General features: G+C 40.2%; 1 protein-coding gene and 1 long non-coding RNA gene across 3 annotated transcripts; both read right to left on the minus strand.

The window, feature by feature from the left end:
- Positions 1-3,398: 3,398 nt before the first annotated feature.
- LOC135446694 (uncharacterized) lies at positions 3,399-32,335 on the minus strand. The gene is made up of 3 exons (XR_010439867.1): positions 32,158-32,335; positions 7,618-7,740; positions 3,399-3,737 (listed from the first exon to the last, which is right to left on the minus strand). It is a non-coding gene; the product is annotated as an uncharacterized LOC135446694 (long non-coding RNA).
- A 27,730-nt stretch (positions 32,336-60,065) lies between these two features.
- PPP3CA (protein phosphatase 3 catalytic subunit alpha) lies at positions 60,066-232,197 on the minus strand. Of its 2 annotated transcripts, XM_064710885.1 has the most exons (14): positions 231,542-232,197; positions 161,451-161,651; positions 110,414-110,538; positions 101,964-102,075; positions 100,636-100,781; positions 98,562-98,701; positions 92,118-92,195; positions 90,238-90,332; positions 81,960-82,085; positions 79,266-79,340; positions 71,586-71,670; positions 67,674-67,771; positions 64,966-64,995; positions 60,066-61,803 (listed from the first exon to the last, which is right to left on the minus strand). In XM_064710885.1, exons 1-14 carry the CDS (start codon positions 231,597-231,599, stop codon positions 61,610-61,612), a joined length of 1,563 nt encoding a protein of 520 aa, XP_064566955.1. In that variant the 5' UTR covers positions 231,600-232,197; the 3' UTR covers positions 60,066-61,609. The 2 variants fall into 2 exon arrangements, with proteins under 2 accessions (XP_064566955.1, XP_064566956.1); XM_064710886.1 differs by lacking the exon at positions 64,966-64,995 and having other exon boundaries at positions 231,542-232,195.
- Positions 232,198-288,358: the final 56,161 nt, after the last annotated feature.

The raw sequence follows: 288,358 nt of genomic DNA on the forward strand, positions 1-288,358 counted from the left end.
ACTAACAGGGACTCGAGTGCTTTGAATGTTCACGTTTAACTTTTGGCTGACACCCAAAAATCACAAAGAGTGTTGCCTTTCACAGCACTTGGAGCTCTCTGAAGCTGAGCAATGGTATGAGTATGGCTTTCAGGAGCATCTGCAAATTGCTGTTCTACGACAGACAGTAGAAAATGGGAGCTTAACAACATCCTACCTATTGAACCTTTGGAAAAGAAGTCACCAGTGCCTCGAAGATTGCAGAAACCAGTGTCTAGCAGAGAGAGTGGGTACTGTGCTCAGCCTAAAGCTGCAAAGGGCTGAAGAGAACTTTATTATGATTTTTAACCATCCCCATGAATGACCCTTGGATATGAACTACACTGGGCTGGATAAAGAAATAAGCACTTGGCATAAATGTAAAAGAAGAAGGAAAAGCTCTCTCTTCTCTGTTTTTCCTTTCCTGTTCTGTTAATTTCTTGATGTTGTTACTTTACTGTGTCCTGATAGTCATTTTCCCTGTGCCATGTCCCTATTCTCATATGCAACTTGTTGGCTCTCTTCAGAGCTCCTGATTTTCACAATCTGCCTTCAGATTTTACCCAGCAAATCTCCCTTCCTCACAAAATCTCCTTTGTCATCTTTGCTATCTTTTCTCCATCTCTCCCCATCAAACAGGTTGTTTCCCAAACCTCCCACTCCAGGTTGCCTGGTGTATTGTAAAGGTTCTGTGCTTTGCAGCCTGCCATCCCACTGCAGTCAGCCCCAGCCCAGAGGAGGCATTGCTACCTAGCAGAGAGCAGTCACATTTCAGCTCTGGTGGAGGTTGCCCAAGCTCCCAGTTCTGCTCTGTTTTCCACTCTCTAGCTGTACCTCTGCACATTGCCAAGAGGTGCCTCTTACACTGCACAGGTTTGTGGGGAGAGGATCCACACCCCGCAGAGCTGTAACTTGGGGGAAACCAACAGGACACATCTATAAGAGCAAATCCTTAAGCAACAGAGTCTTGAGAAACAAGTCTCTGCTGAATGCAAGTGTGCTCTGCTTGTGCTTTAAGGGCTTATTGTAACTATTTTTTTTTACTTTGGCTAAATGTGCTTGGTTTGCCATATGTTCAGCAAAGAGCCTTTTCACCTAACGGCTACCACCATGCCAAATCTCAAAGCAAAGAAATTGCAGTGATCTTTTAATATAGAATAAAATATTGCCCCCCGCCCCCTCACTTGGCTTTGATCTGGAAAAAAATTACATCACTTTTTTTTTAAACTTCTATTTCACAGGTGCAGGCCTGCGCCATCCCAGCATGGTCAGTCTCATCCTAAATGGTTAATGCTTGGCTGAAATGTAAGCATCTAAAAACAGGATATTACAGCAGAAAACCGGATAAGTGCAGTAACAGTAGGAGCTGCAAGGCTCTTCCCAGCTGCCCCCTCTCTCCATCAGAACAAATAGAGATAACATCTCAGTGCATTCCTGTCTAGTTAAAACCCTGTGCAAGTGAATTGACAAATTTAATGCACATTTCTGACTTGTGGCAACTTTTGGTTGTGATTACCAGTGCTACAAAAGTTGACACAGACGTTCAGAGCTGTGGTGGAAAGAGTGCTTCTCCAAGGCTTTCTCATCAATACCACAGAAACAGCATTTTCCTCCCTCCTCCCAAAACAGGGAATGGCTGTGATGGTACCAAGTGACTCCAGGCAGGATGTGTCACCTCCTTTCCCACTTGCATTTTTCTGGCCAACTGGTGGGTTCACCTTCATGGTGCCCTGCAAGGCAGAAGGAAAACAGGCATCCCAAGAGGGGACCAGCCAAGGAATGAGATGGTAAGAAGTGACAATTTCTGCCTTCATTCCCTTCCACACCATTCATTTGTGAACAGAGGAGGAGGGGACCACACCTGCCACGGGCCTGTGCAGGTGGCCCTGCCTGTGTGAGCAGATTCACACCCAAGATGAAACCAGCCCAATATTTGCACCCAATAGTGTGGAGTCAGGGACACAGTAGCTTTAACTCAAAAAAGTTTAGATTCTCTGTTCCCTCTGTGCAATGATGCATACAGGAAAATGAAGGGGAATGTGTTTCTCCCTGACTCCTTTCCTACCCTGAAAAAGGCAATTTACTTTTCAGCCTTGGCCTCATCTTTCTAGACAGCAAGTTGTTTACTTGCATGCGTTCAGAGCCAGAGACTCCTGTGGTGGCATAGGAACTGCTGGGATGGCAGTGGATGGGAAAATATAAATGCCACACCAGACCAAAACTTTTTCCCTAGCAAAATTTATATTTTATATGGCTCAGGTCATGTTGGTTTTTGCTGTTCAAATCTATTTGTGTGTTCATTATGTCATCAGAAGAAAGGGAGAAAATTTGTCATTCTCTAGAAATTTAAACTTTCCATGAGAATTCCTGAAGTTCCTCTGTTTATCAGATTTCCATTTAACTTTGTGTTTTGTTTTGTTTTAATGCAGATGTGCCTGGAGCTATAAAGCAAGAGGCTGATCTGCTTTTCCATTGCATTTAGCTGCTTCTTTGCCAAATCTCAACATGTCCCAAGTCATGCACATTTTTCCCCTGCTTTAAACGAAGGAATCCACGTTTCCCAGAAGAGTTATGAAAAGGGGGGAACCAGTCTGTTAAGCCTTTTTTCTTCCTGAAAGGGGGAAGTAGCAGAGAAGGGAAGAAGGAAAATCGCTGGTGTAGGATGCGTTCATCCTATTAGCCTAGAAACAAAACACACTGGAAGGCAGCAGCACTTTCAGCATTAAACACACTCAAAGACTTTATGTCAACAAAACAAAACTGCATTTGTGATGGGGAAATTTCACCTTCACTTGATGTATGCAATTTTGCCAGTGCCACCACTGAGGAAATAAATCCAGCAATATCCATTTTATGTCAGTCTCTACTTACTATAACAAGATAGATTTGTTCTGGAAAATTTCTTGTCAATATCTTTGTTAGGCATTATCTTCATCTCCTAGCAACAGTGTGGGGAAATCCATCAGAGACATGGAATTTGACTGCAAAATAGGATGGCTCAACTGTAGCTTTTATGTTTTTGGAAACCTGCACTGGCATGCAGATACTGTCACGCACTTACACTGTTTATGTCCATTGACAGACTGATAAATCCAACTACAGCATGGAAACTGGGAAAAAAAAGAAAACAAAACAAAACAAAAACCCCATTCTTTCTCTCATTAAAAACAAATTTACAAAGGCACATGAAATACTGAAATAACTGCTCTGCCTCTTGCTCTTGGGAAAATTCTTTCACACCCATACACATTGCCCACACTTTGTGGGACATTGGATACACATACACACACACACTACATTAAAATTCTTGTGATGACACCTAAAAAGTTTAAATGTCATCAAAACAGAGTTTTTCCAGCTTCAGAGATTTGTGGGGCAATTTTCCTAAAGGTACAATGGGAATAATAAACCTCTTGTAAACATCACAGTCACTGAACAAACAGGTGTAGAAGACGGCAGTGCTCCTCAGGTGCCTGTGCATTTCAGGGCATGTACCAAACTCTGCTCTTCTTTTTCTTCCGGAGAAAACCTGTGCTCCATTTAAAGGAAGTTAAGGGTGAGCTAAAATGCTTTAAAAAGTCTCTAAGGGATCTCTTGCAGCTGAGCTCTGCAATACCCCTTTGATCTGCATGTCATCCTGCTGGCTGTTTTTCAAGGTTGGATTTGTCCCTCAGGCTGGTCCCAGGAGGTGGCTCCTTGCCTGCAGTGGAGCTCAGCCTCTGCAAGCACAGAAAAGAAAGGGATGGTACTGCAGCCTTGTGGCTTGTCTGTAGCATAGGAAAATGGGAATTCCCTGTCTGTCCCAGCCTGGCCACATTTGGAGCCTTGCAGCTGACAAAGCTCAGCCATGTCTCAGGACACTCCTTGAGGGTGTGAACATCTTGGCTGCATTGGCTGCTGTGCTTCCAGAAACACACAAGCTGCAAGAGCAGGTCTAGGGCGTGGAAATACTTTGCAGAAGGGACATTGCCAGAGGCTGGGGGGAAATGACTGAGAGGATTTCCTTTGCTCCCCAGTCCCCTGAGCACACTACCACATACAGAAGCCTCCACATAAGTAAGAATGACTCATCCTAGTGATCCCCATATGATAGCAGTCTCTGAACCTGGCTGTCACCTACAACAAGATCTTATGGACACCATTCAAAGCCCAGTAAAGATTCCTAAAGTCTTTGTGGGTTTATACCCATACTCCATGAGACACCTTATTTTATAAGTAAATTACACAGTTTAATCTCCTACACTAGCACAAAGGCAATTTGTTATCTGCCAAACAGATAAGTAGATTATTTCTGTGTCCTTTACCACATCTTCATAAAGGGGAGATTGCCCCTACAGTAGGAGATTGCCTTTGTAAGTGTATAGTGTCCTGCAGATGGGAAATCTTCCAACATACACTGTAGAGGGTTTTTTTAATAAAAGAAGATATGGCCCAGAGGTACAGTCAAGCATTCTGAGGGACTGAAGAAATGTGCTGTTCTCAGAGATGTGTTTTAGTTCAGCTGGGGAGAGAGGAGGCAGCTGAGGGGACACCTCCATGTGACTGAGGCTGTTCCTAGGAGGACATTAACAGATCAAAAGGACTTTATTAACTACACCTTATAGATGTGCAAGGGCTTTAGGGGAGGGTTAATTGGCAACAAGGCAACTAAATAGCTCCAAATACAAAACCAGTTATTCAGATATCTGCTGAACTATGAAAAGGCAGCTGGGGAGACAGGTGGGGGAGGAAAACAGTTTTGGCAAAAGTCTGTGTTTCCAAGGGAAAAATACTGTCCGATGACTGGGTATTGCTGCTGAATGGGGGAAATCTGAGCAGTGACCCAAACCCCCTTCTGCCCATCTTTGGAATGAAAAGACTTTTGCTGCAAGGAAATGCCAAGACCTCTTCACACTGCCTGACCCTCAAACAGTGGCAGAAGATGCAAGAACGATCCCAAGTAAAACTTGTCCTTTAAAAAGACATTTATATTGCTGTTTCTGACTTGGGCATAATGATTTCAGTCAATTTGAATTTTTTTTCCATCTAAGCTGTGTTTGTTCTCAAACTTTTTGCTATTGACTTGCACACATGTTCAGTACACAGAGCAAACACTTTGGTGTGAAACAACATCATACACAATGAGTCATCTGTGCTCTGGTCCACAGCCATCCCACAGAGAGCTGGGGCTGTCAGTAACTCTGTCAATTGCAAACATAGCTACGAACACTCAAAACCAGACAGTTATCTTGTATAACACCTTATGGAGACTCTGTCTAAAGTAAATAGGAGCCATGTTAATGTATTTTTGGAAGAGCTAGAATAGAAAGATAGATTATTTGGTAGGGGAGAAGACAAGTCCTTTTGGACAAGTCCTGTCTACACTGATGCATCTGAGCAAGATGATTTAAAAATAATTATAAATTAACCTTTGACTTACAGAAGAACCTGTCCTGGTTTCTATGGTGATGTGCAGCTATCATCAAGCGTTAGTTTCAAGTGTACAGAAAAAAATACATTTATTCATCCTGGGGAATAGGACTAAATAAATTAACAGTGTTAACTCCAGGTACCCTGATGACATAGGCAGGTGAAAAGGGGAAGAAAGGGGAGAAGAGTGGCACAGGAAGGCAGGGAACAGCAGAGAAGATGGCAGAGAAGAAGGGAAAGGGAGTTGGGGGTATGGCCTGTAGCTATGGTTTTATAACATGTGGGAGAGCAGGCTAGAGGAGGTGAAGAAGGACAGAGAAAGGCAAAAGAGGGATGAGAACAGTGTGTAGAGATGGACAGGCAGTGACCAAGGGGCTGAAAGGTGTGTAAATGGGAGAAAGAAGGGCAATAAAATCAAAGAATGTCAAAAAAGGTCAGAGTGGGGCAGAGCTGGGGTGAGTGCTGCAGAGGAGAGCAGCAAAGAAGGGTGAAAAAAGAAGAGAAGAATGGCAGAAAAGCAGAAAGAGTGGAGATGGGCAGAGGTTAAAGAAGGGCAGAGAAAACAACAGAAGTGAAGAGAGGGTCAGATAAGTTCAAAGAATGTCAGAGAAGGTCAGAGAGAGCTGGGCAGATGGAACAGAACAGCAGAGAAGAGGGGTGGAGATGAAAGAGGAAGAAGGACAAAGGATCAGGAAAAAAGAGAAGGGCAGAGAAGGCTGAAGAAGGGCAGAGACAGGAGGGAGGCAGAGAAAGGAAGGAGAAGAAAAAAAAGGGCAGAGAAGAAGGGCAGAGGAGAATGAAGGCCAAAGAAAATGGGCAGAGATAGATGGGCAGAGTAGGGTGGAATTGGGACTGAGAAAGAGAAGGGCAAAGGAGAAAGGTGAAGAATGACTCAAAGTGAGGAACTCTCAAAGATTGTAAATTCACTATACCAATATTGGCACTAAGGGTGTACCAAGGAAATTCTTCCTGTGATTTATCAGAGGTGCTTAAGGATCCCCGATAAACAGAGTGAACCTCATTTCTCTCAATAATGCACACACACACACACACCCCTATATCAAAATCTACATCTATATGCATTTTTCCCTCTGAATGAGAAATGTGGGAGTTTTGGTCCCCACTTTCCCAACCCCATTCCTTCTGATCTGGGAACAGAGAATTCCAATTATACTCGGCCCTGTCACTGCAAACAATTTCCAAACCATCTGCTATCTAATAAAACAACTCGTCTAGACAAACCCCAAGCCAGGCAACAAATCTGATATTGTACTTGAAGTCATCTAAGTATAAACAACCTGCCATTGCTAGCCTGTCAAACTTCTTCACTGGGAAAAGGACTCACATTTACAATCTCAGGCAGAAGAACTGGAAATGGGAAAGATTTTTTCCATCGTTAGATACAGGAGAGCTGCTTAGAAGATGGGACAGGATCCAGCCAGCCCAGCCTGAGCACTGTTTACAACCACTCAGTCCATACCTGTGAAAGCAGGGAGCAGTGGAGAGGGATGGGTGCTTTTGAAGGGGCCCATCTGCTCACACGGGAACTCCTGAAGCAGGTTTGGTGATAGTTACATAGCTGGGGCCCATCAGTCTTGCCTGCTCCAATAAGATGGAGAGCACAGTGTATTTGGGATTTGTTATGAAACTACTTTTGATTCACTATGTCTGAGACAGTGGAAACAGATCCCAGGTTCACTAAACTCAGACTCGCTTGTGACAATTTAATTAAAAATATTGTCCATCTCCAAGGACACCAAAATCAGGTTTGTGTTGTGTGAGCTGAGAGATTATCTTTCCTGTTCCTCTTGTGTATTTTTTTTCTCTCTGAGTTGATTTAAAAAGAAAGTTCTTGTCTTGATGACAGAGCTCTTAAATACTCAGAAGCACTGACCAAACCTGGCTCCAGTTTCTGAGCATTTCACTGTGCAATTCAGAGCCAAAGTCAGAGGGCAGCAATCTTTCCAGGGTAGGGCCACAGGGGCAAGAGATAAGTTGAGTTCCAGCTGCTTCAGAGAAGAGGTTTTGAAGCTCCTTTTTTCCCTGAAACCAGGGAAATCAAGTTATGGAATCATGCAAGCTGTTAAAATGCTTTGTTGAGTCTTGTTTTATTCTGTTCAGAAAGAGTCAGCCCAGAAATAAAAAAGGCAAGAAATAATAAGCATAGTGCTATAACACTTAGACACTTACTTGTTTGGAAGCTCTTATTCTCTAGTCTTTGTATCAGTTTGGTCCAGTAGAGCTACATCCAGAAAGAAAATACCTCTGGTAGGATTTGACCCAACACCTTCTTTGAGGCTTCCATCACTTGATCTGAGCAGCAAGAGAAATTAAATTAATAGGAGTTAGACATCTATTTTCAGTAGAGCTCTTGCCTAGCCTATAGTGCTGGCCTCCCTCAGGATGCCATCTTTCCTCTGATCAATGGAACGGAGTTTATCTGTCCAAGGTTGTGCTCAATCATGCAAAACCAAAACTCCCTCTCATGTGATGGCTGTGAAGGCAACAAGGGAGGGTTTGTGAGAGGGAGAGAAGATAGTCAAGCCTCTTTTGGGTGCATTTGGGCTGAGCAGTGGCCAAGTCCCACAGTATGCTCAGAAAGTGCCTGGCAGTTTCATTGAGTGACCTATCCCAAAAACGTCCTGGTACCAGGTGGGTGGGTTTTCTTCCCACAAGAGAACAAGGAGGATATACTGAGTAGGGACTGGTGCTCTCTAATATGGGAGCAGCGTGTGCCTGAGGCTGCTTAGGTCCTCTCATGAAACACAGTCAAACAGTGACAAAGAATGGTTATTCAAGGGCAGACCATCAACTCCAGTATTCTGAAAACTCTGAGAAATCTGTGATCTTAATTCTAAGTACTGAGCTGAGTTTGAGCTGCAGCTCTTCCCACTGAAATTGCGCCTGGTTTTGAGAAAAATCATGGTGAACTGGTAGACACAAATTGGGAACTGAGAAGCATATTTGGACAAGTGTAGTGAAGTGAGGAGTTATTACCCCGAGTTATCACTCTAATGGGATGATAAGAGAAAGTTTATGATCCTCAGGGGTTAAAGAGGGAATCAGACAGTTGTACCCACCAGCAGTATCTCCTCTGCAGTAGGCATGGATGTGTTATAATGATGATGGATTGAGTCATTAGACATTTTGAGATTGTCTCATGATATAACATTGCTGCTCATTAAACCAAGCCTAGGTGAAGGAAAGGCACTGGGAAATAGGAAAAAAAAAAAGAGCTAGTAATTAAGTCTTGCTGGGTTTGGTAACTGGAATTGGAATGAAACAATCGACTGCTTGGAAATAGATTCTGCAGCAGCTGGGTGACAAATTGCAGGACATCCGTGTCACCTTTAGCAGCACGGGCAACACTTAAAAACCTATTTAAATTCTAAGAATTATGCCTATATTGATTAGGAATTACAGTCAATTTAGCAGTTTCCTTGTAGTAAAGTGGAAGTAAGCTGTTAATCTAAACTGTGGTAAGTGTTATAAACACATCCAATTTTGATCGAACTGTTACTGATGTAAACATATCATTATAATGAAATTTAAGGAGTAGCAAGAACTGTGATACAAAGTTCTGGCCAGATCTCAGTGATGCCAAGATAATTGATAGAAGAGCAAAAAGTATTGATCTTCCATGACTAATAGGCTGCTTAACACAGGGAGAAGGACTTACACAGCAAAGAACTGAAGATTTAAAAAAAGTTAATAGCAAACCTGAAGTGCTGCCTCAGTGCATGCTTGAAATATCACAAGATGTTGGAAAAACTCATTTACAAATTAATATTCCCTTCATATTTATGAAGTACGAGAATCTAGGGTACTATATCTGGTGTTGGTACATAGAACATTGTAATGATATAAATTAGATGTAACTATACTGTGAGGGTTCAGTTATATTTGAATATAAAGTAAGAAAGCAATTCTGTTTAGGGAGAGCAAAAAATATGTTTTTTCTTTTGTTTTTTACTTAACACCATAAAACATGTGTTTATGTCCTTCTATTTTTCCATTTTTAAGTTGGAGCTAATATTGCCATGACATTTAAAAGGACTGTTCTGAGAAAAGACTCATAAAAATAACAGAGAATTCAGCTATTGGAGTACTGATTACCATCTTAATTATGTATTTTTTCTCATTACATCTTATAGGATGGAAACACTTGCTGTTTATTTTCCATCTGTGAAAGCTATGCCCAGTTCAAATTCAGATTTCTGCCCTGAGGGTAACTCTGGGAGAAATGCTTCCAGCCTCTACATCCAGCAAGTGAGAGGTGAGGGGACCCTTACTCACTTGTAAATACTGATTAATGCTCTCCCAGGTTTCACAGTGCCGGGCATGACCCAGCTGCAAGTCACTCAGCCACAGCAAGACAATAACTGTGCTCAGAGGAAGCCATCAAAGGCTTCCAGAAGAAACCTGCTCTGAGATGAAAGAGAAAATTATTACGGTAATCAGCTCTGCTAAGAGAAAAGGAAAGCTGTTTCTCTTTGGGAAGATTTCCAGTGTTGAAGAAAAGTGGGGGGAGAAGGCGAGAAGGGAAGATGATAAGGTCTCACACGTTTGATTGATTGTTCACTAACAAAAATAGCCCCGGCCTGCTCCCATTGTCCTGCAGCTGCTGGCTTCATCACACTCATTGTGCATTTCCTCATGGCTGAGCAGTGCAGTTGCCCAGTTTCCTCTCCTTCCTTTCCTAACAAGATCTGTGATGAACTGTAGGAAAAGCTAGCAGCCCTTCAAAACAATGCCTTTCAAGTTTCCCTGGGTCCATCCAGAAACACAGGCTGCTGTCTTAGAGCAAAGCAAAGCAATTTCAGACAAGTCCCAGTGCAGGTACCCAGATCCTATCCTGAATCAGATCCTATCACCTGCATATTTTTATTTTTTATTTCTTTCCTGAGGCATATCTGAACTTATGTGGACTTTAAGCTTGCTCCTAAAGTGACAGGAGAAACTTCCTGCACTCAAGGCCAAAACATCTTGAGAAAAGAATGTGCACAAAGAGATGAACATTGTGTTTAAAAGGTCTCTTTTCCCTCTATGTATTTAACAGCCAGTGTTAATTCTCCAAGGAGACATTCCTGTACATGGATATGGGTTTCAGATATAGAGCAAGATGTAAGAGGTGTTCTTTCTCATTCCTTCAGTGGTCTTGGAGCCATTTAAATTGAAACAAATTCATCTGCTATGGCCAGATTGGTCACAAACCTGCTCAGCCCTTGTGGGAATAAGCTACAGAAATCAAATTATCATTCCCAAGAAGGGTATTTTTGCATACAGAAATTAAACCTCAAAGCATCATAACTGAATAATCTAAGATTCAAAGGTTGGAATCATTCCTACAAATATTTTAGAGTCTATTAAACCTGCTTTAGCTGAATTTCTCTCTGCCTTTCATTTTAGTGCCAGAAAATTAAGGAATACTTTTCTATAAATAGTTTAAAGTGACCAATATTTTGCATCTATACCCCCCTTCCAACATGGATACCAAATGAAAGCTCCTTTTCATGCCATGTGATGCTTCTTTTTCTTTAAGAAGTGTTTTCTTCATAGAGGAGCTACACTTCAGCAGAAATAACATCAGATGTTTCAGATGAAACCAGCTGAGAGGAAGACTTCCTCATTCACAGAACTATAGAATGGTTTGGGTTGGAGGAGTTTTTAAAGACCATCCAGTTTCCACCCCGTGCCATGGACAGGGACACCTTCCACTAGAACAGGCTGCTCAAAGCCTCATCCAATCTGGCAGTGAATGCTTCCAGGGATGGGGCACCTGCAACTGCTCTGGGCCACCTGTGCCAGTGCCTTATCCCTCTTGAAGTAAAGAATTTCTTCCTAATGTGTAATCTAAACATACTCTCTCAGTTTGAGTCCATTCCCCCTTGTTCTAACAATAAATGCCCTTGTCAGAAGTCCTCCTCAAGCTTTCCAGTTGGCCCCCCTGAAAGGACACCATAAGGTCACCCCAGACTCTTCTTTTTTTCAGGCTTTCAGTCAGTGCTTTGTTGATATTCTTTACTATTTTTCAGTACCTTAAATGTTCTGGATTAAATCAACATGAACAAAATCCTGTGGGTGAAAAGAATTAACTTCTGGTGAGAAGCACTGGATAAAAGGCCCAGACAGCTACAGACCAATCTCAAGGCTATTGTGGAGCTCCCTGCCCAGATATTTCATCAAGAAATGGCCCTTCAAGTGCAAATTTCTGACACCCAGGTGCAGGTGAGCCTTGCTGAAGGAAATAAGCTATTTGGGAATAATTGTCAAAAGGGAAGAACAGCTGCAAAAGTACTCTCAGTAAAAAAAAAATATTTTTCCATCCCAGCTCCTCCCTTGGGAATCAGTACACTTCCTGGATGAGGGATGTGTTAGCCCTGGAAATCCAGCCAAACAGATAAGCTGCACTTCAGTTCACCTTATTTGCTGCCAGATCTTCAATCTCAAAAACACTCAGAGCTCAACAATTCTTAATCCAAATGTCAGCCTTCTCCTCTTTCCTCTGCTCAAATATTTTGCATAGCTTGGAGCAAGGAAAGCCTTTGTGGGCAATTTCAGAGTTGCTCACAGTCGTTGTTGCAGACATTTCCTGCTCACACTCAACCCTTGAAACATTTATTTGGACTCTTAAACAGGGACTTAATGACACATCAAGCCTTTAAGAAAAACTGAGGGGGTGAATAAATGCTTTTCTGTATTTTAAATTTAAAAAGAAGAAGGGATAATATAATGACCAGTGTGTGAATTATCCATGACAGCAGGCAACACCTCACACAAAGCTCATTCAAGTACCTGAAACCCACAAACTAATCAGGGTCTTAAAAACACTCATAGGCTCTATTCAGAGCCTCTTTTTACTGTAGTTTGACCTAAATTCTCTAATAGTCACCAAAAAAAAATGAAATTTGACTGGAGAGAACATAAAATAAGCTCATTTCAAATGCTGCTACTAATGCTCTGGCATGGATTTTAGCTGCTTTTCTAGTACTTTAGTTCAACATAACAGCAGTAGAATCATTCTATCTCCATTAAGTCTCTTGAATTTGTATTCCAAAGGAAAGAAGAAATTATGGAAAAGAAGAAAAAGCATTAATTAGATAACAACAGGGGGAAAAAAACCCAACAAAGCAGATACTGTATCTACTTCATCAGCTTTATGGTTGTTTCAAACATGCCATACTTCATTAAGTTGAACTAAGACCACTAGAGATCAATTAATATTGATTAAATGTGAGAAAAAAAGAGATACGACATTAAATAAATGTCAGGTTCATTCCTACAGCATAAAAAGGGAACTGTTTAGGCAAGGCATTTTCTTCTGAGTTTGTCTAAGTCTACTTGAAGAAGGAAGCAAATTTGTTCAATAAACAATCCCTACTGATCTTGGGAGATGTAGATATAAGAGCAAGAACAGGTGTGCAAATGGATATGTCTGTGGCTATGTCATGATGTGCACAGAGAAATACCATCCAGAGAAGTAATCCAGTATCATCTCCTCCTAATCACTTCTTTCTTGGATATTTCTTGGACTAAATTACGCATTTGTTGTCCCTAAAACCTCTAAATCCTTACAGATATTTTTCATTACCATGGTAACTGTTTAGAGAGGAGCTGGTGATACAGTCAGAGGCAACAATCACTACACAAACTAAATCAATCATTGTTTCATTAGTTTTATTGGCTCCTTCATACTCACAGAGCTAAAATTGGAAAACAGAGTCTGCTTGCTCCCTGGCCTGAGGAAATTTGCACTTCAAGTTGGATAGGCTGTCTAATGAGAGGAACTGGGCTTCATATTCCCCCAAAGCCAGTCATATCAACTGCCTAAAAATATTGAATCCTCCAACAGAGCAGCACAATTTATTTAGTTTTCCTGCTACATCTTACTCCTCAGGCATGCCAGGGTAAGCCTTCAGAGGGCTGTGCTTGAGATGCCCAGCCAGGAACTGGAAGCAAGCCTTGTGCAAGGAGAGGCTCACATCTGGGCTTGTGCACAGCTGCTGGGTTTCAGCACTTTGTACTTATGCCTCCATTAGGCTTAGGAAACTAAGTAGGGAAGCTCCAGAATGAGTTTTGAGGAAGATATCCCTTTTCATGCTTAGAGCTTTGCAATTACAGAACTCTTTGGAGATCACAAATGCAGCTTTAAAATTTCTTAGGCTTTGAATGACACACTTCTAGTATCTCCAAAATGCCTTCAAGCAAGAGCTACTACAAGCCCCCTTCATATTTTCCAAGACAAGAAAAGCCCTCTCTTCTTTTTCACATACCCAGGGTGGGGGAAAGCTGCATCCTCAGGAGAGGCAGGAGCTGCTGCTGTTCCTCACAGTCCTGAGAAGACACCATAGAAGCAAGAGAGATAATAGATATCGAAAACAAACATTTGTTTTTCCCAAGGACTACTCTGTGCAGTGTTACTGTAATATTTTCAATCAGAACCACGACTTGGGCATGCTAACATCTGATTGTTCACTTCTTACTATAATTTTCCAACTTGTTCCTTTCCTTGCTTGCATATATGAGAGTTTTAAAATAATATTGCAATTTTTAAACAGCATACCTCCCGACATCTTACAGAATACCACCATCCATGGATCAAAGTCTGAGACACACCTTTAGTAGGATTCTCTCCGATATCTCTTTATTCATATCAAGATGAAAAACACACCCTGTCCCAGATATCTAGGAGTCATGCACTGCAGTGCCTGAAGGTATTTAGGCTGGATTTTGCTCTAGTTCTACAACCATCACAGAAGAGTTTTCAGCCCAAAAACCATGCCAGTATGACTCCTGCCACTCCCAGGAACACCAGAACTTTGTCAGGCGTATTTTGGAAGGAATAGGTATGTCTGACTGGATAACAGTTTGATGAGGTTTTGAAATACTATAAATGCATTAGGGAATCTTGCTACCGATACTCTCCTTGCCAGCAGCTACTCATTTTTGCACATCCTATGACAACTCATAAAACACCTGCTCTGCCATTTTGAGAATGAATTGAGAATTTTGGCTAGATACAGGCTGTCTCCCATTATTCTGCAGGCAGCTAAATAAAGCTAAAACATGCATATACATCCTTTTTGAAGATTTCCATGACTGCAGTCATACTTGTGTCAACAAAGAGGTTTTTAGCAGTTTTCTGTTTGGGTCTGCTGCAGATCCCTGCAATTATCAGTGCCACCTCCTGGTGCAGAAACATACTGAGATCCAGCCACTCAGGAATGGTAGGATGAAGAAACACAAAATATCCCAACCCTCTCTTCCTGCTTAATATTTGTTGCTCTCTACAGCCTTTTATAAACAGCTGTATATCCTACAGGAAATCAAAAAGTGAAATACTTTTGTAGCTATATGTATTGAATGAAAGGGCAGGGGAGATGTCAAAGGCAAGAGGTTACCATGGATTTTCCTTTCCAGGATATCCATAACAAAGCTAAAACCAAAAAAGAAATATATATATATATGCTGATCAAACCAGCTGAAGCTGAACAAGAGAAAGCTTGTGAGTTTAAAGTTTTACTCAGAAATGTCTGCATTCATTTCAGGACTGAGGAAATAATTCTTGCAGCATTTATGAACCTTAGATACAAAATCTGAGATTTGACTGAAGATTTGAAACCTGAGGGAGAATCCATGTCCCCACATCTTAGGTATAGAATTTCTACTGATTTATCCAGGCAAACAAAAGTGAGAGAGGCAAGACTACAGGTTAGGACACAGCTGCTGGCAGGAGGCAGCAGAACAGGACTCTAGTCAGGGCTTTGCCAATTTACTTTCTAAAAATGACCAAGATGTGCCTTTTCTTACCACAGCAAGTCAGATATTTTCCTAAGCTCCTCTCTACTTCAGTAACCTAATCCTCAAGCAGAACACCTTCAGCATTATTACTCAGTGCCCCCATGGGATGGGTCACACTTTCACCAGTCTATTTACAAGAAACCAACTCCCAAAAATGCAGGTGAAGGGGAAACATATAGCCAATGAAAGCAAATATTCCCAAAAGCTGAAGCACAGGATCTATGTTTTCAGTGATACTTCCCATCCCTTTCCCATCCGTCTCACTCAGAGCCTCAGAGCAGGGGAAATCACAGGCTCAGGTCTGAAAAAGCCACAGTGCCCTCCCTGTGCCCCCAGTACTAAAATCATTTTTGCTGGTGCTGAGGTACTAAAAAGGCCTGGAAGGCAGCAGAGCAGGCAGCCTCTCACTCCAGGAGAGGGCAGTGAAATACGGTGTAACTTGTCCAGGAAAGGGCAGATGCACCATGAACTACTCAGCAGCGCCTGCCCAGTCAACCCAAACGCTGACCTTGGCAGCACAAACACGGGCAAATTCAACAGTGGGGCTCAAGAGTGAGGTTTCACGTGTCACAAGCTCCCTAAATTCACTTGGGTCACGATTTCCTTGGAAAATAATTATGCAACCACTTGTTCGCTCCCTGTCCAGGGAGAGGAAAAGGTGTCATTAGGAGGCAGTGTTTTCTTGTGCTTAGGTTAATAGGTCTCATTTGTTCTGCCAGTGTGGAGGGAGGCAGAACCAATGGAAGAACTTGTAATTCTCTTTTCTAATTAAGATAATGTGCCACACCAGCCCTCAATCATATTTTTGGGATGCTGCAGTGTCCATGACACATCTCGGAGAGACCGCAGATGTGATTAAACATTTTTGATAACCCATAAATATAACATTAGTTGCCTCAGTTAGATTTCTGATAACATCATTCATTTCAGATCATTCAATTAGTGTAGACAAAAGGGCTCTTTCCAGGAGACATAATGTCATTGTCTCTGGAAAGGAACGTACTTCCCAATCACTGTTTATCACTCTGTAATTACAGTGCTGTAGCAGCCATGCTCTATATTACAAGGAGTCCTTTTTGTGCCCAAGGATCCAACAGTTCTTTGTTTTAATTTATTTTCCTCTTAAATACCTCCTGCTATTTAAGCAATAATTCCCTGTAAATCAATTGTTAGCAGCAGTTAATGACTGGTTGGTTAATTAATAGCTGAAAGCAAATCTGAGGGTGTTTGCCACTCTAACAAACCAGCAGACAGTAACTGTGGGGTTATTGCTTATGCACCCTATAATCAAGGACTTCTCTCAGCCTATGTATAATTTAAAGAAGGGACTGTCTGGGTTGCAATAGGTGGTGGCATTAGGGGTGTCTGTGTTCTGCTGGAGAGCTGCATTAAGATGTTTTTAATCCAACAGTCTGCTCTGCTGCTCTCTCCAAGGGACAGATTCCCAGATAATCTTTTTCACAACATTGTCAATTAATATTTATATAAGCCTGTTTTGTCTCTTATCTTCCACGAAATAAGGTTTGGAGTGATGCTGCCATGGAGAAGGAAGGAGAGTCTAAAGCAGGCAGTAATTGATGTTACAAAAAGGGTATGTGTAATGGACCAGCTGGCTTATTATGAACTAAAATTCTGCAGTATCTTCAATGCAGAGGATGGTAATGGGGAATAAATGTTGACATTTTCATGGTGAGCAATGCAAGACCATCAAATCAAACCATTTCTGGCACATAATGAAAGCAACATTTAAATGGAAACTTGAGATATAAGAACATTTTTTCATATTTTTTCCTGAGTAGAAATGTGCAGCTGTAGGAGAAACTGCATGGCATGAGTTCCCCACACTGACACAAAGCCAGGAGTTCCCAAAAGGGACTGTCTGACTAGTCCTAAGGTAAAGGAAAAAAAACCAGCAGAAAGGAGCATCCTTCCATGACTGCACCAGCCTTCTCACCCTGACATTAACTGGTAAATCTAGACAAAAATCTGTCCGCTCCACGACCAAGGAGAATAATTGCTCTCTGTTTTGCTCACAGCCCCCACCTCTGCACTGGACATCTGCTGCCATGTTACTGTCAGCCTTCCCTTGGCTAAAGTGAACAAACCCAATTCCCTTGGCATCTCTTCACAGTTTGTGCTTTTCCATGCCCTATGTTCTGTCTGATTTATCTGGATTTTTTTGTCCTTCTCTTCACCTGCAGGAAAAGGGAGCACCTGGTTGCAGTACTCCAGTGAAGAGAGGAAAATAAATATTGGTTGTATCTCGAGGATGATGATTCTGAACCATAACCCAGAACATTTAATTCATTATTCCCTTCAATACTCAAATATGCTACTGCCTGGTTGTTTCTCCACCTTTCACCCACCCCTATCTATCTACATCTCTCTTTCCCAACCACAGAACTTTGGATTGTTCCTGAATGAATTTAATTTAAATATTTCGGAGTAGTTTCTCCAAGTTGTGAAGATCATTTCAAATTCAGATCCTGACCTCCAAGGACTTCTATCATCTCCTAGTTTTGACATCGAGAGATTGACTTTGTTTGCTTGTTGTTTAGTTGTCAATAAAAAAAAAAACTATCTAAAAGAACTGAGTATAAGGAAACTGCTGAATGACCTTCTTGAAATATCTTCCCTGAAAGTGATCCAGTGATAGCTATTGCTGAGGAGCTATTTTTCAACAGGCTGTGCACCTACCCCATTGTAATTATATCTATACCATATTCTTTAGTCTGTCATGTATGTCAAAAAGCATTACTAAAAATCAAGCACCAGTGCATTTGCTGCTCCCTCTTTATTCATAGGCATGCTACTGTGACAAAGAAGGAAATTAGATTGGTTTGACATCAAATGTTCTTGACAAGACTATGTTTTCCTGTATCAGCTGGCTACTTCAGATTGATTGCTTAATGATTTGTTCCTGAATCTTTCAAGGACTAAGTTAGATTGACAGGTCTGCAATTCCCTGGGTCCTCCTTTTCCCTCTCTTTAAAATATTATACGCTGTGTTTGCCCTTCTCTTGTCTTCAGGGACCTCCTTTCTCCTCTGTGAGTTCTTAAAGATAATCGCTAATGGCTCAGCAATTGCTTCAGACAGCACCTTTAAGTACTCTGGGGTGAATTTCATCAGGCCCTGCTGACTGGAGTTCATTCATCTTATCCAAATATTCTTTAATCTATTCTCTTCCTCTTCCAGTCTATATTTCTGCCCCCCTTGTAAAAAGTAAGTTTAAACAACAGGCTGTATACCCTGCTGACTGATACACTTCATAATTCAGAGCAATTGAACATTTGTCAGTACATTTTAATTTTTTAATATTTACCAAGCTTTTTATTTCCGTTCTCCACATTACAAATTCTAAAAACCCAAACTCATCAACCCCTATTCACTGGATGCTAAACAGACACCACTCTCAAGGACAGATTCATTGCTGAAGATGGAGCAGAAAGAGAATATGTGACTAAAACGTTGTGTTTTGTCCTGCAGAATTTCAGCATTCACTGACAGACCTTTGCTGATTGCAACAACAGGTTCCCATTTCTGCCCAAGCTGTTCCTAAAATATAACTGGCACTGTCATTCCTGAGAGCACACCCACAGCAGTGTCCATGAGCCAAGCACTGTCCTTTGAATTGGTGAAACTGCTAGGGCTGTTGTCTAGATTTGCTCTAAATTACAAATATTAAGGTCTTGTGTTGTTTGGGTTTTTTTTAATATTAAATATGAAAGTCTGCCAAAAGTCATGGTGAGTTTTCCGTGTAAGTACTACATGGAGATCTACTCCCTGTGCGCTGTCAGACACCTGATGCTACAGTACTCAGTAGGAAAATAATTCAGGTTTCTCCCTGCGATAGCCACACGGAACAATCTTTATTTCAGTCTTTAATAAAATCTTTTGTCCACCTTTCCTCTCAGTAGTTCACTATCATTACAGACCTGAGTGAGTGTTTGCATACCAAGGCTCTCTCTAGAGCAGGGCATTTTACAGTCAACACTCTCAGGTTTGCCTTTACTAGCAGTTCAAGGGCTTTCTGCCAGAATAAAGGATATTTCATAGGAGAAATTAACTTTTGAGAGGTCTGTAGGCTTAAGTTCCATCCCATTCCTTACAAGTCATGATGACTGCAAAAAGTCAGCTTTTAAATGAAAAGCACCGGGCTCAAGTGAGTTTGCTGACAAGCCAGTCATCAGAGGAGGAGGAGAAAACTGGAGAACCACTGAAGGCATTCACTTGACCTCTCCACATGGCTGAGTCTTGCAATGCACATTTTCTATTTGACCCAACAAAGCCTGGATGACCAAACAGCTTTTTTTTTTTTTTCTTTTTTTTGTGTCTTGAAACCCCGACCAAATTCTCATTTGAGAGTTTGCCTGCAGTGACCCTGATCCATGTGACTCCCCTGCACACACCCTCTTTACCTGGTGCTGTGTGTGGAGATTATGTGAGGGTACCAGCCGGGGGAGGGTCTAGGGTTGCTCACTTCTTTGCCTTCTCTGTGTCTAGAGGAACACAAGAGGTTTGTTCTGAAGCACTTCTATTTCCTAGTTTTACCTTAGTGTGGTTCAGACTTTACACTTAGGGTTCAGCTGTGCCAAAGTCTAAATTTTAATGTATCCCTACCAGCAGCTGCTGTGTGTTTCCAAAACAAGGCAGCCATAAAAATCTAGGATAAAGGTTGAGATGGCTCAGAATAAGCATGCTCATTTGAAGGAATCTGTCTCTGGGAATGCATATTTGGAGGAAATAGGTAAAACCAAAACTTAGTCCTGCTTCCACAAAGCTTTTCCTTTACAGAAAGAACAACACTGACATTTGAGATAAGAGCTGGTTTGAGAATTTTCTATCAAAAACTTTCCATAAAAAAAAGTATTACAAGTCAAAACTGACTCTTTCTGCAGTAATATATTGATTTTGATGAAACTCACTGGCAACACTGCTTAAGTCTAGAACAGAAATTATATGACATTCAAGAAGGGGAGAGGCAAACCACAATTGCCAGATGGAAGGGCATTCACCCAAGACACAGGATACTCTCCCATTTGCACTTCCAATTATCCACATCCCATATGAGTACTATCCTGGTGTTCTGTCATCAGGCCTACCTTCTGACAGACAGAAGATTTTACAAACCCCCACAAACAGACCAGGTCACTGCCTCTTAAATAAAAATAGATTTGCAATTCTCATGCCTGGGATATTGTCCTATGGAAAACAACTTTTGAGCCATATTTGAAGGAATTAACTGCCAGACACAACTTTCCCATAGTGCCTCAGACTTCCTTTCTCATTTCCTTTTTGGAAACAGCACTGTTGGGCTCCTCAGCTGGGACAGCTGGCTGGAGTCTGTTCTCTGCTATTTGTGTGGAACCAGCCTCATGTTCATCTCTATTTTCTAAATTTATTTTTTTAAAAAAATCTTATAAAGGGAGCAATTTTCTTCTCATGAATCTTCTATACCTTATCTGACATAAAAAAAAAATGCTGCTTAAATGGTCCTTTTCTTTGAGCTTTACTGCCATCCTCCTTTCTTAAGCCATCCTCATTCTTTCCACTATTTTCCCAGATATTTTATCTTGAAGGACCCTTAGCAGTCTAAAAATGTTCAGGTTTTTTAGATTGAAGAATTTCTCCAACCTACACTCAGGTTACGATCTTGAATTTTGAATTTTTATAATATATTTGCATTTTCATGCCTAATTTTAAACTCCTACTTGTAATTTTGACTTTTGTTATAAAATCTCCTTCATAACTCCTCGAGTGAGACAACAATAAGCAACAGAGCCTCCACTGCCATCTTCCTCAAAGTTCAGTAACTCAGCAGGCCAGATTTAGCAGCCAGCTTTGAGTTCTGAATTTTCCAGTTCTTCAAGCACTGGAGGAGCCAAGATTATAAATCACTTTAAGAATCACTTGATAATGACCTATCAAAGATTGGCAGGTTGTTGGTTGACAGGTTGGCCTTTACCAAATGTTGAGTCAGTTTAGAAGCATTCATGAACTTTTTCCCTTGTCTGGAATGGCACTGAACCTTTGGATCGAGGTTTTCACAGTAAGTATCAGAAACAAAATAAAATAAACCTTATCAGAATGAGGAACTTCTCTCTCTTTACTAATATCTTCAAAGAGAAACATAATTTTTGGGAAATTAGTTGCCCATGGGGCTTTGCTCCCCACTGAAGACTCCCTAGCCAGGCCCCTTATCTTCTCTGCATGAATTTGCTCATCAGCAGGAGAAGGCAAAACTTGACTACACTCATTGTCTTGAGTAAACAGCGCTGCTTTAGTGATTTTTAATGCTGTGCTTCTTGTCCTTAGAAATGGTAAATTTTTCACTAGAATAAATTCCCTAATACTGCATGAAGGATTCAAAACTTCCCACTGAGCAGTTCAATAAAAGATTTTTTAAAAAGGAGGGGATTCATTCTTATCTTTATTGGGAAGAAAAAAATATAGTTCTTGGATCAACCTGCTGTCCATAGCATCCAATTATTTGTTTCAACTGCACAAAAGGAAAGAAAAAAAAAAGGAGAAAAAAACAGTAAAAAGAAAATTAGCTACATTGATTGCTGGCTGGGGTTTCATTTTGGGCTTCCCCTGTGACTGCAGCATCAGCAGGAATGGTTACTTAGTCATGAATGTGCTGCACAGCAAGAAATCAGATTGCTCCACGTGAGAAGCCTGGCTTTTTTTCTGGTCTCTCAGTTGTGTGAGGAGGAAATCCAGCTCCCCTTAATCACAGCCTGCCACCGCAGAGGACACATAACTCACTGCTACAGCCTTTATTATATGGCTCCCCAAAATGAAAAGAGCCTGTAGATCTTGGCTGTGGGGTATTGGAAATTAGTATTATCCAAAATAAAATTCTAGCAGATCAACTTAATACTGCTTTTAAGCTTGTTTTGAAACCAGGACATTTTTAACTGTATCTTGATAAAACTCCACCTCTGTCTATAATGGGTTCCTGATTATTAAACCCTTATTATAATATGATCACATATTTAAGCTGCAATTATGCTTAGCTTCCCCTTGTGCCAGAAGCCCTAAAAGAGAGGGATAGGTCTCTTTCTCAAGTAGTAATTACACAAAAACATACTATATTGTATTTTTTAAATTAAGTCATTGGGAGAAAAAGAACAATTCTGGGTCAAGCCAGAAGAAAAGACCAGAGCAGGTCAGAAAGTCAAAGTTACCTTGTACCCTGGTCCCTGTTTTCAGCTAGAAAATGGCACCAAAAAATCTCTACTCATTTAAAGCTTACCTCCCCAAAGTGAGTTTGCTACAATGTGTAGCAAACATATTTCACTTAGCCACTGATACAGAAAAAGAGTGATTCTCAGAGCCTACTGTCCCAAACTAATCATCAGTGATTACAGTGCACTTGGGCAAAAAAATCTGAAATCAGATTTTGTTTCTATGCCACAAACATGAAATTTCAGTCAGTGAAAAACTTCATTTGCATTTTCCTTTCTACAAAACCAAAACTCCTTCTTTGTAAAATTTGATTGTGGAAGAGCTATATTTCAATGTGAAATTGCTAAAGGACAGTATCTATAAGCGTATGACTGGACTGCAATGAGCCTAACAGGGGCTACTCAGTTATTAAAATATCCAGAAACAGATTAACAATTTTTCATAATCAGAGCAGCAATATCAAGTGCAAGAGGGTTAAATAGATGGAAAACTGCAGAGTGAGGTGGCTCTGGCTCCTAGGCCCCTACACAGCCTCTTCAATAAAGATTATTTTTTTTTTGGCCATTCCCTTGAAATACTCATGCTCCTTAAACCCTCCCTGATAGCCTCAGTGACATCCCACTCCCTGGTTCCTCTTACAAAAGACCTCACAGCCAGCATGCTGAGGCTAAATAACACCATCATCTTTTCCAAGGTAGCCTCTACCCGGCAGCATGAAGCAGTAATTTTCCACTTTACGAGCTGCACACAGTGCATTGCCTACAGCGGCTTGTTTAAGCACCCTGTCCCTGGGAAGAGAGCTGCTCAGAGGGTAACTCCTTGTGCTGCACCACCACTCCCTCCTCCTCCTCCTCCTCACTCGGCTGAGAGGAGCCAAGGCACCCCCAGAGCAGAAGGGGGAGGCTGCAGTACAGGCACAGCACCCCTGTGCCTCAGCACCACATTATCCTCCAAACTGAAAGGAAAATAAACACAAGTAGCACGGCACATCTTAATTTTCACTGCTGGTAAGTGACAGTTTTACTCAATTTTAGTCAGCTATCAAGTAATCAGAATGAATTAAGCAGCAGAAGGAAGGGCTGTGCCAGGATCCAATAAAGCAGTGTGCACTGGAGTGCTTCAGGGAGTCACTGCACATCTTCCTCTTATCATCATCCCCCCAGGTTCCCCATCACTGCCATCAGACAGCATCTCTGAGCAGCTCCAGAACACCAGGAAACCAGCACCTCCTGCCACTCCTATCGCCAGCTTTCAGAGTCAGCTGTCAGTCCAGCTTGTCTCCGTGGGATGGTTCCACACACATGCCTGCCTGTCTTTATCTGCTTTGAAGAGCCTAAGAAGGAGGCTTGAAATTGCCATTGACTCCCAGCAAGCCCCACTCACACCTTTAACTGAGAGCAGTGCTTGCACCTGGTCAGCACTGGTGTTCCCCCAGCTGAGATGGACATGGTGGGTTGAAAGGTTTCATGGGAAAGCCAAAGGCAATTTCTCCTTTAGACCTTCCAAGGAAAGGAGTAGCCTTGGGGACACTTCATTTCATGTTTGCACTTCTCTAAATATTATACCTGCTTTGGTCTCAAAGGTTACCTCAGGTGCAACCTTCCCATTGTAGGGATTGGATATTGTTGGCTGTAGTAAGGAGGGTTTTTTTATTATCTCCCCCTGGTCAGAGATCAACTTTCAATCCCCAGTTCTGTGTTTTGCACACTGTGCAAGACACGAGGGTATTTACAAATGCAAACTTCCAAGGATGTCTTCAGGGCACAAATGAGGAGGACGCTGGTGAAATCTCTGACTCCAGCTGTGTTTTAGTACTGCCATTAAGCTGTCACACAGGGGCTGTAACCTGCAGTGATTCCATATATAACTGCACACACAAGGCTTACGGTTAATGGCTCCCTCCTAAATCCTGACTGTCCAGCAGTAAGGAGGCTGTGGACACAGCCTCTATGAATTTAGTCAAGCACACACCTTCTCTTTACAGCACTAATAAATAACTATTCCCTTTGGGACAGGACTGAAAGCACACAATGGAAAAATGTCCTGGCAGGCTAGAAAAGGACATCTAAAGAAAAGTGAGTTTTGGCTCAAGGTGGTTGTTCCTCACAGCTGTGGTACCCTCCCTGATGCTGGGTGATCCTAGCCCACATTAACTCTGCTTAGAAAATAGATTTTGCCAGAGAGTGGTCAAATTTATACTGAAAGGGATGGAAAACACTTCTGTTGCATGAAGAACATGCAAACAGCCTTTAATTATGGAACATTACAAAACTACACTGATCCAAGACCCTAATTATTTTTTTTCTCCAACAGTTATTTGCCTCCTCCTACATGAAACACCCCCACCTCTCGGCAGCTCCTACTTCAAGCTCTTTGCAACATCTCAAGAAATTCAAATGCCTGCTCTTAGAGGAAAATAGTTTCTAATTAAACATAGAGTGTGGGTGTGAATGAAGCTGGGCCCACTCCTTGCCTCTCTGAAATCAACAGAAAAATGTTTTTCCTTTTTACCATGAGCATCAGCAAAGACAGGGGTGATGGGTCATTGCTCCCAGGCACAGTCTTGAGGAAACACAGGGTCACTGGTACCAACGACTAATGTGGATTTTCTTTAGGTTTGGGGAAAAAGTCTGAAGCTTCCTAAATTTCAGACTTAGGGTGCAGTCTTGGCTGGAAATGTGTACACTAGAGATTGGAGCATGCCCAGTGGGCAACAGCAAGCCAAGAAGGAGTGCTCATGTAAACATTAGCTACTTATAGGTGTGAACATCAGAGATCATCTTACAAACATTCCTCTGCACCACGTCAGAGCACGGTTTTGTGAGTTTTGAACCAAAATTAAGTATTTGAGAAATGTTACTCGTCCTTTTCATGGCAAAATAAGGTACTTTGCAGACTCAAAAATCTACTTACATAATTTTCAAATATACTCTTTCTTATATTCTGTTAATCTGAGGTCTAAATTTAAAAGAAAATATTCTAGCTTATAATTTATCTCTTTCTACTATAATTCATCCACAGAAACACCCAAAGAGTAGAAGAAAGTGTTGGAAGTGCAGACAAACACAAATCTTGTCAGCATCACAACACAATACAGAAAGACAAAGACAGACCATGGTTTCTATTCATCTAGGTGGCAGTCCTATCAGGCTAGAGTAGCTGTAGATGGTGTTCAAGCTCTGGATGATTTGGTCTCCACTTCCTCAGTTCCTCCTTAATCTTCCTCCACACACTCACACAGCTCTCTGCTCCTCGAGCCCCACAACAGCATTTTCACCAGTGTGGTTGTGGTTTCCATTTGGTAGTGACCCCACAGAAAATACCCACTTGGAAAACTGGAGAGGAAAAGATAAGAAGCTGAAAATTTTTCCTGATACCAGTAGGACCTCCGTAGTTTGTCTGAGATAATTTAGTTTACAGCAGCACAATGCGTCCTGGCAGTGTTAGAAGGGAGGTTCTCCCTCTACTCCAGAAAACGCTCCTGCACCGTGTGCAAGAAAAGCTGAGTGTGCTGACGGATTATAGCACCTCATATTCCATTTAAATTCTCAGTTATGAACACTCCAGTTATTTTTGCAACAGTAGCTGGTAAAGTTAGGGCCTGTGTGAAGTAGGAAGAAATGAGAAATTGATTTTATTTCAGTAACACAAAATTACATTTTCCTTGTAGAGCTACTCAGACTCTCAGGAAAAAAAGAAAGAAATCAGTAGCTGATCTCCAGAGGTCCATCCAGCCCTATATGCTCATCAAAGTTCATATTCCTGCAGCTAATGATATATTTTCCTTCAGACCTTAGCTTGTCTGGAGATGGGAAGAAGAGATCTGTTTTTTTCATTTTGATGAGGCTAGCACTTTTCAAAGTTCACCTATGCATAATCTTGGCAGGAAGATGTGCATCTAGCTGATTTAGAAGACACATTTGTGTCAAAATCCATCTCTCCTGATTTTCACTGAAGTGCTTCAATATGCTATGCTGCTTCACAAGATTGAAATAAATGCATTTCATACCTCTCATCTCCCCCAGCTCCCACCTTCCCTATAACTACGTTTCCATTCCTTTTTAGCAGAAATACCTGAGGCTGCTTTTGTTTTTCTTAACACCAGATTCAAACTCAGGGTGATTTGAAGACTTCTCTCTTGGACTTGTTTCCCCACAAGTCATAGCTCATCAGCATGGCAGCATCTCTTCTCCTGCATAAGAGTGGCTCCAGGGCTTTTCAGGTGCTGAGTTTGCCAGCAGAAGAGAGCAGTGCCAACACAATCTTCTCTTGCATTGATTATGCTTCCTCCACCACCGCCCTCCTCCCCACAAAATGTAAACATGTCACAATGCTTGCTCTCATTTAAGGCTCAGATGGGCTTTTTGGGGGAAAAATGTGTTTTCTCTTGTCTGTAGCAGACACCATGGCAAGATTTTTGAATTTGCACAGGATATATTTATACCCTTTAAAAAATCCTGCAAAAGACTAATCACCTTCAGGAATATCCTGAAACTGTGGCTCCAGCTGTTTTAACTTCCTATTCAGCCTCTTGGAGGAGTGATTAAAGCCAAAGTTTGAAAGATTTTGATGCAAGGCTTAAAGGTATTCCCACCCTCAGCTGCATCCCAGCAAGCATTATTTTTCTTGCAGGGAAGGCAGGAGACCAAGCTGTGTGATCACCTTCTAGCCACCCTGATTCACAGTCTTACTGGGATGCAGAGCAGCGATCAGTGGTTTCACACTGTTTTCAGGGCCTGAAACATCAGAACATTTTCTTTCCCCACCCCTGGGAGAGGGGCACAGTAGGGACAGAGAAACAGAAGGTGCTGAAGGGGAATCTGCTATAGGTCTGGTAAAACACTGGGTGGAAAGCACAAGCCCTGAAATGCAGGTTCTTATTCTACTAAACATGGAAACCCTTCTCCTTTCTGACCCCTGTGCAGAACAAGGGGACCTCCAGAAGGACTCAGTGCTGGGGGCAAAGCATCCTCCAACCCCAGGTTCTCAGCAGCCACCCCTGTGGCTGTCAGTGAACTGGGCCCCATTACCTCTGCTCAGGTGGCATTTCACACTGACTGCCCAAACACCACAGGATGTAATGTTAAGGACTTTCATACTTCTTATTAGAATAAGCTGAAGGACACAAGTGGAATACAATAAACGCTTTGACCTGAAGGATTTTTTTTAGTGTGTGTAAGGGTGAGCCTTTACATACAGCACAGAAATGCTATAATGGTATATGGAAAGGGACAAAGATACTGATAGCAAAGGACAAAAATTTTTCTATGTTAACTGAGCAGCATTATTCCTCAGACTTATTTAAAACTGAACCAGTTCCATCTGGCTTTAAGAATCCCCCAATACTATGTTTCTGTATCATGACAGGAAACATTTGCTGTGCCCCTGGGATAGTAACTGGACTCCTACAGATGTCATGCAGGAAAGCAGAATAATGAGTGCAACGGGAAGAGCAAGAGAGAGAAAAAGAACAGAGGATTCTCCAGTCCTTGCTATTTTTTTAAACCTAAATTCAAATTTTACATATGTAAAGGCATGGAACAGATCTTGTTTCACCTTGGATTGCTGTGACCTTGTCACAGCAGAATGCCTGGCTTTGTCTATATGCTGTGTTCCATCAGTAAAGGACATAACGAGTATCAGAAATCCTAGGGGATTGAACTAGAGGGTCTGGAGGTTGAAATATCAGAATAATCTTGCCGGTTCTAGAGTTTCAAATAATGACTAGAGCTGCTGAATTCTTATTCAGCTTGAACTTCAAGGGGATGACTACTGGCTTGCCAGGCTAGCACCAGCCTTGTAGGGTTACAGGCGCACTGCATGGAAACCAGCTCCCCATCCCGGTCCCCATATGTCTGAGCTGCTCCCAACCCAAGATACAATCTGTCATGCTGATCTGAGAGGAGAAATTTGCCCTCTCAAATTTGCACAGAAGATATGACTTTGTCCTTCAGTAGAAGAAAATTCTTTCCTTTCTGAAGACAGTTTCATTTCCTCAAAAAAATGCAGAGATCTGGGATTGAGATGTTTCAGAGCCTGAGTAATACAGATCTCCCATGCAATCCATCCAGGCCCCTTGGGAGGTTTTGAAGAGCACAGGCTTTCTGTCAGTGCTACACCATAAAAAAACTACACAATGCATTTCTGAAGAACATGAGGTTTCTTTGGCCCTGCAGTGAATGTAATGTGGAAGGGCCTAGGGAAAGGAAAAAAATCACTAAATGGGGGAAGCTTGTCAGCTGTGAGAGTTCTACCTGCAGATGCTTGAGTGACCCTCAGATGAGCTGGATTTCCTGAAAGAAAAGAAGGGCATGGAGGCAGAGAGGCTGTAAGGAACCATCAGTGGAACAGGGGCTAGTCTCTGAGTGTGCTCCAGTATCCCAAGAAAACACCAGGACATCTTCACCAGGATGCAGCGCTATATCTCATTATTTCTCATTCCAGCAAAAGTTTTGTCATGTGAGTAAAATGATTGATGGCCTACAGTGCTCAAAATTTTGGTCTGATAAAAGAGCCATAATGATGCAGTGGTGATTTGATGTGAAGTAGCATAAAAGAGAGACAAGCCACACTCATTGTCCTTTACACAAAACTCCTTTTTTCACTGTCCTTATTTTCCCAGAGGATGCAGCACACACGAATGCCTTGTCACACACATATGTCCTTGTCATTATACCCCCCCTGCCAAGGGCCAGCTTTGCAAGACAATTTTCACCCTTCCACATAGCTGTCCAGTGCAAAACTGCTCTATTACATATGGTCCTCCACTTAAGCCTTCTGGGACTAAAGCTATTCATAGGTTTTCCACTGAAATGATGGAGAGGAATGAAATCTAGTTCTGGCATAGGGTCTCTTTTGGCCTTAGTCCCTCCCAGTTGGTAACTTCCTGCTCTTGCTTTTCCCCTCTCTGTGGGGGAAAAATAGCCCAAATAATCTACACAGAAGTTTAGCTGTTGAGTGAAATTTCACAGCTTTTTATGGGTTTCACAGAATGACTCAAAGAGCCTATTAATTTGCTTTTCAGATTTTTTAGGTTTAAAAAAGAAATGTCTAGCAAGTCCTAAAATCCTTCTACAGAGCCCGGCTGGTTATGTTCCTCTTGGAGGCAAGTCTTTTTGTTCCTCTCCTCGGCTAGAAACCCACCACCTCCACCATCTTAATTTAGATTTTACTTCTAACAGAGCAATGTGAGCTGCACTACAGCTTCCTCAAGGGACTGCATGCTGGTCCCCATGAAAAGCAGCCCAGAGTGAAATCTCCAGGACCCAGGGAGAGTGAGGGATGAGCTCTATGCTGCATCGAATGGATATGTGCTCTCTCCCTATCAAAGACCCCTTAGGCCTCTCAATTTCCTTGGTTCAAGCTCAGGACCAGCACAGCTTTATTTAACTTAGACTTCCCTGTCAAAACTAGACCAAGCAAACGCAGAAGGTCCATCCAGTCCTGGAATTAACTTAATTTTACTTCGGAGAGAGAAGGTTGGGGGAAAAAAACCAGTCTGTGACTCTCTGAAAAATGCTGATTAAATACAACTTGGCAACAAACCATTATGGAGCATCTCTTGCCAAACATGATCTGGTACTTGCAACTTCCACTGAATTTCATTCCTATTGTAGCTGAACTTGGGGGAAATGACAGGGGAAGGATATTAATATATTAGGGGTTGAGAGAGAGCTGTTTTTCAAGTGAGACAGGAGCAATGAGTGTTTCGAGCCCCTCATACTTCAGTGAAATCCAATTTTCTGTCACAAATGTTGCATTAAAGAAAGAATGCACTTGGAAGTCAGAACCTGGGATGCTAAGCAGCATCTATAAAATGCCTGGAAGATGAATACTTTCTGTGCCCCTGTTGATTGCAAATGTAGCCTTCAGCCTGCAGCAGGAGCAAACATTAGCCACTGGTGCAAGGCTTTGTACTCAGAGGGCTTTGCAGAGAATCCAAATTGCAGCTTATAGTTCCCTGCAAAGGCTGAAGAAAATGGCTGTGAATTCCCATGCTCAGGAGCAACGTGTGCCTTTAAACATTTCATAAAAGTAGGGATCTCTGCTGAGACAACAGCTCACAAAGGCAGGCTCAGCCTTCAGCTGACATAAGCTCTGGCCAGCAAATTTCTGTGCTTAATCCTTGGAGAGTCCCCTGTGTCATGCCTGCTGGCAAGCTCCAGTTGGCTCTGAGACCCAAAGGGTACATGGAGGGAATCCACGTGATGGGTTACAAGCCTGGATTGTTTGGGATGGGATGGCAATCTGTAATCTTCTGACCAAATTTGTCCTGCCAGAGAACATGACAATAATAACAGCCCTCTTTAAGGATAAAGGCAAATCCCAGCACTGAGATTGGTGGGATCTCTAAGTTCTTTACAGCTTAATCACAGCAAAGCAGTCAACCATGAGGTTAGCTCTAAAGGGGTGTGTGACAAATGTGCTGGCCTTGAAATACAGCAAGCCTACAGCTATTTATTATCTCCTGGCTGTTCTGCAGGAAAGAGACCATGGTGGTAGCAGAAAGATGCTGCTGCCCCTGCTTCTCAAATCCAACACCCTGAAAGCATTAATGGAAAGATTCCCATTGTCACCCCCACTGAGAACTGTTCCTTAAGTCCTCCTTGGACTGAAATATTTCATTAGCTTTGGCTGAATTGCATATAGCTAAGTCCTCAGACTGGGTCCAGAAGTAATATGCCTTTTACCTCCTGCCCAATTCACCACTATAAACAAATCAGAGATACACTTGAAGCATGTCATAAACCATTCCTGGCTTAAATTTATGCAGTCTTAATAGCATTGCATTCAGAATAAACTTCCAAGAGAGATAAACACAGTTAGAAAATAAGGCTTTTGCTCTCCTGGAAACAAAATATATTCTTTTGTCACTACTAAATAATGAGAACATTAGTTCAAAACATCAGGAAACATTTCATACAAGTAGGAGAAGGATTTAGTAAAAAAGAGTATGTAATGGCAACTCTTTTCTATCCAGGGTAAAACCACCTGGGCGAAGCCATGCCACACCAGACACCAGCATGTGGCCCTAGCTGTCACTTCTGCCTTCCCATCCTAGGAATGGGAGCCATGGACAAGCACAAAAGCCTGTTTCTTAAAATAGGGTCGGTGACCTGAATGCAGGAGCTGCTGGAGCTTGAAGCTTTGTTTTATTAATCAGTTTTTATGCATTTACTTGAGGATTAACATAGGCTGCCAGCTTTATCAGCATTAATTTAGAGTACCTTGAGCTATTGAGGACAGAGCTGTCTGCTGCTCACACAGTGTCAGCACACCACCCCTGCTCAAGATTAAGGCACCATTAGGACAAAATGAACACTTCAGACCCACACTGCTTGCTACAGCTCTGCACTGTGGCACACCAGAGGGGAAAGGGAACACGCCAGAGGCAGCACTTGCAGGTTATTTGCAGCCAGAGGGTGCCTGGGGCTGTGAGGCTGAACGAGCAGCAAGCCCTGTGTGCTGCTGTCCCCCCACAGCAAATCTGATGTCTCCACAAGAGAGCACAACTTCCCAACAGCACAGAGGCCCCCAGAGCTCAGTACCTGAAGCATCTCTAAAACACAGCACTAAAAAGAATAGGACATATGTCCTCTAGACTGTGGTACAGAGGCTCAGCAGACATCCTTGCAGCTCATTCCACTGCAGCTCAGCTCCCTCCTGGCTGCCTAAACACCTCTTGCCAGATTCAGTCCAGCAAGCCTGGAGGGGCACTCTCTCCCCTTCCATCCTACCTTTACTTTCAGTGGAGCTTCTGCCATGGCAAAGGTTTCTGAGCTGCAGCAATCCACACAGACACCAGGAACCATCTTGGGGGCGGAACGTTCTGTGGCACAGTTTGTTTACAGCCTCAGCCAGCCAGCTGTAGCTGTAACAGTGCAGCAATTAACACCTCCCTAGCTGAGCATTTAATTGTTCTCTGCTGCAGACGGACACCTGGACAAAGATGTGCTAGAAGAGCTGAACATCTCCAGACATTATCTAAATCCAAGGGCCCTGAATCAAGGGTCACCACCCACACTGGCAAACATCTCCTGACTGAATCCAGTCACCAAGTCAGGTGTTAGTAAAAGGCCTGTAACAAACCTCTGACACTATTCAAGCAGCTCATACACCTGTGGAGTGTAACTACCTAGTCTTAATCTAAAGCACCTGTCTGGCATGGGCCAGAAAAACAGTTTGGGGTCTTGAAGCAGAAGGACTGGGAACTGTGATCAGATGAGAGGGACAGTTTAGACTCTGGGAGTGACTGAGCATCCACAGAGGCCTCTTCTTGGCAGAACATATGGCAGACCTGGAAGAGCAACTGTACTCTTGTGTTTGTCTACAGTACACTTATCATTTCCTCTGGGATGCAATTGTGAGATGAGAACAAACTAAATTCAGAGGTACATACACCAACTCCACAGCAACATTGGCACTCTAGCGTAAAACAAAAGGCACAAAGCTCTAGAAAGTCACTCCAAGAGGATGTAATGAAATAGCAGCTATGGTTTGTCCAAATCAAGTTTCTTTAGACCCAAGTCTTACTTGATCCAAGAGGTTGTTTTGCCAACACTGAAGAAAAGAATGAAGGACTGCCTTGGGTGAGGCACATTTCTTGGCTGAAAACCACAGTCCCAAGACCACCAGAGTTTTACCTCAGGCATGCACATGGTTTGGGACCTCTCCTACAACAGCTCACTGATCTCTGCCAGATGCTGCAGCCCTCCCGGATCAGTAGCCTCTTACCATATCTCAGTTACAATCAACTGCATCTCTTTTCTCGCTTCCTTTGGATGGAAAGAGGTTTGAGAGGACCTACCTGATCCCCCGCAGTCATATTGGAGGGGGCAGTCACAGCATGTGGGGGCCAGCATCTTCAGCCAGAACCACAGCAGCTGGAAAAAAATATGAGATAAAGTTATAAACCAGGAAATATTTTCCCAGGGTGAGATACCTTCTTGGCTGGCCGCACCTAGGGCCAGCATATCTGGGCTGCCTACTTCTTAGGGACTTTGTGTGAGATGGTGTCATGCATTTGTTCCACTTAGATTTTGGCATGTGTCAGTCAGAGAAATTACTTCTGGACTCATGATTCTGCTGCTCATACAGATGAGGGGAAATCTCCTGATGTACTGTTTGGGTCTAAGACAAAAGCTCCCTTGAGAAAACAGCTTGTGACCTATGGAAAGGGTAGGTTATGCAGTCAGTGCTGGCTAGCCTGCTCCCTTGCAGGAGGGGACTGCCACCAAAGGGAATGAACCAGCAGCTACTTACCAGTGCTCTGCACAGGCAGGTGGGACTGCAGACCTCTGCCTTCATCAGTGCCCGAACAACAGAAATGAGGAGTCACACAAAGACACTGAAGTTCTCCAGGAGCAACTGTTATGAAGATGTACAGAGCACTAAGGCACAAACCCTCTGAGCACCACCTAAGGAAGCTGGTGTGGTACTGAAAAACAGCTGGCCAGCAAACCAGGTACTGCATGGGGCTGGGAGCCAAGTTAATGCAGTTTCTGAATTGCAGCTGGCTCCACTTTCACTGGCTCAGGACACAGGCAGTGGCCTGTGTGCCCACCCCCAGCCCCTTCACCATGCCCTGGGACAGTCACCATCAGCTAGAGCAGTGACAGTGGCTGATGCTCAGTGGCAAATAAAGACTTCTCAGGGACAAGCTCCCCACTCATCGTTGCTTTGAATCAATCAATCAATCAATCAATCAATCAATCCCCCCTCCTCTCCAGGAGGGCTGCCAGAGAGTAAGATGATTGCTCTCATGCCACCTTGTGTGACTCACCAGAGAGAAAAGGGCACAGCAGTACAGGGAGGATAATTACTCTTTTTTTGTGAGTTGGCACCTGGTTTCAGTGTATTTAAGTGTTGTTTAAGTGTCTAGTTCTTGGCCGTTGTATTCAATCTTATTTTTATTAGGGTCTTAAAATTTTTACAGCATGGAGAAGTTTGTACCTCAATGGGAGCTTTCAGAATACAGTGAAAAAAAACCCATAAAAGAGAGAAGTACAGGTTGCTCCCTGGCATTTACCTATAGTGCTCTTCTCTTGCCTCATTAACTTTATAAGCATCCAGGTTTTCTAGAAATCATGGTAATTTATACTAAATCAGTAAAGCAAGTGAGCTAAAATGCAAACATGCCAAGGCCACTCTTCCACCATGCATGTTGCTGCAGAGAGAAAACTGGTTGCTTGAGGGAGGGACAGCTGTCAAGGCCACCACAGCTGTGCTATTTCCCTGACAAACATCTCACTGGGCATGTCCCCAGGGAAGCTGTGGGTGGGGATATGAATACAAAACTCCTATGGGCACCTGGAGTCTGGGATGTCTGCAAATCTGTGGATCCAGGTGTGCAATATCCTGTCTTGGGTGCACTTTCTTCTTTCTGTAGTATACCCCCCTCAATTTGTTCAAGTGGTTCAAGTCTAAGGAAGGAAAAAGGCCAGCCTGTTTTGCTTTGTGGGCTATATTTCTATGGGATGCTGCTCCTTAAAGAGCACAGCTGCATTGCTGCCAGGCAAACACGCCCGTCCGCAGGGCTCAAGTTTGTTCTCTATGGGTGGCCAGACCATATTCTCTAAAAAACATCCAAAAAACACCCTAAACTTAAAAAAAAAAATACCAACAGACATGTAAGCACTTCCACATTCCCCCACTTGCTTGTTCTGCATAAACAGCAGAATTTTATTTTTCTTTCTACCACATGCATTTTTACCAGCTGTATATCACTCCTGTTTTAGAAGACATTGCACAGAGAGAAAAAAGGAGGCTGCAAAGAGACTTTGCTTTTTATTGATGGAGAAATACATTATCAGGTGTGGTTCACAGGGCTAGCTAGTCCCTCTAGTCTACCAAGGAGGAGATTTCAAGACTTTGCAGATTTGTTTCCCTATTTCTTTGACCAAGTAGGTCACTAAAATTGAAACATATTGATGAAGTTCATCCAGCCCACTATCCACTCTTCCCTGGGAAGGACAGCAATGAATGCTAGGAAATAAAAAAGAGCATACCTATAAGAAATCCTACCTGTTCAACTTCCTCTTATGTGGGTTGCTGCTCATGTTACTGTTTGCTTCCAATGGGCAGTCATATCAATACCACTTCTAAGCAGGAAAAGTAGATTTCAGAAAGAACACTGTTCAGCATTATCAAACAGACTTCCTCCCCCTCCCCCCTCAACCCTTTTTTACCAAAAAAGAGCTCATCTAGCAGGGACTTTACCTTTCTTAGCTAGAGGACACAGATGGGCTCCTCTGCACCACAGGTCAGGAGTGCTGGGTAGCAGTGAGAGGATCTGCAAAGAACTATCAGGATATCACAAGCCAGTTTTACTGAGTCTCACTCTGCATTACTCTCTGAGAATACATAATTTCTCTATTTTTAAAAGCACGAAGAGACAACAATACCATAATTACCTTGGAAAGGTATCAAAAAGCTTAATGAAGTAATATTTGTAAAGCACTAAATGATCTTTGAATACTGTGAGTGCTTTTGTAGCTTTACTTTGTCTGTGGTGGTTATTCAAAAAAATACTGAAATGAAGGGCAGAATTTGAAAGTGACTATTTCCACAGACATCAGCATCCCCCAAACCTGCTTGTATGAGCATGCTCTGAGGTAGTTAATATTTGCCAGGTGTTGAAATGCTCAGACACATTTCTCCTCAAGGTATTTAGAACTGTGATCTGTGGAGGCAAATGAAAGGGATATACTAGGAAACACATTAGAGTTCTTCCCGTGATCTTGTGATTTCTTTCCCTTAATGCTTTTGCACAGTTTCAAACCAATGATTAACTTTCCACTGGCAAAGTCAGGGCTCTAAATGTCTGGGGGAACTTGCTAGACGTGCTCCTGCACTCGTGTTTGGGCTGAGCTGGCTCACGCGCTGCCCCGGTGCTGACGCGGAGCAGGAGCGCGCAGGCCAGAAGCGTGCTGCTAGTGCAGGTAAAGGCCAGGAGAAACTTCCCCTGCACAGACACTAAACTGGGCCTTTTTACCTCCACACTAACTGATCAAACAGATTAGGCAAGGCTGGAGTCAGCTGCCTGTGCTGCAGGCTGGCTGCCCGCAGGGCACGAGGCTCCCCGAGGCGCAGGATACTCAGGTGACATTCCGCTGGGTCCCCTCAAGACAAGCAAGAACAAGGATCCTCAGGGGGAAGATGAAGGAACTTCTGCAAAACAATATCTCAACACAACCAAGAAAACACCCAATAAAACAACAACAACAAAAAAAAAATCAGCCAGGAATTTAAGAGCTGTCGAGGATCTGGAAATGGTGGTGGCTGTGGCAGATCACCACGGATGGGAGTGGGGGGGAAGCCTGCTGGGGCAGCAGGACATTGAGCCACTGCTCTGTCATGGTGGGTAGGGGCTAACAGAAGCCAGAAGAGCAGAAAGAAACTGCATGGTTTTCACCCTTCATTGATGGTGACTGTTAGCCTTGCAGCCCCCAGGATGCTGGTCATGGAGGGGTGACACACACAGCGTGCCACCAGTGCTCCATGGTTTGCTCACCAGCTGATCTCAGCTCTCAGCAGTTGATAAAATATGGGGAGCAGAGGTGTGTATGGTAAAGCTCAGTGTTTTTCCACTTGTGTTCAGCCATGCTGGAGCTCAGCTTCTGCCTTAGGCTCCTTCATACAATGGGTGGTATGCCAATAAAATTGCTCTCAGGAGAAAATTCTACTGGATGAGGCGAAGAGTGGCAGAATGAGGTTCTTAACAATCTTGATAGAGGCTGTAAGCAGTCTAAAGAGAAGCCTAATTCAGATGCCTCAGTATGCAGCCTTTTTGATTACACCCACAAACCACCCACAACCTCCAAATTGCTATTCTTTAGAAACACCCTGCAGCACTTTCTGGTTTCCAACATACAGCAGTGCTCTGGGCTTAGCTGCTGGATTTGTGCATGCACATGCAAAAATAACTAATGGAGAGCTTGATCAGACAGCAGGATCTTTTCTCAAATGACACATTTTAGTAATAAAGGAAATGTATTCTGTTATCCTGCTAGCATGGAATAATGAAACCATAGCTTTCCCTTCCCAGCTTTTTTCCCTTCCTCTGTCTTGAGTGTTGCAGAGCAGAAATGATCCTTGGCTTGTAGGCTGCAGCAGCCCACAGGAGCTTTAAGAATAGTGTCAGAAACCCACAAAGCCATGCTGTTAATTGGGGACTGGGTCATTGGTGACACTTTGGAGAGCTGTGCTCTCATTCCAAAGCAGCAAGGTTCCCTACAGCTGCCAAAGCCTGACATTTCCATGCAGAGGGAGGAGGGTCCCGTGTTGCTGAGCCTCGTTTGTTTGGCAGCTTTGTCAAGCACACCGTGGCCTGGGAGACCAAACCCTCCTTCCTGCAGGTCCATGCCCATAAGCTCTGCCCCTCCACTCCTCTGGGAGGTGCTGCTGTCACAAGGACCAGTGACCATGATGTTTCCGTGTTTTCTTTGTAAGATGTGTGTGCTGCTACTCAAATCTGTGTCTTCACACTGCTGCCTGTATTGCCCAACTCTGTAACTCTCAAAGCAGAAGGCGAAAGGAAAACAAGATGAGGCTGATATTTAGGCCACCTTGTGAACTTCTGTTTTGTTTCTGGGGCAGCTGGGGTTTCCTTTTAATTGCAATCTCAATTTAAGGCGCAGACAGAGGGAGATCGAAGGGGAAAAAGAAAACCTCAACTAATTTTCTTCCCTTCCTGGCTATTAAGTGTGGTTTAAGAACAAAGTCTTCCCACAGAGCTTCTGTAATCACAAATAAGAGAGACAAGAAAATAAAAGTTTGCTCCTGCTAACACTCCTGGGTTTTAAAAGTTTGAAAAATATTTCAGTGTTCTACTCATGTTTTTATGAATCTCAGACCTCCATATTACCTCTTGTAACCACCATCCACACACAGACCTAATAAGGTGGAAAACTCCAGAATCTACAAGAGCTCCAGAGATATCAGAGGTAGAGAACCATTGCTGGTAGAGAGCTGGCTTCTGCTGTCGTGTCAGAAGTAATTGGGGAGGTATAACTACACATTTATCAGCCTTTTCATCAAAGGAAACTGATAGCATGAAATGCAACTTGTTCTCTGTGATGCAAACTCATCAAAACAAGAGCACAGGAATCTCATCAGCTCAAGCTTACTCTCAAACAAGGCTCCCTCCAAGGCTGCCCCCCAGACTTCTGCCTCCTTGGCTCCCAGCTCTTCAAATGAGCCTCCCCTGCCAGCCCCATGGCAGGAGAAAATCCCATCCTTGCTCTCTCAGAGAGTTTTCCCAGTGCAACTCACGCCTACACATATAGCTCAGTTTCTTGCCTCACTAATGATTCTATAAGCCATCTCAGAGGCCAGCTGCCAGAAGCTGATGTCTCTGCAAAGTGAGAATTGTTTGGAGCATGCAGGAAGGTACTGTGTTCTCCTAGCAACCAAAGTTGTAAAATAATGTAATCATATCCAAGATAATGTGATAAAAGATTATATGATGCTTGTATCAGGTTGTTATGGCAACTGAAATAAGCTTAAATGTGTGTATCCAGCGTTTCAAACAAATAATGTAATTGTCTGCAAAATTACCTTCCTAATTAACCCCATTCAGTTTGCCATCCTCTCCATTCATATAAGCCTACTACAGGGCTGCTGTGAAACCTTATTTTCATAGAATCATAGAATGGTTTGGGTTGACAGGGACCTTAAAGACCATCCAGTTCCAACCCCTTTGCCATGGTCAGTGACACCTTCCACTAGACAAGGTTGCTCAGAGCTCCATCCAGCCTGGCTTGAACAATGCCAGGGATGAGCCATCCACAGCTTCTCTGAGCATTCTGTTCCAGTGCCCCACCACACTCACAGTAAAGAATTTTTATTGTGCCTGATCTAAACCTATCCTTTTCTAGTTAGAATCCATTCACCTTTGTCCTGTCAGCACAGGCTCCTGTAAAAGGCCCTCTCCACCTTTCTTGTGATCTGTGCATCCTCACCCACCAGCACTCCAAGGCCTTCTCAAGGGCTGCTCTTGGTCTGTCCATCCCCAGCCTGTGCTGGTACCAGGGGTTGCTCCGACCCACGTGCAGCATTTCGCACTTGGTCTTGTTAAACCTTATGAGATTTCCATGGGCCCACTTCTCCGGCTTGTCCAGGTCCCTCTTCAGGTGTGTCAGCAGCACCACTCAGCCTGGTGTCATCTGCAGCTGTGCTGAGGGTGCACTCAATCCCCCTGCCTATGCCATTAGTGAAGATGTTTAATAACACTGGTGCCAGTACAGACACCCAACTCTGACATCCACTGACCCCTCAGAGCATTGATCACCACCCTCTGGATCTGCCCATCCAGCCACTTTTGTATCCAACAGTCCACACATCAAATCCCCCTCTCTTCAATTTAGAGAGAAGGAGGTTGTGGGAGACCCTGTCAAAGCTTTACAGAAGTCCAGATAAATGGCATCTGCAACCCTTCCCTTGTCCACTGATGCAGTCCCTCCATCATAGAAGGCCACCGGGCTGGTCAGGCAGACCTTCCCTTGGTGAAGTTGTGCTGGCTGTCCCAAATCACCTCCCTGTTTTCCATGTGATTTAGCACACCTTCTAGAAGAATCTGTTCCATGATCTCTCCAAACACAGAGGTGAGGCAGACAGGCCAGTAGTTCCCAGGCTCCTCTTTTCTACCCTTTTTAAAGATGGGTAAAATGTTTCTCTTTTTCCTTTCACTTGGGACTTCACCTGACTGCCATGACTTGTCAAAAAGCATGGAGATTGGCTTGCCAACTACATCAGCCAATTCCTTAGGACTGCGGGATGCATCTCATTAGATCCCATAGACTTAAGCACACTCAGACTGTCATGAACCAGGTCTTTACTCACCATGGGAGGGCCTTTGCTCCCTGGTTCCCATCCTGCTATCCATCCACTCGAGAGGTGTGGGAAGAGAGGTTGCCGTTGAACACCGAGGCAAAAAGTTCTTGAGTACCTTAGCCTTCTCCTCATCCATTGTTACCATTTTCCCAGCATAGCTTACCTGTGAGGGGAGGAGGGGCATTGCACCTTCTCTGACCACTTTCAAGGCCTTTATCCTGCCTCTGCCCAACCCTGTTTTTATTTTGTTTGAAACCTTCTTTTTTTTGACCCTGCTGATGTAAAATTTGTTATTTCATCCCTGCATGTTTGAGTCAACACCTATTTGCATTTCAGTGCATCATCTAACATGGACTTATTTTTTTTCCTTTTCAAAAAAATGTTGCTGCTTAGGGAAATGTCATAAAGTGGTGAGATTTACTTAACTCCTCCCCTTCCCTGTATCTTGATGAATAACCAAAACAGAACTTCCAGGAAGTGAAAATACTCAGCCAAAGCCCAAGTGAAGATGACCCATCATCTCAGCCATGCTGACAGCAGCCAGTAAAAGAAAGACATCCAAGAGAGGGCACACTGCAGCCTCACACTGTCAGAATCTGGCATCCTCTCCTCAATTTCACTTCCCCCTACCAAAATAAGAACCAATTTCTCAAGAAAAATCAATTGCCTTGCTCCAAAATTTCCAGTTCTTATCACAAGATACACTTTTAAAAAACATTTTCCACATCTTTTGATTCCTTCCCTTTGAGGCTTTATAAAAGTCTAATTTCCATAGAGTGTCGTTCTGAAATCAACCCATCTTCTGTAATAGTCCCAGTGGGCTGATGTGGGGAGATAATTGTTTTCTGGATTGGATCAGAGTTTTAGTCTATGCTTCATTTCTGAGCTGTGATTTTTAAAGTGATTCTAATAGATACAATATCTAAACTGATACCTCTGTCAAAATTTTGTGTTTTCTCTCTTTCCCACTTCCCAATCCTTGCTGCACATGGGGACAGTGGTGGTGGGTGGGGCTGGGTCCTGTGCCCCAGCTGTGGGCAGGAGGGCACAAACCACCCTGCAAATGCCGTGGGGCTGTGCCCTCCACAGGCTGCTCCGGCTGAAGATGCCGAGGCAGCTCAGCTGAGGTGGCTGCACAGGTGAGGCAGGAGCAGCCCATCCCTCCAGGGAAGGTGGTTAATGATCTTTTCCCTCTGTTCTTCCATTACCTGCCTGGTGCTGGCAGCACAAGCTGCACTCCAGGTGCTTCTCCTGCTCTTCCTTCTTTCTGACCTGCTAACCACCCACCCGAAGCAGCACTAATGTACCAGCAAAAGCTTTGCTGCTTTCAACACCTCAAAGGAAAAAAAGTCCCCATAACAACACAAAGCAGCAGTAAAGAAGCTGGAAAGAAGGAAATGGGGTTGATGAATAACCTCAGCTGCCCTGCAGAGTGTACCAGAGGGCACCACCTGCCCTGCTGTGCCTGCCTCCCAGCTGCACACTCAGACATGACCCACTCTCTGTGCCTGCCTTCCTGTCTGCTGGAATATTGGGGAGTTTACCCTGCACTTCTGTGCTGGCTCCAGGCTCTTCCCCATGTGATTGCACTATCAATCAGCCAAAGGCAAAGATAACCGAGCCCAGGAGGCGCTGTGTGGAAACCAGTGCTGGCAATGGGCTAAGCCTGAAAGCATCAGGGCCATTTGCCATGTAGGCCTGACTTGCTGTTTGGTTTTTAGCCCTGCCAGCAGGTTCATTTCTAGGCTACAGAAAATCCCTCAGAGGGCATAAGCAAAAGGAGAGAAACAAACCCTTTGAAAATATAATTTATCTAGGTCTTATTTCTCTTTTGCACAACAACGAAAACAAGACAGGTAATGTCCTTTCTGTAAAGGTACAAGTAGCTCTTTGGATGCACTAAAAATGCTTTTGTGAAATAGAAACATAAGGGCCTTTAAAATAGTATGCTCTGTAACCAAATTACAGTAGCATCATGCATAACATTCCTTACATTTACTGATAACTTCCCAGCTTCCAGTTCTTCTTGGGAACAGGAACAAGATTAATTTAACTTTGGTACTGCACTAAGACCCAGGGAAATGCCTGAGTGACATTGTGTACATCATATGTTTCACACCAACTGCACCATCCTTCTGCACTTGCAAATGCTACCAATTAACCCTGGGCTGCAATACCTTTCCTCCATCTGAGCCTGATCCAAAAAGCCACCCTGGCAGATTCAACAGGAGCAGCCAACACATGACAGGAACTCTGAAAGACATAAAGGATATTGCAAGGCCGGCATTGCACCACACAGGTGCCTGTTTTGAAGCCACAAACCAGGAGCTCTAATTCCCTGAGCACACGCTGAAGGACACCTACAATATGTGCAGCAGGATAACATTTTCTTATTTTATAACTTGTCTAAGTGCCTGCAGACAGGGTTAGGATTCATATTTATTAGGAATTTACCTAAAAGAGGATACCTGGACACGAATTTCATCTTTTCATAGGTCTGTTTTGCAGACAAGAAAATATCAAAAATCAGCCTATAGTTCTGTTTGCTCACATATGAACATCAAAGTGAAAAGAAAGGAAAAATATCTGTAATTTTTGCTTCCTTAGAGCTCACAAACTTCATTTGAAACTCCAACTTGATAACAATCCTACTGGTGATATGTAAAGGGTTGGAGGAGTTTCATACAAAATGATCTAGCTTTTATTTCTGTGAGGCTCTGCATGGCTTCATCAGAATGAGTTACACTGGCTTTATGAGAGGGGATCATTTGTAAAGCTCATATAAATGATATATTCAGAGAGTGTTTTGTGTTCCACTTGATAAGCATTAATTGTATGCAAAATGGCATACAGCAACTGATCACACCTCTTTCTTGCAAGGTAGTTGCGGCCACTCAGGTAGAAGCCCATATTTTTGGATATTTCTAAGCTGGCCTTACAAGCATTTTTAGCTCTTTCTTTAAGAAATGAGCAAGGTAAAATTTGTCCAATTGTTATAAATTAATAAAAGATGCAAATCTAGCCATCTGCATGAAGAAAATGGGAAGGTAGGAGAGGCTGTATCTAATCCAAATCCCCACACTGACTCCCTCTGCAGCAGCAAGGAAATTATTTTCTCTGCTCTGAGCCCCAGTTTTCCCCCTCAAGCGCTAGTGCTAATTATACCTGCCTCACTGAGGTTTTGTAACAAACAGCCTGCGTGTGAAAACTACTTTGATGCAAGCAAGAGCCAAGTTTCAGTAATAAACATATGGTGAATGACATTTTGCCTGGATTTATGCACTAGAAGAGTTTATTTAAATCAGATTTGGAAAGCGATAGCGAGTCAGAGGAACGCTGCACCGTTTCTCAATCAATAAATAAATACTTGCTTGTGGCCTCTGCTCTAAATGCACGGAGGCCTGGCTCTGTGCCAGGCATTAGACAGAGGGTGGGCTTGGAGTCTGTGCCCTTATCTTCATTTATTTGGAGCTGCTCTCTTCCAATGCTTAGTTTGAGGGCAGGGGGGAATGTGGGAGGGTGCTGGGACCATCCAGGGCAGTGTTCCAGCACCAGTGAGCCAGGGCAACACCCTTGCGCAGGGAGCATTTTATAGCCAAAGAGCATGTGGAGAGGAATATGGACTGAATCTAGATCCAGCCATTCCTAAAACTAGGCAGAGATGGAAATATGCTTTTTAAAACCTTTCTCCAATAACCAGGCTACTCTATCCAGAAACACCATAAAATAAAACCTTACCTGGTGTCTGTAATCCTGAACTTCAAACTACTGTACAAATTGCATCAGTGCACTTAAAAACTTTATCTTAAAAGGACAGCCACCGACTTGGGCAATTTACAGACTTCAATTATTTACAATTGCCTCTTTGTCAAAGGAGGAGAAGGAGGAGGAAGGGAGAAGACTGAATCCTGGCAGTGCTGCAGTGACCCTGTGCAAAACCATGGGCACACAAAGGTTTTCAGCAAAGAGCTCAGCCCCAAAATGCTTTGTTTTAACTGCAAGCCTCCTAAGAGGGGGACTGCTTTTCTTTCATTCTGTGCTCTGGAAACTCATTTTTCATTTTCAAATTATTGAAGCCAGGCTGACTTTGTGGCTGCAATCTCAGCCCTTCCATGAGGCTGGGAGTGCCCTGCCCTGGGCTTGCAGCCCCCACAACTGCAACCCCCTGTGAACACTTTCCTGATGGCTTCCCAGGCACACCAGGAATCCTCAGCAGAAACTGCTTTCCTTCTTTTGTTAATATTTATTGCAAAAGTTTCATCTTGAAGGAGAAAGACCTTTTCGTTCAGAGGCAAATCTGAAATGATTTTCATATTAAGGCTCTCAATTACTCCTTCTCAAACAAGTGTTTCCATATGGACAATTGTATGACAAGTGGGATAGAGTGGTTTCTGCTTTCTTCAGCTGCAGTTACTGATAATTTCTGCAGCACAGGATGGATTCCTTCACTTCAGACCCAAATTAACTTTCCAAGATACATGTATCTTCTCCTCCCCTTCCCCCCAATCTTAAATTACCAGTACCACAATCCCACTGGGGAACTGAGAAAATGAGGGTATAAAAATGTTTAATTTTTCTAATAGTTTTAATTACCATGTATTTTTAAAGCCCTGTGATTTCTCACGTCGCTGTGGGATAGCTGTTCTAATTTGAGTGGTGACAATGTACGTGGGTATGGAATTAAATTTAAACCTTCCATGGTTATTAACAGCTATCGTCACCACCCTGCTCAGGATAACCCTGATGCTTTGCTCTGGGCCTCCCTTGCCATGGCCGTTTTCCCATCTCAAGATTTCAAAGGGATCTCAGAGCCTGAACCTCACCAGTTCTTCTAGCCAGGCTCTGGAAGCAGAGTCACTTACATACCACCCTGGGACTTCTTCATCTGGCCATGGGGCTGCTCTCGATGAGAAATGAGACATCAGAGTGCCCGACCGAGCCACACTGTGGGCCTCTTGGACATTTTTCCTCTGGGCCTACTTCTTCAGTCCTCTTATCTGAGGTTTGAGACACACAGACATGAGAGATGGGTTTTCAGAGTTGGTCAGGATGGGCATGTCCTGGAGAACAGGAACCAGACAGAGAAGGGGAAATAATCCACCAGCAGCGTTCATCACAGAGGCCCTTCTCTGGGTTTGTAATCTCACCGAAGGAAGGGGTTTAGGGCAGTTTGTCACTGCCCAGTGTGGCAAAATTTGAAAGCCCCAGTGAGTGCAGAAGGGATCTGAGGGTACCAAGGGTCTGGGTGGTAGAAGCAGAAAGATCTCCCTTAAGAAAGGTCATGCTGGCAAAACAGCCTCACTCCTCACAGCCTGAAAACGCTTGGAACAACAAGACAACCAAGCAGCTTTCCTTCAGTAAAGACAATGATCACACTGCCTTGCCTCCTTTTTTGGTCTAACCTTGACATTTATGAGTGTACCCAAGCCTGCAGAAGCAATGGGGATCATCCCAAAGCACAGACCAGGGAGTCCCACCCACACCGTGCACAAGTGTTCCAGCTTTTGGGCAGGCAGCTGAGTAGCCTGTCTGAGCTAACAGAAGATTAAGATGTCTAGCTTAATGGAAGATTAACATGTAAAAATAAAAGCCAAGTGAAAACAAGAAAAGTGACAAAATAACAGCATAAATTACTGTGTAATATAAACATATTAATAAATTACAGGGATAATGATTTTTAAATTATCACTTCATCACTGATGTATTTCTGCATGAGAGGCAGTATTTCACAATCTATATGAACTGTGCTGCTTTACAGATGTTACCTTTTATAATTCCCATTGAAAAACTGAAATGCTGATCCAGATGACACAGCTGGTTAACATAAGTATTATATTTTCAGATTTCCAAGAAAGCTGTCAGGATGACTTGAAAAAAACAATTGGTTTATTATTTATAAGAAACGCTAGCTTTCCAATGCCAGCTAATTCACTTAAAATGCTGTACCAATGTGCTAGGTTCAGCTGAGCAAGGGATTTCCAGCTTTGCACAATTATGGCTTTGGCAGCTAATACTGCTTGCAGCAGGGTTTTTTCCCTTTGGTTTTTGGCTATTTTTTTTTCTTTTTCCATGCAAGTTAACTGAATCCCTGAATTTCTTCATATGGCCTAGAATATAAATTTGCTGGTTTCAAGACAAATTTGTTTCATTTTAAATCACGTTAATTTTCTTCTGAAGGTAAAGCAATTTAACTGCTTGGAAATTCTCAGATCACACTTCTGGACATGTGTGCAGTGCCTGTCCCACATGTTGAAACCTGTGGGAGCAGAAGATCATCAATAGGAGGATGAGGAAAAGAGGGGAGAGGAGGCTTTGGGGTTTGCAGTGCATGTGACTGCATGGAAACTCTTCAAACCAGGTCCTGTAGTGGCACAGTTGAGGTGAGGGCAACTCCAGTGGGAAAAAAGCAGGGTCTGGAAAGCAAAAAGTGGCATTTTTTTGTGTCAGACACTGCAGAAGGGTGGTGAGCCCTGAGTGCATTTTTAATACCTAATGGAAGACAAGTAATTAGCAACAACATTAATGATCATAAGCATTAGTAGTTCCGGCCATCCAAGATTTTATGATGTGGAAAGAATTACTGTACATGTCAAAATGGGAGGGATTTGGACTCTTTGCTCTTCCATTGAAAAATACAAATACTGACTTCCATTTCTCTCCCTCAACACCTTTGTTCTCTGAAAAGACAAAGGCTGGTGGAGGAGCAACAATCTCATATTTCCCAGTGCTCTGTCTTCTGAAGATGGGAAAAAAGAAATACCTCAATTTTCAATAGCAGGATGAGGAGTTTATTTATCTCTTCATTCATTAGGAGCCATCAGGTCTTAGGGCACATCAGAGGCACTGGGAGCAGTCAGGTACCAGCTCCCAGGCTGTCTCTGGAGCAGGCACAGAGGCAGAAATGGAAATGGGCATCACCAGCACATGTCCAAGGAGAGAGCTTTTGCTCAGCTCCTTGCCAGACAAATGGACTGTTCCTACAGGAACTCCCAGGCATGGGGGAAGGTGTGGAAGAAGCTCCATTAGCCCCAGAACTCTTGGGAGTGCTGTGCTCCCTGCTAGAGGGAAGAGAGCAGATGCTGTCCCACAGAAAGTACATCAGGAATGAGGGTTCTCCCCTCATCCACCAGCCTCTTGTGCCAGTGTGATCCTGTACAAGTCAACCAAAAGCCCCTGAAACCCCCTCAAAACCTGAAACAAAGCAAAAGAACTCCACCCAAGGAGGAAGAACCATGCTGGCAGCTGGCCACTGCACTACTGCTCTGAACCATGCCAAGGTGATGGGCTCAAGGACACAATGCAGAGCCAAATTTGCAAGGCAGAGCACTGACCACAGGAAACACTCATCACCCCCATTTTGAGAACAGCTTGCCTGATTTTTCACTGCCCTGAGGCAGCCTGCTGAGGGACCTGCAGCCAGAAAGAAAAGTGAATAAAAACAGTCACGGATGACTTGCCGCAGGGAGCCCAAACTGACTGAATTGTGGATCTGATAAGGTGCCAGAAAGATTTATTGATTAATTGACTGGCAGTGGGAACCATGCAGGCAGCAGCAGCCCCTACCTGCATCCACTGACAGCTCCCTCTTGCCAGCCCCACCAGCCAAGACACCAGGAGTCTGGGGAGGAAGCAAAAGGAGCATCCCAGGGATGCACGTGCCCTCCACTGCTCCCTCCCTCCCTCCCCATGCTCCTGTTCTCAAGGCTTGAGTCCCTGCCCAGAGGCAGCACAGGTGCCTTCACATTTGTTTTTAATGAAGGATACAACTGTGCAGTCCAACAGCACATGGATGCAAGGACAGCCTGGGACTTTAAACATAAGGCCTTGAGATATGCTTGCCATAAAAGCAAACATCCCTGCCAGCACACACAGTGTGCAGCACATGGTGCTTCCCTGGGCATCCCCCAGCAGCCACCTGTTCCACCCTGCAACCAGCAACAGCCCCAAAACCTGCAGGGCTGGGCAGATGCACCACCCTGGCCATGCAGATGTCCCCAGACAAGACCCTGACACCAACACATTTTATTTTGTCTCAGCAGTGCAAATGATGGAGATCAAATGTTGCCACCAGTCCAAGCCTGAGCCAGCCAGACCCTGACAAACTGCTGCCAGTAACTTGCAATCTCCCTGGAATACAGCTGTGGGCTTTGCAAAGAGTGGCACCTATATTCATGGATTATGGTGATGGGACTTCTCATTTATTTATTTATTTCCCTTTGCCTCTCTCCTCTGTGTCCAAGCAGCCCTGGGCTGTAATTAGCAGCATGCTGCTTTCCCACTGCTTTCCCAAAAGTGCAGAGAAAAATCAGAACGTGGTGGGTAGGGAAACACAAGCAGGATTAAATACCAACATAAATCATTCTGAGGGTGTAGGACCAGGAACAATTTTTTCACATTTCACTCACTATTTAAAAAGTACAACCACCTCCAACCTCCAAAAGACACCTCCTCGCCTCCATTGTGAAATGGAAATGAGGGTGATGTGTGATTTCCATCCTCCAGGCTCCCCCTCTGATTCCCACCAAATTCTTCTCTGCCCCCTTGGATGCCACCAGCCCCAGCTCAGCCCCAGCCCCATGTGCCCCACACTTGGCCAAGTGCCTTGGAGCAGCCTGGAGACCAGACCCAGCACAGAAGCCACGGGTCATGTGCTGGGGCACCTGCTGAGGGTGGATGTCCCCAGTGGCCTTTACAGCATCTCAGTAATTCCTGTTGCTGACCTCTCTGCATGTATACCTGTTTTTCACCGGCAAAACTGGTGTGTCTGGCCCCCCTTTCCTCTCTCTGCTTTTCTTGCAAGAAGCTGTTTATTGCAGGCTGCCTCACAGTCTTCTTCCCTCCCTCTCTGCCTTTGCTTCCAGGTTTGTTATGTATGAGCTGCAATGGCTTCTGGAAGTTTTGCAGCATCATATTTCTCACTCCTTGCCCTTTTTCTCCTAATGCCTCATACCTCAAGAATGAGCTATTTGTCATTTTTCAGGAAATCTGCCTTGCAAAGGTCTTGGCTGCTCCAAGAATCTGGGAAGCTCCAGGAGACAGCTCAAGCAGGAGTTGTAACCTCTGATTCCTTCTCCTCCTTCGCATGCTGCGAGGCACAGGGGGATCCTCGCCTTGCATCACTTCCCTATATCCCTCCAGCTCCATCTCATCCCATGTGCATCTCCCACAGCTTGCAGAGATGACTGTGCGGCTCCTGCTGGGCTGCCTTGCTGGCTCCAAAGCCTGAGCAGAGCTTTTCATCAGTGGGGGCTGGACCCCCATGTCCTGCCCCACACTGCGGGGAGCCTTGCACTGAAATCTGTTGGGAGCGGGGCCCAGAAGCTGCTCAGGCTGTCACAGGGAGCTGGGAGCACTGGGGACTCACGTCCTGCTGCTCCAACAACCCCCAGCTCAGTGTGAGAGCTGTGCAGATGGGCAGAGAGCACAGAAAAGCTCCCACCTCCTGCGAGCAAATGCCACCCCCATGCCTGGGAGGGACGAGCACCATGGGGACTGCCAGCGTGTGAGCCTCCTGCCTCTCCTCAGTGGCACACTGCTGAGCAGAGCTGGATGGACACACACACAGCCAGCCCTCCAGCCTCACACACATTGCTGCATCTCTCCATGCACCACAGCTCTCCATGAAAGTTGCAGGAAAAGGCCTGGCAAACACAGTTCTCCTCAGCCTGTAATACTCCCATGCCTGAGCCTTACTAGATTCGTACAGTAAACCCAAGAGAGTGTCTGGGGCTGCAGCAGGTAATTGAAAGAGTGATAATTGTATCAGGTGTAATCTCACCCTCCCTCCATGCAGCCCTGTGCAGGTAAGCATGGGAATGGCTACATCACTCTGAGCAGGGAACCTTGCCATGTCAAAGAGTGAAAAGGCTGCAAGTCCCCCCTGCACCTGTCAGATAAATCTACTGCAGCTTCTTATCAGCAGCAGTGCAGGGTCCCTGAGCCAGCCTGCCTGATCTGGGGAGCACCAAGGTGCTGTGGAAGATAAAAATCAGCAACCCACAATTAACACCAGCAGCAGCAGAGCCGGGGCTTCCTTCACTCACCAGTGCAAACACCTTCCCCTGGGTGAGCCGCACCAGCAGGTCTCTGCTGTCAGCAGGGACCCTGTGTGCACCTCAGCTGTTACCACCCACAGGATTTTGGGCATCAGAGGCCATATTTAGTAAGCCCCACTGTCACCATGGCAACCAGATTCGCTTAAACGTAGGGATGCAGAGGCCTGGATGCTCCGACCCTGGCAGGGCAGGGCAGGGGGTGCCGTGGATGCTCCAGCCCTGGCAGGGCAGGGGGTGCCATGGATGCTCCAGCCCTGGCAGGGCAGGGGGTGATGGCACCGCCAGCTCCTCACCGGGGCTGTGCTGCTGCCCCCCGAGCAAGGCGGTGCCCATAAAGAGTCTGGCCTCTCTGAGTGTTTTTGCTGCATGTTCAAATGAATTGCCTGTCATGAAAAAAAGAGAAGGGAATTACAGTTATTTTCTTCCCAGGAGGTGCGATTCAGTTCAGAGAAGGATCTCCTTGAAGGATGTACCTTGCAAACCTTTGTTGTTCTGAGCTACACTCTGTGAGACTGCAGCTCCAGGAGAAGGCTGTGGAAGACAACAGGCAGCCACCACCGGAGATGGTGGCAGCTTTTGAGGACAAGGTCCTCACCAAAGGCCTGGAAGTCTGGGTAATCAGCAGGAATTATTAACTTGGAAAAGAGCTCTAAGATCATTGAGTCCAACCACTAATCCTGCACCACTGTGTTCACCCCTATCCACATCCCTAAGTACCACATCCACACAGCTTCTGAACCCCTCCAGGGATGCTGATTTCCAAGGCATTGCATCCCTCAGTTCTCAGCAGCCACTATGGATGTGATCCACTGATGGAGCAGCAGCCTGCCTGTAACCAGGCAAACCCATCCTACAACAGACATCACAAAGATTTTAGTGCCCAAGCCAATCACAAGACTCCAGGGTTTTATTCCTGTGATGAACAAATGCTCACACAAGCATGACTTAATTTAATTTTCAGTGCTCAGCAGAATGCATTTTTTGTTGCATCTTCAGCTGTGTTGCAGAGATAAATGATGCGTTTAGTCTTTTGACAATTTTGCTAAAGCTTCATTCCCAGCTGATCTCTTTCAAATGATGTATATTTCAGGGATTTTTATCCTTAATTAATCTTTGTCATAAAAAGAAAAATAGGAGTTTTGGAAGAAATGCACTTTCTGCTATTAAAATAATATTTTCTCTCATTCCTCTCTTATTTCCTTCCATTCCCTGAGCCTTGGCCTTTCACTGCCCTTGCAAACAGGCAATCCCTGAGACCTCTCCAGTACATTTGATACTGCTGGAGACTGGAAATATTTCAGAGCCAGGAAATAATGACAGTTATTCCATTAGATACAAAGATATTCCTCCACAAGCCTCACTAAAAAAGCATTACACCGTTAATATTATTACCCAAAACTCCCTTCCAGCTCTAAGTAGCCCAGATATCCCTTTGTCCTGCTGCTCTGCACTGTATCCCTCTCTTCTCCTGAGAACACTTTGGCAAAGTTTGCTGAACAGCACAGAATACTTTTGCCATAACACATGTGCTCTCTTTGTCCTGATGTGAATCCCAGGAACTGACCGGGCAGCTCCCACAGGCTCAGGTTTTCTGCAAACACCTGCAGTGTGCTCTGAGCAGGTGAGCCCCTGACCTGGCTGCTGGCTTTGGCTTCCCTGCAGCACATCCTCGCCCTATGGGCTCATCTCTGGCCTCCTGCTTCACCTGAAGGAAGTGCAGCCAAGGGCAGGCAAGGCTGCCGGGCCAGCAACAGCAGGAGAAGCAACAATGATGCTCCCCACACACACACTTCTCAGCTCCAAAGTGCTGTTTACTGGGCTGAGCTCTGATTCCTGAGAAATTCTGCCTCAGTGAGCTGCAGTTACCCCTCCCAGCTCCCTTGGAGCTGGTGCTGTGGGGATGGGCTGCAGGAGCTCTTGGTGCTGCTGCAATTGCCACACAGGCTGAGAGGCTTTAAGCCACCAGTGGGTCATCTCTGTGCTTCAGCTGTCCCAGAGAGGGACGAGAAACTCCCTCAGACTTCCTAGGAGAGAGCAGCCAAGAAACCCAGAGGAAAGGCCAGATTACACATGGGGACACAGCAAGGGGGGGAAGAGGCAGACAGGGCAATATCCCACTTTTACATCTTGTCTCTTGATAACTGTGTGATACTGAGACAACCTAAATGCTGGAAAAAAGATCATATTCTCTCTCCAAAACACCTGTGCTGGCTAACATACATCTATATACATATATATATACACACATACATCTACATATGTAACTTCTTGGAGGCAGAGCCTGTGCTGACGCTACCTTCACACTCCTGATGAAGCTGTGAGGAGCCAGGAGTAATTCTGATGCACTACACACAAAGGTGAACTTGGGTTAACTGTGTTAAAAACAATAATAAAAGCACAGTCCACGGGAAGTGGAGAAAGTAAAGTATTTCTATAGATAGTTTTACTTAAAGCTTCATACTCTCGGACTGGCATGGGAGCAAAGATGCCAAAGAGCAGCCCAGCAAGATATTCCAGGCAGTGCAGAGCAACTGTCCATTCTCTAACTAGTGCATAAATATTTTTATTTTACTGGCTAGCTATACCTTAATAGAATAATCACTATAGATTGTAGAATGTAGAGTGGCCTGGGTTGGAAGAAAACTCAGTAGTTCCAACCTCCCCTGCCGTGGTTGGAATTAGATTCCAGTAGATGTCACAGCACATATTCTCAGTCATTATGGAAGACCACCCCAGAGGTGCTCGTTCACAAGGATGAGTTTCAGACAAGCCACATGGATGGCTCTGGTGGTTTTAACAGAAAACATCATTTAGGAGCTGCCAGCCGAGCCACAGAGGGAACCATGGCTGGGAAGCTGGGTGAATCAGGACCACAAGTCCTGACACATTGCTCCCCCCATTCCCCACTGGGAAGCTGCAGACAACACATCCCCAGGGAGCCTGGGCTGGGGCATGCCTGCTTTTATACCCCTTTGGGTCCCCACAGAAGCAACTTGCTCTGACTTGGTGGGCTGCATGGCATCTCCTGGTGCAGGCTGTGCCAGGAGCTGCTTCCCTGGCAGTGAGCGCTCCCTGAGCCCCTGGCAGCAGCAGTGGGGCTTTCTGGGGACGGGAATCCCTGCACCCCCCAAAGCCTGTGTGAGTCATAGAGCTGTGAGAGATGGAAGGTTATTTCTGGATGTAACTTTCTGGACTCAGGGAAACACTGCGGTGTCAGCACCCAGCTGTGCTTTTAGGAGGTGAGTTGTTTGGCACGTCTTGCAAATCTATTTCCATATGCAGGCACACGCATGAATCACTCCTTACAAGAAAAAGCTGCAGGGGTGAAAGGGCCAAGACAAACTTTGCTGGGAGTGAAGGCAAAACCATTATTTTTTTCTCCACTACAAATAAAATAGCCACACAGAGGCAGGAGAGGCCAGAAGCCCCCTTTCTCCCCTCACCCAGAGCTGATCCTCTGCTTGCTTTCCCCAGCAGCTCCTCAGCAAGGATCAGTACTATCACCTATTGATGCCAATCTACTTCTGCAGCAACGTCAGCACTTTTCACAATGTGTCTATAGCTTATTGCCAATATTATTTCCCCATCTGCTAAGAGAAAAATTATCTTCTTCCCCTGTCCAGTCACTCTTTCCCCACAAATATCAGTGTTTTCCTAACACCACCTATTCCCAAGGAAAAAAAAAAAAACAGGAACAGTTTATAGGAACAAAAAGTTTGAGCCCAGCACGCAGGCAGCATCAGTGACCCAGAGGATCTGGGAAAAGGAACCAGGGGCAAAATGGTGGCTGTGATAAACAAAAGAACAAGGCAGAGAAAAAAAAAAGGGACGAGAGGGGAAGAAAATAAGGAACAGGAAGAGAAACATGTGGAAGAACTTCCTTCCAGCAGCGATCCCTGCTAGGAAATCCTGATGCCCCTCAGTAATCCTAGTCTCCCTAAGAAAGTACAAACCTAGGAAAAGTCTCACCTAGGAAAGTGGACAGAGGCAGATGCAAAAAAGGAAGCATGAAACAACTTACAATGCCACAAGCATTTCTTGCTTGGCTAAATTTCTACTTGCTACATCTGAGGATCGGCATCTCTAACTTCCTCTCCAACATCAATAGTTGTGATCTTCCCTCCATCTGGCTCCTTTCTGCTTCAGCTTTCATGTGTGCGTTCCTCACATTGATCCTTTGGGCCTGTTAGCCCCACAGTACTGCAGCAGACAGCCCCTCACACACATTGTGGTCAGTAGCTCCTTCAAGATTTAAATCCTTGCATATGATTATGCTTAGACCAATCACCCTGTGGTTGCTCCTGATTTATATAAATTTCTGTACTTATATACTCTCCAAGTATATTTTCAAAACATACCACCCATTCAGAGAGCTGTTAAAGAGCACTGCTAATTTGACAAGCAAGCAAATGTGGTATTTTTTATTGTGGCTAGGAAAGAAACTTTTGCAATTTCCTGGAATAAGTGCTGTCAACTCTTAACTTGCTTCTGTCTCGACTCCTGTAGTCCTTGTTTCCATACCCTAAATCTCATTCTTGGCTTTCCTTCCACAGTCCTTTAGCCGATACTTTAGACCTCTCCCTTACCGTCATTGCATCATTTCCCACTTATTTAACCTTGCTTTTTCTATTCAAGTGTCTGGAAAAGTTTTCTGCTGCTTTTCAACCATGATCAACAAAGATAACTCATCTGGACTCCTGCTGGTTTTCACTGTATTCCTAGACTTTACTGGTCATGTCCAAATTACTTGGCTAACAGGACATTTTTCCATTCCTGCTAGCTTTTTATTTTTCTCTGACATGGATAGTTGCAATCCCTACCTTACAAGGCTAATTGAGATTTAAGGTCCTCATAATTCCTGCCCTCTTATCCTGCAGAGAACACAGGCTTTAACCAGTCATCCCAGGACTGCATGGCAACTCCCTTGTACAAGGTCCAAATTCCATAGTAATACCATCCTTGCACTAAGGCTGAACTGATTCAACTCTTCAGCATGTAATAAATTTATCACTCTATTCCACAATCTGTGCTTCCTCCTCTGCCAGGGCTCTGAATCCCAGCTTGTTCCTTATCACAAGTCTGCCCTCCAAAACTTTACTTTCCATGCCATTGCCTGCTTTCCTTTTCTACACGACTGCCTTCAGGTCAGCACCTGAACTCCACTATAAATTTTAAGTGCACATCTAGTCTCAGGTGAATTTTATCAGTCTAGTTTCTGTCATGGCCTAGTCAGAGCCCTGGGAGCTTGGTACAGCTTCCTTACCTCGTCATCTCAGACTCACAGTGCAGCACTGCTACCACCGTCTCTTCTTCTTGCTACCTTGAAAAGAGAATGAAATAAATAACCCAATCTCTCCTCTCAGTTCCACTACTCATTCCTTTCCTTTCTCTGGCACTCTGGTCCATGGCTGCAGGGCCTTCTCAGTCCATCAGCTCTGCAGCTTTATTTAAGCTCAGCCAGAATGTCAGACCCATATTCCCTTCAGAGTGCTCTTGCTCCTCAGAGAAATGCAGTCTGACTACAAAGCTTATTAAATATGTACTGAAAACAATAAACAACCAAGTGACAGATAAACAAATCACCTCCTCCTCAGGCAACCTTGTCAGAAGGTTACTTCTCCCTCCCCAGGGAGGCACAAGATCTCTCATTTATGTGATAATGTGCAGATCTGCACCATGGTAATGACTTTATACACATCACATGCTTCAGGGCTTCAGCCAATTGCTTGCAGAATACAGGAAGGAACTACTTCCCTCTGTAAAAATTTGGTGAGATTTTTTTCATGACTATTTCACCTTCTGAAGGATCAGCAGTAGGTGTGGACAAAGCACAGGAGGGGACAAAGAGTGAAGAAGGTCCTCCCTCTTGCATTTGATACTTACCTGGATAATCTGGCAATCAAATTTATTACCAGACCTGGCAAACAACTACTAATCCAGTCTTTCACTGTTCTCTCAGTCTGGCAAGGCATTCATTTTCTCTTACCTTCTTGGATCTGTACCTTAGTATATCTCAGCTCTGCACTTGCAATGCCCCTCTGCTCCTTCTGCTTTCTGAGGTATGGCTCTCATCTCTTCAACTCACAATGCCAGAAATGTCTTCACTTGTCTTAAGTTACAGGCATATATTGTGGAAATTTAATGTCACACACAGGCAGCCAGGTGGAGTCTTTCCCCCCCTCACTCTCCACTGGTGAGACACACCTGGAGAGCCATACCCAGGTCTGGGCTTTCCAGCACAAGATAGACATGGACTTCATGGAGTAAGTTCAACAAAGAAACACAAAGGTGATTAAGGGACTGGAAGACCTGAAGAAATGGAGAGAGCTGGGACTGCTCAACCTGGAGAAAAGGTGATAAGTACTTGATGGGGGGAGTAAAAGGAAAGAGCCAAGCTGCTCTTGGTGAGGCCTGGCAACAGGACAAAAGCCATTGGACACAAACTGAAATTGGACAAATTTTTAAATGTAAGAAAAAGCCTTCTGTACTCTAAGAGCTCTCAAGCACTGGCACAGCTTGCCCAGAAAGGTTGCAGAGTCTTCATCCTTGCAGATACTCAAGACCTGACTGTACATGGCCCCAGTCAACCTGCTCCAGCTGATCCTGTGCGAGCCCATCTCAGCAGTGCCTGCTGGCCTCAGTGACTCTCAATGCTGTAACACAACAGCAGTTATGACCCATGCCAGTCTCCTCTGGCATAGAACACTGGGAAATTAGCCCAGGTCACAGTGTTCAACTGCTCATTTAAAGCAAAGGAGATTATTAAATAGCCAAATGCTGAGAGCAATGGGCTTGCTCAATCACAGCATGGCCAGCGGCATCAGCTGCCTCAGGAATGCAAAAGCTAAAATATGAAACAACCACCTCTTGCTCAAGTCCTGCTGCTGTAAGAATTGCCTAACTGGGTGTCCAGACCCAAACTTTGAGCAGACAACCATGCCAGGCTTTGCCCAAAAGGGAAGGGGGGCCATGGGGCTCCCAGAGCAACTAGTGATGGCCACAAGTGGGGCTGCACAAGGAGCAGACACTGTCATGTCTGTCACCATGCCTGCAGGCTTCCCACTGGTGGCTAAATCAGTCCTTCAGCACAATCTTTGCCAAGTTACTTTACCTAAAACAAGCTTCTGACAGGGATGATGAGCCAAGGCAGCCCTTGCCTTTGCAATCATTGGCAGAATACTGCCCAGAGCACACAGCTATCTGTCAGCCTGATGAAACCTGGTGTCACATGTCAAACTGAAACTGCTCTTGAGTTATTTAAAAAATATTTTAAAAAATCAGGGCCTCACAAAACTTTTTATTTTATAAAGTTCAGCAGGCCTGATACTGCAACATCAGCTCAGCAAGACACAAAACCCCAAGCCCTATCTCTAGCTCCATCAGCTCATCTTTTTTTACTGCCAGGAAAGTGCCTACAAGCCTGAACATTTACATATAAAAATGTGAATGTAGATATATTTTTTCCAAAATCATTGAAGACCAAGAAGTCTCATCCTTTTGCATGCCCAAAATGGCCACTTTTAAGGGGATTAAACATAATTCCAAAAGCAACTAAGAAAGCAAACTGAAAACTATTTTTCAAATGGTTGTTTTGGTGCTTGTGGTTTTTTAGCATTTGGAATAGCTGATTCTCACATCCTTCTCTTAGTCAAAGAAGTGGGAAGACTCATCAATCTGACTAATCTGAGCAGCAGTATCTTGAAAAAAGAAGGGAAACTGATTTCTAAGGACTAAAATTGTAAACTCAGCTTGCACCCAGAAAATGACCCCAAATTTTCATTATTTTACACTCTGAATGCCACTTCACTAAAAACTTAAGCTAGGGAGGAGAGAGGTCAGGACTCCTCTAGAGGCTTCAGAAGAGGAAAATGCTGGAAGAATTCCTACCTGTGCCAAACAGATGGCAACACTAGCACAAGCTTAAGTAGGGTTAAATCTACTGCAGTTTTGGAGGAAAATCCAGAAAAAAATGGAATGCTGTCTTCTGCAAAAAAGATACACTAAGAGCTAATGCACTTTGTGCTTAATAGCTGTTGAAAAGCAGAATTATGATAGTGCAGAAAATATAAGACACTATATAAAATACTATCTCACACAGCAAGATTCAGGTGGTTAAAAATACAGGAAATCTCTCGAGTGGGCACCAATGATGGTTTTGGCATTAAAGTGGGGTATTCAGTAAGAATAAGGAAGATATCTGTACAGGGAGACAGAGTCCCGTGCATGACATGTCACTGATGAGGCCACAGAATCCAAAACTCAGCCTTCAGTGGCAGCAGGGTTTTCCTTCAAATTCATCCACAGTTTCTCCTGCATTAGGAAAAAAAGAAGGAAAGCTGGAAGAGATTGGATGCCCTGAAACAAGAGAAGCTTTGGAAATGGTTTTTGGTCCTTCCAGGAACATTTGAGTATAGCTTAGACTATCCCTTGGAGCCATGCAGAAACTGCCCCTCAGTAGGATGGCAGGTTTTGCTTCAGGAAGGAGCCTGGCCATCCTACCTGGATGCACAGGACACAGCTCTTTTGCATGCTCTGGACACTTTTCATTCTTCTGAGATGCAAAAAGTTCCAAAACCTCTTTTGTGACCAGATACTTTGTACATTCCCTAGTGGATCACTCATCCTGGGCTGACTTGCTTATCTAACAAATTCTTCAGCAACTACAGCAGACATTTCCAGCCCAAGTGATTGGTAGCATGGACCTTTTGGGTTAAATCTACCAACTGAGAGCCTAAGCAGAGTCACTGCTGAGCAGAACCCCCCCTTCTGTACTGTCAGGCTGGCTGGTGGAACTGCCAGGGCCCAAGTGAAATGCAGGCAGACAGCATTTCAGACTGTGCTGCCCAGCAGCGCTGCCGTGCAGCACGGGGCCTCTCCAGAGCAGGACTTACCTCAGGTAACCTGCAGTGCTCAGGGAGCACACAGGGCTCAGCAGGAGAGCCAAGTGGTCACGCAAAGTGTCACTGTCCCCTTCTGCACACAGCGTGCCCCTGAACCAGAGGGACAAACAGCTCCACCTGGCAGACGAGCACACAGACTCTGTGCATCTGTGCTGCACCTCTACACAATCTGAAATGAAAAGTTACATCTGAAATAGTCCCAGATATTATGAAACCTCTTTATTTTTGCCACCTGTCGTATTTTGTCAAAATTAGCAAGAGCTAAAGTGGGAAAAACATGTAAGAAAGAAGGCACTGAGCCTATATTTAATAATGGTACCTGAAAGGAGGGCTAAGGCAATACCCACATCATTGCACCGTTTGGCATCACCTGTCAGCTCTTCGCAGCATGATGGACTTGGGAAGGATGCTGAGCACAGTTAGGAAGAAAATGAGAAGGCAGAGCTTTGACAGTTCTTCTCTGACTAAAAGAGAGAGCATTTGAAATAAAATTGTAATCATTGTAAATGATACTCGTTGACCTTTTTAAACACTCCGGATAAAGGGAAAACACACAGAGGGCTTTTTTTTTCTTAGGCACTCTACTTGTGGGGTACATCCCACTCATTTTAGTGAAAACCCAACATTCTAACCAGACCTTGGGGGAAGTCTGCAGAACTGAAGAACTGACAGAAGTCAGTAGCTGGGTAACACACGAGTTTATTTCTCGATAAAGAACTGACCTTGAATCTTGAAACAAGTCACTCATCTCTTACACCAGCGCTCCTCTCCTGCCCACAGCAAAAGAGAGCAAGAAGCACACGCGTGTGCCTGCGCGCTTCTGCCACTGAGACGGCAAGAAAGGGCAGGATGCTTAAGTTCATGCACATTTTTATTGAGTAGTAATATAAAATGCTTCTTTCATTGTTACAAGTGCATGCTTTGATTGCCAACATTTCGAAGTCAAATTACAAAGGCAAGGCTGTAGGCTGTAGTGAATTACTTGGGCACTTATACAATTGTTAAAAAATATCAATGGACTGTTTGTTTTGTTGCCTTTTCTTTTTTAGAATGAACCAGTTGAAACCCGTAACTGATATACAAAGGGAAAAAAGTGAAAAAATTACACATTTTGTGGCACATGACAAAACAGAACAAAATGACTAAACCATTATGACATTAACAGTTATCATGCATTTAGAATTTCACATGTAACTACAAACTTATTTAAATTTCACAAGGTTTGCTAAACATGCTACCCATCTATATGTGCACTGACAAGCTTATGTTAAAAACTTTAAGAATACTCTCCCCCCTTAGATTTTTCAAAGCTTTTTTGATTACAAAATTTCAAAGGCATTAAGCATTTTCTTTTTAGAGAATATAAAGTACGCCAGTATACATACATTTCCAGTATAAGTCAGACCACTAAGCGCATTACAGTCCCATACAGGCCTATACAGCCATTTTTTTCTTAAAAAACATGCATAGGCAGATTTTTACAGAATATAGATGCTTTTCACTGCACTTAATATGGTGTCTTGTTCACTATACTTAAAAATGCACCACTCATAAATATTTAAATTTAGCAAGCCACAACCAAGACTTGTTTTACCAAAAAAACCCCAGAAAACCTCCCAAACCAAACCCCCCTAAATATAAACAGCAAAAAAAGATAAATGTTATTATTCCAGTTTTTTTTAACAAAGAAAAAGATAATTGCTGCCAAATTAGTAAGGTAAGTGTTATATTTAAAGAAGGGCATTGAAGCACACTAAAGAAACCTGAGGTAAGCATAATCTGTACAAAATTAAACTGTCGCTCTCGCTCGCTCTCTCACTCTCTCTCTCTCTCTTTTTTTTGGCATTTTAAACAAATTTCCAACTTTTTTTTTTCTTTTTTTCTCTATATTTTTAAAGAGTGCCTAATTTATTTCATAGCCATTGTCTGACAAGAGTAGCAAAACATTATCAATAAATAGTCCTTATTTAGTTTGTACATTTTGTTAAAAATGTTTCAATGTTGTAGATGTTGAGTGCTGCAACTGTAAACGTACAATAGTTAGTAAGAAATTAAACAAAGTTTTCATGTCCAGTAACATAATAAAAGGCCTTTCAGTAACATAGCTAGACGTTCCCAATGCAGTAGGAAAACATGTTCATTCCCCTAACTTTGCAATATATACCAGCATGAGCTTTCATTTTTCTACAAGCATTTAAAGGCATATCCAAAGGAGGTGTGTCTCCCCCACCCGCCCTCCCACCAAATTAAAGTTGACGATCTCTTTGTTGATGATTTTTGTAAACTGAATCCAACACCTGGCCCCCAGAGCAAACAAGCTATTATCAGAGGCAAGAACACCCCAGTGCTGACGTGCAGCAACCCCATCGCGCCCTGCAGCTCACCCCCCTCCCGGACAGTGGTCACTGGATATTGCTGCTATTACTGCCGTTGCTGTCCGTGCCATTAGTCTCTGTGGAGATTGCCTTGTTGATGGAGTTAAGGTTGGCATCGGATGGCACGTCTCTGCGTGGAGGCATTCGCTCATTAATTCGATCTAAGCCTTTGGCCTCTTCGAAGCTAGTGATCTTATGCTGGGGTGAAAATCCTTTGATAGCTAAATAAAGGATTATTGAAAAATAAAATTAGCAAGTTAAAACTCTCAGCAGCTTTATCCCCAGTTTAGCAACAAGTGCAGGAGTCCTTCTTTGGGAAGGCAGCAAAGAGAAGATCTGACACCACCACCAACTCCTTACCACGCTCAGAAAGAGCTGGGTCTCACCACCACCGTCCCTTCCAACACAACTATTGTTTTCAACACGATCGACTCCCAGTATTTTGTTGTCCACTGGGGCTCTGCTTAGAACACCAAGACGCTGACAGGAAACCACGGTTTGCACTTGGAACCATGCTGAGGGCACAGCTGTGAGCTGGTGAGTTGGCATTTGCTGTCACCACTTACAGCCTTATGGACACTGTGCCTTGTCCTAGTGCTCTTCCATCAGGCAAAACTCTCACCTGACTGCCAAAGATCATGCAAAAAGTGCTGGCTACTTCCAGATGGTGATGACATGGTGAGGCCACTTTGTGGGATATACATGAAAGCTAGGGAAGACCTGCAGTGACCCTACAACAAGCTGCCTTCTGTTCTCAACACAGGTGAGCTGCTTGTTGATTGCCTGGGGCAATTATTCTCCCTGATACAACCCTGGACTCATAGAAAGCAGCTTGATTCAAATGGCAGAAGCACTGTGCAACATGGATCAGGGATATTGTCATTTTGGAACAGCTATACAGTTTAGCTCAGGAAATGCACTGACAAAAGACTGAAGTTCCAACTGAGGATTTATGATCTGCCCTTTAGCAGTGACATTGGTGAGGCCATACCAACCTCAGAAGGAAGCCACAGGCCAAGGAATGTAGTCACAGACTGCGAATTTTTATTTTATTCTCTCTCTAATTGAAGTGTTCCAGATCTTTAGATTTAAAGCAAAAGAGAAAAAAAGCACTGGATGCAAACAGCAGGTCACAGCCCCATAGATCAGCCTTCTGTGTCTTTTTTCTCTTATCTGTACCAAATCAGTGCACTGCACTTCCAGAACTGGAATTTCTGCTAGGCCTCTATCATAACATGCCACAGAGCAGAAATGGTGCTTTAGTACCAGGAAACTGCAAACTCCCTGGGGAGAAAATTGTAGGGGAGTTTCAGAGATCCAATTCAGTATTCCTTCTCCCCTTTTCTCTTCTCCTTACCCCCAGATACTCTCCTATGCAGTCCCAGTTCTGGACAAGCTGGTAACTTTGTTAAAAAAAAAAAAAGCCTAACACAGCCAAAACCCCAGAACATCCCTGGTACCAAGCTACCACTCCTTGTATTTAGTGGGGAGCAAGAAAAGGCAATTTTCATGCTGGTCGCACCAACCTTTCCTGTGAAAAATGATAGATCCTGCTTGCCTCAGGATTTAGTTCTTTAGCCAGTTTCACAAATGTTTCATTGGAACTTTGTGAAGTGCATGGTTTTTAACATGTATTATACTTCAACTCAGGAAAACAACAACATAATGGTGACTAGTCAAGTGAGCAGGGACGGAGCAGTGGAAACAGAACAGGTTGTACAGTGAGTTTTCTTAGGGTTTGCCTTTTGGGTTGGCTTTTTTTTTTTATTTACCTTCTACCACAAAATGAAGAAGTCTAACAAGCACCCATGCTAATCCCTTAAAGCAATAGTTTAATGGATGGCTGCATTGAAGCTGAAGCAGTTGCCATGTCCTGGAGCTTGCCAGCAGCACAGCCCAGTTGGTGTCACTGGGCCCTGAAGGAGAACTGGTGAAACTTCTCCTCCATCAGAAGCTTCACCTGTGTGGAGCAGTAGTTGTGACTAGGGTGACAGTGTCTAACTAGCAAGGATGGCAAATCAAGAATGAACTTGAGGGGTGCATGTTGCTGGCATGGGGGCATGTTAAGGGATTGTATTTCCAGTATACACATTATTGTCTGTAACACTAAGGAAGGTGCTCTGCTGTAGTTGCTGGTCAGACAACGAATATTAGCAGGTTACATTGAGAGTCTACTAAAACACAACACATAGTCACAGAAAATCACAGAAAACAGCCAAACTGTCAACAAGAATGCACACTGCAGATTAGAGATTGCTGATAGGAATAGATAATTCCAACATAAATAGCAGCTTACTCACTGCTATTTAGAAAGCAGTTGTATTTTCTCTTACTTGTTTGTTCTGTAATTTTAATCACTGCTTTAAAAAATTCAAAAACAAATTCAACTGGCCAAAAGGGCACATCTTACCAAAGGACAACAATCACCAGACTTTTTTTAAAAATTAGTTAAAAAAAATACCCACAGAAAATTTGAGAGGGGCAAGAACAAAATACAACTGAAGAATTTTGTTTTAAAGGGGAATTCTGAAAATTCTTCTTCCAAAACTTTATAATACTGAACAAATATTGTACATCTACATTGCAATACATGGTTACTTAGATTTTACCTTAAGTGTTCAAAATTGTTAAGGGTTAAATTAGAGGTCTGTCAACAAAACACCAGTTTTCAATACTGAGCATTCAGAAATCTTCTAAGGCAGCCAGTCACTTTATATGCAGCTAAAATGGTGCCTGTGTTAATGGTTGCTCTAACGTAAAAATCCAGGGTGTAAACTGCCACTACCAAAAGAAGCAGACATCTTGCAGACAAATGTCTCGTGTTGTTTTACTTTTAAAGGGAAACAGAAACATGCTGTACTATAACAAAAGACCAATAATTTTTTTTCATTAGTGACCTAAAAGAAAGGAAACAAACTGAAGCATAAATTAAAAAAGCGGAAAAGAAACAACAACAAAAAGAGAGAATATATAAAAAGCTATGTGTTTTCTTTGACCACAAATTGCTGAGGATAGTTTGAGCCAGCCTCTAGCACACAGATTTTGAGCTATGTGTCACAAAGCATTTATGAGTGCTGCCAAGTTATGTCCCGTGAAATCTGAGTTCCCTGATCTCCTCCTGTGGCATTACTCAGTGCTTAATTCAACATAAAGCAATTCCAATGTGTTTGTAACTTACAGAAAGAGAAAAACCTCAATAGCGGCAACAGAAAGAAAAACCAAAAAAACACTTTCCCCTTTAAAGCAATTACATTTTGGTTAATACCGAGCCACAATTGTTAGCCCAACACCCACACAATCTGTACAAGCTACAGCAAAATGAATACACCCAGCAGAGCCCTTATCTGTTGTGGCACCAACAGAAAGGGGACTGGCCAATTTACCTTCATCAGCCTCAATAGCCTCAACAGTAGCTGAAGAGAAGAAAGGGGTAGCAAAACGAATGAGAAAAAATGAGCAGAGGATTTCAACTCTAAGAACAAGTCAGTGAATAGCAAAGGAGCTACAACACTAATGTTACTGTAAGTGCTGGATTTTGGCAAAACAGACACACAGAAAAATGTTTAGACAAAAACAGTAATTTGCAGATTGAATTAAGCTAGAGTTTGTTTTAAAGCAGAAGTTTCACAAACTAAAAGTTTTTAAAGACACATTTAACAAGTTTACTTTTGACTCAAAAGAACTATAAAACGTAAATGTCTTCCATATTGCACATCTGACCTGAAAAGGTCATTATATAATTGTCCCAGCTCTCAGTAAGAGCAGTTTGACTTGCCCTGTCAAAAGAGAACAAAAAATGGCATAAAGCCATCGCACAAAATTCATACAACTTACAACATCAGCCCAAAAAGTACTGATGCAGTACAAGGCAAAGGAATTCCATATACAACTTAACAGAATTATTTTTTTCTCTCTCCTGACTAAAAGAAACATCCCCACAGCATGGGATCCTCAGAAAGCTTTGCCTTTGCTTGCAACCTTGCCCAGTCTGCTCCATCCATAAACTTTATTTTTGTCAACCCAGTCTCTGAAAAAGCACATTTTACTAATATTTTATTTAAATCAATGGATGCAGATGTAAGATTGACTGTTGGACCTCCAAAGTTGCAAAGCCAGGTCAGAGAGAGCAGAGCTTGTAACCGGGAGATTGCTGCAATGTTATGAATACCATGTTACCACTGTTATGAAATCATTAATGGTTCTTCAACATATACTTTCATTTGAGTTTTACCCATCAGCTTTGGTATGCATTTTTTTTTACAGTCAGAGATTTAGAAGCTGATGCAAATCATTAAATGCAATCCAATATAGCAAATATTTTAAAAGAAATTTTGATTTTCAAGAATTTCTGTGGTTTAGAGAATAGTTCAAGAAGTCAAGTTTTTAGGAAGTTGTCTCTTCTTTTTTATCTTGTTTTCCCCTATGTAAAACCCAAACTTTTTTTTTTTAAGTTAGGATATCAAATATGGATTAATATATGTTCTAAAATATCTATACTATTATCTTGCTGCATGAGGAAGTGAGAGGATTTAACCCTCATGCAACAAGGCAAACCTACGCCTCTCAAGCAGCAGAGCAAGAGAGATGGCCAAAAAACAAGGAACAAAACCAACGCAAAGTTGAAAGAAAAGCAAACATGAGAACTAGAATGAAAAATTAAAATGAATAACCAGATCCAAACCAGCACTGACACGTTAGAAAAAATGAGGACTAAAATGTATACTTCCACAACAGAACATACTACTCATATTTTCTGTTAATACATATGGCAATATGTGTGCTTAACAGAAACTATATGAACTTCAGAGTATTTGGTGAATGGGGTATTGTGTGTTAACTAATGCAGAAGCTTGTGTATAGTAATGTTTTACTGAGCCAGAATACTGCAGTATGAGGAGATTTTTCCTTTTAGCCATTGTAGCAAGAACATTTGGCAATTTTCTCAAATTTATTTCTATTCCTAATATTTTGCCAGGGCAACAATAGCAGTTTCCTTGGACCAAATTTTCTGACAAATGTAAAACAACTATGTGGAGAAAAGCCTAGGTGAAGACCAGAAACCCATTAAGAAAGGCCTCCTGTGAAATCATATTGCAGCATTTCCAAAGCAGAACGTTACTATGTCCATCACACACAAGTCATCAACAAGAAACAAGAGAAGGGAAAAAAGTGGAAAAGGAGGTTTACCACCATATACCTGAATCTTCCAGATAAAAGAGACAGTAAAGGGAAAAATACAGAGAAAGAATACTCCAGGAAGGAAAGAGGAAAACAAGAGGCTGAGACTGTGTCAAGGTTATAAAGCATCTCTATTTCTTACATCTACTGCCAGCAGAATCTCTATAAATGAGAAACTTTTATGCGTGCCTGCAATATACTCTACAGTAGTACACACAGGAAAAAAAAGGAGAGCTTCCAGTAATTAAACACTATGCACTCCTTATTCCATAAGGAAACAAAGGCAGTCCTACCATAGACTTACCAATTTCCTGTAACAAGAAGCACTTGGTATAAAACTGACAATCTGTATTGTGTTTGTGTATAAGGCAAACACTGTGTTTGTAAGAGCCTCCCTTCACTTGGGCTTAAATCACAGTGGAATTGTTCTCATGTTGTCGCCTAGAATTTCTAGGAGAGAAAATCTAATTCTAGACCTATTTTCCACTTGTGTCTCTCTATAAGGAAGAACAAATCAGATAAAATAAGTTTAAGTGTCATTAGTTAAGCTGAACCTTCAGTACTCCATGTATCAAAGGCTGCTCTTTAAAAAAAAAACCCAAAAGATGCTCTGAACTGTGGAAAGAGTGCATGTCACATACAATCCTGAGCTACCATTCTGAACTGTTGATTTTCAGGGGCTCCCCCCTCCCTCTTTTTCTCTAAAAGTTGATGGTATGTATTAAGTCTTGAGATTTGGCCTTAGATGAACTGCTCACAAATGCTCCAACACAACAAACTGCCTGGTTTTTTCTGCCCTTTGCTGTTTTTTATTTTTTTTTCTGAGACAGCTGTGGTTACTTTTCTTAGGTTCTGCAGTTGAAAACCAATTGTTTTTGTACACAGGACAAGACACACAGGCCAGCAGGCTTACCGCTTTGCAGTGTTTGTTTTCCTCCAGAGAGCACACCACTGGGCAGCATTCCTGTTGGGGTCAAACCTTTCAGCGTCAGCACACTCTCACTCTCTTCTCTGCAAAGGTTAAAGAAAACAAGAAAAATAAAACCACCAAAAGTAAGTAAATGTCTTTGTTAAAAACACAATATATGTTTAGACATCTTAAGCTATTACGGCATGCCCTGCAATGATTTTGTCATCTCCAATCTCCATGCCAAGATAGACTGAATTTGGTGATGACATCAGCACCAGTGAAATCCCATTCACTTCTGTGTACATTTGTTAAACCTTTGCATCACACCATATGCAGCTCCTACTGCAGTTAACACTATAACCTGTGCCTATGGAACAATACATCTCTCAACTCAAATCTGACAGGAGAAGGACTAGAAATTGCCAACAATGCATCTAGGCATTTTACACTGTGTGGTCCAAAATCAACCTAAACTGTTAGTTTGCTCTTGTCTGAACTAGCAGGCAGGTGCATTATTTATTGATGACCACCAGCCACTCAAGGAAAGGCAGCTAAAAGCTCATTAAAATTAATAAGCACTTCCATCCTTGCTAGTACTGTCCTTAATAATTTTGTATGCTAAAAATAATATGGATTAAACAAAATTATTTTATGAAACTGAAATATGCTTTGCTAGTCTCCAAATACATAGTTTTTAAATATATGGCTAGAGGAATACACCAGCTCTATCCAGAGAAGCCTTTAATAAAGCTTTCTACAAGGACTATGATGCTGCCTGTGATGACATACTTTTTCAGCAGCAAAACTGACCCCAATTCCTTAAGAGAAACCTATTTTGAAGTGCTTTACTTTGAAGTATATAATGACATTAAGCTGGAGGAAGCAAATACAAAGACAGAATTTAGTTCCATATCCACTTGAGGATAATGTGGTTTTGTCTATAAAAACTGTCTCTCAGCAATTCTACTACTTACAATTTCCTTTGGACCTACATGCCCTGAATGACTCACATATATGAAACAACTCTTGTTTACCTACTACATATACTCTTCCAGTTCTATTTTTAGTTTGAAAATAATTCTGCTTGCACTCACTTTTCATTATGTAACAGTCAAAAGCAAATTGTGACCATTTTGTTTGCAAGTTTCCCAAGCAATTAAAACTAATGCAAGAGCAAAATATTTTCAGAATTAACACAGTATTTTTATCATCAACAGTTACACAGCAAAGCTTTTGCTTTCTCTCAATTATTCAGTATATTACATTTTTTTTTTGTTTTAAATTAAACTGCAATGGCACTTTTAGCTTTACCCTCCTGGGTTAAGTTTACTGACTGTATTTTTATTATCTTTAAACTGAATGTGTACAAGAAAGATGTGTGTCACAAATATCATGATGTTTTAGCCTTCAGTGTTCCTTCATTTCTATTTGATGTCATTTATTTCTATTTTAAAAAAAAGGATAATAAACTGATTAAGTATTTTATTTAACTCTCTCCAGTCTAAATATACCAAAAGAAAAGTGAGACTTGAGAAACAAAGCTGGAGAGACTAAATGGCAAGGAATCACGAAGTCTTCCATTTAGCTAAAGCCAATCTTTCTACAATATCTATTTTCATCAAAGCTCATTTATAACATTTGAAACTCAATACAACACTATTTTGATACCTAATTTTTTACACAAAAATGGCTGAAATTATTTCGGCTTTACATTCAAGTTATATCCTTGAGGAAAGGGACCACTCCAGCACAAAGAAGAGATGACTAAATTCTTTGCACATGGTCAGATTAGGTGCTAATGTTTCAGAAAGATTTCAAGAATAAGTGAAATAAACTTCATAAAACACCATGACTTGAACAGGAACTTCAAAGATTTCCAGAGCAGGTTGGTATATAGACAGATGATAGATGGTGGTGCTGCTGATTTCTTCCCAGGGTTACACACAATTACCTGACACTTGTGTCTTATGTGGATTATGCTGACAAGACAGAAAAAATATCCCAGGCTTTTCTACAGGAATAGTATTTGCAAGATTACCTTGTGAAAAAATTTTTACTGCCTAGCAGCCTGCCACCTAGCTGAGGAGAATAAGCCTTTCTCAGAAAAAAAGATAACTGGGATACATTTCCTGAGGTATCCCAGTGATGGCTGGGATGAAATGCCACTCATCCCCCTGGAAGACTTGTCACCAAAACCATGCATTGCAGGTACCCGCTTATTTGCTGACTATACTTTGGATCACAGTGAGGATGCGCTGTATTTGCTGGTTAAAGCTAAGGGAGAACAAATTACTCTTCATCTTCAGTATTTCCTGCAAAGCTTTCAAGGCCATCAATAATCAAGAGCTGTAAAAAGGCTGTGGTGGTTTTGCCTAGGGTAGACTTAAGATTTGAGACTTATGTGTGTCATTGTAGAGAGAGCACATGTAGGAATTATTCTATCCCTCTTCCATCCTTGAAACCATTGAAAAGCTTCTGCCCTACAGATCCCTTTGAAGAAGTCTGACACATGGCTGATGTCAATCATCTGTAAGTTGTACAACTCCAAATACATCAGCTGATCATGCAACTTCAGATTCTTCTGCTTATTAAAGTTCACAACTCTTGTGAACTAATCCTGTATTTTAAAAGGTGGTTCACAACAGAATACAGTAAATCCAGAAGCTGTGGTTCAAGGTTATGGGAGAAAGCCAAGTTTCCCAAACTTTGTTTGCTCAACTATCATTAGAGGAAAATAGTTGTGCTGTTTTATGCAGGTGGTAGCAGCCACCTCCAGGCTCTCTGCCAGACTTGGTACAGAGAAGCAGGTGGAAACATTTGATTGCTCCCCCATCTTGTTTAGGGAAAAGGCATGATGCCAACCTGGTTTTTTATGGGCACCACTTTGAAGTAGCTCATGCATCACCAGTAAGTCAGTTGTAATACTTAGGGATCCCCAGGTACAAAGCCTTCCATCTCAGCTTGCTATTTAAGGCTATGCTGCTGCAATCTGCAAGGTGTGGGTGAGCTGCTGTGCCCATGCAAAGCCCTGCAGAGAACCTGCCCACTGCTGGCATGCTGCATTCAAAGCAAGCAAGTTGGACATTTCCACTGAAATTAAATAGTGGATTCTTCAAGTAACTATTTTATTCATTCTTCTTACATCAATCATGAAATCATAACAGCAAACGTTTTAGAACTCCCATGATTTTTCACTAAGCATAATCCCATCAACTGACTCCTGCAGACCAACACACAGCTTCCTGAGGAAAAAAATGCTCGCTGAAAGGGAGGGAGAACTGTATTTTCTATATTTAGGCTTCAGCACAGTACAGCATGTTTTCTCTTCTGCTCAGAGACATCAAATGGAGAGTGCTAAACATTGGGTAGCAATTAGTTACTCATGTTCATGTGTTTGGGGGAGTGCAGCCCAAAGGAGCAAGTTGCTGTTGCCTGCACAACCATTTCCTGGATTTCTAGGTAAATGACCCTAATGTTTTCATCTTTAGTCATCATTACTCGTGGCTGTAGCAACATCTGCGGGTGACGAAGTGTGACAGCTGACTTCTTTTTTAATGAGAGGGAATGTGTAACATACCCTTTCCCCACATTTAACACTTGCCTCACAGGGGCTAGAAGTTAATTAGTACACCTGGTCAGTAAAAGTTTTTAAAAATGGTAATTGGAATTTTTTTTGCTGATGTCTTTTGTTTGTTTCATATTCAGCAGAAGCCCTGAGGAAGACCATTCAGAGCCAAAATAAATAGCACCACTGTATAAATAAAACAATCTCTGAAAGGCTGCAGTAGAACTCAGTTGAGTGGTATACTAAAATAGCAGATTTGCTGTTTGATTAACTGTTGAGTGCTCCAAGTAACCATTCAAAGATATCATTCAACACTTAAAAAAAAAAACTAACCCAGCATAGAGCCTTACCTTAACACTGAGAAAACTCTAGCCATTTTTCCTATTGCTCGTATCTTGTTCCTTATAACCTCCTTTCGAGCAGCAGCTGTTGCACCTATGGAAAAGATATTAAAAACTCTTATAGGGATTTATAAACAATTTATCACTAAATACTTTCAACACTAAATACAAGAAATGTCATATTAATGCTACAGTTTGCCAAAATAAGCCACATTTGCAATTACAACTGAAAACAATTTTTCTCATTCTTAGTTAAAAATTATTTAAAGATAATAAAACCTAAGAGCAGAGTCCTGGAAAAGAGCATGAAATTATAGGGATTGTGTAGGCTGGCAGAGGCAAAGAGAGTTCTACAGAGCAATTTCCTTCTAATCACTGCTATGGACTGCTCAAAATTACAATTGCTTTGAAATTTGTGAACTCATGCAATACTCTGCCTTTTAAAAAAGCTATAGCGCAACACAGACTACAGTTTGGCTGAGTTTCAGGTGTACTTGTTACTTGGTATCATCAAAATCTGTACATGCAAGAGAGAACCACCTGAATGGAAATAAGCAAATGGGACTTATTACAAAGGATCCTCCACATCCCCAAGAAAATGTTCTGTTATACTCAGAAAGCCAGTTTCATTAATTATCACAATCAGAACCACATACATCATTAAGATTTCTCCTAAAAGTTTCTGAAGGACAGCTAACCTTGACTTGTGTGGATGCTGCCTGACAACTCCTGCCTGTTCAGACACCACTATACATCACTGCAACGCTTCCTTCTCTGTTACTCCAGAATTGAAGGGCAAAAACGAATGTTTTTGAAAAAATGTTTTCAAATCCTAACAAATTGATCCATTTTGTAGAGCCCATCAGGGAAGCTAAATCAGCAGAAAGGAGTAAAAATGAGGAGGACAACATTAGTGAAGAATATGCTTGGATGAAACAAGTGGCGATGGAATCAGAACTGGCTTCAGCGTGCAACAATCCAACACCTCCCAACACCTCACACCAGCTTTCCTGCCCTGAAAAACTGTTATGACAGGAGCTCAAGGTCATGGAATTCATTAACTCAATGGACTTTTTTAGGGATAGCCCATAGACTAAGGGGAATGATATCTCTGTGTTTATCTACCAAAACCAGGAACGGTGATGGTGTACTGGAAAATGTGGGACCTGCCATGATATACCAGGCTACTGTCCTGGTTTTAGGTGGAATAAAGTTAGCTTTCTCCTTAAAAGATACTCAGAGTGATGGCTTTCAAATCTCCCACACATAAAGATAAAAATACAGAGCAAATATTAAAACATATAAAGATAAAAAGAGATATGAACACTTGGGCATAAATGTCTAATTCTAGACAATAAAGAGTGGGAGAAACAGCTATAATTCACCTGTAACTGAATTAATGTAATATACTTTAAACAGCTTAATGAAAAGTTTTAATAAAACAGCACTGATTCAGCTGGCTTCTCCAGGAACAGAAAGTGGTACCTTCCTGCCCCAGTACTATGATCTCACAGAACTCTCAAGACAGACAAGACATGGTTTTCAGCCCTTCCTATTCCAAAAACACTTGAGCATATTTTTCTTCCTTTCTTACCCCTACGCATCCCAATCCCTACTTGCGTATTACAAGTTCACACTGTTCTGGTGTATCTTATAAGGATATTCAAAAAATTGAACAGCAACTAAGACTGTTGGATATTTGAGAACTGAAAACTGGAACTGCAATTTATGACTGAAGTGAAATATAATGTCCTACACTTAAATACAAAATAAGAATTGAAAAAACCCCTTCCTTAATCATAAAACAAAACAGGCTCAAAGGGGGTATTTTGTATCTCACTGATACATATAAAGGTTACTAAAAAAATATACTTAAAGAGTTTGGTCTCCACTGAATTTCCTAATGTGTCACAAATATGTGAAAATGACATATGTTTAGTAAAAATTACGAATAATGTTATTTATCCTCTCTGGCTTTATTAACAAATGCACCTGATATTCACAATGTTTATTGCTCTGTTAGTTTTGACTGAATATCACTAACCTCACAGTATGTGGATTTCTTGACTATTTATACATAAATCTTAGACTCACATTCCAAGTGTGTCTAGTTTAATATTTTGAAATTCACTATTACTGCAAATCCTGATGAATTACTTGAGCTATACCTAAGCACACACCTATGCGAAAGTAAATGGGTCAAAACCTGAGAACTGGCTATAGGTAAAAGGGTTAATTTTAGCCCTTGCAAACATTGCCTGATATCCTCTTAAGATTCTACCTTCTTTTCTTAGAACCATACACTCATTTAAGCTCAAAAATATCTTGAAAAGATATTCCAATATCTAAACAAACCCTTTTTGAATGAAGGAACTTAAAAAAAAAAACTAAGTTGAAGTGCAAAAATTATTTAGGGGGTAATATAAAAGCTTTGAATCTTACTTCAGTGATTTAATAAGTTCCATTGGATTTTAGACTGGTATCAAACCCAGAATCGGCAAGCTGGATATGAAGAATTAATATAAAAGGTAATTCAAATGTTCAGGTTAAGAAGCACAACAACGAAAAAAAAGACTATAAATGCTGACAATACTCTGAGACATAGGATTGAACAGATTTAAAACAGTGCTGAGTAAAAAAGTCAACCCCAAATCTCTCACTGGTATCCTCATATATTTTATGTAGTTAAGCATTAGGAAAATTAATAAAACTTGAGCCTTCCAACTTATTGAATACCTTTCTTCTGTGCATAAATTGGATCTTCTTATGAATTCCAAAGAGGGGAAAAGAAAAAGATCAGTGATGTTTGTAGAGTGAAAATAAAAAATAATACAGAACATTTGACAACATCAATGGAAGTGTAATGTTTAAGTAAAGTCTGAAAAACAGAAAAGAAACAAATTAAGCAGAGAACATCCAAAAGGAAAGAAACAGATTGAAAATGAGAGGAGAAAAAGAAAAAAAAAAAAGAAACCTTTTCAGCTTAAAGCCTTGTTAGTAGGTTTTGCAGGGAATCAACATGCAGGCAGGAGACCAGCAGCAGTGTCACCACCTCTCCAACACTTTCTCTCTCCAAGACTTTCTCCTGCTTTGATAAAGCTAATCACTCCTCAAAACCAGCCCCACCCTGGCCATATGGGCTGTGCCTGTGTGACGATGCCTCTTCTGTTAAAAGGGTCAAAGTGACTGCTCCGGGTCTCTCACAGAGCAGTGTCCTGTCCCAGTCATGTCTGCCTCTCCCAGAGCATCAGTGCCACCCGCTGCTCGCCTGCCCTTGTCCAACTGCTCCAGCAGCTCTCAGGCAGCAAATGCAAATGCCACCACCATGCAAGGCACTGCATTTTAAAATCAGCTCTTTGAGGGCAAGACAAGTGCGGCTCTTGGTGCCCAGGCACAACTGCGCCATGCTCTGGGGACACTGGGCACCTAGTGCAAGCTGCTAGGTTGGTCCAGAGGCAGAGCACACCGATGTGCCATGATGCACCTCACAGGAAAATGCTTTGGGCATGGAAGCAACCACATCTGACCAAATCACAGAGTGAATACTAAATACAAAGATCACATTAAAATGCCACTCTGCCACCAACTCACAGAAATTAAGTATGCACTGCAGCCCAGCCTTACCGGTTTGGAGGAGAACAAATGCAAACCACTGGGAAAACCCCTCAGTTTCTCTCCCAGCTAAAAATCAACTCATTGGCAAGCTAAGACACTCTCATCAGGCAGTACCACGAAGATCTGTATCAAGATATTGGTAAGTAACAGACCTAAAGACAAGACTCTTGCTTTTGCTCTCTCAGTCTCTGTTAGTCGCTGCTGAGCTGGCTCCAGGCAGAGTTTACTGCAGTGAGATGTGGCAAATGTCACACACTACTGTTCACAGCAGAACCAGGTTATGACTGGCAGGAGATCTTTGACTTGGGAATTCTCTTTAGGTTGGAACTACAGCACTGTATTGGGAAGCTGTTTTCCAACAAAGGAATAAATGCAGTAGCTAATGGCTCTGACAGCGGCTTTTCTGTGGGAAGGCTGAGAGCTACATTGTTGAGGGCAATACAAAAAAAAATTGTAGATAATTTAGGAGTGTCTTCACGCCAAATCATGGTAAGGATGCATACAAAGCAAGCAGTGCATTTGTGTCAAATTGTTTATTGCATTATTGTACCCTTTTAATTAGCAGTTTAGTTTATTCAATCAAATGCATGAGGCCAGAGATGTTGCTAATTAAAACAAAACAGAACTCTGACTGTATGCTTGCTAGGTAGAGGTATTTGCAGCTCCTGTTGCTAAGTGATATGTTTGATGCACAAACATACAGCACATGAGCTAACATTTGCCCAAGAGATTTTTTTCTGGATCAGATTATACTGCAACCACCACAGCAAACAGGAAAGAGAAAGTACAGCAAGAGGAAACTATCAGAGATAAGGAAACTTGACCTATCATGTTCTCTCATTTTTAAAGTGAATAAAACCAAAAGGCCAATACAGGCCAGTAGGGACATATGGGATAAAGGGCATTACGATATTTAGGCTTTTTTCACAGTAAGCTTACACAGAAACTGCCTACAACAAATTGATCAGATCACCATTATGTGTTTCCTTAGGGGGGAAAAAAACAGTGAGGAGGCAGGGGAAAAAAAAAAAAAAGGAACACATGCTGTTGAGCATCCTGCTCATGGCTAGATGCAACATACATGACTCAGAACTAAAAATAATAATAAATAAAAAAGGGCTCACAAGAACACCATGCAGTGAAGTCAGGCAATACTGACGGGGCATTGTTTTGAAGGAAGGAATGAGAGGGTAAGACAGAAGGCAAGAAAATGTACAAGAAGGTAACGAATGATCAGTGCAAACCATAGTCATGGACCATTCTCACTACATGTGGGAACCCAGGTCAGGGCATGTTCAAACTGCAAGGAGAGAAAGGAAATCAGCAGCGAGCCCTGAAAACTATTGATGATCTAAAAATAGCAATGGTTTTTAAGAATAATTCCATAAAACAAAATGCATCTGCTGTTGCAGATATCAGGTGTATCAGGTGTTTCCTACTATGGGAAATACTGCTAAAAAAAAAAATCAGCCGTTAAACAGGACTAGTCCTCCAAGGAAGCTGGACAGAAATTACTGAGGAAGAACAGTGGAAATATTGAGCCACTATAAGACTGTCAGCAGACAGTCCTTACAGAAACAGCTTTGATTAAGCTGGTAATCATTCTGGTCTGTTTCACGGAGAACACAAATGAAAGACATCTTGTACTTCTCTTCCCCAAAAGGCAAGGCTTAAAAAAAAAAAATAAACCAAAACAAAAAAAAAAAAAAGAGGGAACTCAACTTGAGAGAAAGAGAATTTTTGTTTGCTGTACAGATAAGAAATCAGAACCCACTAAGAAATCACTGCAGATATCAGCTTCCATTTAAACTTAAATCAACCTCAAATTTACTTCTATGTCAGAATCCTTCAATCTCTTCCATGTGCACGATCCCCATGAGCCTAACATGTCCATTGGGCTGTAGGTAAAAGTGAGAGCCCACAGCAAGCTGCAGCACCAGTGCCACAGAGCTCATTTTACAGCTCCAAGGGGATTGATTACCTGGGAAAGCAGACACAAACATATGCCAGCTCTGGTTTTTAGCTACACATGCTAAAGACAACTACATTTCTAGTATCTTCCTTACCATAATGTTTTACATAGATAAATCATTCGTACGAAAAAACCTGAGAGCAGATTTAGGTAACTGTATTAGTTAGTAGCACAGCAGTACGAATGGTTTAGTTATTCCTCAGCTGGAAGGAAACTTTACTGCTGTTAGATATTGTTACACAGCACACACACATGCGAGCCCAGAGCATTCCAGCCTGTCTCCCTGCTCAGACACCTGCAATGCTGCAAACTCCAGGTGTGGAGCAGTGCCATGGCAAAACTCCCAGAGAGGTGGGATGGGGGTTCACTTGCCTCTCAGAAAAAACACAGTAAATACAGAGACCTCCTTCAGCTGGAGAGGGGTGCTGCTCAAGACCCCCAACACCTCCCTATTTCTGATTCTGCTTTTGAAAACATGCTCCTGTGAACTGTAACTTGGGGATAGGAATGGTGACACTCCCAAGTTTTAGAAAAAGAGCACATAGGCATTGGCCTGTCCATGCCCAATGGAAGCTTACAGTAACTCTTTAAAAGGAAGTATTAAGCCAAGGCTGAATTAATTTAGAAATCTGTCCCATAAAGCCTTTGCTGTGGCATTGCAATCAAAGGGATTTCAGCCTGTGCTTAAGAGCTTTCTTGAGCCAAGGATTTTAAGCACATGGTTTGTTGCTACTGTATTTAACTTGACACAGTTTTTACTCATCGTATGCCTCCACACAATTTCACATACTACTTTAATTACACAGTAGTGACTTATTTAAATTTCATGAGGAAAAAAAATTGAGCACAATATTCAAACAGGTGTTTTCTTCTCTTCACTGATTACCAGTTTCAATAATTCAGTCTTTATCCCAAGTCCTGCAAGATAATTGTTCATGTCCACACTCTGTGGCCGATGCAGAACGGGGAATTCCATCTGGTTTTTCAGAATAAAATCAAAGTACTATCATCTATACCAGTCTTTTCCATCACAAAGGAAACATTTTGCAAAACCTGTGACCTAGCTTCATAGATTAAAAATAAATACTTTGAAAGAGAATCTTAATTATTAATTACAACTTCATTAAACATTTGTCTTACTTGAAAGTTCTCCATTTGCCTAGTTCATTCATTCTGCCTAAAAACATCCTGACAATATTCAGTAGTGTTAGGTTTTTCCAGGTTCTTCTTTTTAAAATTATTTCTTAGTATTTCTGTCCTTTTCATATATTATTTTTGTTAGACAGATTATCTATGATTACTTTTCACAGATTTTTTTAAAACAGTGAGAGCATTCAGAGAAAGAATGTCAGGGTTACATGGGATTTTTTTCAGCTTTTCTCAACTGAGAAGGCACATTTTAGACAGCTGCTATTCTTGCAGAGCCTAACAGAAAATTATGTCTAAGAAAATAAACTGACTTTTAAGAATCTCCAAGTTTTAGGATACAAAATAACACTTACAGTCAAACCAACAGGTAAAGGGCAACTAATCATCATATAAACTTCAACCCAAAGGGTAACAGAAGTGACCATTTCTCTCTTGGCAGAAATGCCAGGTTAAAACATTTTCTATCTGTGTTTACATGCTTATTTTTAATGATTCTATTGCTCTTGAAAGCCTTATAGACACTCAAGTGCATCAAAAGAAGTGACTAAAGAAATCCCTCAAGTAAAAGTCCTCCAAAGTCACACTACCCACATTTTGGGAAGGAGCTCTGCAGGAAGCATATTTCATTGACATAATGAAACTCACTATGAGAATACCTGTGATCTTTTCCATGAAACCATCTGCCTCCTTCATGCCAACATAACCCAGATTTCATGGAGGGAAATGCAAGTTTTTTAACCAGAAGAATGGGATAAAGAAATGGTTTAGGTCAGGGCATGGCCATTGACTCTTTCTGAAGCATAATGGAAGCAAATCCATTGGAGTCCAGCACAACAGTTGCTTTCAGTGGCACAGAACTCAACTGGGACTCAGAAAATTATTTCATGGTTAGTAAATAAACTTTTAAAGCAATTCCAAGGCAAACAATCTCAACCAAGGGTAGAGGCTCTTACCATCAAATCCATCTTCCTCTGTCCCCAGTTCATCATCTGAGCAGATATTCAGCACGTTTACCAGCATCTCTGTCACTAAAATGGAAAACAAGTGCAAAATGTTGATATTAAGCTCCCCTGGTCTGTCAGAGAGCCAACTCCAGCTGAAGTAGTGTGAACAAAAATTCAGCACAATAACAGCACCCACTTTTTAAACAACAGGACCCGTAATATTAGAAGCTGAAAGTGTCCTGTGTAGCCAACAAAAAGCACGAGTTTCCACAAATATTTTTCCAAATACAATGAACACAACAAATAGACTTTAAAATCTGCTAATGATCCCTCTTTTTGCAACTGTCAGTGATGTAGGTAAGATTTGTTTTCTCCCCCTCAACACATTTTTTGCTTTTCACTCAACTTGGATAACAAAATGACCCCTCTCCTGTTGCTCCTAAACTGCAATAGGATTTTATTTCCCTGCCCAGCAAATGGGAACAACATTCCAGTGGAAAAAGGTACAACAAGAGGGATCATAGAGTATTTCTTTATTTATCTGGGTTTTGGACACGACTTCAAGCTCAACAAAACATTAACCTTTGTAAGATGTTCTCAGTGTCCCTTGAATTCAAGGAACAAATACAAATAGACCAGACAGTGTACATTCCTTAGAGGTGGAACTATTCTATATTCAACAGATACATCACTGTTGGAGAACTTGGGTCATATTTAGCTTGTTTACTTTGAAACTTGGGCATAAAAGGGTCAGGCACAGACTGCCCCTACCCTGGTCTCATTTCTTTCCAGAGAGACAACTGTGAGACACTAACCAGAGAGCACACAGACTAAGAACAGTGAAAAAAACAACCCCAGCTAAAACCAAAACCAAAAAAATGCAACTTGGAGAACAAGAAGGCCAAAGTTCTGACATAAAATGTGAAGCAATTAGCAGATTAAGAAAAATGTCACTACAGCTACATGTAGTAAGCAACATTAAAAGTGTTACCAGGCTTGTCTACCCTTGTACTGGCTACACAGGTTGAAACTTTAATTTTTTTAGTCAAGTAGTTATTAAAATCCTCTTCTGTAACTACTATGAAGGCTTGGAAAATTAGAAGGGTGGGAAAAAGCTAGATTTTTTCCTACTTTAGTGAAGGATTTAATATTTTCCTCTGACAGTATTAGTGGAAAGACTTTCCACATTAACAACAACCAGTGAAGCTAACAGCTTCCTACCTTGGTTGGCCTTTGAGAGAAAAAAATCTATATTAAAAAAAAGGAAATAAATAAGTTGTGTGGAACACCCTCTTACATCCTTGAATATTGCTTTGCATAGAAAGGAAAATACTGATTTCACTTCTTTGGGATCTAAAATTTCCAAGAAATTGTTAAGTGTGACCACTGGAAGAAATGAAGGAGGAAAAAGCACCCCCAAGACGTAAGAAGAACAAGGAACACCATAGTGCCAGAACCTCAACAATTCTGGCCATGCATCCTGCAGCCCCACATGAGTAGGCTGCTGATGGGAAGCCTCTGAAAAGTGACTTTACAGAACATCTTACAGGACTAAAATGTGTATGGAGAACATGCCCAACCTAAAAACAGCCTGGCTGAGTTTACAGCCAAAGAGAATGAACACGTTTTATCTGCTTCACAAGAGTCTGCACACGTGTCAGTGAGGATTATGTCATGTCTCCATTAGTGCAAGCAGCTGCCTATTCTTTGGTAATCCCTGTTTCATGGTCTATCTGCTTTGTCCACAGGGACCTCAGGTGTCTCACCAGCAGCTTTCCTCAAACAAAAGAGTAGCTCAAAACAAAGCTGGTCATGACTGCAGGTATGAGACACAGCTGGCTGTATTTCCAGTTGCCTATTAAGAGAGAACTGTTATTCCAAGCAGCTTTTAAGAGTTTATTAGAGTTTTCTGGCAGTAATTGCTGTTGCAGCAATACTCCATTAATGGATGGATCAAAGCAAGCTTCATCTCAAGCACCAAATAAATGACTTGGGGTTTAGGCAGTTTATATTTTGTATTAATTTAATATGCTAGACCAAAGTGTTCTCATGCCTTTTGTGCGCTTGCCATTCACAGCATGAAGCTGCATTTAGGCAATATCAAGAGCATCAGGTTTCAATAAAATATCATTTGTGGTCTTTAGACTCTTCTTGCCAGTGATGAGGCACCACATGTCCTGTGCAGAGAAGGGGCTGAGGAGCAAGTTTTCCTTCCTACTGGCATCCCTCTACTCTCTCCAGGAACAGCTAGTCAGACTGGCTCTTAAATCACCAGCTCTGTGTTTGCTGATGAAAAAGCAACCCACCCATAAAGGTAATGTGAGTAACCCCATGTAGAGAGGTCTGTTGAGATACCCATTCAGCAGTAAGTGATATCCAAGGGGATGTTCAAAAGCTTATAACAGAAAAACAAATCAGAATTTTGTTTAGTGAATGCACCTATGGCCTGCAATCCCATAAAATCTATCTCTGCAGCAGAAAGATAAAGGCATCATCACCTGGAAAAAGTAGAAATTACAAAAAAATATGACAAATGTGATTAACCACTGTTAAGTGCTTGCCCCTCTCAGCCCCATTTCTACAACTTTGTCCTCAAAAGCAAGACACCTGTCTTCAAATCATTCTTGTCCTTTAAAATAAATGACTAAGTGGCTAAGAAACCATTTTGCAGTCTTTATGAACAGAACTGATTTACATACATACCCTTCTCACCAACAAATGGCAGGGACCAGGTAAACACATCCATGAAGTTTGGAAGCCAGTACGGATGAGGGGAGCAGTTGAACTGCCTGATATTCATAACATTGTTCTCATATTTCAATACTGCAGCTGAAGGAAGAAAGAAAAGAAATAGAAGAGACATCAGACATGTGTGCAACTGGCTAACCAGACCGGAAACATGGACAGCATGCACAGCCCACAGAGCTGCTCAGCAGCTTCCACACACTTGATCCAGCGGCACCACCTGAATGCTAGTTATGGTAGGATAAAGCCTCACTGAAGTGGAAAGCTGTTTTCAGTCTGAAAGCAGTGTCAACAGCCTTGTCTGCCACTAAGAAGGGCTGGTAAGTGAATTAATATCTCTGAGCAGTCAAGAACGTGAGCTCTGGGATCTGCCACCAGTGAGGAATGAAGCAGAGTATTCAGAGCCCCTCATTTCACAGAGTTATCTGAGCTCCTCACAACCATGCTTTGGAGATAACAGAATAAAGCATTTATGACTCAGAGTCTGAACACTGCTCTTCTGATGGACATTTTCACCATATTTCATTCACAGTATTGTAACTGAGATGACACTTGCTTCTCACATTATGCAAACTCTAGGCAGGCAAAAATGTGCTCCCTATAATACAAACCAATACTAATACAATTTGTCTTGCACCATTTAACATTCTCATCATTCTTATCAACACACAAACACACAGACTATGTCTGTTCACAGGCAGAAATTTAGATATTTATGCCACACCCACTTTTCAAAGCACTGCACCAAGTTCAGTGTCAACTATTGTTAATGGACTTCAGGCTCATGTCTGAAATGGTAATCCAAAAAGGTAGTTTTGAGATTATCACCAAAGTGACTTAAAGACATGAAATTCTCTAAACAATGCAGTTACAGGAGACTGCATGCAGGATATTTAATCAACACAAGCAACAGAAACAGTCAACATAAGGTGTGTCATTCTATGCTTTCCCCTTTCCTCCAGCCTTCCCACTTCCATCTGCCCACGGAGGAATGTAGTTCCAGGGACTGGTTATCACTTAATCGCCAGCAATAAAGTTCCACAACTGCAATGTGAGACAGCATCATGGGAAATGCAGTGTTGGCTGAAGGGGCTGAACAATTCCTTCTGATTATTTCTCTCTTTTCTGATTATTTCTCTGATTGTGTGTCAATCAGAGAAGAAACCTTTTTTTTTTATGCACTAGGCTGTTGCTTCACAAATATTTAACAGGATGTTAAATGTCTTCCATTTTGTGGTCAACGACAGAGTCCAGAGCGACCTGGGAGTTTCTGGAACATACTCCCTGACAGACACAGAAAACAGCAATAATGTGAACCTTTGCCAGGCAGACACCCTCCACTTAAATAAACCACATTTGACTCTTGCCCATCCCAGTCTGACAACTGGCAGTCAATCTGCTGCTCAGCAGAAGAAAAAAAAGGCTTAATACGAGTAATAGCAAAAATAAGAAAACCAGTGTCAATGCTCTGAATATTTCCAACAGATTTTGGCTGAAATCACATGCAGCAGATTGAAATTCATTCTTTTTCTATTACTGTGACACAATTACATAATAAAAATAAATAGTTAGTGGTTTTACAGAAAAAATGAGTCAAAACCACACAAAAAGGATCACTTAGTGGTTGTAAAGATTCATTTAGAAGGGCTAAAACTTCAAATTCATCATCTAGTGAGCTGAGGTTGTTCCCCTTCCCACTACTTCTTCAATTTATCAATTAAGTCTACTTCTAAATTCTGTGAAATTTGAATAAAGAAATAATTTTTACAGGGAACTTTTAAAACTGGCCTCTGAAAAACCTGAACCCTATGCAAAACAGTTGCAAAACATAAAATTAAATAAAAATGGCTTTAGTTAGGTTGTTTCCTTTGAAAGGAAGATAATTTAAGATTAATGTAACAAAAATATCCTCACAACACCTTGTTAATTTATATACCTGAATAGCTTACAAAATAAAGTTCTGATAATAGTATTTCAAAAAATTCTCCCCTGTAAATGACCTGTTCATCTCCTCAACAAATTACTTCAAAATAACATTACACAATAAAGCAGGCTAATAACAGAGAAGCCTTCTAAAATAATTATTTTCTTAAAAGAATAAAATAAAATAGGGTATCATAAAATCAGTATCACAAATACTTTTTGGCATTTTAAATTAAAAATCTGTAATTTTTTTCAAAAAACAAGCACAATGCACACAAAATATTTTTATTAGGTAAGTAATGAAGGTGATATTTAAAATGCAAATCAGCTTGTTATGAATGTACAGTCCTGATTACTACTTAGTAGACAGAAGAGGAAAACTTTGCCAGGATCAAGTAGAAAATGCTCCTCAGATAACAGCAGGAGTTTCCCTGGGCTTATCTGCCTCTGTGGTTTCTTTTGATAATAGCTTTCTTTTCCCTCTCTGTTGGCTCAGAAAAGATTGGGGGTTTCAACTCTGCTTCATTCCTTAGTCCTTAGTTAACTCAATTCCCAAGAAGCTACAGGAGAAGCAGCAGCCCTGAAAGAGGACACAGCTTTTGAAGGTTACAAGAGTGGAGGTCACACAGTCGCTGATGGAGGAGACAGAAGTGGAATGGGCTCCTTTCGTTATGAAACTTGTAAGAGAGGAAAACCTGACTCTACTCAACATTTGCTTATTATTCCAGGCTGAAACCTCAATACTTTTCTTTCCAAACAAATACTCAGATAGATGATAAAGACCAAGCCAAGATTGTACATTATTATGTATAATCACCAACCAGAGCAAGAATCTTATTTTATTATTCTTAACAGACATGCACATTTTAACCTAATTTTGATACTTGCTGCTGTAAATAAGTTTTAAAAGCTAATGCTTTGTAAAGTGAAGATGTACAGATAGCCAAATGACATTACACTTGTTTCCAATGGGAGTAAACTGAGGTATTGGATGCTGAAATCACATCAAAGTGAAATGAAACACTAATGCAGCAGGCAAAGGGCATTTGTACTGTTTAGCTTGAAGCATTTAACACAGCTACCCTAAGGTTGGGAATATGGGTGTTGAAAACAGTGCAGGTAAGACACCTCCTTCCTTGGCTACAAATGGAGACAGCCCTTCTAACCTTCTCAGGGTTAGACACAGCAGCTAGTGCTGCACCTCCTTGGGCTCCCTCAGTTAAAGATGAGCTGGAACAACTGTGTCACACCTGTCAGATCTGAATGGATGTCTCAGACCCTCTGGCATCTCAAATGGGGTTTTTAAAGATTATATATTTGGAGGTAGGTTAAGGCCTGAAGCCATGTGAACAACATTAAACTGTGTGACAGACAGCTCAGAATTTCTCAAAGACATGACATATCCTGCTTCATGGTCTGACAAATAATTTTTCAGGGTAAAGTAATTAATAACATTTCCATCAGAAAAAAAAAACAATCAGAGGAAAAAATAATGAGCTTGGTAGAAATACTAGCCCAGAATATTTTTAGATGAACAACCTAAATATATTTTCAGCAAACAATTCAACTAATTTTCTTGTAATTTTCTTTCAGAAAACTCATCCCACATTTAGAAAATGAATCAGTGAAAAGTACCTCAAATTCTTCACACCTAAGAAAGAATTTCAATTTCTGATTTAATGCCAAATTAACTTCAGCATTAACTGTGCAACTGGGAACAATGCCTTCTCACGAAGAGTTGCTAAGTAACCACAGCAGTTTCTGCAGAAGTCAGGTCAGGAATAAGGGTTAGTAAAAGGAGTTTAAATATTATGAGAGGACAAAAATTATTCACTATACATGGTAATGGTCTAAATAATCAGTAGAGAAGTCAAGATAACTGTAGGTGGAAATATCTTTCCATATACAATTTTAAAGACTTTTATTTTACATGTCCAACTGCATCTTGCAAAGAAACAGCCAACATTCAAGATTTAATCAACAGACTGCAAAAATCACTTTTGGCAAACTTCTCTGCATCAGCAATGAGATGGCCTAGATACCCTGACGACTATTCTTTAAAAGCTTTTGTTTCCGTGACAAGAACTCATCACAGCAGCAGAGATAAGGCATTAAAGAAAACTGACAGGGCAAACAGAGGTTACATCTCTATTCTCCCTCTCAAAGTGCTAATATTTCTCACAGACCATCCTTGTCTCCCAGGTATACTACTCTGTCTTTTTCTAGGTGAAAATAACTTTCCTGTTAGATCCATCTGGATCAGGCACACTTCTTCATGGTATACTTCATGCTGATACTTTATGCACTTCACTGACATATAACTTATGATACATTAACAGGCATACAGATTTACAGATGGTTTTTCATTTTTCTACTACCCCAAACTCCCCTGCATACTGACTTTCTTTTCCTGCTTTTCCTTTACAAAACAACACACGTGTGTTGCAGCACATTGGAAGAAACTTTATGCTGGGGATTTTTTCAATAACTGTGGATTCTCTGGTGGTTCTCTCTCCACTACAAAACCTAATCTTTTAAAAGTGTTCAAAAGATAATAGTCTGTATTTAAACAGCAAGTTAAAATTGCCCACTCAGCCAAAAAGCACCCACTTACTGAAGTTACAGCCAGACACAAAAATGCCAGTATTACCAGTGTTTTACAAGTAACTTTTCTGCCTCTATAGAACTTCTGTAGAATCTTTCACTTTATTTTTTTGTTAGTTTATTTTTTGGGGGTGTGTGCATAAACAGCATTACAGCAAATCCTAATTAAGGCATTAAGAAATATTGAATGAAGGAATGAAAGTTTAGACACAATACAAGGCCAGATCATATCACAAGGTAATTTTTGGCACCCTCTTATTCAGTTGCTACAGAGAATTTCTCCTAGTTTTAGGCACCCTGGAGCCCAGGGGCAAATCTGTACTTACACGACTTTCTCAAAGTTTCTTGATCAGCACAAATGATCTCTAAGGCCCTGAAGTCACTGGTAACTACCACAATCCAATTAACATTTATCTTCTTGCATAAGCTTTCTCTCCAGAAGCAGTAGTCTTGAAAGAATCACCAATGCACTGGTACTTCTTGTAAGGAGTACTAATAACAATCTTTGAGTATCTTTATGCCTTTTAATAAAACAAATGAAAGCAGAAATGTTTGAGAAAGCTATGAAGATACGGAACAGTAGCTCAGAAGTTGCCAAAAAATTCCTTCCCTTTGCCAATGCTTTCCATTACACTGAATATGGCAGGAATTAATAATAGTAATGGAGTAGGTAATAATGGAAAAAGGAGGATACAAGGCTCCCAATATTGAGGCAGTTTCTGAGTCTTTGCATCACCCCCTGAAAGGCTCTCTCTGTGTCTCCCTTAAGTACAGAGGGAAGTTCTGACAGGAGCCTCCTAATGCAAAACCTCCCTCTGGCACCCAAAGCTGTGTGTGTGTGGCCTGGGGCTGTGACATGACAGGAGCTGCAGCCACAAGTGACACACACAGCCTGCACGAGGCCACAGCCAGCAACCAAAGGGATACAGAAACTTCCCTTTGGTGCCAGAACCCAGCACAGCCAGGAGAGCTTCCATGGTGGGTCAGCACTGTGGGACAGCTCATGCAGAGGCTCCACGGCAGCATTACTAACAGCAGATTTGCTGAACACAGGCTTGTTTGGGCAGCTTATCTACAGCCACTCCTGTCAAACCTTCTTTTGCACTGATATCCTTGCCTCCCTACTGCTCTTTGTGGCATATCTGATCCCAGATCTGATCCCACAGTTGCTCTCCAGTGGGGACTGAAGCAGCCCCTGGATAAAGCTGGCAAACAGGTCCACTCTTGAAGTGCTCTGAAGAAGCACACGAAACTACACCTGCTTTAATGGGTGTCAGAACTATCAACCTGGGGGAGAAAATAAGCATTCTTAATCTCCTGCAGCTTTTAAAAAAATGTATTTATCCTAAACAATACTACATTTAAAAATGACCCATTTAATGTCAGAGGGAGCTGAAGCCTCTCAGGAATTTATTCAGGGTGACTGTTGGCTGACAACCAGAGGAACACTGAGAATGCATACTGGACAGGAAGGTGCTTACTAGTAGGAGAATAACTCCTTTTTCAGGGTCTGACAGTAACCAAACCTCCAGATGACCTGTAAAAATCAATCAGGTTCTGCACCAGTGCATGATGAGTCAGCTAGATAACTGCCCTGACAACACCTCTGGATGGAAATACCTTCCTTTTTCTCCTGATACCAGTCAGAAACTGTGCTCTAAGTAAATTCATTTGCTGCAAACCAAGGAAGCCAACAAGTAGCCATGTTTTGGACTCATTCTGTACCATAGTGGGCTTTTTTTCCTTGAACAGGGAAGCAAGCACCCAGAAACTACCCAGATAAAGATGTATGAGCAATGCAGCATGATAAACTATGCATGATGTACTTTAAATGCCAAGAGCCAGTGCAATCAGTCACATGAAATAATGCCTCAAAACTTCTAATGAGAGAAAAGGAGGCAGAGAATCTCAATGGAGATCCATTACAAAGTTGCTAAAGGTCAGCCTCTGAATTCACAAGAAGTTGTATATTAAGGAGTGGCACACAGGTGCTGTTGTGGCATCAGTGCTGATTTGCCTGAGCTCACTCTGAGCAGGTATTGCTGGGAGTGCACACCAGCTCCAGCTGTGGCCACAGATAACCCCTCAGCAAATGGTGTAGAGCTTTCCATCAAAATAGGCTTTCCACCACGTGTAAGAGCTGCCTGTCACACACAGTGGAGCATCCTGGAACAAGGGAAATGACCCTCTCTTTGGAAATGGAGATAATAGAGAGGCAATTCTCTTTACCACCCAAACTGTGGTTTCAAATTCAAGGTTTTGAACCTTGTGAATCATTGCTTTCCTTTTAACATTTGCCTTCAAGAGAAAGTTTCACATAATTCACCCATTGCCTTCATGGCACAGAACTGCTTCCATGCCCAAGAAACAAAAGGTGAACACTTTCTACCACCTTCCTTGTACAGACTTGTGATCGGCTCAGCCTTCAACCCAAAGCAGCCAATCAGGAGAGTAAACACATTTCTCCACCCATAGCAACGATCCTACCAAGAAAATGAACACATTCCTTACTTCATCCTGCACTTCTTAGGTTGCTAGCAGAGCCCCTACACCATTAACTTTTACAAAAGTAGCTACTGACAGTTCTGCTTGCATGGTTTTGCAGAATAACATATTAATTTTTCCACAAATTAGCAGGCATATTGAGAAATCTGAGGTGTACAAACCCCATTATCTAGCAGTGAAGTGCTTCCTTCCCTTGCATACAGTTCATGGCATAAAAGCTTTTAGATGATGAATTTTATAATGTAAAACAATGCCTGAAGAAAGCTTTCTATTCAAGTTTAAAAAATATTGCTTGCTTCTTCTGCAAACAAGCATCCAGATTAAAAACAGCCCTTCGCAAGTGAAACTGATCTCTTTGTAAGGGAGCAACTTTCAAGAATATAATTCAGAAAGAATTATTTTACTTTGTTCACAGAGAAACAGAAATAATTGCATCATTATGGGGACTAGGAGAAAGTAAACAATATGGCTCTTTTCATGATATAGAAGGACAAGTATATTAGAAAACTTTATTTTTAGAAACATGATTCTTTTTTCTAGTTCATTAGAGATTTCCGGGAATACGATAAATGAATAAATTCAGAGAAGCTGCAAAGACTTGTATTCAGTGGAGCCTTTATATAGTGACCATGACCCTTATTTCTGTAGTAATGTTTTTATTTTTTTGGCTATTTATATTTAATTTTCTACATTTCAGTAGTCAAGGATTAAAACCCCCAAAATGTAAAGGAACTCAGAAAACCATCCCATGCTTTATCCGCTCATGACCTGTCAAAGCTTAACTGGTTAGACAGTTTGCACATACAAACTCCAATAATTTTATTGGAAAGAAGCAAGGAACAGATAATTAATTATAAGGAACACTAGGCCCTAAACATCTCACACAGAGCACTTCTTAATATACTTCTTCATTAATAGAGCTGTTTTAAGTTTTGCTTCCCGTGTAACATTTACTTAATAACTTGCAGTCAAAATACAGAAATATCCTAAGGCATATTAAAATACACAGTTATGTTCAGAGGCATACATCTGCCTGTAACAAATTTAATTAGGTTTGTATTATATAATAAGAGGAATGGGCACAAACTAACAAAAGAGGAAGAAAATGGGCATGAACTGATAAATGCAGGAATGAAAAGACACCCACATATTTGAGTGCATAGAAGTACAGTCTACTGTACATGACCAGTAATTAAATTCTTACCTTTGTTATTGTATACATCTAGATAGTTTGGTGCTGAAAAAATTGTGATTAGCGAAGGGAAGCCTGTTGTTTGGCTTTTCCTGTACATACGATACCTAAAAAAGAGAAGATAGTAATTACTACCCAGTGTTGAATGCACATTTGTCACTGACCACATTCAGTGCAAAAAATGCCCAGTGCATTAGGCCTCTGGCTTTTAACACATGCCAAGACTGAAAAACACACACATGAGCTATTTAAAAGCCACAGGAAAAAAGTATTTCCTGCAGATTTTCTCTTTATAACCATTTGACATGACCAGGAATCCATGCTTGAAAGTGGTGTGTCTGTCTGAAATTCAGTGAGCCAGAGGTGGATTTGTGGTGCATTTGCTCAGTGCCCAGGACATTGCCAGACTTTCCCTCTGGGGGACTGGGTGAAGCAAGCACCAGCAGGTGCCTTGGAAGGGAACTGGGTGTCCCCCATGACCCTCCTGCTGCCTGCCTTCTCCAGGCATGGAAGCCATGGCAAGGCCAGGGAACATGGAAGGGGGAAGAAGGGAAGGGGAAATGGGGCATCTGATACTTTCAGTGCTCTGTCTAATCTTATCCACTCTATCAGCCAGTTTATTAATGCCTGTGTGTTTTCATTCCCTAACCTCACTGCCTCATGAAAAATACAAGGCTTATTGGGCCAACAAATAACCCAGCACTAAACCTGCAAGTAATTGGAAAGAAAGCAACTGAACAGTCCTTAGACACAAGTACACCAAGCACTGCTCTTTAGTCCTCAGCTGCAAGAAACCTAAGAATTTAGCAAACATCCACAAAAGTTGCACTGAAACTGTTGTATAGTTTAAATGCAATCTTTTCCACAAAATTTTAATTTTCACACTTTACTGGAAAGCAATTCAAGAAAAAAGAAATCTTATTACCCTTGAGTATTCCATGCTAGGTATTTCTGGCATAGTAATACCTTGCTTTTAATTGCATTACCATATGGAAGTCACGACAATTCAAACATTCCGAATAGTTTTTAATATGCATAATGAATATTGACCTTATTCCTACAATGCCACTAATTTATCTTTTATTGCTGTTCAAGTTGGCTAAAGTTTCTACCTCCAAACAAACACAATAATAATAATAATAACTTAGGCATGATATGCAAAGCTATTTATTCAGATTCCAATCCTTCATTAATATCTCACAAGTATGGTACACTTCAAATAAGAGGAATTTTTAAAGTAATTTTTTAAAGCAGCACAAAAAATTCTACCTTTATAATGACAATAGTTTCATGGGGAACCATCAACACTACCTGATGCTTGACCTGGACTATTTTTGCATTCAATAGCTTAGACTTCTTGAATTCATTAATGATATTCCTGCAGAAAAATTTATGTGCCTATACAGTTCCACAATTTTTATTATCTTTATGAAATATAAAATCAGTAGGCCCAAAAGAGAGAAAGTCCTACAAGATGGCAGTTCTGGCCTTTGTGAGCCAAATCACTTCTCTGGCATCATGGCAATCAGTGTGTCAAAATAATCTGGCACATTTGCAAATCTTTTTCCAAAATGCATTTGTTTTTCTTTACAAGTCTGGTATTGTTTGGCATCAAAAAATTTTGGTAATTTTAAATTAATTAAATACACTAAGGCTAAGTAAGTTGCTTTTATAAGAATTCATTAAATGTTGTAACTCACTAAGAATTATGTAAAAGACATTGTAATGCCAGTGTGTATCTTTGCAGCATTAGTAAAAAGTGAGAGCTGTTGCAACTTATATATTCCAGTTCATTCTCACTCATCTGCTCCTCCTTTTTGCGCTCTGTTTGGGAATGGTAAGCCATTATATATAATTATTATTATTATTGCCCCCTCTCCACACATACTTACCCAGCATCCTGGGCTTCATGAGCTCGAAGTATGGATAACAAGTTATTGTGCTGTAGGAATTCACATACAGCAGGGTAGCTGTTAGAAAAAAAGTAATAGCACCTGTTATGGCATTATCAGAAGCAGCACAAAGAACTCTAGCTTTCAAAAAATGTATCACAAAGCGTGCATCATTCATGAAATTAGCACCTGCTCTGCAGGCAGATTTCAGTAGAGACAACATCACCAACAGTGTCTTTTTAAATCCCACCCCATAACTGCTTGGAAAGGAATGCAAGAAACTCATCCATTACATAACAACAATCAGCCAATGGTTTGTCAGAAAAAAGGTACTTTCTTTTATTCATCTAAGATTTAATGTATTCTAAAAAAGCAAAATGTAACACAGCAGTTGCTTGTAACAGAAAACTTCACCCACGGACTACTGTATGCAGCGGCTGCTTGTGGACAACAGAAAATAAGGTGGTTAAGTGGAAAGAAAAGGAAAGAGAGAGAAAGAAGAAAGGAAAAGCAATCTTCAAACTGGGGATGTTTATCTTCCTGAACTCTATCTCCTTGAGAAATAAATTATCTTTCACCTTGGCAACTTAAAATTCTGTGACTTCTGAAACCCCAAAAATGTGTTCACTGAATACATCTGTGCTACACATACTGAGCAAGATTTAAAACAAAAAAAAAAAAAAAAAAAAAAAAAAAAAAAAAAAAAAAAAATCTCCACTATACATTACACAAAAAACTGCTGCAAAAAACTGCTGTTCCAGGCATGGTTTCATGGTTTCACCTTAAGTGGCCACTTGCAATCAGTTAACAGTCCCCTCAGTATCTAATTTCATGCATGAAAAAGATGAACACTTACACACACCCCCCTCCCCCAATCTAATACATCATCTTCCTTTAGTTTATCCAAGAGAAATGATACTACTTGTTTCCAAACCTTCCTGAGTATTTTGAAGCTGAAATGTCATTGCAGCTAGAAGCTACAAACCCAGTGGAATGCTGTATTGCTGTTTCTGGATTTAAGCCACCTAGCATGTATTCTCAGATGCAGGTCTGGTATTTGGAATTGTCTAAAAAGATTGCCATTATAAAACAATTTCAATTCCCAAATTACGTGGGGTAACATTTTGGCAACTGCAGTGATCTCAAATGCTGACAGGCTGCCATTCAAAGCACTGGCAAATGAGAACTGATTTGCATACATTTCTTTTCATAATTAATTGTGACTAAATGCAGACTTATGGTACATTTTGTTTAGAAATTTTTACATTAACTTCTGAAAACTGGGGTCTATCACGAAAATCTGATAGACAGTTGATTATGTTCATTATCAGTGCAGCTGTTCAAAATGGCTAGGCTATTACATTTTTTTCCTCCATAGTATTCTTTTCATCCAGTGTTAAGTACTGCTTTTAAAGAAGACATAATGAAGTGGTAAAAAATGCTCCTAAATAGATATGATAGGTTCTTCTTTCCATTTCAAGTACAAAAGTAGTGGAGTTTTTTATTGCTTAATTATCTTGTTCTTCATAAATTTGTGGAAAATAAGAATTCTGCTAGCAGAACTTGGCAGATTCTACAGGGCCCACACCTACAAAGGCAGAGGTGTCACACAGTGCTCCATGCAAATTTACAAAAAAATAATTTGCCTGCCTTCTTTTTTTACAAGTGAATAGCATGGGACCTTCAACGTGCCAGCTGCCCTATTACCCACACCACCACAACTCACGAGCAGTCTATCAGGATATTTTATTTTGAAAAAGGCAAAGCAACTTGCAGGCATTTTTCTTGAGCTTCTTGTTGAAGCAGAGGCTGGGGAGTAGCACACTTTGCATCATGTGCAGCTATTACATATGGTATCCTGCATTTCCTTAGCATGTTAGCTTTAGATTAAACAATGTTCCTTAACACAAAAATACATGTCCTAAAAAGCAGGTAAAAATAAAAAGTCACACAAAGAGCCAAAAAAACAGACATTATGGCAGAAATAATCAGAAACAAAATTTTACAGAAATGACTTCTGCTCGGAAATCTTTTTTCAAATATTTTTTATTAAAATGACTGACTTGCAGTCAAATTCCCTACTAATTTTCCAGAGTGCTACCCTTCCAGAAACCCTCTCCTCCTTGCCCTGCTTTGCAGAGCCCAGACTGTAACTCAGATGAGCCAGAAATAAAGCAGTTGGCCAAGAGGGAAAACAAACAAACAGAAATCCCCCACGCAACAGGCTTTTCCAGAGCGCCCCAGCCTCCTGCCTTCATGTGTCATGCTGAATCACGGAGGAGCGGTGACTCACAGAGAAAACAAAACACCCCTCTGCTAAGCTAGAGAGATGCTATTCCCCATGGAGTACGTGACTGTGATATTCCCTACTTGGGCATCTCCTTTCATTAACATGCCTCATGCATACTTTACTAGTTCTGAGGTCTCTTTTGCATCATATCTGATTACTGCTGGCAGTTTTAAAAGAGAAGCAATACTTTGCTAACGTGAACCAAAATGGCAAATGTTTTCATATTGTTTTTCCACCAATACCTGGAAAAAATAGATGGAATCAACATAGTTTTTTTCATGTCCCTCATTATACCATTAAAAGAGAGGCATAAGCACTTCTTTCAAAAGAGAACATTCAAATTTAGTCCAAAAAGCTTCTGTAACATTACATGCACATATAAAATAGGTTCCCTGCAAAATCCATTGGCCTTGCACTTGAGCCTCCAAAGGCAAATGCTTTGTTGCTGTGCTGTCCCCTAAGCAACTCTCAGAACATCCCTTTCCACCAGTTTTTCCTTGCTCTTAGCTGTGCTGTCTGCAGAGCTGCACTGGGAAGTGGAATGGGGAACTGTATTAGAACAAATAAACACATCTTTTTTTGCAGAGTCGTTCTTCCAAAACTGGATGCTTTCCCAGGCCTGATGGAGCACACAAGCAATTCTACCAGTACATCTGGGCAGACAATGTGAGGGCAACAAGCGCCCTAAAACCTTCTGGTCTGGGAGAAAGAAGAGTAGAAAAGTGGGCAAAAGAATCTGTTAAAAATGCTATTACTAAAAAAAAAATTAAAAATTAAAAAAAAAAAGAAAAAAAAGAAGCAACTGTGCTTCCCACCCTGAGCTGAAACACACTACAGTCTTCAAAAGCTTTCAGCAGATATTTTTTTAATCTTTGCATACTGACAAACTTAACTTGCATGTCAAGTGCATCACTGAAATCTTTTGCTTGTAGGGCCAAAATTATAACTCTGCCCCAGAGTATCTGCAAGGTTGAACCATTTCACTGCTATCCAAGGCTGGAAAGTGTTTCTTGAACACCTCCAGGCAAAGTGACACCAGCATCTCCCTGGGCAGTCATTCCAATGCCTGACCACCCCTTCCTCCTGGTGTCCAACCTGTTTCTTAGAAAATTGCTTGAGAGTTACTGTACCACTAGCTTATGAAATAAGTGCAAACGGTCATTGGCAAGATCAGTACAAATTTCAAAGTGTAAATAAATATTTGCTAGAAAAAATCAAGGCAAGAACTAGATAATTTGGTAAACAGAAAAACGTCTTTACTGGCTGGATCAGCTGAAAAACTATGGGCCTGTGGGTCTAATATCACTTGGGGACAAATTAATTCCCTCTTGTTTATAATATACTCTGAACACAACATTATTTTGGGTATGGATGAAAGAAAAGCTTAGCTCATAATAAAAGAGCAATTTAAACAACCAGCATTCCATTAATGATTTCTACTTTTGCACAAAATTTCATCAAACATGACCATGACTACAAAGGAGGTACAACTTTAAACTTCACATAGGGAAAATGAAATCCCATATCTATCACTTTTTGTTCTCTTTAAGGTACAGAAACTTGAATATATTTTGATTAATTCCTTATATTCCACAGTTAACATTTCACTCTGGCATTGTGCTATTTTGACAATCCACAGTACAAAATACTGCTAGGTGCTAAAGGCGTGCATTAAGTGTTGACTCTGAGCACTTCTGAAAAATCAGACTATTCTTTCCATCTCTAAATTACAGGTTATGCCTATGGTTTGAAGATCTGACATTTTACACCTAGCCACAGCAGTTTCAAGAACTCTTACATAAAGGGACATTTCCTGAGGAAATACTGGATCAGTTTGAAATTCAATAGGCTGTATGAGAGTGATCATGTAAGAAATGCAGTGAGAAGCTTGTCAGACTACTGTAAGCTACAGTCTTTACACTTTCTCTAGAAATGGCCCAACATTTCACAAATGGGTTTTGGCTAAATGCAGAGGATTTTGTGCACTTCTGACAGTTAGAAAGCCACATTACTGTTATTTTCCTCACAGCATCTTTGTATTAGGAAATAACTTTAAGTCAGAGCAAAGTAACCTGCAACTTGTCATTATAAAGAACATCTCTGATAAATAAAAATTATTTATTACAGATATTTCCTGCAATTGATTAGGAGACCATAATCAGCTAGAAATTATTTCACTTATTCGCAGGCATGAAATCTTCCTGACTTTCATTCAAAATTCTCATTGCTATCTTTTAACTTCCCATTCTAGAAATGACTGAAGAAACTTAAGAAATTTTATTCAGTGAAGAATAAACACAGTCATTCTATTAACAGGCATTCTTGAAGGAGGACTGAATAATTCAGTCCTTCCTTTACAAGCCTGTTCAGGGAAACTTGTTCCTTTACTCAGGAAGTAACTCGAAAAAGCAAGGAAAATTAGACATTGTACACTGATGGATACCTTTTATACCAGGTATTATCATTAGGCAAGCAATTAGTGTCATCTTCCAGGGTAACTAGGTACTTCTTTGAAAAGGAATGCTTGCCTTTATATAAACTCAGATAACGTGATTCTAAGCTAGCCTTCTGACTCAATCATCAAGCAGTTATATGTCCCTCACATGACCTGATAATTAGCTGTCTTCTGAATAGTTCGTCTTCTCCTGAGAATGCACTTTTCTGAATACACGTCAGGACACAGACTAGGTCTGCTATAAAGAAATTTTATGGCAACTGTATGGAGCAGACCTCCGAAAAAAAACCCAACCTAAAATTTAGAACTTTTTCCAGTAAATAAACAGCCCTGTATTTAAGCACAAGCCATATCTGCCAGGCTGTTCATGAGTGGAAATGACCATCACTCCCCATGTGGACAGTGCCTGGGAGTCACAGGTTTACTGCTCAGTCATAGCCCATTTCTGCACTGACCAATTGCTTGCAGCAGCGTGCCATCCCTTCCACGATGATCCCAAACACAGCCATGGAGCACCTCCCAGATGTCAGACCCGAGCGTGGCTGCCAGAGCTGCCCACGGGAGGCGGGAGCCAGCAGCCCAGGCTGCAGAGCCCACTGCTCTGCTCTTCACTGGCCCCACGCTGCAGCAACGGGGCTCTGAGAAGGGAGCCAGAAATCTCATTGCTGGACATCAAACCATCTGCCACCTTCCTGATAATGTCACCAACAAGGAGGTTGATTCCAGCGGCTCTGTCACCTGGTTGTTGGTGGAAGCCCTTGAATTAGTTTTGACGTGTTACTAAACAGCTACAGTCAGTGTTCAAGGTGAGATTTTCTAATGCAAGTGGAAGAGTTGGATTCCTCCCTTCCTCTGAGTTTGCTGAGGAAACGTAGATTTGTGTGTAACTAGCATGGCCTGAAGCAGAAATGCTTCACTTCAAAAAGTTCAACAACCTCTTAACATTTCAATAACATCTTCACATTTCTCCTGAACAACACCTTTTTTAAATTAATATTTCACTGAATACATTGCTCATTTCACCATTTAACCTCCTCCCCTGCTAGTTTTGCTACTCTGGTGTCCTTGTATGTTGTACTTACCACAATTAAAAAAAAGGCACAAATTCCTTAAAATCCCCAGACTGTCAGGGAACAGTACATACATGTTTCTGCAGGAATGTTACAGGCACTTTTCTGCATTTCAGGTATTACTAAGTCCCATTTAACAAATGCTCTTTAAATACTGAATTTCTTAAAAAGAATTGCTTCTAAACAAACAAACAAAAACATTTGATCAAACTGAGAGGAAAAAAAGTTCCTCTGTGGGGGAAGTCACAATTTTTATTTACCTTACAGAACAATAAGTAATCAATTTTTCAGTGCTGGCATCTTTCATTAGAAATTACGTTTTAATTTTCAAACTAGAAATGCAGTTGCGTACCCCTTTTTAGAAGTGACACATTCATTCTCTAACTTACAAAAACAGAGGTAAAATACACAGGCTTGGTGAATAAAATTAAGTGATTTAGAGTTTTCCCACTGTGGCATAACAGAAGAGATTAAAATAAAGCAAGCATGAATTTTTCTGAAAACAAGGCTAGCCTGCAGATAAAAATGCCTAATTACCTAAGTGGTGCCACAAAGTTCAAGCAAACATTTATACTGCAAAAGCAGAACCAGTCCATCAACAGAAATCTATTCAAAGTAGTAACAATCACCTGTAGAAGTACGAGCACCCCCTGACTGTGTTGTGAGTGAAATGTTCCTGAGTCTTCTCATTTCCAAAGTCCTCCAATGGGTCTGACCACAGGATGTCACACATAGGTCCATATGCAGGTGGTTCCTTGAATCGATCTAACTAAGAAAAATAGGAGACAAAGAAATACTAACTTCTTTCAACTATGTATCACAGAAACAATGAAGCAAAATTACTATTTTTCATTCCATGAGCAAGTGAACAAGAGACTCATAGCAATCTGTTCTTCAGCTTTAAAGCAGAGGAGTTTGAGCACCAAAACACTCCTTGCAAACATTGATGGGGACAGAAGGAACAGACAGAACTGAAAATAAAGAGATTCAGTGGATTCACGCTCTACATGAATTTTTGTTTGCTTTTTTTTGGCTTTCTACTGGTTTTTGCAAGCATTCCAGTGGACAAGGGAGAATATAATATTTCGGTATTTCACAATTTTTCAAACAGTAAAACATTAAATTTATGTAAGTGGGGCATCTCAAGAAAATATAGTAATTATTTCAAAGCCAGTTTCCATTTAGATTTATGTACATTTTCACCAAAAAAATGTATCTAAATATCAGGAAAATATCTCTGAATTACAGCATGTAGGCATGACATTGCTATTGCTCCTGTAACCTCAACCCTAATTAAGAAGCTAAAAACTTCTCCTTTTGGTCCTCCTATGGGTATTTAATATTTCAAATTACCTAGAATCATACTGCAAATAAGATGAAGTATAGCAAAATAATAAAAATCAGTATTCTCCTGGAAGAACTCTTTAATATAATAACATTATGTGCTATATCAAGAATTCTTTCATACAAGAGCAGCCCTGTTAAGATGGTATATGAATAAGGCTTGCAGTCTGAAATATTCTCTATTTTGACCAGAAAGATCAAGTAAAAGATTCAGTAGCTAGTGGAGAACTTCTCTCCTCAACAAAAAAAAAAAAAAAATCAAAGAGAACAAAGTGGTGTTGTAAGTTTTCAACACTCAAAGTTTTAGTAAGAGACTTCTACAATTTCACCTTTGCGTTCTTGTTTTGACATATTCACAGCATATCTACACTTCTTATTTCAGCCCTCTCCGATTAAAGCTTATGTAATTACAATGCATTTAAACAAAAATTCATAAATATGCAAACCCAATTTCTGCTGATTGCCAAAGATAAATAAACCGGCAGGGCTGGGCAGGGAGAAGGGAAGGTGTTAATGAACCCAATCTAGAATCTGAGAGCTAAACAACTTTACTCTGCCATTATGCTGTTGCAGAGCCAGCTAATTTTTATGCAGAGTATTTTTGTTTACTGAGATAGTAAACCTTTACCTCAGAAACAAAACTTTGCATTCAGTAATTTTTTAATGTGCAGTTAATATCTTAAGCTAATTGCTTTTAAACCAAAACATGTAATTACTGGCTCAATTTGTTGGTTTTTTTTAAAAACTATATTAATTTCTTAGTAGACCACAAATTAACCTTAGAATATAAATTACCTTTCACTAACCTGAAAGCTCAGAAATAGATATCCTTGTTTGCAAATCTCAAACAGCAAAAGGATTTTTTTCTGGGAACACTAAGAATGAATGGTTTAAATAGCTCTTCCTAGAAATATCAACTTTGTAGAGATCTCTTCTACAAAATATGTGAATGCAAAATTAATCCTTGATAACATGCAATAACACTGGATTATGTGAAGAAGTTGTTTGATACTGTTCTCTGAACTTCCATGAGATTTCTGAGAAACTTTTCTGAGAACATAAGGGTACAACAAGTGTGAACTTATTAAGCCTCAATTAAACCATCTGCTGGGCACTCAAACACAGAACTATTAAAAATATGGTGAGACCTATTGAGAATGAAGCTCTTGACAATTTAAAAAATACCAACTATATTCATTACAAACATATGAGCCTTTTTTGTTACATCTTTATATATTGTGAGGTTCTTCTAGAGCTCTTTTGTATCTTCTCCAAGAAAGCACAGAACACTTAACAAGGCACAAGGAGTTGTCAGATGGGGCTTACATTGTGCTTACAGGTAATACCTCCAAGACTTACTTTTCTGATGTCATCTAAGGTGTTGATCTCGGGAGACAAGCCACCATGTACACACAGGAACTGTTGGTTCATCAGAGCAGCCAAGGGAAGGCAGTCAAAGGCATCCATGCAGGCATCATATACACGTTCTGAATATTTGATTTTACCTTTTAAAAATTAAGATAGTAACAGAAACTGCCATCAATACTTAAGAGGAAAAAGGATTGTGCTTAATATCGCAAACTTTTTCCTCTCACTATTCTATCTAGTATTGAGGACTTTACCCAAACTTTTGCTTAATACAAAAATATCTTCAGGAATCCACTGCTGGAAAAATTCTTCCTGTTCGGAGGTGAAGCTAATTATTTTTTTTCATATTTTTTCTAAAAAATTGTAAATAAACAACTGAATATACCATTACGGTCTACCATTTCTACTCAGTAGGAAATCTGAGAGCAAGCCTTAAAACATCTGCTGAATGGTTATCATCATTATCACTCAATATACTCTCTATGAAACAGTCAGAACTTTAGCCCAGTCCCTTATAATTAATTATCTACAGAAATGCCATTATGAAATGAACGAGGTGGAATAATGAAGCTGAAATGTTAATTTACCAATATGCATATTAAACTCAGTAAACCATGAAGCCTTCGAGCCAATTAACATTTCCTTTATCCCCAGTGTAAAAAGAAAACAGACTTATGGCAATAGTTTCATCTCACTGTGTCACAGGGGAAAAAAAGCTTCATTGTGCAGGTAAAGGTCTACACCTAATAAGCTTTTATGTGTCACTGCATCATTTCTTGCAACACAGAAAGGAATTTATATCAAAAGAGCATATTGAAAAGTTTAAGCCTACACAGAGGACAAATGTGAAAATGCTATACTTAAAGGAAAAATAAAATAAAAATTCCATGCATTTTTCTCCTGCTCCATGTCATGAGACCCTGTGTGATGAGGTCCTCCTTAACTAGCAGTCAGGAACCTGTCACAGGTGCCAGGGCTGTTGTGCCAGCAGGATTTGCCTGCCAGGCTGCTGCGTGGGGCAGCAAACCCTTGGCTGCTGCCAGGAGCATCAGCAGCAGGACACGCTCACCGAGAGCATCCCGGCCAGACGGACCAACAGCAGCCCCAGGAGCTCCCACACTCAAATCTGGGGGGGTCTAAGCCCTTCCATTGTACATCACTGAGAGGTAACTTCCCCTCAGGGAACAGGGACTACCATTTAAAATTAATGGCATTTAACATGAACATTTACTAATAGTGAACCAGTATCAAATATCTGCAAAATAACAAAATAAATTGCTGAAAAAGGAGTTAAGAGGAGAAAGGTAAGATAGACTTACATTCTTGCTTAAATGTGAAATACTCTGTTAAATGTCTACATTCATGGTTCCCACGAAGTAAAAACAGTGTTTTGGGGTAAAGGATTTTCAAGGCCCACAAGTACAGCACACACTGTGAATCAGAAAAAGAAAGAAAATTAGAATTCATAATTAATGACGGAACAATTTACATTCCCTTCCATCACAAAAACTTGCACAGAAAGTAAAAGTAATCTGTGCAAAGCATTTATTTTCAACTGATTAACTTCATTCTTCATATGCTACACTCAAACACTTCTCTGCACTTCAGCCCATACTGTCTGAAACGCGAGTGGGTATATTCTGTCAGTTTTACACCTCTTGCTGAGTGGCCCCTCCCTGGTCAGCTGTGCCAGGCTGCCTCCAGCAGCCCCAGCTCTCCCTGTGCATCCCTAGAAGGAAGGGCACACTCTCCACCTGCAAGGCGGAAACCTCCCGTGGAAACAATTCCACCGGAAAACCTGCATTTCCTGGCTTAAGGAAAATTTGCCTCAGAACAATTTAACTCACACTTCAGGAAATACCTCAGCTTCCAGAATTACAGTTTTTACATGAGAGCTTGTTTATTTTTCACTTAGCATTGTTCCCTACATGTAACTGCGATAAAAAGATCCACAAAGCTCTTGCATTAAATGAAGTTACTACTAAGCTTCTACAAGCCTTTTGTCTTTCCTAAAGATTTCTATTTGAGATGACATTTCTTCTAGACGTGTTTTTAAAGATAAAAAAAAAGACTTGGAGAGGCTAAGCTCTGCTCAGACCTCTCTAAATCACTCAATTAAAAATATTTGCTTTGAAAATGAACTCACAGCTCCAAGAAAGTTGATGGAAATAACAACCACTCATCCCATGAGATGAGCCCACTGCCTGCAGGGATACTTTACAGACCACAATGTCCTCTCAAAAACTAGAAAGCTAGAAAAACTGTCTGAATTATTTTTCCTCCAGTCTTTCCGTTCTTATATAACCATGAACTGCTGAAATGCTGCAGAAGAAAAAAAAGGTGTCAAAAAACCCCACTTTTATTTACAACTACTTCCCAACACTCCCCCTTGTTCCACTGGGGGATAAAAATCCTTTCCTTTAGCTTAATAATCAATAAATTGGAAATTCAGAATGTACTCTATTGTTTCAGATTAGAACAACAGCATTGCTGTCAATGCAATGCCTCTACATTATAGTGTGAACTCCCTTCTACAATTCAGAATGTCTTGAAAAACAGCTGAATAATAAATTTAATCATCTCAACATGTAGATTTCAGATCCCTTGTTTGCTACTTAGTCAACTTAGAGGAAAAACAGGAAAAGATGAAGGGATTCAACATTTTAATGTTTGTGCTCACACTATCCATAGCTAATCACACAGCAGCAGGAGTTCTATACTACTACTCATTGCCTTGAATTTATTACATGTAAACATCTGAATGCTCTGCCTGTCCTTTGTCTGTAATTTCTGTTCTTCTACTCAGAGGGTGTACAGACAGAGAAAACCAGCAAAAATACAGTCAGTATACTCGAGGAATTGTAAAACTAATTCCCTCTCTTGGAAACACGCAGGAGGCCTCCCAGCTCATGCCAATTCTTCCACCTCCCTGGTGCTACTGCCACTGCAGGAAGCAAGAAGAGATGCCAGAATGCCAGGAAAATCATGCTAATGTTATCCAGCATAGAATTATGGTGTCAGGTCACAGGAGTCATCTGTTGTGGCCCAAAACAACCAAAGGGTGTGGGTGGAGAAAGTCTTCTGTCTCTGTGCAAACTCCAGCAGACTTGGGTTTGGTGGTTTCATTTCAGGGGCCAAGAAACCTGAACTTGTCCACACCAACAGAGCAATTTTCTCTTTCTTTGATGATGACTTCACCCTTCCTCCAAAAATTTCCAGAACATTCCACTTCAAACTTACTGCCACATGCAAAACTGATGCAAATGTTGTGAGACAAGAAGTCTAAACTGACACCCCCATCCACACAAGGAAAGCTCCAGCCAGGTTACCTTAGAGCTTCTTATCCTGCCAAAACATTGCCCTCGTAACTAAGTTTTTCATTTTCCTAAAGCTCTGGCAAGATTAAAGCAAGCACTTCATATTTAAAATATTGTCCAGATCTGGAAAGCAGGGAAAATAAGGAGAGATGGCATTTTTGACTTTTTGGCATTAGGTACTTGTTTACAAGTTGATTGCTCTATATTTGCTTATCATAGATTTATTTTTTCTCTTTTTTTCTATGCTTCCTTTGAAGTACTCATAAGAAGCAGACAGAAGATAACAGAGAATCAATACAGTCTAGAAAGCTCTATTTCTCTGCCACTATTCAAGCAAAATAAGCCCAGTATTCACATTTTGTGTTGTTTTCAGCAGTACTATATCAAAGGTTTATTTTGTTTAGATGATTTCTTTAATTCACTCCCTTTTCAGTAGTTCAGTGAAGTAATGTTGTAATGGGAAATAAGAACTAATTAGATGATTTTTTTTTTCCATGCAAACTAAAGAGCAAATATGAGGGCAATGATTTTCATGGCTTTTCAACTTAGTGTCATTTATATACAAAAAACATTATGCGTAAACAACAAATCACGAGCAAACATTCTGGCTTTGATTTTTTCCTGCCTGTGCTTCGCATATCATAATTCTTATTGAAAACAAAATATTTATGATAAATTGTCCTTGTTGAAAATCTGAGCTTAAAGCCTTTAAGTATTTCATAATACTGCTTCCCTGTTGTAAAATTTTTAAATACCTTGCTTCCTTCAACATTTTCATTAAGAACATACTAAACATCAGCTCTGCTGTAAATCTATGCAAAACATACAGCGGGGACCTTGCAATTTACCAGTCTACGCATCTGTAAGGTATTTTTGTCTATTTCATTTCAAACTATCCAAAGACCCATATTATATATTTATTTATATATATATATATTTATTTTATATATATATATATATATGCATCTAAGACTTAGGACCCTCAAACCCCTCTTGTTTAGTGTCTTTCAGCTGTTGAAATAGCAGATATGTTAAGTTTGCAACAAAGAGGTAATCTGTTTACCTTCCGGCTCCCATAGGCAAGCTGTTTTCCTGCTGAGGTTCTGGCAGCCTCAGCTTCAGGAAAGAAAAGGTCTGTGCAATTAAGCAGGGTGTAAGGCAAAGGCCCACATTTTCAAAACAAACTTGGGATTTAACTCCACTGTTGCATGCTGATTTGGAGCATTTGCACAATTCCACATCTCAGCCCATCCTTGGAGAGGAAAACCAAAGGTCCCACAGCTCTTCTGTGCATCTCAAGTTATGTGATTAAAACAAGGAACCTTGAAAAATCATCATCATGGCCACCTGAGTACAACCACAGCATCACAATGCTCGCTTCTTGGTGCTGTGGCACTGGCAGTGCCAGGAAAAAAGAGATGCAGCTCACTGCCAGTTGTGTGGCTTTGCAGGGGCCACAAAAGTTGAACTCCCCCTCCAAATGACTGACAGCACTGGGCACTCCTCAGCAGATGAAATAAAGTGTAAGTGTGAGGTAACTCATACTTGAAAGGATAATTTCAGCCACACATTGCTAAGGTATCTACTGATGCTCTGTGACCTGTGGAACTGGCATAGCTCCCACACTCTCTAACACACACCTCACTGAAATATAAAAATTGCATTACTGTAGGTGCAGTGAAATAATGGTACCATCACAACACCCAGTACAGATACAGCTTCCTAGAATGGAGTAACCATCCCAATGGAAACCATGTACCTTTATACACACATAGCTGCATTCACACTACTGGAATGAGTCTTTATTACAGCATGATTTCAGAGACAAATAAAGATATATTGCAGCTGTAACCAGAATACTCACATGAGATGCAACTTACTGCCATTTCTGAACTACTATCCCTTGAGCACAAAGAAAACTATGAACACTACTGCAAATAAAGAAAAAGCCATTTTGTCTTCACTACAAGTAAGATTTCAGCACAATCGCAATATACTGTTTGCTAATGTTTAGACCACATTACTCCCATTTCAGCCTTTAAAAAGAGTATCTGAAAAGTTAAAAAATATCCAAAAAGAAGTACCTCTTTTTCAACCAAAAAGTGACTAGGAAATTCTTTTTTGCAAATGTTCCTATAATTCTTATAGCTAGTACGTTCTAGACAGAGATGGCTCCTAACTCTCCTTTTTGGTATCCTGTGTCTAGGCCCCAGCTGTTCTCTGAGAAGATGGGTCCCACAGAGAGATGGCATCAGTGCAGCGGAAATGGTGCCATCACATGTTCTCCCCCTGCAGCCAAAAGGGGCTCTTGGCATGCTGGGGACTCACACTGGGAACAGCTGGCACAGGACCAGTCAAGCTGCAAGGACGGCCCTGACACAAACAGATGTTACAGTCTGGGAATCTAATACATATAAAAATAATCTGAATTTGCTGAATTTTCACAGCTCTGAGGAGCAATGCCATACAAAAAGGAGATCTCACAAGATGCAAATTGTTGCTATGAAGAAAGATATTTGCTACTGGTCTACAGAAGAAAAGGGCAAGGAAATTCAGGATAATTAAAGTCCTAGGATTTTCTTTGCTTTAAGAGAACTGAAAAAAACTATTGACTTCACTGGTGAAGCATTCCTGATCAGCCCAAATTATTTTAAATCAAGCTCTTTACTGGAAAACATTAATACACTACAGTAACAGACGATGCTGAAAGGTGTTTATTCTTCCAATGAAGAATTGGAAAGTTCAGAGACCTGAGAGATAATAAATACACAACTTCACGCACTGTTTACTAACATAAATTTATTTATGTGTAATTCTTTTCTTGGGAGAGACCATTTAATTTCCAACAGTTCACCAAGTTCAGAAGCATCTCAAGCGCCTGATGCTTTTTTAAAATTGGCGTAAGGTCCAGCGGTCAAATTCTAGACTCACTCCAAACACCTCACTTTGTTCTTGCTGGAAATACCACAACACCAGTTTCACCTTCTGCAATGTCAGTCTGTGTACTCAGGAAGGGAAATGTATGCATGTTCTGAACCTTAAAACATAACTCCATTTTTGTTAGTTTTGAACACTGGTTCAATTCTCCATATTTTAACTCTTTCCTCTGCCAAAAATGATCACTACATACCTTATGACGGTCAAGTGACATATAAGACTGTATGCTGTTACATGGAATTGAGCAAGAAAAATTCCAACAGTTGGTTTACATATTATTAATAATGCACTGCAGTTGGTTTTTACTCTAATTTTCCCAAGACCGTGATGAAAAATAGTCTATATGTACATTCCTCCCTATACTGCACAGCACTTGTCTGCTTTTCAAAAAAGAGTTTTCAGACTCAGGTAGAGATTAGTCATTCTTTCTTACAACCTATTCCTGCAGAACCACTTAGGCTTTAACTATTCTTACATTTAAAAATAGCCCTCTGTTTTGATCATTTGGGTTTCTACTCTCCATGACCATAAATCTTACTTGACAGTGAAGACTAAGGGGTTTTTCTACTCTGGAGTCAAATGCCCTGGAACAGTGCACAAGCACAAGAGGGAAATGTTATCAGTTATACAGCCAAGGAAACAAATGCACTGTATTAAATTGCAGAAATTTGGTTTTTTAAGCAAAGAAATGCCCAGGTTCTGTCAAAAGGTCAAAAAGAAAAGAGAACACAGGTACGGAATAAAGATTCCATCTGTGCTAAGAAACCTTGTCTCATTCTACTCACAACTTGATATTTTTTAACTTTACCTGTTGGAACTTCTCTATCAGTCTCTCATCCTTTGACTCACTGCTTAGAGCTAATATAAAAACCACAAAACACACCCCCTCCTTCAAGCAGTGAAGCTAACACCAGTAAAAATGGAGCATGCACATGAAGAACTGAGCCTTGGATCAAAAGCTCCATAGAGCAAGGACCGACATTTCTGCTGAGTGCCTTACACAAATACTTTTCTCTTTTTCCCTCTGAATTATCAAATGCCTTCCACCTACCTTATGCAATTTCTTTCTCTGTTCTTAATGATAATAGCTTGCATTATGTAGTACCTTTCATCCAGAAGAATCCCAAATGCTTTGCAGCCCACAGAGAAGGATTATCTCGCCCACTATCAGAACTCAGCTCGGTCTAAGCTCAATGGTGTCACTTTTACACTAGAGATCACACAGCAATCAAGGGGAATGTTTTTAAAGCTTGTATTACTCATGATTAGTACCTTGGGCCAGCCACTTACTTCTTTTGGAAGGACCCCAGAACTGCAATACTCTCCTGTCTCCATAGCAGAAAGGGAAGCCAGCAGATGGATGGAAGAAAGATCACTATGTGATTGGCATGGCAGAAATATGAACTGAGGCTGGGGCTGTTTACATGGCAGAAATATGAACTGAGACTGGGGCTGTTTACCAGCATGACTTCCCCAGCACAAAGTACTGACAAGAGCTGGTGCCTGATCTATGTACTTAGGTCCCCTTCTCCACCAGAAATATCTTCCCCCTCTAAATGCCAAGTTGCATTCTTCACGATTTTCTTTTCCTTGTCACTACTTATTGTGCTGAGTTCATGCCTGAATGCACAGCTCTACATCTAAATACACTTATGAAACAGAAACTTGCCCTTCCTTTCAAAGATAATCTTTAATCAAGGTGACAGGTGGGGAAAATCAGTTATGTGACCAAAAAAAAAGTAATGATTTGAGAACCTAACATACAAAAGAAATAATATAAGTGACAGCTGAGATATTTCCTTGGTGCTGGCGGAAGCCAATACTGCTTCCAGTGAAAAAACAATGTTCCTAAATGGAAAAACTGCATTCAGAATACAATTTGCTAAGTATGTATGCCAGGTTGCAAAATGAGAGATTTTAAGGGGATTGTTGCCTATACATAGGCTGTTGTCTTTTTTTCATATGGTTTGCTATTTCTTTAATTGCAATAGCCCTGGAACAGATTTTGGTAAACTGTCAGAGAAGCACTTGAAAACTGTTCTATTTCTTTTATTAAAAGCCTACGTATATAGAAGTGAAGACAAAACTTTCCTCTTCCAGACACATCTTGTCTCAATCAAAGACTGCAGAAGACATGAATGAGGTTATCACAACTCAAAAATGGTAGTTCAAGACAGAGCTGCACAATGGTTTAAGTCTGTGCAGCTCTTCCTGCTCCTCCTTCCCAACCCTCCCCAAGCAATCCAGCATGAAAACCCACAGCAGTGATTACCAGCTCACTTGAAATGAAGTTTTAAAATGAACTAATAAAGGAAAAGTAGTTTTATTGAATCTATTTTTTCAGAAACTTCTTACTTTAAACAACGCTGGCAAGATAATACACTGATCTGTTTTCCAAGCACAAACTCAGGTGCTTGGCCTTATATACTTCTATACCAATATGGCAACAGTGTCCTTCAATGTGGGATGTAGAATGAAACAGCAGTGGATGTGTTCTCACATGATGCCATCTCATCTAGTCACAGACACACAGACATGTATCATAGGATCTATATTGCTTCCAACAGGTAATGAGCATTCTGCCCTGACTCAGAGGGAATTCAGGTCTGAACTTTTCACAGAAAAGATCAAGAGTTCAGCAAGGATTTCTGATGGCCTGGTTAATGACTAGATCAGCTATAACCTAGATAAAAAAATACACATCGGGTTTTATTCAGTAGTTGTGCACTTCATCCTGTCAGTTTGTAAAATCAAGCAATAACAGGATAGAAGAAAACATCTAGTTTGTTTCACAAGCACTGGAACAGAGAATTTGGGTTTGGTATTTGACTCACTTCTAGTCAAAGCTGGCAGGTTGGATAGGACACTGTTTCTTTCACAAGCCAGCTAAAGAGGCCATTTGACCTCCACATTCTCTATGGCCTCACCTGGAGACTACATCAGGTCTCAGACCACCAGCAGGGCACTTGTGCATCACCTCTCTGTGGATTCAAGTGCTGCATAAAAGCCAGAGATCACGCACTCCTGCATGCCACACCTAAACAGAACTTACTCATTCTCTCCAGCACAGCATGCTGCGTGCTGGCTTCTTGTCCCATCTACCTCTCATCTAGTCCTTCCATTCTCCTAAAATTTCACATCCAGGAAACTCAGATCAAATAAGCCTAAAAGTCAAACTAAACTATGGGTCACAGGTTAAGTTTTTTCTGTTATGTCTCTTTTCTAATAGCTCTCATCTACTCAGGCTATTTAGCTTTTGCAAGCTGCAGAGCACACTGCTTTCTGTGTAATATTTAGATGGCCACTAGTTAGCACCATTCTGTGTCAGCTTCCCAGCACAGATATAGTGGGATTTGGCTGGATTCCAAGAAACATTTATAAAAACACCACCAGCAACATTAACATGGTATTTTGTGAAGAGCCCCAGTATTCCTGAGCTAGTTAAGATATGATGGTAAATATACAAAACAGGCTGCAAGCAATTTTGCACTCAAATCCAGAAATTAGAAACTTACTTCAATGCTGAAGTACCCTCTGTCCACGTAGTCCCCCAGGAAGAGGTACCGCGTGTTGGCAGGAGAACCTCCCACTTCAAACAGTTTCATCAAGTCAAAGAACTGACCATGGATGTCTCCACAAACTAGAACAGAAGAGGAGCAATATTTAGATTCATCATGCAAAAATCACCTTAGGTACACACAATCCAAATATGTGTTATGACAATTTTGTGCATCATTCACTAATTAAGCAATGTAACAGTCTGTGCCTTTAGGGGAAGAGTTTGGTTCTGCTCTCTTGTGAAACTTCAAACTCCCTGGTGGGTGATTTCAAACATCTGCAGGAAGGCAGGCAATACTTTTGGAGAACTCATGGATGTCTAAGCACACAGTGTCAAAACCAGCTCTGTTTCTTCTACTCAAAAGATAACTTCCCCCCACACATCCCATTTAGGGTCAAGCCTGGAGCTTTTATGGCAATGATCCTTAACCAAGGGGATGTTAATAGCCCTGACTGGTACTGTTTAAACTGGTCCTTCAGTGACTTAAAAAAAAAAAAAAAAAAAAACCCCCCCCCCAAAAAAAAAAAAACAAAAAAAAAACCACCCCAAAAAATCTTCTGATTTTCACACTCTAAGGGTGATTTTTGAAGTAACTGAAGAAAACCAAGGGTCCAGGATAGGCCTTATCATGCAGCAGCAGTCCACCTTAAGTAAAATTCAGATGCTTTCTTTTCAGGTAATGCTGTTGGATCCACTGCAGATAAGAAAACCTCACATTTGTCAGCATGCCTTGGTGAAGCTGAAGTCTCAACTCCATATAGACACAAAAGGACTACATACCACAGCTGCAGCACCAAATCCAACAAACTCCCAGAGCAAAGCGTTCATAGGCTACTGTCTTTCATCTCAGTCAAGTTCACGGTATAGTTTTATACTTGTATCACTTTTCCCTGACTGTATACACTAAGATCCATATAGTGTCATTCCATCAAAAAACTAAATACAAAAGCCAGAAAGAACCCCCATCCAAACCAAACCAACCACTCACTCCCCTTTGGGTACAGAAAAAACCCACTGATATCTCAGTCACTGCTGTGAAATTAGAGACAATTCACGATTCCTGACTAGCTGACCATTCTTCTGTGATAGTAACATGATATTCTTCCCATAAAATAGCATATTTCATCTTATCACTACTGTGATACACTGTATAATCTTTTTGCCAGTTGATTCCCCACTGTGAGTTTTAAATGGCAACTTTCATACTAAAAGCCATCAACAATTACAATTTCAACCTAAGAATAATATCTGCCATTAATTATGCAAAATAAATACTATTTAAATCTCCAAGTGGTGTGGCACCACCACTGTTTCTCTAAAAAAAAGTCTGTACTCTGAAGGAAAGTTTTTGGTAACATCTTTATTTGAAGACATTAATCTACCAAACCAATACACACTTCTTGACTGTACTCCTCTGCACGGACACTGTGGGAAGATTAAAAACACGTGTCGCAATCTGATGGCCAGGCAATCTGCTCTCCTAACTTGCAGCAGAAAAGCTTTTAGTTACATAACTGTACAGTTCTACCAATTATCGCCCGCCCCCATTTGCTCCAACTGCAAAAACCTGAAGTTGAACAAGACTTACAGATTTTTAAATGGATTCAACTTTTTTAGTTTTACTTAAAGCACAAAGAAACCGGACTTTTTTTCCTTTGGTATGCAGACGTGTGAACAGGTAAATACACTGGGCCCATTAGAGAGAAACCAGAAAGGTTAGAAAGCTTTCTGCAAGGACCTGCACGTCCCTGAATTTGTCACAAGTCAGAAAAGCAGTGTGCAAATCAGTAAAAAGGGCAGAAATAAAAAGTGCAAAGCTCTGCAATCCCACAACTTGCAAAAGTCTGAATTGGTCCTGAAAATGGGTACTTGATAGATATTCTAGGCACTTTGCACAGAGCAGCCTACTTCTTTTATACTTAGCAATAGATGCTGAAATGTATTCAGGAAAAACAAAACAAACACCACCCCCCCACACACACCGACGATGGAGAGCTGAAAAGCCCAGCACTCAAAACTAACCTTGTCAATTAAAGTAGTTCCAAAAGAGAAACTTAAAATCAGCAGGTAAAAGTAGAGAGAGGAAGATGCTCAAAATTAAGTTAGCATTGAGGTTTAATTTATTATGGTCAAATCCCAGAGTTCCTCCTGGGAAACAACAATGTTGCATACAGTTAATCCAATCGGTGTTTTGCCTGGATAGGATGGAATAGCTTACACATTTTACACTTGCCAGGTTTGTATGTATGTGGGGGCCTGAATATATGTTGTATTGTGGGATCTGTGTGGGTCCCAGTTGCTCCAAACGAGCTGCAGCTGCAGGGTCCTTAGTTGGGCAGCAGCTGTAGCTCGTGAAGGTAACTGAAATAAACAGGGGTGGGTTGAGAGCCCAAGAGGAGCCCCTGAGAAGAAAGGAAGGAGTGTGTGGCAGAGAATGGAGAAGAGCCCCAGCAGAGAGGCAAGAACAACGCTGCAGCGAAGATTACAACAATTGGTGCCCCGTGTGAGGAAGAACACTGCAACCAAACATTGAAAGAAGGTATGGAATCCCCGGAACAGCCGAGAGGCTATGATGGACAGCAGAGCTGTGCAGCTGAGAGCTGGGACTTTGGAATATCAGCCAGAGAGCTGGGACTATAGAAGATAGGACAGGGTCCTTAGTGGGCAGCAGCCTGTAGTTTGTGAAGGTAAACTGAATAACAGGGGTGGGGTTGAGAGCCCAAGGAGCCCCTGAGAAGAAGGAAGGAGTGTGTGGCAGAGAATGGAGAAGAGCCCCAGCAGAGAGGCAAGAACAACGCTGCAGCGAAGATTACAACAATTGGTGCCCCGTGTGAGGAAGAACACTGCAACCAAACATTGAAAGAAGGTATGGAATCCCCCGGACAGCCGAGAGCTGTGGCAGCCTGAGAGCTGGGACTGTATAGGGATATGTATATATTCTATGGTTGTATCTAAAGACAGCCGAGAGCTGTGGCAGCCTGAGAGCTGGAACTGTATGTGTATTGTAATTGTATAATTGTTAAAAGAAAAGGGGGGAAATGTGGGGGCCTGAATATATGTTGTATTGTAAGGTCTGTGTGGGTCTGAGTTGCTCCAAACGAGCTGCAGCTACAGGGTCCTTAGTTGGGCAGCAGCTGTAGCTCGTGAAGGTAACTGAAATAAATAGGGGTGGGTCAAGAGCCCAGGAGGAGCCCCTGAGAAGACAAAAAGGACTGTGCCACAGAGAATGGAGAAGAGCCCCAGCAGAGAGGCAAGAACAACACTGCAGCGAAGATTACAACATATGTATAGGCTTGAAATGTCCTTGTAACGTAAAACCCATATACTCATATTCTGATGAATAGCCTGATTTACAAATGAATTAAAGGGGCAATTTTGCATGCATACACCACTATGCTCAATTTATCATTTGAAAAGAACTGCAACTGCTTCTAAAGCTATAGTTCTGTCACCTTTTTTTTCCAACTCTAAACTCCTATGAACCTATCAGATCTGGAAGATTTCCCAGGCAGTTGAATCAATGCTTTATCTTTCAACAGGTGGGGGCAAAAGAGACCCAGCATGATATTTCCATTCATAAAGGCAGAAATATCCACCAGCCAATAACTCTAGCATAGTCTCCATGTCATGATGCAGCTTCATATCACTAAGAAAGAACTTGCAGTACTGTCCCAACCAAGAGCCCACAGGAGAGGTTTCATATCCACGCCACACTGCTGAGTCCAGCACCTTCATCCTTTATGTTACAAGAAAAAAATAATTAAAAGCACACTAGGTTTAGTCTCTTACAAGTATTAGCATTGAATCTGTTGTTCCTGTTAATTTTGCCAGACACATTCTGTTTTGTTAAACCTGTACAGGCCCTCTTTTGGTACTGGAGCTCTTACTATTAAACAACAAATGCAAAGATGAAAAGATTCTTTCATCACTAATAACCAAAAAATCCCCAGCACAGTAAAGCAGGAAATTCAATTTTTAATGAAGACCTCCAGGATCAATCTACTTATGGATTTAAACTATGAACACAGGCAATGTAAAGCATGGTTTCCATGTGTGCAGAATTAACATTAAAAGCAGCTATGCTCATATTAAAAACAAAAAAAACCCAGAGGAGGAATTCACATACTATCCAATATCAATGATTTCACAGAAGCGCCATCAAGTCATGGCCTTTGTACATTCATTCATTTATAATAACAAACTAATGAGACAGCAAATTTTTTCACCCTAAAGAAGACAGCACTGCTTAATTTACCCAGTACTCTTCAACTTCCTTTGTATTCTAAAATTGCCAGCTGGAGAACAACAAAACTTCTACTCAACTTGCTATTTCCAGAGCCAGTTCAGTCATCAAATTTGTTGCTTAAGAATTTGTGTATTTGAGCCTGTCAACATCCTACCTAAACTCTCAGAGCAGCAAGCTCCAGAACTGCACAACACACTAGAAATGTTTTAAATGTAAACAAATTTTTAAGTTATTTGAAACTAATGTCCTGACCTCCAAAAAAGTAATTCCTGGTACAATCAGAAAATTTGAGAAACACTAGTTGTTTGTGGACTCCTTAGAAATGTATCTCTGTTGAGGAAGTTTTCAAGGAAGACAAGGGCCCCCTTCACAAGATTCAAATTCACACAACTGCCCTTGCAATTCCTGAGAAATCGTGTTTCTCAGCAGCTTTTTCTACTTGTTATGACGGGTATTTTGATCCACTACACAACCTTTAGGTAAGCAGCAGATTTTTTCCAATTTAACTGTCTATAAAATATCATTCTATTACAAAAATAGAAATTGGATGTGGCGAGACACAGGAGAAATGTTTTTGTCATCCTAATACAAATGAAATTATGTTTCTGATGGCTTCACTGTGAGGATTTTTCCTTGATTTATGTCAAAGAACACGAAATACTGAAACAGGAACCACTGATTTCAAGTGGTACTAGCAGTGAAGGAAACTTGAAGCTGAGCAGTGCATTTGCCAGTTTATTTATAGATGACAAAGCACTGGTATAACAGTGATTGAGAGTGCAATGTCTACTGGCACAAATAAAAAGTCTGTGAATGTTCTTCACATACCTTCCTTCAGATATCTAAATGCTCTTCACTATGTACAAACTCAGTCCAAAGATTATTCTATATGGTTTCCTGCTCCAAATGGACATTAATAACAAAATTTATATTCACACTACATTAAACATTGTCAATTTAAAATATTTCCATCTGCAACAGTTTGGATATGCCGCACTTATTTTCTCATTTACCAGGTACATACTTAATTGGTGTAACACAATGGGCTGATAGTAAAATACAGTTACTGTTTCAAGTGAATTTTCATTCCATGTATCAAAGATTATATTCTCATCTTCAAATGCCATCAGGTATTAGGAGCAGGTATGTAACACTCTATCACCAGCTCCAGAAGCAACATTTGCAAATTCATACATATATGACAATTAACAACAATCTAGCAAAGATATCTTTTAAACCACTGTGTAGGGAATAATATCCACCACTTGATCACTTGTTCTTTACATTCACCAAGCTGGAGATGTTTTTGCACTGAGTTCCAAGAGACTGTGCTTGAGCAAAGCAGCACAAAATACTAAAATACCTAAGGGAGGAAAACACCCTATTGAGTTACATTGTAGAATGCAGACTGCAAATCCCAAAGGAGGTTGCTTTGTAAAATGTTTTGGAAGCATTTAGCTGCTTACCATTCCATTAGTGAGCACGTTTCCAAAAGCTTACTGCTTTGCAAAGACAACTGATACTTACAAAGCCTTACTGACAAAGAAACAATTGCAGCATGTAAACCTGCACGTGTCTGAGCAGAATTGTGGCTGGTCGCTTGTACAGATCTACAATGAGATGGTAAAGAGGCTGCATGTTCAATAAGAAGTATGCCCTAAACATTTCTCTTGGCAAGGAGTTTGAAGGAATTAAAAGTTAAAAAAGGCTAAGTGAAGAAGCCAAGTGGGAAGGAGTACTTACAGTGGCCACACAAAGGCAAAGCAAAATCAACTAAACCAACTTCTGCAGCTCAGTTATCAAAGACCAGGCTTCCTCGGAAAACTCATAAAATGAGGGAAAACAACTAAAACAGCTATATGCATAAAATTCTCATGTGCTTCAAGAACAACCACTGCATTGTTTTTGAAGGGTTCAACTATAAATCAGAAGGCTCTGATTTTCCTCAGAATTTAATAACAAAGTCATATATAAGGGTCATATATCTTTGATTACATAACCTTACATCTTGAATGAAGTTTGTAAGCAAATGTGTATCTGAGGAATATTATATATTGCCATATCAATGAAATGTTCAGAACACCACAGTTTCATTCCTTTTTTTTTTTAATCACTTAGGAAAGAGCAATTTTCTTCCTTATTTTCTGGAGAATGACAAGGAAGAAGTACAAAATAAAAGAAGAGACTCCAGAGATTTTTATTTGCATCTGCTCACTACAGGGCAACTCAAGACACAAAGTTTTTGGTTAAGTTACATACATTGTTTCATTGCCATGCAATTCTGTTCCTGTTTGTGAGCCGTTTAAAGAACCTGCAGATTTCATTACTTACTGAGATTAAGGTCAGAATCATGTAGACAGCTCACTAAGTAACTCTTCCAAAGAAAACAAGTACAAGACTCAACATAATGGGCTTTAATATAAATGTTTGTTATACTAAGTCTATTGAACAACACAGCTCTATTTTCAAAAGAAGCGTGATCTCATTCATATTCATATCTGGTTATCTAACGTGATTATAATAGGCTTTCATCTATCTTTTCCCTTCAATCACTGCATGCAAATTGATGAGTTTATACTACCAGAGTGAACTGGCATTAACAAAACTTCAATCATCTATTTTCATGAACAGGCCTGGTTAGCCAGAGATAAATCCAGAAACCACTGACTGCACAGGTACAGCAAAGGAAACTTCAAAGGAAGCATCAAGGCCACATTTGCCAATGTTATTTGACTGATAACATTCCTTCCTTGCAAAGAGGAAAAAAATAGCAAGGAGCATCTTGGGAAAATCTGTTTTCTGTGCAACACATGAGGACACTACACTGTGCTCTGCTCTGCCAACACTTGCAACTCCAGTGTCCGTAAAGATCACCCACGCTCACTCCTTCTAATGGGAGTTCATTTTCTCCCACCATCCCCTGAAGGCTAGAACAAATTAATGACACTTGATTTGAAGAGGCAGAGTGAAAAATAATAGAGAAGGGAAAACATCACATCAGAAAAGATCTTCAGGACAACAGTCATTAATATTCTCTGATGGAGGAAGCAAAAAACCCCCAAACCCTAACCCATGCAGCAGCAGAAGCCCTTCAAAACACTAAGCCCAGAAAAATGTCTTTAGCACAAAGATTTTAAAAAGGCTCTACGTATTAATTTTCATGTCACAATATTATTTGCAATGCCTCAAAACAAAATAAAAACCAGGTACATAAGCTTAGCAGGCAGAGGAGTGCCTTTGTGTATACAGGAAATACCAGAAACAAGTCTTAGGAAACCGGCTCTACCAACTGCTGTAAAACCTACACTGGCAGAGAAAAAGCCCTTCTCTCCATGCCCCTACCCCAGCTGAATTTTTCAGAAGAGTAAGTTGGTAGCACTTGTTGGTAATGAAGTACCAAATGAAAATTTTCAATTCTAGATCAAAGCCACTTAATGGAGTGGTAGTAGAAAGGGGATGGTGATCTAATGACTATTTTTCAGATTTTTTTTTCCAAGATCAACAAAGATAGTGCTTTCATCACATATACAAGATGCTGAATGAGGTCACAGAGGGAGAAACAAAGTGTGACAGGACTAAATCAGCATTCATTCCCATATCCAACAAAAAAACAACCAGCTCTTCCCCTGCCACCCTCCCAAGGTCAGCACTGCCCCTGAGATCCTCCTTAGCAAACACAAAAGCAAGTTTACTGTCATTGCCTCCTGTTAATGCACCCTTAAAATCAGGGAGCAGTGAATATTCCACAAATAACCCCACCAGAAGCATTATTTGTGAGGAAATATTCATTGGTGCTTGGGTCAGGATTTCTAGCTCATATCCTGAGATCAAGGTTATTTTTAGCAATAGGAAAATTCTCTTATCCTCAGTTTTACAGATGTGAAAAACAAAGGCCCACGGAATTTTAACAGTGTATAAGGTCACAGGTTCAGTCAGCAGGGATAGCCTGAGAGGCAGCAATGCACATTTATACTGCTGCATCCAATTCAATGCACCAGACACAGACAGCCCTTTCAAGGAGGAAGGAAGATCGTGCAGAAGAAGCAGGCACAGCCTGGCTTTATACACAATGTTCCAAATGAAATTTAGGGAAGGTGAAACAAGGCAAAATGAGAAAAGGACTTTTGAAGAGAAGACTCTGAAATAACAGGATATTTTTTTTTTGCCTGATGATTTAGTTTAACTCTTAGGAACAGGTTTCTCTACAATCAGGATTTCTCACAGCAGCACTAATCCCAACCCCAGTAAAGCTAAAACACAGGCACTAGTATTACATGGATCCAGTAAGAGTTACATAAAGCCCAAAGAAAGTCTCAGTTATTTACAGGGCCATGATGGATGGTATAGCTTGCTTACTACAGAATTTTAGAGCAGTATTACCATCACAGACTGCAATCCAATCACCTTCCAAGCACCCAACAATGTACAAGATTTTACAGGTAGCAATATTAGCACGTCAAGCTTCAGTATATGAATGCCTACTATCTAAAAACCCAACCACAAAGCCTTCATGTTGGCTGGTAATACAGGTTATCCATTTTTACCTAGGGATAACATTTGCTGTCGCAGTTTCCTCATTCTGTGCCATCACAGCCCTACCTGATGCTTTACTCCACCCCTACTAAGTGTTCTATCAGGAATCAGAAGCAACACTATTACAAAGAGCATCCTCCTTCCTTCAGTGCAACAATTTATCTTATCAGTGGAAAACAAACATTTGCTCACAACGAAAAACTGCATTTGTTTGTTACCTTTGTATATGCAGCACTCTGAACGTCCCACAAACAGAAGAGAAAATGAAAATAAAATTTCTCAAATTCCTGTGTTCTTAATTTGCAACCATCAGTATCAACATGGATACTCGTATGCCTCCTGAGTTGGAAGAGCCAGCACAATTAGCTTGAAGAAATTCAGTGAAGTGTAGCATTGGGCTATATTCAGAGCCATGAATGAAAAGAACCAGCAGCAAAGACCTACTGAGCTTTAAATGTCAGTTTTTGCACCCATCTTGGTGGGCTTGAGTCATCACTGTATCCAGCCTTTCTGTACTAGAGGTGTTCATGTGATAGTATATGAGTATAATGTAAAGGAAAGCAAGCAACGTACAAGATTCCCCAATTCTAGTTTAAGACACAGAAAATGACTTTTTGAAATTATATAATCTAAATTATATAACCAAAGTCTTATGTAAATCTAATTCTGGTGAAAAATGCTTAAGCTCCTGAGGAAAGTGCTTTCAAGAGAAAGCTCTCCAAAGTAATTTTTTGTCCTGGTAAAAGCTCACAGAATAATTAGTTAGGAGAGCCAGTGCAAGGAGGAGTTGACTACAATGATTTCCCCTTGATGAAAACATAAACATGATCTTGAGTAGATGGCTAAACCATATGCTGATCTTAAATCAACATGAATTACAGGATGGTTGGGGTGTAAAGGCACCTTTAAGAACACCTAGCTGTAGAAACAAACTGCTATCACTTAATGATCATTATGAAAATAAACACAAAGAAGTCATGTTGATGAACTGAATAGCCTTAATTATGTTTCTTTGCATAACCTTGTTATTAGGCAGAGTGCAAGCAAGTTAAAAAGGACTAAGGGCAGCACTAAGGGGTGTCAGTCAGGCAGATTTGGGCTAGCTCTTGCTCTGTGCTCCTCAAGCAGGCTAACCAGCCCCTCACACTATATTCAGAATTGTTTTCCTAATGTCTGGCTAGAGAGGGGAAAAAACCCCAAAAAGTCAGAAGAGGGGGGTGACAGGAAAGAAGTATTTTAGCAGACAGCTACCAACCACACCACATGCCTTAAGCTGTTCTGAGAGGTAAGAGAGTACTGCTGTTCAGAAACAGAGGTGAGAAGAAAAGGCCAGCACCTTGCAGAGAGAGTATCAGGTGAAAAAAAAAAAGAAGAAAAACTCTGTTACACTGAACTGGCCTTTAGGGCATGCTTCTGCTCTGTAGTCTACCAGTAACCTCAAATATAACATCCTTTCAGGCCCCTAATGCAGATGTAGTAAATATATTTTAGTGATTACAGACCAGACATTCCAAGGGGAGATAAGTGTTTAATATGCTGCCTATCAGTCAAAAGATTTCATTGACATTTGATAAGCGAATTAAGCGTACATGAATTCAGTATCACCAACCAAGGATCTCCACACCTTACACTTTGCACTTGCAGGATAAAGGATTCTTCTGCTCGAACCCCAGACAAAAAGATAATACAATTATACGTAACACAATCCCACCAGAGTACACAGCAAAATAATGCTTGAATGGGGCAGTACGAGATGAGTATTTCCTTGTTTCCATTCCATGCAAGTTGGATACTTGTGATTTTTTAACACAACACTATGCTCACACAGACTGAAGATGTTAAACCTTATTTCAGAAGAACTTTCCTCTTTAACTCTCTTGCTCCCTAGAATGACTCACTTTTCAGAAAGAACATTGTCTGCTTTTGGCTGAGATCCAATACATTATCAGTTTAAATCATAACACAAAATGTTCTTTCCAACTATAATATACCACAATACTAACCCCCAAACCAGCCATAGATTAGTTTACTTGTGTCCTGAAAAAAGAAAAAATCCTTTCCATGATATTAAAAGAATTGTATTTCTCTTCCTCATCTCTCTTTAGCATGCATTTCCTGCAGCTTTCAATTCAGCTCCCAGCTGTAAGAAACAAGGACCATGAAAACATTCCTGGTGAAAGGTGATTTGACAAAAGCCATCAGTTGAAAATGCTCACAGTAAGAGTATCATTTTTACTTGAAACTTTAATGTAACATGTTATTAAACCATTTGTGATTTCTCATAACCACTACATTTCAGAGAGAAATGCCACTTTTCACCACCTCTTACAGGCTGTGAGGTTCCATCTTGTGAGGGCTGGTGACAAGCTGACTTCTGCAGTATGTGCTTCTGTTCAACAAAGCCGAGTCAAGCAAAAACCCAAGGAAGTGCTCAAAACCACTGACCCTTATCAAAGGAACTCCAGGAGTCTCTCTGACCAGAGTCCTTCACTAGAACAATGAAATCATCAACCAAAATGGTGAAACATGATAGGAAGCTGAACTTTCACTAAAACAAAAGTTACTATTAAAAAAAAACCCAAAAAACAAAACAAACAAACCTCAAAACCCAAATGCCAAATGAAAAGAGTGAACTTCTCCACAAGTCAAGGCAAATGCAGTAAACCCGGCAGTGTTACTAATTTTCTTGCAACAAAATTGCTGTCATTGGTTAGGAAAACAGCCAACACACAAGATGCCATTGTGTTTTTAAGCAATCGTGTCTGCATCTAGCCTGGATTTATATGGCTGTATAGGTCCCTTGATACTTACAAATGCTTAAATTTTACGCTGTTGCTTACTACCATTCACATATTGTCAGACAAAGTTTGGACACCAGCACCTTGAAAGAAATCATAACTTGTAATTCAATAGTCCATTCCTACAAGGAGTGGGTCCACTCCAATTTCTTGTTCATTCATTTCTTTATTGATGTCTAATTCCCTTTTCTATAATGAGTAGCTTAACAAACTGTCTTTTTAACAGGAGAAAAATAGTGAACCTGGTATCTTCTACATTGATGGCATTTATATTAATTTTTATGCATATTTCTAGCTATTCTATTCCTTGCTTGCAAACAGGCAAGAGGCTTTATTCCCAAGAACATGCTGCCTTGATTTAATGAAACAAAATCCTTTCCCCCCATTACACATTCCTTTATAAAACATCAATTGCTGCTCCTCCCTTGTAATGGTTTTGCACAACTGATCGGTCAAATTTGGCTTTCAACAGTCCAACAAATTTAGGGAAACAATTATTTTGTGGATTTGCTACTGTCAAGTGAAAAATGTGTACTAAGAAAAAAATATGCTATTTGCACTTCACGGAGTTCCCAGGCTGCTTGCTTCTCTTTTGGTCTGCAATAACCTGGTTATTTGAAGTGACCTAGACGCAGAAACCTTTCAGACACATAAAAACAATAAAATTCTAATGTATTCATATGTTTGGTAGAGCATGCCTGTGCTTCACTGCCACTGTAGATATTGCTTAGCAGTCTCTCTTTAGCCTTTTGTATCTGCCCAAATATAAAAAAAATAATCCTCTTGGATCATAAACCTGTATTTATTGTATTTGAATATTTTCATGTACTCCAGAAGTTTTATAACTACATATTCATTGAAAAGTTCATACAATACTTTTGTGTATCTATATTTCCAGTTGAAATATTTACTACTGAACTTGGTAAAGAAAATTCAATAAAGACCTTCAACAGTCTGTCTACTATAAATAGACTGCTAGAAAGCTGAAAAGCATGTGACCAAAAGAAAAAAGAAGCAGTAAAATCAACAGCAGCCTCTTGTAAAAAAAGGAAGACATATCATTGTGACAAAAAAAAAATAAAAATGAGTCAGTGCAGACAGGATCTTATCTTCAGAAAACACACAAGTAAGGTAATCAGGTTTTAGAAGATCATCACCCACAAAAGAAGTTAATTGTGTGCGTGTCTTTTTGGTGACCAAGCAAAGCAGGGATATCTATGCATCACAGGAAGTAGAGCTGATGAAGGTGCTATGAAATAACACAAGTAGAAAAGAACAGGCTTTCAACCTGTTTTTTCCTTTTTCTCCTTTTTCATGCTGTCTCTGAGAACAGACAATTCTAAAATGAAAAAAAAAAAAAAGAATCCAACAACTAATTCCCTTACCTTATAAGAATGCACACACAGCTAGGAAATACTAAAGGTTTTCCACAAAGAACTGACATATATATGTTAGTCCTTTGTTTAAGAATTATAAAAGTCTAAGAGACTATTTTAAGAACTTAAAAAATGAAAATTGTCATATTTGTTATTTTGGAGTACTTTTCCAGCTTTGATCAAAGCCTCAGTGAAACTGGACCACACAGAAAAGACCTAAAACTCTGGAAATGTTTTGACAGGTTTTTCTTAGAGGATGGAGGATTAGAAACCTGTCACGGACAACATTACTTCCATCCGCAGTGGACAACAGTTCATCTCTTCCATTGAGGACTGACCAAGTGTGTGGTTACAAGGGATCCCAGGATCTGGAAGATCCTCCTTCAATTCTGGAAGCTTCTGAGTTGTCCCTTCCAAGCTGAGCAAGGAACAATTTCCAGTCCTAAGCTTAAGCAGGAACAGACTCAGGACTTTTCTTGAGCCCCTCTCCTTGATCTACTTTTAGAAACAAACAGCAGCAATAAGGGAACTGAAAGAACAAAGCCACAGACTTCTGCAGCCTAGCAAGGCTTCTGCAGGCACAAGTCTTGCAAGTCAAGAAAGCAGTTTTCCCCTTTTTTCCCCCTTTTAAAATGCTTGTAACAAAGTTCTACTCTAGGTATTCATATCTCTGATAAAAAATCCCAAACCAACAAAACAAGCAAATAAAAACCCCAACAAAAAACAACAACAAAACCACACAAGAAGACATCTATTTAATGCTGTTTAAAATGGAGCAAGTTATCAGAAGTAGCATGGATAACAGTAAGGATTAGATGTGCTTTGCATTGGAGCAATGATTCTTAATATTCCCTGTACTCCCTGTCACATAGATCTCATTTGCATACTAGTGTCAGAAAAAACCAGCTCCAGAAATACTTGCAAAAGAGAACAAAATACTTAAATAAGAAATGCTTGTTTCCTTTGTGGGTTTGGTACTCAAAGTTAGTAAATATCATTGTCTTGTTTTGCTTTAATTATACTGTCCTTTCAGGCACAGGGGATGATGATGTGAAAAGTCTCACACCCTTGCAAAGGCATTACAACATAGCGTCACTAAGAACTGGACTAACGCTGTCATCCTTCTGTAGATCATTCATAGTTCTGATTTGTGGGATTATTTCACACCTGACTAGCCAAAATGCTTTTCTGTATTGAGGTTCCATCTTAAACACAGGTTTTTATTTGCCACCTATAAGAACAGTATTCTGTGAAGTTCTTTTTTAAGTAAAAGGGTAAAGAACCATCATTTAAGGTGATTTTTCAGTGGACTGCAGCACTGCTGTGGTTTTCAAGGCAGCCCTTGAACATGAATGCTTTAATTATCTAAGCTCATTAACTAGAAAGATATAAATCATCATTACAGCAGGAAACAGAGTGCAACATTTAAAACTCAATTAGCAACAACGCAAGCAAGTGGTAGGCTGCAAAACCTGGCTTTTCTGTCAAATTAAAGATTTAATAGAAGTATCAGCACCTGCCTCTCTTGCTGCTTTAGTCTTGGATTATCAGGAGATATTTCTCTGTGGTAAATGGCAACAGTGAAAGAGATTTTTGGTAACTTAAAAGGCCATTTCTATTCCTTGTACCTTCACTTGAGTTTTTATAATTCTTATCTACAGTACTCTAATATTAATTATTGGCTGATGCAGTTTTTGAGCTGCTAACCAACATGAAATCATTTTGCTAGCATTTGTAAAAACAGAAAGCTAGTTAATATTAAGAGTGTATGTTGGTTTTAAAATACATTAATTCACTAAACTTCTAGCAATGGAAAATTCAGTTTTTTAAATTGCTGATGGATACATTCCTCAAACCAGAGAAATAGAGTGTCAAGAGAGGAGGAAAGCACAAGGTGTAAAACGAATAATTTCTAAACTGCAAGAAGTCACTTTACCTGTTCTTCAAACTCCCTTCACAAACAAAGTGATCATTCTACAAAAAAGAATGGTAATTTTCTGCATTCAGGAAGAAACAAAAAAGGCTGTATTTTTCTTCAAAGAGCATGTGTATCCTGAGCAAAATACATATTAAATAACACAAAAACATTTGCTTCTGCTACCTGGTTAGGTAATCATTATAGAATAAAAAGGGTGCCTGAATACAAACAAAGGGAAAATATATTGACTTAATCACGGTTTAGCTGTCTTTGTCTGCCTGACTGTTTAGGAATGGACACAGTGAGGGGTTCAGTGTGACAAATTAAGACTTTGCAAGAAATTACCAAGAGAGCAACGCTAAGGAAAAAAATATGATCATGCAAATATATCTATAAACTTCTGAAATAAAATATAGGTACAGTGTTAAAATTGTTCTGAATACATCCTTTACAACTGTGATTTCCTACTTTAGCTTTTCTCTTCCCCTTGTTCTTAATTTCACCTTCTTTTTCAATATGTCAGGACAAAGACAGGAGAGCTACAGCAGGAGAGAAGGAAAGGCCCCTAGCTTGTCTTGACACTGGGACTGCATCAAAACCTGTGACACACAGAATTGATTTCCAGTCTCAGGGTTGGAACAAGTTCACACTTAACTGAAAGGCCAAGAATAAACGAAGTACATACGTGAAAAAAAAAATTCCTGAATAGAATTTTGAGACAGCAGATGTAATCTAATAATCTACCTGTTTTTACAGGTAAATTAGAAAAAAATAAATTGGAGTGTATTTTAATATTTTAAAATAAATATTAAAATATTAAAATACACTGTATTTTATTTTTTGAACTATGTAAGCCAGAAAAAATCTGCCATTCTGAAAGGAATGAGTAAACAAAACCAGTGGATATTCCAAGTCAGAATCAAGTTTCATGCTTAGTTCAAGACACTTTTTACAGAAAATGAGTCCTCTGTAATCGTCAGTCTAATGTTACCCATGTACGTGAGTCACATACAGATTTTGCATCCCAGACAAAAACTCTCCCTCATTGCTGCAGTATTATTAGACAGATACTTATTTCAACAGAAAACAAAAACAAAAAGAGAAGTATGTTGCGGTTTTCAGTGAAACCATCAGGAAAAAAAAGGTGAAAAACAGCACAGGAGGCTGCAAAACAGCATTGAAGTTTAATACCCTCTCCAAGCCTTTAAACTCTGCTAAGTCCTGTAATTCTTACACCTTATCTATCAAGAAAAGGTGCATCAGCTCAGACTCTGATTTGGTACGAATCAAGCATCTGTGTAAGGGTCAGCATCAAGGCCACCTCATCATGAAGGCAGCATCCCCTCTTGCACTGGGCTTACACCGCAGCACCACAGGTGACGTGCTCATGGTGGCACTGCAATGACCAGTGTGCAGCCAGGCCATCCTGCCTTGCGCTGCTGGGCTGAGCAAGGACCACACTGCACAGCCAGTAGACTCAGGAACGGCTGGAAAACATCTGATGGCCTACAGCAGGTGTTATTCCTTTCCACAACTACCTACATCTCCTTTTTTCTTCTCAAGAAAATAAAAATGCTTCTTCAGAAAGACTTCGTGCTGTTAGTTAATCAATGCATAGTCCTCACAATTCAAAATGGCTGTCAAACATTAGGCGGCTATTTTGCAATAAAGTAAAGCAATATCTGCTGGCTGCACTTCAAATTCATTTTTAAGGATTGTGAAGGGCAGTGTCCATATAATGCAGGGGTAAGGTATCATGATACACTGAGGAGCCCCATTCACACTAGCCACTAAACTGAGCAGGTGTACAGCCCACAATACAACACACTCAGCCCTTACTTCAGAAACCCATGCAAACTCTTTTTCCTCTCAATTCAGCTTTATTTGATTTTCCCATTCAAACCTAATTCTGCTTCTCTGCACCTCCGGGGGAAGCAGTTCCTGCTGTATTAGGTCTAGAGAGGGCATGCCTGATGTTAATACTGCATGGGAATGCATCAGACAGACACATTATTAGAAAAGGATTTACAGCATTTCCAGTTGAAAATAAACAACGTAAACCAGAAATTACTAAATCTAAACAAAATCTGTTTGCAAGATGCCTTGGCATGAACAAGATTTAACTAAAGCATCCTGAGTACTACCTCTTTTTACAACTAATTATCAACAAGTGTCATTAGATCATTTCCTTCACCTCAGCTGTTCAATTCAAGGGTTTACCTTTGGCTGGGTGACAGCAAAAGGAAGCTTAAAAAATCCATTTACACCAAGCTTAGAGTCAACTTTTGCTCAAAAAGCTGAAGTCCACAGCTCAAAATATAATCTACTGTGTAGCACAGTAACTTCAGAACAGCATTATTATTTAACTTAGACTAGTAACAATTACAGTGAGTATGACTAAAATCCCCAGAAGGACCTGAGATACTGGAAAAAACACCATCTTATAGATTTGAAATAAAGGAAATTAAAGACCCATGCGGTAAAACTTTACTATCATAAAGTACAGATTTAATATAATCAGCGGCATAATCAATACAGAATTTAGTACTAAGCAAGGTGAGCTGTCACAGACTGAAGACAGATCAAGAGACTGTACAACTAAATGGAGAGTTCACAGGAGGTAACATGCTCCTCCTGTTCCAATCGCCTCTGTCCTGTCAGTGCCTCTCAAGTGCTCTAATCCATGAATGGATCAAAGCTGTATCAGAGATTAACATCAGCTGGCCAGTAGGAATAGGGCATCTCCCCAGGAAACAATGTAGATTAGCCCACCTGAAGCTCCAACCTCTGCAATCAAACCAGTGCAGGCGTCCATGCTAACTTGTCTGGCCAATGACTCCTGGTTTCCCTGCAGCAGATCACTGCAACTGCAGGTGGGAAGAAAAAGGTTTCCAGGTGGGAGCTTTCACTCACAGGTGAGAAGTGCACACTGAAGGAAGCACCTAACTCCAGTGGGTGGTGGTGGGGATGGCTTGGTTTTGCCTACCCATACATTCACTAGTAGAGAACACACAAGTTAAAGCAAGCAGACTGCCAGTAAACTGACAAGCCCCAAACAAGCATATAAGCGATGACTAGAGAGGAATCATTCCCCCCAGTCTTATGAAATACTATCCCAGTTACACCAGCTCTGTAGAATCTGGACAGTGTTACTGAATGGTATGTTGCTCTATGCAGCTCATATTGCTATCCCTCAAAAAAATCTCTTATCGCACACTCTAAGATGGAGAAGAATCCCATTAGCATTTCTATTAAAAGGGCTTTGAAACCAAACTCTGGAGTTAATAAGCATGAAACATCAACCACAAAACACATCTAAAAAGCTTTTGGTTTCCCAGGAGGGTTTTGGCTTTTTTTCCTCGCTACTTTCCTTAACAGCAAATCAAATAATAATAACAAATGGTTCTGATAATTAAATGCCTCCACATGTTACTGGAGGCGTTCATTTCATTGCACTTACATAGAAGTACAATAACTGTATGGTATGCTGCAGCACAGTTTATTCAAGTGTACTTCCTCAGGAAAGAAAATTATTAACTCACCAGATGCAACATATACTGACATTTCTCCATTATCAGGATCAAGCCAAAACACAACACAAATTATTATATACTAACCTAAACTCCTACATTAAAGAAAAAAACCCAAGAGCTATAAATAAAAAGACCTATTTCTCACCTGATGGTATTTCCTAACTATACATCCCTAGAACTGTAAGAGAATTTCAACAATATCATTTTCACTTCAAAGACTTAACTCACATCTTCAGGTAATAACTTCTGCTTGGACTCATAAAAAGGACTTGGTAGGCTATGTTGACTTTCCAAAACAAAAGCTAGAGATTCAAAAAAAAAGAAAATCACAAAAGACAACATGTTGCCTAATGACTCCGAATAGGGGACTAGGCAGGCTACAGTAAAGGACCACAAAAAACCAAAACAAACAAAACCCAACAAATCTAAGTACCACAGAAAACATTTCTTCATCCACATTATTATTGTAAAGGAAGTCCCCATGACTTTACAACACTGACAGTCATAAGAGAAAAAGACAGAAAAGACTTTCAAGACAGAGCCTAGAAAAGTACAATGACTTTGAAAACCTCATAAAACTAATAAAAATGCTTCAAAAATATCAGTATCCATCTTCTTACTACTCTTAATTACTCATAATCACTGTTACTTAATAGTAAGCAATCTTATACTGGAATTTGTCCTCTATATTTCCCTTACTGAACTGACTTAACAAATTATATACCAGAACTGTAATTTACTTCATGGGTTGTAAAAAGCTGACTACCTTTCCACCTTTGACAACTTTGCATCTTTCTGACTCATGGTGACAAGAGCACAATTCACTTGCAGAAATAAATCTGTACCTCCTTCAAATAAGCTCCTTGCAATTCATTCCCCCAACACATAATAGCAAGGTTTATAACCCCAGCGGGAGGCTGGGTTAATAACACTGCTTTTCCCACATGGGAACAGCAGCTGTGAGAACATGTGTACTAGCATACTCAAAACATGCAATTATTAGTTTGAATAAGATACCAAAGTGTTAAAATACCTTAATGGGGAAAAAAATAATTTCACTTGGATGCTGAATAATCCATAGTGAAGACATATCATTTTCATTTTTTTAACTCCCAAATTGATAGCATCCTCTTCTGGCACAAATTATTGTTATTAGTCACAGAAGCTTTTTTAAGATTTATTTATTAAGTCAAATTTCTCCAGCCAAGAAATCACTGGGACGTAACCTCATCAGCATGAAGAACAGATGGACATTCCCAATAGGGTCTCTTATTCCTCCCCAAGCCCAGCCTCCTCTTCCCAGCATGGTCAATATTCTTAAGTGATGGGATAGAGGTCTGGCTGCCAGCACTACTACTCATGTGCTCAATTTTCAGAGTGTCCACTTCAGTTACCTGGCCCACTGAGTCATGTTGCAGGAGCCAAATATCAGGGACTTACACGACGTTCAGGCTCCTCTCATTTTCCGCTGACAAAGTGCTACTGTTCCTTTACTGGATATGTACAGCCAACAGAGACAAGAGTAAATAAAAATAAAGCAAATTACCTAGTCTTTTAATATACCTCCAATGGCTTAAACTACAGTTTTCCATACAATAGAAGTCAACCCCTTAAGTATACCACCAGTTTTGAAAAGGAAATCCTACTAAATTAAATCAATAGCTCTTGGACCCTTCTGTTTTTCTTCTTAACTCTGCTCCATCTCCAGTGAAACCCTGTAAATCAGGCAGAAGTACCAACTCCCACCAGCACCTACAATGGGAAGAGTTCACAAGGACAGACGGGCTTCTCAATTTTCAATATACTGAACCAAATTTACTTTCAAGATTTGTTGTTCTTCAACAGGCTCTTTTCTCACTATACTCTAAAGCTATATCAGAGATACTTTAAGGAGAACCAAATTTACTTTCAAGATTTGTTGTTCTTCAACAGGCTCTTTTCTCACTATACTCTAAAGCTATATCAGAGATACTTTAAGGAGAACCAAATTTACTTTCAAGATTTGTTGTTCTTCAACAGGCTCTTTTCTCACTATACTCTAAAGCTATATCAGAGATACTTTAAGGAGGCTTTTGAATTTTTTTTTTTCCAGAGTCTGCATACAGTTCCATCTTGGAACTGCAGTAGGAAATCTCAAAAGAAATCACCAAGAACTCTGGCTCCTGTGTTAATTAAAACAAAAAAATCACATAGATACTTCCACCCTAATGTTGCTTTCTGAAGCCCTCAGATGGCTAACTAAAGACTTTCCAGTGATATCACACTATGGGAAGATATGCGTGCACTGAGAACAGTTCAGTCAACTGTGCCTCTCACAGGGAACTTTTCTTTCAATTCCAAGCTGACCTTTTATCATTATTAATAGGCAACCACCTTTTTGTACCACCAATGTTTTTTAAAGAAAATAAGCTATTGTTCCTCTGGCTTTTTCTCCTCAACCTTTTCCATATGCACAGTTCCATTGCTTCTGCATCCTTCATCCTTGGGGCACTTGGTCTATACTTGTTTTTGTTGAATTTTAACTTGAATACGATCAGAATCAGGTTCGCTATTCCAGAAAACTTTAACCAGGGCTTCTAACCACACATGGATGAAAATCAGAGCAACACTTGCCTCTGTTTATTAGAAATGTCTTCTCAGACAAGACAAAATTTATCGTTTTCACACTTAGCCGTTCTGCCGTTAACTGCGAAAGCCAGGACTTTGTCTTCCACAGACAAGATGATGAGCAGGATGCTAACAACAGAAACAGTCAACTTTGTGAGTAAAACTAAGGACTTCATCCCATTTTTACTACTGCAACCTTTAATACATTCCAGTACTTCCCTCATTTCCAGTCCTCTGTTTGACAGTACCTCCCACAGAGTGTCCTCAGTAGAATTTATTAGCACATGCCCACTCTCTTATGCCAAGATAATTAATGAAAATATTATATACAATTTGCCCCCTGATGAAGCTCTAGGCCTTCTGGCAAGTGGCACTTCCTTCAACAGGGCTCAGGGCACCTCCTTTCAGCAGTGCAGGGTTCGCAGAGTTTTGGTGAGAGCCACAAGCCTGGTGACCTCAGTCATGACTTGACTTCCTAGATGCTCAATCTACGCCAAAGTTCTCATGCAGGCCTAGAAAAATCTGGCTGCAGTATTACAACGGGAGTACCTTCACCCTAAGTTATGGTATCCTGTGATGTGATACTCAGCTGAAATGAATTGTTATGCCCAGTACTAAGCTCCAGCTTGGAAGGATGTGACCTAGCAGCTTTTTCTGTGGCTGTTGTGCTTCTTCAGAGCTGTCTCCCATCTCCAACACCTGTACAGAGACCAGCAGCTGCACTTGCATATGGAGAGTATGAACAAGATAATTTTGCAAAATGCAATGTATCAGCCACTATGCCTGCTTACTCTTCTTGACTGGCTTACCTCTTCATTCTGATCAACGTCTTTGTTACCTCCCTGTTACACGTGGCAAGGGCAATCATTTAGTACTTGGCAAGAATGCTGCAGCCCGCCTTGTAACAGACCACCCTGATGTCCAAATTTCCAACACCTTTTCTCCTTAACTCTGCAATCTGTGATCAACATTGTCCTCAGTATCCTGTCCTTAATTAAGATACCACCTGTGTCCAAACAACAACAGAAAAATGAAATGACACAACTGCACTGACTGAAAGCAGACAATACACTCGTCAGTGCAGAATCGCTGGGTTACCCTCTGCTCAACACACACCTAAACAAGGTCATAACATAAGAAAAGGTCTGTAAAGACATACCATCATATCAGTTCTGAAACTGTAGGGAAGAAACTGTAGTTCACACAGCTATTCACAAGACACAAAAGTGGTTCATCCCCTAAAGTTACCATTAAAAAACATCTACACACAGCAAGCCTAAATCAGTCAGAGGGATGGCCCAGGTAATCTTCAGAGGTCCTTTCCAACCTCAGCCATTCTGTAGCAACATGAGGCACGATGTCCTAAATATCTTAGAAATGCCTAAAATTTTGCCTCTCCATCTCCCCTCCTCCCATTTGCTCTAGAAACATAGTACAGCTGTGACATCTCAGATGCATAACAACTGGCAGCCACAGGCCTTCTAACTACTGACCATCAGTCCCTTTGTCTTTGGAAACAGCATGGTACTGCCAGCAGAGCTTTGGCTCAATAAAAAGCTTTACTAGCTGTGGTACTACACACTGAGTACCATACATACAGGAAAAAGTAATAAAAACAAAAATCAAACCAAGTCTCAGAAAAACTTTTGCAGCACCTATTAATTCCAGTGAACCACAGCAGCTACAATGAAGGAGAATAAAGGAGCTTCTCTTTTTTCTTATCTGCCTGTCAGATACCTGCTCCCAGAAAATATTAACAACTTGCTTTACCTCAAGCACACACAAAATTATTAATTGTACCTTGAAGACCAGCAAGGTTTCAAAGATGCACTGACAGCACCCTCTTAAGAGCAGGGCAAAGCTCCTACACAAAGGCCTGCATCATGGTTCATTAGGATGACCAAAGTTCAGCTGGCCAAAGTCCAGATGGACAGCAAAAGCCACAACCTTCTTCTAAACACCCTGCAAAGTGTTTTCCTAATTGCACACTTCTGCAACGTCCTAGAGCTTCTTTTAATATTTGCAGAGAAAAGTACCTGGTCCTCCCAAACATATGTAACCCATATGTTCTAGATCATCCCAGGTTTGATGCATACTCTGCTCCTGCCAATCAGCACTTATCACAGGCAAGAGGCTTTGCCCAGGAAGATGACTGTAACTCTCGGCAGCTGGTTGACCCTTTTGACCTTATTTCTGTTTGGTGCAACTTCAGAAAAGAGACATTGCTACTTGCATTACTGCCAAAGCTGCTGGTCAAGCTCCTATGAAGTTCAACCAGGGAAAGTGCTGGACTCTGCACCGGGATGGGGCAGCCCTGGATGTACAGACTGAGGAATGAGATGCTGGAAAGCAGCACTGTGGAAAGGGACCTGAGGGTCCTGCTTAACTGAAACCTGACTAGGAATCAGCAGTGCCTTGGCAGCCAAGAAGGCCAACCATGTCCTAGGGGCAGCAAGCACAGCATCGCCAGCCAGGCCTGAAATTGTGTTGGGGAGGTTTAGGCTGGATATCAGAAAAAGGTTTTTCACCCAGAAGGCATTTAGGCACTGGAACAGGCTCCCCAGGGCAGTGGGCGCAGCACCAACCTGACAAAGTTCAGTAAGTGTTTGGACAATGCTCTAAGGCACGTGGTGTGACTCTTGGGAATGGTCCTGTCCAGAACAAGAAGCTGGACTTGATGATCCTAGAAGGTCCCTTCCAACTCAGCATATTCTGTGGTTCTGTGATTTCCTAGCAGCATATCAACTGTCTGGCATGACACAGCTACCACACAGAAACAGGGCAAACTCTGCACAGTATCCAAGTATTTCCCCTGGCAAGGAAGAACACTGTTCACCAACAGTGATCTGTTACCTATTTGACAAAAGCAGCAGCTACATATCCTGAATCAGGCACCTCCATAGTGACTCCAGAGAGGAATTACAGGTTGGTTTGTTTTTCTTAATATTAACACCCAGGCACAGAATTTCAAACTATCTTCCTCCCCACTCTGCATGAAAAGCACCCCACAGCACAGACAACCTCTCTGCAGCAAGAAGCAGCACGGGCCACCCACCCACACTGCTGAGCTCACAGCTTAGAAGCGGTTTAACCCCTCTAGAAAAAAGCTTGCACTGAAATACAAAAACTTACAAGAGTCATTGGCTGCATACTATTTAGTACAAAGACATTGCCATATTCTTGCCAAAACCCCAAACATTTCCCATACCTAACAGGAGAGCACTAAAATGCTATTTTAGTGCATTTAATGCATTGTTTGGCTAGACCTGGCTGGTCAAAGTGAAGACAGGCATACTGGCTCCTCCACACAGGTGAAATCATGGACAAGGGATTCTTCTGCTGCTGTTTGAGTAACACAGTCTAGTGGAATGTGCCCCTGCTCATGACCTTTAAGGTCCTTTCTGACCCAAAGCATTTTCTGACTCTATGATTTCAGTTGCTGTTCTCAGTAGGTGCCATGCCTGTCTGTCAAAAGCCCCTCACCTATATCTGTGCCAGGTAATGGCAACCTGCCCTAGCAATGCGCTACTGGCATTTTAGGGCAGCCCCTGCAACCTCAACTACACATCTAGGGTCCAAGTTGTGCTCCTCAAAGAATGTGCTAGCAAAGACCAATCAACTGTTTGTATGGTTCTTAGATATTTTTCCAAGAACAGCATGTTTAATTGTTTCAGTTTCAAGAGACTAGTCATAAATATTTGGTGTACATATCCAAATGCAATAACACAGTGTGCAATAGCAATTAGGATGAGAGTGATGTAAAACAACATTCTGAGAAGAGCAAATTGATCTTTTTCCATCACATTTAGAAATCCCTCAGGTCACTTTCATATACATGCATTTTGTTGAAACAGATCATTGTTAGTTTCCACAACAGTCCCTTTCTTTAAAACTCCTTGATTCCTCTCAATTTTGTTTGCAGATGCTCAATTACCCTGCAGAAATGTAATGTATCTGGATGCAAGTAAAAATCATCATCTTCAGTAATGGCCTCTTGAAAAAAAAAAGAAGTTTGCTTGAAGATGCACATTAAAACTGTGAGACCCAATTATGCACTGTCATTCATTCCAGTAGCTTCCTGCTGTGGTAGGTGTCTGGGGATAAAAAGCTGGAACTAATTTCTCCTTTTAATTCCATTTTAAAAATCTCTATAATCTCCACATACAGTTCTTTGACCTTCAGTGGCACTACCAGCTATACCAGCCAAGCTTGCAAAAGTTGCCTTACACCTCTGCAGAACCAAAATGGTCATAAGGTCCATATACTATAATCTTGACATCATTTTCATGATACTGCCTATATTGAAACTCTAGATCTAAAATCTGATTGAGACAGTGGAAATATTTTAAAATCAAAAATTTGCAAGCATCATGGCAAAGGTGCTTAAAACAGATTTTCTAGAAAACATGAAATTGAACTGTTACATATATGCTAGATATGTCTTTTTGCTGGCTTTATACTACAGCAGATTTATCCTTCTCTTTCACATAATCATCCCAAAGCAGGGTCTCCTCTCCGGTGACATGGGCAGCATCACAGATTACTACAGTGTCATAGCTGAAGCTGAAAAAATTGCATAACTATTTGTCCTGGTTTCAGCTGGGACAGACAATTTTGCTCTTAGTAGCTGGTATACCGCTGTATTTTAATGTGAGCTGGTATAGTGCTGTATTTTAGTGTGAGAATAATGCTGGTAACTGCATCAAAATTTGGCAAGTAATGTAGTATAAAAAGTGTTTTCCTCCAAATGCTGTTTAGCTCAAACTCTTATCCCGATTACCTAGCACCAAAAAGGACCCCCTCAACCCCAGCCTACAACAGAGGGGGACAGGACTCAGTGGAAGAGATTGATTTGTGAAGCAGAAATTGTCTTTTACTAGATGGACTGCAGAGAGCTTGGCATAATGCTACTGCAATCTGATTAGCATGGCTCACTACTTCTTTTATTAAATAATAATTTACAAAAACAAATCCTCTGATGACAGATAAAAATAATTCAATATTATAGTAAATTCAGGTGGTACTAAATACATGACCAAATTTGATTCTCAGAAGAGATTTTGTGATACATTATGTGACCATGAGGAACCTCCTTGTCTGAATTCACTGCTCCGTGTCACCGGTGCGTACTCCTCACATCAGGGTCAGTAACCCCTTTTGCCTCACCCCCATTTTGGCTATCTTGCTGACACAGTGACACACAGACAGCCAGCAACAACCTTCCTCCTCAGTGGATATACAGATAAAATGAAGCCAAATCATCACCCCAAGCCCTCCCCCTTCTGAGGCAGCCAGATGCTCAGCACTGTGGAGGACCCAGTGCAGAAGTTAAAGGTCTGTTCAAAAGGAGAAACCAATCACCCCATGCCAGTGCACACATCAGAAGCCCCCAAGAGAAATGCTTGTGTTTCAACACCGCATTTAGCCCCACAATCACCTGCAGAGTCACCTAACGCCAGATAAATAGGCCACCACCAGCAAGGCTTTGAAAAGAACCACGTATTCTACCAGTGGAGAGCACAGAAGGTCCCAAGTTCAATCTGGGAAGAAAATAAATATTGGTACCTGCTCTCTCAAATGTTTCAACATACGAAAATGAGAAAGTCTTATTCTAAACAAGACAATAAAAACTCAGATTTCTTTCTGACAGTTCACATATACATAAGCAAAAGTACACACAAAAGCAAAATATTAAAAAATGCCTCAAGTAGAAGGTAACACCAGCTTATAGATAAAATATATTTCTTTCCACCATCAGCTGCTTGAAAAGGAGAGCTGCATAGATCAAAGCACTGTGTTATACACCAGAATTTTATTGCTGCCAAGAGAATTAATTCAAAATTAAAATCGTCCCACTCATCTTAAATTTTTGGCTGGAATAACCATTAATTTCAATTTTGATCAAGAAATTCTCTCCAGCGAGAGAGGGTCTAAGACACATTTCTTCTTGCTTTCACTCCTCGTTGAGTGTCCATCCGCTACCAGACTTCCACCAAAGCTACTACTTGCCATGGAAATATGAAATTAAAGCCTGCCTGCATTTGTAGGCTATTCTCAGAGATGCAAACCCATCCCTGCTCTCAGAGAGGACAAGGAAGCCCCCGGAGGGAAAGCATGATGCAGATGTGCCGAAGGAGATGAAAGCAGCAGCTTATGCAAACAAGCCCAAATTTCTTATGCAGAGGCTTTCAAGTTATACTGGCATGTCTGCTAAAGAGAAAGGAAATTTCCTCAAAGGCTAAAGAAAAAACGCTCCCACATTGAGAAAGAAACAACCACCATTTTGATACAAGGCACAGTTATGTTATTTTCAGGAAATTTGGCAGTTTACATTACAACAGAAAAGGCAGGAAAGAAATCCCTCACATAAATGAACACGTGACTTCAGAAAATGATTGGATTCTGCCTTCAGGGAAGAGAAGAAAGCAAAAAACACAAGATTTACAGGGACTGCTCTAAGACCAGGAACGGAGGTACTCCTTCTACATCTATTTGCTGATGCTATGCAAACCACATATTTATGGGCTTATAACAGAAAAGGGGGCATGGATTTTAAAAGCAGTTGTCCTACCCCACTGTAATGTTTAGCAACTCAATAGGTAAAAGCAGCAAATTAGCCTCAAGCACAATTTTAGATTTAAAATTAATTCTCACCTGCTGCTATTCAAGTATTGCTTTGTGTTTCCCCAATAAATAATCCAGTAAATTATGTTTTGCCACAGTTTGGCCTGTGACCATTTTTCATCTGTTAATTCTGGGTTATTCCTGTTCTGCTTTTAAGGCAAGCTCAGGCAGCAGATTGTCCTGCATGGTCTGGCACCATTAGATTGCACTCTGCAATTCTGCATTTCATTCTCCTGGGGAGAACCATCTGGTCTACAGGTTTTAGATGCTGACCACCTGAGTGGAAGCAACTTCATTAAAAACTTATGTCAAAAAAAAAAAAAAGAAAAAAGTACCACACAGTACTTCTATTCATTTAGGATGCACCTGTAGAATAAATACATACTCCATTTTTAATACATGACATATACACTTTGTTGTTACTACAGTCTTTAGTAATGAAGGAGTTCTTGGTTATTTTATTTTGGTTCAACTTACTATATTTTGCTACAGTGCTCTAAACTTATGCAGAAAATTGATGGATCTTTTCACATCAGCACCATTAACTTCTCATTGGAAAAGATAGAAAATATACATATGAACACTCTAAATTAATTTAAAATTCCTAAGGTATAGTCAATAGTGAAGTCTGAACAAGTAAACAAAATATTTATATTAAAGAGAAGGAATTAAAAAGGGAATTTTTTTTTCAGTTGAGAAGCATAAACTGCATATAAAAATTATGCTTTAAGCTGAGAAGTGCCTCATTAATTTTGTCAGCATGTATGAATGGGGAGCTTTTCAAAACCTTTTAACATCTGTCTGATTGTGTCCCTTGTAAATCCTTATCCATTTCAGTAGGATGAGACAAAGACCTAGGCAGACTACTTTCTAAATGCCTTTGGCTACAGACAACCCACTGTACACATCATTATACAAAAATCCTCAGGGTGGAATAAAAAAATAGAGTACAAGGAAATTAACTCAGTCTTCATATCCTACCATTTGCTGGGATGTTGTTTCCTGGAAGCTCATAATCCATTTCAATTTACCTTTTTAACCCTCAAAATCTTCTGTTTTCTGGAATGCTACCATTGTAATTTGTATTGTTTGTTTGACATTGTGTTCCTTTGAATAGTAAATAAGCAAACTGCATATTTCATCCATATCCCACTGCCTTAACAGAGTACTACATGTGGGCCAACTCCGCACACAACCTTTCTGACAAGCACCAAATTAACACACCTTCTCAAAGAATAAAGCCTCAAACCTCCACATGCTTCAAGAGAATATAAATTACCACGTACTTTTCCAGGTTTTAGCATATGAGGGTTTTTAAATCTTCAGCACAAATTGGAGCAACAAATCTAGCCATGCTAAAGCAAAAACATGTCCTGCTGTTCCCAGAGGTAAGTGTTCCTTTTCAATTCCATCACAGTGTCTGAACTGGGTCACTCTTTAGCTCTTACTCATCTCTGCTGGTAAGAAAAAGCAGCCTAAATGAACAGAACTAGTGGGAGGGGGGAGAGATACACACATACTAGAGGGAACTTAATAAAAACTAGAGGTTAAATACTACTGAGGGTTCATCAGCTCTGAACAGTATAAAACAGCATTTGCAGCCTCTGACTGTGCTTGGCCTCAACATTAAAGAAGGGGAATAGCAACGTCAAAGAGCAGGATCACCAGATATCTTTAGGCTAAGGAATTAACAGGTTGACATGTTCTTCTTAGGTCAACTCACAAAATAATGTTTTTCTTTTTTTAGCTTTCCTTAGAGAACTTCCAGTTAGTTTATTAACCAAATGTTAATTTTCCCAGTGATTACTATGCACCCATATTTTTGCCATTCCCCAGAAATGGCTGCATTAATATGCAGTGTCACTGACACAACCCCAACAGTGTTCAGCCACTGTTCCCCCTGCAACCTCTAGAACTCACAGCTACCACAGGCTTAACTCAGCCCATGAGAAATAACTATTTTCTTCTCCTTTGAGAGACAATCCAGTGACAAAAACATCATTACAGGAAAGATGTTCAATAATACAGCCACCCAAAACTGTGTTAGGGACCAATACAAGTGGTTGTTTTCACAGAGGATACTGTGGCAAAGCAAAAAAATTAGTGGCTGCTTATGCTAAGAACAGCAAACAGCTGCCAAGAACTATCAGTCTGCCCAGGCAGCATATATAGAGCTAACGAACAAAATAAGAACTGGAAAAGGCACATTACATTCCAGAAAAAGTTGCTACTAATGTAGGAACCCAAACACTGTTAACACTAAGGTCTCCATGATACCTCCTGCTACATACCGCAGCCACCTCGTGGAATAAAAGAATTAAGAGAACTCTGTACAAGCTTCTCTGACTTCTAGAAACACCAAGCAGGACAGTTGTACTGCTGTGCTGTACCTTGGGACAGAAATAACTTAACACTTACTTCAAGTTTATTTGTGTGTATGCTATTATAAAATTAGGAGACACCTAAGAGATGTTTGACAGAAAAATATTTGGAATGAAATGTTAATAAGCAAAGAAAAGCCCAGCTGAAATCTCTGCAAACATCAGCAGTGACACAGAGTGATGTGCTCTCCCTCTGTCAGAGTTCTCACGGGTGCTGAGCCCTTAAACCGTCCCCAAGACCAGAGCCCACTCCAAGAAAATTCTCCAGCAAACACTCTGCCTAGTTATGAATTATTCACTACAGCAAAACTCATTGCTCAGGACTAACAGCAGCCATCCATTAAGCAGGGGCCAAGCTTTATGTTTCCTTTGAGAACCACAGCAAACAGCACTTGCTGTCATTCTTAACTGAAAAATCAACCTCACTAAATGAATTAGAAGTATATTCTTCCTCAGATGGAAGAAAATAACACAAAAGCCCAATTTCCAAGAGGGGAAAAAGGCCTTTTGACATCTAATTCCAGGGGAGAAAAGGCATTAAACTTCCCTTTAAATGAGATGACATACTAGGTGATTCTGTGGTGTAACATCTGTTACTGAACTCTATCCTGCATATAGTGTCTAAAATCCCTACCTAGCATTATTCCATCATTTGCTGCAGTACTACTATGAGCATTCCCAAATGCAGAAAACCATATTTCAGACTACGGGACACAAGTAGCAAAAAAAGGCCTAAAAGCTTCAGAAGTCCAACCAGGAGATAATGCAGTTTACCTGTTTAATTCCAAAACTGCATGAGTTGTAAAAAAAGTCTGAGATGAAAACTGTAGCAAATTTAAGTTCCTTTGTAAACAGAAATATTTTAATTGAACTTAAGAAAAAAAAAACTCAAACTCACGAAGTGTAATTATCTAATTATCCCTAATTCAGAGACATCTAAAGCAAGCTCTATATTCCTGGAGGGAAGAGACAGGCACTCTCCTTCACATGATGATTTTGCCAGCTTTTTTTTTTTTTTTTAATGTTACATCTTTCTACAGAATTTACTGAAAATTTTAAACAAACATACTTGAGATTAAGAAATGCATCTTCACATTTCCTGACACCCTGGGAGTCAATTTAAAAAGGCTGTTAAACTAAAACTTTGTGTTACTTTCATGCAGATGGATATTCAACAGGTACTAAGCCAGCTCTATGAGATTCACAGTGAGCCTATTGAAGTGACCTGGATTAAAGGCAGAACTAAAAAGAGACTTCTTTTCTTTTTAAAATGCAAGTCCTTTCAACTCTGTTTATAATGAACCTTCATAAAATCTATTAAAATAAGAAGTAAAAACTGCATTTGCATTACTGCAGATATAACTGGCTGCTACCATAGTTAGGGGCTGGAACTTTTCTCTAGCAGTTGAGAGGTGTTGTGTGCCTTGAGGTACACAAGGCACCTGCCTACATCCAGGGAAAGGGTGTCTCAGCCATCTGTCTTTGGAGCACCTTGCCCCCAAAGGTATTTCCCAGACTTTAAAGGGCAGATCTGACTTTCTGGGGCAGGGCACAAGTTACTGCATTGCTCCTGATTTTAGACTACTGAGCTTAATAAGTAAAAGATCTCCACCTTCTCCACGGGGGCTCTGTTGTTTTAAACCTCAAATATGGACCACAACAGCTGATAAGGAACTGGCACACTGGTATCAAAAATCTGCAACTCAGTTTCACAAATCTAAAAAAACTTTCAGAGGAAGTTCTGCTTTATCTAAATATCAGTCCTTAAAGATGCATTTAAAGGGCAGCTGAGATAAAGTGAAAACTTGCATGGATTCCACATGTTTCTGAGGAAGGGAAATGACCAAGAGAGGAAGGGAGCTCCAGAGAGAGCAAAGAGGAACAGTGAGAAGAGGCAAGTCCAGAAGCATTGAGGAAGCAGAGATGAGTGAACAGAAGGTTGGTTGCTTTTAGCTTTGAAAACTGATGCAGGAGGGAGATGGGGAAGACACCTGGATGAGAATTTGCAAGGGGCTTTTGACCAGGCAAAGGTGCTGTTCTGCTTTCAATATGAGATGACTTAGTACAACACAGATTGCTCCAAAAACGTGTTGCATTATGTTTACAAAACATATTTCTCGATGATTTAGATTTTCCTGTCTGAGAGACACTGTTTCTAACCTAAGAGAGCACCTGAGAGAATGTGCATCAAGTTCTCCACAGAAAGAGAAGTTCAACTTTCTTCCCCCTCCCCATACTGTCAGCAAGAGGTTCTGGTGAAAGAAAATGGGATTTAATAAACAAATTTAAACAGACTTGAGTAGTTCTCAGTCTAGGTATTCCAGCAGTCTTCACCCAGACATGACATAGAAACAGACAAAGCTGAGTGCCTGTACCAGGAAGGCTGAGAATGCCACAACAGCTGCTTAAGATTCTGCAAAAGACGACAACAGAGACAACATCAAAAAAAATCACTTCAAGTCTCCACAGGCTAGATCAGAAACAAGGCTTCCCACCAGAACTGAACACAGAGTTAAATACATGCTGGCATTCCTTAGATGAGGTTAGCTGGCAAGTTGAGGGCATCCTGGCCTGTATGAGCAATAGCTTGGCCAGCAGGGCTAGGAAAGGGATCATCCCCGGTTCTTGGCACTGGGGAGGCCACCCCTCAAATCCTGGGTTCAGTTTTGGGGCCATCCCTGCAAGAAAGACATTGAGGTGCTGGAGTGTGTCCAGAGGAAGGCAATGGAGCTGGTGAATGGTCAAGAGTAAATCTGATGAGAAGCAGCAGGGAGAGCTGGGATGGTTTAACATGGAGAAAAGGAGGTTCAGGAGACCTTGTCACTCTCTATAAATGTCTGAAAGCAGGCTGTGCCAGGAGAGGTTTAGATTAGCTATTAGGAAAAATTTCTTCACTGAAAAGGTGGTCAAGCATTAGAATAGATTGCCAGGTTTGTGAAATCACCATCCTTTGAAATGTTCAAAAATGTGTGGATGTGGCACTTAAGGACATGGTTTAGCATTAGAACACAGTATTGCTGGGTTACTGGCTGAACTCAATGACCTTAGAGGTAACAATTCTCTAATTGTATGATAAAGATGATACAACCTAGAGCAAACATATCCTTTATTGCCAGAGATGAAAGGACTTCATAATCTTTGAAAAGGAGAAAAAGGAGCAAATGGATGCTAAGACACCAAAAATTATTTTTTAAACTAATGCTCCTTGGAGTACCACAAAATGAAATTTGCAAGGATGCTATTCAAAATGCTGGAAAAAACTGCAGCAAAATATGGACATGCCTCATCAAGAGATGCATGCAATAAATAATCAGCAAGTATTTAGGATACAAGTAACAAACACAATTGCAATCCACACCATAATTATGAGCACTGATGCAGGCAATATTTTTTCTTTTGATGAAAAACATTACCTTATTTTCCATAAACATCACAAATACAAAAACACAAACTCACAGAATGGCAAGAGTTGGAAGAGACCTTAGGAATCATGTGGTTCCTTCCAGTCCCCGCTACATGGGACATCCACAACTTCTCTGGGCAGCCTGTTCTAGGGTCTCATCATCATCTGATCAAAGAATTTCTTCCTAATATCTAATCTAAACCTGCCCTCTCTTTCCGTTTAAAATCATTGTTCCTTGTCCTAACATGCCAATATAATACATAATATCTCCTCCTCCCTCCTTTTTATAAGCTCCCTTCAGGTACTGGAAGGTGCTGTAAGGTGTCCCCAGAGCCTTCTCTTCTCCAGGCTGAATAGCCCCAGCTCTCCCAGCCCGTCTGCAGGAGAGGTGCTCCAGCACTCTGAGCATCTTCATGGCCTCCTCTGGACCCATTCTAACAGATCCATTTAAAATAACTTCCAAGTGCCAAATGGATACACTGTCTGATGGTTCATGCTGATAGAGTGCAGTAAGTGTGCACATATACAGACAAGTGCCTGAAACCCAGCTCAAAGTGTGTAAGCTTTGTATCCTGAGTATTTCATACACACACCCCGATGTGATTTTCTTTAAGCCTCAAAGTAAACAGCTCCTCCCTTATACTGGTTCCATAGAGAATTATTTCCATGAAAGCATATTCAATCTTTTCATGTTTTGAGCAGATTTCACAAGTACAATTTTGGTATATTTCCCAGATAGAAATCACAGTGAAGAAGCGTCATGCTGTACTGAATTTCTTGATGACAAAAGCGTCACACTTCATTCGACACAGGGTGACTCAAATATAGAGTTCAGTATTATTCTGCAAATATTCAAAAAACATCAGCAGATTTTCCATTTAGTAGCAATTTAAGGACCATAACTAATTTAGTTTCAAGAAATGAGACATTACTCCTATAATTTCACTATCATAACATAGGAAAATTTTAAAAGCGTTACATACCCAGCTAAAGTGTATTGAACATGCCCAGACTATACATCTGACTTTACCAGGTACTGATATTGATGACCAGGTATTCTTTCTTAAGCCCTGAGAAAAATACTCTATTTTCAAAGAAATGACAGAATACCTTCAACTCCCCTAATAAGAAAATGTCATTTCAGCCTTTGGGTATGCTGCTGCAGCAGTCGATTATGCTCCTGGCCACTGCAGTTCCCCTTACTCCAGCTCCTGCTCTCAGACATCCTTGAATGAAATGAACTGCTTAAGTGTACTAAAAAAGCAAAAAGCCAAGCACTACACTGAATTACAGGACTTCTGCCAATTCAGATCTCAGTGGGCTTAGCAAGCTGGGAGAGTGGGCCCAAGTGAGCCCCCAGCCCAGGGGTCCAGGCCAGCCACACAACAGCCCAGCCAGCCCAGATGGCCACAAATGCCACTTAAGAGGTCAACAGCCATGCTAGAGGAAAGGATCTGGATGCCCAGGTCTGCTCAGCTGAGGAAATATCTTCTGCAGGTCTTAGTTTGCTCTTTTCAACCAACAATATTTATAATGGTATTAGAATAACTCAGTGATTACATCAGACCAAAAAATGTATTTGCAGTTATGTGGCTGGCAAACTAACAGCAGTGACAGTACAAGAGCATGCTTTAAACTCCTTATGTAATGAGCTGAATTTACTACTACAGCCAGTTTTACAAAAATGTCTCAGCATTTTAACTTGAAACCCCAAAAAAGCATCAGCATGTAACGCAAAAAAAAGTATGAAGAGCAATCTCTTCAGACATCTCAAAAAAGGAAGCAATTAAGACTTGTACTTTTTCCGATATTATCAAGGACACTGGAAAATTGCAGAGAAAATAAGAAGATTGCCAGGAATTAGACTACTCTGGTAGATGAAAAGATGGGGAAGAAGTGGGAGGAGAATGAGCTATTTTCCACATTGTGCCGTTAATTTTCCAATTGAATTGTCATTGCAATGCTTTAACTTTAAAGTTTACCACACAATTGCAGAGACATGAACTGCTAACAGATCTTCCAAATGCAGCTCATATTTTCAGTCCAAAACTCATTATCATCTTTATGTTAAACATCACAAAATAAGCCATTATGAAAACTCGCGGAAAGGTGAGGTTGCTCCAAACCCCAACGTGACAAGCATGTATTGATCAGCTAGTTTCTCTCTCTGCTTTTTCTACCCAAAAACTGAGGTGTTTTTTTTTTTTGCTTTTCTATATCTAAAATCAAGGCACAGTCTACTAGCCATAACCATCAAATTACTGTTCTTGACAGGCTGTAGATCACATTATGTTTTGGAGGACAGAGTTCTCTCTCCAGCAAAAAGTATCAAAGGCTACTGAATTTGGACTCAAAAATGCGGTGCCCAAAGTGCTTCAAAAGTGCATGTATGCAATGGAGAACAAAGTGTGGAGGGATAACAGTAAAAGACCATCAAGCATCAGCATTGTCAAAATCCTCCTCCACTAGATACACTTGCACAGCTTGACTGCATCTGCAGAATAAGAAATTGCTGAAAAATATACACCTGCATGATATTTAAAAATACACTTGATCCAAGAGCCTTCCCCACACCACATTCCCCTCAGTTTGATTAATGTATTGACATAATATACGCAGCAGGTAACATGTAGACCCAGATTAAGGAGCCATGGAAATGAAGATTTTCCACATGTGGAAAACATTGTTATTAATATACTAATTATTTTTTCACAATGATATTTGAGCCTTCCTAAACAGTCAGAATAATTAAGGAAAGAAGAGGAAACAGCATTTTTTCCTGTGATTGTATTAACCTTTTCTGCATGATTAAGCTAAAAAGACAGCCATCGTTTATCATGATGTCTATCCAAAGATTTACAAGTCACTGAAATCGTACGATGATAATAGAGAATTAAAAATTCCTCGTTTCTCAAATAATCTTTCTTGGACCACCTTTCCCATCCTTTTCTCTTCAGGGAGAGGATAAAAGGCTCATGTACTAGACAACATGGAGTACGTGAATTGCTGGCTTCCCTTACATAGTTTATTAAGAATGAAAATATAGTCTCAGTTTTAAAACCTTTACATAGTTAAAAGACTAGGGTTTTCCTTTATTACATGATTTTCACTATGTGGTTTTTCTTCTCATTTCGTACTGATTCTTTTAAAACCAAACAATGTTTTATTTTGACATAAAACACATGAGATTTCAGCAAAAATTATTATTAAAAAAATCCTATGCTTCCACCTAATTGCATCATAATTAAGAGTTTTGTTCTGTTTGTTTTATAAGTTCTGTTGTCACAGCAGTGAGGAATGCACACTGGCAATATCTGATGGACCAAAATTTTAAGAACTTGGGCAGAAAGTTACTTCTTCTGTAAGAAGTCTCATAAGATAAAGGTTATTTAAAAAAAATACATAAAACTATGAAACTTTGCTCTTTCATCGAAGTGTCAAAGCATAACATATAGTTTAACTACACAAATCTCTAAGACCCAAAATTTTGTGATGAGGCTTTTCAAGCCCCATTACTCAACCTCTGGTGGATTTCTCAGTGAAAACTAACAGACCAATTCAAAGAATCAGCTTTTTAATTCCTATCGGTTAGGTTTTCTGAATTAATTATTCTCCTTTTCTTTCTCCTTTCTAATATTTACTTCTACAACAGGCTTTCCATACCTGTTTATAAATGACATGGATATCATGTCAGTAATCTCTTCTGGCTGAAAATGTAATTTATTTTAATTGGAACTCAAAACCTGTTTGAGGGGTGGCAGGAGGAAACTGTTCCTATTTCCTGCTATAGTTCTCTCAGCATCTAATTACATCCATAAAGAGAAACAATGGGGAGGCTGTGTGTTATTCAGTTTAATGTGGTTAATTACACTATGCCCCCTATGCATGCAAATACACCAGAGCCTCATAACTGATCCAGCACCCACCCAACACATTTATCAGCTGTAACAACTGCACTTTGAGACCACATATGATACACACTCTAGATATAAATACTTGTTTACTGGAAAATGCTTCTAGTTCACAAGGAAACATGTAAAATGCAACAGAACAGGCACCAAATAAAAAATTCTAACCATTAGCATCTGTATTTAACACAAAATTCTTGTCAATATGAATTCAATTACTGCAACTAAAAACATACTCTTCCTGCTGAAATGTCTTTGTCCATGTTTTTCTGTGAATAAGATACTTTGGGGAAGTCCTTTTTCTATACCCCCATATCACAATATACTAACAGGAGTTGAGCCAAATACTTCACTTCCAAAAGCTTTATCAGATTTGTGCCACAGCACAAATTTTTGGAATTAAGGAATCAGTCAGATCTTTTGCAAGACAGATTGAGTGCCTAGGTGTCCCTGAGGACACAGAATAAATATTTTAAATAATATCTATCCCCGAGATAGATTCAGCTGGGACAGCAACACATCAGCTGAACACATCTTCTTCATTATTACTCTTTCTTCAAAGTCATGCTTGCATCAGCAATGGTCTGTGAGTGCAAAGGCAGACAGAGGGTAAGTACTCAAGAGGGTGCACATGAAACAGCTGCTGGCACACAGAAGAGCCTCTGAACACCAGGCTCTCCTCCGTACACTCTGGCAATGGGGAAGAACCATCAGTCGCACATTGCAGAGCAATAGCTTTTGGTGACAGCTTAGATGTTAACACCGCCTTTCCCATGGAGCATTAAAGGAATTGGTCTTGAGGGAAGAGACATCTCAGTGCTCAGACAACTACTCTTCTAAGGCCAGATTTTTTGAATACAAAATCACCAAAAGAAAAGAACAAAAAGGTAAAAGGAGCTGCATATGGTCCTTCTTCTATGAAGAGTCAAAGAAATGTTTCAGAGGCTTAGAATGAAACCATCTGAGCTCCGATGAGTCACTGGATTTCTTGGAGCAAAACAGACAATATGGATAATTGATAAAACAGGGACAGACAGTAAGAAGCATAGTCATGAGGGACAGTCGTGATGCCTGAAGAATATGATAGCCTTTGTGAGGAGTTAACCTCCCTCAGAACACAGTTGGACTAGTAGGAGGTCTGCTCAGAAACATCATGCTACAAGGGAAGGACAAATGTGTACAAGTTAGAAAGAAGAAGAGGGATTAATTAAGAAAAGAAGTGGCAGAATTTACTCTGATTTACCTTTCAACCTGACCCTGGTTTTGAATAAGAGGCAGCACAATGTGATTTTCAAAGGTACTGGTCAACCTAAATTATTTTAAGAAAAGGGCTTAATGTGGGAAGAACAACACAAAAATAGCCTTATCTTCATTACTGAATGAAACCTATGCTGAAAAAAGCTGCAGTCTGGAGAGTAGGTCATGGGTGCCTAGGGAAAAAGTGTGATGAATTAAGTGCCAAAGAACCCTCAAATGTTATGAGAAAGTAGATGTCTTTGGCAGACTAATGCCTTGATTTTGTTTAAACTATCTAAACTGAGTAACTTAGCTTCAACAGCACAGTGAATAACTGCTTCTGCTATAAAGTTTTAACCTTTACCCATTCAATTACTCTTAGACCTGAAAAGCTCTCCTCAAAGAAAAAAGAAATGAGCTTCTCTGAAGAACTAGGAAAGGTGATATTCATATTCCAGATATTCTTAAAGATAAAAGGATATACAAATCTTGAGGTTTTAGAACACAGATATACACACCCACACACACCCAAGCTTTGTTTATGCAGTTGAAACACATTTCCTTCTACCATAAAATCTGCAGCAAGCAAAGGCTTCAGATCTTCATCATTTCATTTCTGCCTCAACCCAAGAGAAATCCAGTTTATTCTTCACTGCCACCCCAAGTAAGATAACCTGAAATTTTTCCCAAATGCTTATTTAGAAAATGAGTCTCCAAAGTAAAAGGCTGACTTGCTTTAATTGCTTATCCTTATCTGCTCTCCCACAGCTGTGGTCATCTTCCAGCCTGTTCCCCTGGCAACAGCTGGAGACCTCTGTGTTCTGGCCTTATCACTGTGGTTACTCTTCCTCTCTTGCATATTGAGAATATATGCCCTTGATGGCAGGTGCATCAGGAAGCAGCCAGACACACCCAACACATGCCACCAGATGGCATCTTCAACCAGCTACATTTTAAGATCATGTCTTCAAGAGGAGTTCCTGCATGTGATAAGAGCCTTGATATTCTGAAGCCTCAAGCTTCTAGACTAGAAAAAGCAGAAGCACTAGCGAAGACCTAGATTGGTGTCACTGATCTGAAAGTAATTTTTTCATTGCTAAAATCATCATTTTACTGAGGATACATTGTTCCCACAACAAGGATTCTGGGACCCAGAGCAGTATTCTGCACCATGCCTGATGTATTCTCCCCACATCTCCTTAATGATGTCTCTCTAATTTTACAATAAAATCTAGGGGCAATGCACTGGATTTTCAAAGAGGGACTACTGATTTACACAGAATTTTATTACATTTGACACTGGTTTCCTGTTTAGAGGTGGTTTTGGCCATAACCAACCTCTACATGTATTTGGAAATTTCCGTTTTTCCGTTATAATGAGAAAGTCCATTTCCCTTAGCAGATATCTTAATGAAAACAAGACAAAAAACCAACCTTAAGTCCAAGTAATTCTACATGAAACAGTAGACCACAAGCCTATCCTTAATCTGCTGCTATCAATCATTACAGTAACAAATGTAGAACACAAACCACATCCAAATCTATAACAATGCTTGCTTTATTGTACTTACAGACCAACCAAGTTTTACCTCAACATGCTTACTATGCTCTTCTCCTTCCAAGTACAATTTTTGGTTATTTCCTGCCATAGGCATTGCTAATTAACTGCCTTTTAGAGACAAATATTTTCTTATTTGTCTAGAATCTAAATATTTTTTCTTCAAAGGAATTTTACCCTTTCAACTGAAGTTTTTTTGATAGTTTGGGGAAAGAATATAACCTAGATTTATGTATGCAGGCTGATCTCACAAACAGCTCTTAGGTCTTCCTCTCTACACTTTCAGCTGCATACCTGGCACTGAGACTGGTTTTTTTCCCCCCGTTAGTCTGATGAGAACCAAAGGAAATGAAGTGGAACAAAGAAGCTACATTAGCTTTCATAATTTATTGCTCTAGACAACTCCAACTATTGCCTGTGACAGGAATCAAGCCAAGCAGAAAGCAAATGAAAGTGTTCTGCCACTGTGTCAACAGCTGAAGCCGCAAGATTCATTTCTATGGCCACCAGCAGTGTCCCCAACCCCTGTTGCCACACTAAGCTTTTGACCTGTATGTACAGGGGGCACCAAATACAAAGGAGAACATGCATGAAAAACGAACTGAAATGTGTTGTGTGTTGTTCTCTTCAGGTTTTTAAAAATGATACATTTAAGTGCTCTTAACACAGGTTAATATTTAATAAATCTGACAGTTCACTGAATTTTATCTCCTTGGTTATTCAGAAGATATTTTTTTTTTTGTTTAGATGAATAAACTCCTGTAATGAACTCTCACAAGGCATTAATTCTGATATCTAAATTCAACCTACTCTGATTGAAGCAATACTTTTGTGGTATTTTCCACTTCTAAAGACAAATTTTGTTGCAGAAGTAAAATAGGAGTGAGAAGAGGTGTAAGAATGACTGTCAAAAATTCAACATGGCAACTCTCAGAAGTACCATCTGAAAGCAGTAATGCTAGGACACTTAATGAGCAAGAACGATTCTCCACAGCACCTTCCCTTGTGCTGAGAACCATGGCTGGTTTTGACTCTCACAAAGGCTCTGAAACTGGAGCTTAGTTCTCTGCCATTCACACTTGGGTTGCCTACTTTAAAGATGACATAGCTGAATTTACAAAAATCTCACAGGACGGAACAACACTGACTTAAGCCAAACAATCCAAAAGGTTCAATACAACTGCTAAGTTCAGCATGCAATAAAGGGAAAGACATGTCATAGGACAGACTTCCCTTGAAAATTCAGTTAATGCTGAATCTTCTTTAATGGATGAGAAGTAAGATCCTCTTCACTTATCAAAAACACTGTAAGAAATTTTTTTTTAAGACATTAGCACCCCAAGTGGTATCAATACATGAATTTCAACTACATTTAGATACCTAAAGCTGAGAAGAGAAAAGCAGGAGTAAACACAGTCAGTGCAGAGAGAACACCGAGGAATAATTTGAAACTCACCATTTAATGTTTTAACGCCCTACAAGATGCACATAATGACCCCCATGTCAAAAGAAAATGTTATGGCTTGACACGCTACCAGTACAAATCATGTACATTATTGCCAGAATCCCCTGTGACACTTCCCAAGACTTTCTGAAATCAACTGCAGATTGAAAAGATGTTGAGCAAAACTGATTTTCCTAACTGATACATTTATTTGGAGATCATGGATTTTTTTAGGCTGGAAAAAACAGCTTAAAATACTATTTTTAAAAAACAAATTTAAATGTTTTGAACTATAGCAGCTTTCTTTTTCATTTAAAAAGGCAGCATCTTCAGAGGATATTATATACACCTGGAAATTATGCTATAAAAGTTTTCTCCAGATAAATGCAGAAAACCAAAAAAAGAAAGCATCTGTCTCAGTTCTTGTAGTATTTCTTAGAATAATTAAAATGCTAATGCAAAAGCATGTAAAGGCAGGAAGAAATAGAAGAATCACCCAGCTCAGAATAATGTCCTTCTATAAGTATCATTTCCAACTTCTAATGTTCTCTGATTTATGCTCTAAGTGATGACAGGTATGTTTATAGTATCTCTTTAAGAAGGAACCTATTAGTTATCTCCTTTGCACTTGTTAGTACTTCTCAGCAGGTTTTGGTGAAAGGTTAGATACACAAAAATAGGGCAGAGATGAAGGCAAGAGAAAGCTGGTGTTAGCTCCACACGCACAATCAGACTCTGAACAACAGAGGCACACCTCTGCACAGCAACTCCCAAATCAAATTAACATGACGGTACCTCCAATGGCAACAATCAGCTGACACAAAATGCTGTTTGCTCTGACTTGCTATTAGCCCACCCCCTCACACTCCTCTGACTCCTTTTCTTGATTTCTGTACTGCAGCCACTCTACAGCTGTTGCAGGTACAGTGTGATTAAGACCAAATCAATCCCCCTTTCAGCCTCACACACATATAAATCATGACTCCATAATTATTTTACATTCAAACAAAATGGGGAACTCTGTTTTGCTCATCTGTGACTGGTAGATTTTTTATTTTCCAAGGGAGAAGGCAAATATAGGCTGGAATTTCCCTCTGCCTCCTTCTAGTTCTTACCCATTTCAGTAGCTCCTCCATACAAAATGGATGGAAGGAGGAACATGGGTGGCTGTGATTTCAGCAGTGATCCCAATGCATTCCCACATCCCTTACCAATAGAGACTACGACCTAAGATTCAGCTAAATTAACCAAGGTGAAAATCAAAAGGAGGAGTAACTGGGCAAAGCTAAGAGAACACAAAAGGCAAGAAGGAAGGTTCACTCTTCTTAATGAGCATTACACAGCACAAACATCATGGTCATTTTCAAAAAAGAACTCAAGTGTGAAAGACCCAGGTCTAACTCAAGTTGTGCCACTGACTACAAAATTGCAAAGCAAGTAAAAACTCTGACTTACAAGTTTCAGATACATATTTGAGAAGCTATAATAAACAGCACTGCTATGATGTACTCTGTCTGCTTGGAATAGTCCTAGAAGAAATGCTAATGCGCTATACTGTGCTGTCAGTATTTACATGATGAACCACCCACATGCTAAATAAAAGATGGCAAGAACAAAGTCCTGAAGGCTTAGGTGTTTGCAAGCAGTTGTTTTCGTATTTTTGCTGGTGGTTATTTTTTTAATCAATGCAATTTCTGTGCTGACTTGAAGCCCAAAATATATTTGATCTTCCATTTCACAGCATCAAATAAAGCTCCATATCTGAGGGAAATCTCAGATTCCACAAATTCAGTTTGGCTTTTTTGACTACAGTTTTTGCACCAAATAAAGTGAACCACAGATAGATCATTTATAAGAACAACTGAGGTAGTTGTAAAGAATATCATCAGTAGTATCCACTGTGTTGGCAATAAGGATAGATTTAAGCAGCTGCTACTAGAAAACATCAGCTCTGCCAAAATGTCAGATGCTAACGGCTGAAGCAGCTCAATTAAGTTACAAGACAATTGCTTTGTTCTACCAGGGATGCAGGCACACATATTTCAATCTATATCTGGAATCAACAGAAGCACTTAGGGAAGGACCAGATTAAAAAAAAATCTGATTATATACAGCCTTACATCTTCACCTTCTTACAGAAGAATCAGATTTTAAGCCATAAGTGATCTGATGCATTATGAGTTCTCAATAAAACATGCAAAATAGCTGGAGTAGTGTCAGTTTTAATCAGCAACCCAAATAAAGGATCCAATCAAGATCACTTTAGCTGTTCAACAGTATGCTTAAATGGTAAATTACTTTAAACATAAGTTTAAATGCAGGTTTTCTGTAGTTTAATGACATTCAACAGTGATAACGTAATGGAAAATAATTGTGCAACAGCAAACTGTGTTTATGCTACATTGAGAAAAGAGGATATCTAACACATTTTAAAAATTATGTCAAACATTTCTTCATAAAGTCTAATTAATTTGAGAAAGCATATCTGCTTTCTTCTTGCTGCTTCTGCTTTCTTCTTCTATCTGTTCTTATATAGTAAAAACATGTAAAAACGAATGGACTATCATTGGTTTTCAAGACAGATACAAGAATAGGGGGTGCTATTAATACTTTCCCTTTCCTCCACTTCCCAGTTCCAACCTGTTCTGCTGAAATCTCATCTATGCAAACGAGATTGTGAATGGATATTAAGAAAGAAACAAGGAAAAGTTCACTTCAGAGACTACCTCACTCCAGACAAAGTTAACTTTCCCACGACGCAGGAGAATTAACTGCAGGCTACTAAATCTGAGAGTGAGACTAATTTGCAGAAATGTGTCCAGGTCTCAGGTGTTACTGCTAAAACAGCAACTCAAACTGATACAGTCATACCAGGAGCATTTGTAGCTCTCATGTATCTCCAAGATACAGCAAAAAGAGTTGTACTGTAACCAGCATCCCATTCTGAGGGTGGATCCATCACACGCTCACTCCTAGCGCCACAAACAAAAAAACTATGCTTTTTCAAGGTAACTATACTGAATGTCCTATAGCAAAGAAGGGAAAAGTCCAATTCTTCTCCTCAAAAGTTGCAGGTATCCAGGCTTCAAACCAGCAATTAAGCTTTAAGACTTGTGTGTCTGAAGACACCAGCCTTGTAACACTTGACAATTTGATCACGTTTGTGATTTTTTTCATGGCACATGTGTAAAAATTTTAGTTATACATATTCTGGGAATGCTATAATTTCTTCAACAGATAGCACACCACATAGGATTTAAGCCTAAGTATGAAATAAATTTTAGCTACAATTACTTTTACAGAACTGTTAATTTCAAACAAACTCTGCTGTGCAAGTATGGATTGATCTAACAACATTTACAGGTCTCTAATAAGCAACCTTGCTTATTTTCCATGCTGAAATTTTATCTTAAACTGCCTCAAAGGTAAAAGTCAGAAAGAACTGCTTTAGTTTGACTCTCAGACTGGATCAGATCATTCACATGCATACTAAATTCAGTGTAATTTTAAATTATATTCTCTTTTACTATAATGTGGGCATAAATATTTTTATTAACTCATCTTAACATTGATCACTTTAGCTAGAAATTCTTGCTGTTTACAAAATTTTAGCCTGCACAGCACTAGCAACCTACTAATGTTATTTCATGCTACCAAATGAGAGAAACTGGGCAAAGGAAAAATATATGTGGTACATAAAGAAAAATTCAGGCAGAGAACACCCTACCATTCCATGGAATAATGTACCCAGAGAATATTTGGAAGCCTCACAGATCATAAAGGCACATGCTAGCAGGAAAGGGCATTCCCTCTAGTTTTTATGGACCTGTAATGTACAAAAGTTTCCAAAGGTCACCCAAGTTGTCACAGCTGTTCCCACACAGGCTTGTCCATACGTGCATACAACCTTTTTCCTCTCATCAGTTTAGAGTCTGAATTGCAAAAACTCTGGGTGCTCCCGAAGACACAAACATTACAAGCAATTCAAGTATTCAAGATGGATTTCCATAATGCTGTGGCATCAACCAAGCCAATGGAATTTTCCACCCAAAGACACTGCAATAATAGTGCAAGTGAGCGGATTTCCCTTTACTGTGCACAACGTTAGTACTTTTGTACAATATGCTAAGTTGGAAGGGACCCATCAGGATCATCAAGTCCAACTCCTGGCCATGCATAGAACACCCAAAGAACCACATCATGTGCTTAAGAGCATTGTCCAAACACTCCTTAGACTCAGACAGGCTTGCTGCAGCGACCGCTTCCCTGAGCAGCCTGTGCCCAGCCACCTGCAGGGTGAAAAACCTCTTCCTGATACCTGACCCTTGGTCACTGGTCTTCCAAACCTACAGGATACAAACACCTTATCTCACATTATGTGATGCAAGGACTCTGCAAACAGCAGTGGTTTCCTTGCACTTACCACAGCCATAAACATTGGAGCTGCAAAAAACACGACTAGGAGAGGAAAATATGGCCAAGGAGTTCTGCAAAGAGTAAGACACTTTCTACACTACAAGAATAAGCTTTTATTCTGTCTTCCCTGATGCTCTACCTCTGTTCATCTACTAAGCTGCATGCACCTGGCAGTTCAGAAAGCTTTGCACACAGGCTAACACAGAGTCAGGACTTCCTCAATGAAGCATGTTTAGAATGGAAGTATATCTATTTTCCATTTTTTTCTAAGTGAAGGAGTAACAGATGCTGGGCCCTGTGCCTGTGCATAGCCTGGCAACAGCCACCAAGCCAGAAACTACTGTCATGGACACTGCTGGTGGGGCAGCCACACAAACAGAGTTGAAAACATCTGTACACAGGCAGCTGCCTCTGTAATATTCATGCATTACATTTCAGTACACATACTAAAAAGTATAGTTTTATGAAGATGTATATGACTTAGGTTTTAGTGTTCTTAGTTTACTGGAGGACACTCTCATCAGTATTGATGAGCAGAACTAGCTAAAAAAGACTGGAGTGAGCACAAAAATGAGCTATATAAAGTGTGACAAGAAAAAAGAGCACACATTAATTACTTTAAAAATAGATATCAACAGGGAAAAAAGACTTATCTTAAAGCACCAATACATATCTTACAAGCTTATTCATTTGTGCAGTCATATGTGCAAAAGGTATCATGCTATTTTCATTCACTATCTGTTAACACAACAATATCCTCAAGGAAAATAATCTAAAAAGTACAAGCAAAGATGTGCAATGATAGATATTAGATAAACATATCATTTTACAGTTCTAGGTCTATCCTGTAGTTATGTATGTCATTTAAGGAGGTACACATTAAAGCACAAAGAGAAAGTCACCCATGCAGTCAAAGGGACACATTCCTGGTACGCAATTAAGAATGTTCAGTAGCCAAGCAGCATATTTTAGATTTGGGAGAGCCCATAAAACCATGCAGTCAGTCAACATGCAAAGAAAGGGCAGTGTATATCACTTGCTCAAAATCACTCTGTATAGTAATGAACCTCTGTAATGAGGCTACCTAGTCAATCATAAATCTGGCATTCCCAAGTGTACTTTGGAGTGTGATTTCAGTAAATACTGCCATCAGAGTGATTCAGAGATATACTTCCTTAGCCTTCTAGAAAAAAACAAACAACAAACACTAAAAATGAGCCAATTTCCCCATGTGTCATTATACTGTTATGAACATAATACAGGACTGGAAATCCTAAGGCTGCCATAAAGCCATCTGTCCACTGAACACCTGTAGTCTAGTGGTAGATCAACCTCATTAAACACACAAGCTTCAAATGAAGTCTGCATTTCTCCAAGTGAAGAGGTTACAGATGAAGTCAGTCAAGACAACATGGCCTCATCACTTCAGTTCATATTCCTACCAGGGAGCAGGAGCCCAGTGTAACTGCAGGAACAGCTCTCCATGTCTGTAAGCCAGACCTGTAGTGCATGTGTGGAGCAAACAATGGCAATTTGAGCTACACTCACAAATGGGTTCATCAGGAATACTTCAAAAGGCTTATAACCTTGCCAAATTTGAAGATAAAATGCATTAACTCAAATAGCAATCACATTGATAGCTCTAGCTAACCACAGACACAAAGTAAGTTTTATACACAAATGCAAAATAATTTATTGTGCATGTCACATTCAGGTTCTTTGCATGACTCACACCCAATTATCATTTTCTTGCTCAAATTCAAGCCTTGCATGTACCCACTTCATTGCACATGACTTATAAACAGAACTCTGATACTTCTTCTGAGGACAATTTTACCACCCCTTAAAATAAAAAAATAAGTGAAATTTCAAATGACTGGATGGTTGCACAAAGCTTTAAGAAAGAACTTTTCATATTCTTTAACACTTACCAAGTATATCACTCTAATAATCCACAATGCTATTGCTTCTACAGTTACGCTCTTCTGTTTTTCTTCTTTTTGATGATCACCATCTTATAAGCCAGTGACAGGAATATATTTCTAAAAGATGAATGCCTCTCCCACAAAGAATCCCATATTAGGGGGGTTTATTAGTGGTTTATGACTGTCATTCTTCAAAAAGATTGCTTCTTTTGTATTGAATCCTAAAATCTATTTTCTTATCCACTCTTATCAGTGGTTTTGTTTGTTCTTCCCAATGTTTGAAAAAAGCTTTCCTCTACTGCATAGCTATTTCCTGACTGCCTGCATACCTGGCACTTCCACTACATCATCAGACAATTGATACTCTCTTTATCCAGTCACCTGCTGTCATACTACTCATACAAAGAAAATTGTCAGGCCCACAACAACCATGCCTCACAAGCTTTCTCAACCTCCCCCTCACAATTTAAGTTCTTCCTTCTTTTGATGATCACTTTCATAACTACAGCTTTCATGTTTGTTCATACAGAAGATTAGCACTTTCTCAGCTACCCTGCTAACACACATCAGGAGCCCAGCTTTCCTATGCTGGCTTAAAAGAAAGTAGCTGCCAGCTACCCTGAAGAATACTGCAGTATCACAATCACTGCATGAGAATAATTTCAAAGGCAGGAACAAAGAAAGGTGTAGGCTTAACTGAAAAAAGAATCAGAGACTTATATTACACCAGTGTTATACAATGGGGTAAACTTCAGAAGATTACTCCCCAAATATAATTCAGAACAATTCCAACACCTTCAAATGCATTTAAGAAAAAATTTGAAGAGAAAAATTAAAGAGAGAGGGAGAGAACATTAAACACAGGCTTATGGAGATCAGCTGGGACACAACACACCAGAGCTGTCCTCCTACAGTCTACATCTCTCAATGGACTAAAAAAAAAAAAAAAAAGTAAAAATTACACCCCAAAAAAAACCCATAAAAAGATAGAATTTTCTGTGTGTCTGACACTCAGTTACAGACAAGGGTACTGCACCTCTACAACTTCTTTGATTTATCCTGAAGTGTCAAAAAAAAAAAAAATCTGCAGAACTTTCTTTTCAGTCAACTAAGGATCCTTTTATTCATTCTGTTTTCTTTATTCATCCATAAGCTGCAACATGATTGACATCTTCTCCATCAGAACTGTAGAGCAGCATGACAAGCTAATTATTACATAAAAAATTATACACATTACCTCTCCAGGTCAAGCTACAATCCTCTAGTTGGATGTCATTTTAAAAATTACAAGCTTTAATAAACTGTACATCATTCTAGTCCAGACACTACACTCAGCTTCAGAGAAGGTTTCCTGATAATGAAGGGTTTATTATTTCTATGTAGTTTTTGGTGACTGCTACCAGTACTGCCAATAAAAACTGGTAACCCTTCCGCTGCAGTAAATTTCTATTTCTTGTACTTTTATCAGAACACTCGAGAAGCAAAAGTGATGAAAGCACCTGACTTCTTAAACCAGGTTTTACACTTCGGCTTCACAGTTTAAACTGGCTGGAATTAAATACCTTTTTCCCCCCAGCTAACTTTCTATGCCACAGATCAATTAGTTGTCAAAAATGCATTCATATCTAGTAGCAACAACAAAATACGGGAGGACACCATTAGAGCAAGCAAATGCATTCATGCATTCAGAATGCAGGCAGAGGCAGGAGACAATTAGAGAAGGAAATTCAAAAATAAGGCATTTCCTGAGGATTAATGAGTGGGTGGTAGTGTTTGATAGTCAAGGGCAGGATGGGCTCTGCAACCGGCACAATTCATTAATCCCCCAGGCAACACAAACTGCTAATTTTTTTTCTGCACTTCTTATTTTCCTTAACATCTAATTAAAATTTCCACTAAATTTGACACCGTAATTCCCTCACAGAATCACAGAATAGTTTGGGTTGGAAGAGACCTTAAATATCATCCAGTTTCAACCCCTCCATCATGGGCTGGGCAAGTTCCACTTGGACCACGTTGCTCAAAGCCCCATCCAGCCTGGCCTTGAACACTTCCAGGGACGGAGCATGCACAACTTCTCTGGGCCTGTGCCTCACCACCCTCATTGTAAATCATTTCTTGCTAATATCTCATCTAAACCCACCATCTATCAGTTTGAGGACATTCCCCCTTGCCTTGTCACTATGTGCTTTTGTAAGAATTCCCTCTTTTCTGTAGGCCCCCTTCAGGTACTGGAAGGTGCTAAACGGTCTCACTGAGGCCTTTTCTTCTCCAGGCTGAAGACCCCCAGACCTCTCAGCCTCTCTGCAGAGGAAAAGTGCTCCAGGACCCTGAGCATCTTTGTGGACCTCCTCTAGACTTGCACCAACAGGTTCATGGGTTCCTTACGTCAGGAGCCCCAGAGCTGGATGCAGCAGTCCAGGTGGGGTCTCCTCACCAGTGCAGAGGGGCTGGAAGAGAATCCCCTCTCCCTTGCTCTGCTGCACATGCTGCTTTTGATGCAGCCCTGACCACAGCTGGCTTTCTGGGCTGCAAGTGCACATTGCCAAGACATGCTGAGTTGCTCATCCACCAACATTTCTAAGGCTTTCTCATCACCTCTGCTCTCAGTCCATTTTCTGCCCAGCCTTTATTGGTGCTTGGGATTGCCTCAAGCCATATGCAGGTTCTTACACTTGGCCTAGTTGAACTTCATGACATCCAGAGCCCAATGCTGTCTGAACAGTACTACTATGATAAATAACATCTATACAATTACAGAATTAATACTTGGTACAAAAGGCCAGGTAACTTGTCACGTTTCAGAAAGTAGTTGTAATTTTCTCCTAAAGACTAAAACTGCCTTAGAAACAGGTGGCCTGCCTTAGAAACAGTTCTCAGCAGATGTAACCCTTCCCTTTAAATTACAAGCCGCTTGATGGCCTCCATTATCCAGTGGTAGCAGACAAAGAGTGGATCAAATATGGGAGAGAACAACTGATTTTCAAGCTGCCTTTCAGTGCCTTAGGAAGCCACACACACTAATGCATTACCAAACATGTCCCAGCCAGCAACCATTCCTCTCCATCACCATAACTCCACACTAACCTGTGACAGGTGCATCTATGTCCAGCAAATTCTTTTCCTGGCGGAGAATCGAAGCTCCCTCTGTTATTATTCTCAAAGCGACGCTCTCTTCCAGTCTCCCTTCTTTCATAAGGTGTGCCTTTAAGATATCCACACGAGGTTTCCCATCATTATCAAACACTTCCTTAGCTGTGAGACGATGACTTGGAGGAAATGGGACAGCTACATGAAAAAAAAAACCAAAAAAAATATGGTCACTCTTTACAGAAAAGCTTCTATTATTGACACATTTCAAAACACATTTCTGCTGCAGAACAATGCTACCAAAGATTTTCTACTACCTCTTACAATTTGTGGTTTAAATTGTACATAGACTCCCAAAGATACCATTAAAGTGCATGTATTCTACAAGATATATTCTTAACGCATGCAAGAAATAATTCATGCTTATAAAAAATTGAGAGGAGGATATTTAGGCCATAATTACAGGTAGATACATTCAAGTAAATCCCCCAAAAGGCATGGGAATACTAGGGAAAGGAAGGAACAGAGTTTAAACTGCTCTGGTAGAAATAGAGAACATTGCCATCCCTTTCATTAACAGCATAAAATGCATAAGCAAGTGCAATATTTAATATCTGTGCGTGGACATGCATAGATAAACTCCAATTAAAATTCCAAAACTAAGATAGCGCTCTCTCTAATGACTTTGGGTAGAGGGATGTAAGATGTTTTCCCTGTATAAGTAATAGCTTGCTGCATAATATACATCTGAAACCCATCAGTGCTGAAGAGACCATTCCAGCATGGACAGGGCAGAGGATGCATCAGACTGAAGTTGGAAATAAATGGACAAATAGAAAGCTTGTCCTGCCAACATGGCTGCAACCTGCATCCTGTCCTCAAGTAAGGTCAGAAGCATAAACTTGTATGTTCCTGCTCTCCTGGGGCCAGGTGGAGCAAGAAGGCTCAGAGGTGATGCTGTCAGTTGCCAGGATGAGGCTGGAACACTATCCCAGCTTAACCCCCTTTGCCTCGCAGTTCAGTTGGAGTGGCATTAGGCAGCACCTGCCTCACCAGCACAGGGTAATCATCCTGATCCCTGCCACAGATGCAAGAAGGTCAGGTTGTTCCAGAGCTCCAAGCAGGGACAGGAGGTGGCCACAGGGCTGGTTTCAGCTGGTCACATCTGCAGTGCAAACCTGTCCCTGCCAAAGGGTCTTGTCCCCTGTGGAATGTCTTACTGGCAGCCTCACCCCACCCAAGACATGAGACCCTAACACAGCAGATCAATATATCCATGAGCTTCAGTTTTCCTCTAATTGCACCAGCAGTGGACTGCAAAAACCCCTAACTCTCACTATTTAAAGTTCAAACCCAACACTCTTCTCTTACACTACCAAAAGTAACAGAGCAGAAAATAAAAAAAAATTCACGTTACAGTTATTTTCCATACAGTTATTTTCATATTTTTGACAAAGACAGCTTTAGAAAATGCCTTTCCCCCCACCTCAATCTTGTTTTCATTCCGTATTGTTGCTTCAGCAGTTCATTCACTGAAATAGTCTGGAGAGGACTTATGAATGTGGGTGTCTGAAATACACTGAAGCCTGACTGCTCTCAGACTTAAACATGGGGAAAAGGGGGGAAAAGATGAAAATTCATGAAATAAACAATTTATTATATAAGACAGAAAAAGAATATCTTTTCTAAAAAACAGAAGGTGAGTGACAGCTCAGTAGTTCTCCAAGCCTTGACCCACCTTTTACAAAAACAAAACCCTGGAAGACTACCTAGTCCTAATGATCCTGCATTTCCAGCATGGAGAAAGGAGGAAGGCGAAAAGTTGGTACATATCTGCAATCACTATGGCTGGAAGAAGCACATGCCATTAGCTTGCATTCCTTAGCAAGACAGCGGCCACTGCTCCTCCTCAAAGGCATGATAATGCACAAACCTATGCAGTGCACCAGTACTTTGAGGTAACTACTATATATGCTTGCATGCTGATAGGAGATTTTTACATTTATAAAGACAGAGCAAAACACAGATGCAATGACAATAGCAAACAGAAGCTATGACATAAAACCTACTGATATAGAAAAAAATGACATATGCTGCAGGACTGTAAGAGTTCTGCAGGCAGAGCTCTAACAAAGATGTACCCATACCTAATTAAAGAAAAAAGATACTCTTCCAAAAGCAGATGATTCATGATTAATTAGCAAAAACATGAGTGACTGAATAGACCACAAATTGCATCTTCCATTATGAGAATATTAACTTTGAATGAGTAACTTTAAATGTACAACATACACAGAGCTTCCACAGAAGAACAAAGTAAGAAATGGTCACACTCGTGCAGAAGTCAGTTAAACATCATTTTTACTAATAACACCCACAAATGCCGGTATGAACGAAAATCCTTTTATAAATACAACAAACATTTAACTTCCATTGCTTTATAGAGAGCAATGTTACCATATGAATACACAGCTGTTTCTCCATTCTTTTTTTTTCTTTTTCTGCTTTTTTAAACCTATCGTATTAGTATATATAAGTAAATAACAAATGCAATAAATTTGACTCTTATCAGAAATAAACCCTAGAATTTCATCAGACACCAACTGTGCGCACAACACACAATGAGGAAGAGCACAGAACTGGGAGAGCAGGCCACCAGGGAAAGGCAGGAAGAGGAAGGAGTGGGGTACTGAGCTGCCAGTATTGAGCTCCTCGCCACGGCACAGGCCCAGGGGATGTTTTTGTAAAAACAGGCAGGAACCTGTATTAAGCAAAGGCCATAAAAAGGGAGAGGCAATAAAATGTGCATCTACATATAAGACATAATTTTAGAAGTTTAGAGACAAAGACCACCACACAAGACTCATGCATGCCTAATCATATACTATAAAACTTAAAACCTGGACTGGTGTCCATCTCATTTACATTACTTTCTTTATACTGACATAAAAAACAAACAACTATTGGCTAAGCAAAACACTATCCTGGTGGTTTGGTCATAAAACATGGACCACAACCAAATGCAAAGAAACAAAGTTTAAAATCCTTGACCTCAGCCTGTCAGTAACAGTCTCCTGAGATCCTAAAGCACAAGAAAATTCTCTTTAACCATTTAATAATGGGGATTTTCCACTTGTGCTTTCAGGTCTCTTGAGCATGTTCCAACAAATAGAGGAAAAGATCAACCTGTTCTTTTACTCTTCTTGCAGGCTCCTGCAAAATCCATCTCATCGCTAACACAGCCACTGCAAAGGTCAGACATCATTACTGTTTCTCTCAAATATTAAGCAGCCTCTCTGGAACAAATAAATAAACCATAAAGAGCTCTGCTTAATTAGAGTGGACCATGTGTGCTCGCATAAATAAAATACAAGCATGTGGCAAAGCAAGCATTATTTTGTTTATATATTATTCATTTTAAAATGAAGCTGTACACTAAATTAATACTCTCAGAGGAGGCTGCCCACAAGAAAAACTCTCTTTCATCAACATTCAAGTTCCCAAATTATCTCCCCCTGTAATACTTGTCCTATAATTTTATGCAACTTATGCTGCATGGCTGACCATAACTATAGCACACCATACTTTTATGACACCATATATGCTTGCTTTTTTACTTGTAAGGAAAACACAAGAATAACATCTGCTAACATCTCAATAACCCAACGCACTGCATTTGTCTGATAGCAATTTGCAATTCTCCATTTTGAGAAACATTTGCTCTACAGCCATGCATAGAGCACAAGTTAAACACACTGACACTATGCCACAGGTGCAAAAAACTTAAAAGGTCACTCTGCAGCTTTGGGGTTTTTACATCTACTTCTTCATAGCCTTCAGACTCAGTATGCACAAACATCTCCGAAATGCCAACTGAACTATAATTTTTAAAGACAGGAACATTTTTAATAGTTAACTAACAGGTTTTGCAATCTGACTTTGAAAATTTAACCCATTTTATAATGTGTTTGAACATATACCATAACCCAGAGCATTACTGCTGACCAATAACACCCATACTGGAGTTTTTACTATTTAATCGGAGTTCTGCATTTCTGCACCATATTGGGTCTGACAAAACCTATGCAACAACACAAAGACACAGCCAAAGATCAACTTTTCAACCTAAAGACATGAATTTAACATTACCTAATTCCTGTACAGTTGCCTATGAACTTCTGGTTTACATAGTTTCTATGAACCTAAGGGGAAGGAACGATAACTTTTTTTTTTTAAGAACCCTACTTAATTCAGGTGACAGACTGAAACAAGAAGATGAGTCACCATCATCCACAGCTGCTAAAGGGGAACAGAGTGAAGCCCCCAGGCAGTGCAAGGCTCACCAAAGCAGTGGAAAAAGGAAAGGGAACTGCCAAAGATGCTCAGCCATGCAAGACATGGAATTCTCATGTGACAAACATCCCCTCTCAACAGATTTCCTCAGGCACCACAAGGATAATGCTTTCATCTCCATACACAAGTTTTCTGGAGACAGATTCAATGATTCCAACACACTGAATCACTGCAATCTCTTTGCTAACCTGCATATTACTTCCTTAGCCGGTATTTTTTTAGGAGTAGCAAACAGAAAGTTGAATTATTCAGAAGACAAAATTTCTTTTCAATATAAAATTTTGTACTATAGCATTCATACCATATGCAAGTTCTTATTAGTTTTTTGTGTACTTGGCAGGGAAATACGTCTACACCTGATAAAAAAAAATCCAGCTATTTATGACAGCAAAAGAGCCAAAACAAAATCATCTCAGTGGAGCTAAAAGTGGAACACATGTTCTGATGTTTCCTAACAAAAACTATAAGGTTTCATTTCACATTAGCTACTGTCATTAGAGTAGGCACTGAAATTGGCAATCTCTCTCTAAAAGATCAAGCTTTCACCTGCTATTTTAAGACATGACGTATTTGAGGACTGTTTTTACCAAATCTGCTCACCAGATGGTGAAAGTGTTGGAAATTAGAATCTGGAAAATAAATCTACAGTATAAAATAAGAAGCAGCTATGAGGATTCCTATAGAAATTTAGCATGAATTTTTCTTCATTGCCAACAAGTTCTTGCAGTGTAATCAGAAGAGCTCACAACCGTATTTGCTAAAAGACATAACTAAATTAACATCACTCATGAGCAAGACACTTTGCTTCACAGAAAGCTGAGGTTTTCACTGGGCTAGCCAGTCAATACTGCAAAAAGAAAGAAAGAGTACATCAAAAAGAATGTTACATGAAGACACCTTTGAGTAACAGCACCTGTATGTGAACCGAATTGGGAGCAGACAAGAAAGTCACACCTCAACAAAGCCCACATACACCAAATTTAGAGAAAAGAGAGAGGAGTTCCTTTCACAGATATTTCAGCTGACAACACAGAAAACAGGCCATTTGACATGAGGCAATAACACCTGTGGCCTAGAAAAAACAGAAGGTACTACAGGTTGGCAAGGAAACTGCTTCTCACAAGACTGAGATGAGCCATGCTAGCATTATTTTTTTATGAACAAAAGCTCAAATTATAAAAATTTTAAAAGGTAACATAAGAGGCTTCATCAAATACGTCAATTCCAATGAATATTTTTAATATATTCCGACACTTCGGTCATAACTGGGGAACATAACAGCAAAGACAGAATTGCCTCAGAGAAGCATGCCTAACTTTGGACAAAAGCTGTGATAGGACAGTGTTTGTAAAAGGAAGGGCTGTGACAACCATGTACTGATCCCAACAACACTGCCATGTTGTTTCCAGACACTAAGGCTGTGGCGTTCTCATCAGTAGGCTTCACTCCTCCAGTGAAATGTCCCACTCTAAGACAACCCATTCCAGCACACTTCAAGCAATCCTCATGCAGAATAACTCCATGACACATCAGGAAGCACAACACCTTTACAGGATTTGAGCCTCAAACTCACAAGGGAGGGATGAAGTCTCACCCCTGTGCCCTTGTTACTTTCACAGGAGGGCACTGCCTCTGACCAGCTGTGGAGCTGGGACTGACTGGCACACTGTGCCACCAGCTATGCCAGTACATCTCAACCACATGGAAAAGTTTTTGACAGGATGATCTCTCAACTGCCTCTGCCATTTTAATGAACATATAGAGATCTTTTTGCACCAGTGGCACAACAGAAAGGGAGGACAATAAAAGTCACCATTAACTTGGACCAACGGGGGGGGATGAAATCCTGTCATTTCTGTCTAATTACCAAGCTGAGGTATGATGGGCTGCCCTTGGGTGGATGCCAGGTGCCTGGTTCTGATGGGATGAAAGCCTAGAGTACTACCACTTCCCACCATTTCAGGAACTGCTATGGCCTTTTCATGGCATTACTGGCCTCCTCCACAATACACAGTACCTAACAATAAGAAAAGTATATAGCAACACTTTTCTTCAACTCTTTAAAAGAGCATAAACCAATCTTCTCGTAAATTCAGGTCAAATTATACTTGGAAAGGACCACCATAAGTAGCTATGTCACCTTCAGTCACTTAAAAAAAAACATGAAAAACAACACTCACTATTTTAGGATTTGATTTTCTTTATATTCACCTCAGGAAACTTTAAAACTCTGAAGAAGAATTTACACAAAGAGGTTCTTCCAAGAGGTTAGAGCAGTGGCCCATTATTCTTACTCTGGGCTCAAATGAAGAGTAGTTACAAAAACCACCAAGGCCTGGATAAACACACAAGATTCCCTTGGTGGCTTGACCCTTGACTGGTGAGTTGATTGACTCACCCATCTCACCCACTCTTGAACACTTTTGTAATAAATTGTAGCATTGATATCAACAGCATAGATAAATGTACATCTCTGTAACAAGCCAAATCTAACTCTAATTTTCAGTCCTTATCAAACAATTAGCAATAAAACTGGTTTTCGGTTTTTCAGAAAAAGTCAGAGAAAAAAATACATCAGAAATTTTCCAGAACATTTACAGGCAACAGACACATCAGAGAGCAAGAACCCTGACAACCTTGGAGGAGGTACAGGCTTGAAAGGGGAAGGAGGTACACTTTAAAACAACTGCAAGAAAGAAATGCCTTCTAATTCAAAGAAATGGGTCTGTATGAAATATCAAATTGTAGTGGACATGGTTATACGCTGGCAGCATTCCCAGAGTATCTTTTGGCCAACTACTGTAATAAACAAACAAATCCTATCAGTCTTAAAGAGCACAAAACAACACACATCCCTATAAAATATTGCAAAAGAATATTCTTTTCTTGTGTTTGAGATCATATGCAAGTATCTTTGACATTTACAATTCACTCTTGTCCACAGTCCATGGATAAAAAATCAACTACAATATAAAGTGGAGAGGAAAAATTCAGTTCAATAGGAAACATTCCCAGTTAGGACCAACACATACAGTAAAAACTGGAAAATGTGATCGTAGCTTCCTGGCCTCATCAGAAAAGTTTGTTTTTCGACTTTGTTACACCCAAGTTTTTCCATAGGCCTCAAACTGAATACTGTTGAGCTTTTTTTTATTAGCTTTTGGAACAGAGAACAATAATTACCCAGAGTTTAAATTCCTTTATGAGAACAATTCATTTGGAGAAAATAGTCAGGGGAAAAAGAACCCTGTAACAATAGAAAATACCAAAGGTCTTCCAAGACTTAAGATAAGGAATCAGGCACAGTCCTCCATCCCTCAAAACACTTGAGTGATGGATAATTTCTTTCCTATGGTAAAGCTTCACTATTGCTCCTAATTTGAGGCAATTAGGAAGTAATTGCACTTGAAATTATTTCAATCTACAGGGGGAAAAAACCCCAAACAATCAATTCTAGGACCTGGAAAACCTTCAGGTATCAATACAAATTTATGGCACCATTTTCTTCTGATTTTTTTGGCTCAACTTAAGTCAGTTGACACTACCAAATTTCAGTCTTATATAGCAAAGGTAGCTAAAAGAGAGACTGCAAATAAACCCTCACCTACAAAACAGAATTCCCTCTCCAACCTTCTGAGCATAATGAGGTACCCTTTAGCAAATTCTGTCAGAAATCAGCTTGGCTTTGAGGACTAATTAAAAAGTTTCTAGTGACATGCAAAAGAGCAGAAAGAAAACACCATTTCCTTTCCAAAGCTGTTCTACCAGGGCAACCAAGATTTAGCTTCCAAAAATTGAACACTGTACATAGCCCGGCACTTGTCAGACAAATTTGTTAAAACAAGTCATAGACTCATAGAATGGTTTGGGTTGGAAAGGACCTTAAACAGCATCAAGTTCCAACCCCTGTGCCATGGGCAGGGTCACCTTCCACTAGGTTGCTCAGAGCTCCATCCAGCCTGGCCCTGAACTCCTAAAAGGAGAGATGACTAAGTGCAAGTAAGCAGCCTTTATTTGGAGTAATTCTGTTTCCTAACACTCCTTAAATGCCACATTACAGAAATTGCTCTGCTTAAATGTCAGCCTGCAGAGGTTGATTCCTGGAACAAGAAACACCAGCACACCCCTGGCTGCTACAAGAAAGTTCACTGGGCAGAGGAAATGAAAAATTCCTACTAGCATTACTAAGTAATCATTTAAAAAAATACATTTCACATTTCAAATTTAAGGCTATTTGGCACCTAGCAATTGATAACTTTATGTGCAGCCTAAGGACAAGGACAAAGACAAGAGGGCAGGGATGCTAACAGACCAAGGTACTTTACTGCCATGTTGACCAAAGGACTTGCAAGTAGCATCTTTGAATCACAAAAGTTTTATTTTATTTGAATTTTTTTTTAAAAGCTATGTTTTGATGAAACAAACAAACTCAAACACCTTACATAAGGCAAATATCAGGGTGGGAAAAACATTTAAAACGTTCATGTCTGAACTAAATAAAAAAGACATGCTGACCTGTAAATGTTAACCTGGTTTATTATTTTGCTGATCATGAGACATGCAGTAAGTAGCAGATATACACAAACACCTCATAAATCAGTCAGACAAGTCTAAGGAACAAGCCTTACAAATATAAGTATGTGTAAGGACCGAGTGCAGCTGGAGCCAAATTGACCTTAAGAAGTAGTTGGAAATAGCAGTTGATGTGTGGGTGTTTTGTTTGTTTCAGGTTTTGTTTGAATTTTGGGATTTTTTTTTTTAATTCCAAAGAGCTTTGCTTATTTAGTAGCATTCTAGCCCTTGACAGAAGTTTTAAATCAGCATACTTCTGGATGAGTGAATCTATACTGACTCACACTGGTTTAAGGTGTACAAGGAACTGGCCAAGCTCTGCACATACGAGTGTGAAAAACAATTTCAGAATACCACTGAAACGGAATTCTGCTTGTTCAGCCATAATCAATAGACAGGAAATATACATGCATTTAAAAGCCCTGCACCTGATTATATAATAAACTAATTTGTACTAGGCTACATGTATTATTGATCCAATAACAGCCCCTTCTTATTTAGGGGTCAGGTAATACACCTGGAAAAACAGCAACATAAAGAAGTACTAGTAATTTTTTTTCCCCCATGCAGTTTAATGTCTGGATACCAACTAGTTCTAACAGCATGGTTTGGCTTTGTCTGCATTAGGATTTAGGGGCACACACTTCATGTTACACAGAGCCATATTTTAAAGAAACAAAAAAATCCCCATCTCAGTCTTCACTACACTCACTGAAATGCCTAGCTTCTCCTGGAATCCAGCAAAGGCTTAGTAAAATTTCTTTGTCCTTGCCTGATATCAGAGATACTGCTTACCACTCCAAACTAATGCCATAGTTCAAACTAGAACATTTAACAGGGGAATTCAACCCTTCAGTTTACAGGAGGGGCATAAGCAGAAGGCAAAGTCAGCCCTCCACAAACCCTGTAAGCACTGGTGCCCTTCTCTCCTGATGAAAAGAATTTAAACTCTTCCATGGGACTCTGATAAATCGTTTCATATACAACTTGTGCTTCTTCCAACATGCTCAAAGAACTAATTTCCCTGTGATGTTATTAGAGTTCACATAGATCAATACTAAAGATTATGGACCAAATTCACCACTGTGCTATGCTGTAATGCCATTAAACAAATTTCTAATCCAGAATTAACAGATCACACTGAGCTTTGAAACTGGGTTCAGCCTGCTCACAGTTTCTAAATAAAACTTACCAAACCCAGTGACACTGACATTAATCGCATCAATGTGGCTGTGAATCAGCCCTGGTATTTTTGTTTGGTTTTCATGGCTTGCCTCTACCAGCACTAGTATCATGGAACATCCGCATGGAACTTCTGCCTTGGACTCATCATCAAAGCACATTTATTTCCATCAACTAACCTGCGCTCCTGGAAAAAGTTGTATTGATTTTAAAGTAACGCACGCAGGATTTAAGAAAAAAAATTTAACATTTTTAAAAGGCAAGTTTTTGTTGATTGGAACATTATGTGGTTTGAGAGGCACTTTTTTTTAAAGCATTTTTCCTTTTTTTTTTTCTCAGTACACATGGCAGAAAGTTTCAAAGCTCACAGTAAAAGCTTCTAGTCCTGTATCTAAAAGGATACTTAACTCAAATCCTCTTTTTAATTATTATAGATGCTTTTATATCTTTTGTAAACCATATCTTCCCTCAAATCTCAATTGCTGTTTAATAAATGTTAGATAAAAATAAATCTGTCTAAATTTACCATTTTGCTCATACTCTCTGAAACATCCTGTTCTTAAGCAGAACACTGGAGTTTAAAAAACAGCTTAATGAAGCAGTGAGAGAACCAGACACCTGTGCTTTATTCCCAGATCTGTTGCGTAAAAGCAATATTTTTTTTGCCAGTAACTAAACATAGAGAACACACAGAACGAGCTCAGCACTGGGGTGCTCAGGTCTGTCGTGCACCATCGTGTGTTGGTCATGGTGACTCTGTGACGCCTCTATGAAGGCCAGCAGAGCACAACAGGACTCCCAGCACACTTCTCCCCAACAAAAAAAAAGGTCACAGAAAGAGCACAGCTACCAGAGAAACACCAAGAAAATGGGACTCTCTCATTTGCTAATGGTGAGGTGACATCAGGCACTCTCGGTCACATCTCGGGTCTCGAATCCTTTAATACAGAACAGGTCACTATTATTTCAAACCAAGATCAAAAGAGATTTCAATCAGCCACTTTTCCAGAGAAGTGCTGGCTGAGAGACCTTAGGTCAAAATACCATCTTCCCCTACCTTGACCAAGACCAAAATATTTTTCCACAGATGACTCAAAAGCCATGGATCAGACAGCAAGAAAAGAAATGTGATGCCGCAGCCTAGGCAGCTGCGCAGGCATCAGGAAAATTAAACTCGTGCCTTTGGCTACCAAGGCCACTTTCACATTAGATATTCACTCATTTCCTAGAACCAGTAAAAATGGCCTCGTCTATTGCAGGGGCAGGAATTCTGATGTCAACATTCCCCTACTGCACATATGTTTTTTTTTTGGGTCCTAAGGAATCCAAATTCTTCTTTTACACTAAGCAGATAACTTTTTGAGACAAGCTGAGGACACTTTTTTCCTCTAGGAAGAAGTAATAGAGTATTAGTGCACCTTCCCAGAGGTAAGAACCTTTACCCCTCCTTGAACTCAAGTTTTTTTCTAGCCTGAGATCAAAGTATGGCTACAAGATTAAGGGGGGACAAGAACAGAGGGACAACTGTGCAGGTTTTTGCTGCAATATGGCAGTATTATTAGAGATTAATATTAATAATGAAAATTTTGACAAATAAAGGTATTTTTCACATGAAGAACCATAAAAAGCAAAAGCAGAAAACAGGATTCAAAGCCTCTAAAAAATCTCAGATCTCTGCTTATACATGAAAGTAAGGACCATGAGCCAGAGGAGAAAGCTCAGATGGTATTTATCATGGAAATATATAAATAGGTCCATTCACTAATGGATTGCAAATGATAAGACACAGCCTACACATTTCACTGCTTCTTAATCTCCCAAGTCCATTAACTCACTGCATTATCAAGAGATGAGCTTACCTGTAAGGTGCATCAGAATTTTATATTAAATTACCTTAGTAAGAAACAGAACTTCACCTGTGTCATATATCACTATATCAACATTACTGATCTAATATAGCTGACCTGCTACATTATTATATATTATTATAATGAAGGAAAGCAGGACCTGGAGAAACATGCCATAATCACAACCTAGCACCAAAAAGCCATCTGGCATCTACGATCCGTGATGTGCTGCTTGGCTGTTCTCACTCAGAGCGCTGCACTGTTCTGTTTTGTTACATGCATTACTTGATTTCAGTGCATCATCCTGACCCAAGGAAAACAGTTCTGACTTAAGTGGAACATGGGGCTGTTTCCTTCAAACAGATTCAAAGATGTAGTCCCTGCTACTTGCAAATCAAAGCAGCCTCTTTCCAAGAACACAGTCACTTCTCATGCTGAGCAATGGACTTGCACTAAGCATCTAATAAAGACATGCAGATAAAAGGCACACTTCATGAACCAAATGATGGAGTACAAGGACAGAGAATTCATTGTTCTTGCTTCATGCAGATCTCCCACTGTTACAAGAGAGGCTGCAGGAAGGTCAGAGATGCTCAGGGAAAAGAATACTTCTTAGCCTAAACAAGTAGTGGGAAACAAAAAATATTTCAGGTGCACAACACTCCCGAAACAGATCTGTAGCCACACACACAAGACTTTTTCCTGCTTGCTCAACTCTTTTGCAATTTTATGTAATGGTTTGAATAAAGCCTAAGGAAACAAGGATCAATAAAATTACTTCTCACAGATTTCTACACAAAACTATCTCCAAGACCTCTGATAATGCTAGCCTCCAAAATCAATGGAGTAACAATATCAACGTAAAAATGGATAATTGCCAAGGCATTCAAAATTTAGGAATATTAAGGGGTTTGGAGCTGTCTCCTCTTGCATTCTGTTTTAAAGGCAAATTTCTAATGCAGCACACATTCAAAACCCCTGGCAGGGCCTCACTGTGTCATAAGCTCAACTTGTGGAAGGCAGAGTCATAATCTATGCCTTAGCGAGCTGAAAGGTAGTGGCAATTTGCACAGCCAGTACCACTTCCTTTTGTCTCACATGTTGTGACCAAGGCAACAGTTACTCTGGGGACCAGCATAACAAAAAGGAAGAGCCTTTACAATCGGCAGAGGTATCCCAAACTGAGCAATGTGCCTTACACATTGCCTATACCATGAGGATTTTGTGGAGAGTTTTTTCAAATACATTCAGCTCTTCATTGTTAAAAATAATTGCAAAAATTACAGTGATTACACTTCCTGAAGTGATTTCTAACTTGCTACCCTGCACCATTTGCAGCAAAAGCATTAGTACTGGTGTGGAGGACAGAGACAGCACACAGACATGAAGTATTTATAACACTCATCTACACACAATTATTCTAAACAAAAATCTCTGATATGTTTTGTATTTAACAGACAACCTATCAAGGAAATAATACACACCATGGTGGTATCAAGACAGACTGCTGATGGCCTTGTTACACACTCTTACATGTTTAATAATAAAGAAGCGAATTACAATTACAGAAATTGAAATGAGCTTAAATACTCACCAGTCTGTGTTTGCATGCACACAAGTGAAAACTCTACAGATTACAGACTTTATCTCTAAAAGCTATACAGAGCTAGAAAGAAGTACCAAAGGATACCCTCACCTGTATTTCCTTTTCACACAAAAACAATCCATGTTGCACACAGCTGAGGAAGTTAAAATGCTTTTCCAGGTTACAGACAGGTAACACTACACTGCATTGATATGAACAAGTGGTCACCTCTGACAGTGCTGCCCTAAGAAACTGGACTAGTTTTGTAGAAGCTTGGGTATGTGTCTTAAAAGTCTCTCCACACAAAATTCCATCTGAATTCAAAAAGTAATGGATACTAATCCACATGCTCCCAAAAGCCTCAAGAATCAGATTTAGCCAACACTGAATGGCTCCAAGGCTTCTAAAGTATACTAACTCTTGATCAATACAAATACAAGTACAAATCCCCAAAAGCACACAAACACCAAAAACATCTATTCCACATGAGATGTTTTTGAGGGAATAGTTAAAAAGAAATGCATCTCAGGGCTGTGAGTACCCCAGACAATTTGGATCCTCAAAACCTTTTATGTAATGCATTATACCCAAAGGGTATACCAGAAGAAACTCCCCAGTACAGGCTACATCCACCTGGACCCAAATCACTACACCAGCCTTGCCTCTGTTCAGAGTTATCTCCAGCAAAACCATTATCTCCTAAAATAATATTGCTCAGAGAGGAGAACACAGGAATCTCCCACGTTTTATGGGCAGCCAGTGGCCAGCTCCAAGCTTGAAGTACTGAAATGTTTTCTTTTATCACCAGAGAACTTGAGGAAGAAGATGGGTCTTGCAAAAGCCCTTCCTGTTCCACAAAAAAAAAATGCTTACGAACAAATTAAACCCAGGCAGACAATGCCAGTAAGGGCCCTCTGAGGGACAGATGCCTGTCTCCTCCCCATGCTAAGGACTGGAGAGCCAAAATAATATTTAAACTTGCTTCCACACTTTTTAATAGCTTTTTTATATTTGTGACAAAACAGATAGTAAGCAGAGTGAAATGTCTGCATTTCCTGACTTAACTGCAGCTTTCCAGAATGGCCTACAGAACTTCCATGTAAATGCAGCTTAAGAGCTGCATTATTAACCTATTGTATGAACTTCACAGAAAAGATTAAGTATTCCAGTATAAAAAGAATATAGCTTAACAAGAAATAAATTTATAATTAGTCAACAGAGATCAATAACCACCCCTGCACTGAAACAGTTTTTCTCCCCTACAGAGCTTGCTATGACCAAATACACAAAACTACTTTTTTATACTTGTTAACACTAGCTCCTTGCAAACTATGCAGTAGATGTGAGGAAAAAAAAAAAAAAAAAAAAAAAAAACCACCTATTTGAGACCAAAACGTTCCCAGTCTATTAATCAGGTTCCAGTTCTAATACAGAGCAAAGCCTATCCTTTGCCATTAACTTCACATTTTTCTAGTAATATTCATCTAAAAACCCTACAAAATCTGCCTCTCTGACTCTGCTTCCTCCCTTCCCCATATACTAAAACATCAAAATTACTATAAAACAAAGTTGTATTTTTCACAATGCTTATACTACATTGCATCAGACTTACTTAAGAGGACTGATTCCTGTCACCTAACACAGAAAATCTCAATGGGAGCTGCAAAGGCCTAAGTGATTTTCATCTAATTTGGTTTTGAAAATGTATCATTGTGAACACTGAAGTCTCATTGACATCTTTTTATTGCAATGCAATAAACTTCTGTGACCTGGGGGTGTCTGCGTAGCCATTATTCTCCAAAACCCAGCCAGCACTCCAACTGTAACGAGTTCCATGCATTCCACTTATCACCTACCAGTGGCCACCTATAATCTGTTGGACTCTCTGAAAAAAAAATTGTTGGTGGGATGGTTTTGCTGTTGTTGTTTTAGGGTTTTTTTTCCTATGTAAGGGAAGAATATATTTCATCTCAACTGCCAAAAAAAAAAAAAAAGATTTAATTTAAACTAAAAATAATACACTTAATTACACTCATAATTTGTTTACAAGATTTTTCTTCCCCCTATCTAGCGCCTTCAAACTTTGTTAATCTTTGACTGTTCTGTTTTCCTGAATAGCTTTAATGAAGATATTTAATAGAATTATCACTATTTTATTAGTCAAGAGTGAGACTGCTTCCTAACAAAAATAGCAGCAAACAAAAGGGAAGAAATTTGCTCTGTTGAAGGTAGGTTAATATTTCTAGTGTTGTCTTCTGGGGAAAAAACACAGAACAACCTACACTGAATTAGAGTCACTAAAGAAGCCCTGAGGAAAAACAAAAAAAATTGTGGACATGCAAGTAATACAAGAGTTACCTTTTTCACTCTTTCTACTGCCAAGAGGATGGTAATGACTGGGATGATAACTGTGAAGTCAGAACCAGCACCAGTTTGCCTCCCAGCAAAATACAGTCTATTGAATTTGCAGCAAAAACAATCCCAACCTTTCATGTGCTGCTCCCAACCTCTCTGAGTTACTTCTACAAATGAATTAAAAGACAGTTGTTAGGAAAATCAAGAATTCATCAGATGTTGAATCAATTATTAATCACCTGGCAGCCAGCAATATCTTCCTCATATTACCAATTCAGTGTTCACACTGTAAGACAGAGATTAATGCAACAAATACATTCTAGATGCACATTTAACCAAGTGCACCATCAGTTCTGAACTGAGTCCATAAATGGCTTACTTTCCTGCATAATTCACATTACAAATAAGAACCAGCGACCTTTAATACGGTGCAGGAAAAAAGAGCAAAGCGAAGTCTGATTTAACTACAACTTTCTGAGCACAAGTTGAAGCATTTTCAATTATCTTTTATCAAATACTCAGTGAAACAGAGGAGATTAAATTAAGTGCACTTCAACTGAATCATTTTCTGCAGAATCAAGCAGTCTCAAATTGCTCTGCAACTTGATAAAGAGTAGAAAATCCTGCATGTAAGTGAAAAGCAAGTACAAATGTATTATATATTATATTTGTATGACACAAAGGCTTTTCTAAGATTAATATTATCTTAGCATTAAGAACATAAAGATACTAATGTGTACTAAGTAGGATTTATCACACAAGAAACAAAATCCTTTGTGCTTAATTTCTTGAATGGGTATTAACAAAGTCTAAGACTGCCGCTGGGAATTTCCCAAAGCACCCAAGAATCCATGCCTTATCCAGAAAGCTCTAACTCCAGTTCCTCAAGTTTTATCACTGTCCATCATGTTGTCACAGAACAACTTCCACATTTCTCCCAGTTTAAAGATTAGACTAATGATAACTTCAAAGATTGTTGTGTTAATTGCAACATCATCCATAAAGGAGAAACGTGGGTTTAAAAGATCTATTCCCCTGCTGCCCTAGATGCACATAATGTAATAGTTTTCAAACCTCCTCATGCTAGTTCAGCACAGCATGTCCTAATTAAACCTTAAAAGTTAAACACTAATTTTCAGTAATATTTATTTTTGCTCATGCATTCTTACTATTTTCTACCTGAGGTACCATCAGACATGTGCTTTGGCAAACTCTGCATCATCTCAAGAGCCCTACCCTGATATTATCTGGTACAGGTCTAATCTTACTGAAAGCCTGTGGCAAACATCTGAAAACCAAGAGACTTGACTGCGCAAAGGCTTAAAAGTGTTACCACACTTTTAAGGCTACCAAGTTCAAACTCTAACTTATTTAATGGTTGTGTTCTGTGGGATACATTAAAGAAACACAGTATTCAGTCTTTTTTCATTATCTGAAGATCTCAAAACCCATGTTCCTGCCCTAATAATTTAAAGACACGTAAACAGTAAAATGAATATGTAAATACTAAATGAAAATGCCAACTCAGAAGGATAAATTCTACATTTAAAGCTTTACAATTGAACTTAATTGCTTCTGATTTAACTCCTTTTGAAGAAAAGACCCACCTACTTACTAGAATCTCAGTCTTACAAAAAAAGTGATTTCTAAATTACTCAAGTCCTATTTTCATACTTCATATCTTGGTGATATCACTGTCAGAATCTACCCTGCTTATAGTCAGGGGCAGATACACAGGAAACCCATTAATCCAAACTCACTCTCTTAACCAGCAACCATCAGTTGAATCAGCAACCCTGGATGACAGGAAAAACAAAACACTACTGAATTTATGATAGTATTTCCCTCTTCTGCAGGCAGCCAAAATAATTTTGACACATTTATGTACATCAACTTTAGCAGCAGATGTCAAGTGAGTTAACTTGTTTGTCTATTCCCCATCCATCCCAAGCTTAAAACCTTCCAAATGGAATCCCAGAATGTTTCCTGGCTAGAAGCTATGTATGAAGCTATGTTTTCAAGAGGAAAAAAAAAGTAAAAATTGTTTGGGCTAGTCCAGCAAGCAAGAAGAAAACATTGTTCCTCACAGCAAATGCAAGGCAGAGAATGATGAATGGGTTTTCTGAGGTTCACAACATCCCAGAGAATGGAAAGAAAATATTGCATATCCATCTTTTTCATATGAGGGACTGTGATTTTTTTATATTGAGACAACATAGATAAAACATATTATGCCTTCCACTACAAATGAAGGGTCTTGGCAGAGATCCTGCAAAAAAGAACTGATCTAGTTTCCATAGCAGTCCCTCTTACCTCAAGTTTCACCCTGAAATTTTTGGATGCATGTTGGACTGCTTCCAAATTTGCTCTTCTCTTTGGAATTTCAGAGTCAATAATGAGATGAACATTGTGAAATCACAACTCCAGCAACGCTCAAATACAGCAGCTTCAAAATGAGTTTGTTGTAACTTGTACACATTTTAGCACAGAAAGGCTGCTTCTCTGTGCAAGGAACCAGGTCAATAAGCAAGGAACAAAGCATCACTTTTCAATGGGTGTGGAAGAGCTTCATTGCATGAAATACTTAACAATTCACTCAGCCGAAAAAAGTTCTTACATTTTTCAGCAAAACACAAGTCAGAAGCACACTGAAGATGTATTTATTGCAAAAATCTTTCCACAGGGAAAATAATAACTGTAAAAAAGCAAAATATATATTCAGATATGTATATGTTAATGGAAACAGCTTAAAACCCTCTCCTCTGGAACTCAAAATGAACCTAAAATCACACTGCATTCCATTTTCTTTTTCCATCACTATGAAGTCTGCCATTCGCATCATTTAACTCTACCTGGTTATCTGAGAAATGAGATTTCAAATACTGTATTTGAAAGACAGTCTTGGCTTCTCCTTCCAGTGTTCAGAAGCACATAATTGGAAAACCCTAATGGTAAAACACAAGCACAGAGTAAATGCATCGATGAGGCAAAGACAGAACAGGGATGTGTATGTTTCTCTGAATAATAGGCTGGTACAATTAATTAATAATAGAAAAGGACACACTAAAACCACATCCAGAAAGAACAAATAACCTCTGCTGAAGCAGTAACAGACACACACTGCTTCCAAACAAATACTGAGGAGTTCTATGAAGATAAGTTTATCCATGATGCACAGACAAGGTAGCATTTAAAGAGGAGGCTGTATTATCTGCCTTTGCCTTTTTACTATTTATGTTTCTTTCCTTCCCTTAATTCCTTTTTGCGAAGGCTTGGGCCCAAGGCAAGGCTTACTCATTTACAGAATTGAAAATAACCCCAACATCTGGTAGATTGCATTAGCTCAGTCAGCCTTTCAAGGTTTGCCACAGAGCCAGGCAACATTCACCCTCACAGGCTCCACCAAGAAAGTTCTCAATGATTTGTTCCCCCTTAATGAAAGGATTGCAATTGGAATATTCTTATGAACAAATATCTGTAATATTGCATGTCAACTTGCAGGACTTTATAGCTCTCACGGTATGAGAATAGCTGGGGTTTGGATGACATTTGTTTGGATTTTTTTGACAGGGACCTATTTTTGTGTTCTAACATTTCAAAACAAAATCTATCTCGCTACATTTATATAAACAAGAACCATCATCATAATACAGCCAAGCTTTTTGGTAGATTAGGATTAATTCCTACTTTTAAAAACAGAGGAATAAAAAACCTGGAGTTGAGGAACATGCTAATCAATGGATTTCTCCCAGATTAATGTTCTGAATTCTCCCATTTTCCTCATGGCTTACCCCAGCATTCAGAACAGTCTTTTAGTTTAACTATGCTGTTTGGTAACCCAGAGCTGCTCAAACACATGAGCTTAGGCACACACTGCACAACCATGTCCTTTGCCCTTCCCCTAGTGACATCAGCCACTCCATTTGCTGGGCACTACTCAGGCCTACAGAGCATCAGGCTCCTGCCTTCCCAGAGTGACCCATGGGAAGATGATCCTGGAAATAAAAGGGACAAGAGCCAGGTCCAAACGTAGCATGGTAGAACTGTAATTTTCTCATGTTTTCCATTCCCATGGGTGCACTCACATTTATCTACATCAAACTTCATTTACAATTTTGTGGCTTAGTTAAGCAGGACTCTAAGAGTGTTGTGCAATTCTTTAGAGCTGGCCTTTAAGTATCCTGAATAAAGTGGTGCTTCATTACCTCACTGTTCACCTGCTCTTCCAAATCATTTATACAGCCAACACAACAGGGAGTAGAAATTTAATTTTTTCCAGTGTGTTATTACAACGTTTCCAGCTTTCCACAGTTGATACTGCGTACTTCAAAATTTATTTATACTTGAAAGTTACTGTTTAATTTGACATTTAGGGCTACAGAACACAGTGCTTTTCTGCAGGGGAAAAACACCCCACTGTCTTACTCATACTCTTCATTTTTGGCAGTCTCTCTCAGAAACACTTTGTCTCATGGCAGAGATCATTATCCTGAGATGATGCAGCCTGTGTGCAGGAATGAACTATGTGCCATTATGACTCTTGCAGTAACAGACCTGATTCCAGTTTCACACTGTTACAACACGTCACACTTTGTCCTTATTTTATTGCTCTTGAGTCCATCAGGAATGAGAGTTCGATCTATTATCAGGGAATGGCTCAAAGGGAATGTAAAATAAGGAACTCCAACTTCAGGATAGTACTGCACTATGCTACTTGGAAAACCAGAGTAAGCTCATTTAAATGTCATTTCAGTACACAAAAAGCTTTTTCCATGTTTACAACACCCATTTTGGCTTTTGCTAACATCTCATTTTATAAAATTTCAAGTCAACCTGCTACAGCAGCTTCACTGCAAGATGAACTAACAATCTGGTGGGCCTCCTGTCCTCATGACCGCTGAAGCACAGGGATTTATTTTGAAGAGCTAACACAAGTTAACAGAATACAGAATGCAGACCTGGTGAGACTTCACACATTCAAGTAAGGTAGTAGGTAAGAGGAGAGAGGAAAAGTAGTGAAACAGTTGAATGCTTACACTTGTAAAGAAATCTAACTTAGCAGCTTATGCCTAGTAAGGAGACAGTGAGAGGCCTCCAATTCAGTTAGTGAAGATAAATAAAGGACAAATTTCTCAAAAACTTGAATATATGGCCAAAGCTTAGATTAATGCCCAAGACCTAACAGATGGAAGATGAAATTAACAGCCACCAAATTCAGGAATAAGACTTCCAGTCAGCATATCTTGGTTTCATACAATACCCTAGTTAAAGATAACAATGGATCTACCTGTGTGCCCATCAGCTTCAGCAACTGATAACTTTTAAGACAGTAAAGAGCAGGTAGAAACTAAAAACTGGGTCTAATTATAAAAACAATATGGGAAGTGACAATCTGCAGAGCAGTAAGAGGTTTACCCGAAGTGCAACAGCAAAAGGTGCATATTACATATATTACATATACAGCCAAGCCAGGAGGAAAACAGGTCTCAGATGAACTGAGAAAAGGCAAATTTTGAACACATAAGTAAATACCTTCTCAAGTATCTGGATAAGTCAGGGGTGTGAGAAGGAAATCAAGGGAGTGATTATTCTCCTGTACAGTGAAAAATCCCAACAGTTCTTGTCATGTTTTCACACTACACAAACATTTCAGAAGAAAATGAGAGGCCAGCACAGGAGGGCTGGAGTCCAACTCACTACAGCTTACCATGTCTCATAGCTAGAAACTGGTTTGAAGACTGAAACATGAAATTAATCTCTATTCATAATACCATCTCCCTGTGCTGTAGCCATTTAGCATCATTCCTTAGCAGAGATTTCCTGAAATATTTAAAGAGGAGGGTAATGGTAATGTGGAATAGAAGGCACAGGCAAATACGAGCAACCACTGTGAGTTACAAGTTAATTAATATTTCCTAAATAAATCTCTTTCTTCTGTGATTTTCTTAGGGGTTTTTCAGTTTCATCTGCCTTTTCAGATTTTACCAGACATTGCTGCTTGGACTAGAATGCAAGAGAGGGAGTGCAAGACTGCAATTAAAAATTCAAAGAATGGCTTTGAGGAAGATTGTTTTTCCTCTTCTAACTCTGAACTTTACCTTGGTTTTGTCTAACTTCTTCACACAGGTAACTTCTCTTTCCCTTTTCTCCCCTCTCCCTAATTACAAAATACAGAAGTGGTCCTACACGTCTCTGTGCCCTTTTCTCATTTAACTAATAGCATTTCAGACTCATACTCAGGAGCATTTCAGAGGCCTGCATAAAACAGTTGGCTGCCAAAATACTTGCTATAATGATTTTTCAAACCATTGAAATGTGTTTATCACAGTATCATTAAAAATCTCTTCACACATCACACTTGCAGTCTTTCACTGGCAATGCATCTTCATAGGCAGAATATTTTCAGCACTTCAGTACTGGGAGGAAGGGAGAAGAAATCTCAGAACTGCAAGCATGCAGTACAAAGAACACAGGCAGCACGGGGTACCCTGACCTCGGCTCGTCAGAGGTGCAGTGTCTGCACAGCTCTCTGCCTGTTCACCCAGAGTATAAGGCTGCTGACAGTCACCCAGTGATGCCTGTTGGATTGCACACGGATTGAGACAGCCCTAGCAACACCAATCTGTCACTTCTCTCCAGTAGTGAGGGGAACATCACCTATGGGAGATTGCAGCAGAAGACACAAGGAAGTCCAACAGGAGCAAAGAAAACCAGAAGAGGCAGCAGCCTGTGCTCCAGTCTCTTGCAACTCAAATAAAGTGACTGCAGAAAAGCCTGCACAACAGCATTAATTGATAAATGTGACTAAACAACCTTACCTAAAGCAGAATCCTGTATTACTCTAATTTGAACCTTAGTCTCCAACATTTTCATTAGTCTTGCTTATTTATCATTTATATTTTTAGAGTCTCACAGGTGGGAAAAGTTCTGAAGCTAAGGACTGTGTGGACAGTTGGGTACTGAGCGTCTCCAAGGATGGAGACTCTACAACCTCTCTTTACCATGCTCTCATTCCAAGGGGGCCCAAAAGCCCTAGATTGGTATCAAACGCCCAACTACACAGGACACACTCAGCATGACTGAGGGAGGAATCAATTCAAAGAGAGAGACACTTTAATTTAAATATACCTACAAAAGAATGAAGTGAGGGGAGTATTATTTCTGAAATAAGAAACGAACTTGCATGTTCTTGGAAATTAAAATTAGGTAATGACAGGTTTCAGGTGTGATACTGCTGCCTCCAGAAGAAGGAGGCCAGTGAGTATTTCTCATTCTGTTTTAACATATCCTTTCAGTCAGTTACAGTGAGAAGAAAAAGATGTATCAGACCATTCAAAAAGCTGTATTCTCTACTGCCCCACTTTCTAGAAATTATCAAGAGAGTAAAATGTGGTCTTCCAAAACCTCTCTCTTCAACACTGTTGACTTGTAATCACAAAACTGGGTGACAAACATGCATATACAAGACAGAAGAGCTTTATCCCTTGAATACTTAGCCTTTACACAGTCAGTCCCTCCAAAATCCTTGTTCTTCAGTGACCACCACCACTGGCCTTCCCAATCATATTTAATATTACTACCCATATACTATGAAATTCTCTTTAAAAGGAACAGTCAGCTGCAAGAAGCCACGAGAAACTTCATTTCTTTGAGCACTGACATTACTGTCTCTCCTTAACAATCAATAAAGTAAATCCCCGCACGTGCCCTTCACTTGGCCACCACCAGAAATCAATACTGAAAGGAATGAGGAACCATGTGCTCACCTGCCCCTCTCAATGCTGCAGCCAGGGAAGGGAAGAACAAGCTGTTTGGGGGACCTCTGGCAGCTACTTCTCATCTACTTTCAAAATCTCCTGCAAGTGCCAACTGCATAGATTACACAGCTTTTTATCTGCTTTACAGCAAACAAAGCAGCTGCCAAGATAAAGCCACTTTGCAACCCAGCAGGGTTACAGACACACAATGGCAAATTTAAAAGGTAATGGGAAAAGCAATAACCTACCACTACCCATCCTCTCCTGCCACTGTCAGACTAGGCTGGAAACCAGCAACTGACTCTGACTCCAGTAAAGGGATAAAAAGTGGATAATCTTCAGGTCTTTATGCAATTCTGCTGCTCAGACAGAACTGTCCCCTGCCACTCTCATGTACTTTTTTAACATTACTACATACAAGGGATTAAGACAACACACTTGCACCAACAACTCCTGCAAATATTAGCATTTGAAAATTAAGTTTAGATCATGCAACAACTCACAAAGGCACAAATAAAAATACTTCATCTAACATAGTGCTCATTCCAGTCATATTTTTTCAACACTTTTCTTTTCCTTGTCAGATTTTTTTGGGACTAGAATAAAAGGCAAGCTAACAGAAAATGAGGTTTTAGCCCAAACACCAACTCTGCCTGAATCTACCAGCAAGATGTCTTCCTATCCCTTAAATCTCTTGTTATCCCCCATTAAGGACAGGGATTTACAAAACAGAAATCAAATGTCAGGTTTTTTTAAAATTACAGTTTCAACATGCTTTCGTCACTGTAAATCCGTTTAGCTTGTTGTTGTGCCCATGACTTTGTTGCAAATGCAGGTTTCCAGTTTGGGTTTATGTCTAACAGTAGCAAAAGCTGTCTGTTTTCTGTGTTTGGAGACAAAATACAGGAAATTATGCATCTAATCTACAGATTAGCATTAACAGCATAACCATCTTTTCACAGCACTCAGGAGAAAGCAGCTGAAGCTCAGATGAACATACCAGATATGTTCATTTCCAAGTAAAATGCAGAGGAAGTAAGGGTTTGGTCTGAGCTCTTTCACACAGAAAAGAGGAGTAGGGAGATGCACTCAGGGTTCTCTCTCAAAATGTTGTAGCTCCCTTATTTTACTGAAGACCTCTTACTCTTCAGTATACTAAAACTAGGATGAAAAAAGAACTCCTCTAGCTCTGCCTGACACAGATATGAAATTATAGTTGGGCCATATCTGATGTTCAGTATATTAGGTCATCTCCGAAAGTCTAAAGTTAGACCAACCTGTTTCTTTATACTTTGTTAGATGAACCAAGAAGTTTGTTTAGTCAGAGGACTGGCTGTTATATGCTCTAAACATTTCTGACTCTGAGATGAAGCTGCTCCATGACAGCAAGCAAATTTCACCACTTTGCCATACACTCTTTCTTTGCCTATTCTGCATTTTGTGTGAGAACCCAAGAAAACCATAACCCAGATCACAAAACCATCTGGGTGACCATGACAGACAGAATTATGTTAAAGATCTTTTCAAGTCTCTTTGAATTTTTCACTGATGTAATAAACGCTGAGACACTGGTCCTGAAGTGAAATGTGTTCCAGAGCAAAGACTTGAACAGCAAGACCATCCAGGCAAATCTCATTCCTAACATACTACTGCCAACAAATGTGCATGACTAACCCAGTATCTTTAGACTCCCTCTACCAGAATTTTGACAGCACAATTGAGCTCTTTCTACAGTAGGAATCTTAAATAGGTTAAATTTGTTCCCCATGAGCGTGCTGCTCTCCACAGCCTAGAAAAAGAGATAAAGGCAATTAACTAAGGTAGATACAAAAGGTAAAATGAATCCAGACCCTGATCTCTACACATCCCCTATAAAATCACCTCTCCTCTCAGCCAAGGAGCTACTACCATCATACATTTCCCACACTCAAGCCAGTTGAAAGATTTGAGTCAGCAGAGTAAACCAAAGAAAGACAAAACCCCACCAGCCACAGTCCATCCTCTGACAGCAGTACACGTACACCTCTAACAGTAAAAGTTGGGCTGTCCAACCATTTGGCTTGAACACTTGCATGACAGTAAGGAGAAATGAGAAGCCTTTTTTCCCTCCTATCTACGGATCTTTCTGTGAATTTCTTTTGAAGATGGCAACCACACTACCCACATGCATAATGCCTACAAGCTGAACAAAGTGTCAATTTCCACCAGCCTCCCACCAGCACAACTGACACCATCTGAGCTCTGAGGTTTAAACCAATTCAAGTTAACCAACCTCCTGAACCACACTCAGCAAAATATATTTTATTTTTTCCCTTTCAGGAATCCCTTATCCCCTCCCAAGGCTTTACAACACTGCTCAGAGTAACTAGCTCTTCTGTAAAAAAACAGATTTTTACAAATGACATGACAGACTGATCTGTGAGGAAGGCAAAATTAATGCCCTCAACCCATATACTCAAGATGTAGTTTTCCATGTCTTCTACTAGACAGCAAAAGTAAGTATAAGACCCTGCTAGTATGATAAATATCCTTTCTAGGTAATAGGTATACGCTAAATGCAAACTTAATTACAATAGAATTGAAAAGTTAAGAAGCCATTAAAAAAACCATGAATAAAATATTGTCCAAAGGTACAGATAAAGTATTTTTTTAATCCATTTTTTTCTCCCTACACCTTCACTCAAGTCTTTCTTTAAAGTCTGTTGCCTTTTTTTTTTTTTACAGGCATATTTTGCTCCATCATGCATTTGCTAAATGCTGAGTGCTGTAAGGCTTTGCTCCTAGGTTAAAAATTTGAGCTGATTTCTTGCTCTGGTATAAAAAGCCTCCACAACAAAATAAATTCTAAGAGGGCAGAAGCAGCTTTCTACTCCACCCCATGGATTTTCACACAGACACCTCCCAGCTGTGGGACTCTAAATGACCCCTCAGAGAGAGGATGGTGAAGAACTGTAGGAGCAGTACAGTCATGCCCACACTTAACCTTCAACCACTGCTTTAAAAAGAGCTGCTGATGCAACCCCACATTAGAATTACAGCAAGTGTCATGTTCAAGTTGAGGACTGCACAATTTACAGGCTAATGCCTTGAAAACATTACAAAACAAAACCAGCCTTGCATATGAAATATTTTTAAATCAGGAGATGCATGACTAGACAAGCAGCAAGTTTTCTCAGTATTTCAGCTTTACTTTCAAACACGTGTTATTTTTTTCTTTTAAAGGTAGTAACAGATACTGGGCAACAAGGCAGAGTTTTTACAGAGGCTGTCAATACAACAGTCTACTTTTCCAGCTTTCCTCAGAGCTGAAGAGAAATCTTGTGTGTTTCTACTAGGTAAGATTAGAGACACCCCAGTCTCTCATCAGAATTCTTGCCCTTAATGAGCCCTTCTTCCCCTTTTTGTGTTCAATTACTACAACCCAGTCACAGCTCAGAAGCACCAGTGCAAGTAACAAAAGGCATCAATTATCAGCACTGGAAACAAGCAAAATAGTTCACATGTAGGCAACTCTCCATTTCATTTGAACATCACAAAGTTAAAGATAATTTATTCATTTGGTTTAGCACAATGCAAAGTTTTGGAGTAGCTGTCCTATTCACTTGTTTCTCAAAAATCTATTATGAACGTCTTCTTTTATGTATATGCTTTATTTAATCTCTTGCTCATTGTTAAACTTGAATGCCAAAAGAAAAACAAATTCAACTTCCTGCTACTGGGGAACACTGTGCTGAGGACTTGTCATATATTTCCTTTATACTCACATACTTGCAAATTATGTATGTGAGAAGCAGATGATGAGCAGCAATTTGGCAACACTTCACCATCTGCTATTTGCAGATCTAGTCAAATTCAGAGTTAATTAAAGATTAAAAACAAGGACCAATACTTTTGAAGCAAAGAGCCATCTTCTTTCCTGGCATGACTGTAAATAAATAACTTGGGTAGGTTGCTCCCACTCACTCCAACACAATCATAAATCTGCAATATCATAAGGGCAACACAAATTGCACTTATAAAATACCTGTATATCTTCTATTTTAATTGAAAAAATATACTAAAATCATGTCAGCTTTTTTAGAATGCCACAATCACAGCAGGCTACATAAAGCCCTATTCAAGAAAAAGTCTATCTATCAGTTAGAAACATTGTCACTGAAAAACTCTTGCAGAAAAGGCTACAGAAAACATTAGAGAAAAAAAAATAGTCAGCTTGTAACATCTTTTACCTTTTATTACGTACATATTTAAGGAAGTAATATTTAATTAAGGGTGAATGAGGAATAAGATGACCCTGATGGGTCCCTTGCGTTACTACACTGATAGCATGCTACCTTCCTGTTGTCCAGTCCACATTTCCTGTGCTGCTTCTGCAGCAACCAGCTCATGTCAGAATACCCCCTCCTTCCTCGGGGCTCCCAGACCCTCTTCTCTACAGCCTTACTTCAGCTGCTTCCCTCATTTACTGAACTTTCTGACAGAGCTGGGAAAGAACAACAAAAATATAAAGAACTGGAAAGGGTGCAACAAGTCCTCCCAAGATGCTGGCTCAGGTGTATGAAGCAAAGGTTCCTGCTCAACTCTTCAGAGCAGTAACCTGAGCTTGGTGTTTCAGAATGGGTTGGAAAGCTCTGCTCTGTTTCCTCTGCTACCTGAGGCTGCAGAGGAGCTGTGCCAAGTCGGAACGCTCAGCAGGCTGCTGCACAGCAGCTCCCTGTGGCTGGCTGCCAGGGAGAGAGAGCAGCGCTGGTGGAGCTGAGCTCCCGGGGACGCCGGCTGCCAGCTGCCCTGCCTGCTGCTCAGCGCTCCTCAGGCAGCAGGAGAGCGATCCATGGAAACACCACACTGCCAGGGTGCAGCATGCAGGGGCATGGAACAGACTCAAAGATGCGGAGCCAGCTTGGAGAATGTTAGGGGACAGAGCAGGAGCAGGCTATGAGCTGAAAAAATGGCAAACTCTGTCCTCTCCCTGACAACCAGAAGCTGGTGATGGATTGAGAGATAATTACTGAAGAGCAATTGTACTAGAAACAGACTACTTCTGCAGATTGCAAACAATTATTTTTTTTTTTAATTAAATGTCAAACATCAGTCTTTCTGCTTTCTCCTCCTCATTTTTGCAGCAGTAAAATTTTCAGAACTGGTTGTGCAAGCATCATGGCAGCAATCAAGCTTAGGTTCACCAGCACTTCACTGAAGCTTACCTCCTGTGAGCCTGTTACACAGGAAACAGGGCAAATAGGACTTTATAGTGCCTAATTTGGGTTCAATACAAGTTTGTTTCAACTAAGAAAAGTTGAACCAATAGAAATTTTATGTCAAAATACTTAACTTCTAAATGCCACCATTAAATTCTCCCCAACTTTTAAAATATCTCTCTGTAAGAAGTTGCCCCACACAGTTGGGGCTTACTCAGTCCCCCCATGTCAGGATAGGGGAGGGAATTGGAAGAGTAAAGTGAGAAAAGTCAGATTAACACAAGAGTAGCTTAATAGCTAAAGCAAAAGCCATGCACACAAGCAAAGCAAAACAGAGAACTCATTTAGCACTTCCCATAGGCAGGCAGCTATTCAGCCTTCCCCAGGAAAGCACAGATTATCACACCTTACGCTGACTTGGGAACACAAACACCATCACTACAAATGTCTGCTCCTTCCTCCTTCCCCCCACTGCATATGCCAAGCAAGATGCCATTTGATGTGGGATATTCCTGGGGTCAGTTGGTGTCACCTATCCCAGCTTTGTCCCCCTATTTGTGCACTCCCAGCCTTCTTGCTGGTGGGATGAGGAACAGCAAAGGTCTTTAGACTCCATGCAAGTGCTGCCCAGCAGTAATGTAAACATCTCTGTGTTACCAACACTGCTCCCAGCACAAATCCCAAAAGGAGCTTCATACCAGTTACTGTGAAGAAAATTAACTCTACCCCAGTAAAAATCAGTTGGACATTCCCCTCAAGCTCATTGCTGCACTTACAGACTTTGATGTATCACATCTAAGACCACTTTTTTAAGCTGTGTTTCCACTGCAGTCTATTTAGCTCATGCTGTCTCTCTAGAAGATTTCCTGAAGTGAATATCAATGATATATTATAGAAATACTGAGGTTAAAAAAGGAAATGCTGATTGCATCACTCAAAACATTCTCCTGACAGGGCACAATTTCAGCTGTTTTGCACAGTCAAATTTAAAAATATCAGGCAGTAACTTTTAAAATTATTCTTGTCACTGATATCAATTTATCAGGAGAGGTTTGAGGGTCTTCTGCTTTCTTCTTTACAGATTTCAGTAAAATTATTAATTTCATTAGTCAAAGTTTTATATTTCTATTTCTTAAACTTTCTGATTTCAAAACATTCGTTGGTTCCAGACACTTAGCATCAGGTTATTCCTCATTAAGTAAGCTACATCCATTCAGCCTTTCAGTTTCTAAATACATTTGAGAGAGGGGAAAGACAGGTAGTAACAGCACAAATTATTTAATGTGTGCAATCCTGGAAACAGAATAGGACAGACCTCCAAGATCAAATCCAACTTTTATGAGGCAAATTTGAGATGTTATAATTGGGAAGGCTGTGGTGAGCAATCAGTGGGAACATCATCCACAGCCCTGGTGACCTGCAATCAAGAAATAAACTCATACCTAATAGGTGCAGAGCAGGGCTGTGACAATGACAGCAGCCACCCTGGGTCTCTTTTATGAGAAGCTAAAAGACTTTGCCTCCTTCAGCTAGGCTAAAATGAGGGTGGGGGAAGATAGGGAGAAGATGGCTCTGTTGTCCTTACAACAGGCAAGAAAAGGGGAAGGAATATGGGCTGGAGACAAATAGAGGAAATCTGGGTGGACAGTGCTGACCAGAGAACAAGTGGGTATTAATTGGGTCATCAGTAGGAAGCTTGCCAGACATGAGCATTAAAGAGGTCTCACACAGTCTTTGAATCCAGGTAGATTGAGAAAGAAATCTCAACAGTGTAAAAGGGAAGCTTGAACCATTTTTGGAGAGGGCTGCAAGAATGCTACAGGTGACAGATGAGTAGATTCAGTGCTCCAGAAGAGGTCCTTCCCAGTCTTATAGTTTCTCCTTTTTGCAATTTTAAAACAATCCCTCCAGACTCCCCATCAGCTGCCATTAACTGCTCTGCTAATTTCATCCCTGGTGTCATGCATACAGTGCTCTGATTTTGCAAACAAGCCCCAGAGCTCACATAAGCAGCTTCCCAGAGGACTAGCACCTGCTTGTTCATTATCAACCAAGGATTTACAAATGCAGAGACACAGGAAGAGCCCTAACAGCCACAAGCTGTAAAGCTGGCAAGGCACTGAGCAGATCACTCAGGGAAGTTGTGGATGTCCCATCCCTGGAGGTGGTCAAGGCCAGGCTGGACAGGGCTTTGAGCAACCTGGGGTAGCTGAAGGTGCCCACAGCAGGGGAGTTGGAACCAGACGATCTTCAAGGTTCCTTCCAACTCAAGCCATTTAAATTTTTTAAAAACTAAATTTAAAGGCAGCACGGCTACAACAGAAAGGAGAGGACAGTGGCTGCAGATTTAGAGGCAGGAATTTCTTTGGAAATCAACACATACAGATACAGTCTAGCTGCAGCAATAGTGCCCAACACAGGCAACCCCTTAGGCAGCTGTCACTCTAGCAGCTTTACTTGATAGTCATTATATTTAATTTTACAAGTATTTCCTGTATGTAATTTTAATAATTTCATAGTGTGGATACATATGCAATGACTTTATGTATTTATATATATAAAAAAATTCTTATCCAAAAGTTAATAAATATTTCAGGAACTTACTGTACACTGTACCAGTGTACTATAACCTCTATAAAATCTAGTAGAGGCTGAAGACTGTTCACATACAGCTTTACTGAAAGAAAAATTCTTGTATTAGGTAAAAAAAGTATGAATAAATTATAGATAGTTTCACAATGTGGTTTATATAATATTATAATGTGTGTGCCTTTCCTTTGAGTGCTTTCTATAAAAGAATCCATCTTGTGGAGTGGAGTGAGACACTTGCTTTTGGAGCCAGTAAGTCTCTTCTAGCTCAAAAACCCAGAAAAATATTTCTAACCACTGTCTTTTCTTTTTCCTTTTTATAATATATTACTCTCAGTTATACTCTTCTACTGCTTCCATTATGAAATCCTGCTATGTGTTAGGTACTGCCACTTGAGAAAACTCATCTGATGTAAGAGGATTATTCCTACTTTCATTTTATCGCATGGGTTATTTCTGCAATTTAACACACAGATGCAGGGAGAACTAATGATCTCAAATCAGCATTTTCATTCAGGTATTTGTTTATAAAACTGACTGCTTTCAACTTGTATTTAAGTCTAACATTTTGGAACATCTTCCACCACTATACATTTTGTCACATTAATTATGAAAATAAAGACCATTTCAACAGATTTGAGCTTAAAAATCTTAGTAAACAAAACCAAAGTCCAATGTTCTAGTATTTATAATGGGAGGATAAAAAGCTTTGCACTGCATGGAAAACATACTACCATGTTTCTCTGAGAAGAGCTAGTTTAGGGTTAGGGCGTGTGCGTTTTTTGCTTTGCTTTGTAGTTGTTTATCACTAAGAGACATACAACAGCTTCAAGTACACTGAACACCTTGGGTTTAGAAAACACCAATATTAAGTATTTAAAGACTATTTATGCCAATAGTTTTTTCCCCATGTGGAAGCATTTCAAGAAAATGCTTCCACATTCAAGAAAATGGAGACATCTTAAGGCTTTTCTTTTGCTAGACTTTTCTATTGTTTTCTTTTTCTTAGCAATGAATCATCTCTATAAAGACCTGAATTAATTCTAACTAAATTTTTAACAGTGGCATATTTTTGAAACTGCATTACAGTGATTTGAGCGTTCACTTTCTGAACTGAAATGATGATGAACTTTTCAGTAAAACTGAGGTGAGTTCCTTAATAAGATGGCAAGAGAGAAAATGAAAATTGCTCAGAATTGAGCATTTCTGTGTTTATAATTCACATATTTCCTTTAGCTCTCCTTTAGTTCCTTTTTCTCCTTCCTTTTTCACTAGAAAGACTGCACACAGAGTTATAATAAAATATTTTCTATGTTTCGGGTTAAGGGTTAAAAGAATAATGGTTTACCAGTTTAAGAAAGGAAAATAAACCATATGTCTGCAGAACGAACTGAACAAGCTTCCTGTATATTCTCATATTTTGCCCAGTTCTATGAACTAAAAGAAAAGGCAAGCCAAAATTATGGCCTGCATGCAGCCACAAACAGTAAGCAGATACAGGTTTGAAGCCTATACACTGATCAAATCTCTTCTTGTAGGAAAAGTTTTCAAAAAACATACAACAACAACAAAACCCCACAAAATAATGAGATCATCCGGGTTTGTTTTTAAATGGATAGGAGGAGAAGGGGCCTCCCTTGTGAAATATTTTCCTGCAAGGGCAGCTTCTGTGCTACATATGACAAGGATTACAAAGGTCAAACTACACAGAAGTCTGAAACTAACAGATGGCATCAGTCTACTTTTTTCAAACTCAACAGGAACAAGCAAATCTAAGCTAGGAAAGCAAATACTTAAACAGTGCTAACAATTATCTGAGGAAAGAATGAACACAGATCAAAACACCCACACATTCATGTCCTGGTACATGCACAGCATGTTACTGCAAATGTGACATTAAGGAACCAAGGGGGGAAAATTCAGTTAACTTGAGTTATAGAAAATATTAGAACAAATGCCAAAAGAAAGCAAAGTACTCAGACAATGAGACCAAGTAAATTCTAAGTATTTGATCCTGTAAAAGACTATTCTGAAAAAAACATTGTCAAGAAATCACTTGTACCTTTTTTCATTCCAGCTGGAGAAATATTTTTACACATAGTTTTACCATTCTGCATATTTCATGTTAAAAAAATGAGGTGGCAGCTTCATTACTGACTTCAGGAAAAAGGTAAATAACTGCTTTATCCCTCCTTTCCTCAAATTATTTCTAGGATGTATGATGTACAAACACTCAATCTCTATTTTTGATTTCAAAATGCATTTAAGCCCTCCATATTTTGATGTAATAACACATTAATTTCATATTTAAAGAACACAAAATATTAAGTCATTATCATCATCAGAATTCTGAATACTTCAATTTTTTTCCAAAATGTTTTGAGGCCAGATACAATTAAAAATTGTAAGCCATAAAAGGCAGAAGCTCATCTTCTGTGGCCTTGAAGTAGCTTTTATTGACTCCACATGGCTTGATATTAAAGAAGTGCTGAATAATAATAAAAGCCATTATTTTTAGTTTCAGACTCCTACCACACTATTAAGTGAGGTTTTTTCTTTTAACTAGACGAGGGGGGATGTTTATGTAATATCTCCCCTTACAGTTTTGAATATAAAAGGCTTGAATGTGAGAAGTTTGATTTGTCTGTATCACCTTCCTAAAATTATGTTCACTGCAGTTACAGCCTTAAAATGCTGAGCCTGCCTGTGCAGAGCTTAACCACTTTCCCACCTCTCCACATGCCTTCCAGAGGCTGAAAATTACAATTCTGCCTAATTCCAGCCCTGGACTCAGCACTTGAAAGTTGAATTGCAGCTTTCTGTATTTTGCTGTTCTCCACCAGTGTTTTTGTACACACAGACTAGAAACCAAAGATGTTTGTCACTGAGTCCTCCTGCACTCAGTGACAGAACCGTGCTGTGAGTGTAACACCACCCGCTGTGTGTGATCGAGGTGTGCTCAACCAAACATGTTTTGTACACCCCACAAAGCAGCTCTCCTGCGGCCCAGCACTTCACCCCACACATCTGCACTTAAGCAAGACGTCCCTCTGAAGCCAGAAGATGTATGTTGTCCCTCATGCCAAAGATGCAGCCCAGAAGGTCGCTCGAGCACGAGCAGAGGTGACCGCGTGTGGCCGAGCGCTCGTGTCCAGGGGCCTCGGACCCCCGGCCGCCCCCCCCACGGGCACTCGGAGCGCCTCGCTCTGCCGTGCTGTTATGGCAGACATCACTGGGTGGCACTGTTAGGCAGTGTTTATGTCCCTGTCAAGGTAAGGAATACCCTCTCTCCCCACCTTGCCAATTTTTAGCAGCTGGCAGTGCAGCTGTGCAGGTTTCCCAAGGATGCTGTTGCAAACGGCAGCAGCAGCAGCACTGCTCTCCGACATCCTTACTAACATTACACACTTGGAAAAAAAAACAGCACTTGCTCATCAAGGAAATGAAACCTAGTTCTTTGAAAAAATTCTAGAAAGCAGTTTTGCTTTTTTCCACTTTCAGTAATGTAGGTGTAGAGTGTTGTATTTACAAGTCCCCAAATACAAAATAGTTGTACTGAAGTTCCAACACTATTGCCCATAATTGTTTTGTCAATAAAGTAAAGTGTCTCAACAATCTCAAAAGCTGATGTCTGAAGGGCTACATGCACTAGTACTGTTAGAGATGCCCCAGTCTTATTTAGCCTGTACTCCAAAGTCCAGTTTTGCCCAACCAGAGAAAACACTTAAAAAGTATTTTTTATTGCTCTGCTCTTCAAGATGCTGCCACAGGCCACCCACAAAAGCTGTGAATGCCCCATCCCTGGCAGTGCTCAAGGCCAGATTGGATGGGCCTTTGAGCAATGTGGTCTACTGGAAGGCGTCCCTGCCCACAGCACAAGGGTTGGAACAAGATGATCTTTAAAGGCCCCTTCCAATTTAAACTATTTTTTGATTCTGTGATAATTCCTAAATAGAGGTAACTTAGTTGCAATTAGAATGCTTTTAAAAACTATTTATGAGAGTAATGTTCTTTACAAGTTAGCTTATTTTCAGTAATATGCTCAGAACTGCAGTAAGATACTCACTGAAAGGTGGTAAGGCTACTCTTGATGGTCCAAAATGTGTGAGCTAACAATTACCAGAAATTCTATGCAGGTTTTTCAAGTTCCCGCACCAACTGAAAGGTTAATGTAATACTACAGGATGTGGAAAACTAGAAGCCAGTCCTTAATAATGACTACACAGCTTCAAATAATGCTATTTGGCTAAAAGTTGGCTTGACTCACAAAAAAAAAAAATTGCACCTCTACAAATATGTCTGAGGGTCAGAAGTTAACTACTGCATCTCAGGTTGCAGATGATATATTAGTAAAAATAGTAAAAGCTTGCTTAGTACTGCTAAATGTGCTCATATTATATATTTTCATAATCAAAACCAATAGCTCTGCAGAAAAAAACACATCTTACTTTTCCAAGAAATAAGATGGGAAGGAGGTTGAAAAATTCTTTCAAGATATAACAGTTTGACAGCTAACAGGTTTTCAGTGCTGCACCGTGTACTAGGAATTTGGAGGAGGCAAACACTGACTTCAGAGCTGCAGAGGCCTCATTACATAATGTCACTGTGAACTGGGGTTAGAGAAGTGAATGATCAGAGTGTGACAGCCTGCCTTGGCCATTTGAGGATTCCACCACAGCTCCCACAGATATATACACTGGATATTACACACGGTATTCAGCTTCCATGGGCAAAAATGGCAGCTTCTGTGTGACTTCCACAAAATCAGAATCTGATGTCTAGATACAACATAGAAAGGTTTGCTTTAAATTAAAAGAAAACTATGAACTTTCACATCAAAACTGTTAAGTCACTAAAAATGCAATCTCAATTCTAAAGGTAAACCGACCCTTAAAATCTGTTTTATTCTGGTTTTTAGCTTCCTTTCTTTCACTCAAAAAAACCAAACAACCAAAAAACAAAACACACAAAAACCCCCAAACACATACAACAACAAAATACAATTGCTTCCATAAGTGGAACCTTTAAGTCGTCCTAATTATTATCTCCTAAACAACTACTATCTAAACTACTTGGCATCTACCCTTTGAACAGTTGTACCATGAATTTAGGAGTCCAGACCAGCAGCTTGCACCTCAACACCAACATGTGCTGCTTTACATGACACAATGCCTTCACTAACTAAAGAAGCTACAAGGAAGAGCTGCCTTTAAAGCATGGTGAAAATACTCAGCCCTCTTGCTTTTCCTCTCCCAACTGACAAATATTTGTCTTCTGCCTTACATTTTTCAAGTTGGTCAACCCACAAAATTATGACTCCAAGAAATTGTCATCAAGGACAAAAGGGCCACTAGCAGAAGTTTTTTAACAAATAAATACTCCAGATCTAACAACATATTTTATATATATATATGGGTCTATTTTTAAAATAGGCAGATGCATAAGGAGACACCTGTGCTTTGTCAGAAAGAATAATTACCTGGTTTCCACACATTTTCAGGTCCCAGCAGGGGAATGCTGGCCTTCACACCAGTAAAAGCTGTGTTTTGGGTAGTTACATTCGTCTTTTCTCTCTTCCATTCTTTACTTCTTCTTGAAAATATAGGATAAAAGCCTAATAAAAAAAATTCTAAGAAGCTGCACTGTACATGGCCCATTATTCCCTTTAAGGTTCATAAAAACAGCAGCTTCCTCACAGAGCAAAAGACTGGGCTGCACAGTATGACTGGCTGAAGAATGCACTCAGCTCCAAGCACACACTCAAGGCCCAGTGAGATGAAGAGGAATTAATTGTTTTCCCTCCTCGGGATGGCTGCCAGAGAGAGTGCAAGGCATGCAACACATTCACAATTTCACTCGACTTAAAAAACCAGCACACAAGTAGCAATAATGAAACTCCTACTGATGTGCTTACTTGGTCCTTCACCCTCCCTCCCCCTGCAGTTCTGAAAACAAGTAAATTAGAAACCCAGAGTGATAGAGCTCTGCTAATATTGACAGGAATTAATACATTCATTGAAGCAATTAGCAAGTTAAGAGACAAGAGTTAATCATGACTGGAAGTAAAAGAGCCTGAATACAGATCTTACACAAGTAAATCTTACTTTGAAGAGTTCAAAACTGAGGCTTTTTTATTCTGACATTTTTAAAATACTTTTTTTTAAGGATATGCAAATCACTGTGTTAACTGGTATAATCTACACAGCAGATTCTACCAACTTTCAGCCAGCAGACACCTTTCTTTTGCACAAGCTTAAACCACACAGGCGTTTTGCAAACTGTCCCTTTTATCTCTCCTCCCCTGGGCACAGGCTTTTATTAAAAGCCCCGAACTGTTGCCAGCGTGCTGGTTTAAGCACCGCCACTAATTACACCGGAGACAGATGATTTCTTGTAGGGCACACGGCCAGGGCAGGGTCCCCACGGGGCTGCTCTGTGTCCCTGTCGGGCACCAGGGCTGGCCACTGCTCCTGCACACGGCTGCACTAAGTAGGTCAGCTGTCACCTGCGCCGGGGTTCGAGCTTCTCACACATGAGTACATTATCAGCCCTATCTCAGGATCAGTTTTCGACAGCTGAGACTGAAATCTTTTTGCCTTTATAAAACCCCTGTTTCATGTATGTTTCAGCCAAGAAATTCGCTTTCTTCCCCCCTTGGTTTTGACACCAACTGGAGGAGCACTCCAGGCGCAGCACTGACCACTTCTCCACCTCTCTAGGCATCTGCTTTGCACAAGAATCAAGATTCCATAATACATCATTTCAAAGCAAACAAAAACTAAAATACCCAGTATTTTCAAGTTTGAAAACACATCCTTACAGCAAACTTTTTTTTTTCCTCTAGACCACTTTGTGCCTCAAAACCAAACCTAACTGGGAAGTCATACTTGCTATTTCAAGTGACTGCCTAAATACTTCTCCATTTGATAAATATCTATACCTCACCCAAACTACTTTTTCCTCCCTTGCATTTCTGAAATGCACAGGTCACTATAGGTCTATTATTTAAAAAAAAAAAAAAAACCAACCATTTCTTATTTCCGTGTTTCAGCTACAGTTTTATCCCAAACCCAATTTATCATAATGAGTCTCTCTAGAGCAAACACTACCCTAAACTTGAGACTGCTGGACCACTGTGGGACAACAAGCAGGAAGGTGGATTGGAATTCAAGTGTTCAAGGCAAGTGTACTTAGGCAAGTGAATAAAGGATACAGGTGGTAAAGTTAAATAACACCCCAGCTGCTGCTCCAGCCCTGCCATGCTGCAAATCAAAAATCATTCTGGGGTGCCTGAGTGCTGCTTTTGCTGAGTGGTCACTGTCCCACTGCTCAGCTCTGCTACCTGGGCTCAGGGCTGCAAAAAGGCAAACATCAAATGCAGAAATTTGTATCCCATACCATTTAGGGGGATAGAACCATTATTTGAAAAAATTATTTATTTGAATATATTTGAAAAATTGGAGTGGATTTGTCCACTCCAAATCTTCAAAACAGGACAAGGTATCTTATCCCTCCTCATCAGGTACTTGTACTTTCCCTGAAAATTAGGCCCATATATACCTCTTGTAAAAAATTATTTTATTACATTCCACGAATAGGAAAAAAATGTTGATTTCCCTTTTCCCCCTATAGAAAGCCTTTTTCTTTCTCATACAAAAAAAATATAGGCAGCAAACAGCTACATATGAGCTTCATGTACACTCACTTCCCCTAATGATACTATCTAATCATTGGATATGCAAAAGCAGAGGTGCTGACTATCCAAGAAGACCAATAAAATACATATCGCCTTTTGCCACAGTTGTAGCTGAAGGCATGTTTATTGTCAGAATGAACCTTCTCAAGTGCCATCCCCTTGGAAAACAAGGAAATTAAAATATCTTCCCTCTTCCATTTGCTTCAAAAAGCTTTTAAGTTCCACTTGAAAAGAAATACAGAAGAGGTTTCAGGAGAGAAAGAGTGGGTGGACAGTTTAAAAATACAAGACCAAGCCTGCAACAAGAGTTTTGAGCCATTATTTCTTCAGGCAGTAAGAAGCAGGTAAGATACTACATCTTTGCACATATACTCTATAAAAGGCATTTTACAAGCTCTCTCATCTCATCTGTAGTAATGGGGCTTTCCCTTCTTGCCATGCCAGCAGGAGACTGCTGTGCAGATGAGATGATGTCACCTCCTGGAATCCCCCTCAAGCCCTGCCAGCTCAGTCTTCCCAGTAACAGAGATACTGTCTATAAATAGTTATCTGGTGAAAACAAGGTTAGCTAAGGAATTGTGAGGAAAACAAGAAATTATGAAGACAAAAAAAAAAAAAAAACCCCAAAAACAACAAACCCACATTTTAAAAGATACTGTTCCTCACCTCTGAACATCAAAATTTAAAATTCTTATGAAAAGAAGAGAACATCTTTGCCATGTGATAACTCTACAAAATCCATCATCTAAATTTGCCAGTGTTTCTAAAATGATCCCAGAAATAGAAGCAATATGAACGTACACAAGGTTATATTCACACAAATGTACTTCTGTCATACAAATCTGCTATTCAGAACCATCTCTAACAAACAGGGATATTGCACACTGAGAAACATCACTCCATGTTTCACAACCTTGAAACACAAAGCTGTAGGCTGAAAAGCCTCATTTAGGCAAGTGCTGTACTGTTTTCCCGGCATGGCATAAATTTCAAACACTACCTTTGCATGTCTTAAAGAATATTTCAAAAGTTCTATAGAACTGTAAACACTGGGAAATTTCTCTCAAAATATATAAAGTTTTAGTAATTCAGAAAGCCTGGAAAACATTCTGCAGAGAACTATAGAGAATTACAGGTTTAAAAGCCCTCCTATGCAACTGTTTTGGTGATTACAAATTGTTGTTAAATACATGATATTCAAAGAGGGACTGAAAGTAACAAAGACACTCACAAAGAATTTCAGCAAACTTCTACCATGCAGGGGCTCAGATTTGTAAGACTCTAAGACATACAAAGATATACACTGAAAACAGTGTCTCAAGTATTAAGTTTAAAAATCAGTGTATCAAGGCATATGACCTTTAAGTAGTATATTTTCATCCTGCAAAAGTAGCAGGCCCTGCTGGTACATACAAGCCTATCAGATGATAAGTAACACATGCCTTTCACCTAAGGTGAGAAGTGTTCAGAGTGGTTTGGGGGATTTTCACAAGTGCTGGTGTGCAGAAACCCATGCAGAGCTCTGCCTAGGCTGGCAAGAGAAAAGTGGTCTCATTTTAGTGCACAAGCCTATGTCAGACACATATAAAATATTTTTGAAGCCTGAATTTACAACACTGAAAATTATTACTTCAGGTTTTCAGGGAAGTCAAGTTCATGCCTGACACCATTTGATATTACACCTGCCCAATTCCTTGATGAAATACCTGCTGCACCTTGTGAGAGCAGAAAGTGTCATAAAGAAATAAAAGAATAGACTACCATAAACCAATTGTCTTAGCAAAGAATTGGCAAAACAAGCCAAATGAATTAATGAGTTAGCTTAAGAGCATAGTGTCAGAGTAGTAAAAATATCCTCTTCAGTGCTGTACTGACTAAAGGAAACAGCTGTCTAAATATTTGAGTTTTTCTGAAAAAACATTACTATACTATGGCAAACAGTGAAGCTAATACTTTCACACAGTGAAGAAAAAAAAAGTGACCAGAAGCAAAGGGAACCCTCACAGTGATGTTAGCTAATTAACAAAGCTATTTTCACTGGAGAAAAACTGCATGAGAAACTTCTGTAGGTATTCTGTAAGGAAATGAAATTAAAACAGACTAGGCTAATACAAGGTGCTAAATGAAGGCGTCAGCTCAAGTGAAACCAGCCTCACTGCTGACAAAGTGCACTAAAAGAGCTCATTAGAAGAGGGCTGCCATCGTTTAATCTGCATCTCGATGACTGCCACAAAACAGATCTAAGCCTACCTGGGAAAATCTGTACATTATTAATTTTACTCTGAGCAATGAAATGGAATTTCAGTGAAATCCTGGAACACGCTGAAGAGGCAACTACCTCAAGTGTTGTATCTCAGATGTGGAGCTGAGATACAGACACCTCAATAAAGAGAAAATGTGGGCATTAAGATTAGTCTTCATTTCATGCCACAAGTCACGCAGTCTGAATATCAGCAGGTCCAGCTGCCAAATGAACAAGGTTTTCCAAAGTAAATGAATGCTCCTTTCTCCACAAGAAGCACCTGAGTAAGGAATTAACAGCAACAGCATGGAAATTACACTGGGCTAAAAAAAAAAAAAAAATATATAAAATCACCTCCTGTAAATTATCCAGAACAGGTCCCTTCCATATCTGACATTTTGACTGAGAATGAAATGGCAAATTGCCTCAGTGTTCAAAGTCAATGTTTGGGGTTTGTATGCTTCCATTTGACTAAAAATAACAAGAGGTAGAAATTTCATATTTGTTGCACTGGGACAATCACAAAGTGACAAACTTACACAAACGAGTTTTAAAATTTTAGCTCCTGCAAATTGCATGATCAGAGTATAATGATTGAGTATAAACATAATTTTACTTTTATGCACTTCCCTACCCCAAGAATAAATTAATGTCACAGAAGGCTCATATTAATCTTCCCCTCTCAATTTACCAAAAGAAGCATTCTTCTTATTTGCAATAGCACCTAAATTGAAAGCAACTTCACTGAGCTCAAAAGCCAATCTCAAGCATGCCTCAAACTAGAAGCTGCATACCTTCTATAAGAACTATTAATTTCCTTTTCCTCAAAAAATGTCTCATTCCTCCATTTTTGCACAAGTGTCAGGATATCCATTTCACAATATCATATTTAAAAGGCAAAAAAGTCATTAGGATCTGTGGGATCTCTCACTCATCAGTGCAAGCAGCCCCTACTACAAGTCACATCAAAAGGCAAATAAATCATTTCTCCAAGTCCAGTGCTCTGTGCATTTGGATAGATCAGGAAAAAAGGATAGAACAGGAAAAAACATTCTGACTATAGCTACAACCTAATACTCCAAACACAGTAGTTACCATTGTCAGCCTGGCTTAAAATGAGTAGTCCTGTCAAATACAGGGCAGAGGAAAGACTGCCTTTCCCTGTACCACAGGGATGGGGAAGATGCCCCAGACTCGGGTAGGTCACTGCTGCAGACTCCCAGGCCACTTCTCAGTGCACCAGGCTCAGGTACCAGAACCAATTTAACTCTTGCAGCACAGGCAAATGCAGCCAGCTGAGCAGCTAACCTGTGCTGACTCACATGTGTACACTACAGCCTGCTCTGTTATTCTACCTGCTTCTGAGCTGGCTAGTGACAGCCCCTGGCAACCATCCGAGCCTGCTCTTCCCAACTTGGGAGGTGCAACTCACCCTTGAAACGCTGCAGAGAACAAGTGAGACACGAAGAACCTTCCCACTCCAAGAACCACATACTATAATAAGCCAAGAATTTTCAATAGTAGAAATTAGATATGGACTAGAAAAAGCTGAGAAACCCTGACTAATACCAGCCCCTGCACACTGTGCCATCTTTAGACCATCTCTACCACGCGCAGCGTAATTTCTCTGCAGAAGCATTGCAGGCAGCTACATGAACAGAGGCAGATACCCCTGGCTACATCGATGTAGTTTTAAGGCTGAGCTGACAGGCTCTCAGCAGGGTTAACTTGCTGCTTTGTTGCTTTCAGAGTTCAGCTATGACATCCATTTCCATGCTGTACACCACAGCTAGGGGACGAAGAGGGTTCCCTTCTTAGGGCAGCTTTAATTTGTGCATCTTTGCAATGGTGTCAATGTTTCATCTAACTCTTGTAAGTCTCTGGAGTATTTTTTCCAGACTGTGAAAGATATTTGTAATTGGAAAATTTCAATCTTGTGTAATCTAAAGCTCCACCAAAGTAAATTAAACTAATTTATTTTACCTTCAGTAGAAATGAAGAATACAGAATAGTTGATCTGTATCTTTCTTATACCATCTTTTTGAATCATTTAAGATTCAGACATTCTCAAACCTTTTTGTTTTCTAGGCTAAAAAACCTCAAACTTTACATATTCCCTGTAGGCTGAGTTTTTCAAACCTTGTGTCCAAGCCTTGTTGGTGCCATTGAGACCCTGTGCCTTTATCTACCACATCCTCCTTTAATTATAAGTCTAAACCAGAGGCTAAAAGCACAGTGCTGAGCACAGAATAATAATTATCTCCTCTGTCATTTATCTGACATGTTTCATCACTTATACAGCCCTAATGAAATCTCACCGTAATGCACACCACCCCTGACAAGTTCAGTTTGCAAAGCCACTGTGATTCCTGGATCCTTCCTGGCCAGCATGCTGCCTAGCCCATTTATATCTGTACGTTTGATTTCTCCTAAGCATAACACTTTACAGTTGTCTTTATTAAATTTCACATAAGTGATTTCAAACCATTTTTCCAATTCATCATATGAAACTCTAAATCTGTTCTCCTAACTGTTTATAATCCCTTCCCGCTTCATCTTCCAAGAATACTCAAATTATCCTCTTTGACAGCGATAAATGGATGATGAATACTGAGAATATCGACTAGTAAACAACTTAAGCCAGCCTCCTGCAGGAATTAATTTAATAGTCTGAGAGCAAACAACCAAGCCTAGCTCAACATTTCAGACTGATTTCTCAGTGGACTGAACCATTGCCTGTCATCATCCAGGCATTCAAAAGAAATAATTTCTCTGGCATCTGCTTTAACCAAACTAATGTCGTCCCATTTCTGTGAATGCTTCTTTTCTCGCCTCTATCCTGTAGCTAGAGTTTTAAATGCTAACATTTAGTTTGGTGGTCAGAGTTTGAACAGGGCCTATTTTTACAATCATATACCTATTTACTGTCCTAAAGAACATTATCATTGCCAAAAGCATGTAATTAAGCAGGAACCAAAAAAAGACTTCACTGTTTAAGGAATGAATATAGCTACACGAGCTGGAGACCCCTTGTCAAGTTTTCAGATGTAAGACAATGCTCCCAAAACCATATGCTCCCCTAAGCAGGGTAAAAACAAAAACCACCCACCCTCCCCAAGCACACAAAAGACACAGATAATAAAAGTATACTAAATGATGCATGTGCTTCAAATAAAGCAGAAACACACCTGCGTAGGTTAGAAGACAATTCATTTGGCTGAGGAACTACGTGTTTGCAAAGGTATACAAAAAACCTCTTACTGTTTAAGTCCCAAAAGACCAACTACTTTTCAGCGAGAAAGCTATGCAAGCCTCAACTTTGTCAACAGAGATCAAAATAATTTTATTTAATGAAGACCTACATCTTCAATTTCAATCACAGAACCTTGGAGAAAAAGCCATATAAACAAACTACAGTTTAATCTATCAAAATTGTGTAGCATCAGCAGTCAACTGTAACATTATACAGATCACTTCAGCAGGAGAAGTGCCAGGCTTTTCAGGAGCTATGCTTATCTTCCTGTTGCTGTGTTTGGCACACAAATGCTCAGTTCTTCCTTCCAATGCCCATTATTGGCACCACTTCTTGACTCTACAACCCCTTAGATTTGCTTCTGGGTTTAAAACAAAAAGATAATGAATAATATCCCTTCTCATAGCTCAAAACCCAATCTGAATTTTATATACAAGACACACTCAGGCACCTCTTCTTGAATCAGGAGGGCTCATGAGGAGCCCGGCTGCAGGTGCCTTCTGCAGCCCACCCAGGACCCAGCAGCTCTGGCCAGGGCAAGGCTGCCCAGCATCCAGGCACCAGGCACAAGCTTCCTCTTGTTGGAAAACACAGCAGAGGAGAGCCTGGCAGAGGGAAAAATACACTAGCCATGGTTTCTCATCCTGAGATGGAGTCCTGGTATAACTGGAGCACGTACATGGACCTGGGAAACTACCTTGATCCCACCACTTTGGGTGAGCCCAGGCACAATTCAGCTCCTCATTCTGCCACCTTACCAACTAAACCTTCTCTGTAGTTTTGGAGACTGCCCAAAGAAGTCTCCAAAATTGAAAACCTAATTTATAAGTCACTTCAGTGTTTTTAACAGTTTTTATAGTGTTGTAATTTTGTAGTTTGAAGAAAAGCAAAAGCTTTGCATTTCTTTTTCCTGTTTCATGCAAGACTGACCAAGGGAGAACAGTAATGTATCTGTTACATTCTAAAAGGAGGCATACATGGAAAAACTAAACGGTTCCTCAGGGGAGCAATTAAATCCTTATTTATTCACAGAAAAAGGGAAATGCACATTTCTCACACTTCACTCATACATGCTTTTTCTTTAAGTTACTACCAAAAAGTACATTACCTACTACTAACTTACTAAATTATGGTCATCCATACTTCATTTCTTTTGAATGAGGTAAAATAAAGCAGTATTTGATCATTCACAATATCATGTATCATAATAAAAGTAAGCCTTTTCATGAACCCATTAGGGAGTTCTCCAAAATGCAGAACAAATAAGCATAGTCATACAACTTGGTAAATTTGCTTCAAAAGGATGTTTTAGGTCATGTGAATCTTGCCACTGACAAGTTAAACACAAAATAATGATAAAACAGGAAACACATGAACACTGGTCTTCCTTTTCAATGGTTTCTATTTCATATCACTATGCTTCTAAGCATAGTTTAACAAGGTTTGGAAGTCCACTTAAAAAAAGGGAAAAATATCTAACAAAAGCATGCATTGAGTTTAAATAAATTTTCTATTCTCAGTTTCTACAGACTTGAACTGTTAACAAGTAGCCACCTCAGCAATCACAAAAATTCCAAGACCACTGCTTCTTCTTGTCAATCATTAATTGCATTAATTACTCAAATTTTATTTATTTTACTTTTAAGTGAGAGACAACATTTATACAGAGTGAGCAGCAAGATAGCCATCTGAAAAGAAATGAAACCCCTTTTTTTGGATCAAGCTGAGTTTTTCATTTGTTACATGCTTCATGCCAAGGCTCCCTCAGGCTTCAGGGAGAGCCAGGGCTTTACACCCAAGTTGTTAAGCACACACAGTAAGAATTTATCAAGGAGAAGGTTTTCACAAATGTGCAACTAATAATATCCAAAACTGCTCTGAGAGCATGTCAGCATCTGCATTAATCTGAAAGGCTGACAGACTAATGTTCAACAGGTCAGGTAGCTGAATATCCTCAACAAAATATCCAGCAAGAGGCTCCTGCTGTGCTGTCAGCAGAACCATACACCACTGTCACCGTCCTGCTCACCCCCTTGGGACACAGAGCCCTCAGCTTGACACCTCCTGCCATAAATACCCAAGGCAAAAGTCATTGGCATTACTGGCATCACTGGTCAGCCATATGCTATGTTACACTGCATGGGAGCAACTCTCCCTCCCTAACCTTTACTTCAATACTGTTGTCATTATATTGCAAAGGTTCCATATTGTTGTCTCCTTATTGTAAGAGTTTCGTAACTTCTTGATGTTTCTCGTAGGCAGCTCCTCTAAGCACCGACTCTTCCTTCTTCTCACAGCAGCCAACTAACTCCAGCTCCCCTCAACCAACCAATCCACTCTTTTATAGCACTCTCCTTCTCATTGGCTACAGCTGTGGCCTGGTAAAGTCAGGCCTGCTCCTAATATTTAATAATTAGCCCAGCTGCAACTTCTTAGGGGTAAGATTGCTTTCTATACTACCTTTATTTTCTTATATTCTATCCCCCTATACCATACCATAATTACAGCCACAGCTCAAGAAGACACAAAGCCATGTACCAAGAAACATAGTGTACTTTCCAATCTGTGTCCCAGGCAGATAGGTCCACATTCAAATGGAAAAAAACTGAGGAAATCTACTGAGGCATCATCCACACAACCCAGGTGTGGGAAATATTTCTGTCTTCTGACTTCATGACCAGGAATACCAGGCACCAGAGCATGGTGTTCAGAGAAGGGTGGGAGATGCCTGGGAGCAGTTGGACAATATTCAACAGCCACTGCACCATCCCTGGAGGAGCTGTCCACCCCCCCACTGCCAGACTGGAAGGAAGCACAGGTATCCAAAAGAAGGTTGTCAGTATCCCATATATGCCATGCATCCTCCAGTCTTACAAAAGTTTTGAGCTTTTCATGCCAGTTTGGAAGGTTACAGTATGTTGTACATATAACTGATACTACACTAGTGTGGATAAATTTGTTTCCGTTTTGTGGTTAGCAGACTCCAATGGATCTTTAAACAATTCCATACAAAAATAAGGAGTAAGACCTTTTTGCTACCAGATTCAAGTCTTCCAAGCTTTATATATAATGTCAGAAAAACCAGGAAACCTGGCAGACTTTAGAGCATTATGTGAAATATATTCATACTGCACCTGTAGACACTCAAGTACTGTAATTTTTTTCTGAACTTTAAAGGACAGAGTCAGTAACTAAAATTGTACAATATGCTAAGTTGGAAGGGACCCATCAGGATCATCAAGTCCAACTCCTGGCCATGCATAGAACACCCAAAGAACTACACCATGTGCTTAAGAGCATTGTCCCAACACTCCTTAGACTCAGACAGGCTTGCTGCAGCGACCGCTTCCCTGAGCAGCCTGTGCCCAGCCACCTGCAGGGTGAAAAACCTCTTCCTGATACCTGACCCTTGGTCACTGCTCACAAGAGTGAAGAGATCGGTCCCTGCCTCTCTGCTCTCCCTTGTGAGAAAGCTGAAGACAGCAATGAGGTCTCCCCTCAGCCTCCTCCAGGCTGAACAAAACAAAGTGACCTCAGCTCCTCCTTGTAAGGTTTCCCTTCCAGACATTCACCAGCCTCTTTACCCTCCGATGGATGCTCTATAGCTTAATGCCTTTCTTATATTGTGGTGCCCAAAACTGCCCCCAGGACTCGAGGTGAGGCAACCCCAATGCAGAGCAGAACAGGACAATCCCCTCCCTGGCCTGGCCAGCATAGGTGGCCTTACTGGCTGGACAGCACTGCTGACTCATCTGCAGGGACTATGAGAAGTTTTCCCAGCATGGTAATTCCAGCAGAAAACACTGTTGGCCTTTTGTGATTAGCTACTTTCATTTTTGGTTCTTCTGCTTTGGAGTTCCCTTGGTATATTTCTAACATATGAATGACATGTACATTCTGTATTTTAAAAAAACAAAACTGATCCTAATGAGGCACAAATCATCAGGACAAATCTAACTTCTGTTCAGCCTGGATTATTTGGTCCCAAAAAAGAAATATGGATGCAAAAAAGATCAACGTGGAAGCCCAGGTCTATAATCTTCCATGCTCTGACCACTAAGGATGTCCAAGACTACAGACAATTCCTACAAACACAGGGCCCAAATAATTCACCCCTCAGGGAGCAGGAGACTTTCCCAGGGGAGGTGGAAATCACTGCAGAAGGTCAACAGGCAAAGGTCTGGCCAGTGGCTCAGTTTTCTCCACTATGAACAGAGAACACCACTGGGATTTCCAGCTGGGTGAAATTCTGCCGACCATGGACAGTGACAGGGTTGCTATTAGTTTCCAAGTATCAGTCAAAGAAGCATGTCTGATTAATTCAATTTTGCAGTCCTTTGAGTGATGTTAGAGGCAGCTGCTTGTCTCAAGGTATCAGATTAAAAAAACACCATAAAACCTCCCATGTTCCCACCCACAAATATGGATTTGGATCTATTTACAGAGGCCTCATTCTCAGTGTTGCACTCATAAACAGCAAGGATTATATTTTAAAGTCACAAGAGCCCATGCTCTGAACACAGCTAGCAGAAAGTTCTGCTGCAACACTGGTAATGCGATTTACAACTAAATATTCCTACACATGGACAAATGTTCCAGTGTAAGGGCAGCTCTGAATCCATTCAGGAGTTTCCAGTATAGAAAAAGATTTCTGTATGAAACCAAAATGTACAGAATATTCTATTTAAAAGTCAGTATAGCAAGTCTACTTCCTTCTTTGTTGATTTAAAAAAATGCACATGACTTCTTTGTCACACTTCATCTTTGAATAATATAATACTTCATATACTGCATATAGTCATTTAAAAAGCTGAAATGCTCAACCCAATTAAAACTTTTTAAAGAAGTTACTTTAGTTTTTCAAATATGCAAAAGTCAACAAAAAAGGACAAGCACATCCATACCTGTACTTTACAATTTTCAGATGTGCTATCAGATGTTGTACAAAATAGTCTTATGATTCTTCATTTTAGAATAGATATTTAATAGTGACTTTAGTTAGTTTGTTGGTTAAGTAGTTAGACTTGTGCCTTGCATCACAGATGAAATCATTCTAAGTTTTAGCAATCAGCTAATGAGCCTCACATTGGGAATCAAAAGCAAAAGACCCTCAGCTTCTCTCTTTCCTCCTCCTACAGAAAGAAAAACATTTTAAAGTGGCACAGAGGCTCTTAATCCTACACCACGCAGAGGATCACAGGTCCTTCCTAACATGAGGTGAGAGTCTCCTGACCTGTATTATGTTACAGGAATCATGGCAACAGCACCAGAAATGCTGAAGCTGCTCTGTCTGGATGGTGGGAGACTACAGAAGGAACCAGGCCATGAGCAGCAAGTCCTGCTCTTGCATGGAAGGGAACAACAACCAAGACATCCTTGGCAAGCAGAGCTTACTGGTACTCAGTAGTTAAGAAAACCTGGGCAGTCACCCTCCATCACCCCCAGAAGGATAGGTGGATGTAGAATTAATTTAACACATACTTTTTAAATAAATTATAAAGCAAAAAGCATTTCACAGCTCAAAAGAAAACAGATGTCAGAGATGTTCCTAGTACTTTATATCACCAAGTTAAAGCAAGAGGATGACAAAATTTTAAAAGAACTGCAACTTTTATATTAATCAGCAAGACATAGTAAGACGAATGAGGCCTGGCACCAGTACCAAAAATACATCATTAAGTTACTAAACCAGCATTTTGGACTTGGCCTTAGGCAAGACTCTGAGCAAACAGGTCATCTTCTAGGCTTTGCAGAAAATTTCAAGGGTTGTACCTCCCTCATAGACAGGATACTATGCCTCTTAATTATCTTCCAGCTGACCATGGAACAGAAAAGGAGGTATCAGCAGGAAAAAGCTTTTTAGTCCAACTCCACTTCTACAAAACAACAGAGTATCAAACTCCAGCTCTTGCGGATGTTTACAAAAGCCCTACACTGAAATTGCTCTTCTAATCATTCTGAGCGCATACAAGTTTTTTAGGTATTGGCAATAACTTCCGTAAAACACTAAATTACATCATTCTGGAAAAAATAACTAACCTTTTAAGAACAGAAAAACTGAAAGAGAAAACTCGGTCTTTGAATTTAAGATTCCTACTACATTTAATTAGCTTGTCTCCAGACCACCCATGTATGATTTTGTGATTTACTTGAGAACTTACCATCACAGACAAGTAAACTCCTTTGGCCTCTTGAACTACTCTAAAGCTAAATACTTTCTTTTCATAGAACTCACTGAAGATCATTTACCAGCAGCCATTTACAGAAAGTGTTTAGGTTAACAAAGATAAGGCAAACAGTATTTACCAGTATTTAAGTGAATTTACTCAGCCCTCTATAAACTGTTTTGCTTATCTGATACATTTAGAAAGGACTGACTGCTGGTACAGAGAGAACCACAGCCAATGTGTGGAGTCACTGGTTCCTCAGCCATACCGCAACCCTGCATCAGCAAATTAAAAAAAAAAACAAACTCAAAAAGGGGGAGGGGGAAAGAGAGAAATGGCTGCACTTGTCATTTCAGTTGGCTGGCCCAGGCACAAACTCAGGCAGAATCTTGTCACCCTTCCCCAGAGAGGTCTTCTTGCACAAAGTCCAGGTAAGCCACGGAGGCTGCGCTAAACCACCCGTCCTTGTGACTGCTCTGCACACCCAGCAGCCAAACCACTGCCTCTTGCAGACATGCAACCACCTGACAGCCTTCACTGGCTCTTACATCAGTTGAATTAAAAGCAAAATAATCTCTACAGCTGAAGCAAGTACTTTATTAAACAAGATTAAAGAGACTGGTCCATTTCTGCTCATGTCCAGCCCAGTATGGGGAGGCTTAGGAATACTGCTCCAGTATGAAATACTGAAAAAGTTTTATAAACACCCACAAACATCCCCTTCAGCTTCTTTTTGGCTAATTGAGTTTAGATAGAAAGTTGTTTTTTGTAAAAAAAGCAACAATAATTTAAAAGTGACATATATATAAAAGGAGTCCCAACTTAGACCTACACAACTTTTTTTACTTCTGTATGCAAATATTCCCATAAGGACAATTCTCCTGACAGCACACCTCAGCTAGAAAAGTGCCGTAAGAATATAATTTTCTCCTCTTTTGCAGTGACCAAAATGGAAGTAGTCTCTCACATAATGTTTAATGTTTTTTCTGTACTTGCTACAATTGGGTATTTTTCCAAAAGCTTTCTGGCACCAGATCTCAAAGAACACCAACCTTTCGATACACTTTGTTTTCATCCTCTTTGGGATCATGTCACAAATTGCTGCAGTTCAATAAAACAAAAAAGGAGAGGGAGGATGGGAAGAGGCAAGGGATAAAAGTGGAAGGAAAGATGAAGTGGCACAGGGTCTCCTCTCCAGACAGCACCACCACTCCCTCTGCAAGCCATCATCTCTAACCCACAGAACGAGCTGTTCTGCAAACAGGACAAATCTTGGTCCTCCTTTTCACTAAATGCACAAGTCATAAGCCTTCATGAATAGCAACATCAACTTCTACTTGAAATGCAAAACCACTTTTTTAATTGTTGCCATGTGATCAAAGGTAAAAACATGAACGATTATTTCTCAGTAGTTCTCCCTAATGCTGTAAAATTATGATGCTTTCAATTTTAACAACACTTTATCTTAGAAGTTGCAAGCAATTTATTCTCTATATACAGCTCTTGTATTAATTCCACACACATTTTCTTGGGGGAGAACAATCACCACAGAAGATTCAGATCTTAAAGAATAATCACTTTGCCTTAGGAAGGTATGTATTAGAGAAAATAAAACCTCTTCTTTCTAAAATTTTAAGAGGCTTTTCAGAGAGTATTTGTCTTAATTAATCACTGCTATAGAAAAACAAATTACTGCAAACTACACTGGGATCCAAGCAGTTTTCAAGGGTTGGGATAATCTGTACTTGGCTGAGTGCCCATGAACATCCTCAGGTCTGAGGATATACCAGAGCAGTGTACACTCAGTTCTAAGATACAACAAAGCCTTTGGAGAGTTAAGTGACTGCACATCTGAGTCACTGTCTGAATGAGACATTTTGGCCTTTCACACACTTCCCAGTGCCAGAGACTCTGGATTTCAGTGAGGTTACAGCAGAGAGAAGACGAATCAGAAACAAAAGGTGCTGCAAAAGCAACAGACTCTTAAACTTTTCTCACTGTAAACTTTTAAATATTACTCTGCATGCAGCTGCACTACTTTCCATCCATAACAATTCAAGTAAAGTTAATAAAAGGTAACAAGCATTGCAGTTTAAAAAGAGACAAAAAGGGGAAGCTGTGACTCCTCCAGAGAAGATGATGAGATTTGGTACTGAAAACACAACAACTGATTATATTCAGGAGTCAAGGCTCTATAGCGACAATCCATACTCTCATTTAAAGATTAAACCTTGCTTTTGTTCCAGAATCCTAGTTGTGGAGATCCCGTTTCCTAGACCTGAGGAGAGGTGGCAGAGAATACATTTACTCTAAGTTAAGAAAAAACAAAACTGTACAAGTAGAACACACATGTATGCATGCCAAATCCAATGCTTTCACCAGACAGGTAATAACAAGTGGCACTATTCCGAGAGCAATATTGATTTAACAGATTGGAGAACAAGATTCCAAATTAGAAGAATAAAATGCCATTTGTGACTTGCTGCTGGGATTTTGGAAGACTTATTGTAAGGAAAATAAAAGTCAACATTGGATTATATTCTGCACAAGAAGAAATAAACATGATTTGTGGCAAATCTTCCTGGCTGTTTTACAAGGCATAGGAGTGAACAAAACCAAAAGGGAAGTAAAAGGAACACCATTGACCTCACTGCACTTTTCTCCTGGGAGAACTAGTGGACCTGCTTCCACTATTCTTTAAGAAAACCTTGAGGTAGTTTATGTACATCAGCATACAAAAGGCAGCCTTTAGGGGAGGGGACTGTACGCCTAAAAAGAAAAAAAGAAAAGCCAGCAAAATCGGAAATTATCAAAAAGAGATTAAAAAAAACCCTGTTACAGCCTGTTAGGGAAGACAGACTGCACAGCCCAACAGGGCAGGGCACATCAGTCAGCCAGGCATGAAAGAGAAACCGTCAGTTCTCAAGGAAGACAAAAGCTACATGGCCACACATCCACACACGAAAGCATGATTTTCTAACAGTATCTGCTTTCACTTCGTGTTCTTACATCACCCTCTTTTTTCAAAAAACATGAACTGAATTTTAAAAAAAAGGCACTTCACTTTTGGTACAAGTTACATGAAACCACCCAGGTTTAAGAAGACTATAGACTGCATGAGAAAAGGAAAGGTCTAACAAATGTTTTACACAGGTGCACAGAGCATAAGATCTAGGATCACCCTTCATCCCAGCAGGAAAAAGGAGGACTTTATTCCACAATTTCAGTCTACCTATAAAGCAAAAATCAATATCCTCTTGCTGTGGATATTGCCCCCACGCCAGGAAAGCAAAACCACTTACAACAGTCTCATTTTAGAGCTCCAAGCACCAGCATAAAAAGTTCTACAAGACCCCCAGCAAGGAGCAATCCAAGTTTCTTTGACTACCACTGAGTGGGCACATTCTCTAATGCCTCCTGCAACAGATGCCTGGCAATCCAGTTACAGGAGAACACCACCTATTAGTGCCACCCAAGCCTCTCCAGTTTCATGCCCTAGACTCAGTCCAGGTATGCCCAGTTTAGAATCTGGATTCAATTAAATGAGTCTGTAGTCATGCTTTAGAAGGTTTTCTGTGAACTTTGCCCATCAGACAGGAAATACTACAGGTGTAATTATTCTGGGATACCTTATTATTTCCCATTGGACAGACTATCAGGATCTGAAACAAGAAGCAGGAGTAGTGCCTACAGAGAATTGGCTTTTTTGGCCAAGCATGGCACCAACTGATCACAGCTCTTGCACACAACAGAAACAAAACAGATCAGACCAACAGGTCTTGGCCTGAAACTCCTCTGCATCTCACACCTACAGAAAGTTACATGGATGGGTACTTTTTTGTAGGCTGGTCCTGGCCATTTGAGGTGTCCTTCCAAAGAGAGGCCTTTCCAGCAAATCTGTTCCAGGATTTCCTGCTGCTCCATTCCATTCACTGGATCCATGAAATGGTTTTAGATTCTTGACAGACAAGCCCGTAAAACAGAATTTGGTAGTTTCAGTAGACATTGCAGTGTTTGGTTTTGGCCTGTGAACATCTTCAAACTTTGCTCTTTTCTCCTGTTTCATTTCACTAGGATATTTTCTAAGTGTCCACATAGCAAACCTCACATAGCAGATAAAGAAGTTCATATTTTATTCATTTTTGCCAAGCACCTTAGATAAAAAAAAACAAACCCCACATGAGATTAGCAGACAAATGAGGATGTAAACTTGAAAGGCCAAAATATATAAGGCAGCTACAGTGTGTGTGTATGTGTACATAAGAAGCTTTACTGTAATCACGGTATTGTAAATATTTCAAGTACTCTGATTACAGAAGTTGATGACATGCATTCCAGTCATCACCATTTTCTTGGTACAAGAGAAAGGCATGACATTAAACAGTCCATACTAACACAGGTTTTATAGCAGTTAGGCCACCAATGCAAGAAAACATCCTTTTTTTAATGGAGACTCCAAATTTGTTTATAAAGGGAAAGAAAAATGCATACCTATGCATCATTATTTTGCATAATTATGCACATACAGATGCATAATTTTTTCTGAGATTTGGGGAGAAGGGCTTGTATATCTTAGGTTTGGCTATTTTTTTCCTTTAATAATCAAAAGGCATTCATTTTGGTTAACTCAGGAATTAGAGTTAGTAACCTGTTACCTAAGGCTCTTACAGGACTGAAAACAGACAAAAAGTCTTCTAAAGCTTCAGAATCTTTTCAGTACATAGCACAACATATTAATGCTTTGCCTCTGCAACACCTGCCTGCCAACACAACTACCCACAGCCATTTCCCTATCTGAATGGGAAGTCAAACACTACAGAGGAAATTAGTGGGGTTTCAAGAAGAAAGCTTTTAACACTCACCTGTCCCTTACACAGTAGTTCTGGTTCACATACTCCTCTCCTGCTGCAGTGCCACTGAACCAGAAACAGGCACACTTAGACAAGCAGGGGATGCTATTCTGTCAGAAACTAACTAGCAGCATGCCTTGTATTTACAAGCCAATCATAAACACCCAGGATTTCTCTATTTCCAGTTCCACAGTAAAGTTTAGGAGCACCTGCTGATCTCAGGAAGATGTTGATAGGATATTACAGTCCTACTGTGAACAAACACATTGCCTATATGGACCATTTTTCTGGTGGTTTCTTTGAAGAGAAATTAGACCTTTGACAGAGACTGCTACAGTGCTGCAGATACACAAACATGAATAAATAACTAACTATCCTCTCTGGGTCATTTCTCATACTCAGCAGTTCTCACTACTGAAGGTAGTGAGAACCTTTCCTACTCACTACTGAAGGTAGTGAGAACCTACTCCTTTCTCCTTTGAATTACCTAAACGTGGAGATGCTGAAGCAGAAAACAAAAGAGAATTCAAACTCCTCTTGTGACTTTTCCCTAACTTCAAGCAGCATCCTTTCTGCTGGTTGTATACTGAACCAATAATAAATTCAGCCTGTTGCTTTCCCAGACTCCTACAACACAGAATATTTCAGAGCTTCTTTCATGGGGATGTATGTTTGCCCAAGATTTTAATTTATGTTATCATTTGTACTACACCAATGCCATTCATTATTTAAATTCTAGTATCTGTCTCTTTTTCCTCAAATGTATCTAGTCAACTGAGCAACCCTGGAAGCTACACTTTTAAAACCAAGTATTACCTCCATTATCCAGATCACTTATCCATGGAGGTGATGCCACCTACAGAACTTGCTCAGTACTTCTAGTATGGTTGCTCTACTAGCTTTTCTGAAGTAGTCAGCATAATCCTGTCATACTCTGAACCTTTCCAGATGCTTATTTTCATTTTCTGTTACCCACATCAAGAGATTCCCTTATCTCAGGTTTGATTTTAGATGAACACATGCAAGATTCAGTTTAAAGGGCAACTTAGTGAGGTATAAAGGGCAACATTCACCCTCATAAGGAAACAAAAAAACATGAAAATACAGCAAAGAAAAAATATGCCAGAGAGTGTCAGTGCTGAAAGACAACTGCCATCCCTCTCAATTTCAATTGTCATGCCACTGTGAAAAAATCAGATGAACCAAGGACTAGGGAAAGATAAATACTTCCTTCCAGTAATTAGAAAATGGACCTTTCTGATAGTCATATTAGAAACACTGGCAGTAACTATGGAAGATTTATATAAAAGCTTGCTTTCCCTTTTTCTTACAGTTGTCCAAAGCAAAGTACAGTGGTCATACTATCTGTCCTGCTTCCAAGCTACACCAAACTCCAGAGCTGCACATGCTTGGGAGATTCTGAAAATTCTCAAGAGTGATCTGTGCAAGTCTTTAGCCAGCAACACTACTAGCTACATATGGATGCATTAACTCATAAATATATATATATAATCTTCCCAACGCAACATATCTTGCTGCTATGCCAGGATAATTATTTACATGGTGGACCCTTAATCACACAAAGCATTCTTCCTGTGGAACACCTCATTAGCAAACCTAACTTTGAATTTTTAAAGAAGATTTCTCTACTTCATGTTCAGTCAAAACGTCTCTGAATTAATCAACTGTTGTAATTATCCACTTAAGAGAGCTGAGTAAAAGGTGATCACAGAAGGGTTGAGGTTGAAAGGGGACCTCTGTTGGTCAGCTGCTCCAACCAACACCTGTCCTCAAGCAGGGTCAGATAGAGCCAGCTGCACAGGGCCCCATCAAGATGGCTTTTGAACGACTCCAAGGATGGAACTCCACAACCTCTGAGCAACCCGTGCTAGTGTTTGAAAAGCACAAAGTTACTTACTGTGAGAGCTGTCAATTAGTGCCCGTTACCTCTTGCCCTGTCACTGGGCACTGCTGAAAAGAGCTTGGCTGCCCCTTCTCCATTTCCTACAACCAGCTCTAGTACAACCAGATAAAGCCCCTCTCAGCCTTGTCTTCTCCACACTCAGTGGCCCCAGCTCTCTCAGATTTCCCTAGTCCCACGGCCATCTCTGTGCACCAGCACTGAACTTGTTCCAGTATGTCCATGTTTTTCTCATACTGGGAAGACCAGAACTGAATCCAGCACTTCAGGTATGGCCTCACCAGTGCTCAGCAGAGGATTTACCTCTATCAACCTGCTAGCAACAATTGTCTTTATGCAGCCCTGAAGGCTCTTGGCAAACTCTCTAAGACAACCCATAAAAACCTCTGTCTCCATAAACCAAGGGTGAAGACTAAGAGTCTAACACACTTTCAGAAGCCAGAGCAACTGGATTATAACAAAAAAGATATCTGCAGAGTAACTTGCTGATGGGCAGTACTTCTGAGATTAGCCAAGGCTATACAATTAACTTACAGCAAAATATTGTCTGTTACAATAGGATACAAGATGTGAGGTTAAGTGTACAGAAAATTCACATGCATTTAAGACTTCTGTTAATGACATCGCTATCCCTCATCTTCTCTGTAGTAAACAAACAGTATTTACATGTGAGGTAAGCGTCACCTGAGAGTCAGAGTTCCAGGGGAGGAACAGTACCTTGTTAAAAGGATTAAAGTGTGCTATTCCCTAATGTACAAGCTTCTCTCTATGCATAAATTAACTTCCATGTACTTTCACATGTCCCACAAACTGTGAGATATGGACCAATTACCAAGAGCCCAGCAAAGTGCCACAAAGATGACTTATGGGACCAAGGCATTTCTCTTGTGATGAAAGGCCGAGAGCTGGGGCTGGCCCAGATGATCTCCAGAGGTCCCTCCCAGCCTCAACTATTCTGGGCTTCTGTGAAGCTGTCAGAGCTTGTGCTTTTTTACTGAGAGTGACTGAGAAAGGTACTTTGACACATCATTCGTAAAAATTACAGGTACACTATTTCTCCAGTGAAGTGGAAAGCAGAAAATTAAGTGATCAAGGGGGAACCAAAAAACCAAATCAAACCATACCTGATGAGGTAGCCAACAGCCCAGAAGCTAAAAGTGATCTCTCAACTGAAATGAGTGTGCAGGTTTTTCCCCTTTTGTAGTACAAAGTACTACAAAGTACTACAAAAGTATGGGATTTTATTTGAGTTCACTTCTTTCATCCAACTACCAAAAGTAACCTTATCTCAGGATGCTCCAAACACAGGACCCTCAAGTCATTTTCCCCTCCTTCTTACTGATAACATAACTACAGATTAAAAGTTGTTATGGTTAACAAAAACTATAAGCACTTTATCTCCGTAAACTTTTTTTTTTTAAATATGGAGAAAGTTCGTTCTCTGACAATCTAAATCAAAATTAGGGGTATACACACAGAGTATATGACTAACTAAAAATTTCACCAACAGCTTTTGCCAGTTCTCTGCTTGTTGAGAGTCAAGCTCCCCAGAAGGTACCACTCAGCTTCCTGCCCTGCTGCACAGGCACCTCCAGGATACTCACCTGAGCCAACAAGGCTCGTGAGGCAAAGCAGTACCAAAACAGCTCTCTTTGGATTTCTAAACTACCTTAGTTCTAAATTCCCTTGGTAACACTTCACTGCACTGAACACACACCCCCTTGCCCACTGTGCCCTTCATTTCTTCCTCCCAAACTCTCCACCTGTCATCCCAATACACCATGTTATGCCATTAGGCTCCCCTCTAGGAATCACAGACACCACCACTTGGGTGACACACAACAGCAGGTTTCTCAGGGAAGTAAATAATGCTCTCAATACCTGTCTGCTATGTACATCTTCAGTACTACCCGTAAGTTACCCTCTTATAGCTGAAAAATATAGTTGAAAAATTTTATTTAAGGTGACCCAAATGTGTTCATTACTGAAGAAAACTTCTTTGTAAAGGGACATAGAAAGAACATATATGCATAAAGTCTTCTGTTTGTTTTTCCAACAATAAAGAACAACCATATGCACATACACAGAAAACATTTCAGACTACACTTCTGAAGAGAGAGCAACAGAGAAGCAAACTTTCTTGGCAAACCAGCCACCTACAAACAGACAAGTTCATCCTCACTTGGTAAATGAGCATTGCAAAGTAGAAAGGCACTTTGCTCACTCTTAAAATAAGTGCTAATGCTGTGAAAGATCAAATATAACAAAGTAGTTTAAACCAAAGAGAAATCATGCACTGAAAAAGGAAGGCCAAAATAAGAAATCCTAGGATGACAACTTGATTCACAGTTTACTCAAGTTAATGAAAGACTCCAACTCCCACAGATTTCAACGAGTTATGAAACAGGTCCTGCAGAGGGAAATGTTCCAAGTCACAAACAGCAATGCCGTATTTTGATACGTAATTGCCACCAGTGCCTATGAAGAAATCCCTGGTGTAAAATAGAGAACAAATACAGTAATCTTGCTTCCTCATTTTAAAAATGGCATGAAAGAAACAACAAAAGAAAGCTATTGAAGAGAACTAGATTGTTCCCAGCTGTTGTCATAAAATACTACAGCTGTTCATGTCATTGCAGCTAATGACCAGTTGCACTTTTTTAAAGATTGTAACACAGTATGACCATTGTAATCTACATCAAACTGAAAGTTGGCAAGCATCATGGAAAAAAGACTAAGAAATCATTTAAATCCTATTTTATTTTTTAATTTCTGTTCATGGGTTGGTTTTGAGTGTTTTGGGGGATAGGAAGGGATTTTGTATGAATGGTTCTTTATTCAAATTGTCAATTATGCTAAACTACTTACAAAATCACGGTAAATAACAGGTATTAAATTATCAAAATTGTCTTTTCCAGTAATAAAAAGATAATTGAACTAATAAATCCTGGTTTGGTTTGGTGTTTTGGTTTTTTTGTTAAAAAGAGGTGTGCTGACTTAAAGTCTCAAGTTGAAAGAAAAGATGATGAAACATCTTTTCTCTGGAGGCAAGAACAGGGTAAGCATCACCATCTAGAAGCTTTTAATTGCTTTGCTAACTGAAATATACATAAACAAAATCAGACTTATTCATAAAGATTCAAGTACACAAAAGCAAAGAAAAGGTTAAAATAGAAAAATTCATATATATATATACACACACATATAGATGCAGAAAGAATTTTCAGATACAGCTCTCTCCAATGAAGCATTACTCCTTGACATATGGAGAAAAAGCTAGAGCAAAGCATGTGTTCCCACATAAAATCTCCACAGAACTTTAAACATACTACTTCAAGTAATTTCATGGAATTTCTCAAGAAAATGAGAGAATATAGGTTCCTCTCTAGCAATGTGTCCTCCCCTCCAAGATCATCCATATAGAGCTATAGACCAGGAAGAAATCACAATCCTGCACTGCTTTTTATCTTCCTTATTGCTACCAAGAAAATAATGCATGAAGAAAATTAGAAGTCATTTTACCACTTTCTCCACTTTAAGAAACAAAAACAATGCCAGAGAAATCCCAAATACTTTGGAAAGATGATGACCTAAACATACACTGCTTTGACCTATTTTCATGGCAGTGGCCTGGGACTCTGTAACAAGTAACAAACAGAGCTGCAACAAAAAACCTGTGACAATGAAACTTCCTGATCCAAAGGAAGAAATAATTGCTAAACATGAACTTATAGCCAAACTTAGCAACAGGTAACAAGCTAGAAGCTGAGCCTCTTTTCCTCACTTTGGGACATCTATCTAGACTGCAAAGAATTTCTTCCCAAATGATGGTTACTTCAAAACACAATCCTGAAACTTTATGCAGCAACACAGTTATTCATCTGTCACTATCAGGAAAAAAAAAAAAAAAAAAAAAAGTAGATTTGTAAACCCTACCTTCAAATATAAAAGTCTAAATTAAAAATAAAAACCTAATCATACACAGCATGAGGCCAACACTCTAGTTTTGGATAGCTTGGATTCTATTAATTAAGCCTATCGAACAATGCACAGAGTGACTGTTGTAAGACTCTCTGTAGCATCACATCTGCATAAGCCATTATTAACACATGTTATTTTCACCATTCCAATCAGAAGTCCAAGGTGCACTTCCTTTCTTATAGCAACATTGTATAAAAAGACCAAGTCTGCACAACTAGGAAGTATTAGATAAACACTGTAGCAGAATTTGCTCCATAGCAATTTTGGGTGGTTTTTTTTTCCCTTCAGCTCGGCATTGTGCAAAAGTCAAAATAATTCAAAGTATTTTGGCCAACAGCAATCTGATGCAATAAAATGTCTAAACTAATTGCCTCCAAACGATGGGATGAAGAAAAAGAATATAGGATAGAATACTGTTATAGCAATATCTGTCTCCATCAGTACATGTTTCATCACATTACAGCACTTTTTAATTTTGAAGTTTGATTTTATTAGCCCAGATATGCCTTTCTCAAAGACAAAAAAATTGTTGCACCTTTTCTCAAAGATTTCATACAACCCTTTTTTAGCATGGTTTTTCCCTTTCTTTTCCACAAAGGTTTGGTACAGTCTCCATACAGACTAGGTTCTGCACCTTCCAATCCTAAAGTTTAAGGTGGGGGTTTTAAAATTCACTCATCTGTGGTGAACCACAGGATTCTTCTCAAGTATTACCAATTTCACCAAGTCGTGCACTTCATTGCTAAGTAACTTCCATGTCTGATTATAAAAGCACCAAAGCAGGAGGACCCATACCACCTCCCTTCCAAGTTAACCAAGAACACGCTGTTCATGCTGGCTTTGCAAACCACACAAGTTGAAACTAACAGCCATACTATGAGTGTTCAACATAAACTGCAAGAAACCTGCAAGCAGCAGCTGAGCTGCAGAATAGAGACATCCTTCTGTGACAAGCTGGGTAGAGCTTGAGCAGCACACTGACAGTGGAGCTATTCACTGAAAAGAAAGCTACAGTCAGCAGCTGGCTGCAGAGTTACAACAGAAGTCTGAGTACTTCCCCTGTTCTCACAGGCTTCCCCAGGCACCTACAGATGCACCAAAAGGAAAGATACAGTGTTCCATGAACCTCTTCCATTAAATACACACACCCAAATCACTCAAATCTATCAGGCAGCACTTAGGCTGCTCATCATACTTAGCAATAAGCAAACAAGCATAAGAGCAATGAGGAAAGGAAAAGGTTTTAGAAATGCAGGACAGGAATAGACAGGAAAAGGGCATTTTGAAACATGAGAAGGGGAAAGTATTAAAAACCCAACTTGCTGACAAGTAAAAGAAGCTGCAACATAAGTTCAGCATAGCTTTTAATTACAAGTAGAATGAAGTTTGATAGACAGTTTTCAAATGAAATGTTTTTGAAAACTGGTTAAATACACCCTTAAGGATGCTATCTACACCTTAGACACAAGCACCCCAAGACACACAAGAACTAACTTCTAATTAAAACCACCATTTCTAATGTGTGGTGTCTTTCCACTCTGCTTCTTTTCCTCTCCAGCTCCAAACATAAATGGTGTTAGTTGACAATTAGCTAAGACAGTCATGTTCTCATACAACAGTGTTGCTGTATCAACACTACCATGCCTAAGCTCTCCTATAAATAGAGATTAAAACACACATAGATGACTGTCAAGGAGGTACTGCTCTGGAGGTGTTATTTCAACAGCTGCAGCTTTCTGGGGGAAGAGTAAATAGGGTGGGAATTAGTCCAGATTTCTACCTTTAAAAGAATGATTTACCATCATAATAGCACTTATTGTCTCCCTGGTTTTCCACACATGATCTCTGGCCTCTGCCTTCACTCAGTAATTATAGGAAACCATTAAGTATGTGCCTGGAGTACCACCTCCAGCAATTCCACATCTTAATCCACAACCCAAGTGGCAGACCACTCCATGAGCCACACACTTAGATGAACGTGCACACTTAGGCTGCACATGCAGTATAATGGTTTTCAAAAATGGGGTGATAGTTTCCATCATTACTGAATAGACATAAAATGATCTTTTATGGGGGAAAGTCAAGATAAATGACTGATTATCACAAGTGGAAATTATTTGAATGTTCAGCTGAAGAACTATTGTGAAATCACAGCCTATATTTGATTCATGAAACCACATACAAAAGAATATAAGAAGGTACCTTTTCATGAAGATGATTTGAAGTGGCTTTTACTTCAGAAACTTGTGGCTTCTTTTATGGCATGCTTACAGTAAGTGTTAAGCAGTATCTCTCCATCTTAAAATACTTTTAAGGAAGTGCTTTTTTCCACATTCCTTGAAGCTATGAAGAAGAAACTAATCCCCACTATAAACTGCTTCAACATCACTGAGAAGCCTAAAATAAGTTAATATTCACAGTTAAATGGAGTACCAAATTTAACTTATAGTCCTGCTTTTGTACTAGAAGTAGGAGCCACTCAGCAAAACATAAGAAAGTGGAAAAAAAAAAAAAAACAAACCGGGAAGATGAGTTGGCAGTATCCAGGCTACCGGTATTTATTTATTGACATTACCCAAAATTACTTTTGATAGAAAATCCCTTTAGAAATACCAGACAGAACACACTGTGCTGAGTTCTAGAAGCTAGAACTACAAAAAAGATAATTTAAAATATTAAGTTATATAAACAAAGGTAAATATATTTTGCACATGATCTTCCTGCCACAACCTGCACTGCAATGCAAGCATATCCACACAACAACTATCATCTCTAAGTGGGATACATGTGATGGAAGTAAATACCATTCAATTTGGGTATGGATAACAGAGAGAAAACAACTGTTCTCTTCAACATCTCCCTATAGAAAATGACCTCAACTGGCTCATATTTTCCAATTAAGTTAAATGCTGATATCATTCAGTACGTACTCCTCTTTCAAGATTACAAACAGTGGTATTAAAAGCACCAGCTCCCTACTGAGGCTCAGTCAAAAAGAGCAGGCAACGGAAGGCAGCTTTAGCCAATGTGGAATTCAGAAGCATACAAAAGGTATTTAACACACAAACAAGGCAATTTTGTGCCTCACTTCGTATCAGTCCCACGACTCAGCACACTCAGCAAGCCACTCTCTCATCATACAGAGCACGAGAAAAGCCTCCCACCTATGCAGTGCAGCAATAACTCTGTAAGAAAGGCACCCTTCAGCAAGTGCACAGTTTTCCCCTATGCCTATACAGCAAAAGACTTGTTTCACTAAAGGGCTTATTTACAAAATGATCTTAATGACTAAGAGGCTCAGTGAGTTCATAAATCAAAACAAATCACCAGCTTTATTACACATAGTCATCAAAGACTGTACTTTGGTTTTGTTTCAGTTTCTCAGCACCACACTCATAATCCCTCATGAGCGCTACACACATCCCACATACACACACAGGTTTGTACAATGTAAAACATACAAAGACTGCAACACCTAAGTGTCATTCAGTTGATAAAATCTATTGGTCTTACAAGTATTAACTTAGTTTTGACATGAGGTAAGAACAAATTAGTTATATACATAAGAAACCATAACACAGCAACCTTGCTTTCTTTCCTAAACAACCATAATATCTCTCCAAGTATATTCAACTGTTTTCTGCTCCTAGGTGCCTCTCACACAGCTTGTTTCATAAAGGTACCTGGAGACTTGCAACTATGGAGCTACTAAAACTGAGGTGCATGTACACCCGCTCCTTCAATTGAACGTAATAGTGGACAGGAAGAGAATCAATCCCCAGCTGTACCAGCGCCACCTTTCTGGCACAGCTGTGGGTGGATTCTCTAGTTAATAGTACACCTTGAACCCAGATGCAGTCTTCCTCAGGACAAGCAGTATACCCCTAAGTACAACAACAATAAATTAATTAAAGTCAGCTTTCCTATGCCAACAGAAACAGCTACAAAGCAATTCCTTCTTTTTCCTCATGAGGATCAGACAGACACAATCTTCAGCATCCTCAGCAGAGAGGCCTATCATGCTTTACTGCACTGGACACCTAAAACTATTTAAGTAACCCTGGTCCTTGCCATAAATAAGCAATACCCAAATTTACACCAAAATATACACCAAATTCACAAACATTACAGATGTTCAGGTCAACACAATTGCTCAAAAACCACTGAAGCACTTGTAGGACACATCTATGCTGGAAAAATTGAACTCAATTCACAGGAAGACAGAAGCAGGCTTCTGCAATTCACCAGTGCTGGATTCCAGCCTGGAGCACAAGCCTTTGGTGAATACACACAAGTCTCCCTGGACTAATGGGAATTACCAATGAAGTTTAGAGTTCCCATTATTGACAGCAATTTTACCTCTGACAAATCTGAAATGAACACTGATGGTGAAATATCGATCCTGAGCTGGCATTCATATTACATATCAAACAACTGTCAGCCTGCACTTTAGGAGAGCATTAACAATGACAGTTTGAAATCCAGAGACAGCAGTGTCTGGTTTTAGTGTGTGTTGTCAATTGCTGATATAACCATGTACACCTCCCCATGCAATGCACAAGAGGAAAGGACAACACCAAGGATCACAAGCCATGGCTACAGCCCTTCTAAACAACTGAGACAGAATTACTTCATTAAAACTACACTTCTAATAAAAAAGCACCAAACACAAAAATCCACACAAAAGCATACAACCATCTGACCTGCCCAGAAAAAAAAAAAATCAAAACTATTAGTGTACCTAACTAAGTGCAAGATTTCCAAGAAATACTGACTTCACTTTTATTGTACAACTACTCCAGTTGACTTTCAAAGTTTTTATTTAGGATTACTCTGCTTTAATGCAGTATTCCTCAGAGGCACTAATGCAACACTAAACACGTTGAGGAGGTCAAGTAACATGATACATGGCTTTTCCTTCCCCCTGGGTGGGGTTCAAATCTTGCTAATGTCAGTAGTTAGCAAAAGCTGTTGACATCAGGCAGCTGAGCCATGTGAAATGAGTTATTACCCTCAGTCCAGTTTTTCCTGGACAGGTATTCCTACCTTCACAAGAACAACCAAGCCTACACTCTGGCTGCCAAGTCTCAGGAGTTGGAGGCAGCATGGATAAGGAATAGCTTCCTCAATCCTGAAGAAAGACCCTAACTTTTAAGACAGTTCTGTTCAAGTGAAAGCTGCACCATACCACTGACAAAAAGGCAAGAAATTTAAATTAATTATAAGCACATCAAGTCAGCACCTCCTGCAACAGTATCTTGTCCTGAGCCTTGATCCCACAAACTTCTGAATGCACCTGAATATACAGTTCATCATACTTGCAGTCAACAGACCAAAGTGTTGCTCCTCTACAGCATGACAAAATTCAGAGTAAAGATGAATTGTGTAATTTGCATCACAACATACACACCATCTTCAGGAGAGCACCAGAGTAAAATGAAAGTACCCCTCAAACCATAACTGCATTCTCTGGATTAATTTTACTTTTTTCTTTAGCCCAACAAAACAGACAGTTTTGTCAATTTTAACTAGAGTTAATTTGCTTCTGGAAAGTTACCATTACACACAAACCTGAATTTCATCTTTACACTTCTCATCGTATGACAGTGTAAGATATGCATAACAAAGCCAGAAGACCAAGACGTTGAAAACATTAGGGGCTCCCAAGCCTTTTTCCCCACATCCCAAAAGCACGTTTTATTTTTGAGTCAAATCAGTTCAAGCACAGTTCAGACAACTCAAAAAAAGCAAAGAAAAATGACTATGAGATTAAACCCTCGCCTATGGAAAAGCTCCACTTCTCCATATATTTGAGCGTTTCAAGCACGAGAAGCAAAAAACAAAATCAAACCCACAGCAACCCCCTGAAGAAGCAGCTCTCAGCCACAAGCAATTTGCACAAAGCTGCTGGAACTGTAATCCCCCCAAGCCCGTCCCACTGTTACGTAACAGTGCCAAGCCAGGATTTTTCACCAGCCAGCTCAGAGTTACTGTTCGTAGGAAACATCTCCTCTCACACACCAGCAATCGAGAGGATTTAAAAAAAATAATAAATAAATAAAATCAAACCAAAAAAATGCCACACAGGCAAGCAGAGGGAAAAATTTAATCCGGAGACTACATCCATGTTAAAGGCATTTCCTTTAAGTAAGGTTTTATATGATATTCTAACTTAGAAGAACTAGCTTGCTTTCTCAGGTTGCACTTTACCAGTGTTACAGTATCTGGTTATTCTCTCTAAAATAACAAGACATCAACTACTTATAGAGGTGCTTACAATGTAACTTTTAATTTAATTATTCTGTGTTAATTTAGCATTGCAAGCTCATTTCAGTTGTTCATCTCAAGAGGGTAAAAATCATGTCCTATATGACAGAAACAACCAGGTGATCTTTCCTTTATTACCACCAATTTCTTGACTTCCTTAATGTCCACAGGAAGGCAGTGTGAAGTGCCTATGATGCAGCAAAGAATAATCCTATGAACAATCACTTGACTGTGTACTACACTCTTTGGATGCTATTTTAAAACCTTAAAAGGATTTCAATATTTAATGGAGGCCTGAACCAGTTGAGCTGATCTTCACATCTACACTGAAACACTGACATTATGAGACAAACAGTTAACAGGGGCAATGGACACTCAAGCAGCACCTATGTTCTTTTTGTTCAAGACTTGAACTCAGTTTAACCAAGTTGATTTCTCTCTGAGCTGCATAATAAAAGTATTTAACTACACATACTGCTAAGTTTTCTTAGAAATAGTGGTTTTAGATCTTTGAGACATTTACACGTGGGAAAAACACAAAGAGCAATTGCTGACAAAACACATTTAGATGAGCTGAAAGCACTAAAGGTTTTGTAAATACTGAAATAATTCCTGTTCATTACAAACATTGTCTTAAGCCAAAGGAAGCTGGCCACTGCAAAGATCAGGAGTTTGGTCATGTACCAGGACCACGTAGATTAGGGAAATTAAAAAAAAAAAAAAAAAAAAAGAGATACCCCATAATCTCCTAACAGGATGACCATTTGGTGTTTCTACAGGAGACAAGTATCAGCTAAACACAGGCTTTAAAGCCTACACTTGGGGTGATATAACAGACTTAACTTGTAAATAGCGATTTTCTTAAAATTCTTGCAATTATGTTTCTTACAATAGCTGAATACCTACACTTTCTTTTGGAGGGGCAGAAAATGAATAAGAGGGGAAAAGGCATAAGATGGTAAATGTAAATATAAACACAAAACCACAAATAACACATCTTCCCAAATAATATTTACACTGATTGTTTCATTCTGGCATACACTCATGTAAATACAGAAGTGTATGTATTTCAAGGCCATTTCCATTTCCAGCTTTCCCAAGATCTGGACACATCCATGCTGCACCTTGGATTTGTGCTGTCCACCGTAGCATACGGGTTATAACCTAACTGGGTGAAATACACTAGAGCTGGATACACTTGGCTGTGCGCCCAGTGCGGAAGGAAAGAAACAAACAAACAAAAAACCCAGACCACTAAATACACGTGCACCTCCTACACACCGAGAAATGCACACGTGCAATTTACATCAGGCATCACCCCAGTAAATAAAACCTTGGTCTGTACTGCGGGGCACAACGTGTTGTCAACCCAAACTCTCATTTGTTTATACGGCCGAGGCTGGCAGCACAGGCGTCCCTCCGAAGCAGAGAAAAGCTCACGGAGCCCATCCGTGTTTGTGCCGAGCACCCTCACGGCCACCCGCACGCACACGCGGGAGCACGGACACGCTACGCCCGCCGGATAACTTCACATCCTAGCAGGCCGGGCCGTCAGCAAGAGACGGCGATGGAGGAGGAGGAGAAGGAGGAGGAGGAAGCAGCCTTCGCCGCCTCCCACAACGCCCGCGGCCCGCTCCCCCTCGCCCGGCATCCCCGCCGCGGGAGCCGCGGGGGCGGCCCTGCGGGAGCGGGGCACGGCGGAGCCGAGCGGCGCAACCGGTCCCCAGCAGCGGCGCTCGGTGCGGGAGCGCAGCCCCGGCTGCTGGCGCGGGGAGGCTTCCAGGCATCCTCGCTGCATGCGGGGAGCGGAACGGCAGTGACAAGCGGCGGCGCAGCCTGCGGGGGGGCTCCGGGGAGCGCGGTCCGGAGGAGAAGGAGGAATGGGGGGTGCCCAGAGGAGCGGGCGGGCTGGGGGAGGGGGCCGAGCCCTCCTCTCCCCCAGGCACCGGGGCGGGGGAGGAAGCTGGGGCTCCCCCTCTCTCTCACGCCAGCCCTGTGCAGCGCCTTCAAGGCGGAGGGGGGGAGGCGGCGGGGGGAGGAAGGGGGGGAAATGCTGCAATGTAGCGCCGGGCAGGCAGGCGAGGGAAGCCGCAAACCCTCCACTGGGGCCCGGCGCAAGCCCCCGGGCCGAGCCCACCCCTCCCAGCTGCCGCGCCGCCGGCAGCCCCGCCGTACCTGCCCAGGGCTGGCGGGGAAGGGGGGACGGACGCGACCCCTGCAGGGGGCCCGGCGGGAGGACCCGGCCGAAAGGGCGGCGGGGGAGCAGCACCCACCTTTCACCACCCTGTCCGTCGTCGATAACTTGGGATCGACGGCCTTATGCTCCGACATGTCCGGCGGCCGGGGAGGCGGCGAGGCTCTCCCCCCTCGGGCAGGGCAGGCGTGGGCTGAGGCGGCGGCGGCCGCTGCGGTCACGGCTCCGGCTCCTCCGCTGCGGCCGAAGTTGCCGCGTCCCGCCGCCGCTCGCTGGCTCGGCTGGGCTCTGCCGCGCGGTGCCTTCCTCCTTCGTCTTCCTCCACCCCCGTCCTCCTCTTCCTCCTCCAGTTAATTATTGCTGGCTTTCAGTCACGCCTCCGGGCTGTGCAGGACGGCTCGCTCTTCCCCCCCCCGCCAAAGACCCCGGCGACAACACCCGCGGCGGGCGGCTGTCAGGCAGCGCCGGCAGGAAAAGCCGCGAGTGGACCCGGGCAGCAGGAACAGCCAGGTTGCACACGCAGCGGCCGGCCCTGCGCTTCCTTCCTCCGCGGCGCGCCGCTCCGGCTCCTCCCGCCGTTGCCACCACCACCACGGCCGCCGCCGCCGCCCGGGATCGGGATCCGGATCCGTGTCTTCCCCGCCGCCCCCCGCAGGGTCTTTCCGCGCCTCGCACCGACACCGGCCGCGGCCCCGCGCGCCGCTGCACACGCTCCGCCGCGCAGCCCCCGCGCGCCGCCCGGCCCCGCCCGCCCGGCTCCCGCTCCCGGGCGCCGCCATTGGCCCGCGCCGCGCTGCCACTCACTGCCGGCGCCCCGCCCCGCCCCGCGCGCGCCGCACCGCCCAGGTGCGCCCGCCCGCCCGCCGGGGCCGCGCATCCCCCGCCGAGCGCCCGCACGGCCCGGTCCGGCACGGCACGGCACGGTCCGGTACGGCACAGCCTGCGTGTGGCCGCGAGAAGGAGCCTACTACCTGCCGCTCACGGGGGCGGCGGCTGCGCGCCGGGAACCGCGCCCGGTTGGCCGCGCCTGCGTGCCCCGCCAGCCCGCACGGGTGCGGAGCGCTCCAAGCGCCTGCCCCGCGGGTGCCCGCGCCGAGGTGCGGCGTCCCCGGAGAGGTGACACGCAGGTACCGGCACTCCGGGGCTGGCCTGCGGAAAGGAAGTCTTCTTAAATAGCATCCTTGAGCCGGGGGTCTGCTGAGCCATCCCCTCGGATAAAGGAAAATTACATCCATCTCCCCTAGCTGTGTATCTTGCCCGGAGCTCGGCCTCGATGCTGGGACACCACTGTCCCCTCAAATGGGCCTGCGAGGACAAGCGGAATGGCCAAACATGGGTGAGAAGTGTTCGCCGCCCCCAGCTGGAAGAAATACAACAACTCTTGCTTCATGTTTCTTAGAGGATTGGAAAGTACTTTCCATCTGTGAAGGTGTCCTCTACCATTCCAGACAACATAAATATTGTTATGGGCTTGTTTATACATGTTGTTCAGGAGGAGCTATTCCTGACTAATTTCATGACTAATTTCCAGGGTAAGGCTGGGCTGTTCCGGTTTAGTTTAACACCGTGAGTTTTAATTAAGGAGGAAAATAGGGCATACCTGTTCTGGAGAGGGATGTTTACAGAATTATTGTTGAATAATTTCTGTGTAGATGAGCCAAGAATCAACAAACACCTAACCCAGCTTCTCACTTCCCTCTAGGGTGGTGTACAAGTTGCTTGCTTAGCAGATACTATAGCTTTAGAAAGCCACCAAGAATATAAGATGGCAGTTGTGACACATACTCCCTGCTTTGATTTGCCTGACATTTTTAGGGGACGTTTTGTTGGCTGTCCTTGTGGTATTTTCTCTGAGCATGAGAAGACATTGTATGTGACTGACATTTAGTAGAACAGCATGAGTTCTCAGCTTGTTCCAGTAACTGTGGTGAGCTCCATGTGCTGTGACCATCCTCTTGTCCCAGGAGCACAGACTAGCTGGTAATAAAGCTGCCATCTGAGATTCCTATTGCAGCGGTAACATGAGAATGTGAAACAGAGCTAGGGCTCAAGCGAGGGTGTCATATATATGCCCAGAAAAATCCTGAAGCCCATGACAAGTAAGCAGACATCTCCCCATATGGTAGGCATACTTCATGAAGCATGAAGGGCACAGAAGAATCTGGACAGAAAAACCCCTACATCTTCATCCCCACTGCTGGGAAACACTGCCCAGCGGTACTTGGTGCTCGGACACGGAAGGAGAGGCAGCATATGAGGAATGCAGCATGGCCAGTAGTGCCTACATGTTGTGGGCCCCAGCTTCATGAGGTGTGGAGGACCAGTTTGGATCCGTTCTCCTGGGACTGCATGAGTCATCTGGATTTGTCCTCATAGCCTGGAATAATAGAAGCTCTGGAACTCTTGAGTTTACATTTGCTCCCCCATTAATCACAGGACAAGACTTCAGTGCTGCTTTTTTAACAAGAAAGTATCATTGTTGCTGTTGCTTAAATAAGAACATCCAGCATGTTTGTATTAATTCTGAAGCCTATATAGGAGTTCTTCCTTTTTAACAGTTTTCCTTTCCTTCTGGTTTTCACTTATAATATGCCATCCAGGCTATGTAAAACTCTTTCATTTTATCTCGTGGAGGGTCTTGAAAATTCATCTGTTGAATGTGTTCAGTCTTCCTTGCCAAGGTAGAATTCCCATTTCAGGTCATTTCTTCTTAGGAGCATTCAGATGATCTTTCATAAGACAAAGGTCAGTATCGCAGCCGAATACCACGAATCGTGCCACTTCTGCAAGGTATGGTACAGCCAAGATTCAGATCACAGGCGTAAGACCTCATAACTACTCTGTCTTCTTGTGGTGAAATCTTCACCCCATAACCTGTTTCCGTAGCAAAAGGAAATCCTTATCCTTGCTGTGATGGAGGGAAAGGAAGAGAGAGAAATGGCCAAACACTATCTTTGTTCTCTGATAATAGTGACAAACTAGAGATGCTCTGTTTCAGATTTGTGTTAGTAGTAAAGGTTGTATAGGCATTCCTTATGACTTAAATCTGTCCTTTAAATCCATCCACACAGGTAGTCCTTCAGGTTTTCCTCACACTCCTTGGTCACAGAAGAATTTATTTTTCATGGGATATGAGTCCTATTAGATTCCTTTTTCTCATTTAACAGCAGGAGGAGAATACGAAGATCACATCTTGGAGTGAAAAGAACACAGTCAGTGGATTCTGGGAAAATTCTAACACATTTGACCTCTTGCATCACTAATCCCTAGTAGCATTGTTAGTCATTTCATCCCCTAGTAGAATAAAAGCCCAGCATGATAGATTGGAAGCTCTGGTCTTCCAAAGAGCAGTCACTCCTAATTACTGATTTTGAGGACAAGCTCTGTGAGATCTAGGGGAGAGATTTTCTCCAAGTCTGGAGTAAGTTAGTACCCACCTCTTTGCCTCAGATGAACAATTCTGTTTCATTTTAGCAGAGACATGACAATTCTTTTAAGCAGCTCTGGAAAGTAGCAGCATCCAGCTGAAGAGAAAGGAGGAATAAATGCCCATACAAAGAGAAGTCAGTAATTCAAACCAGACTTTCATAAAGACACACAGACTGAGGGATTTCAAACTGTATCATAGATCCTGTGAAAAATTAGCAGTCAAGTTGTCTTGACTCTATTTCAGCAGCAAGGTGAGGATTATTTTATAGACATGTAGCAATACTTTTGCCCACTGACTCAACGAATTAAGATATTGTCTTAAAGTATTGATTGTGAGAAATAGTATTTAAAATTTTAATAATTATTAGAGAAAGACTGTTCTACCTACAGGAGTCTGTCCTTCCTGCATTATTATTAGCCTCTGGAAGTTCTGGCTCCACATGTAATAAATGTAAGTTTGGCAATATCTTGGAAGTAAAGGGGAATTAGCAAGGTTCCTTAAATACTGTGATGGCTGGATGGAAAATATGTGCAACAAGGTTAGTCTGGATATTGGTGCTGCCTTAAACAATGATTTTCCTGATTTTTCTTTCAAGAGAGATGTGCAATTGCTTTGATTTACTTCCCTTCAATATAAAAATTACTGGGAATTCCCAACATCTTTGTATCTATGTCTATTGCTTAGGCCATAGCCTCTATAGCATCATTGTCTACAAGATTAAAACCACTACATACCAGTCTATGCTGATAGTGAGTCTTGAGGAGATGCTCCATAGTGTACTCAATGTTCTGTTACAGCTCACAGTCACAATAGTGACAACAAGCACTTAAAACTTTCAAAAGAACTAGATCCATCTACATTTAACATAAAATAAATAATTTATTAAATAAATTATTACAATAATTTATAAAATAAATTTCATACCAGATGTTGTATACTAGCCTTGGATAGGCAATATAATTTATCAACACTCCACATGTCGTTTGGTTCCATCATATCCTCAGGAGAGGAAATCCACCCCCATGTATAGAGCCTACACAAAGGACCACATAGCAATTTAGATCACCATCAAGGGGCGCTGTCTGAGGACTTTTTTGACAATAGTTTTTCTCCTCTTGTTCTACCTCAGTACAAAAGAGGGAGATAGATAGATAGATAAAGGGCCTGTAGCAAGTAAATTCTTTGTATCATTGAAATGCTTTCTGGTTATGTTGGCAAGGAGATGGAAAGTTCAGATGGCAAAACACAGACACATAACCCATCACTAAATGTATCCTCTCCTTTCTTCACTCATGGTCTTCATGGATCCCCTGTGGGCACTCAACCTGTTGATCATCAGCCTCTCTGGAGCTTTGCATGTCTTTCCCAGCATTCATCTGTTGGGCTTTTGGCTTGGCTAATTATGCAGGTGCTGGATTTTGTCCTGAAGTTTTTAGAAGAATTTATACACACTGTTAATGATACTGCGCCTGGCTGAGAAAGCAAAGCTAGCAAATAGATAATTCTATAGAGAGTCATGGAAGGGATGATACCAAAATGAATTGTGTTGCAATAAAATGCTAGCAGTGGCATCTGGAATGCAGAAGAGAAAAAGGTTAGCTACGAATTCCAAGATGCTGAATCAGCATGGAAAACAGTAACAACTGGTGCCATGAACAGTTATACAGAGTTTGAGTGACATTTGAAAAGTCAACAAATAGTGAAAGGGAAGTACACAAGTGAGAGAAAATAACCTTGAGGCCTGGAAATTGTTTACCCCATGCCAAAACTGGCCTGCTTACAACAGGTTTCAATATTAAAGAAGCATAACTGTGGTCATTTAAGGCTGAAAATTAATATTTGCATTCAGATTAAGCCTCTGGTGCAAAACTGATCCACATGTCATGCCTGTAATCCCTCACAGCATGCAGACGCAAGAGAAATGCAAAGGACTTCCATACCTGTCCTCATTCCAATATTGCTGAGAAGCAGCCTAACACAAGTTTCCTCCACTGCAGTTTCAGATTTCCTAAGAGGCACCTACTTTCATCAGATGACTCCGCTAAGCCCAAAGGTGAAGACCAGATAAGAATTGAGTCTGGATAGGAGTAAAGCCAGCATAAGAATAAATCAAAACACCAGAGATGGAAAAAATAATCTCAAACTGGAAAGCATAGTCAGAAGGTCACAGAGCCAGGTGTTTGAAAACCAGAGTCCCTGTTCGAAGTCAAGTCAGGACTGGGACAAGGTGAGTTACAGGAGCATAACACAAAGGAAGCAGGAACCAGGAATCAAGACTAAGCAAACAAGAATGAAAGGCAAAAGAGTCAGAAGCAAACTACAGCCAAATGGCACTGCAGGCTGCCAAGAACAACTGGTGGAGTTGCCTGACACATCTGCTATTAGAGGAAATTAGCCAAGCTTTAGCTCCTGCACAGCTGGGCCACAGTCCCAGTTGCCCTATTGCATCCAGCTGCAGGGCCAGTAGCCCAGGCAAAGCCCAACAGTGTGGTTAAACATTCATTGACTTAAAACTTGATCTGCAGGAGTAGCTTGTCCCTATAAATTTACTGGTGCAAGCAGCAAGTTTTACTCAATTTATGTATCCAGCAGAACACTGCACTGATTTGCCTAAATGTGTTTAAAATTATTGCTTTAATTAAGCACTGCAATTTTGTGCAGTGAAAATGTGTTACTGTAGAAAAAAACCAAAAAGCTGCGTCTGAAGGCAGGCGAGAGTGCCAAGGTTCCCAGAAGTGGAAAGACATCCCCTCATCTCCCCCTACTGGTGCGCCCGTCCCGGAGCCTCTGCCTCTGCCAATACGTTGTGAAACTGAAAGAAAGGACCCTTGGGAGCAGCTTCCAGCATCGAACTGTTCTCAAGATGTTGGCAACAGCTTAAAAACACAGTCCTGCTATCAAGAATTAGTCATTTGCTCCCAGGGAGTTCATCCTGCAGGCTTTGGTTGTTAATTAGACATCGCTTTTAATGGGAGTCTACAGAATACAGATTTTGCAAGGGGCTTTAGGATGTTATCCCAGTGAATATTAAAATCTTCCAGAAAATATAAATTAAGAAAGGAGTAGAAGGAAAGCTCACTGCATTTTAAAGATGTTCTTGCATTAAAAAAAATCATGACAGACCAATGCCTGTTGAGAGAAATGAACAATATTTGAAGGAAATGGGAAGAGCAAAATGACGAGATACATATTAATTTTGAATTATAAGTATCTATATATAGCTGATTTACCTCTGGTGTGCTATTGAAAACTACTAGTGACAGAAGCAGCTGAACAGATCCTGAAGTAAGACATGATACCCAGGGTGTTTAACACCCAGGATGCTTTTCTGCTTCCTTTTTCAGGAGCAATGCTGATGACAGAGACACAAGAACAAAGAGGAATGTGTGTAATTACTTTTGCAAGAGTAAGCCTTATTTGCTTTCATAGAGATGCCATGATTTATTATTTAGTTTTGCTGCCTTTATGGCCTGAAAACACTATAGATTAAATCTCTGCCACTTTAAAGTAACATGCATGGAACACATCCTGGAGTAAATTATTTATTCAAGTGCCATCAATGCCAGCTGAAGGCTGGGTGGAAGCGCTCCATAACTGGTGCTAAGAGTGAGATAATTAATCACAATAAGTTGATACTTAAGTAACAAACACTGAAAACTTTGATTTAGTTGTCAAAACTCTCAGAATATAAAGTGTCTTGTGATATGTTATTTAAAGAAGCATAGTGAATATGAAAAGGAACAATGGACTAGAGAGTGTTTTCCAAACTGACCTCCTGTGCTGTCTTTTCTGAGGAACTTCAGAATGGATAAAAAAGGACAGAACAATCTTATCTCTGAATATATGTTTGTAAAATGCCCAAATATTTTCAAAGCAAAATACTGAAAACTAGAGATTACCATACAGTTTAAGGAGCTCTAATTAATATAACTGCAGTATTGAATTAGATGTAAATAACTTAGGTTGGTTTAGTGATAGCACTACAAAATATAAAAATCTTAATTTAATTTTCAGACTGACGATAATTTACGCACTGGAAATCCAGATTCTCACTATCCCCAAGGCTTTAAACTGCTGTACAATGCAAAGCTGCTTTTAATGGTTACAAGTTACATTTACACTCACTTAAAATATGTTTTATGTTCCCAGGGTGATGCAGAGCAGCCCTAAATTAAGGGAAACTGGGTTTCTAATTGACTACAAACATTCTTGACCAGGGATGCAAGTTCAGCGCTGCTGTCTTAACCAAGTGCAGCAAAGGCAAAGAAACTCTGTCACTGTGGCAGTGCCCTACTAGTCCCACGAGGCTTTCCTGCAGGGCAGATTGCAACACTAGCTATTAATCTCATGGAAAAACCCCAGAAATATTGACAACCAATATCTCCCCTTCTCCCCCCTGCACCTATGTTTCTGAAAAAACATCAGCCTAAGGAATGCCACAGAACATCCTTTCAATCATATTTTAATCAAATTGCTTTTCATCAGCTCCTCAAATTTTATGTTAGAAGTACATGAGCCCCTTTAATCTTTCCTCCTCCTCCCTCGCTTCTTAAAAGAAAGTTTCAGTGCTCTGTGCTTACTCAAAAAATGGCATTCAGCACAGCAAGAGATGCATAAATCTTCTGAATTGCTAAAAAAGTGGTACCCAGAGGCTGTTTTGGCTCTAGATGATGACGATTGAATGCACAGGACTGGAGAACACCATTTTAAAATACTCAGATAATAAATTTTCCTTTTAAAGTATCTGTAGCAGCAGAGACATGATGTTTTAGACATGATATGTTACTGATGTGTTAGAAACAACAAGAAGTGCCTGGGAATGATCAGGAATTAAGGCTTCACCCCTTAAAAAGGTGGCAGGATCAATAGCTCAGCTGAAGTGCATCTACACCAGTGTATGTGGCATAGGCAAGCAAAAGGAGGAGCTGGAAACCAAGGTGCAGAAGGAAAAATATGACCCAAGTTGCCATCATGGCAACAGTGTGGGTTGGTTCACACAGCTGGAATGTTGTAATGGATAGTGCAGTAGATGTAGGGATAGGCAATAAGGAGAGGTGGTGGGGTAGCCATGTATGTGAGACAGTGGTTGGATGGTCTAGAGCTTAACGATGGTGGGAATGTTGATCTGCTGGAGGTAGAAAGCCTCTGCAGAGGAATCTGGACAGGCTGGATCAATGGCTGAGGCCGGTTCAATGAGGGTCAACAAGGTGAAGAGCTGGGGCTGTCAAACATTGGAACAAGCTGCCCAGAGAAGTGGTGGATTTACCATCCCTGGAGGAATTTAGAAGGCTTGTAAATGGGGCATTAGGGATTAGTAGTTTAGTGATGGACTTGGTGGTTCTGGGTTACCAGCTGGATTTGATGACCTTAAAGGTCATTTACAACCTAAAGGATTCTGTAATTCTTATTGGTACAGAACACATTCATTCTGTAAATAGATGTGCTCTATAGGATGGGACAATTTCATCATCTTGACTTTAACAGTTTGTGAAAACAATTTAAACTTAAGGCAAGGAGCAGACATTAACACTATTCAAAACTATTAGGATGTTTCTTATTGCGTGGAAGCAAACACTTTTCAGTTACTTTTGCTATCTTAGCTTTGCTAATAAACCCAGCACTTGCGTTTGTTCCTTTATATGACACTGCTTTCTGCCTAAGAAGGAAATATTTCTCTAACTCTCCTGGAGTTCACAGTTATCCCAAGAGTAATGACTTCTTGCTGGTTGTCTTCCAAAGGATGTTGTCAGCCCCTCAGTAGTTCATTTCGGGTGAAAATAACTCTTGTGCCAAGGCCAGGCCAAGATCACATACCAAATAAGTCCCATTAAAATCTTCAGATAAGGCATAAATGACATTTAAGTACTACAGTGCTGACCTTCTGCTCAGTAGTGAATTAGTCGAATGTCTGCAAAAATGGGTTTGCTCTGAGTTAAAAAATTGACAAGTACTTACCCTGACCTCAGAGTGGGATTGGTGAGACTTGCAAAACTGAGTAGCCCAGGACATGCATGCTCTGCCAGATTCTCAGAAGTTTTCCACTTAAATATATCAGCTGAGAGAGGGCTGATGACAACTGTACCAGTGAAGGATCTGGATGCTGTTACAATACATTGGTCCCTGGATACTTAGTGGCTGGGAGCAGCCCTGGCACCACGACTCCTGCCAAACACAAAAGTCACAGAGAGTGCTAGAACCATGTGCTTGTGCCATTTCCCCCCAGCTGGGAAAGAGTGTCATGTCATTTAATCTCTGAATCTACCTATTTTAGTCATGGAGCTTACAGGAAGAGAAAGGGAAGGGAGTTGAGACAGAGAAAAGTGATTGCTGCTATGCAGATATACAATTAAATGAGGTCTAGCAGATGGCAGATGATCTGAACTCTTGTCTCTTCACTAAAATGTTTTCCTTTTGCCTCCTTCCTGTCCAGACTTAGCTTGAGCTGTCACTTTCTATTCTTGCTCCAATTTTTTTTCAGTCATTGGGTCAGCTGGGTAAAAAATGTGTTGTTCACTGGGAAGAAAGAAGACAAATGGATGCTTCCAACACCATATAATTAGAGTGCAAAGCATAGCCACAGATAAAATATAGGTGCATGTAAAATATGGGAACCAGACCTTCTGCCTTACTAATGCAATTATTCATATGCATGGCAACACAAATATGCTGTGGAAGGAAATCTGTGTCAGTGATAATGTTTGTTCAGATATTCATTTGCATATTCATGGACTCAGATGGAGAACATGCAGTGGGGAATGATTGGTTCACCTCCTTCCATTTCTGTGTCCTCAAAATTTTCCTCTTTTTTTTCCCCTTCTTTTCTCTTTTTTTAGTTTGGATATTTTTATTCCCCCTCCTTCATTCTGGAAGTACCTGGAACAGTATTTCAGAAAAGTTTTATAGCAGTATTCTTCCCTTTAAGGATGTAGATTGCACCTTGCAGTAACCATACACATTCTTCTAGAAGAGCCTCGGCATTAAAGCTGCTGTTCCTGCCTTCGCTTCCCTCCTCCCTCTTCTTCTCTTCCCCCATCTTCTTAGCTTTGTTGTAGCCCATGGTGGGCAGCGATAGGGAGGGATGATTAAGACACTGCTGTGACATTTTCCAGTGATTCTTTCCCAGGAAGGAATTCCCATTTCACAGACTACCAACATATGCCCTCAGAGTGTCCAGAAGTGCTTTCCAAAGTATTCTGGTGATTCTTAGTTTTAAACTCCATTATTTTAAGTGGTCACCAATTTCTCCCAATCAGAGTGTGTACTTTGAATGTCATCAAGCTTTCTATGGTCACTGTCTTTGAACTATTTACCAACATAAATTAGGGTAAACTCTGACTATGTCACTCACAGAGATGAGCTTAGTAAATCTGGGTTTTTCCGATTTAAAAAAATTGCTAATACTGCTCTAAATATACAATCACTGCCAACAGTAACACACATAGCAGCCAGCTTCCATCTGCATTGAGATTTCCCAGACAAGCTGTATAATATCACTCCAGAAACTACTAAGCCTTGGCAATAATCAGAAGATTGGTGGTGGTGAGACAATCCAGAAACAATGGATGAAGTTAATCAGGGAGGCCAATGAAATAAATACTAGCACAAAACTGAGGAAGAAGAAACTGCTAGGAGCAGAAGAAACATACTAGGAGCATACACTGGCCTTTCACCTTGATGTTCTTCATATTCTGCATATCATTCATATATAATATTCCCATTCTAGGAAGAGCATGTAGGAAAACTTGTATGAAGTAATGCTAAAAACACAACATTGAATTTCTCCTAAGATTATGCTGATTTTCCAAATGGAGAAAGGAGAAGAAAGAATACTTATACCCTTCTGTCCATCCTACATGCCAATTGCAGAGAATAATTTCCTTTCCTTGTGCAGACAAGCTATATAAGAAATAAACAACAACAAGTTTCACATTTCACATTCAAAGATGCAGATCTTGGAAGCTGAACTCAGCAAAATTTACTCTGGAAACAAGACACACATTTTTAACACCATGAGTAATTAACCAGTGGGATTTCTTGCCCTGGAATATGCTGGGACACTTGGAGCTTTTAAATCACGTCAGGGTGTAAAAAAAAAGATACTCTTTGCTTCAGCTGCAAGACACTGAACTCAGTGTAGAAACTGGCCCTGCTATGAAGGTTGGACTAGATGGTCCCAAGGGCTTTGGTGATTAGGAAATACACTCAGGAACACATCCAAGTGTAATACCCAATTTGCACAAATACTGGTAATGCACACAATTTATGAATTCACTTTTGCTGGGAACATCAGCATTCAAATTTAGAGTTAGCTGTCTGTGGTTGCACTAGTCATACTGTAGGACAGAAGGTATGCAAGAGGAAGAAAGTGTGGCTTCAAGTGCAACCAAACCAAAATTCCAATTAAATGTGAATCCTGCCTTTGCACATTTTTGTTTATGTATTCATTTTTTTAAACCACTTCTTTTTAATAGCCTGGAAATGAAGAACTAAATTCCAGTAAAAATAATACAGTGACCAGCTACAGCATGAAAAGGTATCAGCTCAGAAAAGCACTGCTTAACCCTGTATTCACCAACACCAAGCTGTTGAGACTCCCAAGCACCACAGTCTGCATTTCTTCTGAGACATCTATGTGTCTTCATAGTTTAATTTGCATCATCTACAGTAAACCTGAGCACAATTACAGTTCCATCAGTCTTAGCACCCTGCAGAGCAAAATCCTTGTCCCAGAGTGTAAAGAGAAAAACTCCACTTTACTCTCATCAGCTATTGCCAGTAAGAAATTTCAGACCCCACTGATGGAGCTTTCCCTTGGAGCACTGGTCATCAAGACCAGGCAGCAGGAATGCAGTGAAACAGTTTTCACAGCTCATGTCTTGTTGGTTTGCATAAAAGTCTGGCTTTTATCCAAAGAGCTAGAATCCATGGCAGCTTCTCAATCCTAGGAATCATATATTTGAATGCTGAATGCCCTGCTGCCTCCAATTAATTCAGAAAGTTTTTCATGGCATTTTATGCCAGCAAATGTATCAATTCAGCCTGCTGACTATGCGAGTCTGTTTTTTAAATACTCTGCACTGAATATCTGTAGGCAAGTAAAAGATGCCATGCATGAAAGCACAGGACTTTTCCTTAGAAGTTCAGTGACAAAGTCTTTCTTGGCTGCTTCATGGTACTGACACTTAGGACATCTTTCTAGTGGTACTATAGAAGTTATTGGTCATAGTCCATCATGAATTTGCTTAACTTTATCCAGCTATTCATTTGAATATTGTCATTCATTTGTCAGATGAATTTCACCAATCAGACTATCTAGATGGAATGTTTTAGTCAGAACTTTGCCCTAAATTGCACCTTGTTTACAATTTTATCAGGAGAAAAAAAAGGAAGGAAACATCCAAGCCATGAAAGCCAGTGGTTTTACCTTACTCCTCAATTAGTCCATTTATTTCAGTGAAGCTCCACAATCTTCCACAAGAGCTAAATATGTCTCCCAGTATATTTTTACTGCCAGGAATAGTCCTTGTGCAATTCAGAGTGCCCTGGGCTGCCGCTGAAGGAAGGTACCATGGTGATCTCTGAGAAACCAGACCTCTTAGGTGAGATGTCAGACTGAGGTCCCCAGAATTGCATTTCCAGACAGTAAGACTAAACTGAACTAGCTGGGGTTACCACAGTCCTCCTGTAGCTGTGAGATAGTTGTTCATCATTTTGCAATACAAACTATGCTCTAGTGTTTCTACATTTTTGATTTTGAGAACTGAGAAGCCTGGAGCTCAGTGCTTTTTCAAAACGTAATACATGCCAGATGCGTATTTGTCCACCGCATGGTTATGTAAGGGCGGCTCAGCAAGTCTCTTTGCTTCTCCCTTCCCATGGCACAGCAGACATGATTTAAATCCCAGCCTGCAATGTTTGCTGTGTGCTGACATCTTTCCATTTGACAGGTTTGAGATGTCATAGGCCACAGGACTGCAGATAGGCAGCTAGCAATCAGTGCTGCAAGATTTCCTAGTCTATAGCTAGATATTAAATAGCTATAACAAAAACAGACTCCAAACCATCTTTCCTTAAAGCATAACTCCTGCATCCTGAAAACTGCAGGGTAGGATTTGGTCAGAACTGATCCCCCCACCAAAAAATTCAGCAGAATTTTAAGAATTATTGAAGAATTTTAAGAATCTCAAGAATTTTAAGAATTATTATACTGTCAATAAACAAAAGAGAAGAAGAGACACAGATCCTTTGATTTTACTGATTTCTTTTCTTTTGCTCTCTTGTCCCCCATTTATATGAGTTTTGAAATCTAGATGATCAAAACAATATGTATTGTAGCAGTACAGGAAAAAGAAAGCCCTTCACTCTCAGTTGTTCAGGCCCACACACTACTGCTGAGGTACCATTTTGATGTCCTGTTCTGGCAGCTGTGTAATTATATCTCAAGTAGCATAATTAGATTCACTGTGCACACACTCACTGAAAGAGAGATGAACAACTGCAGTGGCTTTCAAGATAAGATTTTTATATTGATGCTCTTTCTGCTGCTATACGAAAATTCTTGTAGTGAAGTCAGTGAATCACAGTAATATGTAAGTGTTGACAGCTATTTATGTTAGGTCCTTTTGAATTTGTAAACAGAATATGACAGAACTAAAGCAAACACCAAGAGGTTATTTTGCACTCTGCTGAACTACACAAAGCGATATAAAGACATTTCAGAGCAGATTTACAGAGCTGGAGAAAAAGGCTGCACTGTAGGATGAAAATTCAAGGTTGTCTTGGAGGAAAAGCCTTCACCTGGGAAAGTTCCTCCTTGTAACGTCATGCTGGTTCACATGAGCTTTCCATTTGTATAAAGCATTTGTATGATTCCCAAAGCAGGCGTGCTCAGCGTGTGCACGTGGGCAGAGGGTGCAGTGCCAAGGCATAGCTCTGTATGAGCTGCACACGCTGCTCAGCACCCAGCACACACACACACACCAGCCCAAAGGTGTGCAAGGTCTGCCACAGCCACAGAAAGGATGTAGCCCACAGAGCATTTCAGCAGCCAGCCACATCCTCCTCCATCGTTTCTTTTTTAGATTTATGGAAGTCCCCAGGATCCACATGGAGCAACACTCATTCATTCTTCATACTGCTCTTTCCCTTAACCTTCCACTCTCATCCCACTAGAAATCACCAAAGAGAGAAAAATACAGCAGACCTGGGTATAAGAATGTGAATAGCTTGCTTGGTGAAGCTATAGACAAAATAGATTTAGAGTTATAATTCACAAGAAATCTCTGCTCTGCGCCCCAGATCCAGTTTTCAAAGAATTTACTGTAAGGTATGCAAGATTTGGGGTGTTTGTTTACTTGGTGTTTGTTTCTCTTCCCTTACCTTGCCACATTTCTATCTCTGAACACATGACAATGCAAAGGAACAGAGTACTTTCACTCAATCAAAGCCAATTCCCATTTTGATAGTGCAAAGACCTAAAGTGTGGCTCAGGCTGACCCAAGGTATGCTCAGACTAATCTTGTGATGTCATTAAGCAATAGAGATGATGGGCATAAACAGATTAACATGAGAACTAACCAGTCTGGCAGGCAGCACAGATGTCTTCACTGCCTCAGCCCTCTATGTAATTGCACCATGTGCCTTTCCATTTCCAAGAGCTTTTGCTCACTTGATTCTTAAAATAAAATAATATGGAACCAGCAGGAAGGGGCAGTGATCACATAAGTTCTAACAGGTGAAAAAATACATTGTTTTTGTTACACATTTATGCAGTATTCTGATTTACTTAGGGTAGTATAAATCATGAGTAACTCAGCCACTCAGCCAGCCTTGAGTTCTCAAAAGTGAGATACTTTGTGTTTTCTCACCTCAGAGGGGGTCACAGTATTTTGTGTGAATATCTCCTGTCACTTCTGCCCTCCCCCCAAAAAAGCACATTTCCTGCTAGCTATAGAAGAATGCTTGAAAGTGCAAGTGCTCTGGGTTAAGAACTTCCAAATGTATTAGTGCTTAAAGCATTATAATTTTCAAGCCAATTTCATGATTTTGAGCACTCAGGGTTGGCAACAGTAAGCAAGTCGAAATAAATGAGGTGTAAATGCTAAGTAAGGACAAAGAAATATACACTGCACGAACAGCATCATATATGAATCTCTTGTCCACAGTTCTATTGGCTGACCTCTAGATAATATCTGGAATGCCACTTACTGAATGTTGCTTCAGTAACCACTGTCTTGCTGCCAAAACCAATATTCCTGATTTTGGTAACACGGCCTGTTATGATACATGTTATTTAGAGGTGAACTGATCATAAAGAACCTGATGAAAACTGGAAATATTGAGAGAACAGACAATATTTTCAGGAAAGAATTATAAGACATGGAAAATTTTACTTATTTGGGCAGCTGAGCAGAGCAGATGGCAAGATCTTCAGGGAAATAAACACAAAGTTTGGAAAAGCAAGAATGTGTTCTAGCAGTTGCCAGTGATCTCATGCAGCAGGAAAATCAGTCAAAAATTAAATAGACACTCAGTAGCACCAGTGTTTTGTCAACATTTAGTAAAAAATGGGGACTTGGCAGCCAGAAAGGGTAGGACAGAGGAGGCTGACTGGCTTTGAGGGCCAGTGTTTGCAAAAATAATTGTCAGGATCAGATGGTATTATAAATTTACCGATCAGGAGGTTTCAATGGATATTCACCACTGTAAATCACGGAGTGTCCAGCTATGAAACTAAATTAATCATAGAACTGTTAAGGTTGGAAAATACATCCAAAATCATGGACTCCAACCTCTGACCAATGCTGCCATCCCAACTAAACTACAGAATTGAGTTCTATGCCCAGTTGTCACTTCAACACCTCCAGGGATGGCGACTCCACCGCTTCCCCAGACAGCCTGTTCCAATGCCTGAGCCCCCTTTCAGTGAAAAAATTATTCCTGATGTCCAACCTGAACCTCCCCTGGTGCACTTTGAGGCCACTTCCTCTCGTCCTGTCACTGGTTCCCTGGGAGAAGATGCTGACCCCCACCTGGCTACCGCCTGTCAGGGAGTTGCAGAGAGAAATGTGAACCTGCTGCAGTCCCCTCCCAGGACAGTGACTGTCAAGTGATGAAACAAACCATGAGCAAGACCTGGATGTATGACATGGTAAAGCAAATAATATTGTCCCAAGGACACATTTTCATCAATTAATGGGGTTCTTAAATATTCTAATTGGTTATTTAAGAATACGGTTTCTAAATAAATGATTAAGTTTAGAAATACAACTACTGAGTGCTCATAAATCCAAGTTATTCCATAGAAGGCCCATAACCATCTCTTTTGGGTAAAGACAGCACACTATCTCACCTATGACTCATCCTTTCTCCATTCATTGCTGCTCAAACTTCACATTCCACATATATAGGATAAATAAGAAAGGAAAAATTTGGCCTGAATTGGTCAGACTGAATTAGCAAGTGATTCCATTTCAAAACAAGAAATTTTAGATGGCCAGAATTATCATTGTTCCACTTGTGTTTGACATTTAAATCTTTACTCAACGTCTCTTCGTACATGGGAGTCTTTCTTAGACTTCATTTTAAATTACTACCAGCTATCCGGGTGCCAAAACTTGAAAAAAAGGATAGCTATGGATGCAAGGAAAAGTCACAATGTGAAAAATTATACATGCTTTCTGTATATCGATGCTTGAAGTGTCACCATTGTGGAACTGAGTTGATCATTTATATACAACCATACAACTTTTATAATATCTGCCTCATGATCAAGTACCAGTGTGAAAAGACTGGGTATAAAAACAAATTGGACAAAACCTTTCTCATGTATCTCATGTCCCAGGGTATGATACTTATGCCTGCCTGTATATGCTTGTTGCAGCTGGGATGAATGAAGTGCTCTTCATGGTAAAATTAACTCAGCTGCCTTTTTTTTTAATTAGAATTTACACATTCAGTAGCAATTCTGCACTAATGAGGTGGGTAAATTCCTTCTTGTCTACTGATGTCAGAGGTTTTTCCTGAAAGGGGAAAGGATTCCATGCAGCATTTGAAAAGAGCTGAGTCATGCAAAATGATTCATGATACATGCACACATATAGATATCTTAGGCTTAGATCTAAGTACAATAGGACCATGACCAAACAATAGAAATTCATAAGCTTTAGCAGGAGTTGTGGACAGCTTGTGGTATTTTTGTAATTTACATCAACTTTCTGTCTTGTGTTAGGTATCCCAGAAATGTAACATTGCAGAAAACAATCCCTTTATTTTTGATCATTTTTTAATTCATTGTATGTTTCAGCAGTTTAGAAAATTCCACTAGAGTCTTAGACTCCCAAGTACTTCAAAAAATTAAGGCATGCCATCTACTCCAAAGCTTTGAGCCATTTGAATAATCAAGACACATTGTTGTTTGTCTAATCTAGAATTTTGCCATTAATACACACAAAAAAAATATTACACAATGGTAAATTTCTGAGACATATCTCCAGAAAAAAATTCCTCCAAAAATTTAGTAATTTGAAATTTATTGGTTCTCTGAAACTTGAGTTGATTATGTACTTCATGTGCTTTTAATCTTATAACTCTGAATATATTTGGTTTTGAAGTATTTTAAAATATTCTCTTTTGTTCCCAGATAAAGAGACTGACCCTGAATGTAGCTTCCACTGTTGAGACCAATCATCTAAATACTTGCATGGAAAGAGCAATCTTTCCATCAGCTCTGCATTTACAGTTGTTCAGTTGCAATGAACCTTGCTCATCTCCAGGCCAAATGCTTTATCTGAATGCAATTAACATTTCTTTGTGCTTTTTTAATTTTTTTTTTCAGGAAAAGAGCATTTCTAACCCTCTCCCCAAGTTCTGTATAGTATGCAGAATGTTTTCCAGAAAAAGCTTCTCTACCCACTTCTTACTCAGCAGATTCAAATCTCCTTCAGAAATTATTTGTAATAATCCAATCAACCACCTGCCTTGGCTCACTGATGTCTATTACCAGACACGTAAGAACTCCCAAACCTGTGAAAGGTTTATTCCTCAGCCAGTGTGTCTACAAACTTAGTACACCTGTGGGACTGAATATATATTAAAGTCTTTCCTATCAGGATCTGCAACAACCTGAGCAGATTCCATGGCAAAAAAAAGAGATTCTTCCTCCCACTGAGTCAATGGGAGGGACTTGGGGACACTCCCCATCTCTTCTGTGCATTCCAAACCTTGCAGCATAAGACCTATGAGTCACTGAGCAGGGATCTCATCTTTATGTTCGTCTTAGTGGCAAAAAATAACTTTCATTCTTTATAAACAGATTAGTACATACCTATAAACATATGCACATGCACAATTCTGGCATATAAAATAGGAGGTAAATAAATAACCTGTGCTGTCAAATGTATGGGAAGTAAGTCTGAAGTGTTTCAGGTATTTCTATTTTCCTAGCTTGGTGAGAATTTTCTTTGCATTTAGCAACAATTTTATAGTTTTTAATCATGTCACAATTGTCTTGAAGATTAGTACCTTATTAAAGAGGAAATCACTTTTACAGATCAATGGTTTTCTAGTCAAATATCATGATTCAGTTGGGACAGACAGAATATACGCAGTGTGGAGAGATTATGTAATCTTAACAATTAAATTCACCATTACTTAACATTTGAACTCCTAGGAAAACAGATTTGTTCTTCTCTGGTTTGCAATCAAAATAAACACATACATGAGTAAGTTTGTAGCCACCCCCTCCTTCCCCTTTAAACTTTTAATTAAAAATCCATGTAATGTTTTTGATGAAAGACACATCAAAATATAATATTTTAACAAAGCAGTTCTACATAATTTTCTTTCCCAAATCTACGAAAGGCCCAGATTCATGGGTCTACTGAGAGGGAGGTTTGTAGCAGAAGGTCTGCACTGTCCCTTGGCTCCTGAGGGAAAATGCAGTTCACGTTGACGGCAGTGTAAGCCAACCATGGCAGGAAGCAAATGTACCTTTTCAATGCGAATGTCAAAATTACTTCTCATTTTCAGCCAAGAATGTCAAACATAACTTCTGAAAATAAATACATTTACAATTCAGGCAGTTTTGCTTTCATATTCTCTATCAAAAAAAGTATTATATTTGTTTGCACTTAGATTTCATCTTAAATTTATTTGTGGGTGTATCAAAAAGGTGGGGTTTTCACATCTGCAACCCATTTGAATTTACAATAAAAGACAGCTTATATTTTTTAAATGATTCACAGAATCATTAAGGTTGGAAAAGACTGAGATTATCAAATCCTACCTTTGACTGAATAACACCATGACCACTAAACGATATTGCAAAGTGCCATATTTACTCATTTTTTGAACACTTCCAGGGATGGTGAATCCACAACTTCCCTGAGGAGCCTGTTCCAATGCTTACCACTCTTTCAGTGACCCACGAGTTCTGTCTAACTAAAGAGGTTGAAACCAAAACTGCTGCTAGCAGTTGATACTCCTGGCAGCCATGAGAGCATACTTATAAAGAATTCAACATTTTTTGTAAAGCTGTGTAAGTTACTCATTTTTCCCTGGGTCATATCTGAAACAAAAATTCATATCTGTGTTTCCCAATTCAAAGCTATTCTAGAAAAAAGGAGATTCAGAGAAAACATTTTTACAAAAAAAATTAAAGAAATTGCTAATTAATTCAGTGAATATGTTGACATGCCTGGCAGGCTGTTTCACAAAGCAGGGATGCAAACACCATGACTGTGTTGTTTAAAGGTCCTTTTTTCACAGAAAAATGTATCATTAAAATACAAAGACATAACACAACCCCAAATCAACTCAGCTGATAAATATTAGCCTCCTCTCTTGCCTTCATGTAGAAAACAGGCAAACCTTGGCTTGCTTTGTTTCATGGTTATCCAGAGATAGCCACAAATCTCTCTGGACTGTTCCTTCACCATTTCAGCTATTTGGTTTAGGCAGAAACTGGATAAAATCCAAATACCATACGTGCAAACATGTGCTGGACAACTAATTTGACCAGTAAAGAACAAGTTTTAGTGGCAAGACTAAAGATAAACTGTTGGATCAACAGAATAGGAATTCTTTTGCAGTGTATATTTATAAATACATCCATATCACAGCAAAGCAGTTACACAATTTCTATTTCTCCAATATACGTTCACATGCTGGTGACTATTTAATGAAAATAGAATGATAAGAAGAATTATCGCCCACTGGTTGCTTCCAGTTTAAGCTTGGGGAGGAGGGTGTATAAGCCTTCACTTTCACATTCTGTTCCTTCAGCTAAACATACAAGGCTTGGTCTGTAGATCTGTATCATGTTAAATATATATATAGCTTGTGAGGTGGCCATAGTGCTGGGATGTGCAAATCCAGCTTTGAAGTCTACACCTCTTCCTGTTTATAAATAGAGTCCTGAATGTTAAATACTGCTCTGAAGCAGATGCTACCTTACAAAAGAAGCCATTAAATAGCTTTAATTTTGCTGTATCCATTATTGTACCTGCAGGTAGAAAATGCTTGCAGATTTATGTGGATGAATGTGCAAATTATGTCTCTTCCTCACACTTTCAGTAAGTCCCTAATGTTGCAAAATCTGTGTTTTCCTTAGCATAAAAACCTCCTCACTCTATTAGCAAGAGCATATGCCCTTTATGCCTTAAACAGAGATAGCCAGGGCACACCTGCCATGGTTTCTGTGGCAGGGGACAGACCCAGGACAAAGCTGTGCTCCCTGCCCCAGCTGGGCACAGGTTCTGCAGCCCCACAGTCCTGATGCAGTCCTGAGCTGCCCTGCACTATTTGTATGGCCAAAATGGATTTTACTATTAAGACTTAAACCAGCAAAAGCTACTGGGATGCAATCAGCAAGTATCTGAAGAAATCCTTATGCATCAGCTGCAAACAGACTCAGTAGAAACACTACAAGACTGATAAAATAACTGTGTTTAATGGGGCATGGCAAAGTTAATTCTGAAGTCCAGAGGCTCCTCATTAGCTGGAGACTGGAAAGGCAAAGGGGCAGAGAGGTGTACAGCCTTCTGAAGCTACACCTGACAAAACTGCAAAAGTGACAGCAAAGTCTCTGGAACCAAACTGACGGCAACAAGCTCTGGGAATCAAACCACAGGGGGTTGTTAATGGTGCTTGGTCCCCAGTGAGCTATTGTAAATGAAGATGATGATTGCCAAGCACACTGTCCCATTAAAAAAGGCAGAGCACCAGAGACAGGTATTTCTAGACCAGACAGACTGGATCCCAAGAAGCTACAGTGCTGATTTACTTGTGAAAAGAGCTGGGTAAAACTATGTACTACAATAAGAGTTTAACACCAACTGGAACAATCTTGGGAAGCTAAATTCCTTTTCTTTCCCTGAGAGATTCCACGGTATGATTGTTTCGTTCTCACTCAAAGTCTGTTTGATATATTCCACTTTCTCTCCTAGGAAATAACATTCTATTTGTGCTGTTCCTTTCCCATATATTCAAGAATTTCTGGTTTTATGCACTCAGTTAAGCTGACAGTGGTTCCTGGCACCTTCTGTGCTGCAGGTACAATTTGTTCAGTACTGTGTCGTCCTCAGACATCACTGAGCAACACAGTAATGCTGTGATGCCTGAATGTGTCACAGGCATGACTGACAATCCCAACCTCCCCATAAAAGCATAAGTCTAAACCTCAATTTGATAATGCACTTTTAACAGAAGAATATATTTCCTTTGGAGTAAACCATGCAAAACTTTCTTGTAGTTTGAATACTTCAAACTACTTTTAATTGCTAATTAAATGCTTGTCCCCATTAGCCTCCCCATAGTTTCAGCAACATAATTATATCCCCATCTCTCACAGCAGTGCTCATTTGTGAAAGCCTTGCATAAAAAATGTCAACTGCATAATCAGAAAATAAAAAACATCCCATGATAATTAAGGTGACTAGCACTGGTAACAAATATAAAAGCACAGTGAAGGTGAGTGATTCCCAAGCAGACCATATTTTTTAGTGGGACTACCTGGGCACGCATTAGAATTAATGGAAAAAAAAAATCAGGGGAAACTGAGACTAGGTCATGAATAATTGTTTGACCAAAACAGAGCTAATTAATTAATTTAAAAGAACTGATTGACCTGGAAAAGACTATGCAGAGAGTAATTGCTACAGAAGCTCTGTAAACTGGAGGATATTTTGGAGTTATAGTAGGTGTGGGATGTGTAAAGATAGAATTGCTTCTACTTTATTGGGAGGATGAGCAATGCACTAAAATTGCACAGGGATGTGCTGATAAGGTTCTTAAAATCAGACCTTTGTTCCATTATTATCAAAAACAGTCAGCAGAGAACATAGTTCTGGAAAACTGCATTTCAAGCATCAGAGAACAGGCCTTGCTTTGAGATGCTTCATTTTCAGTCAGACATTGAAAATGTTACATCACCAGAGTTACTCCTAATTGCATTGGATTATAACAATAGATGACTTTGTGTGTTTTAATTGACCACAACAATAATTAACTAGATTTGTAGCAGTTAGTGTTTTCCATGAAATGAAGATGATCAGGTCACTAATGAAGGGTTTGCCATATGTTTGCAGCTGGGATTTTATTTGCTTTATCAGAACATTCATGTTCTCACCATATGTATTTTCCCTTACTCTAGTGACTCTGGCCACTCTGCCAAGTGAGTATTGCTTCAAATGGACTGAAGTTGGAAAAGGACTTAAACTCTTTTTTGGTTTGAATTCTTTAAAAAACAAGCTTCTAACCTCAAAATTTTGCTGCATTAATTAAAAATATTACTGTTTATTGGGTTAAATGCTGCAAGTTTTGCTATATCTGAGCAATGAGGTGACAGCAGGACATTCTCTGCAGGGTGCAGGAGGGATTACGTTGATTACAGTCTGAGGAAGAACCAAATCAATCCCTCTGTCACTTTTGGTACTACTTACTTAGCACTGTTCTAGTTTCCCTAAGAAGTCATACAGACAAATAATAATGTAGAATTCTCAGTCCAGCAGGGAAAGGTTCCCTCATAGGGAATCTGTGGATTCATAACAATGATTTACCATTATATAAATCTAGGGATTTATAAATTTAAAATGTAATTGCCAATCTGGAGAAAACCACCAAACAAATGGCATGCCATTCCACATCAGAGCAGCACAGGGAACACTGGTGGTTTATTCACATGGCTACAGCATCACAGTACCTTGTTACATAGAGAGACTGCTCTGAAATTCTAGTGGACAAAAAGTTTTGTCAATGCTGTGCAACATGACCTTCAACTTTGAACAGTCTTAGAGAAGTTTGCTTACAATTGTGTTTGCAATCAAAGCAAATAAAGAGTTGTGCTGGGCTTAATCCCTTGCCTCTGGCCTTAATTAATCTACAGTGTATAGTTACCAATCACAACATTGATTTTCTCCCATGGATTTCTAGTATAATGTATCTTCAGACTCTCAGGCACAGTTTCAGCTAGAATTCCACTCTGGTCTGTTCATTGGCATGCTGTTGAAATCAGGAAATATAAACCTAAGCTTGAAGAAATACAATAGTGACAGAAATGCAGTAAAAAATTTGTATACTAAAAACCCCCTTATATACAGGGTATATAATTGGGCAGCAAATGAGTTATAGTCACTTGTATCCATTTAATTCTTAATGGCCATGAAAAATTGATGCAAGTACATATATTCATCATTTTCTGGGTCCATGTTAAATCTTGAAGCTGGAGGAACGTGTACCTAATAAAGTTATCCAGAGCTGCTTTTGGAGTTTCAAGGAAGGTCATTAAAATGTACAATGCTGAGGAATTAACTTCCACATTTAAGCATGTATACTTATAAAAATCAACCTTCCAGGAAGTAATTACTTAAATATCTTCTGTACATCCTGCACCCAATATTTAGCTTGTAACATACAGTTTAATAGTTGGTTAACATTTAATTTTCTGTACCTAAATTAAAAAGCAGGAAGTAGAAGCCTTACAAATGAAAAAAAATGTGTCCCTTCAGTTTTTCTACCACTGCTCATTCTAAAGCCCACTACCTACTACTAGCTACTACCAATCATTAAATACCTACTTCAGTTCATTTTTAAAGAGTTTGCTAAGCAGCAAATGGACTTGACCTTAAAAGTGGGGAAAATATGCTGCATCCACTCTAGCAACATTGTTGTAGCACTAGAAATTGTATCCATTACTAGTGGTTCGCCATCACAGAAGGAATTCTGAAGTTCTTCGTGGATTAGAAGTCATGACAAAACTACTCCAGTTTATTGTAAAACTTTAATTATCATGGTGCCCAGAGAAAAGTTGGTATTTAATCCTAATTTAGGGGAGCATTTGTAATCTGAGTCAGGGGTGCTCACACACATCTCAGTTTCTGAGAAGGCTTCCTTTAGAACTGCAAGTATCTGACTGTTGCTTAAGGAAAGAGTGACTTTGGCAGGATAGTCCCTCCAGCTCAACACAAATGCCAGTGTGGAGGCGAAATGAGAATCCAGGTGTTGGCATGAATAAGAGTCCCACCAGATGGTAAAAGCCAAGAAAATGCCATGAAAAATTAACAGTTTTTAAATGTTATGAACAGCTTACACTATGGAAAACCACAAAGTTCAGGAAAAAGGGACATAAACACTGCTCCACTATTCACTCTGTCAGTGGCCATTAGCACTTATCTAAGGAAGAAATGTGAGACAAACAGCAATTCTTTCAAATATTCAACCACTTTCCTAACCATATTCCTAACTACCTTCCCAAGCTGAAAACTGCACATGAAAAAAAAACCTTTTAATAGCCACTGACTGACCTGTCTCCCACAGAAATACAAGTCCTTACTTTGGCATTCTTAGTTCTTTGTCTTCATAATGCCATGGATTAACACTGTGCTGCATGAATTAACACTGTGCTGCCTGCACAACTCCCTCCTTTTTGTTTATTTTGAAGTCACATCATAGCATGAGTGTTAAAGAAGCCTTAAACTGTAAGAAATAGTGAGTAATCACTGCCTACATGCTTTCTCTGAACCATCTATCATTTTACAGGCCTGTGTCATACCTCCCTTAGTCACCTCTTTTTCATAATAAAGGCAACCATGCCACAACTGTTAATGAGGTTGATTTTCCCCTTCTCCCCCGACAGGTCAATATATTTCCAACTGAAAGAAAATTTCCAACAGAATAGAGATAATGCTTGTAAATGCAAGCCAGACTCCTGCCCTACCCAGCTCCTTGTAAAATAACATGATACTTCTATGCTATCTTCCAGATAAATCATAACTTCATAACACTCCCTAAATAACCTCATTAATCCTTTAGATATGGGAACTGCAGCAAGATGTGTCTGTCTTTTCATCAAGGCCTAGAAAAGTCAAAGAAGATTGTGTGTGATTCCTGTGTGAGCCAGGTGTGCACAATCTCATTTTACAGCAGGGCAGTAATTACAGAAGAATCTGTGATCAAGGAATTCGTCTTGCAAAGCATCTGAGTGCACTGGTCTGTCTCATGGTCTGCAGGCATCAAACAGCAGTCAGCCATTGCATTTGGGAGAAGGATGACTGCTAAACTTTAACACTGAATTTATATAACTAAAGCAATAGTAGTTTATGTTTCTATATATATTTCAAGAGAGATTGTAAAATACTGCTACAAAGAGCTTCATACCCCAGAGTTGCCTAACTCCTACTAGAGCCAGCAAGTTCTATGCAACAAAACCACCATCACAGCAAGGAAAGATGTACATGAACACTTTTAAAATCTTTATCCTCAGGCCATTTTAACCTCTCAGTAATAGGAGATAATAATTGTCATCATTTCTTAATTACATTCTGGAACTTCACTCAGTCCCTGATTCTTAACATCTCTGCCTCCCTCTTCTTTCTAATTTGATGCTACCTTGTCCCAGAAATGTCAGCCTTTGTATAAACAGACTAACATCTCCCTCTCTCTTATTGGAACCAGAGTATTTCCTGGCCTCCAGGTGCACGAGGGCAAAGAGTGCATGTTGAGACTCACACCCTGTTCCCAGCCCTTTGCACCCTGACTCCCTGCAGAGCAAACTTAGTGCAGTTGGCAGGCAGGGGCTGAAAGGAGCTTGGGGACACAGGCAGGACTACAAGGTGTGTCATGGGAGCTGCCCTGCTCCAACACAGCCAGAGACAGGCAGTGCTAGCAGAACTGAAAGGATGTGGTCAAATCTTGAGAGATACTGAGCTGGATTTTGCCCTCTCCAAATTGTGAATAACTATTTTCCTTTTTATTTCTTGGAAGATGCGCAAGTACATTGAATAGCAATGTAACATAAGGCATCTTCTAATTTTTTTGGTTGTTGCCTTGTCTTATAAAAAATGTTAAATCCTTTGGGACAATTTCTTGCAATGTTATAGACTCAGATTCCATGATCAGCTGAGAAAAAGTTACATAAAAATGGCATGATTCTATGTTTTGTTAATAAGCAATAAGAAACAAACATTATTTATTTTTATATTCTTTAGAATTCAAGCTTATACATTGCTTAAACCTAAGAGCAGTACTAATGGTGTTTTTATGCCTCACCAGTATTCCAGAGTACACTGGAATTCCTGTTCTACTTCCTAAAACCATTCTAAGATCTTGATGTGAACATTTTGTTAAAAACAATAATTAGCAAAACAAATGTTGACCTGACAAGAGTGGAACTTTGGTTCTGCAGATCAGACTTAGAGTGGTACATTTTCAGTCAGGCATTCTCAAAAGGTGAGCACTGGAAGTATTTTACCTGGGTTTCTAAAGTTTCCTGTGTAAATACTTGTTATGGATAGGAAGAGCTCAGCAAAGAGCTCCAGGGAACAGAGCCCCACTGCATTTTTTCCCAACAGGTTTAGCATCTAAGTTCTTAGAAGAATGTGACACTTTTCCAGAGAAAACACATACAAGTGAGTTGTTGAGAGTGATGAGACTAAAAACATTGGAAATTTTATTTGAAAATTTAAACTAATTGGTTCATTTTATTAATGTTTTATGCTCAATCAATGCATTATATCATCAGGCTGGGCATCAGAATGGACTTGAGTGTAGCATTGATCCATATTTTTCTGGTGGTTTACACTGTTGTAATCCAGATGGGTAGCTAGGGGAGTAATTTTCCAATCAAATCTCTGCTGAATTTGGTTCTGTGCCAGAACAAATCAGGCTACACTTTCAAACATCCAGTTGGTTAATTATGAGGAAAAAATAATTCTGCCAGGGAAATCAAAATTAACGCCTTTTGACATTGTGCACACCATTCTAAGTCTTAGAATAAGGGTTGTGCCTGTGCATGGGCACTCACTGCCTCTTGTATTGATGGGGCAAGTACATTTCATTAGGTTTTTGAATTTTAGTAGCTAGTGAAATACCTTACAGTTCTTTGGGATGCCTGAGATTGTAGCCAAGCACTGGCAGCTTAATCAGGTGTCATGTTACAGCTCTTTGCTAAGTCTATCATAAAAACCTGCCCATAAAAACACTGGATCATACTATGTAGCAGATTTCTTTATAATCACCTTTATGCCTAATTTTAAATTGCATTCCCATTTTCATTGAAGTCAAAAGGTTTCACTGTATTTTATATGATAGGCCTGAAGTCTGTAAGCAGATTTTTCTCCTATGCTTGTAGGAGGTGCACTAGGCCAATTTTGTACTGAAAATGTGTGTTTCCTCTGAATGTTACTGAAAGATTTAACCATGCATGATTTGAACAGTGAAGTAGAAAAACTGTGTGACTATTCTAGGGATATTTCAACATAAATAGGCAATACACAATAGCAGTATAAGTGAGGTTATTTATAGACGGATGTTGTGATATGTAGATAGGCTGTGATGAGACAGTAATAGAACAAATTCTCAGTTCAGCATATTTGATAAAATTGTTCATACTCTCTATTTTAGTGAGAGTGGAAAACTCTCCACTCCCTTTTTGGAGCATTTCTTTACTGTATTTTCTTTTGTATTAGCATGATTAGTATGTACTGATTAGTATGATTAGTATATACTCTCCTCAGTTGTTTTTAAATGCACAAAAGTAGAGAGTTTTATTAGATTAGAAAGCTTTTTTTTTTTCCTGCATAGAGTGCCCTCTGTTTCCAAACCTGTGATTTTTGTTTTCAGTTTTTTGTTTGGGTTTTTGTGGTTTGTTTGTTTGTTTGTTTGTTTTGGAGGTTTTTGTTTTTGTTTTGGGGGGTTTTTGTTTGGTTGGTTTGGTTGTGTCGGGTTATTTTGTTTGTTTGGTTTGGTTTTGGTGTTTTTGTTGTTTTGGTTGTTTTTTTTTTTTTTCCCAGAAGGATGGAGATTTCCAAACAGAAACTTATGGGGGCAGAAAGAAACCTTTTCATGTCACAGCACTGATATAGCCCTGCATTCCATTTTTTTTAGCATTCACTCACAGACTTGCTCCTCTGACAACCTTTAATTTTTCTGATTGCAATACCTCTAAATATGAACATTGAAAACATAAATAAAAGGTGTCCAGCATATAAAGGCTTAAAAACATGATAATTCTTGAACTTTGGAGGTTTTTTTTAATATTTGTTTTGGACCTAAAACCTTTGAGGTTTATGTTTTTTTACAATCATAATGAGGAGAAACATGACTTCATTTTCATAAATAAAAAATGAGACTTTCAGTTAATTATACAGCTACACAGATGCAACAGGCTTGTAGGTGAAATGAAGGCTTCAGGGAAAGGAAGCAAAAAAAAAAAGATGTGTGTTATGATGACTGGACTGTTTCTGAGAGCTGCAAAGCAGGGGAGGGGAGAGACAAGGAGGGGTGATGGGGGAAGAAGAAATAAGAAAGGGAAAATTCATAACATGGCATTGAAGACGAATGAGTAGAAATATATAAGATGTGTGTTTTCATATTCTGAGTTGTTGATACATTTCAGTGATGACAGAGTTATTGATGGCACCTCCAGATTTTTGGCACTATTGGCAGTGAGAGTGTTTTCCCAAATTTTTATCCTATTTTGCTAAATATTATTCTTGTTATTCAAGTGAACAAGTCCAGCCTTTTTAAAATGTAAGCTGGATAAAGGACCCACTTGGGGTTTTTTGTGAATCTCTGTGAGAAGCAGCTGTACTTAGCTACTCTGGGGTATTTTGATAGCATACAGGCAAGATGGCACATTAGTTCTAGTAGTGTTAGATGATCCTTGCTAAGAAAAGTTCCATATGACAAAAATGAAACCATGAACTTTTTTTAACAACATGACACAATTCTTCAAGTTGTAGAAATATTTCTGTTCTGCGGCTTTGGGTTTTATTTTTTCCCCTACTGTTTGTTTAGTCCTAGATTATTTTTATTCTAGGAAACCACAGAAGGCTACGTAGAATCTGTTGCATTCGTGGTGTCTGGGCTAAAAGCATTCATCTATAAATATCAGAGGATTATGGGTTATAGTAGGCAAGTTTCAGTAATGCTTAAAATTAAATAAACATTTTGCATTTGTTTACTAAAATAACATAACAAACAAGACCATATCAACTTCCTTGAACTTACAGTCAATTAAAACTAAACTTTATATACATATATAACAGTTTGGGTTAGATCTCTAAGATCATATATTTTGTATAGTGCTGGAATTGGGTTGTATTTAATTCCATGTAATTTTTAGAGCTAAACATAGGATTTTAGAAGAGGTTGGTTTGATAGTACTGGAGAATGACGTTGTCTGATGGGCACAACACCAGCTGCACAGAGAACATCTGTGGAAGATCCATGGCCAGACTAAGACTGAAAGTTTGCTGAAGCTGACAATAAGGCACCCACATTAGCAGTGCTAATGGGTTTTATGTCTGCAGTTTTCTGTGGAAGTTCACTCATTTTCTAACATTTCCTAAAAAGCCAAAATAAATTAATACGTGGAGCAAGTTTCTGATATTTTCTTCCCAGTCTCCTTACCATTACTCCCACTGTCTGCATTTTTCTCAGACTTCTTTAAAAGGCTGACTGCAGAGTCCTCAAAGGTAAACCCAGCATGATTTCCACATGGCAAGAATGTTAGAGGAGCCCTCCTCCACAGACAGGGAGGGTGAGCTTCCCTGGCAGGTTGAATCCAATGCACACGAATCACCTCAAGATTTCTGCAGCAGCAGCAGCAGCAGCAGCACCTGCTTTGGCTTTTCCCCACACTGACCTTTGCAGAACCTTCTTCTGCTCTGTGCAGGCAGAAGTCACCTGATGAACTTCCCCTAAAATTACACTCAGGTTTCCTTCACAGTGTAGAAGTTAAAAACCTGTTTTTATTTAAAAGTCTGTGTTTGTTTACAGCAAAAGTTCACAAAGATTATACATTAGCTCAGTAATGCTCATCCAGGCACATTCAGCTCACATATGCAAGAATAAAAATGTAAGCACAGTGGTTTTGCTGTGGATGTGGAAAGGGAGAATGAGATTCATTGTTAATGAGCATCTATCTTAAAAGACATCTGGCATCAAAATGACAAATTGGATGTAGAAAAGGAGGGTGGTTGCTCCTAATGCTTCCTCAGTCTGCATGGGCCTCTATCATATTATCATTTCTCTCATTTATTGAAAAACAACAGCTACATTGGCTCTTTAAAATATTTCCTCAAAGACTATCTTTTCAAAAGTGAAGAGTAAACTCAATATTTACATCTCTTGGATGTGGTGAGAATGTTATCATATGGAAACTAGAAACCAAAATGCTTATGGAGTGACCAATGAAAGGATGAAATGAAATTCTAAAATCTCTAAGTCCATGGGAAATACAATTTTCTCTGGATCTTTCAGGTTATTTACAATGAAATTTCCCCAGAATTTTTGCCAGTTTCTGTGATAAAAGCTAAAGAATGGTTTTTTGCATCTCTCTTCCTCTCCAAAGGGCTTCATTCCAGAAATTCTCTTACCAGCTTCACCCATTGCCTCCCTTCCTATTAGAAAGAGAAACAGAAAATTGAAATTGCTTATACATCCATAACCTTACATGATTATGATCTATATCTCTTTCTCTTTTTAATTATTTCCCACCTGATCCATTTATTTGAAATAATTTCAACTCCTGAATCTTATCCACTTAGGAAATTCAACCTGTTCTTTTGGTTTTCATTTCAGCCTAATGCTCCAAACTTAGTATTAGTCATTTTGCTGCAGGGATTAGATGTCCTATTACATCTCCATGGTATTTTTGGACTCTTTTTCTTAGACCACCACCTCAGCTTAGTTTAAGCGCAGTGGAGTACTGGACTTCCTATTTATACACCAGATGCATCAGATTAATTTTGTGGGTACTTCCCAGATAACACAAGGTTAACATTTCCCAAATTATTACCAAAGCTAAAATGCCTCTACAGAAAACAATAGAAGCAAAGTTAAAAGTAAGATTCTGGAACTTGTTTAAAACCACACACACAAACATACACTCATATATCCCTTGCTGACATATGTGTGTATGCACTACAAAATGAGTAATTTCAGTGTTTTTCATTTATATGTCTTGTCTGATGTCATATGCCTCATAATTTTGCTGTGTTATACTTCACAATTTGTCTTATGTTTGTGAAGATGCCACATTGTAGGAGGTGTAAAAAAGTAACTAAGGCAAAAGGGCTCCAAAAAAATGGTGAATCAACCAACAAACAAAAATAAACCAGCCAACTGAACCAAAAATCTACTTTCTTCTATCTTTGTTTACTTTCCCACTGCCTTCTTTCAAACCACAGGCTGTGCTCCAGCTCTGAGAATGTTTCCAAAACTCTGAATTCTCAAAGCATGAGCACGATTTGAAGCGGACTGGTACGTGGGGGCAATCCACAGCCCATCTCCAAGGCAAAGCAGCAGAACAGAGTGGTGCACAGCATGGCTTTGTTATCCTTGGCTCCAAGTGTGCCAGGTTTACCTGTTAACAGCCTCTGACTTTGCATCAGCATTACTGCCCTGCAAGCTTGTGCATACGAGATTCACGTGCAGGAACAGACCTGGGACTCAAATGAGAGACGGACACTCAGCTGGGACGGAAAGGCTGTCCCACACAGCCACAGGATGCATCCAGCAGCATGATCCCTGCACGGGAGGCACATGGAATGTTCACCTCTGGCACACCTGGCCAGCTGCCCCCTGTGTGGTGGGATGAACGCAGCTCCAGCAAGTGTTCCTCACTGTCTGCTTTCAAGATCGACCTTTCACATTATTGCAATTCATTGCTTGATGTTGAGACCATATCTTTGGGCACCTGATACATATTTGTCATCAGGCTTTTTAATAGGAAAAGATGAATCATCAGACCCTAAAACAACTGTTTCTTTAAAACATGCCCAAACTGGGTTCTTCTGTGTTGGTGGCTGGCTTGCATTTGCAGATGCCTGTGACTCCCTCCCTCATTTTATGAGCAAAGCACACAGCACTGGGTAGCAATGGTTCAGGCTCATTGAGAGCTTTCAGGATAGATAGATTTCTAACTTCTCTGTCAAAAAGCATCAATATGTGCAACATAATAGGTATATAATGAGGAGAACCTAGTAGGAGCAGAAAGCTTGTATAACCCCTTCATTTAGCATTCCTGCTGCAGTTATGAGCTGACTATCTCCAGTTGTGATACTGACAATTTAAGGAGGATAATGCAAATGATGCAAAAAAATTTAGAGAAGAGCCATGAGAATTCTTAAAGGATTACAAAATGTCCTGCATTGGTGAAGAACTAAAACCCTGGTGTATTTAGCTTACAGTGGAAAAGGTTAAGAAGCAATATAACCTCTTTCTGTGAGTAATAACATGAGGAGTAAAAGGCCATTTGGATTAGTAGACACAAATGTAACAGGAGGAAAGGGGCAGATGGACTGGTCTCGATGGGAAATGAAGTTGTCTTTCTGCAAGTGATGATAGCTAAGAACCAGAACAAATTGTCAAGGGCTGTAGTGAATTCTCCATGGCTGGTAGTTTTCGAGGAAGGAGCTGAAGTGTTTTGGAGGGAAGATGAGCTGGGATTTCTGTGACAGCTTATAAAAATGTTGTAATCTATGGAATGCTATATTTACTCTGAAGAATCAACTAGATCTTTCTATGACTTTTTGTCTAGATGCCTTCTGTGAGTCAGGTCCTGGTAACTCACAGGTTTCCTGCCTTTAGATGATGTTGCAACATTCAGGAAAAGGGAGCATTGCTGTAGAGATGTCTGAATATTTTTCACATTATTTATTTAGGTCAATAAATCAGGCCAATGATCATAGGTCACATTTTTATTGAAGTGTTCCCCAATGGCTGTATGTATGCACACAGCATTAGCATGTGTAAGTGTATCTCAGTAGTTAAATAAAATCCCAAATTTTAAGAAGTGCATCTTGAAGCATCTGTATTTCAGTATATACTTTACATATAAGACAAGATAATTAACAGTATCATCATCATTGTCAAAAAGATAATGCAGAAGGACAGCAGGCCCCTGAAGTAGAAGAGCATCTCTGGTTTTGTTTTTCAGTTTGCCCTTTTCAAAAAGAAGAAATTTAGTAATTTCTGCATGGTTATGTAGGATGGCTATCCTAGCATTGCTGAGGTTTCTGCTATGTGGTGCCTTCCTAGAACTGCTTAATGACTGATAAAATTAGTTTTTATAGCTTTTAGTTCCATGATTATTGCATCAAGCCATTTATTGATAGAAGGTTCTCAAAGTGAGTTTATAGTCCAATTTAGGAATGCTGTATCTGAATATATCTTCAAATCAAAATGTACTGCAGTATTTTGGTTAGTGCTATTAACCCATTTTCTAAGGACATTGGACATCTGAAGAGTCAAGAAGCATTTCTTGTGGTCAGAAATGTCTACAAGAAAAAGAAGTATCTCAGCATAAGATGTGTAACTGAGGAGGAGAAAGGTTTTTCTCTCTCCCCCTTCTTTCTCCAAAAGTGGGAAAATACAGCAGAGGGAATGCAGTCCTTTGCAAATGATTTAATGGGCTCACAAGCAGAACAGCAAAAGCATTACCTCAAAATAGGTTTTGAATGCACTTGCCATTGCTGTCCTCATTTTGACACCAAGACACTGAACGTCTGAAGTCTGTTCCGTACTTAAAGCTATTTGAATTTTGTATGTGCACTGCCGTAGTAGTCTCCTTAATAAAAAGAAAACTCTTGATAAAAGGCATTAAAGCCCTAAAGAAAGCAGCAGCAGTGAGCACTGGCTTCATTCTGTCACAGGAAACAGCTGGTAGCTGGCTTCTACTGAGAGCTGCCAAGGTTGATTGCCATATCCAACAATGAGGATACAGCAGGCAGAGAGCAACAGGGTATGGGGATTTCCAACAGGATGGGGCTGAAGTTCAGCTGTATAGCAGTGATCCAAACATACAAAGCAGCTCCAATTTGAGTGTTTCAGTTTAAGTTAAAAGGCAGATTAGAGCCCTGCTGGAGCCCAGTTTGAAATTCCAAAGAGTTGAAAGGCATTTCAGTGTGGTGTTCATTTTCTTTGCAACAATAATGTAGTTATTAATCTTCTCTATTACCTTACAAAATGTGTCTACTTCCACTCAAAAGGATATAGTGGAGGATCATGTTACCCCTTATGGCTAGCTGATATAAAAGAATCTACTGGACACCTGCAGGTATTAGAAAGTTCTTACTTACTGGAAAGTGAGCTGTAATTAACTCTTTTATGCTAGCTAGCAACTATTTAGTTTGTGGAGAGATTGTTTAAACACTTTAAACCTTTTCTCCTCAGTACACATTAAAATGTTGATGCTATTATCAGCTAATATCTGGGGTTTTTTCTGTATTGAGCGTTCCCTCATATTTCACAAACTGAAAAAGTTTTACACACTTGGTTGTGTTGATTTGATCCACCTAAGCTTCTGAAAATCTGCTCAAGCTTCCTCTGGAGTTCAAGATTGATTATATTTTATCATGGCAAGTCTCATCCAGCTCTTTCCCTAGCCAGACAGAAATTATTTTCCAAGGAAATAAAGTGAGGGAGACGTGGTCCTTCTGGTCCAGCTGCCACAATAGCTGGTAGAGTAGGTTCTTGGCAATGAATCAAGTAGCAGAGTTCTTGCAAAAGAATATTTTCAGAGGGAACATAAGGTAATTTTATACTACCTGAACTTTGTCTTGGCGACACAGAATACAACAGAACCCCAGCAGAACAGAACAAGTCAAATTCCTTAAAAAGAACAAACACCTCAGTACAAAACTACCTATTGCTCTTTACTTGCTCTTTTGTTGACCAAATTTTCTACAGATATTTCTGTCCATCTGTACACCTATCTCAGTATAAATGATCTTTGAAACAGGCTCAACTCATGAGTATGGGCACATGAGCCATCTCAGAAACACATTACAAGGCCGTGGCAGGAAACACTGTACACTTGCTCTCCTTGGACTGCCTTGCAGGCTTCATGGAATTTTGTCCAAGGTTCAGGCACATGTGAAAACCACATGCAATTGTGTCACCATGTCAGTTCACACAAGCTCTTCTTTCTACACAGAACGAATCCCACACACTATATATTCATGCTCAATTGCACAGATCCCAAAAACTATGCATAATAAGTTGTATGTACACTCCTGTGAAGGAATTTCATAAAATTGCAGCATGTACTGCCATCTGTTAAGATTTATCCATGGTTTCTACTGGCAGTCAACCTTTATTTTCAGAGATAATAACTTTCTAGGCACAAACCAGTTTCTAAGGTCAGGACTGAGTAAACTTGAAATTACTGAACATAAAATTCTTGCTAAAGAAAAATGTACCTTAATCAGATGCTGAAAAAGAATGAAGAAAGGCTTTCAAAGGAACCAAAGTAGGTTACTTTGATTTAAAGAATAAATCATTCCATTTATGTGAGGAAATAAATGTCAAATTTTCATTTCTCTAGTAGTCTTTTCCCTGCATACAAATCAGTAGCAACTGAAATTACTAAAACTTTCGTGTCCAAAATTCAACACTCTTTTCATCATTAAGCTGGACTTCTCAGACCTGGTCCAATTCTGAACCAGACAATGATGATAAAAACAAGAGTCTTGCTTAATATCATGAGGAATTTTAATTTTGGGAGGAAACAAACCCCAACAACCCCCACAAAAAAAATCTAACAGGCATCTTATCACATATTATGAAGAATATATACATAGAGAACTAAACAAGGAAGATCATTCCCCTTCATTTTAAAAATGAGGTATAAATACATTCTATATAACATACTCATGCTGTCCATAGTCTGGGAATCAAGACAGAGTAAGCAACCAAAAACTCCCCCAACAAGCCTAGCCAACATAAGATATTCTAAAAAACGTTGGCTTCTCAAGGAGGACCTTGTTTTTTATTATTATTATTTCAATAATAAGCTTTCTTCTGGTACTCATTTTCATGTCTCCTATTTGAAGCTATCCTCTTTTTTTTTCTACTGGATTTAAAGCATTGCCTTCTTTAGCAAAGGATTTGTGCTAAGAACTAGGTGAAATATGTGTTTACTCCAAAGAGAAAAAATAGATACTCTAGTGTTTTATTAGAACCATAGAATCCATAAAGATATCTTAAGACAGCAACTTTTGACTCATTAAAAGTCAAAAGTATAATAGGATGAAGAGAAATCTTAATTTAGATGTGGTAGGTTAATTGTAAATGCTACCAACAAATGTTTCAGAGGAAGGTTAATTGAATCATTGCTTAAGATCCTCAGAGAGTTTGTATCTGCAAGAAGAGATTTTGTTACAGAGATGGATCTAACAAGGGAGACAAATTCCTCTAATCTAGTTACTGTGGGGTAAACCAGAAGAAAACACAGGCAAATGTTTGATGATCTCTGCTGTAGTCATGTTTTATCAAGGACTAAGGGGCATCACAAATTGTACTCTGGCTTCCTGTTAAAATGGTGTAGGACTCAGTGAGTATAAAAATTTTTAGAAGAATCAAACCTAAGAATCTTGAATTCATTTCAGGGCAAGTGGGAGACTTTCTGTTTATGACAGCACACTAAGTAAGAGTGTCTGGGGCTTCATGGAGTACTTAATGAAAAGTGAGGCTTAAACTCCATTTCCAGAAGGAGAGGCTGGAAGGACAGCCTAAAGCATCTGAAAAAATTTTTTTGCATGGAATGGTCCACAGAGTTGTGTGTGATGGAATGGAGACAGTATGTGGTGCAAAGACTCTTCAATCAATGTCTCCTAGAACTGCTGTTTGACCAGAACAGAGTACAAATCAGATAAGGATAGGCTTCTGATACTGAGATGCAAAATATTTTTGGAAGCTGAATTGATTGAAAAAGGTTCCACATGGGAAATCCCAGGTGATGAGAGCAGTGGGTCTGCTCATTTATGCTCTCATATAAATATCATAATGAAAATATTAGTACAGATTCTGATGTGGAGGAGGGGTGAATTATTCAGGGTTTAAATCCTTCTGCAGAGGCCAGGCTGAGAGGGATGATTATTCCAAAAGTAATCTGGTAGTGGCTGCATATGTACATTAAGATGCTGGTTCAACATAATTACAAATTTCAAGCTTGTTTTCAAAAGCTGACTGTCTCTCTCCTGCTGTTGAACTTTCTTAGTATTTTCCTTTCTTAGTATTTGGGAACTTAGTATTTGGGTACTGTTAAGGATTTTCTTACAAAGACAAAAGGGAGAATGAACATTCAGCCCACACTCTCCATCATCTGTCCCTGTTGTCTCTGTGCTATTATGTTTTATTATATTTGTCTACCCACTAGTACAAAGTTCTACTTAGGTCTCTTATATAAAACTAGATGGGGAAAAAAGGTACAAAAGGAATGATGGGGAGGACACAGAGTTTTCTTTCTGTTTTGTTTTTTTCTGGTGGCTAGAAAGCCAGGGTAAGAATTGAGTATGCTGAAAGTCATTCAATTTTTTTTTTATTGATGGTAATGCTTCTTGTCTCTGAAAGAATTTGCTTTTTCATCACAGAAGACATGAGGCTAAGTAAGAGAGGATGGGAGCCATTAAACTGAATTCTAGTTCTAGATAACAGCATCTCAATACAGAGTGTCTAAAAGAAAATAATATATATATGTGTGTGTGTGTGTGTGTATGCACATATATATTACTGTCTTCTTCCTACTGTCTTTGCTTTAGCTCTACCTGAAACATCATATGAAAAACATAAGTCACAAAGATCCTTTCCCAATTGAACATGCAAGCAGAAGTATGCAAAAGGAAGCAGGAGCTCAGGGTCCCCACCCCACTGCCTGCAGTTTTCTTGTTGCAAAAGGATGTGGCTCCTTCCTTCCACATGCAGCAGGAAGCACCCCCCACAACCAGCACCGCAGAACACCAACACTCCTGTGCCCTGCCCAGTACTCAGCCTCCCCTAAGGGCTGCCCACACACTGCCCAAACATTGCTCAAGTCCTGCACAGCACACACAGGACTGGTTTGGAAGCTCATCTTCACAAACAAAACAAACAAAAAATTATAGAGATTTGCAAGCACTGTAGCTGTATGGCATGCTAGCAATAAAAGTTCTGACTGACTCACAAACCAATTTAATCAGTAAATAGCTGCTGGGAGTTCTTTCCACAGATAAGTACTGCTATCTTTTTCATGCACATACACAGTGCAGTATTCCAGCCCATTTTTTCTTATTTAAATCATTTACCTTTTCCCAGCACATTGCAAATCTTGTTTCCATTTTCTATCTATGAATTTCACAGCAGATTGGAGAATCAGGGCAGCCATATCTGATAAACAAACCTTGTATGTCTTGCAAAATGGCTGATCAAACTTGATCCACAACAATTTCAAAGAGCAGAACGTATCATTAAACCATGCATTTGTTGTTTATAGTATGTACAGATGTTAAGAATACCTGGAATTATGTACTCTGAATTGTGAGGTAGTTTCTGATGAACAAACACTGAATACAGATGTGATATATTGTCCCTCTAAATCTACTTACAAGAAAAGTACGGATATCTGTTTGAATAAATCTCACTTTCCTCCTATTTTTTTTTTTCTACTGCTAGAGAAGTTAAGCTTGTTTTTAATTTGTCTCTCAAATATGAACTTAGTTTATTAGGGACAGAAGTCAATTTAGTGTTACAGAGATTATGTTTAGCTTTGCAATTCTTGTATTAATTCATTCTTAAAACTAATCACATGGTCACATAGTTTGATTTTCTGAAGAAGTTTGATCTCCTATTAGCATGTAAAGTAACTTCATGAGTTTAGCCTGAAGTTAAACTGTTGCCTTGGTAGCAAAAGATGAAGTACAGATGCCCTCTAGGCCAGAAGAACTAAAGTACTTGGTGCTGCATCCTGTGTACTTCAGTTTTGCTGTTAAATGTTAACACATACAGTCCAAATCAGATAATACAAATGCCCACCACCACACATTTAGGCATTTGAACTTAATATCTACACCTCAAGAAGATGCAAACTGCTAGCAGAAACCTTACCATGAAAACCAGAATATATGAAATAGCCAGGAAAGATGAGATCAAATACCAACATGGAACAAAAGGACAACTTACAACCTAATGCAACTTCTGAGTATTTGTAGCTAAAATCAGATTAAAACACTGTTACAAATACACAGCTTCTGTACCTGCAGCGAAGGACAATGTCTGTGGGTGACCTCTGCTAAGAACACCAACTTATGCTGTGCCTGAATGGTGAGGTGCAGGCCCACTCTTCATGGTCTCAGTTAATGTACAGTTGGCAGACACAGCATTACTGTCACGTTAAATAATATGCCTCATGTATTTCACTGTGCCACGTCACCAAAGAGCCCAACTCAGGGTAATAGTGGTATGATTTTCTACTGCATGCCCTGTATGAGTGGCATTGAAGGTGTTACTGAACTGCAAAGAATAAAAGCACATGCACACATATTATCACAGCCATCCAGTTTATACTACTTGTGCTTCAGCTATTTTGTTCCTTTTATTTTTATTCAATGTCAGTGAATTAAATAGTTGCCTTTCTGTATGGTTAGTGCAGTGTATTCATTTATGTTCAGCTCACCTTTCCATCTTTGAACAAATACACAGTGACCCAAATATACACATTTACACAAGATTTTTTAGAGATCAGAGTATGATACACAATCCTGAAAGCATTCATTCAATACGTAAGAAAGCTTTTCATTTAATCTACTTTGGGGGCAGAGGGAGAGAGAGACACCATGTGCCTCTCCATACAGTGAATTAAATTGCTTTTCATTGACTTAGGTTACTCTGGGCACTGCTCATTCTAATGCAGCCTCATTAAATTCAGGGAAGGCTGCTACAGTGAAATCTGGGGTAAATGAAACACTGTTCAAATGCTACACTTCAGATACCTGTTTCAGACGCTGTCTTTGAAGAATGACATGTAACAGAAACAGTGTTTAACTTGCTTTAGGAATGCATCTTTAAGAAGTCTTCTGCTGTCTAATTACAGTAAGCCAAGTATGTTTAAGCTAGAAAGTTCATTAATATTTCAAGCATACACTACACCATGACTACTGCATAATTCTTGACATTCCTATAAAACCTGGTGCTCTTGGGAAACTGATGGCTCACAGGATTGTTAATGAGTGAGAGACCCTTTGCCTCTTGATCACTGGTCTGAATTCTGTTTCATCTGAAAGCAGCAAATAACTGTCAGTGGCTGATGATGTTCATGAATTAATTTGATAGCTAGTCTTAGTTTAGATGGAAGCAGGAAAACATCTCAATTTAAAAAATCTTTGCTTATCTTTGCTTACCTTCCCCTACTCGTGAAATCATCTCTGATGTGTCTGGATCAGCATGGCACAGAAAACTACAGACTCCTCCAAGAGACTGGACAGAAAAAATGCCAGTGGCCATCCAGCATTATTACAGCTTGCCGAGGCGACAAAGTGACTATGTCACTCACTGGGTACACAAAAGGTGCAATTCAGAACTGCACATTATTACTGACTATAAGTCAGATCAGAAACTCTCCCTTCTTCCTGAAGACATTCCTGAGTGCTGTGAAAAAAAATTCTCCTTTAGGAATGAGTAACACCAAGTTACATGATTTGCTTTAAAGGTTGTGCTTCCAGAAGGGTGCTTCTGGAAAACATGAAGGCATTTTCACCTCACTACCCAACTTGCTTGCGGTGAAGTTTTCCTCTAAAACATGGGGTTTGGCAGAGCTGGTTATAAAATCCCTGTTTTTACAGTTTGGCAGATTGTCCAGACAGGGCCCCCACAGTGGGCTCTTTCCTTGGCATATGGGACTTTTATATGTATTAGGGACAAATCATCCTCGAGGTGTAACAGAGGTGGGATTCCTCTTACCTGACGGGCCAATGCAAAGACTCTGTTTATCCTTCTCTTTCTCCTCTTTGCTTTTCATGCTGGACCTGTGTTAATTTAACAAAAAAGTAACATGAATTACCTAGGAAGAATGGACTGAATCAGACAAGGTAATACCAAATGATTCCGACTGTCCGTCTAATGCAGATCATTCTACTGTTCACCCTTCAACCTGGTTAAAGCCCTTTCCTACTGTGTTGAGTGAATACATTCTTGTCACATCCAAGACAATGAGCATTATTTAATGAAAAAGCAGTATCTCTGGGTAAAAAAGACTGAACTTTGACTGGAAATAAATAGACTGGTCCATCTGTTGGCAACTACCTCTTTCATTCTGAAGACAGAGACTTTCTTGGGCTGCATCTGAAGTGATATCTGGATATGTGCCATGATGTTCTTGGGTATCCTGTGATCATCCAGACTAGAGGCAAGCTCAGACAGACCAGGATTTCTATCCATTACATATGCCAAGATTACCACCCAGTAGAAATCAAGGCATCAAAAAGTGGAAAATTTAAAGCATGTTGAGTCTTCCCCAGCATGGAGCTAGGATATGGCTAAGTAGATTTCACCAACTACACAGATATATATAGTCTCCAAAAATGAACAGCAAGTAATTTTTTTATATCTTTTTCTGTTAACCTGGTAGAGTTTTAAGCATTGGGGAGGAAATTCTGACTCCACTAGAGACTATGATGAACCTTCCATTGACTTAAGCAAGAGTAGCACATTAATTTGGTAACAGCATAGTTTAGCTTCTCACTCTTCTAGAAGTTCTTCCTGGTTTGTCTCTGATCTACATGGAGGCCACAGTTAACACCACCCACAGCTCTGCAGTCCCCAGATCAAAATATTTTGCTTCTGTTTTCTGACATTATCTTACTGTAGTTAAGTCTAGCAGCTGCCTGCTCAGAGAGACAGAATAAGTGTGATAGAATGTAAAACATTGCTAAGGCTTATATGACAACTTTGGTGATATTTACTGGTTCTCACCTTTTCTTAATTGCAGGATTAGTAGAAAGAATCATTCCTCACCTAATTTTGCTGCCCCTTCATTTGCCATATGCAACTAGTTACAAAAATTTGCTCATTACCTGCGGCCCAGCATCAAGACCGATTCCACAGGGATCTTAGACTAATATTAATGACTATTTTTCATTAATTTGATATGGGATGGAAACTGTTGAGAAGAAATTCCAGATGCTCCGAGTTTGGCAAATTAATTAAGTATAAGATTAAAGTGTATCACAGTGAATGAATGAGAGAACCAGACACAATCAGTGGGGCAAAATATGGGTTTTAGCTGACATCCCAATAGGAGGTGGAGTATTCCAGTCTACTTGGTGACTCCTATTCCTCAGGTATGGGTTGTGAGCAACCAGAAAAAAGCCAGGGGTGTTAGGGAGGCTTCATGATCATTATATGCTGCCAAAAAATGTTTCTGAATTAGACATATGATATTGTTATGCCTGTATCAGTGGGACAAATGTTTATATTACTGTTTATATTGTTGAATTGTTAGCATGCTGACTGGTTTGAATTTGGTTCACAGGAATTAATGCTTCCCCAGACAATTACACAGCATGGCCCAGCACTAGGACGAGGTCCATTTTCTGTAAGTAGGAAGGATAGATTATACGAGGAGCAGACCTTAGTTATATAGTTATAAGATCTGCCAGAGCCCAGGCCATGGCTTTATAACATTTACTAGCATAAGGAGATGCAGGCCATATGTTTGCATTGTGGCATGCCTTTGGAAGCAAACTGCATATGCAACCAATCTATCCATATCCCCTCTCTGTAAAATAAAGTTGTTGTGTCTTGGAAGGAGGAAGAGATATTGTAGCAAAATACTGACAAAAAAAGTCAGACCATACAGATAACAGCCTCACTGTATGTGTCATAAGAGCTGCAGAAACCAGCTCTGAAGAAACACATTAGTGCATGAAGCAGGGTGGATGTTTCCCAGACATAGATGTCTTTGCACATTTAATGATTCCTTCTGAACATGTATTTGTAGCTTCAACAATAATGATAGAGCTGTTTCTAAAATCTCAGCCAAAACCACCGTATTGCTAAGGTGTGTCATTGCCAGTCACGACTGGGCATATGTGAAACACCACAGTGAAAAACGTGGGCTGTCCCTGGTTTAGCTGTAAATGGCCAGAGTCTGGTGCCCACTGTGCTGCTCCCAGTGAAGGAACAGGCCTCCCTCCTTCCTGCCTCATCTCCACAAAGACAGAATACTTACCTTGCTGTCCAAGCTGTTGACCTTCAGGTCTTTCTTAAGGCTCAGTTGTTTTGCCTGGTCTCTGAAAGATGAGAGAGACAGTTCATGTTGAGTTTACAAGTTTCTGGTTGTGAGACATGCATTATTTTGATGCTAGCTCCTTTTGTAATGCATAGGATGTCTAAACCATGCAATGGGCAACAGTTTACATTTCTTTTTTATGCTAGAATGTTTAAAAGGGTTTCTTTCCTGTCAAATTTAGCTATCCTTTCAAAAGCGCAAACACTTCTTGATAGGACAGTAGACACACTTGTAAGAAACTCCAAATAATTTCCTTCGCCCACTCCCCATTTTAGATCATCTTTCACATGGGAACAGCTTCCCTCCTCCTCACCCACCTCCTCCTCCAAAAAAATTTCTGACATCTGTTCCTTTACCTCTCTTGCAGCCACTGTTCCCTCATCATTTGCCTTTTATTTTATGGGATCCACTTGTGCACTTCAACTCCATGCTCTTTGGGGTATAATCTTTTATATGTGGTGCACTTCTAACCCTTTGAACAGTATCTTAAATATTACAGACATTTACAGCACAATATAAATGATAATGTAGTTAGACTGGAAAGGCAATTCCCTAGTTAACACCTCCCACATGTAGTGATTAAGTACTAGGCTCAGAAGAGGCTCAAAAGCGTGCAGCAAACCCAGTGCAGATACATTTCTAGAAAGAGACTGCAAATTCCTAACTCCAGATGGTCTGCAGTTGGTGAATAATTACATGGATTGTTTGGTGCTTCACTAATCAATCATGACAGCAACAAGGAGAAAAAGCATGTCTGGGTAAAGGAAAATGTCCTTTGGAAAAATCCCAAGTTATCATTTTGTGCATTTGATCTGCTCATCAAACATTGTCTTTTTTCCCTTTTGTGGTATTATGCTGTTTTAATTTTTCAAGAATAAATCCAGAAAAAGCAGTTGTTGGTGGTTTTTTCACCTATAAAATACACAAGAGAGAAGTCTGAACAGCATCAACATGACTGCTGCGTTGTATTTCAAAGACTGAAAAATCATAAATGGGAGAGGAAGGGGAAGAGAATTAATATCGTGCATTATATTCTGGAGACCATGAAGCCTTCTCCAACTATTTCTGTAAATCTGTACATGAAACCTGCAATTTAGCACACAGAAAACAAGGTCTGTGAGAATTTCCATATCCAGATTTCTTTCTCACAGCATGAAAACGTGAAGTTTGATTTTTAAAAATAAAGAATTACCTAAATCAAACAATAAGCAATGAACATCAGCCCTGATGGATGGAACATCAGATGGACTCAGTTGGTTAGAGCAGGGGGCTAATAGTGCCAAGGTGATGGGTTCCATCCCCAGAGGGCCATTCACCCAAGAGTTGGATTTGATGATCCTTGTGGGTCCCTTCTAACTATTCTGTGCAAAAATTCTGTGATTCTGTGAATATGGGATCAGTGGCAACTGAAACATGTAGAACCAAGTCCAACACTGCCTTGACTACATACTGCTCAGTTTATTTGATCTCTCTCTACATCAAAAAAAGAGAAGGAGCAAAATTATATGCATAAAACAAATGGTGGATGAAGATACTGAAGGACCCAGAAGTAGAATAGATGGTTTGGGGGTTTACTTTGAGGGGACGGTGAGCAGGGAAAAAAGTTCTACAAGAGCCAGTTTATCCTATTGAATATGTGAGTTCAGATATCTTTGTGAACTTATGTATAGTATTTAAGCCTGTAAGAAATGAAATGCATGGCAGTAGACACAAAAAAAGTAATGGGCATGATAAACTGTGTGACTGTAGCTCAAAGTTTGGACATAAGAGCAGCAGAGCACTGAGACGTGCTATATTTCAATCGTAGATTTTCCATCAAAAGCAAAACTAGAGGTTTTTTTTAACTAGTTCGTTGGATTGTTTGGGGTTTTTAAAATTATTGTAGTCATGGCTCATAAAAATACAAGTGGACAATAAAAAAAGGCTGTGAAAGCAATGAGGTAGAGAGAACAGAATAACTGGATTTCAGAGACCTAAAAGTAAATAAGATTTATCCATGTTAAGGCAAACTATTGTTTGCCTCCTACTCCATTAGAGTCATGTAGCACATAACTAACCTGATCTTCTCAGGGAGAGCAGTTGCCAAAAGGTGGACACGGCACCTGATGACATTAATACTTCCTTCTAGTACTAGCTTAAGTAATTTGGAAGAAGATCTATATACATTATGTGCAGACACTGCTTGTGGCAGTGCTTTAGCTGATGTTTTAGAAGATAGACCTGGAACACAGGCTAAACTATCAAAGTATTGATCCATGTACAATGGGAAGAAAATTGGGTGAAGAATAAAGTTTTATCTGCTTTTTTTCCTTCACTGTCTTGGATTTAAAAATAAGTTTTTTTGGAAGAGAGCTTCAAGATCATTTGCCCAACCATCAACACTACATGCACATAATTACTCCTAACGTATATCCCCAAGTGCCATATCCACACATCTCTTAACACTTTCAAGGATGGTGACTCCTTGGGAAACTTATTCCAATGCCTAACCACAATTTCAGTGGAAAATTTTTTCTAGTATCTAATCTGAACCTCCTCTGGCACAATGAGACTGGTTCCTCTCATCCTCTCACTTGAGACATAGCAGAAGAGACTGACCCTACCTGGCCACAACCTCCTTTTAGGTTGCTGTACAGAGCAATGAGAACCCCCTGAGCCTCCTTTTCTCCATACTAAACAATCCCAGCTCACTCAGCCATTCCTATTTTCACCAGCTGAATCTTGTACTTTAACAAATGTTTCTAAGATTTCTCATGGTTTTTTCTGTGAGAAGATACAGCTGAATTGGAATTCTGCCTCCACTTCCTTTTGAATACTTTTGTGGTTGGATGTAAAAGTTTCTAGATAACTGAACCTAATCTATTTCTTCTGCAGGTAATCACTGGGTAAGATTTGCTTGCATCCTCTCTCTGGTCAGCATATAGAGATATTTCATTCCCTCCCACATTAATGTCCTTAATGTGGTTTCCACTGGTGGGTTTCACTTCACTAATTCCAGCATTGCTGCTGATTACAGATTACTGGAGCTTGCCTTCTTATCTCATGGGCACATCTGACTTGTATCCTGGTGTGGGATGGGGGTGGGGTGGGTGGCAGGGAGTGGGACATGACGTTCCTTTTTAGTTTGCAAATTCTTTCAGAGCTCCTCTCAGAGAAAATCCTCTATACACTTTGAAAAAGTCTGGGCAGCATATGTTACTGTTCACATGCTGTCTTATGAAATGGTTGCTTGCTGCTGTTCACAGATGTTCAGAGCACAGCCCTGACTTACCAGGATGTGTTTACTGGTAGCTTGTACTTGGCAGTTTTATTTCATAGCCCATTTGGGTTAACTGACTGCTCCCTCATGCCAATGCAACCAACCTTTTTTGGACAGACATCACATAGATTTTTCTGTGTCTGGAAAAGAAGCAATGGGCTGCTGAAAATCCATATTTTGACATTCTAGAAGCCAAAAACTGCTCTTCTGACTCAGTGTGCTCTTTGTTGCATATTGATCTTTGAGCATTGCTTGGCTCTTACTCATTGTGCCATTGCCATCTATACAAATGTCTTGGACTTTCAGCTTAGGTGTTAAATGAAGAAGGAATGAACATGCAGGCAAGAAAGTTCAACCAGATGCCCCTTTCATTCAGTAAACAAAGATGAGTAGTCATTTTCCATTACTTTTTTTGGCAAGCATAACATCTGACAGCCAAACTTCCACAGTTAGGTCCCCAGTTGCAAGGGTGATAGTTTTGCTTCATTTTTAATTAATGTCTCTTCAAGCTGTTGATAGAATTCATCAACTGCATCTTTGTCATCTGCTATCGTAGGAGTGTTAATCTGTATGATCGACATCATGACTGGATTTGCAAGAAAAAGAACCATAATGATTTTATTGCTGATTGGATTACATCCAAGCATATACTTTGATCTCCTCTTGGATGTGACAAACACAGTGCAAGTTTTTTTCTCATTTTTCTGAGCTTAAGCAGCAGCCCAAGTAGCTGTTCATCATCCTAGAATGGCACCTATTATTCCACTGCAGCACTGATTCTATATTTACCTACTTCAGATTTTTCCAATTCTTTTGTCACGATAATGTGCCTTTTTCCCCCCATGCATTTCATGTTCTTACATTTACATAACACTTGGTATGCAGAATAATCTTCAGGCATTAACTTCCTAGAGTTTTGGTAGAGCCAGAAACACTCCCTATGACCAAAGACTCCACAGGAACCTCTTCTGAGCCATAGTGTCTTGCCTTCCATCATAGGAGGAAGGCAAGAGGACAAACCTGCTGTCCATTGCTTAACCATGCTCTTTTTCTAACCCAGCAACCTCCCCACTTGTCATCTACCTAATCAGCACACCTCCTGAACTTTTTCAATCTACCTGTACCATGGTCAGCGTTTGGAGTTTGCCCACTCTGCTCACTCCTGTTTGCTTACTTTACTAGCCTGCCAGTAATGAACCCCTCATCTGCTGGGAGTCAGGTTCCTTGGTGAAGATTTAATCTACAAAAAAGACCAATGAAAGTGGAAGTACAAAAGGGATAAAAACATGTGTTTGGTAACTGATGGAGTGGGTCACAGAAGTTGGAGGAAGTGCAGAACATTTGAAAACCAATATTTTACCAATATTGTTTCAATGTTGAAAAAGTTGACTTTAAGAAATACTCATGTCGAATGTTCTTTATCTGTAAGCAGGAGCTGGGTGAGCACTGTGAAACCTCCAAAATGTAGCAGATCTGGCTGACACATACTTGGACAATCTTCCTTTGCACCTCATACCATTTCATATTTATATTTGATCTTGAAACCTGGCAAGTGTCAAATTACTTTAAATCAGGACCCTACTAAAACTGAAGATATGACTCAAGCTCCTTTTTAAATGGACTCTCTGCTTGTTTGAGCATGTTTCTCTTTTGAAGGTACTACTCCTTTGCTACATAGAACAAAATGATTGCTTAAGTAAAAAGGAAAAAACCCTCAGAACAATTCCCCATTTTTTTTCTTGAATGCTTAGATAATATTTTAGACATGTTTTTCTGAACTGAAATAAACTTTACTTCTAGGGCAAACCTGCCATGAATGTTTCACTAAACGATTTGGCTTTTCAGGGGGCAAGTCAAAGCAGAATTTGGAATATTTCTGTGTTCTTTTCATAATTTCACATTATACTCCTCAATGATTTTCCTAGCTTCATCTTCAGGACTTTTCTCATACTTAACTTTAAATTAATTTATTCTTCCTTCAGATACATATGACCTTACAGAAAAACAGAGGGGTATCAATACTTTCAGTTCAGTCTGTCTGTAACTTCTTCCATTAATCTCTCTTTATAAGAAAAAGAGACAGATGAATTGCAGAGTCATAGGTTGACTTTTATTGATCATTCTGAGATGTTGTTTGGACATAGTGTCTGCTTTCTTGTCTGTTAACCTGAACCCACTCAAATTTGTCTCGTAAGGATCTGTTGACTCTAAGTGTGATGCTTTAGGACACTATATATATCACCAGAAAAATAATTCCTGTGACTGAGTCAACCCACTGGCCTAACTCTTTGTCACACATGTCAGGATCTGCAGCTGCCTAGAGGCTCTCCATGTGACCATAGAAACCTTTAAATGATGACAAAAAAATTGCAAAGTGAGTTTGAACCTGATGCTGGCAGTCAGAGCAGCATTTGTTTAGTCTGTTCTTCTCAGATTCTTAATGGTATTCTCTTCAGATTAATCCTGTAATTGATTTAAATACACTCTTTTTCTTGGAATGGCTGCACTTGAGATTTGAAAATAAAAAATGGCTTCCTCTAACCTTTACTCAGAAAAATTTAATAGATTTATGTAGCCACATGTTTAAACTGCTTAGAATTATATCCTTGTACTCTGGAAAAATGTTTTCAATATGTACAACATAAATCCATAACCTTTGCCTCATTTATGAAATGCAGACAAGAACTATATTTTTCATCCTAATTTTTGTGTTTTAGACAGTAAATATAATTTTTATAGATAAATACCCACAGTTACAACAAATCATTACAATTCTAATTACCAGAAATTAAAATATGACAGTCATGTATTTAATTTCAGATGCAATACATTCTTCTCAGGGTCTACAGACTTGTAATCAGTATCAGAATAATCAATGTGAAATAAACAGAAATGAAAAAATATTACTGAGGCTCGGTGGAGAACTTGAAGAAACTCCTTGGCATAAGCAGAAATGACAATTTTCTCTTTGCCCATTTCTATTGCAGCTTGTAACTTGTATATGGAAAGTAAGGAGAGATCTCTGCCTCTGAGGTACTGCTTCATTTTGCCCTTAATGAAACAATGTTGGCTTTCACCAATCACCTCCTTAGCTTCCATGTGTCACAGCACAGATCCAAGAAGGATTTGCTCCCTGATCTATCTAGGCACCAGGTGAGACTGACTGGCCTGTAGTTCACCAGGCCTTTTGGTTTTGCCTTATTCAAAATGAGGGTTATGTTTCCCCTTTTCCAGTTAGTGGGATCTTCACCAGATTGACACAACTTCTCTAGTATGATGGGTAGTGGCTTAGCATTTCATCAGGTCCCAAGGACTTGATGTACCCTTGGCTTCCTATGATTAATCCATCCTTATCTTTAGGAAAATTTTTAGGAAGATACCTTTTCTTCCTAAAGATGTCCAGTTTTCAACTCACTAAAACTTAAGCCTGTTACTTTCATCTTATCCATCATGGATTCTGAAATATTGTCTTTCCGCAGCAAGTCACTAAGCATTTGAAGAATGTCAGTGATTCTCCACTTCTCTCACCTCAAGCCTGAGCATTATTTAAACAGTCCAGGTGTGTAAACCCATGCTTCAGAAGCTGCTTATGTGGGTGGCACACCGCTTATATCCCCTTGCCAAAGGGAGTGCTTGGCCCTACCAAGCCATTGTAAATATCAACCATTGTATTTCTAGGAACAGGATCGTTGCAATTGCCAACTCTCACCAACAGACTTTTCAGTAGTCTTTTCATTAACAGCTTCAGCTAGAACAGGATGTTTTTGTATTTAAAAGTCAGCCAACTCAGCTGTTTTCCACTGATATGAAACAGGGACAAATGGCCAGGTGCCAAATCACTATATAAATGTGAGATTATGTTTTTAACATTTACCTAAGCAAAAATGTTCCAGAAAAATTATCCAGATACTACTAAATACCATTTTCTGGAAGCCCTTCAGGAAATCTACATATTGAGGTATTTTAAGAAACATAAGGGCTTGTGGGAATAGCAAGTTCAGAACAAGGCTTCCTTGTGTTCAAGTAGGGTGGAGAACAAGAAAACTGAAACATGTTAACTGCTTTCTAAATACTGACAAAAGACATTCATTCTAGTGGATTTTCCAATGAACAATCTGGATGTTTAATTTACATTCACACAGTCTCCAAAAGTCAATTTCTTCCACAGAAGAAAAAAGAATTTTGGTGGACAATTTCTGGTTTCACTCATGAAACATACCTTGTGTCAGGAGGACAAACAGTTGAAAGTATGGTCCAATGTAAAGCAGCAAAGAGAGGCACTGATAACCAGAGAACTGCCTGATAAACCAGAAACTTCCTGATGACTCGGCAGAGTTGTGTTCCTCTGTGCTTTGTGCAAGTGAGGATCTTTCCCCTCTTGACCTCCAGGGACAACCGATCTTTCAAGATGAGAATTCTGAATAATAAGAAATGCACTCAAGTAGAAGGGAAGGAGGAGCACAAGAGGGAAATGATTCATTGCCATAACTGAAGCAGAAGAATAACCTATTCATATGCAAGGTCATCTGTTGTTCTGGGTCATTGTGCTAATGAATCACCGTTTGTTTATACACTGGGAGTAGCACCTTACCAGTACAGAGAGGAAACAGAGACTATTTGTAGCAGGGATTATACCAGTAATTTTAGTGAAAACTTCTAATTTCAAAACACCTGACAGAAGAAAGGGCTGTATTCATACCTAAAACTGAAGAGACTTCTCCACTTCTTTGGCCTGTGTGCAATTTAAACATATTTGTCTTAGTGCCAGATCTGTGGCCAACGGATCTGAAGCAGAATTTGACAGTGCAGACACTGACATGTTATGAACTGCCAAAAGTACAAACTAGGGAGCACAATGTTTGTGCTTTTTCTACAGCTAGAGTGTTCATTAGTGGTTTAGAGGAGAAATGGAAAGGCTGTGACAGGGAATAACTTTACTGGCAATATGACTAATTTATGCTTTCATTTCCCCTCTAAATATCTTAAGAAATGTTGTCTCAACTATAAGCCATTTATTCCAATAACTTTTAATTTGTATATTGAGGAAGTTTATGTTCACATGTTGCCAAAGAATCTGAACAGAGAGAATCTTTTATCCTAAATTCCCAAGAGGTGATCTCTTGATTTGAGTAGACCAATTGCTGTTCTTTGAAGGAGACTGTTTTCTGAGTTGGTCTGTAGATAAGAAAATGGATGAGGAGTATGTGTCTGTATTTTTTTACAATTGTTCTGAAACTTGCAAGGGGGTCACTTGCATGCTTCATGCAGCACAATCATGGGGTCCACAACTGCATTTTGCTTCCTGATGTGCAGAAGTAAGGCAAAATTCAACATGCTCCTTCAGACCTCTATTCATTGTCAGAGAAAAAAATCCAAACAGCCAGGAAACAACCTCTGTACAGGTTATCACACCCCTGTGAAAACCAAACAAGTCATAAACCTAATATTGAAGCAGTGCTTCAGCTCTCACTGCCAGACCTATGAGCAGTGGGCAATTAACCACTGTAGAGGGCAGAGAGGAGAGACAGGAATGAGACAGAGTCTTCACTTACAACTCTGCGGAGCCACATTGCTCTGGAAAGGGCCTGGCACCCTCCACCTGCCTGTTCCTGACTGCTTCACAGCCTTCAGGCCTGCTAGTTGTTACCAGGGATCAGGCTATGCTACTACGCAGCTTTGCTTCTGAACTGTAAGCCCTAGATTTGATTCATCATTCCTCCCTCTAAACCTTTCAGAAACAAGAAGGGAGAGAACTCCCGAGGTCCTTGAAATTTCACCTTAGACTGTATATATTACACACATTAAAGCAGTCCAGTAAATAACTCCATCAAATGAGGTAACAAAAAATGTTAGGAAGAATGAGAAAAATACAGGGACTGTCTTTCCCCTACTCTCTGAACTCACTCATAAACTGGTGGAGAAGACTGGACTTCTTTGGGGGCAGAACATTTCCACAATCTTCCTGTCAGGTCAATGAGAACATTAAAAAATTAAGTCTATACTAAGAACAATAGGAAGTGACAAAGGATGTTTTCAAGCCTGGCTCCTTCTCATCTCTACGGATGATTAATTAAAATTACCCCAAGGATGGATCTTTCTCTTTAGTAACTTGTGCTCTCCTAAGCATTTTCAGGGATGTTGAAGGTATTAACATGGCCCCAGAGATGCTTCCAGAAGCAATTTAGAGAGAATGTCAGCTATAGGTATGATGTCTATATAAGGCATACACAACAGTGCACCTTACAGCCCTTCTTAGATTACAGGACCTAGCAGCTAGCGGAGCATGTAGGAAGATTAGGCATCATCACAAACAAAAATGGCTATTCCATCATATATTGGGCCACAGACATTACCTACAGATGTACTAATTTCTCTCAGTCATTCTTGTAGAACACCATGGGTGTACATAATACCCCTTCCAGGTAGCAGTGTCCAACCTTTCCTTGATCTATGTGATGTAAGGCAGGTATTAGGGCAGTTATTAGGACATATATCCAAGTTTTACAAAGGACTGAGTTCACTGAACAAATTCTACCATTAAGTGTCTTATAGTAATGCACATCTAAAAGTCACTGAACTGCAACATAATCATGTTTAGTAGGCCAGTGAAGCATAAATACACACATTGTTAAAATTAGTCTTTTTAAATGGGACAAGTAAATATGCAGCTCTCATAATAAAAGAACTCATGCACTGATTTGGAGAAAAAAGATCTATTCATATGTAACTTGATGAAAGGGATTATCTTGAATTTAAGTGTATTCCAGTGTTGTTCTATTAAAGAGTTGAACTGTACATTTTCCCCCTACTAAGGATGTTAATCAGTTCTTTGATGTGATATTAGTTGCATTTAACCTGATAGGAGATGGATTCAGTCATGCATACATGACTAACCCTGTTAAAACATCAACAACAGAACTGAAAAATCTCCCATCTAGATATTAACTGTGCTATGCAAGTAACAAAAGCCATGGTTTGAGATTCAGAGCCTAAAATGTCAATAATCACATTGAGTCTATGACAAACAAAAACAGCAAGTGCAAAGGATGACACTTAATGTGTACTTAATGAAAAGGCAGGGGAGAAAGAGAAAATACAAAATACCTTTTCCTTAACAGAATTTAACCTATACTGTAAAGGTTTTAAAGAGATAGAGCTGTCTATTAAAAAAAAAGTGGCAATTAAACAACAATTACACATAAATTAATAGATGTCAATTTTACTAGGTATTTTACTCCTTGGTACAGACTTACATTTTGGAATTAGACCTCTGTCCTGTCAAAAGCCTTTAATTTGCTTTGACACGAGGGAAACTATGACAAGGGATTAACTGTATCTTGATATTTTAAAGAGGACAACTCTGACTTCATTGACTGATAGAAAACATCTGATACCACTGGATACCAGTGAACTTAATCACACTATTTCTTTCTGCCCTAATGTCATCTTCATTATGCAGAGCAGAAAGCGTTTTCCGAAGGAAGCGGAGCAGAGCGCGTTTCCCACAGAGGTCCAGTATTTCCCAGGTGCTTTTAGTTTGTATTTACTAGAAGGAAAGAGGTTCTGTGTTCATCTATTTGGTTGATTTAGTCAAGTTTCCCAAACACTATAGCAAGGTTTAAGGATCAATATAAAGACACACATTAAATTTGTTTGGACATCCATTCTTCCCCTCTAGCCTCTAGCTGTCAGTCAAGAAAGGTACAGAACCCTTGAAGGGTTTGTGGCATAATGGGCATCCATCCAAACATACAAAATGGCACAAGATGCCTTGGTTTCATACCTGACACAGATTAATTAGCTAAACTTAAGGTATTTGAACTGGTTTTCAGTGGTAGCAAACCAGATTTGTTTAATTCAGATCAAAGTAGGTGGACCACATAGGTAGTGTTTCCTTTTTCAGTGATGAAAATGTAGCTGAACTAGAATGTTTTCCAGAAGAATTATTTTTCCTCTCTTTTCTTTACAACCTATTCTTACAACAATAAAAGGTTGTTACAAAGGCCAAATATTTGTCCTGAGAGCATTATGGAAGGCTGTCATATCTTTTTCAGAAAACACCCTGAACCACACACTCCCACTTCACTCTATCACTGGGTTTCTTCTCTCTTCATGTACTGGCAGCTTGGGACATCCTGAGAAGGTTTCTGGGGTTTTGGGGTGTTGGTTTGCCATTGTTGTTGGGTTTGCTGGTGGTTTTTCTTAAAGACCCAATACTAAGATTTTCATTTTCATTGTCTTTGAGCACACTGGAAACCAGAAAGCCAAATCAACACGCCAGAGAATCTGCTTATTGATAAATAATCCATCTTCTGGATGTGACAGGAGTTATTGAGCTTTCATAGTTTAATGCTGTGATAGTATAATCATATAATCAATGCCCCAGACTAGGAATTAAAAGTGTATTGATTGGTACTGTGTTTGGAAGAACTAGCTTAGCAGATGGAAGATGGTTTTATTTACTATTACTAATGGCTCCCTACCAATCCTGTGTATCCAAAGTCATAAACTTTGAAAACACAACCTCTCACCTGAAGAGTGAAGCAGCGCAAGAGACCTCCAATGTGTTTGCAATAGGCTGCCCTCAGAAAATTTGCAATTACAGACTGTGTAGATTGTTTCATTCTAGTTTAATATTTTAATCCATAAATTCACTAAATCTTTAAAGTTCAAGAATTTTGTCTGAGCTATTAAATCTGTAGCTGAGATGAACAGAAACTAAGAGTTGGTAATAAATCCCTTATTTAAATAATTCCAAATTCTCTCTCTTTTTGGATGAATATTTAATATTTCACTTCATCCAAATACATAACTTGAAATGCAAATACTTTAGGATTCCTAAAGTATTCCTAAAGTGTCTCCCAGATTGTGTCACAGTGCTACTGTAAGACAGTTTTCCTTAATTACAACAAAACACTGACTTACACTGCTATGGGAATAGTAATGCATTAGGCTTTGTATTTCCTTTCCCTTAAACCCTGATCATGGTTCTTGGTAGGCAAGAACTGGGCCATTTTTAGCACCAGGGGTTGTGCTCTCTGAGGTTTAAAGGAAATAGAAAATTGCGCCTCCCAGATCAAACTCTTTGGCTCAGACAATCAGATTGCACCAACCTGAGCTGAGTCTCCAACAGGGCTTCTGGTTTGACCTCCAGAACAACCACAGCTGCTAACACCAACAGGATCCCTGCTGGAGATCACTAGGCTTCATGTCGATTTTCTACCAGTGATATAATTTGATTTAATGCTATAAAACATGCAAGAGAACAAGCCAAAACCTTTTTCTGGAGGCATAGCTGCTGAGGAAAACATCTCTCTGTATTCAGTACGTCAATAAGTCTTCCAGTCCAATAAAAGAAGCAAATAAACAAAAATCCCATGGTCACTTTGCCTGGGAGCATTCACAGCATTAATGTTAGTTTTCTTGTCTTGCACCTCCAAGGAAACTGCTTTTTCCTCACAGGTTGCACTGGTTGATATGCCTATTTTCTGTCTGCCATTTCATCCCCACGCTTACTTTTGAACACAGACATAAAGCAAACATACACAGACTAATGCCATGTGTTCACACATCCATGCGAGTTTGCTTCAGGAAGGACAAGGTGTGGAGTTTGTTTTAGCTATTACACCAGCAAGGTCTGTGTACCTGTAAGAGCTGGTGAGCT

Source organism: Zonotrichia leucophrys, chromosome 4, assembly GCF_028769735.1.
Source record: "Zonotrichia leucophrys gambelii isolate GWCS_2022_RI chromosome 4, RI_Zleu_2.0, whole genome shotgun sequence".
Classification (NCBI taxonomy): Eukaryota; Metazoa; Chordata; class Aves; order Passeriformes; family Passerellidae; genus Zonotrichia; species Zonotrichia leucophrys.

What these genes read in the sequence shown, in the direction of transcription:
- PPP3CA (XM_064710885.1), bottom strand. Translation starts at nt 231,599, where the DNA reads ATGTCGGAGCATAAGGCCGTCGATCCCAAGTTATCGACGACGGACAGG. An exon ending in GAGGGTACTTCAGCATTGAA is followed by an intron (nt 102,076 to 110,413) that starts GTAAGTTTCTAA and finishes TCTGATTCACAG; the next exon opens with TGTGTGCTGTACTTGTGGGC. An exon ending in CCTTAGATGACATCAGAAAA is followed by an intron (nt 98,702 to 100,635) that starts GTAAGTCTTGGA and finishes TATTTTTCTTAG; the next exon opens with TTAGATCGATTCAAGGAACC.